The sequence below is a fragment of the Balaenoptera acutorostrata genome, chromosome 14 (genome assembly GCF_949987535.1).
Source record: "Balaenoptera acutorostrata chromosome 14, mBalAcu1.1, whole genome shotgun sequence".
In the NCBI taxonomy this organism is placed as follows: domain Eukaryota; kingdom Metazoa; phylum Chordata; class Mammalia; order Artiodactyla; family Balaenopteridae; genus Balaenoptera; species Balaenoptera acutorostrata.
The window spans coordinates 86,642,921-86,931,278 of NC_080077.1; the positions used below are offsets into that span (position 1 = coordinate 86,642,921).

General features: G+C 38.6%; 1 protein-coding gene across 1 annotated transcript; it reads left to right on the forward strand.

The window, feature by feature from the left end:
• Nucleotides 1-16,759: 16,759 nt before the first annotated feature.
• Nucleotides 16,760-131,790, forward strand: LMBRD1 (LMBR1 domain containing 1). Its single transcript, XM_057528019.1, has 16 exons — nt 16,760-17,024; nt 24,683-24,859; nt 32,321-32,381; nt 56,857-56,954; nt 59,006-59,073; nt 66,177-66,265; nt 68,701-68,774; nt 78,322-78,447; nt 83,334-83,486; nt 99,494-99,558; nt 99,915-100,017; nt 100,571-100,675; nt 102,333-102,482; nt 103,846-103,924; nt 131,138-131,229; nt 131,368-131,790. The coding sequence occupies exons 1-16, from the start codon at nt 16,953-16,955 to the stop codon at nt 131,482-131,484; spliced, it is 1,629 nt and encodes a 542-aa protein (XP_057384002.1). The 5' UTR covers nt 16,760-16,952; the 3' UTR covers nt 131,485-131,790.
• The last annotated feature ends 156,568 nt before the right edge of the window (nt 131,791-288,358 follow it).

Genomic DNA, 288,358 nt, shown 5'->3' on the forward strand with positions numbered 1-288,358 from the left:
TCAAGCTCCTCAACCCAAGGGTCCTGCACTGGGAGATGACCCCCTAGAATGTCAGGCTTTGAAAAACAGCAGGGCTTGCTTTCAGGAGAGCCAAAGAGCTCTAGGAAACAGAGACGCTACTCTTGAAGGGCACATGCAAAATCTCACGAGCTCCAGGTCCCAGTGCAGAGGCAGTAATTTGAAAGGACCTTGGGTCAGACCCACTTGCTGATCTTAGAGACTCTCCTGGTGAGGCAGAAGGCAACTGGGACTTCCTCTGGGGACAGAGACCTGGCAGCATTCATTTTGGGGAGCTTTACCACAATAACACCAGTGCTGGCAAGCACTATTTTGGAATTCTCACTCTAACCTAATAACACCAGGGCTTACCCACCCACTACTGGGACAGAACCAGCCAATTCAGGAAGCTGTGTGGAGACCGGGGTCCATCCACCAGCAGACAGGCACCAACCCCACAGACCCCCAGCCTGTGCAGCCAGCCATGCCAGGATTGAGTCCAACCCTCCAGCAGACCCAAAGTCACAGAAGGAGGCACGGCCTTATAGGCAACCAAGCCAGAGGCCAGCCCCACCTATCACCTACTACCTACAGTAGTCAGCCCTGCCACAACAGAAAGGGCACACAGCGCACATAGGGGGCACCCTGAGAACCTATTGATCTAGTAACCAGAGGGGAGTGTGCTGCTGGGCCCCATGGGACATCTCCTACATAAGGCCACTTCTTCAAGATCAGGAAACGGAACCAACCTACCTAATGCATAGAAATAAACACAGAAAGTTAAGCAAAAATGGGAAGATAGAGGAAAATGTTCCAAATGAAGGAACAAGACAAAACCTCAGAAAAAATAAACGAAGTGGACATAAGCAATCTACCTCATGAAGAGTTCAAGGTAAGGACCACTGTGAGTTCCTTGGTGGTCCAGTGGTTAGGACTTGGCGCTTTCACTGCTGTGGCCCGGGTTCAATCCCTGGTCAGGGAACTAAGATCCCAAAGCCTCGAAGCACAACCAAAAAAAAAAGGTAATGACCATAAAGACGATCAACAAACACGTGAGAAGAATGAATGAACACAGTGAGAATTTCAACAAAGAGTTAGAAAATATAAAGAAGAGTCAAACAGAGCTGAAAAATACAATGACTAAAATAAAAGCTACATGAGGAGGAATTGAGAGTAGATTAGATAATAGCAGAGTAACAGATCAGTGAACCAAAAGACAGAGTAGCAGAAAGTACCCAAGCTGAGCAGAAAAAAAGAAAATAGAAAAAAAAAGAACTGAAAATAATTTAAGAAATCACTGGGACAACATCAACAATACTAACATTCCCATATAGGTGTCCCAGAAGGAGAAGAGAGAGAGAAAGTATCAGAGAATTTATTTGAAGAAATAATAGCTGAAAACTTCCCTAACCTGGGAAAGGAAAAAAAAAAATCACGTCCAGGAAGCACAGAGAGACTCAAAAAAGATGAACTCAAAGAGGTCCACAACAAAACACATTATAACTAATGGCAAAAATTAAAGAGAGACTCTTAAAAGTAGGAAGAGAAAAGCAACTAGTCATATATAAGGGAACTCCCACAAGACTATAATGTGACAGGACTTCCCTGGTGGTGCAGTGGTTAAGAATCCACCTCAAAATGCAGGGGACGTGTGTTCGATCCCTGGTCAGGGAACTAGATTCCACATGCATGCCACAACTAAGGAGCCTGCGAGCCACAACTAAGGAGCACGCATGCCGCAACTAAGATCCAGTGCAAAATAAATAAATAAATAAATAAAGACTATCAGATGACTTCTTTTATTTTATTTTTTTTAATTTTTATTTATTTATATTTATTTTTGGCTGTGTTGGCTCTTCGTTTCTGTGCGAGGGCTTTCTCTAGTTGTGGCAAGCGGGGGCCGCTCTTCATTGCGGTGCGCGGGCCTCTCACTGTCGCGCCTCTCTTGTTGCGGAGCACAAGCTCCAGATGTGCAGGCTCAGCAGTTGTGGCTCACGGGCCTAGTTGCTCCACGACATGTGGGATCTTCCCAGACCAGGGCTCGAACCCGTCTCCCCTGCATTGGCAGGCAGATTCTCAACCACTGCGCCACCAGGGAAGCCCTATCAGATGACTTCTCAGCAGAAATTTTTCAGTACAGAAGGGATGGCATGATATATTCAAAGGGATAAAAGGAAAACAGCTACAACTAAGAATATTATACTCATCAAGGTTATCATTCATACGTGAAGGAAAGAAAGAGTTTTACAGAAAAGCAAAAGCTAGAAGAATTCAGCACCACTAAACCAGTTTTACGCAAAATGTTAAAGGGACTTCTCTAAGCAGAAAAGAAAAGGCCACAATTAGAAACATGAAAATTATGAGAGAAAAAAAACCTCGCTGGTAAAGGCAAACATACAGTTAAGGTAGATCAAATATGTATAAAGCTAATAGAAAGGTTAAAAGACAAAAGTAGTAAAATCATCTACGTCCACAATAAGTAGTTAAGGGATACACAAAACAAAAAGATGTAAGATATGATATCAACAACATTAAACATTGGAGAGGGAGTAAAATGTAGACTTGTTAGAATGCATTCAAACTTAAGAGGTCATCAACTTAAAATTATCACATGCATACAGCTGTCCCTAGGGACCATGGGGGTATTGGTTCCAGGACCCACTGCATTACCAAGATCCACAGATACTAAAGTCCCTTACAGTTGATCCTCTGTATCTGCAGGTTCTGCACCAGCAGATACAGATGGTCAACTGTATGTTTATTGAGAAAAATCCATGTGTAAGTGGACCTGTGTAGTTCAAACCCACATTGTTCAAGGGTCAACTGTTCATAGGTTGTTACATAAGAACATCATGATAATTTCAAACCAAAAACCTATAAAAGATACACACAAAAAAAGAGAAAGGAATACAAACTTACCACTAAATATAGTCACCAAATAAAAAAGGGAAGAAAGCAAAAGAAGAAAGGAATAACAATGAAAAAATTACAGGTCAATATCACTGATGAACATAAATGCAAAAATCCTCTGCAAAATATTAGCAAACCAAATTCAACAGTACATTAAAAGAATCATACCCCATGATCAAGTGGCATTTATCCCAGGGATGTATGGATGGTTCAGTATCTGCAAATCAATGTAATACACCATGTTAACATACTGAAGAATGAAAATCATATGATCATCTCAATAGATGCAGAAAAAGCATTTGACAAAATTCAATACTCATTTATAATAAAAACTCTCAAAAAAGTGGGTGTAGAGAGAACTTACCTCAACACAATAAAGGCTATATATGACAAGCCCATAGTCACAATATATTCAATGGTGAAAAGCTGAAAGCATTTCCTCTAAGATCAGGAAAAAGACAAGGATGCCCATTCCTGCCACTTTTATTCAACATAGTTTTAGAAGTCCCAGCCACAGCAATCAGAGAAGAAAAAGAAATAAAAGGAATCCGCACTGGAAAGGAAGACATAGTACTGTCACTGTTTGCAAATGACATTATAATATACATATAAAATCCTAAAGATGCCACCAAAACTATTAGAACTAATAAATGAATTCAGTTAAGTTGCAGGATACAAAATTAGTATACAGAAATCTGTGACGTTTCTATACACTAAAAAAAAAAAACTATCTGAAAGAGAAATTAAGAAAACAATCTCATTTACCATTTCATCAAAAAGACTAAAAATACCTAGGAATAAATCCAACCAAGGGGGCAAAAGATTTGTACTCTGAAAACTATAAGACATTGATGAAAGAAATTAAAGATGATACCAATAGATGGAGAGATATACCATGTTCTTGGATTGGAAGAATCAATATTGTGAAAATGCCTATACTACCCAAAGCAATCTACAGATTCAATGCAATCCTTATCAAATTATCAATGGCATTTTTTACAGAACTAGAACAAAAAATCTTGAAATTTGTATGGAGACACAAAAGACCCCAAATAGCCAAAGCAGTCTTGAGGGATAAAAACGGAGCTGGAGGAATCAGACTCCCTGACTTCAGACTATACTACAAAGCTACAGTAATCAGGACAATATGGTACTGGCACAAAAACAGAAATATAGATCAATGGAACAGGATAGAAAGTCCAGAGGTAAACCCATGCACCTATGGTCAAGTAATCTATGACAAAGGAGGCAAGGATATTCAGTGGAGAAAAGACAGTCTCCTCAATAAGTGGTGCTGGGAAAACTGGACAGCTACATGTAAAAGAATGAGATCAGAACACTCCCTAACACCATACACAAAAATAAACTCAAAATGGATTCGAGACCTAAATGTAAGACTGGACACTATAAAACTCTTAGAGGAAAACATAGGAAGAACACTCTTTGACATAAATCACAGCAAGATCTTTTTTGATCCATCTCCTAGAGTAATGGAAATAAAAACAAATATAAACAAATGGGACCTAATGAAACGTCAAAGCTTTTGCACAGCAAAGGAAACTATAAACAAGATGGGGGCTTCCCTGGTGGCGCAGTGGTTGAGAATCTGCCTGCTAATGCAGGGGACACGGGTTCGAGCCATGGTCTGGGAAGATCCCACATGCCTCAGAGCAACTGGGCCCGTGAGCCACAATTACTGAGTCTGCGCGTCTGGAGCCTGTGCTCTGCAACAAGAGAGGCTGCGATAGTGAGAGACCCGCGCACCGCGATGAAGAGTGGCCCCCGCTTGCCACAACTAGAGAAAGCCCTTGCACAGAAACGAAGACCCAACACAGCCATAAATAAATAAAATAAAATAATTAATTAATTTAAAAAAAAAAAGATGAAAAGGTAACCCTCAGAATGGGAGAAAATATTTGCCAACAAATCAACGGATAAAGGATTAATCTCCAAAATATATAAACAGCTCATGCAGCTCAATATTAAAAATTTTTTTAAAATATTAATATTTTTTATTAATACTAAAAAAACAAAGAACCCAATCCAAAAATGGGCAGAAGACCTAAACAGACATTTCTCCAAAGAAGACATACAGATAGCCAAGAAGCACATGAAAAGCTGCTCAACATCACTAATTATTAGAGAAATGCAAATCAAAACTACAATGAGGTATCACCTCACACCAGTTAGAATGGCCATCATCAGAAAATCTACAAACAACAAATGCTGGAGAGGGTGTGGAGAAAAGGGAACCCTCTTGCATTGTTGGTGGGAATGTAAATTGATACAGCCACTATGGAGAACAATATGGAGGTTCCTTAAAAAACTAAAAATAGAATTACCATATGATCCAGCAATCCCACTACTGGGCATATACCCAGAGAAAACCATAATTCAAAAAGAGTCATGTACCACAATGTTCATTGCAGCACTATTTACAATAGCCAGGTCATGGAAGCAACCTAAATGCCCATCAACAGACGAATGGATAAAGAAGAAGTGGTACATGTATACAATGGAATATTACTCAGCCATGAAAAGGAACGAAATTGGGTCATTTGTAGAGATGTGGATGGATCTAGAGACTGTCGTACAGAGTGAGGTAAGTCAGAAAGAGAAAAACAAATATCGTATATTAATGCATATATGTGGAACCTAGAAAAATGGTACAGATGAACTGGTTTGCAGGGCAGAAATTGAGACACAGATGTAGAGAACAAACACATGGACACCAAGGGGGAAAGCCATGGTGGGTGGGGGTGGTGGTGTGATAAATTGGGAGGTTGAGATTGACATGTATACACTGATGTGTATAAAATTGATGACTAATAAGAACTTGCTGTATAAAAAATAAATAAAATAAAATTTAAAAATTAAAAAAAAAATTGAAGATGACCCAAATAAATGGAAAGATATACTGTGCTCAGGATTGGAAGAATTAATATTGTTAAATTGCTCATACTACCCAAGGCAATGTACATTCAATGCAATTCCTATCAAAATACCTATGACATTTTTCACAGAACTAGAACAAATTATTCTAAAATTTGTATGGAAACACAAAAACCTGAATAGTCAAAACACTCTTGAGAGACAAGAAGGAAGCTGAAGGTATCATGGCCCCTGATTTCAAACTATACTACAAATCTACAGTAAACAAAACAGTATGGTATTGGCACAAAAACAGACACAAAGATAAATGGAACAAAATAGAGAACCCAGAGGTAAACCCACCCTATCATGGTCAATTAATCTATGACAAAGGAGGCAAGAATGTACAGTGTGGGAAAAGATAGGCTCTTCAATAAATAGTGCTGGGAAAACTGGACAGTTATATGCAAAAGAATCAAATTGGACTACTTTCTCACACCATATACAAAAATAAACTCAAAATGGATTAAAAACTTAAATGCAAGACCTGAAACCATAAAACTCCTAAAAGAAAACAGGCAGTACACTCTTTGACATGGGTCCTAGCAATATTTTTTGGTCACGTCTCCTCAGGCAAGGGTAACAAAAGTAAAAATAAACAAATGGGACTACATCAAACTAAAAAGCTTTTGCACAGTGAACAAAACTATCAACAAACTGAAAAGGCAGCCTAATGAATGGGAGAAGATATTTGCAAATCATATATCCAATAAGGGGTTAATACCCAAAACATACAAAGAGCTCATACAACTCAACATCAAAAAAGCAAACAACCCACTTAAAAAAAAGGTCAGAGAACTGGAATAGACATTTTTCTAAAGAAGACATACAGATGGTCAACAGACACATGAAAAGATGCTCAACATCCCTAATCATCAGGGAAATGCAAATCAAAACCACAATGATATACTACCTCACACCTGTCAGAATGACTATTGTCAAAAAAAGTAAGAAAAATAGGTGTTGGCAATTATGTGGAGAAAAGGGAACACACGTGCCCCATTGGGAAGATTGTAAGTTGGTGCATCCACTATGGAGAACAGTATGGCTGTTCCTCAAAATATGAAAAATAAAACTGCCATATGATCCAGCAATTCCACTTCTGGGTATTTACCTGAAGAAAAGAAAAACACCAATTTGAGAGGATATATGCACCCCAATGTTCATAGCAGCATTGTTTACAATAGCCAAGATATGTAAACATCCTGTGTCCATCATCAGATGAATGGATAAAGAAGATGTGGTGTATATAGACAATGGAACTATAAAAAGGATGAAATCTTGTCATTAGCAACAACATGGATGAATCTAGAAGGTATTATTCTAAGTGAAATAAGTCCGCCAGAGAAAGACAAATATCTCACTTATATGTGGAATCTAAAAAACAAACAAACAAACAAACAAACAAAACAAAATGAAAACAGACTCATAAATACAGAGAACAAATGGGTAGTTGCCAGAGGGGAAGGGTGTGGGCATTGCGTGAAATAGGTTAAGGGGATTAAAATAAATAAGCCATGGGGATGTAATACACAGCCTAAGGAATATGGTCAATTATATTGTAATAACTTTGTATGGGGACAGATGTATACTAGACTTATGGTGGTGATCATTTCATAATGTATGCAAATGCCAAATCATTATGTAGCACACCTGAACTAACATAATATTGTTTTGTCATCAATATTTCAATGAAAATAGTTAGGCGTCAGTGAAGAGACCATGCTGTCATGAAGCAGGAGGTGCTTTTCATTCAGAAAAAAAATGGCTTTATTCACAGGATTGAACTACAGAATATTAATTTTTTTAGATTGGTTTCTGTTTAACAATCTCTAAAATGTACTGTTAAATCCAACGTTAAGGTTACTTAGTAAAATTAAATCTCTCCTTGGCGAAAAGCACACAGCACTTTGATTTCAAATATAATCTGAGAAGCCCAGAAATGAGGCAAATGGAATCCCACGATGAAAAAGAATAGATGCTGGGGTCGGGAGAGGAACCCTATTATTAGAAAAAGGAGAAATGTATGCTACAAATGAAAAAATACATGCTTCCTTTGTTAAAATTATTGACAGTGCTATGGATCATTTTTAAATATCATAAATTTAAAATCAGTTTTTATTGTAATTTCCACTCATAAACTGACTTTGACATGACTTTATGTTTAAGTTGTATAACTAAATTTATTTTTTATACCTTAAAGTACATAAACACCAGGCTTGGGAATTGACACAATGAAAAACACTTGAAGGTATTGATATTACATGATATTTTAACATGTCTAGACTATGAATAAATCATTTCTTGCATCGCCAGAAGAAAAATCTTAAGAAGAAAACTAACTTGGGTCACCTGTTCACGTGAGAATGTTTGTTCCATTAGGAGAAGTACACAAATGGTATCCATTAAGAGTTTATAATTGCAGAAATATGGAAATGTGAATTTCACAATTCACATTATGTCAATGAATTTGGTAAAGTAGCAGGATACAAAATTAATGCACAGAAATCTCTTGTATTTCTATACACTAATGACGAAAAATCTGAAAGTGAAATTAAGAAAACACTCCCATTTACCATTGCAACAAAAAGAATAAAATATCTAGGAATAAACCTACCTAAGGAGACAAAAGACCTGTATGCAGAAAATTATAAGACACTGATGAAAGAAATTAAAGATGATACAAATAGATGGAGAGATATACCATGTTCCTGGATTGGAAGAATCAACATTGTGAAAATGACTCTACTACCCAAAGCAATCTACAGATTCAATGCAATCCCTATCAAACTACCACTGGCATTTTTCACAGAACTAGAACAAAAAATTTCACAATTTGTATGGAAACACAAAAGACCCCGAATAGCCAAAGCAATCTTGAGAACGAAAAATGGAGCTGGGGGAATCAGGCTCCCTGACTTCAGACTATATTACAAAGCTTCAGTAATCAAGACAGTTTGGTACTGGCACAAAAACAGAAATATAGATCAATGGAACAGGATAGAAAGCCCAGAGATAAATCCACACACATATGGTCAACTTATCTTTGATAAAGGAGGCAAGCATATACAGTGGAGAAAAGACAGCCTCTTCAATAAGTGGTGCTGGGAAAATTGGACAGGAACATGTAAAAGAATGAAATTAGAACACTCCCTGACACCATGCACAAAAATAAACTCAAAATGGATTAAAGACCTAAGTGTAAGGCCAGACACTATCAAACTCTTAGAGGAAAACATAGGCAGAACACTCTATGACATACATCACAGCAAGATTCTTTTTGACCCAGCTCCCAGAGAAATGGAAATAAGAACACAAATAAACAAATGGGACCTAATGAAACTTAAAAGCTTTTGCACAGCAAAGGAAACCATAAACAAGACGAAAAGACAACCCTCAGAATGGGAGAAAATATTTGCAAATGAAGCAACTGACAAAGGATTAATCTCCAAGATTTACAAGCAGCTCATGCAGCTCAATAACAAAAAAACGAACAACCCAATCCAAAAATGGGCAGAAGATCTAAATAGACATTTCTCCAAAGAAGATATACAGATGGCCTACAGACACATGAAAGAATGCTCAACATCATTAATCATTAGAGAAATGCAAATCAAAACTACAATGAGATATCATCTCACACCGGTCAGAATGGCCATCATCAAAAAAGCTAGAAACAATAAATGCTGGAGAGGGTGTGGAGGAAAGGGAACACTCTTGCACTGTTGGTGGGAATGTAAATTGATACAGCCACTATGGAGAACAGTATGGAGGTTCCTTAAAAAACTACAAATAGAACTACCATACGACCCAGCAATCCCACTACTGGGCATATACCCTGAGAAAACCATAGGTCAAAAAGAGTCATGTACCAAAATGTTCATTGCAGCTCTATTTACAATAGCCAGGACGTGGAAGCAACCTAAATGTCCATCGACAGATGAATGGATAAAGAAGATGTGGTACATATATACAATGGAATATTACTCAGCCATAAAAAGAAACAAAATGGAGGTATTTGTAGTGAGGTGGATGGAGTTAGAGTCTGTCATACAGAGTGAAGTAAGTCAGAAAGAGAAAAACAAATACAGTATGCTAACACATATATACGGAATCTAAGGGGAAAAAAAAAAAAAAAGGCCATGAAGAACCTAGTGGCAAGACGGGAAGAAAGACACAGACCTACTAGAGAATGGACTTGAGGATATGGGGAGGGGGTGGGGTGAGATGTGACAGGGTAAGAGAGTGTCATGGACATATATACACTACCAAATGTAAAATAGATAATTAGTGGGAAGCAGCCGCATAGCACAGGGAGATCAGCTCGGTGCTTTGTGACCACCTAGAGGGGTGGGATGGGGAGGGTGGGAGGGAGGGAGATGCAAGAGGGAAGAGAAATGGGAACATATTGTATATGTATAACTGATTCACTTTGTTATAAAGCAGAAGCTAACACACCATTGTAAGGCAATTATACTTCAATAAAGATGTTTAAAAAAAAAAGCCAAAAAAAAAAAACAATTCACATTATGATACTGTGTGCAGTCTAATTTTAGAATGAGAAATTGGAAAATTGCCTCTGTGTCCACAAATCAAAAACACTCAGATATTAACATTTCAGTGTCATTTTCGTTTTTGGCAGCTTTCTACACAGTGAAATAGGTGAACCACGTTTTTGAGTATAACATATACTTTGGGAGTCAAAAAAAAAGCTCTTTTGATTTTAAATGAAGAAACGGAGAGCATAGACATTTAATTTTTCGTGGATTGGCTCTTGTGCAAAAACCTTTGGCCCCCCACTGGTTTACATACAAATGAGCAAATGTTCTAGCAGAACCAAATGGGCTCTCAACCATAGGTGCCAATTACCTTATAAACATATTGTAAGCACTTCCACAAAGAGAACTTCTCAGGGTCGTGATGACCAATTCAGCTGGATGACAGTAGAAGGGGATTACTAGCATTGGGAGGAAAAGGCGTGATCAAACTTCCTCAGGTCCACGGAAACGTTCCCTGTGGATCACTGTTAAATCCTTTGGACGGAAGATTACGTGTAGGCACAGCACGGAGCACAGCAGAGAGATAAATTCTAAATCAGCACGCAATGCAGTAGGACAGACATGTGCAAAGTCACTGGGATCTGAGGCCAGAAACGCTTAACTGTAACCTGACTGTAGATATTAAAATAGCTAGAAAAGTACTTGTCAATCAGAAAGAGGATTATGTGTTAGCGAGAGGGACAGAAAATATGACAAGAAGACAAATTTTGAGGGTTTTCAAGCGCCTTATTTGGAAAGACAGTCTGATATTTTAAATTTCCAGCAAGGTAATAAAAATTTTTTCAGTGTTGTGTAAAAAGCAGCTATTTTTGAAGCACAACATGTTAAAATCCAGGGGTGTAATACACACAGTTAATCTGGATACAGAACTAGATTTCGCTATGGTCTAAATGTAATTTCAGGGAAGCCATAGTAACCTGTACAGTTACCATTATGTGGGTAGGTTGACTCTGTTTGCTGGGCCTAAGGTCTGCAGTCATTGCGATGGGGCTCTTTTAGATTGCTGACCCCTCCATGGCCCCTGACCCTCATGTGTTTCTGACACATTCACCCTTCTACTCTCCAGTTCTAGGCCAAGTTAAGCCTCTATATCCTACTTTTTTTCTTTCTGTCCCATTGGCATAAATTTTTCTTCTAGCCTGTTCTTCTTTCCTTTTAATGAAAACTTTCAATTTTCTTTTCTTCTTTCTACCAATTCCTATGTAAGATTATTTTTATAAATTCTACCTCACAGTACATGTTTTTTCGTTTTGTTTTGTTTTTACCATTACATTTTTTTTTAAATTGAGGTATAGTTAATTTACAATGTTGTGTTAGTTTCTGGTGTACAGTAAAGTGATTCAGTAATACATATATATATATATCCATATATATCCATATATATATATCCTTTTTCAGATTCTTTTCTGCAATGGTTTATTACAGGATATTGACTATAGTTCCCTGTGCTATACAGTAGGACCTTGTTGATCACCTTACTTGTCATTTGATCGTAATCCTATCTTTTGTTTTCCAAAAGGACCTTGTAAAGGGAATGAATGAGAAACCATTCTCGTGCTTCCTGTTTCCCACACTCGCCGCCCACCCCCCAGCTCGAGGATGGGAGCCTCTTGAGTGCCTTTGGGATTGGGCTGAGAGGAGTGATGGTTTGTGCTTCATGAGCTCTTTTGTTGAGAGTTTTGGCGTCTATGTTCACTGTAGTTTTCTTCTTTCCTTCTGTCTTTGTCTGGTTTTGGTGTCAAGATAACCTTTCTATAGGCTGTCATGGCCTGGTCTGGTTTCTCACTTGGGCCACTCCACCAACTTCCTGCTGTCCACGGGTTCCTGTCTTGCCAAGAGAATTCTCTGGAAGGCCTCCACCAGGGGAGGTTGTTGCAGCCCTCCTTAGCCTTCCACACAAATAAGCACATGGGAAAGGGTAGTTCTCAGGGGCGTCCACCAAAGCCTTCAGGGTGAGTTGAACGAGCTAGTCTGGTGGGGGGGTGGTGGTGGATGGGAAGGAGCTCACCCACACCCTTTCTGCACCAAGATGCTCCTCATCAAGCTCTTTATGCCAGCTCAGCACCAGGCACCTCTGAGCCAGCCACCCTCCGCACCTGCAGTGATGCCGGGCCTCTCCCAAAATTCAGATCACACCCTTCAACCTGATGGGTGATTCTCTTGTGTAACCTCATCCCACTGGCTTTAGGAAAAGACTATTCAAAATCTGAGAGACAGAGGAACGAGGGGGAGGAGAATTGCTCCCTTGCACACATTGCCTTCCTCCAAAGGCCTCTAGCCCTCTTCATATGGTCAAGGGGCTCTAGGTTTTGATAGGCTTATGTTTTCCTGCAACATCTCCTCTTACTAAACCCCTTGGGAGTGAGGAGCTACACATGGCCATTTCTTTGACTTTAAAATGGAACAGCATCCACAGAAATCCTGGTACCTTCCCATGATTTGTTGGGTGTGGGGTACGGCAAGGGCTTCTACAGTCATTCCAAGTGTCTTAGTCCATTTGGGCTGCTTTAACAAAAATACCATAAACTGGGTGGCTTAGAGACAGCAGACATTTTTTCCTACAGTGCTGGAGGCTGGAAAGATCAAAGTGGTAACAGATTCAGTGTTTGGCTGGGGCTATGTTCTCATTTAACTTCACATAGCAGAAGGGGCTAAAGAGCTCTCTGGCGTTGGGCACTGACCATTCCTGAGGGCTTCGCCCTCCTTACATAAGCACCTCCTACAGGCCCTACCTCCAAATAGCATCACCTTGAGTCTTAGAATTTAATATATGGATGTGGGGCAGGGGAGCACATATTCAAATATTCAACCTATAGCATCAGGGGAGCAGGAAAGGACTGTCTATTGGGTTTTTATATCCTCATGGAGTATATTACAATGTGCACACAAAAAGCCTTGAAACTCTTAAAGGCAAGTATCTTGGGGTGAGGAAGATTGTGTTCATTTATGAGGAGCTTTTCACTTTCTAAATTATTCATGTTTGGAAATTTTGTTAATGAGCATGTATTCCTTTTGTAATCATCAACAACCAATAAAGATGGTTATTATTTTTAAAGAACTCTGGTCTGTAATGGAAGGCTTCCTAGGTTTAAGAACATCATTTAGGAGAGTGAGTTCAGTCCTCGCTGGTCTGGTCATACGCTGAATGAATAGTACATCCCGACCGGGTGGAAGAATGGAGAGATGGGCTGACATGCCTTTTTCTACCTGTTCAGGTGTGTCACTTTCTCTTTTCCCTTTCTCGCAATCTTCCTGATTCAAACCACTACTATCCTTGTAACTAGTCACTCTCTCATCAGCAACACAGGTTTACAAGGCTTTTCCAACTTGAAAGTCAAGCTACTGCCCAATGCTACCCCAATACTTAGGTGTTCAGAGTCAGCAAAAGAGTGAACCCAGTTTATTAAATAAGCTTAATTCAATGGAAGGTATTGGGTTGGCCAAAAAGTGCCTTCAGTTTTTAAGTAAAAATAAAAGACACGTTTTTCATTTTCACCAAGAACTTTATTGAACAATATAGTCACCCTTTTGTTCCACTACCTTCTGCCATTTTTCATGCAACTTCATAATTCCATCTTCCAAAAACTTTTTATCTTTTTGAGCAAAGAACTGTTCCAGGTGCCTTTTATAGTCTTCCAGGGAATTGAAATTTTTTCCATTAAGAGAATTTTGTAAAGACTGAGATAAATGGAAATCTGAAGGTGCAATGTCTGGTGAATATGGTGGATGAATCAGAACTTCCCAGCCAAGCTATAACAGCTTTTGCCTGGTCATCAAAGAAACATGTGGTCTTGTGCTTTCCTGATGGAAGATTATACGTTTTCTGTTGACTAATTCTGGACGCTTTTCGTCGAGTGTTGCTTTCAGTTGGTCTAATTGGGAGCAGTACTTGTTGGAATGAATCGTTTGGTTTTCCAGAAGGAGCTCATAATAGAGGACTCCCTTCCAATCCCACCCTATACACAACATCACCTTCTTTGGATGAAGGCCGGCCTTTGGTGTGGTTTGTGGTGGTTCATTTCACTTGCCCCATGATCTCTTCCGTTCCCCACTATTGTACAATATCCACTTTTCATCTCCCATCACAATTTGTTTTAAAAACGGAAACTTTTCATTACATTTCAGTAGAGAATCGCATGCGGAAATACGGTCAAGAAGGTTTTTTTTGCTTAACTTATATGGAACCCAAACGTCAAAGTGATTAACATAACCACGCTGGTGCAAATGATTTTCAACAATTGATTTGTATATTTTGAGGATGTCGGCTATCTCCCGCGTGGTATAACGTTGATTGTTCTCAATTAATGTCTCGATTTGATCGCTGTCAACTTCAACTGGTCTACCTGATCATGGAGCATCGTCCAGTGAGAAATCTCCAGCACGAAACTTCTCAAACCACTTTTGACATGTTCAGTCAGTCACAACACCTTCTGCATACACTGCACAAATCGTTTTTTGCGTTTCAGTTGCGTTTTTACCTTTCTTGAAATAATAAAGCATAATATGCCGAAAATGTTGCTTTTTTCTTCCATATTCAATATTAAAATGGCTACACAAAAATTCACCAATTTTGATGTCTTTTTTTAAAATGCACGCTGATGTGACAGCTGTCACATACAACCTAACAAAATTGTTTCGAATGAAGTTAAAGACAACTAAGTGCTACTAGAGCCATCTTCTGGAAAAAACTGAACAAATCTTTTGGCCAACCTAGTACATCAGCTATTAAAAATGGTTCATTCTAGTCTTGAAAAAAAATCACCAACTTCACATAAAATTTAAAGTGGTAGGGAGATTATGATCTTTAATTCTTTAACTCCCCTCCTAACCATAAATTCTCCTTCACATACAGAATTAAAAAGGGATGTAAGAGGAGTTTAAATTCTTGGCCCTTCAGCCAAATAAAATAGTAGTAAATGAACTGGAGGGGGAGAAGAGAAATTGAAGAGATTACTTCTCTGAGAATTGGTGCTGGTCTATGAATTCCCACCTCTAACTCCAAGAAGTGGTGTGTGTGGAAGGCAGAGGTGACATGTTGCCATCTAATCCCTAGCCTAGTAAGGGAGGCCTCGAGGGAGCTACTTGGGAAATCTGACATATGGTCCTTGCATCTGAGAGAGGGCTGGTACCCAACTCAGGCATGGGAGAACTTCAGCCGACTCTGGAGTTCGGCTGACTCCCTCTGGGATATCCAAGAAGGGCTGATAGCATTAATATTAGAACTAGGACAAGGTAGCTACATTGGGAATGGCCTGCGCCCTCAAAGATTATTGGCGCAAGCCATACGGATCATGTGGTGTACAGGGGATTTGGGTGGTGTTGGAGAAGGGGGAAAACTGGCCTGCCGTTGTCTTAAATCTCTCCTCCAAGCCAGCGGGCCTTCAGGAGAGGATTAGGAGACCTTAGCAGGAAGGGGCAGAAGTTTAAGTGACCACAGTATGCCCTGCAGCAGGTGAGGGAATTCTAAGTGGCTAGCTGGAGGAGAGATGTCTCTATTCACTTTGAGGAAACTATAGGAGAGAGGCCTCCCCAGAGGTGAATGGCCCACAGGAGAAAAAGTCACATTCAAACACTCGCAAGTTCAGGGAGCAGGAAACCACCTTGGATGGTACAATTCACAGTAACACTCTCTTCTTGATTTTCTTCTTCCCTCCTCATTTTGCCCTTCCCTTCAGCAGGATTCTAGCCCGAAACAGGTCGGGGGTAACATAACCACATAATGCACCGTCAAGAGATGTGCGATTCACCCATAAAGTTGTGTTGTGACTACAAATACGTTTGTTCAGTTCAGTGGTTAACAATGTACCCACGCTCCATGGACCCAGGCAAGCCATCCCGGAACCATTCCGTGGGCTTCACTATGGGCCTATGGCGGTACCTTGCTCACTTATTTATGCACATCACGAGAAGCTGAGATTTCATTCTGATATGCTCACAAAGTCAAGTACCTTTAGGGTATAAAGTCATCATGGAAATTTACAGGCATGTAGAGATCTAAATATAAAGGCCATAACATCACATGATAAGGCAGCGTCCAGCCCAGCAGCTACTCAGGCTGGGCCCCGGTGCCAGCAAATCAGAAGGTCATTTGGGCAGCTGGGAAACGTTCCCTTCATAGTCCGCCATGCCTGCAACCTGGGGAGGACTTCTGCCGTGGACATTAGGGAGCCTCTTCCTTTACAGCGGCAGTGGAAGCCCCCAAGGCGGCCGAGCTCTGCAGAAACAGCAGCTGCGGCGCGCGTGGACTCCTAGCCTTTCCGGTTCAGCAGCCAGGACCTAATTAAGTATTCCACAGGGGTGACGTAGCCGGCAGACCACGCCCCTTCAGAGCCCCGCCCCGCCGCCGGCAGCGCGTGACGTCACGGCGTCCCGGCCGCGCCCCGCCCCTGGCCGCTCGTCGCCAGGGGCCGCTCGCGGGCCCAGTCTCCTAGGCAACCAGGCGCTCCGCCCCTCCGCCCCTTTAACCTTTAGGGTGCGCGGGGCCGCGTCCTGTGCTCGCTCCCTTCTCCCCTCCCCTCCCGACCTTCGCCGGGGCTGTCCCGGCCGGAAGCGAAGATGGCGGCGGCGGCGGGCGCGGCGTCAGCCGAGCTGGTGATCGGCTGGTGCATCTTCGGCCTCCTGCTCCTGGTAGGGGAGACGCTTGGAGTTCCCCAGGGCCTGGACGGGGGAGGGGGCAGCCCCGCCGTTGGCCTCCGGGGCCGGGACCCTCCTCGCCCCGCCCCGCCCGCTCCTGCGGGGGCTGCGGGGGCCCTGGGCGGGGGCGGGGCCGCGGGGAGGGGCGCGCCGGCCCCTCGTTGCCCGCGCGGGGTGGTCCCCCGGCTGCTGGCTGCGTCCTGACCCGGGCTCCGCGCGGGCGCACCTGGGTATGGGGTCCGGGGAGAGGAGGGGCCCCGGGAGCCGGGAGCGCCCGCCTGCGCGAGTCCCGTGGGCGCCACGTCGTCGCCCCGTGGGGGGTGTCTCTGCCCCTCTGAGTGGTCCACCTTGCCCCTTCTCTTAGGACGGGGGGTCTGCAGCCTTCTGTCCCCATTGTGCGACCCTGCCTTGGTGACGTGCGGTGTTCGTTCTGACGCCGGGTGTCGCGTTCCTTCCCGGTCTCTGATGGGCGAAAACCTGTGCAGGGCGGAGCTGGGCCCCGGTCACTGCCAGTGTCAGGGTCTGGGTACCCACCTGTCTGACTTCAGGTGCCTCCTTCCCAGCCTCCTGGTTCCTGCTTTTCCAGTGAGCAGAACGTGGGCCTTAATGGGCCAAATGGCCTAGGTTGTACTTCCCTAACCCATATTAAAACGCTTTTATGTGGGAATTCAGTTTATTTCTCTTCGTACCCTTCCCCAGTCTCACTCTTCCCTCGTGGTCTCCAGCCCATCCTGTTGTTGCTTCAACAGGACAACTATCCGCCCCAAAGTATTTTGCCACTTTGCATTAGGAAAACAACAAAATCAAACCAAAAAACTGTTTACTTCACTTGTTGAGATCAGACTTGTTTCATTTTACTTTACTTTCTTGATTCCACTACTGTTTCTGCAACCTCTGTGTTATAGTCTGTTTTTCCAGTAGGTGTTGCAGCGTGAACTACCCTCCCCTCCAAAGTGCGAAAACTTGAAAAGGCTTCTCTTGTTGCCTTTACCCGCCGCCCGGAAAGTAATAATGCCTTTACCCTGGAACACACTTTATTCTGCTTGGAGAAAAGTGGAAACCGTGAAGGCTGGCTGTGGTTTCCAAAGCCTGTACTTGGAGAGTTCACTGGCTTTTCCATACCCTCGTATTCACTTGACTTTGTAGGGGAGCAAAATTTGGCGCCCCAAAGTGGCTCTCTGGCTTGATGGTTAGTTCAGGCTGATTATATGTAAGAAACAGAAGACTCGGGAAATCTTTCTTTTTTGCCTCTGTCTTAGCTGCTGGGAGAATTTAGGTAAGGGGCTTGTTCCCCAAATACAGTCATCACCTGAGATGTCTGCAGAGGATGTGGGCTAGGCGTGATGGTGGTGGTGGTACTCCGCTGGGCCTAGAGATCCGAGTCCGTCTGTCCTGTTGTCTCTGCCTGGCCCAGCAAAAGTGTATTTGCCAACCTTTTGCTTTCTGTCTGCATGTGAATTGACTTCCTCCCTGTTGAAGTCCCAAACCACCCCACCCCAGGATCCTCTGTCTACAGCTGAAAGTGGTATTTAAGGTGAGGGCTTTGGCGATTTTGGCGAGTGTTCTTGGGTATCTCCCCTGTATACATGTTCTCAAGCGTTTGTTTGATTTTCTCCTGTTGATCTATCTCATGTCAATTTAATTGTTTGACCAGTCAGAAGAACTGAAGAACGAAAGGTACATTTCTTCCTCCCTGACAGTTAGAGGAAAACAAAGGAGCATGTAACCTGTATCAAAGTCCAGGGGGGAATCTCTTGGCAGTTATCAGTGAAAAACATGTAAGGTACAGCAGTTGTGCTGTAACTTGTAGGAGGATGCAAACAAAACATAGTGTGGCCTTTAGGAGGGCCTGAAGATAGGTGGGAAAACAAAAATCCTTGTAACAGGTTATTTTAAGTACTGAAAACCAAAGTATGGTTTTATGAATTAAATAGGACTTCAGAGAGTAGAGAACAATATTGGGAGAAAGTGGAATTGAGGCAAACTTTGGATAGATAATGAAGGGAAGGCATTTAAGTTGGTGATACTACAGTGAGAACAAGATAAAATGAGAAGGGAATTAAAGGTCTGAAATTAGATGTTGGAATAGAAAGAAATTAGTAATGAGGGCCATTGTTTAATTTTGTGCAAGTCTCTTTAGTTCCTGGATTATTAGAAGAGAGCTGAATTCTCATGTCTGCTTCTGCATTCAGCCTTTTCAGAGATTATTTTGGTTGAAGTATATGAAGGTTTAGTGATATGTAGTTGGACGCAGAGTATCTTTTAGGTCATTGTGGACCTTGTTCTGTAATACTACACCCAAACTCAGTTAAGTAGAAGCTTCTTAATATGAAATATGGATTCTGAAACCCTATCAATGAACTTTTGTTCAGTTGTATTAAAGTCCACGTTGTACTTTGAATGGATCTTTCCCCATGCGTGGTTTTATAATGTGATGCATTTGATCATTTAGAAAATACTGGTTCACTGAGTTATGCAGATCTTCCAAATGTGGATACCTTTCATTATATAAATCAAAATATCCCATTGATCAGTATCACAACTGATCTTGTCAGAAGAAATGTCTCAGAAATAAGTATTGAGAATTGTCAAGCTCACAGTCGTGGATACAGGTTTTCCAAAATTCTGGTTTTCATTTGAAAGCTTGAATTTTATCACTGGTAACAAATACTCAGTTGTTTTTCTTGAACTGATCGGCTTCCTTTGTTCATTTAGACAAAATCTGCCAAATATCCAAGTCTGAATAACCATAGTTAGTCACTTGTGCTTTCAAGTGAAAACGATGTTTCTTGGAAATAGTGCCTAGTTTGGCTTTTGACTCTTAAATACTGAGGTGCTTTTCCTGGGGACAGCCAGCCATCGCAGGTTGAGTACATACTTCCAGTATGCGTTTCCCCAAGGAGTATTAAAAAGAGTCAAGTGTTGAAGTTTAATAAAGTTAACATTTACTGCTTTGTCAATTATAGTTTTAAGTTAAATAGTCTTTAAAAAAAATTTTTTCCCCCTTCTGTGAGTGTGGTGTGGTGTGGTGGTAAAGAATAAGATTACTACTGGCATGTTTGGTGCTATTGTCTTGATTCATGCTTAAATCGCCAGCAGTTTTCCCCACCATGGCTTTTGCACCATCAGTGCATATATCAACATAGTGACAAAGGCGGATGACGTCTTAGTATTATTATGGGGTTAGTTTCTATTTGCAAATCCCCAGAAAGGGTTGTGGGGCTGCCAGGGGTCTGGGGACTTAACACTTTGAGAACTGCTGCCGGTCGTCTTCTAAAGAATCAGAACACTGAGATTGACTACTTTTGTAACCTTGGGCAAACAGGATGGACTTCGTTTTCTTCTGCCACATAAGGAAAGGTGAGACTTGGCCCCTCCAAAGCCTATAATCTAACTGTCTACGTTTACTGTATCAATCTGAGCTCCTCTACCTAACCCCTCCCCCTGCAAGATGCTCAGTAATTTGGTTTACACCATCTCTCAAGTTGCAGTTCCCGTTACTGTACAAGATTGAGTCTCCGTTTCTGTAAAGCAGGTTTACTCTTGTTAGTCAAAGTGAGGGGATCATCTGGGAACTTGTTAGAAATACAGAATGTAAGACCCCAGCCCCACCAAATCAGAATCTGCAGTTCGACAAGATCCCAGGCAGTATGTGTGTGTGTTCATTTAACAAAAGTTTATCTGTTCTCATGCCTGCCTCTGCCCAGGTGCTTCTCCACCTTGACTGCTCATTAAAGCCACCTGGGGAGTATTAAAAGCCCTAATGCCCTGACAGGTTAAATCACAACCTCTTGGGAGGGGTTGGGGACTGCTCTAAACCTTTCCTTATAATTGTTAGCAAAATTATGTATTGGTTTCTTTTATGAAATCCTCTAAGATGTTATTTCATATGACATTTAATAATAACTGGTGCTGTTTGTGGCGCTGTGCTAAACTCTTCATTCAATTTTTATAACCTGCTATGAAAGAAGTATTCTTATTTCTATCTTACAGTTGAGGACATTTGGTTTATTTTATAATGTAGTAACTATTGATAGATTTGTTACCGAGTCCAAGCTTGCTCTGCTCGCCGCATGACAGGCCAGTGAACCCGAGACGAGGGCAAGGAATACGACTTTACTCGGAAAGCCGGCAGACCGAGAAGGTGGCAGACTAGTGTCTCTGAAAAACCATCTTATTGGGGTCTGGATGCCAGTTTCTTTTACAGAGTCAGAGAGGGAGCGGCCTTGAGGAAGTAAAGTAAAAGGGCCATCAGTCTTGCAAAACACTTCCTGGAATGACCAGCCTCGGAGAGGGGATGTGTTAGTTTCTTCTTTCTTGCAGCCATTCACAGGTGGGCGGGTTCCCTGAGGCAGGCCATTAGGTATGGTTATAGTAACAAAAGCAACGGAAAAGCAAAGGTTAAAGTCAAAGAAACAGATCCAACTTGGAGTCCGATTTAGCTCTTCCCTGTTACGGATTTAACCTGTAAACGACTGTTTGGGGTTCTGTTTTAAAACTGTAAAGGGATCTTGAGACCAAAAAGTTTGGGAACCTCTGGCTTAACTATTTTGCCTGTGTTGCCCTTTCCCTGCCTGTTATTGGCAAACTCCTTTCTTTGCAGCAATACCTGTCACGCTGAACTTTGTAAAAGTGCAGATCTCCTTGAAGTCCAACAAAAAGTTTATTGAGCACTTTGTGTCAGATACTGCTAAGGATAGAAAGAAAAGGCTCATCTTCCAGTGACTTCCAAAATCATTGGGGAATGTTTTAAATATCTGTCAATTAATTTAGAAACAAACCCATTAAATATTAATATGAGTAACATTTTATGAAAGAATATTTTCCAGAACAAAAAGAAATTAATAAGTTGTTAAGCCGGAATTTGAATGAAGCTCTTCTTTCTCTCTCCCTTTCTTTCTTCCTTTCTTTCTTTCTCTCTCTCTCACCCTCCCTCCCTTCCTTCCTTTCTTTCTTTTTCTTTCTCTCTCTCTCTCTCCCCCCTTCCTTCCTCCCTCCCTCCCTCTCTCTCTCTCCTTCTTTCTTTCTCCTTTCGAAGCTTTCTTTCTTTCTTTCTTTCTCTCTCTCTCTTCCTTCCTTCCTTTCTTTCTCTCTCTCCCTCTCTCCCTTCCTCCCTCCCTCCCTCCCTCCCTCCCTCACTGTCTTTCTTTCTCTCCCTTCCTTCCTTCCTCCCTCCCTCCCTTCCTCCCTTCCTTTCTTTCTTTCTCTCTCTCTCTCCCCCACTTCCTTCCTCCCTCCCTCCCTCCCTCTCTCCTTTCTTTCTTTCTTTCTCCCTTCGAAGCTTGCTTGCGTGCTTTCTTTCTCTCTCTTCCTTCCTTCCTTCCTCCCTTCCTTCCTTCTTTCCTTCCTTCCTCCCTCCCTCCCTCTCTCCCTCCCTCCCTCCCTCCCTCTCTCCCTCTCTCCCTCTCTCTCTTTCTTTCTCCCTTCCTTCCTTCCTCCCTCCCTCCCTTCCTTTCTTCCTTCCTTCCTTTCCTCCTTTGTTTCTTTCTCTCCAACAACCAGGTTCCCAGGAGCACATTTTCCTTTTCACCTTATTTTTTCCTGCTATTCTGATACCACCTGAAATATTAATAATGTAAAGGAGTTACATGCAACAGTTTGGATGGATTTCAGATTCATTATGCTAAGTGAAAGAAGCCAGACTCAAAAGACATACTATATAAGGACATGATGACATTCTAGAAAAAGCAGAAGGTATGGGGACAGATAACAGATAGTGGTTGTCGAGGGCTGGGGAGTAGAGAGATGGGTTAACTCTGGAGGCGCATAGGGGATTTTTCTCCGGTGATGGAACTGTTCTTAGATCTTGACTGTGGTTGGAGAATTTGGAAACTGAAACTAATTAGGTGGTGCTTAGGTTAGTTAGGTGGTGCTTAGTTCAGTTCTGGCTCCTGAACTAGAAGGGAAGTTACATGAAAAACTGGGTTCGCCTGTTGATGGGTGTTGAACCAAAAGACACAACCATGCCACAGAGCAGGAGTAGGGAGAACACCGGGGATCTTTCCCAAAGCAGTGTCTCCTCAGCAGCAAGACTGGGGAAGCTTTAAGCTAAGGGTGTGTGCATGTTCCTGAAGGGGCTTGAGCGGAGGAGTAGAATTGGGGCACAGGTCCACAGAGCAAGCTTTAATTGATTGAAGTCACTAGGGTCAGAAAATGTCAACATCATCACCCCTTAGGTTCCAGTTGGTCTAGTGGTTGAGCGCCCGAGGCGGGGTTAAATTCTGCAGAACAGATCAAGAAAGTGCTTCAGGCTAATCTTTACCACCATTGAAACAGAATTGGGAGTTTACAACTGATTTATTATCTTTACTGTTGGTACTTTTCTCGCCTGATAAGTCTTTTGTTCCTTTAAGGTCTTTAATTACTGAGACCCATTCAAGGATGTGCGCTGTGGCCAGGCTTAGATCACTAAATGGCTTGGGCCAAGAGTGGCTTCTCTTATGTCAGGAAGGCCATGCCTGGTTCTCTTTCTCTAGGGAATCCCTGCCCTGTCTGCTTATAGTGAAAGTTAAATCTGTTGAAAAGCATGAAATGCCAAAACCAAGCTTGTGTCCCAGGGCTTTGATAGAGCTTAGTTAAAACCCTGGTTTTCAGGCTCGCCTCAGATTGGAATCCTCAGGCACTGGAAGTGCCGATGCCCGGAGGCGCCTCGCTGATTGAAGTGGTTTGCGGGGTGGGTGTGCAGGTATGTAAGTTTTTACCCAGGGGATTCTAACTCAGCCGGGGCGGAGGATCCCTGATTCAGGATCTGTCTGCTTCCCCTAGGATTAGGGCGGAGGTTCTCGAAGTGTAGTCCTTGGACCAGCATCAGCCTCACCTGGGAACTTGTGACAAACGCAGGTTTTCTGGACCTTCTCCAGACCCGTTGGATGGGGAACTCTGTGCTTTAGCAGCCCTCCAGGGGATTCTGATGCTGGAATCTGAAGTTAGAGGATTGCGAGAGTACAGTCCTATACCCTCTGTTAGCTTCTAGGAAGATGTTGACGACTATTGAGAGTACCTGGTGGAGATGTCAACCTCAGTACCTCTGAGTGTGCTTTTTCCCTGAAAAGTTCCTTGCAACGCACGGGCATCCATTTTCAGTGTTCACTTTTCTTCTTTTAATGCCCTGTGAAATGTGAATTATAGTATCATGTGTCAATTGCGTGGTGATTATTGGCAGTTAATCTTTAGTTGAATGGTACTCTTGAACTGTAATAATGGGACAGAAGTTAATTTCAATTCAAGTGGTATTCTGTGATGCTTCAGCAGTAAGAATAGGATAGAACAACTTCTAGTTATGTCTTCTTTAGGTTGGGGAGATCTATAGGGAAAAGTATTCAGAGCTAGTTAGAACTGTAATGTGTGAAACCATGAATGGTTATACTGTGTTCAGTGAGGAAATATGTAACTGAACACTGTTATTGATAACTTTTGCTTGTTTTTTTTTGGTGTCTTGGCACCCAAGTGAAGTTGTACTGCTTTCATGAACTCGGCTTTGAAAGTTATAAATCTTGAATAAGTTTATAAGGGGTAGTGGATGTTGCTTGCACATCCGGAAGAATCACTACTTGACATAATGTTTCCCATTGGGAACTTCCAAACACAGACTAAAATCAGTTTTAGAGAATACATAGGGCAGTAACAAAACATTTCTTTCTGTTCTATTTCAGGCTATTTTGGCATTCTGCTGGGTATATGTTCGTAAATATCAAAGTCAGCGGGAAAGTGAAGTTGTCTCCACCATAACAGCGATCTTTTCTCTGGCGATTGCTCTTATCACATCAGCACTTCTACCAGTGGATATATTTTTGGTTTCCTACATGAAAAACCAAAATGGTACATTTAAGGTAATTATCATCATACTATGGGAATTTTTTCCTTTCTTTTCATATTCTTGGCAATTAAGTATTTACTGAAATGTTTAGCAGTGCGGTGTATGTTGTGTTTTATTGTCGTCTCTGGGAATAAGCGAGAATGGAAATGCACATAGAGGCCGAGTATGTGACAACTACGTGGAATAGACGGTTCGCTGACTTACAACCATCCAAGTGTGAAGAATGCATTTTGTTAATCGGAAAATGTGCCAAGTAATCATAATAGGGTTATTTTTGTGCCTCTTGCACCTCCCTTGAAGTCTGTTTGACTTGATCTGCATCAATGCAGTACGTGATAATTTAGAAGGGATTTTGTTAGTGGCAGATTAGGGTCTTCATCTCTATGTCATATTGAGTACTCTGAGTCACTGTGATGTAGGCTGTGGATTATCAGACCTGAGTTCTAATCTTGATTCTCACTGTCTGACTTGTGTCTTTGGCCAAACTGAACTTTTCTGGACTTCAAGTTCCTCATTTTTAAAATGCATGGTGTTGGACTGGAAAATTTCTGAGTTCCTTTTCAATTATGCAAGTTACTTTTACATTTCTTATGAGTGTAACCTTCTATGAGGCAGGAACTGTGTCTTGTTTGTTTCTGTATGCCCAGTGTCTGACAAGCAGTAGGTACTTAAATATTTGAATGAAATATTATTTCAGTTATCTCAATAATGCATGATTCCAAAGTAAGTTCCTGAATTGGGCCAACTGGGCTGAAATAATTTGATAATTTTTTGTAGTTAGGTTTGGATAGATTCTGATTGCTGTGAAAACTACAGTTATTTTCTGTAGGTCAGTCATTCATTTAGCGAGTATCAATTGACCACTTAGTATGTGCCGAACACTGTACAGAGATAGTAACTAACGTTTGTTGAGTATTTACTATGTGTCAGACCCTTTCCTAAATGGTTTACATGTCTTCACGCCATTAATGTCCCAACAACCCTATGAGGTAGATAGTGTTATCCATGTTTTTATGGGCAGGAAGCCAGGGTTCAGAGAGGTGACGTGACCCATCTCAGGTCTTGGGGTTTGTAAGTGCTGTTTGCTGGAATTTGAAGCTCTGCAGTCTAGCTCCAAAGCTCTTTGCTCACTGGGATCTGGATCTGTACCTCTGTCTATATCTATCCATCTGATACAGTGGAAGTAGTGTTATCCCTTGTATAACTGTTGTTTGAGTAGGAGATTTTTTAAGTTTTAAATTTAGAATATTTGATTTGTTTAGATTTTGTGGGATTATGTTTTCATCTTGAAATTTCTAAAGTAAATATTTTCATGAAATTATGAACTTCCCCTTAGATTATGTAGTTGTTCTGGAACCATGCTTAATTTAGTAGTCACTTTCTGGGTACTAGTTTTTTGTTTTACTTTTGTTTTTTTTAATCCGTGAGATTGCATTTATACTTGTTTAAACAAGACTTCAGGAATTCACCCACCTAAAGAAGCAAAAGTATTACCCATAAAAACTTAGGGCATTTATTTTATTAATAATATGCCCCAAAAGAGAAGAAAATATATAACTGTAGTTAATGTGCTTATTTTATGGTTGTTAAATCTGAATGCACACCAATAATTAGAAGGGAAAAATTCCATGTTAGTGTTTTTTTTCCCCCAATTAAAAAAAAATGTTTTCTTTCATTACTGAGGGATTATTTATTCAGCAATTGTATGTTCTTTTTTTTTTTCTACTGTTCATTTACTTAGTTGTCTCTGTTTAGTTCTGTTTGTTTTTAGCTAACTCAGCTTAATGTACCAGTTTTTTTCCCCAATACTTTGATGCCTTTCTTGATATTTTAAACATCCTTTGTTTCCCTTTCTGCCTTTTTCTGGGAGGGCTGGATGGGAGACTAGTGAAATTCATAAGAGTTGTCATTTGAAGCTGGCATGTGCTAACACTCAAAGGAGAACTGAAAAGACTTTCAAAGGACACTTTCCCAGTAAACCATAGAGAGTATTTTCTCCAAACTGTTATTAATGAATTCTCTTGAGGTGCTTAGTGAAAGACAAGAGTGAGTATTTAAGAATTAGTTTTCAGACTTCATGCCGCAGCTGTAAATTTAGCTGTCTTCGGGTAGAAGTGTCCACACTGTCTTTAATCTCTTCCGTCCTTATTAGTCAGGATGAATGTGCAAGTTGACGTTGTTTTCCATGATGCATTATGTTGTATCCTAAGTTTTGCAATGTGCATTTCTTATTCCTAAATGAATATAAGTATCGTCTAACTTTCTCCATTTCCACCTCAAATGTTGAAGCCTCTAAACCGATTAGGGACCTGCTTATGAGGTGTAATTGTTTGGAAACTCGAGATGTCAAGGACTGCTAACATTTGGCTTAGGAACTGAGGGTGCCGGACAGGCAGTCAACACACTTTCTCTGTTTTGTCTTATTTGCCTTCCTAGCTGTTTCTGCCTTCTTTGGCCAAGGGTATATGGTAATAATGTCTGAACTGTTTCCATTCACCTTTTTTTAAACACATGGCACTATGAATAATTTCAGCCAGATCATTTCTTTGTTTCTAGTTTTTGTGAAATAATTAACTTTATAGATTAAAGAAAAAAAAAAAAACCTTAAAGTGTAGCCGAAGTGTTCTATTATAGTGTCTAGTTGACCAATAACTTTAGCTAGTGATATACACAAAGTATACCAATCAAAGAAATCAGAAATGGCCACTAACGTGAGCAAATATTCTTTTTTTTATACAGTGTGTAAAATTAAAATAAAATCAGTAGTTAAGGTATGGCATCGCAACATTTGTTTTGGTAGCTAAAATGTTCATCTCCTCCTTCCCTCCATCAATGATTAGTCTCTCTATGGCCCATAATTATGAGATGTCTGGGTTGAACTCTGCTACTGCCTCATTCCTACTCTCAGATGCTGGTAATTTTATCCTAGAGCTCTGTACTCGTCACTACACCTTAAGTATATTCATGCACTTCATATTTACTGAGTGTGTACCTGACAGAGACGTGGATGCTAGAGGTTAACGATTACAGCCATGAGGCCGCTGCTCTCAGGGAGCTCACATTCTGTGAGAGCAGACCAGCAGCCAGCAGACAAAACAGGCTAGCTTCCTAGTGCTCCCTGCTGTGAGGACGCGGAACAGAGGGGCGGGAGGGTCCGCCCGGTGGTGGGCGTCGAGGCGGGAGAACAGCTGAGGAGGACTGGGCTGCCGGCGGTCCTGCAGGTGAGAACCGAGCGAGGGCCGCCTAGGGAGAAGCAGCGGCAGGTACGGGGGCCCTCAGGCAGACGTGCTTTTGGCCCGTTTGGCTGAGGTGTGGCACTGGGGGCCGTGCTTTGGTACGAGCTGAGATGAAGAGGAAGGTGGGGACAGATTGTTTGTGACTTTTAGGCCATGTTAATGGGTTTAGATTTTCTTCCAAGGGCAGTGGGAAGTTAGAGAAGGTAAAAAATAAAGGTGATGTGGATTAGAAGGGTACTAGTGGAGAAAAGTGATTAAAAGCGGTATGGATTTTGGAGCTAGAACTGCTTGGATCGGCTGATGGATTAGATATGGGGGTGGAAGGAAAATGAAAACCAGAGATTAACGAAGCACTGAAGCCTAGTACACCTTCGAGAAATAGGGCAGCCTAGGGGAATAATTAGACCTGTGTGTGCACACGGGCAAGTGAGGGATGTAGAAAAAGAGCTGTATTTTGGACAAGTTACCTTCAAGGTGCCTATCATACATATTCAAGTGCGACGTCGAGCAGGGAGTTGAAGCTCCAGGGAAACCTTAGGGTTGGAGAGGGGTATCTGGAAGTCATCAGCACGTGGATGGTATTTGGAGCTGTGCACTGTCCAGCAGCTGGGGAGACCGAGTGGTCAGAGAGGGCTTGGCATGGGCCATGGATTCGAGAGCTGCGTTAGTTACGTGGAGGCCGGCCCAGGGGGAGGGGCTGCAGCCTGGGAGGTGGGAAGGAAGAGGACAGAGGGGGCTTCTCAGGAGAAGAACGTGTTTCAGGAAGCGTGATGCTGAGAGACGGGGGGGGGGGGGGGGGGGGGGGGGGGGGCGAGAGGGTGTTTCAGGAAGCGTGATGCCGAGAGATGGAGGGGCGAGAGGGAGGGGAGTGACCGAGGCTTTGGTGAGGAGCCGTTTCCCTGGAGCCCCGGGGCAGCCAGGTGGGCGTGGCTGAGTGTGCGCCGAAAGGTGAGGGAGCAGGGGCAGGGGATGCCCACAGCGTTGCAGGACGCTCTGTCCTCCAGGGGAGTAGGAGGTCGGGCGGGGTGTGCTTATCTGTGCTGGTGGCGTGTCCTTTCATGGAAGCTACTAGGGCGTGTGCGCTTTAGGGTTCAGTAGAGCGGGAGAGGTGTCGGGGAGGAGAGAAAGGGTATCGCCGCAGGTGCAGTGTCCTTGCGAAGGCAGAGGGGTGGGGACCCAAAGGGAAGGGGTTGGCTGTAAATAGCGCGGGCGCTCGGCAGAAGGAAGGGCTGGCATTCGAGTACAGATGGCGGTCGGTTCTAGATTTGGGAGTGAATTGAGTAGCTCTTTTTTGTCCTCAGGTTATTTGAGAGACCTGTAAGTCAGTGTTTGTCAACCATTGGCTTCTGTGCTGGGTGACCCTTGTGAGGGCTGCCCTGTGCATTGCAGGTGTTTAGCAGGTCCTGGCCTCCACCACTCGATGCCGCTAGCGTACAGAGCCCGCCGCCACCCTCCAGCGTCTCCAGGACATTGCCAGGTGTCCATGGGGGACGGAGTCACCCCTGCGTGAGAACCATTGGTCTAAGGTGAGGTTATCTGGTAAAATTAAGGGGAGTCAGGTGTGGTTTGGGGTTGGACCGAGCATTTCGGAAGGTCATCTTGAAGAATGGGAGAGGGAGTTTTACATACACGAACCGCTCCCTCTTTGTTCTGTGGACTTTATATCCTTTTCCTTTCTTCTAAAATGTTCTTCTTTCATATTCTTTACGTAGTATTAGTTCTTGTTTGTCTCACATTCCTTTGGGTCTTCTGAAGTTCCTTTTGGTCTCTACTTGGGGAGGCAGTAGCTTGTGAAATGTATCAAGGGCACAGCATTTCTCAAAATGTAGAAGAAGGAAGTTTCATAAACTAGGCTCTTTTGACAGTACATCAGATACCTTGGAAGCAAGACTGTATATAAAAGCCAAATACACAAATAGTACTTGAGTGATGTTGTATATTTTACACATATTTTTGCTTTAAAATAGTAACAGTAATGCTCTCTAACTGCCACAAGATTTGGTTAAAGTAAAGAACGTTGGAGGGTAAAAGATACTAAATTTCAATGAACCTTTGGCTTTAATTACCTTCAGACTTTCTACATTTAATCTTTTTCTGAGGTTGGGGTCTTCTTCAATTTTGAAGTTTAACTTTTATGTGATTCTCAATGGGTACATTAATACCTCGTGGGGTTGTCTTGGAAATTGGTAGGAAGCTTGCGTAAGGATAGATGTAATTATCCTCTGTTTCAAAAAATCTTCAAGTTTGAAAAATCTTTTAAAAAGTCTGTTTTGATGTATAAACAATCACTAAAGAAACGCAGCTTTTGGGAGTAGAAGCTTTGGTTGTGTGTATATTCATTTGGATACTTGAGTCGTTGATGAAGAAATTTCCAGTCATTGCCTAGAATTCTCCCCAGTGCTTTTCCAGTCCTGTGTGGGAAGCACTGCTTAACGTTCTTTCCATTTTTCTGTAGTATATGTACAGTGTTTCTTTCATTACATTTTTTAGACAAAGATTGTATATGTTGTTAAAACTATTGGTTGCAACTTGTTCTGTTTACCCGCACTCAAAAGTACTTTATGGATATCCATATACGCCTGTATGTTTTGCAGATGACTTTTAGAATCAGCATGGCAAAACACTCTACCTACTATTGGGATTTTGATAGGCAGTATATAGTTTTTATAGATTAATTTGGAGGGATTTGGTATTTACAGTCTTTTCATGTGGGAACGTGTGACTTTTCATTTATTTGGATCTTTTTTATATTCTGTATAGTTAACAATTTTAAAATTGAGGCCGTTAAGTTTTTCTTTTTTAAAAAAATGTATTTGTTTTTTATTTATTTTTGGCTGCGTTGGGTCTTCGTTCCTGCGCACAGTCTTTCTCTAGTTGTGGCGAGTGGGGGCCACTCTTCGTTGTGGTGCATGGGCCTCTCATTGCGGTGGCTTCTCTTGTTGCGGAGCACGGGCTCTAGGCGCGCGGGCTTCAGTATTTGTTGAGCGTGGGCTCAGTAGTTGTGGCTCACTGGCTCTAGAGTGCAGGCTCAGTAATTCTGGTGCTCCGCGGCATGTGGGATCTTCCTGGACCAGAGATCAAACCTGTGTGCCCTGCATTGGCAGGCGGACTCTTAACCACTGCACCACCAGGGAAGTCCTCTTAAGTTTTTCATAGTCTTAATTGCTATTGGAAAAATGCTATTTTTATTGTGCGCCGTGTGTCAAGGTTTGCATTTGTAGTGCTAAATTTGGGGTTTCCACATTTTTGTTCTTTTAGGCATTTGTCAATTAGAAATTCATAGATATTCATTGCTAGAGGTGTTTGTAGGTGAAAAAGGAAAAAAAAGAAAAACCTAAATTATTTTAGGAGAGTTGAATGTTTCTACTCTTCGTTAAGAGACCTTGTAAGTGGGATGTTGATACTAACTTGAGCTCTTAAAGTATTGATAGAACAAAATTGACCTGGCTACTAATTTGAGCCTTGCTGCTTAATCGCAATGACCAGTCACATTGGCGCTCCAGGCTTAATTTTCATATGCATACAATTAGGATAGTCACAAAGACTGGCTATTATACCCCAGTCCTATTTCATTAATGTATAGATTTTTTTATTTGAAAAGATTAATTAGAATTAATTTTCTAAGTTAAAGTACTAAATTTAAATGACTAATTTTAAGAAAATGTGGGTTGAATGCAAAGAAGTTTATGTTGACTGTTCTTTTAGGTATTTTAAAATATCTTGTTTCTAAAATACAAATCATACCTGTCGCTCTGCACAAAGTTGCATCACTGTTTTCCGTTGCCTTTAGGACAGAGGCCAGAATACCTAGCGTGACTCACGGTCCCTCAAACCTAATGCCTTTCCCTCCCTCACTCCACCTGCTTTCTCTCCCCTTTCCAAAAGCTCTAGTGAATCTATAGTTTGCTTCCTGCAGGTTTTTCAAAGTCTCCATGTATGTTCCTTCATTCTCTTCCCTCCTTCCCACTGTGTTATTCCGGCCCCAGTTTAGTGGCCCTGGCCCGTAGCTGCCTCTGCTTCACGTGCTTCCCCAGGACCATGTCGTCACGTCAGCTCAGCATTCACCTGCTGAAATTGCCTGTTTACTTGTCTGTCTGTCACTTCTTGAGGGCACAGACCATACCTGTCAGAGTCGATGATACATTTATAAGTGATATCCAATCATATTAAAATTTAAGTATAATTGTTAAGCAAATGGCTGTTTCATTAATATTTCTATTGTTTCCTTTTGATCCTAGGAGTGGGCCAATGCTAATGTCAGCAGACGGATCGAGGACACCGTATTGTACGGTTACTACAGTAAGTATATTTCCGTTTCATTGCCTGTCTGGGCTGCTCGCCAAAATGTAGAATAAAGCTACATATAGACTTTTTTTTTTTAAATTGGAGTATAGTTGCTTTACAATGTTGTGTTAGTTTCTGCTGTACGGCAAAGTGAATCAGCTATATGTATACATATGTCCCCTCTTTTTTGGATTTCCTTCCCATTTAGGTCACCACAGAGCACTGAGTAGAGTTCCCTGTGCTATACAGTAGGTTCTCATTAGTTATCTATTTTACACGTAGTAGGGTATATATGTCAATCCCAATCTCCCAATTTATCCCACCCCCCTTTCCCGCCTTGGAATCCATACGTTTGTTCTCTACTTCTGTGTCTCTATTTCTGCTTTGCAAATAGGTTCAACTGTACCATTTTTCTAGATTCCACATATATGTGTTAATATACGATATTTGTTTTTCTCTTTCTGACTTACTTCACTCTGTATGACAGTCTCTAGGTCCATCCACATCTCTACAAATGACCCTATTTTGTTCCTTTTTATGGCTGAGTAATATTCCATTATATATACGTACCACATCTTCTTTATCCATTCATCTGTCGATGGGCGTTTAGGTTGCTACCATGGCTATTGTAAGTAGTGCTGCAGTGAACATTGGGGTGCATGTATCCTTTGGAATTATGGTTTTCTCTGGGTATATGCCCAATAGTGGGATTGCTGGGTCATAATGTAGTTCTATTTTTAGTTTTTTAAGGAACCTCCATACTGTTCTCTGTAGTGGCTGTACCAGTTTATGTTCCCACAGTGTAGGAGGGTTCCCTTTTCTCCACACCCTCTCCAACATTTTTTTAAAAAATTTTTATTTATTTATTTATTTATTTATGGCTGTGTTGGGTCTTCGTTTCTGTGCGAGGGCTTTCTCTAGTTGCGGCGAGTGGGGGCCACTCTTCATCACGGTGCACGGGCCTCTCACTGTCATGGCCTCTCTTGTTGCAGAACACAGGCTCCAGACGCGCAGGCTCAGTAGTTGTGGCTCACGGGCCCAGTTGCTCCGCGGCATGTGGGATCTTCCCAGACCAGGGCTCGAACCCGTGTCCCCTGCATTGGCAGGCAGATTCTCAACCACTGCGCCACCAGGGAAGCCCTCCAGCATTTATTGTTTGTAGATTTTTTGACAATGGTCATTCTGACTGGTGTGCAGTGGTATGTCGTTGTAGTTTTGATTTGCATTTCTCTAATAATTAGTGAAGTGGAGCATCTCTTCATGTGCCTCTTGGTCATTTGTATGTCTTCTTTGGAGAAATGTCTGTTTAGGTCTTCCACCCATTTATGGATTGGGTTGTTTGTTTTTTTGATATTGAGCTGCATGAGCTGTTTGTATATTTGGGAGGTTAATCCCTTGTCAGTTGCTTCGTTTGCAAATATTTTCTCCCATTCTGAGGGTTGTCTTTTTGTCTTGTTTATGGCTTCCTTTTAATTCTGATATCACATTTGAGATGACTGTTTCAGCACCATGAATAAGTAGTGTAGAACTCATCTGGTCACCCGAAACTTCCGTTACATACTTTGTTTCACTTAGGTTCACTTTCAGCCCTTCTTTGTAGAGGTTCAGTCAAGTTCCCTTAAATCTCCACTCTCTTCCTCTGATACCATTGTTTGGTAACTTTTGTTACCACTTGCACTGTTGATTTTGAAAATCTCAGTTTTCTAGAAATTTCTTCTAAGTATTGGCACTAGTAGAGTGTACTGTCTGGGAGTTTGCAGCATCAGCCAGTTTAACCTGGGGGTCGTGGTGGATTGGTGTGTTTTGTACTTTACAGAACCGATTAATCCGGGGGTGGTGGTGGATTGGCCCTGCCTTCCCTCCTTTCCTCTCTCTTCCTTCCCTAGTGTTGGATTAGAGAAGCTATTTATAATAACCACCTAAATGTTTTCGAAATTGTCTCTTTGAATACATATGACTTGTGCTTTTATAAAAATGTGTAAGTGCTGAGTTAGGAAAGGGATGTCTTTTTTTTTTTTTCCAGCAGTGAATCAGGAGGTTGAATAAAATTTCAGTAGGACACTGAAAAAAAAATCTATAGAAGTTTCTGTTGATGGGGTAAGTTTTTCAGGGGTTTCATTGGATTTTAACTTAGCTGCTTTGGCTCTAACTTTTGTCTCTTCTCCTGATCTGAAATCTATGGGACCTATGAAATTCCATTTCTTTGATATAGATTTCAGAAATATTTTTATGGTATTTTAATATAGAATTTATTATTTCTAATGAATAAATTTAATATATATCATAAAATCTAGATTTGACCTGTTAAGTTAAAACTTTTGAAATGGTGGTATATTAAGCAGAATACAAACTTATTGGCAGGATATAAATCACTTCTTCAAAAACAGTTTTGTGAGGTGGGGCCTGTCTCCTATGTAACACTACAGTGTATTTATGCTGTAGAACATGTGACAAGATAAGCCAGCTTTTATCTTAGTGCAATCCAGGTTTATGAACGGTATCTTATCAATGAACCTAGAGGCTAGTGGATTGATCCATTGTAACCAAGGTTACAGAGACTTCTACACTGGAATGTTAATTCAGCAGTCTTTCCAGTTGGTTTCATAGAGAGAATTAAGCTTACAGGAAGTGATTTGTGATTATTTTTCTTAATCCTCCCAAGGATAGTGTGTTTCTAGTATCATTTTAAATGCATGGGAGAAAATTAATCATTATAAACAAGATGACTTAGGGATTTAGGGTTTGGTCCTCTGTATAACTTGGGTTGTAGTGAGAAATAATAACTGCCTTGGGATAGGATAGTTGAGTCACTGATCTAGGGAAGAAATCTGCATGAGAAGCCGAATTATGAATAGAAGATTTCTTGATGACCACGGAATTGAAGCAAGAAGATTTAATTCAATAATATTAGTGGTTGTTGTCATAAAGTTAGTTACATCCATTTTAGCTACGGCAGGTGGGCCTTTGGGTTTAACTCAGATCATGCCCTACAGCTAGGAGCCGTAGCCTCTGAGATGGTCATTGTCCTCCAGCCCAGCCGTTTCCCAGAAATGCTGGATATTATCTAATTACATATTACATCTCCGATTCTGCATGCTGAGGACTAAGCAGACTCCAGAGAATCCGGAGCATGATTTTTATCCGTTCCCTTCTGTGAGGTTCTGTAGTTCATCTAGTGTCTCCTAACATATCAACACATTTTCGTTGTCTGACCTTCCCAGGCACTGTGCAGGGCTTTCATATTCAACGCTTTCTTTGGTCTTCATGAACGTCGTTTTGTGGAGGTATTTTCTACATTTTACAGGTGACGAAATTGGACCTAGAGATGTTAAAGATCACCTTGTTAGTGAGTGATGTAGCCCAGAGTGGATATTATTTCCTAAGCTGGAGCTGCTTACTGTGAAGTGAGCTGCCTTTTAATAAATTGTTCTGGGAATGTTTGTTACCTCTGGGAATGCTTAGCCAGCCCTGAACCCCTGGGGCCGCTTCAGACATCATCTCGAGACCTTTTAAATAGTACGGAATGTAGATTACATCCGCAGAGATTCTGATTTACTTTGGCATTCAGTTAATATCACCACTATTCTTTTTTTTATTTATTTATTTATTTATTTTTTTTATTTTTTGGCTGTGCTGGGTCTTCGGTTCGTGCGAGGGCTTTCTCTAGCTGCGGCAAGTGGGGACCGCTCTTCATCGCGGTGCGCGGGCCTTTCACTATCGCGGCCCCTCCCGCTGCGGGGCACAGGCTCCAGACGCGCAGGCTCAGTACTCGTGGCTCACGGGCTTAGTTGCTCCGCGGCATGTGGGATCTTCCCAGACCAGGGCTCGAACCCGCGTCCCCTGCATTGGCAGGCAGACTCCCAACCACTGCGCCACCAGGGAAGCCCCTCACCACTATTCTTATCAGAGAAGTGTTTATGCATTGGAAGGATGTAAGACTCAGGGTGCTGGATTCAAGTTTTCCAAAAATTCCGGTTATCTCTTGAGACATCAGTTTTTATCATTAGTAATGAATACTGTTATTTATTTTCTTTAAAGTGACTGACAGACTCACTTTATTCATTTTTGAGAGAATCTGCCTAATACTCCAGTCTGGATAGCTATAGTTTTTCTGTCCGTTGTTCTTTCAAGTAAAAATGATATTCTTTGAAAAAAAGTGCCTAGTATAGCTCACAACTGAAATAGCACAGGTGCTTCTCACAAGTACACTGTATGTGTACGTCCCCAAACACAGAACACTAAAAAGACATGCACTCAAGGGTGGACATCTCAGAATTATTTCTTCTTAGAGGGACTTTGCTGAATAAAAGTGCCCCCCGCTGGTGAGCACTTGGAGGGTGAAGAGTATGGTAACTGCTAGTGGAACGGGAAACAGCATCTAAACATTGTCATGAAAATAATTTCACGTTGCGGATACCCTGCAAGGACCAAGGACCTTGCTGATCCTAAGGTCTCAAAACGACATTTTTAAGAAACTTCTGTTACGTTAATGGAACTTTGGGTGTTTCTTCTGGAAAGTTTGTGGAAGTGAGGCCTGCTGCTTCTACCCACTGGATACCCCCAGCTGTTGATCGGTTATTACCAGTCTTCATTAACTGAAGCTGCCTACAAAGGTACAGTTTCCTGGAGCTCGTGGAAGGCTGAGAGGGTAGAGTTTGTTTCTGCCCCTTTGCCCGGTACTTATGGGGACCCTGCACGCAGGAGGAGACTTCCTCATCTGAGGATGTTGTGCCCACCCCAGAAACACTAAGGACTTGTTCTTTTTTCTCGTTCTGAAAGTTTTTGTTTATTTCTTCATCTGTGTCTTCAAATTTCTTTGATATTTTCTTTTAAAAAGCGTCTCTTGTGTGACATTTTGGGTCTCAGTTCTGTTTTAATCTCATATTTGGACCTCTTATGAAGTCTTTTATCTCTTCTGTATATGTTTAGCCTTTTATCTGAGCTCTATATTTTTGATTTCAAATTTATTTTTATCTTTAAATTCTTTCCTTTTATTTATTGTAATCTATTGTAAATGTTTATTCTGTTTTCTCTGACTATTCTTGAAATTTTTAGTTTTAATTCTTTCACCATCTACTTTAATTTCTTTTAAGTGAATTTTCCTTTTATTTAATCATTTTTCCTAACCCTTGTTTTGATTTTGTAGTGAGTGCAGGGGTTGTAGAGATGGGGAGCGCCCAAACCAAGAGCAGGGATTGTACAAGGCTATCGTGCTGGCTTGTCTGTAGTTGTCCTGTCACTTTCTTCCAGAGACCCTTTCTCCTCTTGATGCTGATTTTTTGGGCTGTCATTTTTCGTCTACATATAAATTGAGTCATATACTATGTATTGTTTTCTGTTTGGCCTCTTTAGTGCTCAGCATTACATTTGAGACTTATTGGTGTTGTTGTGGGTAACAGTACTTTGTCGATTCTCATTACTGTGTAATATTCCATTGTAACAGCATACCATCGTTTATCCGTCCTTGTATTGATGATCAGTTGGGTTGTTCAGCTTTTGGCTATTTCAAATACTGCTGCTGTGAGGCTCTTGTATATATGTGTGTGGTGTGTGTATGTGTCTACGTATGCATATAGATAGACACATACACATATATATATAATATATACACTGCATTGTTTTCCATTGTATGGATACTCTTTTTCAAATAATCCCAGATAATTAGATATTTAGTACGTTGTTAACTTTTTGCTGTTAAGCAATTCTATAGTGAAAATAGAAGACTTTGCCAAAGTGTGTGCATATTTAGATGAGTTACGTTATGGAACTGAGGAAGAATAAGATGGACCAAGAAGGTTTCAAGCTCCTCTTTCTATGCCAGGCATTTTAGAGCACCTAAGAGAGTTTTTAGGAAGTTTCTCCTCACTCCCTGTTGGTTAATTGCTGAAAAATTGTACAGTCATTTTGAAGTTAGTATCTAATTTGTGAAGAGTGCCGTGGGACCTTGAGGTCAGCTTAACTTCCCTCTGACTTCTCCACCTGTGAGATGATACTGGAGTAGTGCCTCTTCGTCGCAGCAGGAGTGCGAGAAGTGTTAGTGCTGAGTAGGTGTTACTGCCGGGCAGACCTCTCTCGAACTTCATGTCCCTGTGTCCAGTGGTCCATTTGTCAATTTCTACCAAGAAGTTAACATCTCAAACTTAACATTTCTAGAACAGCTGATGCTCAATCTGTTATACTCTGTAAATTTCCTGGTTTCAGTGAACGGCAACTGGAAGAATAGAGTTGCTCAGGCTAGAAACCTTGGAGTCATCCTTGACTCTGTTTTTTCACACTGTGTATCACATATGGCAGTACCTTCTCTTGTGTTTGACTTTCAGAATTTATCCATAATCTGGGAGTTCCCTGGTGGCCTAGTGGTTAGGATTTTGGGCTTTCACTGCTGTGGCCCCGGGTTCGATCCCTGGTTGGGGAATGGAGATCCTGCAAGCCATGCAGCACGGCAAAACAAAAACAAAAACAAAATTCATCCAGAATCTGACCACTCCTCACTGCTGTCTTAGTCAGTTGGGGCTGCTGTAACGAAAGCATCGTAGACTAGCTGGTTTCATCAGCAAACATTTATTTCTCTGAGTTCTGGAGGCTGAGAAGTCCAGGATCAAGGTGCTGACGATCTGGTGTCTGGTGAGGACCTGCTTCCTGGTTTGCAGATGGCCATCTTCTTGTTGTGTCCTGACGTGGCAGAGAGAGAGAGAGAGCAAGCTCTCGTGTCCCTTCTTACAAGCACTACTCCCGTTCATGAGGGCTCCACTCTCGTGACCTAATTACCTCCCACCTTGAAACCCCAGCGCAATGGAGATTAGACTTCAGTGTATGAATTTTGGGGAGACACAGTTAGTCCATAACGCTGTGTAAATGCGAAGGGATAATGGGTACTTCCATGTTGTTAAGGTTGCATGATCTGGGGTGTGACTTCACACATGGCCAAGTAAGAAGGTTGGCAGAGCCTCTCCCCAAAAAGCAATACAGAACTGATGGAAGAACAACTTCAGTGCTTTGGAAATCAACCAAATACAAGACTGTTTGTACTTGCAAACTGGTAAGGACAGTGGTAGTGTGTAATGTTTTAGACTGGGTCTGTTGCCTCCCCTCTAACCAGCTCTCCCCTCTTCAGCCTGGTTATGTTCTGAACTGAATGAAGATAAAAATACAACATATCAAAATTTATGAAGTGCGGCTAAAGAAGTGCTCAGGGGATGACTTGCAGCTTTAAATTTCTCTTGAGAAAAGAAGTCTCAGTTGGGACTTCCCTGGTGGCGCAGTGGATAAAACTTCACGCTCCCAATGCAGGGGGCCCGGGTTTGATCCCTGGTCAGGGAACTAGATCCTACATGCCACGGAGCAGCTAAGAGTTCGCGTGCTGCAACTAAGGATCCTGCCTGCCGCAGCTAAGACCTGGTGCAACCAAATAAAAAACAACAAAAAAAAGTCATCTCAGTTGCCTAAACTGCTGCCTTATGAACTAGAGAAAGAAAAGCCAACTGAACTCTAAGCGAGCACAAGAAAGAAAATAAAGGTTAGAGGGAAATCAATGAAATAGAAATCACATATTATACACTATGACAAAGTGGGATTCATCCCAAGAATGCAAGCAAGGTTGGTTTAATATCCCAAAATCAAGTCATGTAACATACCATATTAATGGAATAAAGGACAAAACCCACAATAGATACAAAATCTCAATACATATGAAAAAAAGCATGAATTTTACAAAATCCAGTATCCATTGCTGATAGCAGCTCTCAGCTGTCTGGTTACAGAAGGGAGCTTCCTCAACCTGGTAAAGGGCATCTATGGATAACCACTCCTGACAGGTGAAAGACTGAATGCTTTTCCTCTAAGATTAGGGACAAGGCAAGAATGTGTGCTCTCACCAGTGCTGCTCCTGGGGATTCTAGCCAGTGTAATAAGTCCATATATAAATAGATAAATAAAGGCATCCACACTGGAGAGGAAGAATTAAGACTCTTATTTTCTCAGCTGACGTGAGATCCGATAGGTGTAAAATCTCAAGGAATTATATAAAGTCAAATAGAACCAATAAACAAGTTTAGCAGGGCTACAAGATGCAAGATTAATATGAAAACTAGAAATCTACAATTCAAATGAAATGAAGGAAACAATTCCATTCACAAAACATCAGAAGGAAAAAAAAAACCTGAGAACACATTTAACAAAAGAAGTGTAAGACTTACACACTGAAAACTACAAAAAATTGTTGATAGAAATTAAAGATCTAAATAAATAGACATTTGTTATTAATGGATTTGAAAACGTAATATTGTAAGGATGGCAGTTATAGCAATTTTCCCTCAAATTGACAGTGTTTTTCTTTTTTCTTTTTTCTTTTTCTTTTTTTAGAAATTGACAAATGGTTCCTGAAATTTACGTGGAAATGCAAAGGATCTAGAGCAGCCAGAAACAATTTTGAAAAAGAATAATGTTAGAGAATTATACTATTAGATTTCAAAACTTACCATACAATGCAATAAACAAGACAGTGTGATATTGAAGAGGGATAGGTACATAGAGCCATAGAATTCAGAGACCAGAGAAAAACCCTTACATGCATGATCAATTGATTCTAAACAGCTGTGGCAATTCAGTTTACTTCTTTTCAGTTTCAATAACTGTCGGGTGAATTGGATAACCACACGCCACAATAACAACAACAACACTGAGCCTGACCTGACATATACAAAAATTAACTCGGAAGTCGGAGACCTAAACTATACAAGTTTTTCTTTTTTCTTTTTTTAAACTGTAAACGTTGAAAACGTCTAGAAGAAATTCAAGGACATACGTTCATGATGGGTTAGACAGAGAGTTCTTAGATATGACACAAAAGCTTTATTCATAAGAGAAACCTTGATAAATTCTACTTTATCAAAATTAAAAGCTTTGTCCTTCAAAAGGCATAATTTAAAAAATGAAGGTAAGCCACAGACAAGGAGAAAATATTTGCAAATCATGTATCTCATAAAGGGCTTGTATTCAGAATGTATAAACAATTCTTACCAGTCACTAAGTATACAAACAGTTAAAAAATGAGCAAAATAGTTGAGCATAACTTCACCAATAACGATCTCTAGGGACTTCCCTGGTGGCACGGTGGTTAAGAATCTGCCTGCCAATGCAGGGGACATGGGTTCGAGCCGTGGTCCGGGAAGATCCCACATGCCACGGAGCAACTAAGCCCGTGCTCTGCAACTACTGAGCCTGCGCTCTAGAGCCCGCCAGCCACAACTACTGAGCCCATGTGCCACAACTACTGAAGCCTGCGAGCCTAGAGCCTGTGCTCTGCAGCAAGAGAAGCCACCGCAATGAGAAGCACGGGCACCGCAACTAGAGAAAGTCCACGCGCAGCAACAAAGACCCAACGCAGCCAAAAATAAATAAATTTATTTTAAAAGAATAACGATCTCTAAATTGCTTGTAAGCACGTAAAAAGATGTACAACATTGTTAATTAGGGAAATGCAGATTAAATCCCCAGTGAGATGCTACTACACAGCCGCCAGAATGGCTGTGTCAGCTTAGGCGGCTCTAACAGAATGCCGCAGACTGGGTGACTTCAACAGCAGACACACGTATTTCTCGTGGTCGTGGAGACTGGGAAGTGTAAGATCAAGGTGCCAGCAGATTCAGTTCCTCTCTGGGCTTGCAGAGGGCTGCCTTCTTGCTGTGTCCTCACGTGGCAGAGGGAGGGGGAGACAGAGAGATCTGGCCTCTCTTCCCTTCATCCTGAGGACCCGAATCACGTCATGGGGGTCCCACTCATGACTTCATCTAAACCTAATGACCTACCAAAGGTCCCACCTCCAAATACCATCACACTGGAGGTTAGGGCTCTAACCTGTACATTTTGGGGTGAACAAACATTCAGTCCATAATGGCTATAATAAAAACCAGACACTATCCAAGTATTGAGAGATCCGGAGAAACTGGAAAATTCAAACGCTGCCATTGGGAATGTAAGATGGTGCATCGCGTTGGAAAGCAGTTTTCAACTTTGCTAAAAAGTTAAACTTACTGTATGATCCAGCTGAACATAATGTCCACGTGAAGATGTATGCAAATTCCACAGCAGCTTTTTGCGTAATAGCACAGAACTGGAAAGAATCCACATGTTCGACAACTGATGAATATTTAAGTGAAATGTGTTCTGTCCATACAATGGGATGCGTGTTCAGCAGTCTGAGTCAGAGATCAGCAAATTGTGGCTTGGCCCATGGGCCCCTAAATCTAGATACCTATTTGTTTACCTGTTGTCTGTGGCTACTTTCATGCTCTAACATCAGAGTTGAGTGGTTGTGACAGAGATGTATAGGCTGCAAAGCTGAAAATATGATCTGACCCTTTACAGAAAAAAATCTCCCAACCCCTGTGCTTAGTGAAAGAAGCCGGAGACGAAAGACTGCATCTTGTATAATTACATCTATATGAAATGTCCAGAAAAGGCAAATCTCTAGAGACAGAAAGCAGATCAGTGGTTTCCTCAAACTGGGGGTTGGAGTGGGATTAATTGCAAATTGGCACAGAGCAGCTTGTCTGGGGTAATGGAAATGTTCTAAAAATGAATCATGGTGACAGTTACCCAACTGTATACGTTTATTACAAATCATTGAATTGTAGACCTACAATTCGTGCATCTTGTGATATGTAAATTGTATTACAAAGTTGTTGGGAAAAATATTTAATGGGCAAACATAAGTCAAGAGTGTAGCACAGAGCTGGATATATGACAGGATAGCTGCTAGTATTATGACTTAAAACTTGAGGGGACTTGCATTATTATGATTTCTTTTTTTTTTTTTTTTTTTAAAGATTTTATTTTTTTATTGATTAATTGATTGATTGATTGATTGCTATGTTGGGTCTTCGTTTCTGTGCTAGGGCTTTCTCTAGTTGTGGCAAGCGGGAGCCACTCTTCATCACGGTGCGCGGGCCTCTCACTGTCACGGCCTCTCTTGTTGCGGAGCACAGGCTCCAGACGCGCAGGCTCAGTAATTGTGGCTCACGGGCCCAGCCGCTCTGCGGCATGTGGGATCTTCCCAGACCAGGGCTCGAACCCGTGTCCCCTGCATTAGCAGGCAGATTCTCAACCACTGCGCCACCAGGGAAGCCCTATGATTTCTTTTTATTTTCTAGAGTTGGAATCTTATCCTAATTTACAGATGGAAAAAAAATGAGGCTGAAAAGTTATGAAGTACTAAGGTTTATAAATTGGAATGTGATTCTTTGTATATCACACAACATGGCTTCCAAGAATAGTCAGGTAGCAATGCTAATTTGCATTATGTCTTTTTTATGTACTGTTATTTCAGCTAATATTTCTATGTATAGCTTTGGAGTCAACAGTTAATGATAACAGTCTCGTTATCATTAATTGCCACACAACTGTGAGTTACACTATAAATTGCTCAGCCTTTTCTCTGACCATGTAGTTTAACAATTTCTTGTTATAAAAATGGCATTGCAGCGTAAACCTTGAAATAAATACCATAGAGAGAGGAAACAACCAACGAAAATAGTCCTTAAGGTAAACGACTGTTCTTCAGATGACATATTCTAAATTAAAACCTGTAAACGATTTTATTCTCCAAATTCTATACTGTCAGATCATGCACCAGAATGTTTTAATCACTTTGCTCTACCGTCAGCAATGGTACTAGTTTTCTATTGTCGCGTAACAAATTACCCCCAAATTTAGCAGTTTAAAACAACAAACATTGTGTCACCGTTTCTGTGGGTCAGGAGTCCAGAAGCAGTGTCTCAAGGCTCCGCTAGGGGGGACCTGGCTCCCGAGCTCCCCCTCGTGGGCATGGGCGGCCTCAGGTCTCGTCTGTGTGTCCTCAGCAGTGTCAGTTCCTGGCCACATGCACCTTCCATAGAGAGCAGTTCACAACAGGCCTGCGAGCAAGCTGGAAACCAGTCTTGCAGTAACTTGTTCCCCCACTTTTGTCGTACTGTCCTGTCAGCAGTGATGTACTGGTCCAGCCCACACTGAAAGGCAGGGCGTGAACATTGGAAGTGCTGGGCTCATCAGGAGCGTTTTAGAGGCTGCCCACCACAGCTGTCTTGCAAGTGTTGACAATTTTGATATTTACTCAACACCAAGTACTTTTATACTTGCAAAGTATTTATTAAGCATGCAAAGTTTGAGATTTGAAGTCAGCATTTTGAAGTTCCCTGTGCGCCTTTCCCTGACGCCATCTCCTCCCCAATCCCATTAGAAATAACCACTACTTAAATTGTCTGTGTTAATTCCTTGCTTGCCTTATAGTGTTACCATCCTGTGTCCTTAGTTTTACATTTTCTGAACTTTATATGAAATGACTTGCTTGTTTTCATTCAACCACATGTTCGGGGGATTCAAACATGTTATTGCGTAAAGGGTAGTTTATTTTCATTGTGTATGACTATATACTGCATGTTGGTCAGTCTGGACATTTGGATTTTTTGCTATTAAAAATTGTGCAATGAACATGTTTGTACACGTTTCTTGTTGCATGTGTGCAAGATATATACATATAATGGCGTCGATGGGTCGTAAGTTATGTTCATCCTCAACATTCTAAATAATGACAGATCATTTTTCTAAATGTACCAGTTTAAGTCTTGTTAGGAGGTTATAGCCTTCTAGTTGCTTTATACCCTAAACTTGGACATCGCCATGTAGTTTTAGTTCTTGCCAGTCTGGCGAGTGTGAAATGATCATTCACTAATCTGCATTTCACTTATTTGGAAATGAAGTTGCATGCCTTTTAAGATTTATTGGCTTTTTCAGTTTTCTGCTTCAAGTGCCTTTTTGCAGTTGGGTTGTGTTTTTCTTACTGATATAAGAAATTTTTTAATGTACTCTGAGTAGTTCCTACAGTGAGTCTAAATATTCTCTCTTTTTCCCACTAGAATTAAGCGATGTCAGAGTAGGGAACTTCTGAGTTTTGATTTAACTGTGTCTGTGACCCCTAGAATGATGCCTGGAAAGTACTCAGTAGATGTTTGTTGAGTTGAATACATTTGTCAGGGGAGATAATCATATGAAGTTTTTTGGTTTTAGTTCCTCCAAGTGATGTGTTACATGGATAAATTGCTCTTAAACCAACTTTGCATTCCTAGGATAAACCCAGATTGGTCATAACGGTGGCTTTTTGGGTTTGTTTTTAAATCTTCTGCTGGACTTGATTGCTGCTGTCTTGTTTAGGATTGTTTTAAAAATTGATTCAGAGGTGAAACTGGTCTGTAATTTTCCTTGATCTTATTCTCATCAGGTTTGAGTATCAAGACTCTGCCAGCTTCCCAAAATGAATTGAGAAGTGCTCTTTCTGTGTGTTAGAGAATGCTGTGAACCACTGAGCGCTACCATATGGTTCTTTTCTTCCATAATCTGTTTGTGACCGGTGTGACCGGTGACTAAGGGGTAGAAGTGAGCATGGCACTTTGTACTAATATTCCTAATGAACCATTCACAAAATTGTTGCTTTTCACCTTGCAGCTGAGTTCCTCTGTTTTAGAATTCTTACCAGCCATATGGGAGTACATCCAGCAGGGATGAAACAATGATTTCATTGAATTAGGAGGTGTGATTTCTACCTGACCATTTTGGTCTCCTTATTCCGCTGAGTGAACAGGCCGTAATAGTTGCTGTATCAGCTGGAGGGACTGGTGCTGATTATTAGGGGAAGGAGGGAAGGAGAAGTATGTCTTGAACCCAGGGGACTCTGTGGCACCTATGATGCTGTCCTGTGCAGTGGCAAAAACAAATTGAGATCTGTTCCACTCACCCCTCACAGCACCACCGGGGACTCTGGATGGCTCAGGAGTGAATGTTTGGGGTCCCCCATTTCTCCTACAGAATTCTATCTCAGGAATTACACCTGGCTGCTGTGAACAGATTGGAAACGCATGGCTTAAATAGTACAGTGGTTTTTCAGTCTTACTTAAAGTAAGTCTGGAGAGAGGCTCTCCAAGGCTGGTAAGGCAGCATCAGGAGGGGCCTAAGCTCCTTTGCTCTCTGCTCTCCATCCTTAGTACCTGATTTCTACTTGAAGGTCACCACAAAGTCCAAGAGAGTAGCTGGAGTTTAAGCTATCATGTGTCCATTTCAGGCAGAAAGTCGAAGGAAGGGAGAAAGACAAAAAAGGGGCTGGGAGCTGAAAGGAAAATGAATATTGTGTATGCAGCTAGCAGCCTTGACTCCAGATTGTTTCAGCTGGGACAATGGGATAATTTTAGACGGCTTTTAGGTTCCCAGAATATCTTTATACTTTGACCCTCTAAAGCAAAATGCTTTGTAATGATTAACTATACTATTACAATATTGACTAAGTTATTCTTTGTTTTAGTGTTTTCACTGGTAGTTGGGAGGGATAAAGAATGTCTAAAAATTCAGAAGTCTAATTTATCCAAGTTAATTCTTATGTGAGGACTAATTAATGATGCAGTTTTGAAAAAGGTAGATTGTTTGCTTTGCATATATTTAAAAAATCATAAGAATTACCATGTATTCTTTGCTATAGTTTTTGTCTGTGGCCTTTTGAGAGTTGATGGCTTTCTGTTCACTTGTTTTTGTTAGTTTTGTTTTAAACAAAGAACTCGTTTTATGAGTTTAATTTTTGCCAATTTCTCTGGGCATGAGGTTTTTTAAACTTATTTATTTTTCTTTGGGTTTTTTTATGTTTCTTTGTTTCTTTTTTCTTTTTTTTTTCCTTTCTTTTGGACATCAGGTTTAAAATTTTTTTCTTAGTCTGTTTTCTTTGATGTTAGTGGGACTATTAAACCAAGTAGTCTGTTTAACTTTTACTTGCTGGTAGCAGTCTTTTAACAAAAACATTTGCAAGTAAATATAAAGACGTCAGGATATAAGAGTGTCATCCCTGTTGGAGTTAAGAATAATTTTACTTTGAAAATAGCTATCAGTTTGAAGTAGAATTTTATTATTTTTATTTATTTTTTTTGCATGGAACAGTGTTTTTCTTTTTTTAACATCTTTATTGGACTATAATTGCTTTACATTGTTGTGTTAGTTTCTGCTGTATAACAAAGTGAATCAGCTACAAGTATACATATATCTCCATATCCCCTCCCTCTTGCGTCTCCCTCCCACCCTCCCTATCCCACCCCTCTAGGTGGTCACAAAGCACCGAGCTGATCTTCCTGTGCTATGCGGCTGCTTCCCACTAGCTATCTATTTTACCTTTAATAGTGTATATATGTCCATGCCACTCTCTCACTTCGTCCCAGCTTACCCTTCCCCCTCCCTGTGTCCTCAAGTCCATTCTCTACATCTGTGTCTTTATTCCTGTCCTGCCCCTAGGTTCTTCAGAGCCATTTTCCTTTTTTTAGATTCCATATGTATGTGTTAGCATACAGTATTTGTTTTTCTCTTTCTGACTTACTTCACTCTGTATGACGGACTCTAGGTCCATCCACCTCACTACAAATAACTCAATTTCGTTTCTTTTTTTTTTTTTTTAAATTTTATCTATTTATTTATCTATTTATGGCTGTGCTGGATCTTCGTTTCCGCGCGAGGGCCCTCTCCAGCCGCGGCAAGCGGGGGCCACTCCTCATCGCGCTGCGCGGGCCTCTCACCATCGCGACCTCTCCCGCTGCAGAGCACAGGCTCCAGACGCGCAGGCTCAGTAGTTGTGGCTCACGGGCCCATTTGCTCCGCGGCATGTGGGATCTTCCCAGACCAGGGCTCGAACCCGTGTCCCCTGCATTGGCAGGCAGACTCTCAACCACTGCGCCACCAGGGAAGCCCCTCGTTTCTTTTTATGGCTGAGTAATATTCCATTGTATATATGTGCCACATCTTCTTTATCCATTCATCTGTTGATGGACACTTAGGTTGCTTCCATGTCCTGGCTATTGTAAATAGAGCTGCAATGAACATTGTGGTACATGTCTCTTTGTGAATTATGGTTTTCTCAGGGTATATGCCCAGTAATGGGATTGCTGGGTCATATGGTAGTTCTATTTTCAGTTTTTTAAGGAACCTCCATACTGTTCTCCATAGTGGCTGTATCAATTTACATTCCCACCAACAGTGCAAGAGGGTTCCCTTTTCTCCACACCCTCTCCAGTATTTATTGTTTGTAGTTTTTTTGATAATGGCCATTCTGACCGGTGTGAGGTGATACCTCGTAGTTTTGATTTGCATTTCTCTAATAGTTAGTGATGTTGAGCATCTTTTCATGTGCGTCTTGGCCATCTGTATGTCTTTGATGAAATGTCTATTTAGGTATTCCACCCATTGTTTAATTGGGTTGTTTGTGTTTTTGATATTGAGCTCTGTGAGCTCTTTGTATATTTTGGAGATTAATCCTTTCTCCGTTGCTTCATTTGCAAATATTCTCTCCCATTCTGAGGGTTGTCTTTTCGTCTAGTTTATGGTTTCCTTTGCTGTGCAAAAGCTTTTAAGTTTCATTAGGTCCCACTTGTTTATTTTTGTTTTTATTTTCATTTCTCTAGGAGGTGGGTCAAAAAGGATCTTGCTGTGATTTATATCATAGAATGTTCTGCCTGTGTTTTCCTCTAAGAGTTTGATGGTGTCTGGCCTTACATTTAGGTCTTTAATCCATTTTGTGTTTATTTTTCTGTATGGTGTTAGGGAGTGTTCTAATTTCATTCTTTTACATGTACCTGTCCAATTTTCCCAGCACCACTTATTGAAGAGGCTGTCTTTTCTCCATTGTATATTCTTGCCTCCTTTATCAAAGATAAGGTGACCATATGTGCGTGGGTTTATCTCTGGGCTTTCTATCCTGTTCCACTGATCTATATTTCTGTTTTTGTGCCAGTACCATACTCTCTTGCTTACTGTAGCTTTGTAGTATAGTCTGAAGTCAGGGAGCCTGATTCCTCCAGCTCTGTTTTTCTTTCTCAAGATTGCTTTGGCTATTCAGGGTCTTTTGTGTTTCCATACAAATTGTGAAATTTTTTGTTGTAGTTCTGTGAAAAATGCCATTGGTAGTTTGATAGGGACTGCATTGAGTCTGTAGACTGCTTTGGGTAGTATAGTCATTTTCACAATGTTGAGTCTTCCAATTCAAGAACATGGTATATCTCTCCATCTGTTGGTATCATGTTTAATTTCTTTCATCAGTGTCTTATAGTTTTTTGCATACAGGTCTTTTGTCTCCTTAGGTAGGTTTATTCCTAGGTATTTTATTCTTTTTGTTGCAGTGGTAACTGGGACTGTTTCCTTAATTTCTCTTTCAAATTTTTCATCATTAGTGTATAGGAATGCAAGAGATTTCTGTGCATTAATTTTGTATCCTGCTACTTTACCTAATTCATTGATTAGTCCTAGTAGTTCTCTGGTAGCATCTTTAGGATTTTCTCAGAATACTATCATGTCATCTGCAAACAGTGACAGCTTTACTTCTTCTTTTCTGATTTGGATTCCTTTTATTTCTTTTTCTTCTCTGATTGCTGTGGCTAAAACTTCCAAAACTATGTTCAGTAATAATGGTGAGAGTGGGCAACCTTGTCTTGTTCCTGATCTTAGTGGAAATGGTTTCAGTGTTTCACCATTGAGAACGATGTTGGCTGTGGGTTTGTCATATGTGGCCTTCATTATGTTGAGGTAAGTTCCCTCTATGCCTACTTTCTGGAGAGTTTTTATCATCAATGGGTGTTGAATTTTGTCAAAAGCTTTTTCTGCATCTATTGAGATTATCATATGGTTTTTATACTTCATTTTGTTAATATGGTGTATCACATTGATTGATTTGCGTATATTGAAGAATCCTTGCATTCCTGGAATAAAGCCCACTTGATCATGATGAATGATCCTTTTAATGTGCTGTTGGATTCTGTTTGCTAGTATTTTGTTCAGGATTTTTGGCATCTGTGTTCATCAGTGATATTGGCCTGGAGTTTTCTTTTTTTGTGACATCTTTGTATGGTTTTAGTATCAGGGTGATGGTGGCCTCGTAGAATGAGTTTGGGAGTGTTCCTCCCTCTGCTATATTTTGGAAGAGTTTGAGAAGGATAGGTGTTAGCTCTTCTCTAAATGTTTGATAGAATTCGCCTGTGAAGCCATCTGGTTCTGGGCTTTTGTTTGTTGGAAGATTTTTAATCACAGCTTCAATTTCAGTGCTTGTGATTGGTCTGTTCATATTTTCTATTTCTTCCTGGTTTAGTCTTGGCAGTTTGTGCATTTCTAAGAAGCTGTCCATTTCTTCCAGGTTGTCCATTTTATTGGCATAGAGTTGCTTGTAGTAATCTCTTATGATCGTTTGTATTTCTGCAGTGTCAGTGGTTACTTCTCCTTTTTCATTTCTAATTCTATTGATTTGAGTCTTCTCCCTTTTTTTCTTGATGAGTCTGGCTAATGGTTTATCAATTTTGTTTATCTTCTCAGACAACTGGCTTTTAGTTTTATTGATCTTTGCTATAGTTTCCTTCATTTATTTTTCATTTATTTCTGATCTGACCTTTATGATTTCTTTCCTTCGCTAACTTTGGAGTTTTTTTGTTCTTCTTTCTCTAATTGCTTTAGGTCTAAGTTTAGGTTGTTTATTTGAGATGTTTCTTGTTTCTTGAGGTAGGATTTTGTTGTTATAAACCTCCCTCTTAGAACTGCTTTTTTGCTACATCCCATAGGTTTTAGGTTGTCGTGTTTTCATTGTCATTTGTTTCTAGGTATTTTTTTATTTCTTCTTTGATTTCTTCAGTGATCTCTTGGTTATTTAGTATTGTTTAGCCTCCATATGTTTGTAGTTTTTACAGATATTTTTCCTGTAATTGATATCTAGTCTCAAAGCGTTGTGGTTGGAAAAGATACTTGGTATGATTTCAATTTTGTTAAATTTTCCAAGGCTTGATTTGTGACCCAAGATATGATCTGTCCTGGAGAAATGTTCCATGAGCACTTGAGCAGAAAGTGTATTGTTGTTTTTGGATGGAATGTCCTATAAATATCAACTAGGTCCATCTTGTTTAATGTGTCATTTAAAGCTTGTGTTTCCTTATTTATTTTCATTTTGGTTGATCTGTCCATTGGTGAAAGTGGGGTGTTAAAGTCCCCTACTATGATTGTGTTACTGTCGGTTTCCCCTTTTATGGCTGTTAGCATTTGCCTTATGTATTGAGGTGCTCCTATGTTGGGTTCATAAGTATTTACAGTTGTTATATCTTCTTGGATTGATCCCTTGATCATTATGTAGTGTCCTTTGTCTCTTGTAATGGTCTTGGTTTTAAAGTCTATTTTGTCTGATACGAGAATTGCTACTCCAGCTTTCTTTTGATTTCCATTTGCATGGAATATCTTTTTCTATCCCCTCACTTTCAGTCTCTGTGTGTCCCTAGTTCTGAAGTGGGTCTCTTGTAGACAGCATATATATGGGTCTTGTTTTTGTATCCATTCAGCCAGTCTGTGTCTTTTGGTTGGATCATTTTATCCACTTACATTTAAGGTAATTATCGATATGTATGTTTCCATTACCATTTTCTTAATTGTTTTGGGGTTTTTTTGTAGGTCTTTCCCTTCTCTTGTGTTTCTTGCCTAGAGAAGTTCCTTTAGCATTTGTTGTAAAGATGGTTTGGTGGTGCTGAATTCTCTTAGCTTTTGCTTGTCTGTAAAGGTTTTAATTTCTCTGTCAAATCTGAATGAGATCCTTGCTGGGTCTAGTAATCTTGGTTGTAGGTTTTTCCCTTTCATCACTTTAAATATGTCCTGCCAGTCCATTCTGGCTTGCAGAGTTTCTGCTGAAAGATCAGCTGTTAACCTTATGGGTTATGTTATTTATTTTTTTTCCCTTGCTGCTTTTAATATTTTTTCTTTGTACTTTATGCTTGATAGTTTGATTAATATATGTCTTGGCATGTTTCTCCTTGGATTTATCCTGTGTGGGACTCTCTGTGCTTCCTGGACTTGATTGACTGTTTCCTTTCCCATATTAGGGAAGTCTTCCAATATAATCTCTTAAAATATTTTCTCAGTCCCTTTCTTTTTCTCTTCTTCTTCTGGGACCCTTCTAATTCAAAAGTTGGTGAGTTTAATGTTGTCCCAGAGGTCTCTGAGACTCTACTTAATTCTTTTAATTCTTTATTCTCCTCTGCGGTAGTTATTTCCACTATTTTTTCTTCCAGGTTACTTATCCATTGTTTTGCCTCAGGTATTCTGCTATTGATTCCTTCTAGAGAATTTTTAATTTCATTTATTGTGCTGTTCATCACTGTTTGTTTGCTCTTTAGGTTTTCTAGGTACTTGTTCAACGTTTCTTGTATTTTCTCCATTCTCTTTCCAAGATTTTGGATCATCTTTATTATCATTACTCTGAGTTCTTTTTCAGGTAGGCTACCTATTTCCTCTTCATTTGTTAGGTCTGGTGTGTTTTTACCTTGCTCCTTCATCTGCTGTGTGTTTTTCTGTCTTCTCATTTTGCTTATCTTACTGTGTTTGGTGTCTCCTTTTCACAGGCTGCAGGTTCGTAGTTTCCGCTGTTTTTGGTGTCTGTCCCCAGTGGGTAAGGTTGGTTCAGTGGGTCGTGTAGGCTTCTTGGTGGAGGGGAGTGGTGCCTGTGTTCTCATGGATGAGGCTGGATCTTGTCTTTCTGGTGGGCAGAACCACGTCCAGTGGTTTGTTTTGGGGTGTCTGTGAACTTAGTATGATTTTAGGCAGCCTCTCTGCTAATGGGTGGGGTTGTGTTCCTGTCTTGCTAGCTGTTTGGCAAGGGGTGTGCAGTACTGGAGCTTGCTGGTCGTTGAGTGGAGCTGGGTCTTAGCATTGAGATGGAGATCTCTGGGAGAGCTCTCGCCGATTGATATCATGTGGGGCCAGGAGGTCTCTAGTGGTCCAATGTTGTGGACTCGGCTCTCCCACCTTGGAGGCTCAGACCTGACACCTAGCCGGAGCACCGAGACCCTGTCAGCCACACGGTAGTTCTGTGATCTTGGACCAGGCAGTGTACCTCTCTGTGGCTCAGATTTCCTTTCGTGTAGCACCTCCTCACCCCAGAGGCCCAGTCAGGTGTGAGGGGAGGGCTTTCGCTCCCAGGCTCTGCAGGGAGGAATCCCGTGAGGCTGAAGTAGAGCTTTAAACGAAGCAATTTCTCTGTTTGATGATAGTGGTAGCAGCATTTTTTTTTTTTCCATTTACAGATATATTGATGTAAGTCCAACTTGGCATTAGAACTGATCCGAAACACATAAAAATGTTAATTTAATTCCTTCTTTACAGTTTAACATTTACAGGCTAAAGGAAGAAATCTTTTTGAAGGACACTGAGAGAGAACAGTCAGATAACCAGAAGGTAGCTTAGAATGTGGTGTCAGGGAAACAAAGACTTAGAGCAGTGCCAGACTGAGGGGATGTTAAGAGTCTCTTCAGAATTGTGTCTTCCCCATTTCCTTCCTCCAGGTGTTGGTTCCTAGAAATTGTCTTTTCTGGATATTCCTACCAGCAACATATGAGGTTTTTGGTTGCTGTACATCCTCATGTCTCTTTATAGTCAGTAGCTGCCCCAACTACTTTTTTGTTTTGGGTCATAATACACTGGTTTTGCTAGTTCTTGAACTTCCTTCAGTTCAACTGTAGAAGATGTATTCTTGTGTCTGTGCTGCTTTTATTCAGTTTAAGGTCTGTGAGGTTCATCCTCATCGCATGTGTTCATGGTTTATTCTTTCTTATTGCTGTACAGTAGTCATTTGTATGACTACCACTCAGCGTATCCGTTCACCTGTTGATGGACATTTGGATCGATTCCTGTTTTTGATCACTGTTAGTAATGTTGCTGTCAGCTTTCTTGTTGTGAGTCAGACCCGATATTGTTTAATTCTCACACATCTTTAGGGGGACCTGCTGGTGTGGCTGACACTGGACCAGTACTGGGAATCTGGCCCTTGGATGTTCCCGAATGTTAGTCATTGCTGAACGGTTCTGTGCAGCTGCGTTCGGCCTGGAACCACACGGTCCAACCTGTGTAGCCTGTTTGTGTGCGTGGTTTATGGTGACTACTTGCTTTCCCTCTCGGGGTCTGTATTTGGTCTTCATAGCTGGTCACTCAGGCAAATGTGCCTATATCCTAGGTCCCCAGTAAGAGCCCTGGACTCGGCAACTCAGGCAGGCTTCTCTGGTCAGAAAGACTTTGCACATGTCGCTGCACTTCATTGCTGGGGGAGTAGAATTGTTCAGGCATATGGTAGGTATATGTTTAACTTGGTAAGAAACTACTGAACAGTCTTCTACAGTGTTGTGCTGTTTTACACTCCCTCTAGCGAAGTATGGGAATGTCTGTTGTTCTGCATTCTTGGCCACACTTGGTATTGTCAGCTTAATTTTAGCCATCCTAGTGGGTCTGTAGTATCTCATTACAGGTTTAGTTTGCATCTTCCTGATGACCAATGATGATGAGCACCTGTTAAAAGTGCTTATTGGCCATTTTGTATATCTTCTGTGATGAAGTATCTGTTTGTCTTTTGTCTATTTTTAAAAGTGGGTTATTGTATTTTATTTATAGGAGTTAATTTTATACCTTGTTATGCTAAATGAGTATAATGGTAACTTAGACATTTACAAGGTCATTGATCACACAAGTTCAGGAATACCAGGAATGCTTATGAAATAGTCATTAGGCTCTTTGGCTGTGTGAAGGCCTAGGCCACCAAGTAGTAGACACAAATGGTGTACTGCGGCTGAAGCCAAACCTTACTGCGTCTGTCAGTTTATCAGTTTTTGGCATGTGGCTGTCAGCCCACTATACTCTGTTGTCCTAATTTAGGGTTTTTCCTGTTCTGTACAGATTATTTGATTATTTCAGTCATAATATTGGTATGGTGTTTAGGGTGATTTATAGTACTTTCCCTTTATGTTTAATTTTTTGAAGCTTTTAGAATACTTATTTTGGTTACTTTCTTTTTTATTAATTAATTTATTTATTTATGGCTGTGTTGGGTCTTCGTTTCTGTGCGAGGACTTTCTCTAGTTGCAGCAAGCGGGGGCCACTCTTCATTGCGGTGCACGGGCCTCTCACTGTCGCGGCCTCTCTTGTTGCGGAGCACAGGCTCCAGACGTGCAGGCTCAGTAGTTGTGGCTCACGGGCCCAGTTGCTCCGCGGCATGTGGGATCTTCCCAGACCAGGGCTCGAACCCGTGTCCCCTGCACTGGCAGGCAGATTCTCAACCACTGCGCCACCAGGGAAGCCCTTGGTTACTTTTTTGAGTACTTGTTTATTTCCACTGGCTCTTAGATTTGTAATAGAAATGTTAATACTGACTACTCTCTGGTTTGTAGTAGAAATACCAATATTCATTACCCTTAAAGATTTACTGTCATTATTAGTTTCTCATAATATTAAAAGATTGCATAAATTTCACTGAATATCTGTAGTGCCAAAATTCAGTATGCTGACAGTCATTTTGTGATTGGTCAGTATAAATTAACTCTGATTTTTCTGTCAGTTATTTAGGGCCCTGTTCTGAGTTTTTTTTTTTTTAACTGTGTTGCAGTTAGTGGGGGCTGTTTCGTAAGTGGCCTCCAAATAAATGAGATGGTGCTAGCAGGTATTTAGATCATGTTTAAAAACTCTGTAACTCATACAGTCGTTCCTTCTAAGAGAATAAGTAATTTAGGGTTTATTATACATTACTAACGAATACTGTTTTTTAAATAAAGGCATATAATGATTATCATCCTGTGGTTGCTTTGTATAATTATGTCATCACTATTTTCCATGAACTTATGTATATGCAAATAAATGTAAATACCCAGAAGGTTTTAAGGCCAGGTTTCTTAGGTAGATTTGTTAAGTCTCAAAAAGCTGTTTATGTTGTTTTTATTTTAAATACTGTATCTTTTGCTGTTCAAATTTTAAGTTCTGTATTGAATTAAAAGAAATATTTTGATTGACTGACTACTGGTTGAAAGTATTTCAAATCTAACGTTATTTTAAAGCAGATAAATAGAAATTCATGTTAGTTAACTTTGAATCTGGTTTTACTGTTCTTACTTTTTCTCTATCTTGATTTGTTATAAGATCAGTTTCATAACACTGCATATTTTAAACTTAGATTAGGGAAATAATTTGTATCAGAAATGCAGTGTCAATTATAGTTGTTTCTTTAACTTGAGTGACTGGCAAATGTGTCAGCTGTACTCAGTATTAAGGTGGAAGGAAGACAAAAGTTAAAGTTTATTTAAATGAGATGGTTCACAGAAAGTTCTTAGCACTGGTGAGTACATAGTGAGACCTGAGATGTTAGTTGCCACAATTTATTGGCACAGTTACTATCATGATTATTGCTAAAAATTGCCCCATAGTTAACTTGAATTATGATTTGTTATGTAATAGTGGTGTTGATTTCTTGGAATGGGGGTCAGAAAAGGCTGATTTTGGATATTACATATACGTATAGAGTTACGGTTCTAGGGATCGGATGGGGAGTGTGTGTGTGTGTGTGTGTGTGTACATATATGTATGAAACAGCTATTCAGTCCATGTGTTTTATTTTAACTCAGCTTATTATTTCTTTCCGCAGCCTTATATTCTGTCATATTATTCTGTGTGTTCTTATGGATCCCTTTTGTCTACTTCTACTATGAAGAAAAGGATGACGATGACACTGGGAAATGCACTGTGAGTAGCTTTAATTCACAGGTCTCAGTTTAGGGGGAAAAAGATGATTTCCTTCTTTTTCAGAGAGTGATGTGACTTCGAATTTATTCTAGAGCGGTGTTGTCTAATAGAACTGTAATGTAATCCACATGTGCAATTTTAAATTTTCTAGTAGCCACATTAAAATAAGTAGAAAGAGCAGTTGAAATTATTTTTCATGACACATTGTATTTAATGTAATATGTTGCAAGCAGCATTATTATTTAAAATAGTCAAAAACATGTTAGTAATGAGACATTACATTTTGTCACACTCTGAAATTTAGAGTGCATTTTACACCTACAGCACACGCCAGTTCCAACCAGCCATATCCCAGGTGCTCAGGAACCACATGGGACTTGAGACTGTTGTTTCAGAGCAGTTCTAGAGCAGGGGTCAGCAGGCTTGTTTCTGTAAAAGGTCAGGTTGTAAATATCTTAGGCTTCGTAGGCCTTACAGACTCTGTCTCGGCCACTCAGCTCTGTGGTCGTAGTGTGAAAGTAGCCAGAGACAGGACTCAGCGAGTGTGATGTGGAGTAGGAGGGGGCTGTGTGTGGCCCACAGGATGTGGTTTGCTGACCCCTGTTCTAGGGCACAAAGGAGGAACATTTGCAGACCGGTCTTACTAGTCCGTGGTAACACTGATACAGAAACCTGATTAGTAGAGCACACGTGCACGCCCAGAACTGCAGATCAAGGTCACTTCAGTCTTGGTATAAAAATCTTCACTAAAACATTAGCAGATAGAATTCAGGAGCATCTTAAAAGTACATTAATGCAGTATAACTGAGTTGGGCCTATCTCTAGATTGCATTGGTGGTTTAGAATCAGCACATCTGTTAATAAATAGTAATTTAATAGGTCCTCGAAGAAATTGTATGTTGAAGGGTATTTGCGAAAATCGAACACTTTGTTTCTGATTTCAGGGGAAAAAAGCAGCAGAAAAGGAATAAATTTTTTTTGTCTTTTTATTGAGTTATAGGAATTTGTTTTATACCTTGTTTTTGTTTTGTATTTAAATACAGAAATATATTCACTCAAAAGCCAGCATTATGCATAGCCGTGTTTATTAAAACCTTAAAGCATTTGCATTAAGATCATGAGCAAAGTACTTCAACAGTATTTTAAATGATTCCCAGAGTGGTAATCAGTGCAATTTGTTAGAGAAAAAAAATACTGTGCTGAAATATTTATAAAGAAAGTCGAATTATTGTTTGCAGATACTATGTAACTCTACATTTGAAAACCCAAGGTATGTAAGGTAAAGTGGCTGGTCACCAGTTTACTGTTGAAAACTGAATGAGATAAATGCTTTCTTTTCTCTTCTCTTCACTTCTTCTAAAGCACATCTTCCCCATCCCTTTTGGTTGACCCTCCTTACCTTTACTTTAGGTATTTGTGAATAAGAATTCATCATATAAAGCATAAAGTTAATTTCTTTTTTTTTTTTTTAAATGATACCATCATCCGTCTCGTGACATTTATTTGTTTATTTATTTATTTATTATTTTTTGGCCATGCCTCGTGGCAAGTGGGATCTTATATAATAAGTATACATAAGTATATGTTTTATATATGATATATACATACAAACATATGTAAATTAAATATTTATTGTAATTATTAATTATTACTTAACCCATTTTGGTGAATTGGGGTAGGGGCATTGTGGATTCTGAATGCTCCCTGTTTTGAGAAATATTTTATTAAATATTGTGGTAATTTTACTAAAGTAAATTAATTACTATTAATTCTCCCACTGGAGAATTAATTATGCTTTAGGTGTTCTGCTTTTCACAAGGTCTAACCATTGAAAAGATTTTAAAAATCTAGTGTAGTTTGATAGATACTTAAGATGTGGTATATACATTGTTTTTCTTTAAATTTTAAGATTTGTTTTTCAACAAGGGGAGCTTTACACAGTTGAATATAAATGTGCATAGGATATGAAAGTGCTGTTACACTATAGCTGAGAATATTTTATATTTTAAAAGTCTTACTAAATGCAATATTTTTTCTCCCTTGACATCTAGCAAATTAAAACGGCATTCAAGTATACTTTCGGATTTGTTGTGATTTGTGCACTACTTCTTTTAGTTGGGTAAGTCTTGATTTTTGTTTTCCTGAAAATGGAAATAGCATTATTTTAACAATAATAGTAATAATAATAAGGACTCATTCATAAAAGTCTAGGAAAGAAAATAAAGAAAATCTAAAAAAAAAAGAACAAACTACCTTTTATATCACCAACAAGCAATAACCATAATTAACCTTTTTTTCTACAATATTCTGTCTAGACATTTTTTATGTGCTCAAATACATGCGGAAAGCCCTTTCTCCCACATAACCTTCCATGTTGTAATTTTACACAAATGTGATTATGTTTTATGGGATTCTTGGTAATCCACTGGTTGACATCTCTTCAGTATAGTGAATGTATATCCATCAATTTTGTCTGTATTACATTTCTTTCTTAGGATACAACAATTTATTTGATCTTCTAGTGATTACTTTGATTCTTATGATGTTAGCAGTTTTTCCATTTTTATAAACAACACTTTGATGGAAAAATCCTTGTCTGGATATCTTTTCAGATTTGTTGCATCAGTCCTTAAATCTTTGAAATAAACTTTGTCAATGAGTTCATTCTTAATTCTTCTTCCTTAAGTTTTTATAAACTAATGGCAATAAAATTTTGCACATTTTTTATACATTTAAAGTTTTCTTTTTGGAAAACATTTGTCCCTGTTAATGGAAGACATTTATCTTTGTTAAAATAGATCTTGATAATTTTGTTTTTTATGTTAGGAAATATATGAGGTGCTAATAAGTTTTTTAAAGTTTCTGCTTGTAATTTGGTCTCAGAATTTTCAATAAATAAAAAAAAATCAAATACAATTTGTGGTGGGAATAAAATTGGGCAGTAACTTTTTGTAGTTCTAGGAGTTCTTAGAATGCACGTGTTCTATAGTCAAAGTATATTTTTAGGTTCCTTTCTTGCCTTGATATGTCATGAAAAAGAGTACTTGCTGAAAGGACACATTTTAGTGGTTTTGCTATTTATTTTAGCTCTTAAATATATGTTTTAAAGTCTTTTTTGGCTTTTTAAATTAAGCCAGATATAGTTAGGTGAATTTGCTTGGTCAGTGTTCAGGTCCCTTATCTGTAAATCTAAATAGAGATCAGCAGACTTTTCTTAAAGGGTAGATAGTAAATATTTCAGGTTAGGGGTCCATGTGGCACTGCTCAACTCTCTTCCTGTAGCTCTAATCACAGACAATACATAAACCAAAGGACGTGACTGAGTGCCAGTAAAACTTTACAAACACGGGCAGTCAGTAGTTGGCCAGCTCCTGATTTAGAACATGACTGAAAACTGTCAGTAAAACCACAGATCTTTACAACAGCCAGGATATCTTTCCCAGACAAAAGGGTTCCTGAAGTTTCTTCTGAAATTTGTTGGTTCTTTGCATGGAAAATCATCTTCAGTCCTAGAGAGTTTACATTTTGTATGATTTTAATAAGCTTTAACTGATCGTCTACATAATATTTATTTATTTAGGAGCAGTATATTAAAAGTGAAGCAAACAGCTCCTTGCAAATCCACTAATAACGAGAAGTGACGGTTTGACCAGATATTTTGAACAATAAAATATTCACTTATTTTCCAAATACTTACTGTGTTCCTGATGTGTTCCAGATACTGTACAAGGCGCTGGGGAAACAGCGATTAATAGAAGAGACAGTTCCTTCTTCTCACGGAGCGTATGTTCAGTAGGGGTTAGGGGAGCGGACGAAGAAAATAGCTTGTGTTGGGGGCGCTGGAGGGTTGGTGCCGCTAAGCCCCGGATTGTTCAAGGGTCACCTGTATTAGTCTGCTCACGCTGCTGTGAACAGCAGGCGTTTATCTTCTCACAGTTGTAGAGGCTTGACGTCCTGGTTAGGGTGTGGGCAAGTTTGGTTTCTGGTGAGGACTCTCCTCCTGGCTCAGGGACGGTGTCGTTCTCACTGTGTCCTCACCTGGTCTTTCCTCTGTGCTTCACAGGGGAGAGATTATCTCCAGGGTCTCCTCTTCTTCTTGTAGGGACGCCAATCCCGTTGGGCTGGGATCCCACCGTTATGACCTCATTCAACTTTAATTACCTCCCTGAAGGCCCTGTATCCAAATACCATCCTGTTGGGGGGTAGGGCTTCAGCATGAATTTTGTGAGGACAAGTTCAGTCTATACTCTGTTCTCTGGGCCCCCCAAAATTCATGTTCTTCTCACACACAAAATGCATTTACTTCATCCCAACAAGCCCCCAAAGTCTTAACCCAGCATCCAGTCTGAGTCCTAAGTCTCATCTAAACATCATCTAAATCAGGTGTGGGTGAGACTGATTCCTCCTGAGTCAGAATTCTTCCCCAGCAGTGAACCTGTGCAACTGGACAAGTTATGTACTTCCAAGATACAAGGTGGGACAGGCATAGGATAGGGATTTCCATTCTAAAAGGGAGAAATCAGAAAGAAAAAGTGATGGGAGCCAAGCAGGTTCAAAACCTAGCAAGGCAAATTCCCTCAGACCTTAAGGCTCAAGAGTAAGCATCTTGGATGGATGCTCTGCCCTGCAGGCCCCCGAGGGGCAGGTCACTGCCATGGCCCTAGGCAGTGGCCCCACCCCCTTGATTCTGGGTGTGGGTCCTGCCCCCTTGACTCTACAGCAGCTCCCTGGCAGCTAAAGCTGAGCGGAGGGCGGGGGGTACCCTATCTTCTGAAATTGAGGCGGAAACAGCCTTGCCCTCTTGGGGCAGTAGAAGTGGCAGCCCTGGTTATAACTGAATTGCCTTTGGGGTCATTCTTGGGTTTTCTTGAAGGATAAAGCATGTTCTCAGCTAAATAAGTATCACTCTGTCCTGTAGAATCCCCAGAGTCTCATAGCCTCCCTTTATTCTGTCTCATCTCTGTTCCCTTAGTTCCAGCTGGCCGTGTCTCTGCTAGTGTCACTCTGTCTCTCCACCTGTCTTCTGCTGAGATAGCTGATGAAATCCATGGTTTCCACCCACACTGATCTCCTTGCCAAATGGTGGTTCAGCCACACTCTTAGAACATCCTTTCTCATTTTTTGCAGTATGGATAGGCTGCTTCCTTTCTGCTTAACCTATCTCTCTGCTCTCTCCCTTTACTATAAATGGTAAGGAGAAACCAACCAGCTTCTTCCAGCACTTTGCTTAGAATTCTCCTCAGCTAAATAAATATCCCATTTTATCTCTTACAGGTTCTGCCTTCCATAAAACACTACAAAACAATTCAACCAAGCTCTCTGTCGCTTTCTAGTAAGGATCTCCTTTCTTTCAGTTGCCGTGAACATGTTCCGCAGTTCCAGCTTTGCGCTCCCCAGAATGACCTTTCGAGTCCCTATTTCTACCAGCATTCCATTCATGGTGCTGTATGTCTTTTCCACGATGATAGACGCCTTCTCTATGACGCTCCTCTTTTCTTGCTCAGTCCTCAACAAAATTGCCTTTAACATTCACATTTTTATCAATAGCCCCTTCAAGGCAGCTTAGGCTTTTTCTGGCATGCAACCTCAAAACTCGTTAGGCCTCTCCCCATCACTGGGTACCAAAGTCACATGCACATATTTTAGGTATTTGTTACAAAGTAGCAACCCGCTTCATGGCACCAGAATCTGTATTAGTCTACTTGTGCTACCTTAACAAAATACCGCAGGCTGGCTGGCTTAAACGGTGGACACGTGTTTTCTCACAGTTCTGGAGGCTAGAAGTCTACAGTCCAGGTGTCAGTGAGTTTGGTTTCTGGTGGGAGCTCTCTCCTTGGCTTGTGGACGGCCACCTTCTCACGGTGTCCTCACACGGCCTGTCCTCTCTGCTGGCAGCGGGGGGAGAGAGCGCTGGTGTCTCTTCCTCTTCTTACAAGGACACCAATCCCATCGGATCAGAGCCTCACCCTTAGGGCCTTATTTAACCTTAATTACCTTACGAAAGGCCCTGTATCCAAGTACCGTTCCCATTGGGGGTTAGCACTTCAACATAGTAGTTTTGGGGGGAGGGGACACGGTTGAGTCTATAACGTATGGTAACTGAGAGACTGAAGTTAGCATGGAATAGTTAAAGAATGATATTAAAAACTACAATGTAAATTTAATCCTCCCTCCCTCGGTACAAAAAAGAAAAATGTAAGATGTGACATTTCAAGTGTTTGCGGTGGCAAGTGACAAACCATGACCTTAGCCACATAGGTGGACTCTGGGTCTTACTTAGAGTGTTTAAGGCGTTGCATTTTATCCTGCTGAGCAGCTGAAAGGCAGGGCAGATGTGTATGTGTTGGTGTGTGAACGCGGGAAAGCAAATACGTGTGAATTGGTCGTAACACTGAAGGACGCGTCAGAAGGGGCATTTGGGAGTTGGTCAGGGAGTGAGATATAAATGGTAGCTGGGAAGGCCACTCAGTGACCACTGTTGTAGTTCAGGTGAGAGGTGAGGGCCTGAACTAGAGTAGTTACGGAGAGCAGAGGGGAAGACACAAGCTATTTGGAAGATAAATAGGACTTGGCATTTGAGTGTAGGAGGTGAAAATCTTATTTTCAGTTCTGCTGAATTCATCATTTCAATTCCATATCCACTGAAATTCATTAGCCTTTCCTTTGTGTCTTCCTGAAGAGATAATCTGTATTAAGCTAATTCACTCAGTCAGATGGGATGTAAAATATTTTTTCTAAGCAGTTTTACTATTGTTAAGAGCCTAAGGGAAATTTATAATCTCACGAGATTCCGGTTCTTATCTTGATCTAGCATTGTGTGTCTTTGAAAGCTGAGGTTCTCTGTATCCAGTTTTTTGAGAGGGACTGAGATGAAGAAAGTATCTGTACCTTTCTACCACACAAATCCCATTACACTCTCGGTTACTTGAGGACCGTCACCATTTGGTAAAGGCCTGAGAATCGTATGACTGCTGGCTCCCCTTCAAAATGACTCTGGCTGTGGTCCAGGCTCGTCTGGCTGAAGCGGCCTCTGCATCTGTTAGCAGGTGCTCCCGGCAGGTCTTTGTCTTCAGGGCTGGTGTTTGGCCCTGAACATTGCTTGGGCCCTTCTGGTTGTTAAAAGGTTGAAATGCTCCACCTTCCTGAGTCTCTTACCTCACCCTCAGCCCAGTCAAAGGGTAAAGCCCGGTTTAGCAGGGTCTTCAGGACCAAGGCCAGCATCCGTTGATTGGTTAGTGCCTTTGCCATATTGGTTGTTAAATGTTTTGAGTATTATTGCCCAGGACATATAGACATATTTAGTTGTAACTCGTTTGAATTCTGCTTATGGATGTTACTCTTAGCTTCTGAGAAGACATTTTATGTCTGTTTCTTGGATTCTACAGTGCTGGTGGCCAGGGGGCTGAGGAAGCTGCTTTGGGTTTGTGCTTTTGCCGCTCCCTCTAGCTGTACCTAAAATAACAGTGCTGAGATGTCAGCACTCTGCCGATTGCTTCAGAATAAGTATTTTCCCGAAGTCGTTCTGGCCGTAGTTTGGGCCATTTAACCTTTTATTATTATTTTTTTTTTTTTTTTTTTAATTTTTTGGTCATGTCAAGTTTCCTCTGGTGTTATTCTTCATTAAATATTTGAACTGCTCAAGAGCCCTGCTCAGCTGCTAGAACATGAAAGTGTCAAGATCGAGAGAGCTAATTGCTTTTCTTCTACCACTGGACAGAACGTCTGATTACCTAAAACTGACATAGATACTGAATGTTCTAAGTAGGAATGCTATTTTTAGGTATTTGTGACACGTATTTCTATTTTAATAGACTTTAGATGATATTTTATACAACATAGAAGTTTTTCCCCATATTCACAGAAGTGGTTATTCCAACTAACAAGTTCAAAATATACTTTTCAAAAAAAAAAAATATATATATATATATCTGGAAAAAACTGTTCAAATAAAATAGAGGGATATTACATAGGTAGTTTTTTCTTGCTTGATTTATATTTTTGTTTAAATGCTAATATATAAGTTAATATCATTATAGAAGTACAATATGCAAGAGTTTGTTTTTTGATTCCACCCTCTGCTTTTATTTAATTGTTTTTGATTTTATAACCAGGGCAGCAGATAATGAGCTCTTTACATTTATTGCTCTATCCCTGTGAGTAATCACTTTTCTTTCTAAAAGTAGTGAGAAGTAAATCTCCAAGATTGAGAAGAGTGTAGTAAACTGATGTCAGTGCAAATAGTTAGAAATTTAAATAACCTCATGACATGTCTGATAATTCATCTTTTTATAAGAATAAAAAGTATCGGTAGTACCAAGGAGTAAAGGTTTTTGAAATTTTAAAAAATTAGAATAATTACTTTGTTTTACTTGCTTACATTATCAGGGCAGGTACTTTAATATATTGTTGAACTCATGCAGTATTTCTTCATCACAAAAAAAGGATAGATGTTACTGCTTTGCTTACAATTAAAATTAGGTTGGAAAGGAGGTAGTATTAGAGTTACTTCTTACATTCCTGTTTGATTCTCCATATACACAATCTAAGGGATACTGAGCCCTCTACTTTAATCTCTTGTCTTCTTGCTTCTGAGCTAGATAATAAAGTGCCTTTCTGTCTGTCTGTCTGTCTCTCTCTTTCCCTCAGCTGTCGATTGAAAAATAAATAGAAACTACTTACTTTCATTATGTATATTAGGCAGAATCTTGAAGGATACAGAAAAATACTAAGAAGAAAGTAAAAAGCACCCCTGATTCTACAATGAGATATTTACTGCTAATTCTGGTGTATTTCCTTTCTGTTCTTTTTTATGCATATAAAATCATTTTGAAATCATTACTTAATATTTATATTCTGTTCTCCTGATTTAACAAAGGAATTCTTAACCTCTTTTGTGATGTGGACCTTTTTGACCATCTTCAGCCTATGGCTCCTTCTCAAAATAGTTTTAAATGCAAAAAATAAAATACACAGCATTACAGAGGAAACTAATTATACTGAATACAGTAATTAAACCATTAAAACAAATTTGTGATATGGTAAACACATAGATAAGCAACTTCTCACACCTCTCTGTACTTGGTGCAGATTTGATTTGCTAATTCTTTTGGGGGGAAAGTTGATCTTGGTTTAAAAAATTACTAAAAATTGAGTTTCAGGTCATTTCCTTTTATTTGACCTTTTGTCCTTAAAACCATTAAAGAGTTATTTTCTCCTTTGTAGTGCTTTTGTTCCATTGAATCTTCCTGATAACAAAAATTCTACAGAGTGGGAAAAGGTGAAGTTCCTGTTTGAAGAACTTGGAAGTAGTCGTAAGTATTCTTTTAAAAAATAAAGTCCGTAATAATTCATATTTCATGACTCTTGCAACTTTTTTCATAAGTAGTCTATTTTTACACTGTTAAAAATTTAACTTCATAGATCTTTTAACCTGTGGTTAAAAGGATGTTAGACAAATTAGGAACTTTGTGTTACTGAGACTTCTAGCAGTCTAGCTGTTCTATAGCCCAGTCTCTTGACTTCTTCATAAAATTACCATGTTGAAAAGACAGTGTAATCTTCAAAGTATTTTAGCTTTAAAGGTCTTATAATTTCTATGTGGTCTTTAATTCACTTAGGATAATACAGAATAATATGTTAAAGAAATGTGCTAGATATATTGGTGTTTATTTTTAATTTTTAAATGAGAGAACCCTATTTTGCTATTTGATCATGATTAAGTAATCTTTTTGTGGAATATAAATTACAGAGGTTTTATGTGGATGAAATGATAGTTTATTATAAATTTACCTCACCAGAAGATCTAAGTTTTCCTCCTCTTAATCAACATGACCTTGGTTTTTAGAGAGGAACTAAAAAGCAGGTTTAGGAAGTTAGCTTAAGAAAGTTGCCTAATCATTGAAAAATATAGTTGGTGTTAGAAACTGATATCAAATAAGAATGTGTATTTTATTACTTAGAATTTCATGTGCCTTTGAACTATTTTCAAAGAAAGCTAGAGAACTTATTTTATAAACATTATGCTGAAAATTCGTATTGCTTTTGTATTTATTCTTTTTATTAGGTACTGTACATTCTTTGAACAGCACTTTCTCTTTACCCAGATACAATATTAAATGATGGTTAAATTAGGTCTTGGAGTCTTTGCTGTACAACTTCTTAATTTTCTTGCTTTCCACTTAAGATTTCATCTTGTAAATTGTGGTCCATTAATCTTGCTGATACCAGCAAGAATACGGATAGCGGGTCTGGCATATACTGATACTGCATGTCAGGATTTATGTACCTGAGCCTGTTGCTGAGAAATAAATTGCTTCTTTTCCTGCAGTTAACTCCTTCAGGTCTCTTTAGTAACTACTCTTCTGCCCTAAACATTATTCTATCAGTTTTGCTAGTCTTTGAGGGTTAGCATAACTTGAATCAGTGATTATAATAGGTAGCATTACTGTACTTGCTGTAATCTCCTTAGTCTTAACATTTAAAAAACCTCACATCTTAAACACCATATTTTAGAGTACATTTTGCTTATCACTATTAGTAATATCAACTTTTTGATCAGCCAGATATCTTAGCAGAACACTCCACTTTATCAATTCTAAGATGCATATTTTTATACATTTTCATATCTCTGATTTTGTGATGTATTTTATAAGTGGAGGTACCTTAAAATTGCTATCAGCCAAATGCCAGACCTCTCCTAGTTGTATGAATACTTTCTGTTGATACTTCTAGTAAGATCAAGAAAGTAACAGCACCAATGGTCTTTGATTTAATAAAATGTAGTATTACAGTTAAAAAAATTAAGGCTTAAAAATTTGTCTTGAATAGTTTCTGAACTTGTTAATAATATGCTCTCTCTAAGTGTTATATTTTAAAACTGAGATGTGAGTTTTAATAAGATGGGTCATTCTATTATTATTTAATATTGATACATTAAATTACTTTAAAAATTATATTTGGTTCCACAGTACCTGCATTTAAACTAGATCAATACAGGTCCAATAGAACCTGTATTAAAACTAGAACAATTAGTATTACTCCAATTTAAGAATATTCAAATTTGCGTATTTCGTTGTATTATCTGGTATGTTTATTTGAAAGTGTCACTCTCACTACTCACTCATTGGCCTTTCTTTAAAAAGTTTCCTAAATCTAACTTGTTAGCATAGTATTCCTGTTTTGGTATTATGTTTGAATCTATTTTCTGTTTGTTTGCTTCTCACTAAGGGAGCATGCTAGCTCCTTTCACGTTAAAGAGGGAAGTAAACTCTTTACTATTTTAGTTCTAGGCTATGTTTTAAAAACTTACTTGAAATTTAAGAACAGAGGAACTAGGAGTTTGAGTGGAGGGGGAAGACAGGGTCAAGGTCAGTGGCATTCCTATCATGTTATTTCTCGAGGGCTGCCTTTGAGCAAGGCCAGGGCATTTTTTTGGCCAACTTTTGAGCATCTAGTATTTTGCTGATTTCTTTTTGGGCTCAATAATTAGGTAGTAATTTCCCTCTTTAATTTTAAGAGGTGAAAGAAAGAAAGTCTTAGTCTGAAAGATCTTTAACAAATCCATTTATGAAGAGCTATTTAAAAACTCCTTTCCACTTGGAGTTAGCACTTCAAGAATGGGGTAATGCATACTGGGTTTATTCCTTTGGAATGTGTAAGAAACCCAGTTTTTATATTCCTGTTGATTTGTTGAATACAAACATTTGAATAGCTGTACATTTTTAACAGTGTTTTTCTTCTTTTGCAGATGGTTTAGCTGCCTTGTCATTTTCCATTAGTTCTCTGACCTTGATTGGAATGTTGGCAGCTATAATCTACACAGTAAGTATAATGGTAATAATTAAGTTAAGATTAAAGAATCACTTTATGATGCAATTTTGTTACCTTATTGGTATATTCAATTTAGCTCTGTTTTCCTCTTTAATATCTAGTACTTTCTTCATTTTTCTTGAGAGGAGGGTAGATTTTTAACTACTTGGTCAAATCATTTTATCTGTATTTGTGAAATTTAATATTCAGAAACAAACTTTATAACTTGTGAACCTTGAAGTGGTTATATACTATGCAATAATAGATTTAGTGATTTGTAAGCATATTAGAACTCTGAACCATAGATCAGTACCTGTTACGGATTCAGTAGATTTATCCTATATGGGGATATAGGACTTTTAAAATCAGGCATTTTACATCACTTGATATTTCTCTAGTATAAGGAATCCAATCTTATACTCTCAGAGACTTTGATTTTTTTTTTCCAGTCTCTCTGGGAATGGTACGATACGACTTAATAATAGCCTGACAAACTTGCGTGCAGAGTGCTTTTTGTGTTTTTTGCTCAAATTATAGAGGAAAAGCCAGTAAAAGTGCTTCTTACTTGCCTCCCAAAAGAGAGTTGTGCAGGAAGCTTTAAATTATATGGAACCTTTTTCAGATTAATGGAGTTTATGTTTAGAGCATTCTTGATTGATGCAAAGATGAAAAATGCTGGTTATAAAGAAAACATTTTGGATATTGTTCCAGTGTCTCCCTTTAAACATAAAAGAAATGAGCTATTAGTGTGATAGCAGAATCTGGTTTTGTTGCATAATCATTCAGGTGTCATAATGTATAATAAAAGAAGTCTAAAATCATGCATTTTAGTATCTTTCAGGTGCTTGAGTATTCAGTTTTATTATTCATTGCCATTTTTGCTTTTTTCATGTATTACTACACAAGGCATATATCGGTGGGTAACTATCTTCCCATTTCAGAGAATGTATATACTACATGTGAATTGTCTTTTAGGAAACATTCACAAGTTAATAACACATTAGGAGTTAGACCTGGACTCTAATTGCTATTCTGTGACTGATTTGTTATGCTGATCTTGGGTTTGTCTTTTACCCTTCCTGGGTCAGTGTTTTCCCCATTAGATGGGAATAAAAAAATGCCTCTTAGGGATTTTTGAAGGTCAAATGATACTTTTTGTGTAAGTGCTTCGAGAAGTATAGGGAGATGAGGATATAACAGTCAATGAAAGATGAGTCAGGAGAAAGGAACAGAAAAAGGGGAAACCAACCCGTAAGGTCATCCTCAGGAACCAGGAAGGGTCTGCGATTTTACCCTGCTTGTAGCTTGTAGTCTGCGACAGTTCCCTGGATGCTGGTCAAAGGTGCAAGACTTCCGGTCAGGGAAGAACTTCCTGTTGCGCGGCAATGGCAGCAGCCACGGGAGCGCGTTGCCTTGCGCCCGTTTCCTGAGTCCCGACTCCCGTGGGGCGACGTGAAGAGCACCCATCGAGACTGTCACAGAGCTGAGGACCCTTGAGTGTAGGGAAGCTGAGTCTTTATTAACGGACAGGAAACGTGCCTGCTCTCGCTCCAGAGGAATACTGTCTTTGTCTTCCCAGGCTATTTGCTGCACAAACATTCTTGAAAAGATAGTACAGGAAAAAAAGGGCAGTTAGTGCCTGGCTTGCAAGATGTGCAGAAATGAGAGACCCTCGGAGAGTTGTCTTCTGACGGCCGAGTGGCGCTCGCACAGCGCTGTGTAGGGGACAGACAGTCGTGGCAGGTCGGGAGTAGCTTCTCTGACCTCGGAGCAGAGACCCGAGTGAGGGGGAAGGACAGCCGGCCGCGAGGGCAGGCGAGGGCAGAAGGCCTGGGGTGGGCACCCGGCGCTGTGCTCGGCAGTCAGCAGGAGGCGAGCTGGCGTGTGGGAGCGCAGGCAACTGGGGGGCCTGGCGAGCCTGGGTGGGAGGCAGCCACGGGGCGTGTTCTGAAGCGCCTCATGGGCCCTGGTTAGGGTTTGGATTTCATTCGGACTGAGATTAGAAGCTACTGGAGGGTTCTAAATGGAAAGTAATAGGATCTGACTGACATTTTAACAGTATTACTCTGGTGGGTCTGAATCCAATAAGCTCTGGGGCTGATGAGTGGGAGTGGGAAAAATGTGTGAAATTATTAAAACTCTTTGAAAGAGAGCTTCCCTGTAGGAGCGATATTGTAAAGATAAGTACTTCAAACTAATATAGTGTATATTCAAATGGAAACTGTGAAAATTATCATTTATGCAATGAAACCAAATATAATAATCATACTGACTTAGTTAAGATAGCCTTAGAAGAGCTTTACTTTTTCTAGAATGCAGAGGGCTGGGCTGAAGGCCATTGATAAAACAATCAGAGGACCTGATGGCGGGAACCAGAAAGACACGATGCTGAGTAGGTAGGAGGGGCCACCGAAGGCCTGAGCCCAAGGGGGAGGGTCCAGTGTCATAGGCACCAGGTGAGACTGCCTAGGGGTTACCTACCTAGGAGTTACCGTGTGCGTTTTCTTTAAGTAGCATAAGCAGTACCATTATGATCCTTGGGGGAGAGGCTTAAATGTGGGTCCCTTTTAAGTCCATGGGTCTCTTGAACTACTTTCCCATCTAAAGTGGGAGTAATATTTAATAAGGTTGTGAGGATTTAATTAAACAATTCATCAAGTCTTGGAATCTGTTGGCCACTCAATCAGTAGTCACTAGGAGCTCAAACTGTTGAACATTCAGTTTCATGTGGTTCAAGCTATAGATTCCACCGCTTTCCTCTCACAGTGAAAGTAAACCAGGTGTTAACAGCAGTTGTGTCATGGTCAGTGAGAATGTGGATTATGGAAAGGTAAGTAAGTCCAAGAGACATTCCCAGTCGGATGGTGGGTACTCTTGGGGGTGTGGATAGACAGGTAAACATCATCTAAATAGCACTACAAAATGTGCTCAGAACTGGGCGGAAGAATGTTTTGCTACCAAACCGCAGTCTCGCCAGTTTTACTACCTAGGTGGGGTAGAGAAGACCCCAGTTAAGGGGGAGCGTGGTATGCACAGCTGAAGACTAGCCATGAGTGTGAGTCTTTATGTAAAATGTAATTTCTGAATCCTAGCTTCCCCATCTGAAAAATGGGCCAATAATACTTATTCAGACTTTATTAAAAAATAGTTGAGGGGGCTTCCCTGGTGGCGCAGTGGTTGAGAATCTGCCTGCCAATGCAGGGGACACGGGTTCGAGCCCTGGTCTGGGAAGATCCCACATGCCGCGTAGCGGCTGGGCCCGTGAGCCACAATTGCTGAGCCTGCGCGTCTGGAGCCTGTGCTCCGCAGCAAGAGAGGCCGTGATAGTGAGAGGCTCGCGCACTGCAATGAAGAGTGGTCCCCACTTGCCACAACTAGAGAAAGCCCTCGCACAGAAACGAAGACCCAACACAGCCATAAATAAATAAATAAATAAATAAATAAATAAATACATTAAAAAAAAATAGTTGAAAATCAACTGTTTACTGATAAGTGGTTTTATTATTGGTAGGTGGCTAATGGTACTAATTATCATATTTGCTTGTGAAAGCAAAGTTTTCTCCTAAGTAGTTAGGGAAAACTCAAGAATTGGAGCAGAACATGAATGAGGGTATAATAGATATGCATGGGGAATAGAAGAGGTTTAATTTTACTATGTACCAAAAGTGGGAAGTTAATGCTTAGAGTACTTTGACCCTGAGTACAAGGAATTAATTATTAAAGGTAAGATTATGTCTGTTATTGAATCTGTAGCTATTAGTATTGAGACTACAGAAGTTTTTGTAATGTATGTGTCATTTGAATGTGAATTTCTTAGGTATGCGTTGTTGTTTAGTTTAGAAACTACTTGATTATTTAAATTTTACCAAGATTATATCCACTGTACCACATCTCAAGGAATAGCCAAATAATTGGGCACTCGATTTTAGGAGAAGAATGTCAAATGACATGTTATCTTGCCTGTTGTTTTCAGTTTAACTTGAAAGGGGATCTGCTACTTTTTAAATTAAAAACAAACAAACAAACCTCTAGACACAGATATTTATGCAGACATTTTAATTTTTTGGTGCCACCAAGTGGGGAAATGTTGAATAGTGCTATTTTCATACAAAATGTATCTTACGGAGCACTGAAGTGCCTATAAAGACAGTGACTACTGAACTTTTTATTATGTACACTTATCAGTAAAAAAATTGAACACGTCTTCCAGGAGTTTATGAATTATATATATATTTATGCTAATCAATATAAATTTACTATAAATGTAGACCAATGTATTAAAGAAAACCAGAGTGCTAAATTAAGGATTTGAAAATAGAAATAAATAGAGCAGTGGTTCTCAATAATCTTTGAAGACAGAACTCCACTTAAAAATTAAATTTCTCGGCCTTCTATGTGATAGTATGCTTCATTGAGTCTGTGCCCTGATTTGCAAGATGCTCCTTATGTACCACTGTAAGGAAAAGGCCCTGCCCATGCTCTCTAATCATTCATAGTTTTTGTTTTATATTAATGAAAGAAGTGTTTTAACCTTACCTACATAAAAAAAAAAAGTCATATCACTCTTCTGCATACAAGATAAGGAAAATATAAGTGCAATAAGTTGTAAAGGTATTCCTAAAACTTCACATTTGGAATGTGAGTCTTCTGAATCACTTTTTTGAATAGGCTGTTCATGTCTGTGTTTCACTCTACAGGGTTGTTCTATGCTATCGAGAACTGAGGCTAACGGCTCTTCTTGGGTGCTCCATTCTTGTCTCTGGGATTTTCTTTGAAGCTGCTAGCACACCTGTTGTGTAAATTTAAGCTGTTTTTGTTGTTGTTTTGTTGTTGTTTCTTCTTTTGCTACCTAAGTAGCAAAGTACAGAATGTCTTCTACTTTGGGCATCTTCCTTTCTTAAGCTTACAAAGCCTTTGACTGTTGCTTTGCAAGAAAATACAGAGTCATGCTCATTGTTCTGGTTAACTTTTGCTTCACTGCTTGCTCCTTTCTTCTGTCTTTCCTTACACATTAACTTTTTGCTTCGATGTCAAATCGTAGTACTATCTTATAAGACGTGGTAAGTGGCAGTTAAACTCAAGAGTTGTACCAAGAATGCAGGTCACTCCACTGGAGAAGTAACTATAATGTAACCAGCTGTGACCAAGTTTGTGAATGTGCAGGTAATGACAACTACGTCATGACTTCTGCCTAGCCAGTGTTTGTAAGATGCATCCGAATTTCACTGATGTTAAATGTGAAAAAATATATGTATATTTTAGAATCAATGAATATTTAAAAGGGAAATCTTCATTGAATACATGTTACGTGAGTTGTTTCATTAGTCATGACAGCATCCGTGTCCTTGAATAATAGGTGTTATAAGTATATGCAGGACATTTATTCAGTTTACAGGCAGTGCTTGGCGTTGACCTTTCTAATCCAAGGCTAATAGGTTGGAAACTCATCCTTCACAGAAGAGAGAGGTGCAGGGAAAAGTGCTGTTCTTACAGGGGCAAGAAGGTATTAGAAATGTTTGTAGTTTGCAAATATTCTTTCAAAACATTTGGCTTTTAAAATACAGGTGGTGATTTATTCTTGGAAGTTGAAACAAATAAAATTGGAAGCAATTATGGCTGACCTGGAAGCATTTTAAAAGATATGATCTCTTTAGCCTTGTTGATTTTCTGGTAATTCACTAGAGGGCAGTAGTAAGCAATAAAAGTTTTGTGTTTCTGAAAAATGATAGCCTTCATACATGTTTTTCAAAGAAATCTGAGGTTAAATCAAAAGATTGTTGTTTAAAGATCTTAAAGTTGTAGTGATTAAATATTTTGTATAATGTGTAATGTCAAGTTTATCATAATCTAAATATTATACTTAAATTTCCTGATAATCATTGAAATTTAAACATGCAATCGAAAAATAAGCTAAAAGCTAGGTAACCAAAACAATGATTTTACTTGTTCTCTTCAGACAATTAATAATTCACAAAAAGATGTTGTATTCTGGTCCGATGTTACCACAAGGTGTTACCAAGGACGTATTTTTATTTTCTAAAATTTTTACTTTAAGCTATTTTTTATTTTTAAATTTTTTTTAACATCTTTATTGGAGTATAATTGCTTTACAATGGTGTGTTAGTTTCTGCTTTATAACAAAGTGAACCAGTTATGCATATACATATGTTCCCATATCTCTTCCCTCTTGCGTCTCCCTCCTTCCCACCCTATCCCACCCCTCTAGGTGGTCACAAACCACTGAGCTGATATCCCTGTGCTATGCAGCTGCTTCCCACTATAAGCTATTTATTTAAGCTATAGGAATTCAGTTTAACTCTTCGAATAAATGTGTAAATTCCATGTAAGGAAATAAGTTCATATGAATAAAGGGCACTGAAAAAATTTTTTTTGTTTGAATATTATTTTCTTAGAGAAGTTGTTTTATTAATTGAACACATGTTTGTTCTTGAAATAAAGGTAGGTAAAAGAAGAATTGAGACCTAGTCCTCACATACCAAATAGTCTACTGCAGTTATTACTAGTCTGGCTGAGAAATCTATATTGTTACAAACTTTCCACATGATTCTGATTAGCTAAGTTTGGCAGATCTAGTGATAAAACAGACATGCAGACAAATAATGTTAATGTCCAGTGTTCTGTACTATAGTTGAGTTATAAGCAAGGCACATTTACAAATCAAGGAAGGTTTCTCAGATGCGGTGTAGTTAAGCTGAGCCCTGAAGGGCACTGGGCTGGGCTACTGAGGTCGGGTGAGAGGTGGGCGTTCCAGGTGAGGCACTGCATATACGCAGGTGTGGATGCGGAAACTGCAGTGACTGAGGAGCAGTGAACCGCTCGGAGGCATGAGGTTGGGTGGCAGGGATCAGGTCACGAAGGGCTTCGTAGGCCAGGATTAGATAGTGGCGTCTATTCACAAGACCAGTAATTGTACCTCTCATTGGAAAAAAAAAATTGTAAAGCGACATTTTCAAACAGTCGTTCGTGAAATTCTGATACATGCAGAAAGAGGTGGACAGAGTAGTGTGGCTCTGGCCAAAGCAGCAGCAGACCGACCCTCCCTGGCCCCCTGCCTTCTTGCCTCCTGTGTGGTCCTGACGGCCCCGAGGCAGAGTCCTGGGGACTCCCGCCAGAGCACTTGGTCCTGGGGAATCTCAGCGGATGCGAATCAGAGGAATGACATAACCTGACATGAGGGTTAGAGCAAGATCACTTTGGAAACAGTGTAAAGGATGGACTTGTAGAAAGTGAGACCAACAGACCAGTGAGGAGAATTTAGATGGCCTTGTCTTTGACAGTAAACTCTAAGTAGCGGCCACGTTTTTAGTACTGACTGGAGTACAGATTCCTTGGGAAATAATTGGGTTGGCCAAAGAGTTCGTTCAGGTTTTTCCATAACATCATATGGAAAAACCCGAATGAACTTTTTGGCCAACCCAGTAGTATTGAGTTCTGAGGTTAGTATATTTAGAGATCCATCAAGCAGAATAGCAAGATTTGGGATAAAATAAGCCTAGTTCGGAGGTGGTTGGAAAGACAGGAAAATATACTTGGGCATAAACTCGGTGTAGCAAAATAATTTTGCCTCGGCACTTGGTTGTAAAAAGCAACGTGGACTTGTGGTAAAATGACATGTGAGTGTGGAGAATCGGTGAATAATCATCATGTAATACTGTATACTCATCAGAGTCTTAAAGTGCTGTGTTACTTTTTTTCATTACCGTTTAAAAGGTGTGGAACTACTAGAACAACAGATAGGTCAGAGTGATAATAGGGATAGGACACTCCTACAAGGGAAGGGTAACCATCTCTGGGACACCTTGGCTTCCATATGCTTTTTTCTTTACATTTTCAGTATTTTGAGGATATAAAATTTACTGTTAAAAAAATAAACCTGATTTTGTTTTTCCTTTTTATATTTTACCAAGGTCATTAGGAGTATAAATTGGATAAGAATTTAGTTAGAAGAAAATTATTCTGCTCTGTCCAAATTATATTTTCTTCTAATACAAATAGAACCTTTCCCCAACCTCTCCTTGTTGTTTTTGTTTTCTGATGATGGGATAATCGTGAGAACATTAACTTATGTTTTAAAAATATTTAAAATGCAACATTTTAAGTATCTCGCCTTTAGAAAATGCAAGGATTTGCGTATTGGGTAATAATTTCAGCTAGTTAATTATCTAAATACAACATGCTATATAGAGTTGATACTACCTGATAGAACTGGTGGAGTTCTGGGATTTCCTTTTAATTATGTTCTTTGTTTCTATTCTCCCTTAATTAAAAAACAACCCTGATGTGTCAGAATTTATGCTTCCGTATATGAATTGTGGTTTAATCAATATTTAATCAATGTCTAAAGGAGGCTCAGTGAGAATACTGAAGTGATTAAAATCGACACTAAACATGTTTGAGGTCATCCTGGGAGTTGACAGCCTGGTAGCCGAGAGCATGAGAGAAAATTTGCAGGATTACTCAGGATATTTTAGAGTTCGGGGTTAAGCCTAAGAGGTAGCGTTTGTCACTTCTGCCCACATTCATTGCTTGAACTCAATCTCATGGCCCTACCTAACTTCAGGGAGGCTGGCTGAAGTAGTTTGGCCGTGTTCTCAGGAAGAAAATGGAAAGATTTAAATACGTGATGTTGTATCTACTTTAGAGCCCATTGCTGCAGCCAAGAGGTGATAGTTGTCAATTTTGCTTCTAAGGATTTAAGGTCAGTAACGATTTTGAATAATGGTCACATGGCAGTTGCCATTAAGTGTTTTTAATAGTTACAATAAAATTTCACATTTGGGACTGGCTAATATAGAATTGGGTAATATAAAATAATATGTTTATTCTTAATGCTGATTAATATTTTAAAATTTCTTATAAGAATTATATTTAAAATACTTAGCGAAAAGACTAAATATTTAGAACTTACAAATAAACTACATACAGATCATTGGTATGCTAATCAAATAACATGTATATTAAAATACATTTTATTAAGGGTTTACTATATACACTTGGATAAAATCGGTTTTTTCCATAGAAAATAATTTTATAAATTGTTTCTACTGATTCATACTGTCTTAACCCCTGATTAGCCTGATTTTTATGACTTATTACTTTGATAAAGTATTATATTTACATTAATTTTGTAACTTGTCTTTTGAAAAATAGGTATTATCTATTCTAGGAATAGTATTACAGACGTAACTCTATGTAACTAAACATGAAATAAACAGAATTATGAAGCAATATAATCATGATTCACTCCCATATACCCTGTTCTTCAGTGACTGTCCCCTTCACAACTGCTTATTCATTTTGTTATTACTTAAAAGGACATTTTTTTACCTGAAAATTCCGTATAATATGTTTAAAATAGTATTACTAGGGAATTCCGTGGTGGTTCAGTGGATAGGACTTGGCGCTCTCACTGCCAGGGGACCAGGTTTGATCCCTGGTTGGGGAACGAAGGTCCCGCACGCCGCATGGCGCAGCCAAAAAATAAAGAAATAAAATAAAATAGTATTACTACAACCTGTTTTACTTTTGTTTCTTTCAGGCCTATGGCATGTCAGCATTACCTTTAAATCTGATAAAAGGCACTAGAAGCGCTGCTTACGAACGTCTAGAAAACACTGAAGACATTGAAGAAGTGGAGCAGCACATCCAAGCGATTAAATCAAAGGTGAGTTGATACTTTATTGTGATCGGGGAGCGTAAAAGTGCTTTGTCTTTGAGCTGCTCCGTGTTGTGACTTAGACATTGGTAAGCCCATATTTTGACATTGTTTGAATTTTTGTTCAACGTATCCTTAAAGAACCATATTTTTAAAAAATTGTCTTCTGTGAAATGTAGGACACTGACAGTATGAGAATTTTTATCAGTGTTCTAACAACTAAAACACAAAAGTTCTACTTACGTATGATGAAGACCTTGCAATTTCCCAGGTATGCTGATTCCATGTGTAGTATCAGATTTCACTGTATCACTTATGTTAAAGTTTTATGTACTAGTTGAATAAGATTACGTGTAACCACTTGCCAATTAAATGTACTTCTAAAAACACAATAAAGTTTTTCTTCCTTTGTCACCTTCAAGTAACAGATAAATCTTATTTATAGAACATAGGAAAAAATGGAAAGTTTTCTGAATTATTCTATTAAACTGTCATAATCCTGAGACAGAAACCAGATGGTAATAGCACACCAAAAAGAAAACTGTTTACTGGGCTCTCTTATGAAAGTACAGGCAAATAATTTAATATAAATAAAAATGTTAGCAATTCAAAAACTATGCTGTAATAAGAGAATATTTCATAATTATAAGATTAGGTTTATCCCAGGAATGCGAGGATGATATGTTAGAAAATAAAGTAGTTTAATATATTGAGAATAAATGAGAAACATAAACTTAATAGATGCCAAAGAGTATTTGGTAAGAGTCAATTTGTAGTTAACGACGTTTAGAGAAAAGTCTTACCGAATTGGAAGAAAAGAAGTTGTTTAGCAAAGGAAGCCTACCGTGAGCATCGTACCTAATGAAAGAAACATTCTCACTAAAGGCACGTAGACGACAGGGATGTTTGTATCCTATTCCTAGTCAGATAGAAAAGAACGTAGGGGTAACTGTGGAAGGGAGAGGAGAGAAAAGGGGAAGTAACTTCTGTTATTTGCAGATAGCCTCTACCAAGAAAATCTAAAAGAACCAACTGGCAAATTAATAGACCTAAGAAGAGTTCATCAAGGTGTCCAGATACAAATGTACAGGATCGTTCACCAGGTGGAGGATGTAATAGAAAATGACCTCATTTCCAATAACTGTGAACTATAAAATAATAAGAAATGTCAGCATCTTCCTGGTGGAAATTACAAACTTTATTGAAATACATAATAGAAGACTGAAGTAAATGGAGAACTTCATCCGTTCCTACTTGGGAAGATTCAATATTGTAGAGACGACAGTTTTCATACGTTTAGGTGGAAATTCAATACAGTCTATAAAAGATAAAAAATGAAATCTTCATAAACCTCCTACCATATACTAAACAAATTCAGAATTTAAATCCAATATAACATTTACAAAACATTAGGAGAAAGTGAAAATAAAATTTTATATTGGTATGTGGAAGACCTTTCTAAATAAGACTCAGAACTCGAGTGCAAATTGAGAAATTGGTGAGCTTTACATTTTTATGTTTTTAAATTTATGTACCAAAAAAAGTGGCAGCAAAAAGGAATTTAAAGAACCAACAATAATATGAGAGGAAATAATCTGCAATATAGCTGATATATACTGAGCATCTTTAAGTCAAGAAGAAAAAAAGATAAGAAATATGTAGAAATAGTGAACAAAAGACCTAAATAGACAGTTTACTGAAGGAGAAATTAAACTCTTCAGTGAAAATATGAAATGATGCTTCAGCTCATTAGTAATGAGTAGGTTGACTAAGATCCCAGTGTGTGTGGGACCTGAGGAGTTTTCCAGAACATGCTGGGACTTTTACTGCTAAAACCAGGATGGCTGGTAATTAGAGCAACTCAGTATTTTTTTATCCTTTAGAAGTCTTTAAAATTTTTACGTTCATCAGGGGTTGATAAGAATTTGGGGATAGGAATACTGTCTGAGGGAATATAAAATATATAGCTTTTTAAAGAAAACTAAATGTTGTCACATGCGTCGGCACACAGAAACGCACAAACAACGTACCTTTTAATTAAATTTTAATCCAACAGATGCCTAGGAACTTATCTTACTGGATTGTATGTATGTGCTTGTGCCCAGGTGAATAAGGATATTCATGTCCCTGCCCCCTCAAAAAAGAAAATAATCTAAATGTTCAAAAATAAGGTATTTGTTAAATTAAAATATCATGGTATAATGTGCTGTGCAGTGATGAAAAAGAATGAGGTAGATTTATATAGCTTAGAGAACGTATCTTATGAAATTAAGTTAGACTTTCTCAGTTTAAATTCTGGCTCTCCTGATTATGCAGGTAATATCTGTGGGCCTTATTTTCCTCGTCTAATAAATGAATAAAATGCTGTTATCAACCTCAAAGTTTTATTCTGAAGATTTAAGGAGAATAAGGTACAGGAAATGTTAGCTATTATGTAAAACAAAAACCGTAAGTATGTTTACACAGAGGGACACATGCAGACACACAGATATACATGGTCTCTGTGACAGCGATAACCACAGAAGAGGGGGTGGTCACTGGGGACCATGGGAAGGGCAGCTTTCACGTGTTACTGTTTTTCCAACACAGGATATTGTTTATGTGCTATGTGACTTCATTTTTTTTTTTTTCCCAAATGAAATAATTGGGTGACTGCTGGGTGTCTCTCTGGCCACAGTTCTTCTTACGTTGGTTTAGACAGTTGCTACAGCAGAGTGGGCCTCCATTCATCCCACTGATGCTTCAGCAAATGGGCAGATAATTTGAGCGTGTTTTCAGTGGACCCTTAAATCAGCTTACTAAAAAATTTCTTTCCTGAAATAGGGAACGCCAGCAGTGAAATAAATCTACCTTGTTGGTATCCTTTTGATATTAGAATGGCAGTTTTGAGAAAAATTGTGTAGTTAAGATACAAAGTACCACACGCTTGAAGTACTGTGGCCTGGATCTGTCTTCTGGAGGGAGGTGTCTTATTCCTCTGGTCTTCAGAAAATACCCTTCTGTAAGGTTCCTTTTTGGGGGATACAGTTTAATAACCAGTGTACTTAAAGCAGTGACGATAGTTAAATAATAGTAATAGTCCCACGTATGCAAAGTGTGGTCTCTGGTTGGGGGATACAATTTGATAATAACCAGTGTACTTAAAGCAGTGACGATAGTTAAATAATAGTAATAGTCCCACGTATGCAAAGTGTGGTCTCTGGTTGGGGGATACAATTTGATAATAACCAGTGTACTTAAAGCAGTGAAGACAGTTAAATAATAGTAATAGTCCCACGTATGTGAAGTGTGGTCTCTGGTTGGGGGATACAATTTGATAATAACCAGTGTACTTAAAGCAGTGAAGACAGTTAAATAATAGTAATAGTCCCACGTATGCAAAGTGTGGTCTCTGGTTGGGGGATACAGTTTGATAATAACCAGTGCACTTAAAGCAGTGAAGACAGTTAAATAGTAGTAATAGTCCCACGTATGCGAAGTGTGGTCTCTGCACCAGCGGCAGCGGCATCTCCTGGGAATTTGGCAGAAATGCAAATTCCGGGCCCCAGCCGAGGCCTAACTAAGTCATGTTGTCTTGGGGTGGGGTCTAGAAACCTGTGTTGGACGGACTGTCCTGTTGACTGTTACGCATGTGAAGCTTGGGGAGCGACACGATCAGGAGGAGGATGGCGGGTGCCAGAAGAGCATGGCAGCGCCACTGTGTGACGAGGTGGTTGTGACCCTGTACCTCCCCTCATGAGAGGCCACGCGGGCTGTTCGCGCGTGCCCGTCGTTTCACGTCGATGCTGCTCTGGGCCGAGCTGCAGAGCGCTGGCCGCTCTGCCCCCAGCGTCCTATTTAACCCTGATGGGGGTTTTAACACTCGAATCACCTAACGCTTTTGCAGTTTAAAAATGTCCCAGGAATTCCCTGGCAGTCCAGCAGTTAGGACTCTGTGCTTTCACTGCTGAGGGCGTGGGGGTTCAATCCCTGGTCGGGGAACTAAGATCCCACAAGCCGTGTGGCGTGGCCAAAAACTTAAAAAAAAAAAAAAAAGAAAAGTGTTGTCCCATGTAAATATTTTCTTGGTCCTTCCAGTAAAAGCAAACAAATTTATATTTCACCTTTTTAGTATTTAGCAGTTGTCTTGTCATTGTGGTTTATTATCGTACCGAGTTGAAGACACTTAGGGGCAGAGGGGAGTTCAAGTGGGAAAGTGTCACTCAGACACCACAGAAAGGTACTACTCATGGTTACGGTAAATATCGTATGAAAATAGATGAGAATTATCTGTCAGGTAGGTCAGCCAAAGAAAACATGACTCATTTGCAGATGTAAATGGAGAATAAGAAAGTGCTGGTTCTTAGCAATTGTTATAAAAGCCTGTGCACACCACGTACTAGTACTGCATCACGCTGCTGGTGTTTGAATCAGGGACTGAAAAGCATCAGCTCGGATACACTGTAACACAATCACTTGACCAGAAGGAGAGAGAGCAGAGGACCGAATATGTTAAGATAAGGGATAGGATGAGGAATTTGAAGGTGAAGGAGAATAATTGAGCAAAGAACATAAAGTGCCTCATAAAAAGGGTGTTTTAAAAAATATTTATCTGTCTCCACATAACTTTACCGTGTACGGTATTTGGAAAATAGGGATCAAGAGGAAGTTCAGCATTAAATGTACACACATTCACATCACATTTTGACACTGATCTTGGTTCAGAGATGTGTATTGTCACATAGAAGTTGTTGGGTTCTTTCTTTTTTTTTTTTTTTTTCCGATTTGTAAATTTGCCAAAGGAGTCAAATCGAACCTAAAAAAGTTTTTGTTGCCTGATCTGCTAAATCTGATGGGTACTTTATAAAGACCTTAATGGTAAAAAAAACTGTTTTATTTTGTTCTCTTATTTGCAGAGCAAAGATGGTCGACCTTTGCCAGCAAGGGATAAACGCGCCTTAAAACAATTTGAAGAAAGGTTACGAACACTTAGGAAAAGAGAGAGGCACTTAGAATTCATTGAAAATAGCTGGTGGACTAAATTCTGTGGTGCTCTGCGTCCCCTGAAGGTAAATGGAGTTTTACAAAATCATGCTGTCACTCTTCCAAGTTTCTGTAGTACCTCTCAGAGAGGTTGAGTTCTCCTTGTGAGGCATTGCAGCATGGAACTTTAAGAGCATGGGTTTTGCAGTTAAAATAATCTGGTTTTAAATCACAGCCCTGATATTTGGTAGTTGGGGCAAGGTACGTAACCTCTCTGAGCTTCATTTACTCATGTGTAATGTAAGTATTATAACAGAGGTTTTGGGGAATTTAAATTAAAATGTAGGTAAGTAATGTGGTATTCTCCTGGTTTTACAAGGTTGTACTTTTCTGTAGGAGATCTGGGACCCATATTAGACCTTTCTCAGATAGACAGATTTCAATATTCAGATTGAAAATTTCAATAGAATTTGCTTCATTGTGAGGTGGCATGTTTCTGAAAGTATGTAAAAAGGTATTATTTAAGATGGAAAACCATTAATTTCTTTTTTTTTTTTTTTGAAGCTATCATTGGCTAGCCTTGCATTCTTCAGACTGTGGTCTTCCTCTTATAATTCAAAAGGAAATGAGGAAATGCACTGACTGCTTACCCTAAAAAGCTTCTCTTTTGAAAGACTTCTCCAAAAACATACCATAATCAGTTAGATCTACTGTGTATCACTTTTAAACCTTTCTTAAGACTTACCTCAGTCCCTTTTCCCAAGGTGATTGTCTTCATAGCACCAAAGGTATGAAGAAACCCTGCTCACCCTTAACTTAATTCTAAATTGTTTCTATAGCTTCCTTATAAATATTTATAACTTGGTCGCTAACATTAGCTGCCTTGTTTTAAAAGTGCTTTGTGCCGTTTCACTGTACCTGTGTTTAGAGGGACTTTCAAATCAACTTTATTAAGTGTGCAGATTGATTTCGCCAAACGTAGGTATGTAGGTATAGAAGATCTACATCACTACAGAAAGCTACTTTATGTCTTCCCCTGCGCCACTGGGCTCAGACCCCGACCACCCACTGATGTCCTTCTGTCATTGAGGTTTACTTCTGTGTGTTCTGTGGAGTCATACGGCATATATAGGCTTTGGTCTGGCTTTTTTGGCTCAGCACGGTGCTTTTGAGATTTCGTCCATGTTACTGCATTTCTTTTCAGTGGTTCATTTTGTTTTCTTGCTGATAGCATTCCAGTGTGTCTGTATCACAATTTGTTTATCCACTCACCTGTTAGTGGGGATTCGAGTTGTTTCCAGTTTGAGGCTATTATGATTAATGCTGATGTGAACATGGTGTACAAATCTTTGTGTAGACATCTACACATTCATTCATTTTTCTTGAGTAAATGCCTAGGAGTAGAATTGCTGGGTCTAATGTGTAATATACATTTCACTTTATAATACGTGAAGTATTTTTCACAGTGGTTGCACCATTCTGCATTCCCACAGCAGCATGAGATTTCCGGTTGCTTCACATCCTTGACAACTCATATTGTAACTGTTCGTGATAGGTGTTCTAATGGGTGTATAATCTTACCTCATGGTTTTGATTTGCATTTCCCTGGTGACTAATGATATTAAGCATCTTTTTGTATTCTTATTGGCCATTTGTTTATCTTTTCTCAAAGGCCTGTTTAAATCTTTGGCCACTTTTAAAGTTAGGTTTTTGTTTTATGAGTGAGTTATGAGGCTTCTTTGTGTATTCTGAATCAAGTACTTTGTCAAATTTGTGTATTCTTAATGTTGCCCCCTAGTTTATGCCTTGCTTTTATGTTGTCTCAACAGTGTCCTTCAAAGAGACGTTTCTTAAGTTTTTATAGAGAGCATTTTCTCCTGAGTGTCTTCTAGATGATAGTGTTAGTTCTTATATTTTAGGTTTGTGGTCCATTTTAAGTTAATTTTGTGGAATGATGGGACTTAGGGGTCAAAGTTTATTTTATTTTCCATATGGATAGCTGGTTGTTTCAGCACCTTTTTTTTTTTTTTTTTTTGACAAGACTATCCTTTGCTCATTGAATTTCCTTGGTACTTTTGTCAAATCGATTGTATATATGTGTGGGGTCTGTTTCTGGACTCTCTTCTGTTCCGTTGATCTGTATGTTCTTATGCTGAAACTTGATTACTAGAGCTTTATAATCAGTCATGAAATCAAGCAGTGTCAGTTCTTCAATTTTGTTTTCCTTTTTCAATATTGTTTCGGCTCTGCTAGATCCTTTGCATTTCCATATAAATTTAGAATTGACTCGTAACTCCACAAAACACCCAGTGGAATTTCTATGGGGATTACTTTGAATCAGTAGGTAAATTTGGGGAGAATTGTTATCTTAATATTGAATCTTCTAATCCATGAACGTGATATCTTTCCATTTATTTATGTTATCTTAAATTTCTCTCAGCAGTGTTTTGTAGTTCTCAGTATAGAGGTCTTGCAGGTATTTTGATAAATTTATCTATAAGTTATCTTCGTTATCTTTATCTTCGTTCATAATATTACGCATTATTTTGTTTAATTTCAATTCTCAATTATTTGTTGCTAGTATGTAGAAATTCATTTCTGTACATTGGCCTTGTATCATGCAACCTGGCTAAATTATTAGTTCTAGTAGCTTTATTATAGATTCCCAAGGAATTTTTATATACATGATTATGTCAGTGCTAGAAGACAGTTCTACTTCTTCCTTTCAAATATGAGATTTCCGATTTTTTTTCTCCTTATTGCACGGGCTAAAACTTCCAGTACCGTCAGTTTACCATTTATTCCTTTTGTTATATAAATAAATCAGTATTCTCGAATACTGATTGGAATTCTTACCTATCTTTCTATTATCTGGTTTTAAGTTAGGAATAATAGGAAACACTTAGGATTAGTTAGTAGTAGTCATGCCTGACGGAAAAATCTGAGGATGCAAACTTATTGTTATGTAATTGAGGCTTTAAGATGAATTTTCCTCACGTGAAGTATGAAAATGATTTGTTACACAGATACAGCTCAGAAAATGGGAAACTGCGCTGTTCGTGCTTCTCATACATCAGCATGCCGGTGGTCCTAGTGGGAGCAGGCAGGCAGGGCCGCGCCTCGCTCTGCACTGCTCAGCCGTGCTGGACGTCGTTTAACACCTCTGAGAAGCTCCTGGTGCAGAATTTCGTTAAAGTTATGCGTGTCTCAAAATTTGGTGGTGGTGTTCGGTGCTGTATATAATCCATGTTTGCTTTATTATAAAGTGTATTAAATTACACCGCAATTTGCCATTTTTTATAAGAAAATTTTATAATTATTTTTCATAAGAGTAGCTCCCCCCCTTGCCCCCCCGAGATGCGATTGGTCTTGTGATTTCACACTTCCATGATTGCCTAGCATATGTGTATCTCATGTCAGAGGCACGGGGGTTCCGAGCATGGCTTTTCTGTCACATACATCTAGTGTTGAGTCCTTGCTCTCCTCCTCACCAGCCGTATAAATTCTTGTTGCTTCACCTTGCTACACCTCATTTTTCTCATTCATGTAATGGGGTTATGTACTTTTTTTTGTTACGGGAATTAAATGAAATAATCTGTGCTGTGCCTTTTGATGTAAGCAGCTCAGAAAATTGCCGCTGCTATTGTTACAGTTCTATATATAGGATTTTTCAACTTCTTGAATACTGCCATGGAACTCAAGGAAGAAAATGAGTTTTGAGTTGAAGGCACTTATAAAAATAAGCATCTAATTAGAATAAGTTAATGGGTTCTTAAAACAGCATTTATATATAATACCGAGCACATTTCTAAGCATACAGTCTAATCTTCGTTAGACACTTGATTAAACTTGCCTCTGACAGATGGGCATTCTTTGAGTGTGTACAACTAATTGGCCTGGGTAACCTACAGATCCATTAGGTTTTAAATAAAACTTGAGATTTTACTATATATACACCTGTTATTGTATATATAATTATACCTCTTATATTTATAAAGAGAGATATAAATCCATGTCCATAATTATATCACGTATTTTTTCAGACTTTTTTTTATTGTGGTAAAACATACATAACATACAGTTTACCATTTAAACTATTTGTTGGTGTGGCATTACTTACATTCACAGTGTTGTGCAACTGTCACCACTCTCCATTTCCAGAACCTTTCATCGTCCCAAACAGAACATTCAACAGTAACTCTCCATTCTGCACCTACACCCCCCATACCCCTGCAACCACACGACTCAGACTGGGACTTGAACTCACTGTCTTTTAGTTGAGATCACACACCTGGTCTCAGGACTTAATGAAGCTCAGGTTCGTGATGTCTCGTCGCAGAAAGAATTCAGTGAGAGACAAAGTGATAGGTAAGAAGTGCATTTATTTAGAGAGATACACAGTCTATAGACAGAATGCGGTCCATCTTAAAAGGCGAGCATGGCCCTGGGAGAAGCACCCTCCACAGAGTGTGGGCCATCTCAGAAGGCAAGAGGCCCTGAAATACGGCATGGTTAGTTTTTATGGACTGGGTGATTTCATCAGGAAAGGAGTGGGAGGATTATTCCAACTGTCTTGGAGAAGGGGCGGAGATTTCCAGGAATTGGGCCCGCGCCCACTTGTTGACCATGTTTTGGTCAGCCCCAGAACTGTCATGGCACCTGTGGATATGTCACTTAGCTAATGTATTACGTTGAGCATATAATGAGGCTTAATGTCCACTGGAACTTGAATCTTCCTCCACCTTGAACCTAGTTGGTTCTAACCAGGTTACGTCATATCCAACAGCTCTGTCATTCTTTTAAAGGTTGTGCCCTGCCCCGTTCCCTCCTGTTTCACCCCTGCCCAGCTCACATCCCCTAATGACCTCTATTCTCTTTTCCGTCTCTGAATTTTCCTATTCTAGTTACCTCATATAAGTGAATTATATGTACTTTTGTGTCTGGCTTATTTGACTTCACATAATGCCTTCAAAGTTCATATTTTTGATGTATCAAAATTTCATTCCTTTTTAAGGCTGAATAATATCAATTTTTTTTTTAAATCTTATTTTTTTTTTTTAATATTTATTTATTTATTTATGGCTGTGTTGGGTCTTCGTTTCTGTGTGAGGGCTTTCTCCAGTTGCGGCAAGTGGGGGCCATTCTTCATCGCGGTGCGCGGGCCTCTCACTATCGTGGCCTCTCTTGTTGCGGAGCACAGGCTCCAGACGCGCAGGCTCAGTAATTGCGGCTCACGGGCCCAGTCGCTCCGCGGCATGTGGGATCTTCCCAGACCAGGGCTCGAACCCGCGTCCCCTGCATTGGCAGGCAGATTCTCAACCACTGCGCCACCAGGGAAGCCCTGAATAATATCAATTTTGTTTTTCCATTCATCTTTTTGTTTATCCATCCATCTGTTGGTGGACATTTGGGTTATTTCCAACTTTCGGCTATTGTGAATAATGCTTCCAAGGTAATTGGTATACAAGTATCTGTTTGAGTCCCTGCTTTCAGTTCTTTTGAGTATATACCTAGAAATGGAATTGCAAGATCTTGTGTCAGTTCTGGTATCACTTTTTGAAGAACCTACAAATTGTTTTCCACAGTGGGTGCACCATTTTACATGCCCACCAATAAGGCACAGGGTTCCAGTTTATCCATATCATTGTCAATGCTTATTTTCCTTTGTTTTGATAACAGCCAACCTTATTGTTGTGAAGTGATATCTCATTTTGGTTTTCATTTTCATTTCCTTAATGATTAGTGACATTGAGCATCTTTTCACTTGATTGTTGGCTTTGTATCTTTACTTTGGAGAAATGTTTATTCGGGGTTTTTTTGTTTGTTTGTTTGTTTTTAATATTCTTGTTGCCAAAATATTGGCCCTCTGTGCTCTGGTGCTGACTAGAAATTCAGAGACAGTTTTGGAGGAAAGAGAAAGAGTAGCTTTATCTCTTTGACAGGCAAAGAGGGAACACAGCAGGCTAGCGCTAGTGCCCCCCTCCCTGGGGAATAGGGAGAGGTCTTACAGTCAGGGCTCCTGCTTGGCAGTAGGTGATAAGGACCAAGGCAGTGATGGGCTTGCATTCTTCTGATGGGTTGGTGGTGAGGGAAGCAGGAGTCAGCAGCATCAGCCTTCAGGTTCCAGCTGGTCTGGGGTCTGCATGCTTGGGGGCAGCGTACCATCATTAAGCATTAACTTCTCCCACTTGGAGGGGGTTTCAGTATCTGCAGAACAGCTCAAAGATACCTTTGTGTGTATCCATTGATTGGGGCACCAGGACTATTGTTTCTCTTGACTGTTTGTTTCTCCGTTGTCTCCCATCCCCTCCCTTCCCTAATTACCAACTGCTTGAATCTGCCCATTTGAAGTCGGGGAAGGTCATGGAGGCTGAATGAAGCCTATTTCCTGTAATCAGAGAAATGGGGGACACAGAAAGGCTTTGTTCCCTGGAGACCCACAGGGCCTTGCTCAGTATCATTCTGAATGTTAACTCCTTATCAGATACATGATTTGTAAATATTCTCCTATTCTTGGCTTGTCTTTTCATTCTGTTGATAATGTCCTTTGTTACACGAAGTTTTTTTAATTTTGATGATGTCCAGTTCATTTTTTCTTTTGTTACCTGTGTTTTTTGTGTCATATACAAAAAATAATTGCCAAATCCAATGCCATGAAGATTTTTTGCCTAAGAGTTTAATAGTTTTAGCTCTTACATTTAGATCTTTGATCTGTTTTGAGTTAATTTTTATATATAGTGAAGGACAAGGGTCTGATTTCATTCTTTATGTCTGTCTTTAGGCCAGTACCATACTGATTTTTTTTAATATATATATATAAATTTATTTATTTTATTTATTAATTTTTGGCTGCGTTGAATCTTCGTTGCTACGCATGGGCTTTCTCTAGTTGCAGCGAGCGGGGACTACTCTTCATTGTGGTGTGAGGGCTTCTCGTTGCGGTGGCTTCTCTTGTTGCAGAGCATGGGCTCTAGGTGCGTGGGCTTCAGTAGTTGTGGCTAACAGGCTTAGTTGCTCTGTGGCATGTGGGATCTTCCCGGACCAGGGCTCGAACCCGTGTCCCCTGCATTGGCAGGTGGATTCTTAACCACTGCACCACCAGGGAAGCCCACCATACTGTTTTGATCGCTGTGGCTTTGTAGTAAATTTTGAAATAAGGAAGTGTGAGTCCTGTAACTTTGTTCTTCTTTTTCAAGATTGTTTTGGCTATTCAGGGTTCCTTGAAATTCCACATGAATTTCATGATAGATTTTCTTGTTTCTGCAAAGAACACCATTGTGATTTTCGTTGAGATTGCATTGAATCTGTAGATCATTTTCAGTAGTATTGTCATTTTTAACGTATTAAGTCTTTCAAACCATAAATGTGGGATGTCTTTCCATTTATTTATGTCTCCTTTAATTTCTGTCAGCAGTGTTTTGTAGTTTTCAGTTGCAGGGGAGGAAAAAATTTTCTTCTACCCTTCTGGGTTCTTCTTTCTGGTCTAAGAATTAAATTGACATGAGACAGATTAACAGGAGAAATTCAAACAAAAGTTTGATAACATGTACATATGGGAGAGACCCAGGAGAACTGGATAACTCGCCCAAACAGCCGAAACCGGCTCCTTAAATACCACCTTCAGCTAAAGACAAAGGAGGATGTTGGGGGTAGTGGTTTGAGACTTCAAAGGGGAGGAAGGCAACTCACATAGAGATGGAAAAGCAAATGTTCGGTAGACAAGTGTTTGCTAGACCAGCAGAGACAAAGGAACACAGAGTGGACCCTGAGCTCTAGGCCCTACCAAGTTTCCCCCCACACCTGGCCCTTATTCCTTGCAGACATCTCTGATGACAACTCTATTCTGGGAACAGGCCCTTTATCTAAATTCTTTAGGCAGCTGGGGGGTGGGGTGGGCGTGGTGGTAATAAGAAAGGCTTTGAGTCTTCTGTTTCCTAAAAATAATCAGCCGAGATTAATTCTCATGCCAGAGGGACACATTTTCTGGTGGCAAGATTTCCCCCCCAGTACTGTATATAAGTAGAGTATATCAGTCATTTGCCTCCTTGTTTAAATTTCTCCCTAAGTGTTTTATTCTTCTAGATACTTGTTTACAGGATGAGATTTAAGTAGTTGCCTTCTGCATTGATAAGAGTTTCTAAAGATTTGGTCATCACCCTCTTCCATCTTTACAAATGGAGCTATCCCTTATAAATGTAAATATCTCTTAAAAAAGGGTAACTGTCAGTTTTCAGAGCTTCTGTTTCTGCTGTTTCTTAAAAATAGCTTAAAATAATTCTTATGCCAAAGAGGCATATTTTAGGGTGGAGAATTCTGCTTCTCTTTACCAGTAACATTATGGTATGGATATTGAAGTTCATGTAAGGGTAAACCCACTTGTAAATGACCTAACCCATCTTTACACTGGCATAGCAGTAAACCTCAAGTGCGTAGAAAAGCTTGGACTGGGTCTTGGATATCAGTGACTGATCAATACATAACCTTGTTTGTTATGTGTTTGTGTTTAAGAACCACTGACATAGTGTCGATTCATCAACATTGAACCAACAGCAGTGTAACTCATGCCTGAACAAAACTAACACTTGTGTTTTCTCAGTAATCATAGCCTTCTTAGTCTTAGGAACCAAACAGCACTTCCGCACTGTGCTTGGGGGCCATTTTAAACAACAAAGTTACCAACAAAAAGCACAAAAAATGCAAAGAATGTAGCACTAAGTAGACCACTTACAGGGTACTTGTTTGCAGTGTGAGAGCTGAAACAAGAAAGCAGAACGGGGCCTGGTTCAGCCTCAGCTGGGAACTTGCGCATCGAGTGACTTGGAATTTTTACCTCTCTGCATGTATCTGCAAAAGACTGCCAAGGGCCACATGTATTGATTTTAAGGTCATAAATAAATTTTAGTGAGCAGAGAGCTTGCAAATGCCAGATCTGCAAACGAGAATCAACCGTCCTTATAAGTAAAAACAACAACAAAAATCCCCAAGTCCAGGAAGTTTTCTCTCCAGCTCTTACTGCAAAACTTTGTGTTAAGCAAAGACAATCTGGGAAAAATTGCATGGTAGAGAGAAGAGAAGATTTGGAGGTGGGCCTAAGATTGATCTTAAACTGCCCAAAATTAGGTGAAATGAGCCAGTCACAAAAAGACAAATACTGTGTATGAGGTACCTAGAGCAGTCAGATTCGTAGAGATAGAAAGTAGAATGGTGGTCTCCAGGGGTTGGGGGCAGGAGGTGTGGGGAGTTGCTTAATGGGTATAGAGTTTCAGTTTTGCAAGATGAAGATAATTCTGGAGATTGGTTGCACAACAGCGTGAATGTATTTAACACAACTAAACTGTACACGTAAAAATGGTTAAGATGGTAATTTTATGTTATTTGTATTTTACCACTATTTAAAAAACCAAAAACAGAAATGGCCAAAAAGCAGGTAGAAATGAAGAGAGTTGGAACTCAGAGGGGAAAATGGGAGGAAAATACGCTTAATTTCAGAAATGAAAACAAAATTACAAGGTGTCCAAAGGAGAATAGAATCAAATAAAATTTAGTAAGGGGAGGCTTTGAAGAAAGCCAGAAAGATAACCAAGGGAAGGAAAACAAGTTGAAGTAAAAAGGATCAGAAAAAGAGTGTTGAAAGAGAAAGAAAAACTACCTGTGTGTAGTGGTTTCCATGCAGTAGCAAAACAAAACAAATTAGCAGAATATTGAAATGCATAATCTCCCGCAAAACACCTAAAAATAAATAGACCTGAATCCACGTGTCATGAATATTCTGTCGTGGTCCGAACGCGGGTTGGAAAAGAATTTCCAGACACAAGGCAGAATGTAAAGAAGACAGGATTTATTAGAGGGAAGGGTCACTGCCAGAACAGCAGGCCGAATTCCTAGTAGTCCCGGAGAGTAGAGCCCAAACATGTGCTGTTGATCAGTTTTTATAGCCAGAAAACAAAGGAATGGTCCGAGGTAAAAATTTCGTTTACTGATTGGTTGAGGCACATACACCTTCCTTCTATAGGGTGGGAGTGGGGCAGGGCAGATGCCTTTCCTTATTTGGGACAGGTCCTGTTGCCCAGGTGGGCCTCGCCCAGGTGGGCTCAGGAATTTCATAACCATGGCAACATCCGGCAGAGGGCGAGTAAGAGTCCAGTAGAGGGTGGAACGCTGACACTTTTTCAGGCAGGGTCATCCTTTGTCCTTGGAGCACCACATACTCTATTTCATGAATAGACATGAAATAGACACTTTGTACCTGGGAAAGTTTGTGTGCAATTTCCTAGTAAAACTGACTTCAAAATTAAAGAAAAATCCTCAAGATTTCTAAGAAAAAAAAATCAACTCACAAGGGCAACATTGTTAGACTTTTTTAAAAAACATGCAAAGCAAGGCAGGAATGGAGGAACATTAAAAACAAACAAAAAACCTCAATGAAAATGTATGAACTGTCGACTGAAAAAAAAAAACACACACACAACGTGAGAGTTGTGAGTTAAGTTTATTTGGGGCAAAATGCGGACTATAGCCCCGGAGACAGCATCTCAGGTGGCTCTTAGAAACTGCTCGCAAGAGGTGGGGGGAAGGGCGGTATTCTATACGGTTTTAGTGAAGAGGGTACGTTTTAGTGAAGGGGGTACGTGCAGTCAAGCACACATTTAGGCAGAGGCTCGCTGCTAGTCGTTAGGAGCAGACGTCACCATTGATGACTTTAGTGCTTTTCTAGATACGAGGAGATGCAAGAATCGGGCTCATAACATTGTCTCCCGAAAATATCTAACCATCTGAAGACCTGTTCTGCCCGTTTTTCCCAGAGCACAGAGGGCCTCCCTCCTGCTCTCCATCCTGAACTCCTTTCAGGGAGTGTTGAAGGTCAGCGGCTGCAGCGGTTTGTGACTTAGTCCTTGTAGAGGCAGGTGGTAAGGGCCAGTTTTTAGTTGGCAGAACCAAGGAATTGATATTTAGCCAAAATAGCCTTTAGAAAAACAGTTATGGAATTCTGTACCCATGAGCTCTTTTGAGAAATCCACTCGTTGCCAAGCTTTGACCAATTAAGAGGTGAGAACGTAAACATCAGCGAAGGGAAAAATGGTGAACATGTAATATTGTAGGTCTGTGGAGAGAAGGTGTGGGCTAGGGCAGAGAATAAGGCACAAACATACGTGCTGATGAATAGAAATAATGTAATTAATGAGGAGAAAGAAAAGTAGAATTTCTCATAATTATTGTGTAGGCAATAGGTAGGAGTTGGACACGTAAAAACTAATGAATTGTTTAGTAAAGGAATTAATAAGGAAATGGGGGCTAAGGGCGCTTGAAAGGTTAAGTACACTAGAACAAAAATATAAACCCTCTTAACAAAAGAACTAAAAATCAAAGAGCAAGGAATTCACATTAACTGGAGAAAGAAACATGGGAAATATACACACAGTTATCAAGCAACAAGATATTTTTGAGACGAAATGTGTTAGTCATATCAATAAATGTGAATGGACCTAACTCACTATTAAAAGAAAAATTTTTAATTTTCCTCAGAAAGCAGGATATAACTATATCCTAAAACAGTGATTCGCAAAGGCTAAAAATGTGTATTGAAAGATATACTGAGCAAATGGAAACAATAAGAAAGCAGGTAATGATCGTGCTATTAGACAAAGTAGGATTCATGCCAAAAAACGTTAAATCCAACAAAGAATCACTATCACTTTTTGTGATAGACAGAATGCCTCTCTCTTCCCCCAGTGATGTCCACGCCCTAATCCCTGAAACCTGTGAGTATAATATACACGAAATGTCAAAAGGGACTTTGCAGATGCAGTTAATGTTATAGACTTTAAAATATGGAGCTGATCCTGGATTATCCTGATGGGCCCAATCTAGTAGCACAAGTCCTTAAAAGCAGAGAACTTCCATGGTTAGAGTCATAGAGATGTGCTAAAGTAAAGTGTAAGAAAGAGACATTCAGAATGTAAGACTTGAGCTGCCATTACTGATTTGAGGATGGAGGGGATGTGAAAAGGAATGCAGAAACTGAATGCCCTCAAAGAACTGAGAGGCTCCCAGCTGATAGCCAGCAAAGAGATGAAGACCTCAGTCCTATGACCTCAAGGAGCTGTATTCTGTTACTCAGACTTGATCATCTGAGTCGATTTATCTTCAAGTTTAATGATTCTTTTCTCCTGGCTGATCAAATCTGCTGAACTTTTCACTTTGATTCTAGTGAGCTTTTTGTTTCAGTTTTTATATTTTTCATCTTGAGAATTTCAATTCACTTCTTTTTTTATAATTTCTGTTTCTTTGTTGATATTCTGTATTTGGTGAGAAATTGTTCTCATAATTTGTTTTAGTTCTTAAGACATGCTTTTCTTTAGTTCCTTGAACATATTTAAAATAGTGGCTTTAAAGTGTTTGTCAAGTAAGTTCAGCATCCTCAAGGACTTCCTCAAGGACAGTGCCTATTGATTTTTTTCTTCTATTAGTCACACTTTCTTGCTGCTTTGCATGTCTCTTTAATTTTTTTTTTTTTTTTTTGGTTAAAACCTGGGAAATTTTAAATAATATAATGTAACTCTGGAGATCAGAGTCTCCCCTGGGTTTGCTGTTATTACTCTTTGTTGTTGTTTGTTTAGTGACTTTTGTGAATTAATTCTGTAAAGTCTGTATTCTTTTTATTTATTTATTTATTTATTTATTTATATTTATTTTTGGCTGTGTTAGGTCTTCGTTTCTATGCGAGGGCTTTCTCTAGTTGCGGCGAGCGGGGGCCACTCTTCATTGCGGTGTGTGGGCCTCTCACTATCGCGGCCTCTCTTGTTGTGGAGCACAGGCTCCAGACGCGCAGGCTCAGTAGTTGTGGCTCACGGGCCCAGTTGCTCCGCGGCATGTGGGATCTTCCCAGACCAGGGCTCGAACCCGTGTCCCCTGCATTAGCAGGCAGATTCTCAACCACTGCACCACCAGGGAAGCCCCTGTATTCTTTGTTGTGTGTAGTCACCAAAGTTTCTGCTTGGTTACTTTAGTTAATAACTGGACGAAGATTTAAACACCTAGAACCAGTAAGTCTCCCAGTCTTCGCTGAGGGGCTGAGTGTGAGTGGAGACATGACTTCAGCACCCAGGCTGACTTACAGTGCTGCCTTCGCCTGCACTTCCTGCTCCTGCAGACAGAGCTTCAGGGTCAACCACAAGTGGACATTTAGGCCTCTCCTGTCTCTCCTGAGCATGCACAGGGCCTTCTTCATTCCCAGGAATATGTGGAAACTTTTCAGAGCACCTGTGGACATCTCATTCCCTGGGTTTCCATTTTAATCTCTTTAGTTAGTTTATTTTTTGCCTGACATTGACTAGCTCTTGTGGCCATGAAGTTCATTGGTTGCCTGTAATTTTTTGACAGGCACTCCTGCGGAAAAGGAATTTTTGCACTGTGAACTCCAGTTCAGGCCAAACATAGACAGTCTTGCAAATGGGATCTTCCACGGAATTACCAGGCGGGTCGAGTAATGGCAGTTCTCTGGGAAGGAGACTCTGAAAGAGCTGCAGCCCCTTTCTGCTTGCGCAGGTGGCTACCAGGCCTATGGCTTTTACAGGCCATCTACCGTGCACGAGAGAGGAGGGATTGGTACTAGAGCAAGTCGGAATGCCACAGTGCTCTGTGCTCTTACTGAGATTCAGCCGTTTTTCTTGAATAAATGCTCCTAGATTGTTGCATGCCTCTGGTTAATTTCCGGAGCCTTGAAAAAGTTGATTCTGACCATTTATGCCAGTTTTCTCATTGCTTTTAGGGGGGAAAGGATTTTCGGAGGTTCTTATTCTGTTACCTTTGCTGATGTCATCTCTTTGGCTTAATTTTTATTTTAAAACTGACACTATAGCTAGTGTGGAATATGTAGCATTTAGGTCAGCCCAGGGTGGTCACCCCTGACATTCTGGAAGTAGTAACTTAAGTCCTTATATATAAATATATACAGTTTCCTTGGTCTTTATAAAACATTTATCTTTTTAATATTTTTTCTTTGTTTTGTAAGTAGCTGTGATTAAACAGTCTAACTCTGATCTGGGTCATTCATCTCAACAGACTGGGAAGACACTTAAGGATTTTCTTTTCTTTTCCTCCCCCAAAACGGAGATCAGGGGAGGGGAATGTTAATTTCTCCTGCTATCTCTGGGTGATGTTCCTCCTCTGCTCATTGGCAGTTGGCAGCTGTACTACCTCATGCTACAAGCTATTTCTTATCAACAGGCTACTGGGAAGTAATATGTTTCCTCAGTGTAAGGATATTGTCTCCAGTTCACTTAGGCATCAAGTGCCATGCTCAAACCTAGTAGAAAAAGATTGTGTATGCTACTAATAAACTTCTGTTACTATGAAGGAGTCACTTCAAACTTATTTAGCAATGAAACTTTTTCAAAATAAATGAATGCTCACGTGAAACCCAGTATGTAAAATGGATACATGCAGGGGTTTTTATTTCAAATGATGCCTATAGTCGTTTTTTGTTTTTTTTTTAATAAATTTATTTATTTATTTGTTTATTTTTGGCTGCATTGGGTCTTCGTTGCTGCGCGCGGGCTTTCTCTGGTTGCAGCGAGCAGGGGCTACTCTTTGTTGTGGTGTGCGGGCTCTAGGCACATGGGCTTCAGTAGTTGTGGCACGTGGGCTCAGTAGTTGTGGCTCGCGGGCTCTAGAAAACAGGCTCAGTAATTGTGGCTCACGGGCCCAGTTGCTCCGCAGCATGTGGGGTCTTCCCGGACCAGGGCTGGAACCCGTGTCCCCTGCATTGGCAGGCGGATTCTTAACCACTGCGCCACCAGGAAGCCTAGTGTTTTTGGTCCTCTCTTGCCAAGCTGCCTCTTCCAGTGAGCTCTAAAGGCACTCTTTCAGAACTGAAGAGTTCCCTAGAACAAGTCCTAAAATTTATTTCCAGATTCATCTTTATATGCTGGGTAGGGTAATGGGTTGTTATTCTACTTTTTTTATCCTGTCAGCATTCTAAAATATACTCAACGATCATGTGAAATAAGATGAAAAATCTCCTTAACATTCATGATGTTTTCCATCTATTCCTATCAATTCCAGGCAAAGGAGAAACCAAAACACTTAACTGTACTTAATAGGAATCTTCCTTTTGGCTCTCGCCAAACATAGACTTCATCCCATTTTTATTCTGAAATTTTATTCCTTAGAGACCCAGTTCCAATCATTGTTTTCCTTGTTTTCTGTGGTCCTACTATAAAGTTCATATGCTATCCTTTCATACTTCATACATATCCTTTCATACTAGAAAGTTCATACTTGAGTACAAGGGAGCGTACAGTGCTTATTACCACATTCTTCCACAGAGAGAGGTCTACATGACAGTTCCTTCAGTGCCGTTAGTACTGTATTTCAAGAATATTATCAGTTATATAGACTTTTCTAGGCTGTGGTATAATTTATTTATAAGGTATACACAGCTGACCCGTGAACAGCGTGGTTTGAACTGCTCAGGTCCACTTACACGTGGATAATTTTCAGTAGTACATATTACAGCACCATGCCATCCACAGTCGGTTGAATCTGTGGATATCGCAGTGGGCCGACTGTAAGTTCTATGCAGATTTTTGACTGCGCAGAGCGTCGGTGCCTCTAACCCCTGCGTTGTCCAAGGGTCAGCTATATAGTATCTCATTACTTCTGTGAGAAAATGTTCCAAGTTCTCTGTTTTAACAACAGGTTAACATAACCTGATGAGTTTCTTGGTTTTGGTTTTTTGTGTGTGTGTATTAGTCTTAATGTAGTTTTCAGCTAACTTTTTATATTTGAGTATAACTGAATATAAACCTTTTATTGAACCTAGCAAAGAGCCTCATTTGTTTATTTACCAATGAAAACTTTGAAATGCATTGTCTCTTTTGTGTTTTTGTTCTCAAATAGTCTCATAATGAAAATTTAGATGATGTGTGCCTAGGATTATATACTAAATGATTACATATTAAATTAAAATGTATCTTAGGTCATTTTTTTTAGATCATTGTCATATACTAGTAACTCATATTGAGCATAATGGTTTTGTGCTTTTAATATCAACTTCAGAAGTATATTTTAATGATTTTTTTTTTGCTTTTAGATCATTTGGGGAATATTTTTCATCTTAGTTGCATTGCTGTTTATAATTTCTCTCTTCCTGTCCAAGTAAGTACAATAGACACATTTTCTAAAGCACTTACACACATCCTATGATATTATACATTTTCCACGCTGAATTCCATTAGTGTAGCCTATTCATCTTAAGTAGCTATTTTACTTGAAGTGTTCTATAGCATTAACTCAAAGAATGACTAAAAGGCCCCAATAATAGACAGTATTTCTTTATTCTGTATCAATTGAACAATATCTGTAAGATACTTAAGTGAGGTTTAATTTGTTATCTATGGTTTTCTTTGACTCCATGAGTCTGCATGCTTAAGTTATGATGATATTCTTTCTAAAGTAACTGAAAATGTGGTGCAATATATAAATTCACTCTTTATACATTTTTTTTGTTATAGTTTGGATAAAGCTCTCCATTCAGCTGGAATAGATTCTGGTTTCATAATTTTTGGAGCTAACCTGAGTAATCCACTGAATATGCTTTTGCCTGTACTACAAACAGTAAGTAAAAAAAATCATCCATTTTATACTCTAGCAAACATTGTCACACTCTGTCAAATTATTATGTTGACAAACCTATTAGTACTTGGAAGTATATGCCTGTGCCCTCTGCTGATTTGGCTTTTTATTTACATATAACTTCTATGTTGATATGTTGCTTTAAAAATTATTGCATTGATGTATTACTGAACTCTTATGTTATACATAACTTGATTTGGGGATACATTATAAGACTTGGGGTGAACTTTTCCAAGCACTTCCCGTTTTTACTTTTTAACGAAGTCCTTTATTCCATATATAAATGTAATTTTTAGTTTAATTTGTTATAGGATTTTTCTTAGGATAATGATACTGAACAATTTGGTAATAGTTTGGTAGTTTGGTAATTGTTTCTTGGAGGGTTTTTTTTTTTTTTTTTTTTGCATTATCAAAGTAACCTGATCAGGGTTATTTTAAACATTGCCAAATATGAACAATGAATTTTCAGTTAATTTTACATGACTTCTAAAGCCCTTATTGTTTGTGTATTAAGTTTAATTTTATCTTTTTTCAGGTGTTTCCTCTTGATTATGTTCTTATAACAATTATTATTATGTACTTTATTTTTACTTCAATGGCGGGGATTCGAAATATTGGCATATGGTTCTTTTGGATTAGAGTGAGTATATGTTACAGTATCATTCTGATTTTTTCATCATTTTGTGCATAATCTCCATTATTGCAAATTATATTAGATTTATAATACAGAAGTTGTAAATATCTTGATACCAAAAATGGAAATACTGGCTTTTTCACTTCATGTTAACATAAAAGTGCTCTTCGTCTACAGGGACGATTTTGCCCTCCCGGATACATTTGGCAAAGTCTGGAGATGTTTTCAGTTGTTACAGCTAGGAGGCGCTACTGGCATCTGTCGGTTAGAGTACAGGGATTCAGTTAAACATCTTGCATTGCACAGGGCAGCCTCCCACAGCAAAGACTTATCCAGCCGAAAACATCAGTAGTGCCGAGGTTGAGAAGCCCTGGGCTAGAAGTTCTATTGTTTTCCTTAGTGTTAGGCTGCATGGAAACACACTGAAGCACAACTGGATGCATGGTAGCTCAAAAGATGGCCCTTACTCCTGGGAGTGAAAGATTACTGTATGTTTGGAGAAAGGGTTATTTTCTTCTTAGAGTCACCTTGATATAAATTAAGAATTTTAGAACGAGATACATCATCTTCATACTTCCAGCTGTGGGTAAAATCCAGTTAAATAGTGGCTTGAACTAATGAAAGACTTCTTGCTGTGGAAAATTTTTAAAATCTGGCATTGCTTCAGTAGCTCAAAAATCAAGTCTAACATCTCTGGATCCCTCTTGGCTTCTGCCTCACGATTGCGACGTGGCTGCTTCAGCCCCGTTTATTCTGCCCGCGTCCCGTCAGGAGCAGGTCGCTGGGGGGAGTGGCGACACCTGTATCAGAAAGCAGGGCTCTCCCAGAAGTCCCCAGCAGACTGCTTTCCTTTCGACGTTTAATGTTTTCTCACTACCCGCCACTACTAGGCGTAGGGCAGCTGGGAAATGTACATTTTTAGGTGATCATATCCCATCCAGTATTGGAGTCCTATTACTCTATACTGTACTACAATCCAGCAGTAAAACAGGGAGGTGCTATTTTAGTTGCTAGAATAAAAGTGTGCTCTGCCGTTGAAATGAAGCCCGTCACCAGGCTCCTTCTATCTGTTACCACATGTTTTAGTTTCCCTCCTGTATGGACACATGTGAAGGTAGCTGTAGTCAGATGAACATAAATTACCATAAACTATATTATAGTTTTATAGTAGAGTATAATATGAGGATATCGTATTTCATAGAAATGAGTATTTAAAACATGTGACATGTCTGTCCTTGGGAAGTAATATTATGTAAAGCTCAAATATATTACTAATACTTACAGTTGAAACTCCTCTAATCTTTAGATAGAATTAGAAGTAGTTCTCAGTTCTTCTTAGCTCTAGGAACTTCTAACAGATGCTCTTACATAATAAGTTTAGAAGATTTTTCTGAAACAGACCGTGTGAATACAAATATATTCTCTAGGATTTGAGTTTTTAAAATAAACATGGATCTGAACCTAAAAGCTTTACAGGGAAAGCTTTGTTATTCTTTGTTATTCTTATAATTATCTGGAAAGATTAAGAATGCTTAGCATTTATTTTGGGAAAAAGACATGGTGGATTGAACTGTGTTCATTACGCCCTAACGAAGGAGTGGGACTCAGGCCCTTCACATGAAACGTGTTGCTGAAGTATCGTCGCTGTGCTCTTTCGTTGCAGCTGTATAAGATCAGAAGGGGTAGAACCAGGCCCCAGGCGCTCCTGTTTCTCTGCATGATACTACTGCTTATCGTCCTTCACACTAGCTACATGATTTACAGCCTCGCTCCCCAGTACGTTATGTACGGAAGCCAAAACTACCTAATAGAGGTAAGTGCACACTTTAAAAAAAGTCATTATTTTGATATTTTAAGCATAGTGAAATCTAAAATCAAATTCTAATTTGTGAAAGCTAACATAAAATATTAGCTCATCAGGTTAAACTGAATACTGCTAAAACTAGTTTTTCATTCCATTTGTCAGCATGTGTATATTTGTTTCATACAAGTTCTTTTTAAAAATAACACTGAATTTCATTACCGTAGTCCCTTAAATGGATCCCATGGTGCCAAGCTACTGAGCTGTATCTCAGCACTTTGCTAAAACTCATAATATTTACTCTAAAATAATATTTTAAGTAAGTTTATTAATATGGCTCCCCAAAAAGTTTTGGTGTGCAGAAAAATATGTCTGCTCATTGGTACGATGAATCCCATAGGAGAGGCTTTGTAACTATTTTATTTGTACGTAACTATGCTTTCTCTTAACATGACAGGGATCCTCGTACCTGTTACAATGATTCCTTGGTGTTGATCTTTCAAAAGCCAGCTGTGATTCCTAGTTGTACCTGGAGAGCTAGTTTGAATATCTTGACAGCTTAAAATATTTTGACCATATCTAATTCAGCCTTTGTTTAGTTTCCTTTTCCTAAAATATCTCTTGCTCTACCTTCTAACAAGTCAAATCAAATCCATGTTTCAGGGCCCAGTTCAAGCCTTACTTTAATGGAGTTTTTCATTATTAATCCAGTCTGCCCAGGTCACTCCTTTATCCTGTACTTCCTCCATTCTTTCTTTAATATGTAACTGGGAACAAACAAACAAAATCTAGTAAGCACATCAGACCTTTAATACCATCCATAATATTGCTAAGGATTGAGAAGTTAGTCCATTGAAAAATATTAAGTAACAATGCCAGTGGATCAAAGATAAGGCACGATCATAATGGAGGTAACGAATGACACAAGTTTGGGAAACAGTGCTAGAAGGTCACCTTAGTCATTTTTTTCATTTCTTATACCTTTTATTCTCTTCTTGCCTTATCTCCTGCACCTGGTTCACTAGGTCATGCTTATAAAACATTCTTCTATGAATGAATGAAATAACGTCATGCTTTTGCATGGATGAATGATATTCTTTTCTTGTTCCACAGTGGAAAAATTAGTAGGCTCTTTCTCTGGGCAGAAGCTCTGTTGTTCAACACAGGGCCTAAAGATTGTTGTAGGAAAGCCCTAATGTTAAATTTACCCTAAATCTTTTTCTTCTAGTTGCAATTTTATGTAATTTACCTTTTAGAATATTAGCTAGATGTAGTTTAATAGAAAACAGTATAAAGTTCATAAAGTGATTACTTTTTAATCAAAATATATTTATTAATATACTATTTATATTTTAACTATATTTTCATCTTTCAGAGCAATATAACTTATGATGCCCATAAAGGCAATTCAACCCTTTCTGTGCCAAAGAGATGTGATGCAGATGCCCCTGAAGGTAAAGTAGCTTTTATCACCCATCTTAGAATTTATAGCTCTGTGAGAAAAGATGTGTCTTGCATTTTGGTGTCTTAATCATTTGATGCATTTGTTTTAATATGTGGTGACAAAGGAACTTCCAGCAAGAAGACCTTGGTCTCTTCAGTAGAATATCTTGGTAATTTAATGATTTCCATTAGGGAAAGTATCATTACAAAGTAGTTACTTTTGAAGAACAAAACGTAGTTATTATTTATCACGTGTACTAGTATAATGAGAAACATTCTAAATGTCTTTTTTCATTGTTCTTACAAATTTCAGGAGAGTTTTGGTGGTATCTGCAATTTTTAGGACTGAGACCAAAAGTACCTGTGAACCTAGAACGACTTTTGATCCATCCAACTCTCGTTACTTTAGTTAATAATAATAATGTTAATTATGACAGCGATTAACTATTAACAACATGTAATTGTGTTTCAGACACTGTGCTAAGTATTTCGTGTGTAGTCTGACAAAAGCTCTGAGATCCTGTGCTCTTAACCTCTGTGAATTTTGAGACAGTCTTTTTTTTCTGTTTTCTGTGTGCTAAGATGAGGGGTTTTTTCCCTTTGAATATTATAGTATGCTGTCCTGATTAAGGATTCTAAGTTGATTCTTTCAGGATTCGCAAAAATTTTTTCTACTTTTGTCTTCAAAATGCTTTTATTTCAGGGTAAAGTCACATGTCAAATATAGTATATTTCTTGATAAATCATTCAGGGGTACCGTTATGGAAAAGATAAATTTGGAGTTTTTTACCAGGGTCAACTCTGGAATGTGGTAGAGTAACAGGAATAGGTACAGAGTCCAGGGTAGCCCAGTGGAAGAAGTAAGGAGCTCTCCGTGGAGATCACTGGGGGGTGGTGGTCTTCAGAAAGCAGGGCTTCAGAAAAGGGAGAGCAGAGCTGCCTCTCAAGGTGTGAATGAAGAATTTACCTGGTCTGTGCATCAAGGGGAGGCTGTTCTAGGCAGAGGAACAAAATGCTCAAACGAAGTTCGCTTAAACTGTAAAGTTTTGTGTTCCAGCGAATGTAAAGCACTGTTATTGTTTTGTTGTTCTAATTCTGGAGGGGTGTGGGTTAGAGGGAGGGAGAAAATGGGATTGCAGAGTTAGAACTCAAGCCCCGGAAGGCCTTGGAAGAGTTCTAAGCAAGGAAGTTGAAACTGTGGTCTGGTTTGTTTTCAGTAACTTTATTATAACAGAGAGAACGGGTTGGAGAAGTTGAGAGCAGAGCGTAGAAATCGGCTGGGAGAGGCTGCCGGCAGGGGCTGTGTGCAGTCATGCGGGCGAGATGGTGAGAGCCTGGAGTAAACAGTGGTCTGGAGGGTGTGAGATGAAGAGAGAAGCAAGAGGATTTCTGCTTGCTTGGGTCTGAAGCAGTGGCAAGGCAACAGAATATTCTAGAATGGCCCTCCAGTTACTGAGTAATGGGGTAAATTTTGGTATCACCAAGCTGCGTTAAAAATGGCTACTAAGATTAGAGAAGAAATGTAAGAAATGATTAGTTGACTTGAGATGTCTCACAGACCTTGAGGTGGAGATTTCGTGGGCACTTGGATATTTATGTAATGAACTCAGAAGGTAGAGAGTGAGGAGCGTGGAGGCCGGGGCTCGGAGGAGGATGGCTATCCAGGGGCAGGCGGGTGAAGGAGGTGTGGGGAAGGGGACTGCACAGAGGCGGTGGCGGCGAAAGCTAAGTGCTGTGAATAAAAAGAGATATAAAGCCGTGACTGAGTTTATATTCTTCACAGAAATTATTTGTGGAGATTGAGAGGGATTGGATGGAAACTAGAGAAGGCGTGCAGGGTCAGGGGAGAATCTTTTTGTTTTTCTTTTTAAATGAGGAGAGACTTAAGTGATGATGGAATGGAATTAATGGAGCAGGAAAAGTTGAAGAAAAATATCAGAAAGGATAAATGATGGGCCAGTACCGTCCAGTTCTGGAGGAGATGGTATTTAGAACATCAAAGACTGAATGCTTTAGATAGAAGGAGGGATACCTCTTTCTCTAGAGCAAGGAAGGAAGCAACAGTATGGACTCAGATAGTAATTTCTTAGGGTGAACAGGAAGTTCTATATGATCGCCTCATTTTGCTGTGAAGTTTGAGTTCAGTCATCTGCTGAGAATTGTGTGGGCCGTTGGGCACCGAACTGAAGAAAGTGGCAAAAGTTTTGATCGGTGAACAGAAGAAGGATCTGACTGAAGATAAGTTTGTGATAGATGAATATGTCAGGGGCCAGAGATGAAATTATCTGTCTGTATTTTTGTTGAACAAATCGGTACAGCTGGTACCATTCTCCATCATTGCCTAGGCTGTCTGGGAAGGTGGGTGGAAGGACTGAAGTAGAATGGAAAGCCAAGGACAAGCTGAGAGCGAGAGAATGAGGAGACCTACTGCAGAGTCCAGGGTGTAAGGGAAAGAAGGGAAGAGACTAAACCTGGGAGAAAAGAATAAATCAAGAGATGAGATGGGAAAACAGACATGAAGAAGAAATAGTAATAAAAGGTTTCTATTTTTTTTAACATCTTTATTGGAGTATAATTGCTTTACATTGTTGTGTTAGTTGCTGCTGTATAACAAAGTGAATCAGCTATATGTATACATACATCCCCATATCTCCTCCCTCTGGTGTCTCCCTCCCACCCTCCCTATCCCACCCCTCTAGGTGGTCACAAAGCACCGAGCTGATCTCCCTGTGCTATGAGGCTGCTTCCCACTAGCTATCTGTTTTACATTTGGTAGTGTATATATGTCCATGACACTCTGTCACTTTGTCCCAGCTTACCCTTCCCCCTCCCTGTGTCCTCAAGTCCATTCTCCACGTCTGCGTCTTTATTCCTGTCCTGCCCCTAGGTTCTTCAGATCCATTTTTTCTTTAGATTTTATTATAGGTTTCTATTATAAATAAATATGACTTGATTTTCCAGCTCTACTTTTGTAATGAGTTTAGTCCCAGATTTTTTACTTTGAAATGTACATACACACGTCACAGTAGGGTTGATAGTTGAAATGCTTTGGGTTGTCGTTTTTAGCTCAGTGAAAGTAGAACGAAAAATTACTGTTGAGTTGATTTGTAATTTTTTTTTAAGAGGGCACTGATCTTGAAGATCTAAAATAGGTTCTGTTTCTTAAATTGTTACAGTAGTATTGAAACCTTAGCAGAAAAGCATTAAAATTTCAAAATTAAGTTGCACTGGTAAAGGGCTTTAAAATGCCCTTATATTGCTGAACTGAGTGAATTTTTATGTTATAGATCAGTAAATTTAGTTAAATCATACCCTTGACCATAACTTTTTTATGAATCACATTCAGTATTTTTCTTTTTCAGTCAAATCTAATTTATAGTGGCCTAAATCAGGGGTCCCTAGCCCCCAGGCCACGGACTGGTATCGTTCCGTGACCTGTTAGTAACCAGGCCGCACAGCAGGAGGTGAGCAGCAGCCGGCAAGTGAAGCTGCATCTGTATTTACAGCCTCTCCCCATGGCTCGCATTACCGCCTGAGCTCCGCCTCCTGTCAGATCAGCGGCGGCATTAGATTCTCATAGGAGCTCGAGGGATCTAGGTTGCGCGCTCCTTATCAGAATCTAACGCCTGATGATCTGAGGTGGAGCTGATGTGGTGATGAGCGCTGGGGAGTGGCTGCAGATACAGATTATCATCAGCAGAGGGTTTGACTGCACAGAGATCACAATAAATCAATTGCTTGCAGACTCATATCAAAACCCTACCAGTGAGTGGCAAGTGACAATTAAGCTGCATCTGGTGGCAGGCTTTAAGTCAGAATCCGACACTTATTTTAGTCTGTGCCTGGCCTGCCCATTATTTTATTTACCACTTCCATCCATGCCTCTTTCCTGGCCCTTGTCTCAGTCACAGTTTTTGGTAAGCCCACAAGCTAACCCTAGGCAAAATGAATAAAAAACAAACGTCGCTGGAGAGCTTCTTTGAAAAGGGGGAAAGACCCAGTGATGAGACAGAAGACTCTTAAGACTGCCAACAAAAAGAAAGCTGCATTTAAAAGAAAATACCAAGAGTCCTACTTAAGTTACGGGTTCATTGCAACAGGTGATTCACATTCTCCAAGCCCGCTTTGTATAACATGTGGTGACCGGCTATCCAACAAAGCCATGAAACCTTCGAAACTGCTTTGCCACATGGAGACCGAGCACCCTGCATTAAAAGACAAGCCTTTGGGGTTTTTCTAAAGAAAAAAGGTGAACATGAAGAACAGAAGCAGTTATTGAAGGCCACCACTTCATCACATGTGTCTGCACTGAGAGCGTCATTCTTAGTGGCTAACCGCATTGCTAAAGCTAAGAAGCCCTTTACTGTTGGTGCAGAGTCGATCCTGCCTGCTGCTGAGGACGTTTGTCGTGAACTTCTGGAGAGGCTGCAGTTTAAAAGGTGGCACGTGTTTCTCTTTCGGCCAGCACCATAACTAGACGAATTGATGAAATAGCAGAGGATAGTGAGGCACAGTTGTTAGAGAGGATTAATGAGTCACCGTGGTACACAGTCCAGGTTGACGAGTCCACCGATGTTGACAACAAGGCAACAATGCTTGTTCTTGTGCGATATATTTTTCAGAAGGATGTGCATGAGGGTGTGTTATGTGCACTTCTGTTGCCAGCCAGCACCACAGCTGCAGAACTAGTCAAGTCTCTGAATGATTACACATCAGGAAAACTGAATTGGTCATTTTGTGTCCGTATATGCACGGACGGAACGGCTGCCGTGACTGGACGGCTTTCTGGTTTCACTACTCGGGTCAAAGAGGTCGCTTCTGAATGTGGGTCCACGCACTGTGTCATCCAGAGAGAAATGCTGGCTAGCCGAAAAATGTCACCTGAACTTAACGTTTTGCAGGATGTGATTAGAACTATCAACCACATTAAAGTACATGCCCTTAACTCACGTCTGTTCGCGCAGCTCTGTGAGAAGGACGCAGAGCACACACATCTTCTCTTATACACAGGAGTGAGATGGCTTTCTAAACGTAGATCACTGGCCAGAGTTTTTGAGCTACGAGAGCCGCTCCAGAGATTTCTTTTAGAAAAACAGCCTCCACTGGCAGCACATTTCAGTGACACAGAATGGGTTGCAAAACTTGCTTACTTGTGTGGCATATATTCAACCTGCTCAACGAACTCAATCTGTCACTTCAGGGTAGAACAACCACTGTGTTCAAGTTGGCAGATAAAGTGGCTTCATTCAAAGCCAAACTGGAATTGTGGGGGGCGACAAGTGAACATTGGGATTTTTGACATGTTTCCAACAGTAGCAGAGATTTTGAAAGAGACGGAGCCAGGGCCTTCTTTCTCCCAGCTGGTGCATGATCACCATCTCAGCTTTCAAAAGAGTTTGAGCATCACTTCCCAACCACAAAAGACCCCCGAACTGGGAAGGAATGGATCCATTACCCATTTGTGAATAAGCCAGGTGAATCGACTTTGTCTGTATTAGAAGAGGATCCACTGCTTCAGATGGCAAATGACGGTGGCCTTAAAAGTATGTGTGAGACAACTTCAAATCTCCATGCGTTCTGGATTAAAGTCAAGGCGGAATATCCTGAGATGGCCACAAAAGCACTGAAAAGCCTGCTTCCATTTCCAACATCCCATCTTTGTGAAGCAGAGTTTTCTGCAATGACAGCAACCAAAACGAGATTATGGAGTAGACTGGACAAAAGCAACACACGTCGGGGGTCACTGTCTCCCATCCCCCCCAGATGGGACCATCTAGTTGCAGGAAAACAAGCTCAGGGCTCCCACTGATTTTGCGTTATGGTGCGTTGTATAAGTATTTCATTATATATTATAATGTAGTAATAGAAATAAAGTGCACAATAAATGTAATGCGCTTGAATCACCCCCAAACCATCCCTCCCACCCCCTGTCCATGGAATAATTGTCTTCCACGAAACCTGTCCTTGGTGCCAAAAAGGTTGGGAACCACTGGTTAAAATGACCTCCTTTGAACTGTCGAATATTTTTGTAAAACATTTTAGTTGACTTATTCTTTGAAATGTTACTTTGCAGTACAAAAACATACCCTTTAGGTTTATGGCTTTATTTTTCCCAGTATTTTTTTGGTTCTCCAGCTAATCTCTAAAGTCAAATTTGCCTGTGCATACTTGGAAGAGGATGGTAGAAATATGACCATTGAATTTGGGGTGGCAGGGTAGATTTTTTAAGAGAATACTTTAAATAAAAATGATGAGGGGCTCTAAGAGAACTCTCCTCCCCCAGATTCAAAATTAAGATGGCTTTGGGGACTGCTGCTCATAAAGAAAATATTAATCCTACTAATTCATATATAAGGAGATGAAAATTATTGAGTTTTAAATGTTAAAAGTTTTCTGAAATGATGGAGAAAGATGAAGGAGCAGGTTAGAACGTGAGATTTGACGCATAGGGATGGGGATGGGGTGGTAAGTGTGGTGACAGAGCGATGGTGCAGAATCCATTTACTGCACGCTAGGAAATGTCAGCATGCAGAGAAGAAACGCAACACTATTACTTGTGACATTTTAGTGGGCACATTGACTAGAGTAGATAATACTGTAATATAAATACCCCATAAGGTACTTGATGTCACCTTCGTTATGTACCTTTTGCAAGTAACAGAATTTTGGAGAATGATTTTTAGATTATGAAACAAAAATTATAATTTAGAGTGTTATACTTAAAATTATTTTTGAGGAAAGGTAATCTCCTTAAAAGATGTTAAAGCAGTGATTTCTAAAAATACATATATTGATCTCTTACCATTATTAAGTACATTTTATAGACTTGTTTTTCTTAAGTAATCTTGCATTCATATATGTGGTGGTCTGGCATTTATTAAATGTTATAATGTTTGAGAGTCATCTAATACTTAACTATTTGTTAAGGTTAAGTCATCTAATACTTAACTATTTGTTAAGGTTTTTTGTGTTTAAAATGATCCCTTAAACAATAGGATGATTTAGCAGATTTATAAAGAATGCCTATCATACTGTGTTCACAAAGTTACCTTAAAACAACAATATTACTTAATTTATCCTTACAGGTAATGCATTGTTTATAAGTCCAAAGTGAGTCAGCTGAGCAAATTAGAAATCAAGTTTTAAATTTTATATGCTGACAAAAGGACTTTTATTTACATTCTTAGTTTCACGTTCTTTAATTGCTGCTTAATCTAATAAGCATTAGTACACAGACAACTTATATGTTAGTGTGAATAAAATAGTTAAAACAGACACAGAATTATGAAGAGCAACATAAATATACAGAAATATTTGAGCCCAAATAGGAAGATGAATGATCCGTGTCCCTTTGTGGACAAACAGAAGAGAGTACTGGGGTAGATTCTGGGAAGGAGAGAAGGCATCAGAGGAGACACATATACCACAGCCCCTGCCTTTGGAAAGCAAACAGCCTAATGGATTTGGATATGAAAATAAATAATTGTAATAGAAAAGTAAATGGCAAGCTATAATGAAATTACAGACAAAATGCTATGGGAAGGCAAAAGGGGCTAATGGTTTTCTCTGCAGTGTAACTTTTTAACTGGGCCCCAAAGCATAAGTTAAATCCAAATGAACAAACAAAAAAAACTGGAGGCTATTCCAAGCAGAGAAGGAACCTGCATTAACAAGGCATAAAAACAAATCTACTTGGCATCTTACAGAAAAAATAAATTGTGGCAGGAGCATTGAGTATTTGGGGAGTACAGTGAGGGATGGAGCAAGATAATATATTTCCAAATGATCATTTTTAAAAATCTATGAACCCAAAGTCTTATTTCTGCCATCCTATTTATTACTTTATCATTCCTTGGAGTAAACTTGTGTTGTCTTATTTGGACATTAAAGCAACTGGAAATGGGATGATCTGTATAAATCAAACTGGATTTTTGTGGATTATTCTGGTTAAGTATATTTGTTAATATACATAGCCAGCCTTAAAAAATCATTGAACGATCTATGGCTTTAGATTTTAGCTTTAGGATATAATTTTACTAGGACAAATGGTTAAGATGACTCAAGTTCGCTGATGATGCTAAAATAGAAACTGATGTGTTAAACTTTAAACTACGTAAATTACAAAAAACTGATTTAAAATTAAAGGGCTAAAGCAGGGTTAAAATTATACTAAGTACAAAGGGAAAAGTAAGAATTATTTTGAATAACTAAAGATAATGTTAGAGTAAAATTAATAAAGTAAAATGTGCATTGATATCTTACTTTAGAAAGTAGTTGAACACTAAGTTCTGGAGTAAACAAGCCCATTATCAAGGAGTGACTCAAAATACATTCTCTGTAAATAAAACGTGTTTACCAAGCAGTTTTGCTTTTGCCAGTGATAAAAGTGGGTTGACTTGTTTTCTCAGAACCTCAAGTACCTGTCCTTCTGCAAACTTTTATCTAAGATATTATGTCAGTTAGAGATAGAGAATCTTTTCCCCCTCATTTTCTGTATTAGAAGTATAGAAATGGAAATACAGGCTACAAAGAGACACTTAAGTTGTAAACAATTTTAAAAATATAAACTAGAATGTTAAAGCAAAAAAAGGGAACTTTAGTGAAGCCATCTAACTGGTTTAATACCCCTTTTCTGCAGATACAGATACTAAGGCCCTAAGAGATAAGTTAAAAGTTGATAGTATGAGACTTGGGACTATAATGCAAGTGTCTGGATTCCAAGTCTCTTTTTTCTACATTTCTCATTTTTGTGTTTTGTTTGCATCATCTGTCCTTTAATTTTAAAAACAAAAGGGTGTTACTGCTTTTTTAGTATAATGGAGACAGTCATTTGAAGTCACGAGGAAATCAAAGTCACAGACAATATAAAAGAAAATCAGAGGTCAAAGAGCTTAAACCTAGGTTATTTGAGAAGGAAACATGAGTCTGGACAATGAGAGATGAACAGAATACTAAAGCATTACAGGATCCAAGGTACTGCTGTGTGCAGAGATCATTCGTGTGGATGCTTCAGAGAGATATTCACCAACTAGCCAATCTTAAACCTGTGAGAATGCAGTTTCAGTTAGGGTAGTATGGGCTGAAGTATTAGAGAATTAAGTGAAAAGATTTAACTGTGAAGAAAATTCCTTTCTGAATTTGTTTTTTGTTTGGGATTTTTACCATGCTTTCTAAATAGCCTTAACAGTCCCACATATAAGTGGCACACGGACTGAAAGCATGAGGGTATTGCTGAAAGTTGTATATGAATCTAAGTTTTAATATGATACCATATGGAAGTACATTCAGGAGCTTGCTGTTGGGCTGATGCCTCTTGACTCTTTTTGCAAAGTGAGTATATTCTTAATTCCACAGATCTGTTTCCCTCATTCATGCAGTGAGGGAGAACATGGGGTTCTGGTTTGAGTATTTTGGGTTGAGTCCTTTGTTGAACATCCAAGTACAGATCTTGAGTTGGCAGTTGAGTCGGGTCTGGAGATCTGGAGAAGTTTATGCCGGGTTGGCTGGGGCAGGTGGGAAGGAAAGCTGTGAGGTTGGATGTGAGATCACCTAGAGGGTGAACTCACACAGAGAAGAGGTGCGAGGGTGGAGCTCTGTGGCCGTCCCGTTGAAAGAAGAGCAACCAGCAACGGAGAACTAAGAAGAAGGAAGATTAGGTGACGGTAGTTTCCTGTAAGCCAAGGGAAGAGTGATCAACCATGTCAAGCAATCAAAAGGCGAGCCGTATTTAAACAGATTATTGCAGTAGGAAGAGGGGATGCTGCAGAAAGAGGAGCTGACCGCGAGGTACTTGCAGGCGTTTCAGACGCCAGGCGGGAGAGGGCTTTTCTCTTCTCGGGAGGAGTAAGCAAGGCTAGAAGGAGCCAGCTGGAAGAGCGGGATGACCATGGGATGTTTTTCCTGAGGTCAGCCAGGAGGGCTTGCTTAGGAGGGGCTGTCTGCTGGCTCAGGCTGAGGGTAGGGCAGAAGGAGGCCCTCTGGGGGCCTGGCGAAGGAGGGAAATCTAACTAAAGGTTACTCAGGTCAAATCAACAAGCCTCTTGTTCTGATTGATCAGTGGGAACAAACAGCTTAGCAGATCTTTTGTGAAGGAGAGACAGAGCATAGAGGGCTGCTGTCTGGCTTCGTCCCAGGTAAACACGGGAGGTGTCCAAGAGCCTTCTCTGTGTCATACATTATATCCTTTTTCATACTAAGTCCTCAAAACCTGGTGTGTGTTTTATACTTACGGAACATCTTAATTCAAACACTAAATTTTCATTATCTAAATGAGAACGTTTATTGGTTAAAGTGAAGTATAGTTCTACCAAAGCACTAAAGTTGTTTAATGAAAAAACATTTTACACTGCTTCAGTTTTTAGTTTAAATTAATTAAAATTAAATACAATTAGAAATTCAGTTCCCTAGTTTCAGTCTCAGCCATGTTACCAGTGGCTATTATATTCGACAACGCAGGTCTAGGGCCCACGTGAGTGGCTGGCATCTCATAGGAAATGCAGCCTCTTACAAAGCTAAGCCCCTCCCTCTCCCAAGGATGGCATCATCGTGTGAGGGTGAACCACAAAGAAAGTTAAACACGTTACTTGCAGAAAACCGAAAGCAAAGTTGGCCTTAGTGCCAAGAACAGGAAGGAAGGAATCACATTCCTAAGAAATTGTAGCCGCAGACTAGCTCTTTGCAGATTCGCAGGCCAGATACACATCACCAGAGTGAATTTGTTTCATTGCAATTTCTGGCAGTGCGGTAGGCACATGGTGCAAGTAAATTTAATCCTCCCTAGAGGAAAGTACCATAATTCTTGGCTTCACGGAATTCCCACAGAGGAGTGCAAGTGAAGACATCAGAGTCAAATATACAAGCACGCAAGGAATCAAAACACCATGTAAGAGAGCTAGAAGAAATAGCAGACAGCAGAAAGAGACTTGTAAAGCCTTGATATTGGAATTACCAACACAGATTATGGAACAGCTAACTGTGATGAAAGGAATAAGACCAGATCAAAATATCAGCAGGGAACAACAAAGTATTAGAAAAGAATGAATGAAACCCTAGCAGATTTGTAAATGAACCAAATACAGTGTTTAAAAATGAAGCTACAGTAATTGAAATTAAACTCAGTTTAGAAAACTGCAGATTAAAACCAGAATGAGGCGTCTCCACTTACCGTTTGTTAGCTGTAAGAGGAAAAGTAGTAGCTGCCATAGCACATCTCAGAGGAAGATGGGCACACGCCGTCCCGGGTGAACAAAATTAACATCATCCAGGGGCAGCGCAGCCTGTGCCTCAGGATATGACAGCCTGGGAAGAACGGGGAACAAGAATCCGATCCCGAGGAAACAGGAGACAAACCCAGACTGACGACTGACAAACATGGTATAAAGGAGCTGGCTGTGTGCTTCAGAACTGTCAGTGTCGTCAGAGACCAGAGGCTGAGGAATTCACAGATTCAGGGTAGTAAAGGGACACCAGAATGCAATGTGATACGTGGTCCTGGATTGGATCTTGCACTAGAGGGTAAATGCACTGTGAAAAATACACTGGGATAAATGACATGTCGAAGAATGGACTGTAGAGCACATTTTAAAAAATAGAATCATAATTAAAATTCCTAAATTTAATAGCTGTTCTCTGGTTATGTAAGAGAACATCCGGCTATTAAAAAGTGCTGTGTTGTTAAGAGGTTAAATCACATGATATATGGTTCAGAAAACATAAGTGTATATATTTTGAGAAAATGATAAAAGGGAGGGGAAAAAAACACATGAGAACCACTGTACACCACCAGATGGCTACTATTTTAAAAACTGACAGTTCCAAGTGCAGGCCACGATATGGAATTACTAAAGATAACCACTTCTAATTACCATTTTGGTGGTATTATAATTACATTATTTATGTAATTATATATTACTTATTTCCTTTTAAAAATTTACACTTCTATATATTATTTTTCTTAAATTCTAAAAAATTTAAATTGATATGCCCAGTGGTTCAACATGATGAAGTTTGCCCCACAAAATGACAGAACATATTTTGAACATAAGAATTAGTGAATACAGTGTATGCTATCTGGTAATTCCCTAAGCAATTTAGATTAAAAAGTATACCTTCTTGTGCAAGTGAGTTGATCTTTTGTGTTTACTTTCAGTTTTGAATCTGCTACAAAATAATTTATCTCTCACATTTTCCTGTCATTTCTGGTATAAATTTCTAGCATCAAATAAACCTTGGTTTAACTATAGGAATATTCAGCTGTGGAAAATGAGTCATTCTTTGACTAGGTTTACAGAATCTACTTTTGAGGCTCTGCAAAAGGACAGTTTAAATCCACAAAGAACATAATAAAAACTCTTCAGAAATTAAACCTCTAAAGGCACATAATACTTGAAAACTTGTTGAAGAATTTTTTCATATATTTAAATAACCCACCAATTTAAATGCAAAGATGGTATTCTATGTTTGGTTATATAATCCAACTTACTTAAACAATTTAAGATATTTCTATAAATTTCTCACCTATTTTTAAAGATAGAGCAGTTTTTACACTTTCTTATGTTAAGCATTTGCTCAGAAAGCTGTGAGCGAAACAGGAGGATTTTCTAGTCAAAGTCACTTCTTATGATAGTGTCAGAAACCTAGTGCCTTCTTCCTGGATATTTTCCATATGTACTCCAACTCTAGCATCTTATCCATTCCAGGGCACTCTCTTGTTAACAATTCGTAGTAGACTAAAGTCTAAACCATTCCCAAATGCTGCTCTGTAAGTTTTAAAGGCTTTTTAATCCCATAAGATATGGGGAACTGACACCAACATTGTGTTGCTAATGCTCAACAATTCTGGGCGCAGACGCATTTCCCTGCCCCTGCATTAAGTACCACCGAGGACAAACACAAGTGGTTGACAACTCCTACCGTGAAACAACTCCAATAGCTTACTTACCAAGATTAATTGCCCAAGAAGACTTGCATCGGGATTTCTCATTTCACTGCGTCCACCAACCCAAAACCTATGTCATGAACGTAGCCCAATTCTAGCCTGTTCCCCACCGTGTCTAAGACCTTGATTAAAGTGGTCCAACCCAGCCCCTTAAACCTTATAAATACCCTTTGCCCTCCTTGATCTTCCTCACTGCAGTTAGTCTAATAAATGCAGCTTTACTAGATCAATGAGGTTTTCTAAGTCATGTTTTGGAGACTTGACAGTTGACAATAATAAATAAGCCTAGTTATGCTGGATAATTTAAAGGGTATTAATAATTTAATCAATAAATTCAGAATCTTAGATTTCCATTCCTATCTTCTAACCACTATCTGGTTTATCTATACCAAAATGCATGTCCTGTCAACCCCTCAAACCTCAATTCCAAGGTTGAACTCCTTTCCTTCCCTCTTCCACTTAGTTTCCACCTGTCACCCTCATCTCATAGGGTAGCAGGAGTTGTCCTCTGCCTTTTGTGTGCCCTAAACTGTTTACTCAGAGGGAAATCTTGAAATCATAGTTGCATTTTCTTGCTCCTCCAATACTAACCAGTTTCCACATCCCACCAAGGTTAGATAAGAAATAGCAAACAAAAAGAAACAACTTGGGTATTTCCCCATCAATGAGGATACTTGAAATAACGTTACATACAATGTAATGATACAGCTTTATATGTTTTAACAGAAAAATATTCACTATATTTTTGATGATAGATGGAAGAATGTATATATTATCTCATGTTTTATGCTTTTGTGCATAAACAGTGTAAAAGTCAGGCTGCAAGTTCACAAGGATGGTTCAGCATACTTAGATCAATCAATGTGATACACCGCATAAACAAAAGATGAAACTACATGAACACCTCAGTAGATGCAGGAAAAGGAATTCAACATCCATTCATGATAAAAACTCTTACCAAAGTGGGTATAGAGGGAACATATCTCAACCTAATAAAAACTATGACAAACTCACAGCCAAAATAATGCTCAACAGTGAAAAGCTGAAAGCCTTCCCACTAAAATCTGGCACAAGACCGGTATGCCCACTCTCACCTCTTCTGTTCAACGTAGTATTGGAAGTCCTAGCCACAGCAATCAGACAAGAAAAAGAAAAGTATTCCACATTGGTAGGTAAGAGGTAAAGTTGTCATTATATGCAGATGACACGATACTATATTTAGAAAACCCTAGAGACTCCACACAAAAACAACTAGAACTGACAAATGAATTTAGCAAGGTAGCAGGATACAATATTAACATACAGAAATAGGTTGCATTTCTTTACACTAACAATGAAATATCAGAAAGGGAATGTAAAAAAACAATACCTTAAAAATCACATCCAAAAAAATAAAATACTTAGGAAGACCTGACCAAGGAGGTGAAAGACTTATGTGCTGAAAACCATAAAACATTAATAAAGGAAACTGAAGATGATTCAAAGAAATGGAAAGATATCCCATGCTCTTGGATTGGCAGAATTAATAATGTTAAAATGGACATACTACCCAAAGAAATCTACAGATTTAATGCAATCCCTATCAAATTACCCATGACATTTTTCACATAACTAAAACAAATAATCCTAAAATTTATATGGAACCATAAAAGACCCAGAATTGCCAAAGCAATCCTGAAGAGAAAGAACAAAGCAGGAGGTGTAACCCTCCCAGACTTCAGAAAATACTACAAAGCTACAATAATCAAAATGACGTGGTATTGGCACAAAAACAATATGGATCATTGGAGCAGAATAGAGAGCCCAGAAATAAACCCACCACACCTACAATCAGTTAGTTTTTAGCAGGAACATACAATGGAGAAAAGACAGTCTGTTCAGCAAGTGGTGTCGGGAAAGCTGGACAGCTGCATGTAAATCAGTGAAGTTAGAACATTCCCTCACGTCACACACAAACTCAAAATGGCTTAAATACTTGAACATAAGACATGACACCATGTAACTCCTAGAAGAGATCATAGGCAAAACATTCTCTGGCATAAATTGTACCAGTGTTTTCTTAGGTCAGTCTCCTAAGGCAGTAGAAATAAAAACAAAAATAAACAAATGGGACCTAATCAAACTTACAAGCTTTTGCTCAACAAAGGAAACCACAGACAAAACGAAAAGACAACCTACAGAATGGGAGAAAATATTTGCAAATGATGCGACCAACAAGAGATTAATTTCCAACATATACAAACAGCTCATAGAATTCAACAACAACAACAAAAAACAGCCCAATTGAAAAATGGGCAGAAGACCTAAACAGACATTTCTCCAAAGAAGACATACCGGCCATGAAAAGATGCTCAGTGTTGCTAATTACTAGAGAAATGCAAATCAAAACTACAAGGAGGTTCCACCTCACATGGGTCAGAATGACCATCATTAAAAAGTCTACAAATAACAAATGCTGGAGGGCATGTGGAGAAAAGGGAACCCTCCTACACTGTTGGTGAGAATGTAAACTGGTGCAGCCACTATGGAGAGCAGTATGGAGGTTCCTCAGAAAACTAAAAATAGAATTACCATATGATCCAGCAATCCCACTCCTGGGCATATATTCAGATAAAACTATAATTTAGAAAGATACCTGCACTCCTATGTTCATAGCAGCACTATGTACAATAGCCAAGACATGGAAACAATCTAAATGTCCATCGACAGATGAATGGATAAGGAAGATGTGGTACATATATACAATGGGATATTACTCAGCCATAAAAAAAGAATGAAATAATGCGATTTGCAGCAACATAGATGGACCTAGAGATTATCATACCATGTGAGGATAAGTCAGAAATAGCAAGACAAATACCATATGATATCACTTACATGTGGAATCTAAACTATGACACAAATGAACTTATCTATGAAACAGAAACAGACTAGAGAACAGACCTGTGGTTGCCAAGGGGAGGGGGTGTGAGAGGGATGGAGTGGGAGTTTGGGGTGAGCAGATGCAAACTATTACACAGAGGATGGCTAAACAACAAGGTCCTACTGTACAGCACAGGGAACTACATTCAAAAACCTGTGATAAACCATAATAGAAAAGAATGTAAGAAAAGAATGTATATATATGCATAACTGAATCACTTTGCTGTACAGCAGTAATTAACACAACTTTGTGAATCAACTCTACTTCAATAAGAAAAAAATGTGTATATATATATGTATATATAAAGTTGGGCTGTACCTCCGGGAAACAAGATGTGGAATAAAGAAATAAATATTCACTGTTTTTTGTTGTTGTTGATAAATAGCTTTTATTCTGTAACTAAAGAAAAAACACCGTTAAGCCTTTTTAAAGGGTGAAAACAGTGAGAGACCAGATAGTGGCATGCGTCTGCCCAGTAGCTATGGATTATAGAGAAGACTTATTTCCTTCCAGTTTGTTGAAAGGTAGCAGTGGGAAGGGTAGTTACTGAGACTTTGAAAAAATGTATTTCTTTTTTTTTTCTTTTGGCCATGCCTCACGGCTTTGTGGGATCTTAGTTCCCCAACCAGGGAGTGAACCCGCACCCTCAGCAGCGAAAGCGCGGAGTCCTAACCACTAGACCGCCAGGGAATTCCCTGAAAAAATGTAATTCTCGAATTCTTGGTAACATCTTTTTCCCAGAATATGAAATGTTTCTTTCTACTTGAACTTCTGAGTTTCCAGGAGATTTTATAAGTCAAGGTAACTAAACAGTAGTGCTCAAGTACTTACATAATCACTAACAATGGATTCAGGTGACTGTTTTTTTTTACCTACCAATACTTTTGCCTGTAAGCAAAATTAAAAAATAAAAGATAAAATAAAAAAAATTTTTTTAATTGAAAAATGTATTTTGCAGGAGAGACTTCTGTTTAAAACTAGTTTTATTAAAGGAGTTACTCCACTAGTTTACACTTGATGTTTGGTATACAGTTATAAATAAAAAGCTCATTTTAAGGAAAGCCAATTTTTTTTTTTTAATTTTTAATTTTTAATTTTTTGGCTGCACCCTGCAGCATGTGGGATCTTCCCTGACCAGGGAACGAACCTGCACCCCCTGCAGTGGAAGCACAGAGTCTTAACCACTGGACCACCAGGGAAGTCCAGGAAAGCCAATTTTAAGAGGCTGAAAATGAAGCTGGTCAAGGGATTTCATTAGAAACTTAGTTGTATGGCCTGAGGTTAAAAAGGGACACTGATGCTTTGTGATGACAGTATTTGTTAATGTCTCCTGTGGTGCTGTGTGCCCAAGTGGGTGGTCCATAAATGTAATTTGAAATGAAAATGGTACCAGACTCTTTCTGTGTGGATTTAAAAGACAGGTTTGAATATGGACTTTAAATTTAATACCTCCTACCCATGTTAAGTGAAGCTAATTAATTTTAGCTTTCTGGAATTTTGTAACAAGAAGATCCACTTCAGGAGAATATATGTAATCCTTTCCCTCAGACTCAAGCACATGGGGCCTTTAAAAAAAACACTATATGGTCTTTTTGTCTTATACACTGCAAATTTGGAGGTGGGGATGGGAAAGTTAAGGACAGTTAGGTTTAGTCTAAAGATGAGAAAGGTCACCTAGAATTGTGATAATTTTGATAGCCTTATTTGGAAAGTTATCCTATTTATTTGAGGAATGCAACAATAATAACAGCCTTTGCAATTTGAACACCTTTGGAAGATATTGACATCATTTTTTCTAGTAGTGAGAATCAAAGCCTGTGTGTCTTGAAATTCTAAAATAAATTTATAAATGTCTTAATTTCCAGGATTCCATATGATCATTTAGTTTTTCTTATCTATTCTTCCTTGCTTTTTCATGTAACAAATGTTTATATTGATATCTAGTATGTGCCAGGCACTATTCCAGGTACTAGTGACACAACAGTGAACAAAGCTCAAATGTTCCTGTCCCCATGGAGCTTACTTAGTAGAAGGAGACAAATAAGTATGTCAGGCGGTAAGCATTATGGAGAAAAATAAAGTGACAAAGGAGGGTAAGCGGTGCACAGAAGGAGGGACGGTTTGAGATGCTGAGTAGAGTAGAGTAGAAAGGAAATCCTTACTGAGAAGCTGACATCTGGGCAAAACTACCTTCAGGAAGTGAGATTCCTGGGGAGAAGCCCTGCAGACCAAGGTGACAGCAGGTGCAGAGTGGGGAGGGGGAGGGGAGCCTGGAAGAGGAAGAGGAAGGGCAAGTCATCAAGGTAAAGGACTTCAGGTTTTACGCTCAGATGGAAAGTCTAGATGGTTGTGAGCAGATGACTTGATGTGATATGTAGACCAGGGCCTGGCAACCTTTTTTCTCTAAAGGACTGGATCGTCAATATTTTAGGCTCCGTGGGACCTGCAGTAGGGTCCACACTGCTCAGCTCTGCCACTGCAGCACAGAAACTGCAGTACACGGTACGTCACAGATGCCGTGGCCGTGTTCCAGCAAAACTTACAAAAACAAGGAACGGTCTAAATGTATCCTTTTGGGGTAAAGTTTACCAGCCCCTGAGATAGACCATAATAAACCAAGGGGCAAAGGGAAGTTGAGAGACCTTTTGCAGGAATCCAAGGCAGAGCTGATGGTGGTAGTGGAAGTGGCAGGAAGTGGTCAGATTCTGGATAGATTTTGAAGGTAGAGCCAGTGGGATTTGCTGAGGAGTCGAGTATAGCATATGAGAGAGAGAGGGGTTATGTCTGTGATTTTAGAGTTTTAATCAGAAAACATTGCTTAATATTTTATATTCTATATTTGATAATATCTGGAATAATTGTCTTTTAAAATCTATTTGCAACTTTCAAGGCTGTCCTTTTTTTTCCTTTGAACCTGCTTGACTTTGTTTTGTTCTTGGTATTCCATCATAAACTGAGAACTAATAAGAAACCTAATAACTTCTCAGTCTACCGTTGGTTACCGCACATTTTTTCATTAGGTTTCCCTTATGGCTGAAAGCACGTGTGTAGTTGCAATGTGGTGTGCAGGGTCAAGGAAGAAAGCGAAATTAAGATGTTAGCCTGTTAGCTTAATCTATGGGTAGTCCTAAATGAGACTTATCAACCATATGAAAATAATATACAGAGCCTTCTTATTTTGGTAATGTGCTTTTATAAAAATGTTTAAAATGAATAGTTATTGGGGAAGTACAAACTATTAGGTAAGGTCTTGGACCGTATGTCCTGACTTTTACCACCATCATTCTTCAATGCACAGTTATTTTCATTCACTTTCTCTTCAGCTAATCAGTTGCTAAGGGGTGCAGTCTGTTGCCATAGTGACCCTCACATCTCACCTGAATGACATGTCGGATGAGTTGCTGAGCCTTTTAACAGTGCTCCACTCTGATCCACACTACACAGTGCTGGTAGCCTAATTGTTCTGAAACAGTGGTTATCGAAGTTTCGTGTGCATCAGAATCACTTGGAAGGCTTGCGAAATACATCGCAAAATTTTTGATTCAGTGGATCTGAGGAGGGACCCTAGAATTTTCTGACGGTTTTGGTCTGGAAACCACACTGTGGAAACCGCTGTTCTAAAGTCCTCTGACAATGTCATTCCTCCACCAGGAACCTTAAGTGCTGCCCTGTACCATCTGATAAATTCAGCCGAGGACTGAAGGATTCCACTCTCTAACCCATCCTGCATGTTTCCAGCCTTTTTTCATACACTTCCTGAAAGTGGCCATCTTTTCCGTCTTTGCTTTTCAACTGTTTGTTCTTGGAATGTCACAGCCAATTTCTACCCATCTCCTCCCATCTTTGTCAGTCAGAATCCTGGCCATCTTACAAGGTTTCTTTCAAACCTGACCTTCTTTTTTGAATCTGCAAACACGTGTGCCGTTTCTCTTTTTTTCATTTGAATCCCCATAGCATTTATACTTCTGATGACATGACCTCACTCTGTCTTAATCTATCGTCATTTATGTGTCTTATCTCTGTCCTACCCTTTTATAGGAACGTGTAAGCTCCTTGAGGATAAGAAAACATATAGATATATATGAGTATATTTTTCTGCCTTGTTCAACCAGCATTTGTAGAATTGAACCACTTTTAAAATTTGTTCCTTTTTTTCTTTCTCTTGTTAAAAAATGTTCTTAAAGTAACATAAGATTGATATCTACCTAGTGTCTTGTTGCTTCTTGCTCACTTTATCTGTTGGAGGAAACCCATAGTATTTACTTCCTTCTAAGTACCTACTGACCCCTTTTCTTTGGATTAATTGCTTTCTAATTGTGGTGTTCAGCTCTAATGTTGTAATTTCTGTTCATTGGACTTCTGATGCATCAGAAACCATATCTTCTTTCTTGATTTCCTTCCCAAAGCTCTTAGTTTACCTAGAGTTAAAGAAAAGAAATGCTTTGTGCAAAATGTGTATCTGAAAAGTATTATATCCTCACAGTTGATAGAATTGATGGGCTTGTGCTTAGAGTTCTACGGAAGGCTTCATTTCTTCTAGAACGTTAAAGGCATTGCACCATCTGTGTTTCATTTTTGACTGGTGAGAAATCCAGCGCCAGTCTATTTCTTCTTTTGAAGTTAACTTGATAGTTTCTGTGTTCTCCATTTTCCCCTTGGGGAGCTCTTGTTCATTAGTTGCTGGATATCTTCAATTCATCATCCGTCTCCTCTCGTATTTCGTATTTTCAGCCTACCATTTTGCTCTAGATTCTTGGATATGTATTCAGCTTTATCTTCAAACTATACCCTGAATTTTTTATTTCATGTAACAAATTTGTACTTTCCTTGAGGTACTTTACGTGTCCCATTTTTCTTTTTCAAGCATCTTTGTTTTATGGATGTAATATCTTCGCCAATATGTGAAGATACTAAACATTTTTCTCATTCGTTTCCTTTAAGTCAATTACAGTTCAGTTCATCTTGGAGCATTTCTCTTTATCTTGTTCTTTCCCCTCGTGCTGATCGTTTTCTGTATATATCTGATGATTCATTCATATTTATGCTAGTTTGTATTCAAGTATCAGGAACCTGGGAAGCCTCATCACTGGGGACTCTATGACTGGGGTTTCTTGATCCTTAAGTTATATTTTAAAGTGAATGAGAAGGAAACCAGCTGTTTTACTGGAGACCTTTCAAATGTGGCTTCATCTTCCAGAATACTGCTGAGGTCTCCCATCACCGGGTGGCCTGCCCCCCATTCTCTTCGCTGTTAAAGTTTGCTCCTGGCTTTATTCCTGCTCCATAACTTTCATGAGGTCCTGGGAAACAGCACAGGGAACAAATGACTGTGCTCAGTCTGCCCTCTTGAACCAGAAGGCTTTGTGTTCAACAAGTTAAAATAGTCCTTCATGGTTAAGTACTGTAAACTTATAATCTTTCGCTTGACAAATAAGAACTCTGTGTTGATAGCCTCATTCGATTTAATTCTACCCATCAAATGGGCAGAGCAATATTGAAATTAGAGTGATGAGACAGAATTATTATTTAAGAATCCTGCTTGATCTCCAGCATCTGTATTTGACTCCAGATAAGTGGAGAGGAAACTAAAGTTTTAGCCAGATGGCAGTTTATTAATTTACCATAGGAAGTATAACCATTAAAGAAACTAGAGGCTCAGGGCTAGTGAATTCTCAATGGAGGAAGGAATCTGGAAAACCAAGTTTATAGTCACATAGTTTCTAGGTGGGCTTGGAGTCAGAAGAGGGCCTCGCTGACATGGGCTGGTATCATCCAGCTGAGAAAGCCTTATGTATTGTGTCCGTTGTCCAGTGAGGTTGCCGTGCAGACCAGAAAATTAAGTATTGATCAGAGCATATTTTTCTTGGGTTTTGCTTGAGATCCAGAAAGTCTCTTACTGTCGAAGTTCTTTTTCGAGGCGACATTTTGATTGTGTTGATAAAAGTTCAGCTAGGACAGTACACTGAAGTTAACTAGGTGTCAGGTTTCTCAATTCTTTGGAATCCACTCTGAAGCCAGCCCAGGTGATTTTGTAAAACTTCTCAGCCACTTTTTACAGATCCTTGCTTAAGGATGCTGTCTCCTAAAACATCAACCGTTTTTTTTTTTTTTTTTAGCACATGTAGAATTCTCTCTAATTTAATTCTCAGAAGTTCAGTTTATCTTATCACTATCCATCAGAAGTAGATATTATCTCAGTGACACTTAGAAAGAAACTGATACTTAGAAGTTAAGTGATTCCAGAATCTCACAGTAAATATAAGTGGCAGACTCAAGAACCAAATCTCAATTTTCTATCTCTAATATTTTCTGCTGTACCCCTTAAATTACTATCATTTTATGAAAAAGATAAAGTAATAGAAAGCAGTTGTTTTATATTTTACTATCTTGGACAATTAAGAGTAATAGTAAATCTAATTAATTTAGAGTTTACTAATACAGTTTAAGATTGTGTCTATATGTTATGCTAATGCTTACCTTTGTAACTCTCTTTTATAAGTTGTGTATGGCCAATTATTTTTATATGGTCAAGACAAATGAAATTAGGTGCATTCTTTCTTAAAGGAGCAATACATATTTTAGCATATTTGAAATACATTAAACTTAAATAAATGTAATCAGAGCTCAACACAGATGATACTGGTTCTTAAAATAGTCACTATAAAAAGTTACTGTTTAGTACAAAACATGTGGCAAGTGCTGTCTCTATTAGCCTGGTACAATTTATATATCCATAAAATATAATAAATCAATTTCCTTTAGAATTTCTATGATTTTTGATGTTCACCAATTCTTTCTTTCCCTTTACCCAGCTCCTGCAGTGAGATTTAACAAAACATTATTAAACTGTATGCCATTTGTTAAGTTTCAGATGAGCATACAATTTTGGTTTTTATTACATATTTAAATTTTTTCTGCCCTCCCTTATTTGGATATATGTTGCTAGTTGCTCACATCTTTTTGTGTGTATATATTTCACATGCTGTAAATCCATTTGACAGTAGTTACTCACTGGCATTTTACTCCCCAGAACCTCAGCTCTAGCCTTCCTTTCATCCCGACAGCTCGTGTTTTCACTTGGGTTGTTTCCTGGTTTGATGAACCTCTTCCTACTCTCAGTTCCCTCTGCCAGCCTGCAGTGCACTCATGTTATCCCCTTTGTTAAAACCATTTGATAAATAATTCCTAATCATATCACAATAAAGCCTGAGATCCTCAGCCTGTTTACAGTTAAGATTTGTATGTCTGTTGTATTCAGTAGTAGCAAGACCCTAATCAGAAACCAAAGTTAGCGTGATCACGGGCAACCATGAGAAAGGAAGTGGTGTTCTCAATAGTCCAATCTTCTCCCAGTTTTTTTGTCACTAGTCCAACAAAGAAATTGCTTTAAAGTTCTTTGTGGTACATGAATTTTCCCAAATGCCCTCTCTCTGAATGCACATGTTAACATAAGGATTTGTTTTATAAGTAAAGTACAAATATAGAGTTAATTAACTCTAAGCTGATTTGAAGTGAAAGTGTAACATGGTGTTGACATCATGGTGGCTTAAATCGGCGCCAAGTATTGTTTTTCAAAATCTATTTAAAGTAGAAGGTGCTGTTTATTATAGTTAATGAGCAAAGTTATGTTAGTGGCAGTCAGCATACATTAACAGTGACATAACCAGTGGTCTAAAAGGACACAAGAAATAAGTAGTATAAAATCTATCGGGTATGTTTATAAAGGCGGCTGTTCCACGAGAGGCAGGGGTTTAATTGCGCTTTCTGTTGGTTACTCATCTAGTTTGATGGTAAGTGAGAACAGATGGGGGGAGGGTGGTAGAAGCAGGACTTTCATTCTGTTCATATGCTCCAGGTGCTCTCTCTTGGCTCTTTTAATCTTGATCTTTACTGTATGGCCACTTTGTCTGAAGAAAAATTTTGTCTGAACCCCTGTTTTTAGTCTTTCATTGTAAACATGCACTCTTTGGTGTAATTGGAAGTTTATGTGTCCCTGTGAGGAATAACAGCCAGAAGTCTCCTGAACAGTTCCAGTTTTAGAATGCACTCCCTAAATTGAGGAATTCACATTTACTTTGAAGGCCAAACCAAGTTCGAAATACTTACTGTAGTTTTTTAGATAGCAGTAGAAACACCTCTCTAGATCTCCTAGATATCTGTGATTCAGGTGGGCAGCTGGGAGGTGGCAGATGGTGTATTCAGTGTGGAGTTATCGCTCGAACATAAAATATATGCATGGGGATTATTAACTAAAATTCCTCTGTGGACATATGCCACTTCATACACATATAAATATAATGACATATACATATAAACATAACTATAAAAGCTGTTACATACTTTTTCAACAACAAAGCAGAACACTAACAATGTACATTTTTTTCTTATTTTAGAAGGCTTGCATCAAATCTCCAGCCTTTGAAAGTGGTAAACATGTAAAATAATGTGATAGGAAAAATATTTAAGATATGTTTTTTTGTGGTGGGGAAAATAATCAGCAGGTATAGCCAATTTAAAATGTCACTGAGTGGATTATTAGACCCCCTGGGAAAAGTGATTTGATTCTACCTGCTTTTGCCAGCTCAGCCTCTGTCTTGTAATCCCTGTTCTGGCCTTGAAATTTCTAGTTCACTCAAGTTCTGACCCCCCAAATACCTTTAGGTATGGAAATGAGTAATAGAACTTTTTATTTTTTAAGTTTAGAGCATTAGCAGTGTTGAGAAGGTTGAATAACTTTTTAAAAACAGGTTTGTGGGCTTCCCTGGTGGCGCAGTGCTTAAGAATCTGCCTGCCAATGCAGGGGACGCGGGTTCGAGCCCTGGTCTGGGAAGATCCCACACGCCGCAGAGCAGCTAAGCCCGTGCGCCACAACTACTGAGCCTGCGCTCTAGAGCCCGGGAGCCACAACTACTGAGCCCACACACACCACAACTACTGAAGCCCACACGCCTAGAGCCCATGCTCCGCATCAAGAGAAGCCACTGCAATGAGAAGCCCACGCATGGCAACGAAGAGTAGCCCCTGCTCACCGCAACTAGAGAAAGCCCACGCGCAGCAACGAAGACCCAACACAGCCAAAAATAAATAAATAAATAAATAAATAAATTTATTTTAAAAAAAAAAACAGGTTTGTACTTGTACAGTAGAGCTCATGTATTGCTTACGCCATGAAAGATACTGTTGATGTTTTTAAAATAACTGTGAACAGGCATTTTTTACAGCGCATTCCGTTCTTCATTTCAAATTGGTTATTTTTATTTAAAGGTATATTACTGTGCAGCAGGTATCCTTCTACTGAATTATACACATTTAAATTTCACCAAATTCATTTGTATCTGTTCTGACTGTAGAGACAGAAGAGTAATGAACACGGACAGAGTAGTCGTGATACCAATACCTAAGCGAGTATTTTCCTCACTACTAGCGTGCACATAATCTTCTGAAATCTTAAGATGAGTCTCTATTGGCACCATTTGAGCGGCTCTTGAAAATTGTATTCTTTATCATGGTCTTGGTACATCTTGAAGAAGAAAATGGACGTTAACTGCCCCTTTGCAACCCTCGCTTGGTCTTCAGGATGACCCTATCAGGAAGTGTGGTGACAAGCAGAGTCTCGTGCTTCAGACTTGCCCGTTCACATGGCAGAGAAGTGACCAAATGATACCTGACGCCAAGTCCGTCAAGACCAGGGCCTGGACTTGATTTGCCGTGCTGGACATTTAAGTTATACTTTCATTTTCGAAGCATATGCAGAGCATCTTGTTTTGACATCCTTGGAATCTTCTCAGATTTTAGTCAAAAGAAATTAGAAAATGTATTATTTAGCAATATGATTTTAAAGTAAAATACCCCCTTTATAAAAAGTTTAGTTTTTCAGCAGTCATACTGAATATGAATGCCAGGTATCTTGATGGGTACTGTGGAATATTCAGGCCAATCCAGTGGAAAAAGTGGCAAATTGAGTATGTGATATAACTGTGAAGCACGTTCTGTGATCGAGGGGAGAATTCGCTGTGGGGCAGAGTGGCTGACCAGTGGCTTTCCTGCAGGGAGCCGTCTCTGCTGCCTGAGCTCTGGCACCTGGTGTGAGGCCGTGATCTGGGGGGGCCATGACCTGGGGGGCCGTGATCGGGTGTGAGGCCGTGATCTTGAGGGGAGCGTGATCTGGGGGGGTATGATCTGGGGGGCCGTGATCTGGTGTGAGGCCGTGACCTGGGGGGCCGTGATCTGGTGTGAGGCCATGACCTGGAGGGCCGTGATCTGGCTGGGGGGCATGATCTGGGGGGCCAGGGACTCTAGGACAGGAGAGAAACATTTGTTCCTCCCCTGCTGCTCGATACCTTTCTGGTTTTCCTTAGGAAGCTTGGAATATTCCTCTTAGCCTTTTGTGCTGAGAAAGAGAATGAGGAGTACGAAGGGGGCCCGTGGGGATCAGAGGGGGGATCAGATTAAATTGCTGTCCTGCTTGTGAGAGGAAGGTGCTTCTCTGTGAAATGGCATGTTTTCCTGCCAGAAGCAGAGGCTGTCTGTCCAGCTGGGCATTGAGCCATCCGGAAGGACATGCTGAACTGTAGGGGAAGGGAGGGGAGGGTTGGGATAAAATAGAACCTAATGCTACTTTTCAGAAATCCACGGGGCAAGTGGTTTTCATAAACAAGTATTTCCTTAGACTTCCTTTACTAGATATATGTATAAAGGACTTTGTAAACTAATGGAAACAATGTACTTGGATAAAACAGTATGGAGTCTCACAAATATCAAGTAACCGGTCTGCCAATTACTCTTTAAAAGTTACTTTTTTTTTTTTGAAGGCGAAAAGTAAGTGATTTCTTTTTAAATTCACGCTATAATGCTGTCTAAAATTCAGACAGTAAGCAATTCAGTAAATAATGATTTTTCTGTATTTCTTTATAAGCAGTGGCCATTTTTTCAATAACATTCTTAAAAAGAAAAAAAAGCTCAAAAAAATCTCTCAGTTGGATTCTTAGAAAAGAATGCTAACCACATCTGATTACTTCATTTCTTCATCAGGAAAACTTTGTCTGTTTTGTTTTAGGATGTGTCTGGCATTCCAGGTTAAAATGCTTTTTCTATTTCAATTACACTGAACTAGCCAATATAATTTTTTATACCTAAGAGCTGGGGTTACATTGGTGGCATTCACTTTTAAAAATATGTCATATTAGTTGATAATTTAAACTATATTAAGGTGATTGAAAGAGTGGGCTTTGGAGATAGGCCTAGATTTCAATCCTGTCTCTAACACTGATAATTAGTCTTGGTTAATAACCTTTTAGGTCAAGTATTAATAGTCTATTTCAAGAGAGAAACTACCTCACCCTAGTCCTTTATTTGCTTTTATAGATCAGTGTACTGTCACCCGGACCTACCTGTTCCTTCACAAGTTCTGGTTCTTTAGTGCCGCCTACTACTTTGGTAACTGGGCCTTTCTTGGGGTAAGTACAGGTGTCCCAGGGATGCTGTGACCATTAGTGGCCTGTTTGTGTCACAGCAGTGCTATTGGGTTTTAAATTCGGTGCTTTCTGGACGACTTCAGGTTTGAGAAATAACGTACAGCTTGTTTACATTTGCAGGTGTTTGTGATTGGGTTGATTGTCTCCTGCTGTAAAGGGAAGAAGTCGGTCATTGAAGGGGTAGATGAGGATGACTCAGACCTGAGTGATGAGGAGCCCTCTGTCTACTCTGTCTGACGGCCTCTGTTGCACAGGTTTACTAAGCTGACTCTGCATCTCTGGTGCATTTGTAAAGTGTCAAGCTAACATTAGCATGAACTGACTAGCTTTCATCAAAAATGGGAGCATGGCTATTCAAAAAAAAAACTATATTTTTTATGTTTTCTGAAGTAACATTATTGTATCATAGATTAACATTTTAAATTGCTATAATAATACTATGTAAATATAAAAGTACCAGCCTTGTGAGGGAATGTTTGTGGAAATTTTTTTTTCCTCTAGTGTATAATAGTGTTGAATTGATTAAAAATCCTCCAGAATTAATATTCCGTTTGGTCACTTTTTAAAAACATAATAAATCACTTGTATCTGTGCCTTTGGGTCTCTAGAGTACTGTGGAATTTTCAGGTGTCTATATCTGATTGTTGAAAAATAATATTCACAGTATAGCTGATAAATAAATGTTATTCCGCTATGCAGCTTGTTTTCTATTTTCTACATTAAATCTCTAGCACCATTGAAATAGATTTCATGAACAGATTTCAGGCTGCTTGGTGTGCCAAGATGTATTATATTGTTCAGACATTAGTCCATTAGATATCTTATCACCTCTACAGTATTTAAGGCATATACATTGTTGTAAATAACCTCGAAAGTTGTATTCCAACATAAATGGGAATATTGTCAAGAATAAGTAATCCTGAAAAAAATCAGTATACTGATCAGTTTAAGATATATGACATCATATTTTAGCTTTAAAGATATTTTCTCATTCTAAAGATTTAGAATTTGCAAAAGATATAGGGAAAGCTATATACTATCGATAGGGTATTTTGAAGGCATTCTGGATACTGAGATCCTAGTTTACTAACACAAGGAAATTAGAACTCAAGAAAAGCACATATTATGATCCTTGAAGTAGAATACCATTAAGTTTCTGAAAAAGACTTAGGAATTAACAGCCATCTCCCATTCAGTTCGTCTCTCTCTTAATTTTTGTGTCACTTTGCTCTCATTCTTTGTCTCTCTGGATAGACCTCCACACCCTTCATGTTTGGCACCTTTGATGTTATTCACCAAGATTCCATTCCCTTCTGTTCTTATTTCACATTTTCTTTTTGGACAATATACCCTCAGTTTCCAAACCTTTACTTACCTGTTACCTAGAAATTACTACTTCAATTGCAGCATGTTGATAATTGAACTCCTCCTTTTTCTGGTCATACCAAGCCTCCTTCTTATTCATTTTTTTGACAGATGCCACCAGCACATACCTGGTTGCCAAAACCAAAACTCAAGCAGACCTCCTTATCTCCTGTGTGTACCTGGCCCATCACTAATCAGGCCATGTTGATCTCTGCTTAGCTGTCCTTCCATTTTCCCTCTTCTCCATTCTTACTATGTTACGGACTGAGTTGTGTTCCCCCCTGCCACCACAGAAAAATTTCCGTATTGAAGTCCTAACCCGTAGTAACTGAGACTCTGACTGTATCTGGAGATTGGGCCTTTAAAGAGGTAATTAGGTGGCGCCCTAATCCGGTATGACGGGTGCCCTTATAAGAAGAGGAGGAGACATCGGGGATGTGTGTGCATAGAGAAAAGGCGAACCCGACCCTGCCAGCACCTTGATCGTGGACTTCCAGCCTCCAGAACTGTGAGAAAACAGGCTTCAGTTGTTTATGCCCCCCCAGCCTGTGGTATTTTGTTATAGCAGCCCAAACCTTCTAACACACACTGCTTCTTAATTTCCTCACTGGGCTTTCTGCCGAGTCTCAGCTCCTTTCAATCTTTCTTCGACAGTGAAAACACAAATCAGATGATGACATTTCTTTGCTGTGAAAAGCTTTCCGTTATTTCAGAATGAAATTCATAGCTTTCATGTGACATCTAAGACCGTTCTGGTGTGTGTCCTGCCTACCTATCCAGTTTTCACTGCCATCCCCACAGATGTCTCACCATTATCCAAATGGCTCTGATTTCTCACCTCCCCACTCTGCTGAACTGCCCCTTCTGCCTATGACACACTTCCCCTCCTCTTGTCTCCTGAGAGAATCCTTACTCCTCAGATCTCAGCCGTGACGTTATCTGGTCAGTTACCACCCCCGAGTCTCCTAGGCACAGTTAGGTGCTGTCTTTTCCCTGCTCACAGGGCTCCCTGTACAGTGTGTTGTGACTGTTACCTTCAGGGTAACTGCTTCCTCTGGGCTGCAAGTCCTTGAACACATATCTGGTCGTTCAACTTCGACCCTGGTGCCAGAGCAGCTCCCTGCACTTGGAAAGCACTCAGTTGGCAGGCAAATTTGCTAATTCAAAGCTTTATGGGAGAAGAATCAAGATGCCGGAATAGAAGGACGTGGAGTTCACCTCCTCCCACAAATACATCAAAAATACTCATACATGTGGACAAATACCTACTGAATGGTGGCAGAATATCTCAGACACCCAAAATTGCAAGAAAGATCTCCACATAACTGGATAGGACGAAAGAAAAAAATTGGGATGGGACCTGCGCCCTAGGTGGGAGCTGTGAAAGAGCAGAAGTTCCCACATCCTGGGAAGCCCCTTCACTGGCAGAGAGTTCAGCCAGGACAGAAAGGGAGCTTAAGAGGCTTGGAGGAGAGCGCAACAGCAAGTTGGCAGCAGGCAGAACAGAAAGAGAGCTGCATAGATGGTCCACACCATTGCCCTGCACACGCCAGCCTGAGACGTGTTCGCTGTTGCGTGTGGGTCCGGGTGCTAAACTCGGACTTTAGAGGACAGACCCAGGGAGAGGGCTGGTGTTGGCTGTGCAGAGACAGCTTGAAGGGGCTGGAGTATGGTATGGCTGCAACCAGGGGTGTACACGGAAGAAGCCTGGGTCTGCCACAGAAGTGAAGCACCTTCATTAAGTGGTGCATGAAGGGAGAGGCTGGGCCTCCACAGTAGCCTCACTCTGTGTGTGCTCACAGTGGTCCTGGTGCTGCCATTGAAACCCCACTGTTAACATGCATGAGGGAAGGGAGGGGCGGGACCTCCCTAGCAGCCTCTTTCTTGGTGCACTCTCAACTGGCTTGGTGCCACCTCTACAAGCTCTGGGAGCTCGTAAGTGCCAGCAGATTGCCCACACGCAGAGGCGGGGTTGAAATGAGAGCTGATCTCCAGGGGCCACATGACTTAGGAAGCAGGGATGAAATCTGAGCCCTCTCCTCACATCCGTGTGGTCTGCAGATTTACGCCACCACCAGCAGCTTTGTAAGCTCAGCGCCTACAGGACTTCCAGGTGGACGATGGGTACTCCCGCAGCTGGGTCAGGTCTGGCCTTAGCAGCTGTGGGCTCTGTCAACACATGCATGCAGAGGCAGGGCCGGGGTCTGGGCTGCCTCCATAGTTCCCATGGCGGTCCAAGTGCATGACTGCTGCGGTCCTGGTACCTGACTTCAGTGGCTCTGCACTGGTGGCTTTGTGAACAGAGCACCTGAGGGACACCAGGGACGATTGCCAGCATTCCCACAGTTGAGCCAGGGCCGAGGGCAGTGCCAACAATAGCATACTTGGGAGCCCTCACAACGGGTTTCAGGTGACGCCACAGAGCGCACTCCCTGGTGGACAACTCCAGCAGAGGAATACTCGGTGGCTCATCTCCCAGTGGACATGCTCCAGTCCCACCTATTCACTCCACAGCTCAGAAACGGATCTGGTGGCTTCTACTCCAACAACTAGGGAGCAGACCCTGCCCCACAATAGGGCAGTGACAGCCACAGAGCAAAGAGGAGGCCCCGCTCAACATCCCGTGCAGGCTCTGGTCACCACAACACCAGTCACACCCCCTATCAAGGGGATAACGGCCAGCACACACTGAAGAAAGACATGGCAGGCATCCATACAAAAAACAGCCCTCACATCAAAAATATTAAAACCACACAGGCTACAAAGGGATGTTCCCTCATAAAAACAACCCTCCAAGAACACAGTAGATAACTGTTTCTCCTAAACTCATAGAATCAGAGAAATATAAGTAAAATGAAGAAGCAGAGGAACCACTCCCAATTAAAAGATCAAGAGAATTCCCCTGTAAGAACAAACAATGAAACAGACCTCTTCAGACACCACCATAAGGAAAATACAGAAGGAATTAAAGTTTATTGAGGGAATTCCCTGGCGGTCCAGTGGTTAGGACTCTGCATGCTTTCACTGCTGAGGGCCCAGGTTCAATTCAGGGATCTAAGATCCCACAAGTCACGTGGTGCGGCCAAAAAAAAAAAAAAAGATTATCGATAGAAATGCAAATTACTGTAAAAAGGAACTAGAAACTATAAAGAGGAGCCTAGAAAAATTAGAAAACTCATTTCCGACACAAAAGCTGAGCTAAAGGCAATGAATAGCAGATTGAATAATGCAGAAGAACGAATAAGTGATCTGGAAGATAGAATAATGGAAATCATCCAATCAAAATAACAGAAAGAAAGACAAATGGAAAAAAAAAATGAAAGCAATATAAGAGACATATGGGATAATATAAAGTGAGCCAATCTACACATAATAGGGATCCCAGAAGGAGAAGAAAGAGAAAAGGTGTTCAAAAATGTATTTGAAGACATTATGGCTGAAAACTTCCCAAACCTAAAGAAGGAAACATGTCCAAGTACAAGGCGTACAGAGGGTCCCAAACACCAAGACATACTGTAAACAAAATGGCAAAAGTTTAAAGATGAAGAGAGGATTCTAAAGGCAGAAAGAGAAAAACAGAGTTAATAGCAAGGGAACCCCTATAAGGCTACCAGCTGATTTCTCTACAGAAACTTTGCAGGCCAGAAGAGGGTGGCATGATATATTCAGAGTCCTGAAAGGGAAAAATCTGCAACCTAGGATACTCTACCCAGCAAGATTATCATTTACAATAGAAGAAGAGACAATTTCTCAGACAAGCAAAAACTAAAAGAATACAACAATACTAAACCTATCCTAAAAAAAATCTTGAAAGGTCTTTTCTAAATAAAAAAGAAGCAAGAATCTATAGCAAAGAGAAAAATCACAATTGGAAAGTAAATCAAATAAGCCAGTACACAGATTAAAAAATAAAAAATAAAAACATTTTTGCGAAAGTGATGATATCCGCAATGAAGAGCAGAAGGATAAACATGAAGATGTAAAAGAGGACGTCTAAATCATAAAATGTGGGGGAGGAGAGTAAGAACATGTAGATTTTTTTTTAAATGTGTTTGAGCCTATATGACTACCAGTCTAAAGCAAGTAGATATAAGAAGGGCTTAACATACTTGAAAAACAGTAATCAGAAATCAAAGGCATACAATAGAATCACAAAAATCAAAAAGAAGAAAACAAGCATAATACAAAAAATCATCAAACCACAATAGGAATAACAAAAAGAGAAAGAAAGGAAGAAGAAATACAAAGTCAACTGGAAAATAAGGTTTAAAATGGCAATAAATACATATACAATAAATACAATAATTACTTTAAATGTCAGTGGACTAATTGTTCCAATCAAAAGTCATAGAGTGACAGATAACAAAGCAAGAGCCTATAATATGCTGCCTACATGAGACCCACTTTAGGGCAAAGGACACACATAGGTTGAAAGTATCAGAATAGAAAAAGATCTTTCATGCAAATAGAAATGACGAGAAAGTGGGGGTCGCAATACTCATATCAGACAAAATAGACTTTAAAACAAAGGCCATAAAGATAAAGAAGGACAATATATAATGATAACAGGGTCAATAGAAGAAGAGGATATTACACTTATTAATATGCACCCAAATACATAAAACAAACGCTAACAGACATAAAGAAATTGACGGGAATACAATAATAGTAGGAGACTTTAACACCCCACTCACATCAATTGACAGATCTTCTAGACAAAATCAATAAAGCAACAGAGATCCTAAATTATCTAATAGAACAGCTAGACTTAATTGATATTTTCAGCACATTACATCCCCCCAAAACAGAATACACATTCTCTTCAAGTGTACATAGAACATTATCTAAGATTGACCACATAACAGAGCACAAAACAAGCCTCAACAAATTTAAGAGGATAGAAATTATTTCAAGCATCTTTTCTGACCACAATTGCATGAAACTAGAAATTAATGACAGAGAAAGAAATGAGAAAAAAACAATTACAAGGAGTCTAAACAATATGCTACTAAAAAACCAATGGGTAAACGATGAAATCAAAGAGGAAATTTAAAAATACCTTGAGACTAATGGCAATGAAAACAACCATACAAAATCTATGGGATGCAGCAAAAGTAGTTCTTAGAGGGAAGTTCATAGCCATACAGGCCCTTTTCAAGAAACAAGATAAACCTCAAATAAACTAACTAACCTACCACCTAAAAGAATTAGAAAAAGAAGAACAAACAAAACCTAAAATCAGAAGGAAGGAAATAATAACAATCAGAGAAGAAATAAACAGATTTTTTTTTAAATAGAAAAAATCAGTAAAATCCAGATCTGGTTCTCTGAAAGGGTAAACAAAATCAACAACCTCTGGCCAGGCTCACCAGGAGAAATAACAACTGATACCACAAAAATACCAAAAACCAAAAGAGAATACTATGAACAATTATATGGCAACAAATTAGACAACCTACAAGAAATGGACACGTTTCTAGAAACAAATGCTCCACCAAAACTGAATAAAGAAAAAAAAAAGTAATTTGAACAGACCAATAACTAGAAGTGAAATAGAATCTGTAAAAAAAACCCAAAAAACAAAAGCAAACAGACAAAAAATCAAATGCCTACAAACAAAAGTCCAGGACCAGATGGCTTCACAGACCAATCCTACCAAAAATACAAAGAAGAACTTATACCAACCCTTCTCAAACTCTTCCAAAAGATTGAGGAGGAAGGAACACTCCCAAAGACATTCTATGAAGCCACCATCACCCTGACCCTAAAGCCAGACAAAAACACTACCAAAAAAGAAAATTTCAGGCCAATATCTTTGATGAATGTAGATGCAAAAATTCTCAACAAAATATTAGTAAACTGAATCCAACAACACATAAAAGAGATCATATACCACGAGCAAGTTGGATTCATCCCAGGGTCACAAGGATGATTCAACATATGCAATTCAATCAATGTGATACACCACATCAACAAAAGAAAAGACAAAATACACATGATCATCTCAATAGATGCAGAAAAAGTATTTGATAAAATTCAACATCCATTCATGATAGAAACTCTTACCCAAGTAGGCATAGAGGGAACATATCTCAACATAATAAAAGCTATTTATGACAAACCCACAGCCAACATAATACTCAGTGGTGAAAAGCTGAAAGCCTTCTTGCTAAAATCCGGAACAAGACAGGATGCCCACACTCACCACTTTTTTTTTTTTTTTTAAAGATTGATTGATTGATTGATTGCTATGTTGGGTCTTTGTTTCTGTCTAGGGCTTTCTCTAGTTGCGGCAAGCGGGGGCCACTCTTCATCACAGTGCGTGGGCCTCTCACTGTCGTAGCCTCTCTTGTTGCGGAGCACAGGCTCCAGACGCGCAGGCTCAGTAGTTGTGGCTCACGGGCCTAGTTGCTCCGCGGCATGTGGGATCTTCCCAGACCAGGGCTCGAACCCGTGTCCCCTGCATTAGCAGGCAGATTCTCAACCACTGCACCACCAGGGAAGCCCACACTCACCACTTTTATTCAACATAGTTTTGGAAGTCCTAGCCACAGCAATCAGACAAGAAAAAGAAATAAAAGGAATCCAAATTGGAAAAGAAGAAGTAAAACTGTCACTGTTTGCAGATGACGTGATGCAATACATAGAAAATCCTAAAGACACCACCAGCTAAATACTAGAGCTCATCAATGAACTTGTTAAAGTTACTGGATACAAAATTAATATACAGAAGTCTGTGGCATTTGTATAAACTGCCAATTTCTGTTATCAGAAAGAGAAATTAAGGAAAAAATCCCATTTACCATTTCATGAAAAAGAATAAAATAGCTAGTAATAAACCTACCTAACAAGGCAAAAGACCTGTACTCCAAAAACTATAAGACACTGATGAAAGAATTTGAAGATGACACAAACAGATGGTTTGATATAACATGTTCTTGGATTAGAAGAATCAATATTATTAAGATGACTATAATACCCAAGGCAGTCTACAGATTCAATGCAATCCCCATCAAATTACCAATGGCATTTTTCACAGAACTAGAACAAAAAATTTTTTCATTTGTATGGAAACAGAAAAGACCCCAAATCGCCAAAACAATCTTGAGAAAGAAGAACAGAGCTGGAGGAATCATGCTTGCTGACTTCAGACTACAGTATAAAGCTACAGTCATCAAAACTGTATGGTACTGGCACAAAGAGACACATAGATAATGGAACAGGATAGGAAGCCCAGAAATAAACCCACACACTTATGGTCAATTAATCTATGACAAAGGATGCAAGAATATACAATGGAGAAAAGACAGTCTCTTCAGTAATGGTGCTGGGAAAACTGGACAGCTTCATGTAAAAACATGAAATTACAACATTCTCTAACACCATACAGAAAAATAAACGCAACATGGATTAAAGACTTAGGTTTGTAAGACTGGATACTGTAAAACTGCTAGAGGCAGAACACCCTTTGACATAAATTGCAACAATATTTTTCTGGATCCATCTCCTAGAGTAATGAAAATAAAAGCAAAAATAAGGAAATGGGACCTAATTAAACCTAAAAACTTTTGCACAGCAAAGGAAACCATAAACAAAACAAAAAGACAACCCACAGAATGGGAGAAAATATTTGCAAATCATGCTACAAACAAGGGATTAATTTCCAATATATATAAATATCTCATACAGCTTAATATCAAAAAAAAACAACCCAATCAGAAAATGGACAGAAGGCCTAAATATACATTTGCCCAAAGAATACACACTGATGGCCAACAGGCACATGAAAAGATGCTCAATATCACTTACTATTAGAGAAATGCAAATCAAAACTAACATGAGGCATCACCTCACACCAGTCAGAATGGCCATCATTAAAAAATATAGAAATAATAAATGCTGCAGAGGATGTGGAGAAAAAGGAACTCTACCACACTGTTGGTGGGAATGTAAATTGGTGCAGCCACTATGGAGAACGGTATGTACGTTACTTAAAAAAACTAAAAATAGAGTTAGCCTATGATCCAGCACTCCCACTCCTGGACATATTCTGGAGAAAACTCTAATTTGAAAAGATACAGGCACCCCAGTGTTCATAGCAGCATTATTTACAATAGCCAAGACAAGGAAGCAACCCAAGTGTCCATAGACAGATGAATGGATTAAGAAGATGTGGTACGTATATACAATGGAATATTATTCAGCCCTAAAAAAGAATAAAATAATGCAATTTGCAGCAACATGGATGGACTTAGAGATTATCATATTAAGTGAAGTAAATCAGGCAAAGACAAATATCATATGATATAACATATGTGGAATCTAAAAAAATGATATAAGTGAACAAATTTATAAAACAGAAATTTTATCACAGACATAGAAAGCAAACTTATGGTTACCAAAGAGGATAACAAGAGGGGGAGGAGATAAATTAGGAGTTTGGGATTAACAGATTCACACTACTATATATAATATAGGTAAACAACAAGGTCCTACTATATAGCACAGGGAGCTATATTCAGGATCTTGTAATAACCTATAATGGAAAAGAATCCGAAAAAATATATGCATATGTTTAACTGAATTACTTTGCTGTACACCTGAAACTAACACAACATTGTAAGTCAACTATATACTTCAATTAAAAAAAAAACTCATTTTGCTAAAGGTAGTTTTACTAAACAAAGAAAGGTTGGCTAATGACATAAAATTTATAAAACTACAGAAAGGGGACTGGTAAACTATATGAAAAAGAACTTTCTTCAAATGCTTTTAGCATGTTGTTTCATAGTTTTTTCATGATTAAACGTAACTTTTATTTTCAGTTTAAGGGTGGTATGAACTTGTAAAAGAATTCAAGCAATTCAGGGGTTGTAACTGACCTAGAGAAATAATAAATACAATATGCAGTGATCTCTGAATTTATTTGATCAAGGATTTGTTTGTCCTGTATCTTCTCATATGGAGCCCAGTGGGAGAAATTATGGACAAAATTATGTCTACACTACCTTCCACTTCCAATATTTGTGTCCTATTTCTCTCTTTTGGTCAAACGGAATTATAAATGTGACTCCAGAGTTGAAAATTGTGAATACAGTTGTCCCTTGGTATCTGCAAGGGATTGGATCCAGGACACCCCCAGTGGATATCAAAATTTGTGGATGTTCAAGTCCCATGTGTAAAATGGTGGAGTGTTTGCATATAACCTACCCACACCCTTCCATTTCCTTTAAGTCATCTCTGGATTACTTATAATACCTAATACAATGTAAATGCTATGTAAACAGTTGCTAGTGCATTGGAAATTCAAGTTTTGCTTTTTTGGAACTTTCTGGAATATTTTCTTTCTGAACATTTTTAACCCCTGGTTGGTTGAATCTGTGGATGTGAGACCCTTGGATACGGAGGGCCAACTCTACTAGTGATTATTCCTCTCTGTGTCACAAGTTTCCTCATTTGTAAAACTGGAATAATAATATTATCCCCTCCATGGGATTACCGGAGACACAAAATCAGTATAAAATGCTTCGTTTAGTGTCTGTTAGGTGATAAATTCTCAATATTTATTAGCTATTTTTGTTGTTATTTCCAAGGTGCTTTCCTTTATTTAATAATGCTCTTTAATAATCAGGGCTCCAAAAACTTTATATTTAAGAAATATTCTTGTAATCCCACCTCTAGTTTAAGTGCCTAGTAAATTCAAAAACAAACATTTAACCGTATTATGAGAGCTCAGAGTGTAAGAAACCCTAGAGGAAATATCCTTGAGATGTAAACTTTTGTAATGTAAATCATGGCTATTAATGTCTTTGTTTTTTCTGTTTAGAGACTTCATTTTCTCAAATTGTATTTCAAAACTCCAAATAATGAAATGCAAGAGTGAAACATCCCAATTACTTCAAGCAAAGGAGCAGTGAGTTATAGTCAGAGCACTAATTATGAAGCACAGCCATTGTGTTTCTCCTTCCTCACAGGCTCCCTTGCTGGGTGGCTAGGAAAAGACTACAGTACACTCTTTGTCTTCTAGGGTTTTGTGTTTGTTTACTTAAATGTACAGAGTGGAGAATTTCTCTTCAGTTCCTCCTGGGAACATTGTGAATTCAAAAAATAACATTTGTAAAGAAAGCTTTTTTCTCTTTCAGAGTGAATAAAAATTGTACACGTACCATCATTGTGGAGCTCAAAAACAAAGTAAAATTAAGTGAAACATTTGTCACTTTAGAGGCTAGAATTTGCAATTTATTACCTAAGCTTCTGTTTCCTCATACACCTCCACCAAGCTTGCTTCCATCAGCACTGTGATAAAAGTAAAAAGAGAAGAAAGACCTAGATCAAAATCTGACCTGAGGTGCTTAGTAGCTGGGTGAATTTAGGCAAGTTAATTTTACTTCTGTAAGCCTATTTCTTCATCTGTAAAATGGGCTCGCATTGCCTACCCTGTTATCAAAGCACTCAGAACATAGTAGGCACTCAGCCAATTATCACCAAGGACCAGTCTACATACATACAAGCCTTAGGAAGGCACATGGTTTCAAACCAAAATGGATTTGTGTGCTTTGGGTGGGTTGCATATTCTCCAGGTGGCCACACTTCCAATCCAATAGCGTCACGCATTTGCAAATTCGTGCTCCAAGAAGGCTTCTGAGCTTGGGCCTTGGCAGTAGATTCTGTCCCTAGAGTTCAAATGGATAAGCTTCCCAGAGGAGTAAACTGAAAACACAGGTTTCTCTCCCTCATTCATTTCACAACTATTCCTGTGGGCTGACTGAGCGGAAGTGGAGACCTACGAAGATGTATACAGCATAGCCCCTGTTGGGGCCCAGGGCAGGCTGCTCTAAAATGTGCCTCAATGGTATACTGATTATTTTGAATTAAATTTACTTAAGAAATGGCCAATGCAAAAAGGACACTGACTCTCCGTTTGTCTCCCTGAAAACAGGAAATAAATCCCTCATGTGAAAAGTACGTTTCCTGCATCTGTAAGTAGAGGGACACTCGTCACCAGGGACCGGGAATTTGGGCTGAGAAGCCTGTATAAAGAAACCTTGCTGCTTCAATTGAGTACCCCAAGCCCACACTCTGTTTAGATTCTTCACTAATTAAGCACCCAAAGCCTAAGTTTCTTTATCCTGTCAATTCCTCCCAAGTTTATTGTTTCTTTGTCTAAAAAGTATAAAAGCTGCCTGCTTTGGGTCAGTCTCTGAGCGTCATTTCATGATCTCCCGTGCACACAAAATTAAATTGTTTTTTCTCCTGTTAATCTGTCTTGTGTCAATTTTATTCTTAGTCCAGCCATAAGAATTTAAGAGAGGTAGAGGGGGAAATTTCCCCCTCCTGACACTCCTATCCAAAGAACTTTTCCATCCGATGATTTTTTTTAAATAGTTGGAATTAAAATTGCATAGTATATTATGATCAGGGCAAGTTTGTATGGCAAAATTTAAAGGCATATAACTACCAGAATTTAATGAATTAATTTTCTGTTTTACCTTTAACTCTTCTCAGCCTTACGTCTTTCTCCTAAAGCTTTAAAAATGGAACCTCTAATTTTTCATCTACGCTACTTCAGGTGCCAATTTTCAGTGTAAAATACAGTTTCACACTGTCAAAGACAAATGACCCCCAGGAGCCCTTCTGGACGCGGTAGCTGTCTGTTACCTCAGCCTCTCCCTATTTAGTTGTTGAAGTAATTTCCTCAGAGATTTGTGCGTTTCTCTCTTTCAAAGCTATCTTTCTCTTCCCTTTGGTTTGACAGAAAAAGAAGAAATCTTGACCATGGAGGCTCCACATTTCCCAGCACGACTCCACTTTTCTACTCAGTAAAAGCAATTTCTCACTTTTTTCTAAGACCCAGTCAATCCTCTCCTTCTCCTGAATTTCTTTGTAGCTGTTGCACATTCTTCCCTGATCCAAGTTGTTCACATGCAAAAGAGCCAGACTTTCCTCCAACATATATTAAAACAATATTGAAAAACGCATCTCAACAATTCAGCACGTTTTAAACCTAGAAGTGAACCTGTCTCCCTACCATACATTTTTTTAAAGGAAGTAATCAAAAACCAAACAAAAGCCAAGCTTTGCTCTCACTCCATAAAAATCACAGCAACTTCAAACTTACATTTTTGTCCTGACTGCCCTTTGGAAATAGAGATATAAATATCATATATTTATAAGAGTAAGCACTTTTAGAATCATTAGAGAAAAGAAAAATAAATTAAACTCTATAGAAATTTCCAGAAGACCCCATAAAAGAAAGAGTGGCGTCAAGGGGGCAGGCCCTGGCTGTAGCCTCAGTACCTCCCCCTCCAGGATTTCCCAGGTGTGTGTGGCCATTTACACAACAACCCAAAGAGCTCAACTAAGTGCCTAGGGTGACACCTGGCTTGTAGTAGACATTCAGTGAAAGGTAGTTGCTTCTACTTTGTACACTGGTGTTCCTGCCAACAGAACTGTCTTCCAACCATCTCTCTGTCTTCATAGTTGGGATAATGGCTTGCTACTTGATTTCATCCAGCCACGTTCCCTCACCTCCCTGGATAAAATCATCACTGTTGGGAATGTCTAGGCATTAAGGCACAGCAGATGTTTTCTGTGAAAAGAAACTTTTGCAATTGTTTTAAGTGTTATATAATTTCTGAGAGTGTAGGGACCTTTTACTTAGGCAGTCTCTCACTCAACCTGCAATTAAGAGATACTGAGGAGGTAATCTAGCTGTGGCTAAGTTAACATTTCAAGATAAATCTCTCTTTACATTTATAGCGGCATTCCTTGGACATTATTTGCCTGAGAGCAGCAATTATTATGAGTCATGGTGACTTAACAAACCCAGCGCGCTTTCAATCAGAAACATGTTGTGAACGTTTACCGCGTGCCAGACTCCAGGAGATGCTGAGATTACAAAGACAAATACAGCCTGCAAGACAGAATCCTCTCACACCTTCGAGGAAGTCTCATTTCATAAATGGGCTTACTCAGGAGCTTTCAGAAAAGCAGGTTGTACGACTCTGACAGAGTGTGTGAGGCCAAAAATATCAACAGCCCTCATCACCAAGGCTCCCGTCCACCTTGGGTTGGTGGCTGTAAACATTGTTTCCACAATCCTTGGGCAACTTCTCCATACATAATTTATGACCTTTGCTCCAAAAAATTTCTTTTTCTGCTTGTGAGTCACTGGATGGCATTTTCTAGCAATCAACAGGCATTCTAGAACCCACCTTGGGAAGCACGTGTGTGGATCTCTCTTTTTACTCCCAGCTGTACCCAACAAGCTGGTAATTGGTACTCCTGATCTTTTTTTTTTTCTTTTCTGGACAGAATATCAACTGTAGCTATTCCACTTCACTGATAATGAAGCATGGAAGAAGTCAGGATTTTTACAAATAAATTGAAGGTGTGAGGATCCTCTTAAGTACAAAAGCTTTAGGTAAACACCCTGTCAAAAGTAAAGGATTAGGAAATATTAACGCTGGGCTTTGATTTATGATGTTAGGATTTTGAAAATAAATATTTACAGACAACAAATGGATTGTTTCATACCAGAGGGGAGCAAGCTGCTCTGTCCTTTACCTGTAGAACTTACAAACAGTGCTGGGACCTCCGTGTTTCTCTCTCTCTTGTTCCTCAAGCCCCAAGTCTTTGTGATTTGGGTTCAGCGTCGTTTGTGCTTTATTACAAATAAAGCCCAAAGTATTACTCAAATTCACTTTTCAAAAACATACTTTTTACTTAAGTGTTCAATCTTATATTTTCATTCTTATTAAGACTTGGAAACAGCAGTTTTGAAAGGAAAGCATCTCCAGTTAAAAGTGAAAAGGGTCATTGGGGAAAATATATCTTAGTTTTCAGAAATTCACTATAGACACGAGTCTTTGAAAGTTTGTTTTAAGCTGTTCAGGGAGATATGCCTGGTGGACATATCGGCGTCAGGTTGTGTGTTTGACTTAAAAAGTAATAGAATCTTGCCCGCTTGGATAATAGTCTTTCATGTCGGATTTCTTGTACTGTGTTCTCCCTTTTGGAAAAAGTGTAAGGTCTGGTTGGTATGGTGAAATTAGTTATGATTTTACTCGATTTAAAAATCTTTAAACGTTTAGTTTTTACATATGGATTTTTTGTGAAGTTTCTGTTATGAAGAACTGAGTTAGGTTGACAGCGCAGAAGAGCAGCTTTGTGGCAGCTTTTGGGGACTCTGGCTCCTCCAGATTCATGCTCCTTAACGTTTGGCCCCCAGACCAGAGAAGCAGCGTCACAGGAGAAGTGACGGAGAAGGGAACTCAGGTGGAGATGGTTTACCCCCATGACTCCTGAGCCATCTTCCCCTTTGTCCCTGTGTCCCCTCTGGCTCTCTGGGTTTTTCCTCTGTATTCTGGACCATTTTTTATTTTCCTGATTGGTAACCCTGTTCTCAGCTGTGACCATCTTCTTTTTTTAGTTTGTCCATTGAAATTTTAACTACTTATTATACATATGTGTTACATAATAATTATATGATTTTAATTAAATGATCATAGGGCAAATATATTAAAATCATTTAATTAAATTATGTACACGCATTTTTTCCAGAAAGTCTATTTTTGTGCTCTAATGTCATCTCTTTAAGATTTATTTTTAATTCTTTTGTGTCTTCACTTTTTCCTCAAAGGGAATGTTCTGCACCACAGGATCCATTCGACCTTCCTTTTTCGGGTGACATGCCCCCTTAAGTGTGTTCTGATTTTGCTTTGCTTGCTTGCTCATGTTACGTCCCCTCGACGTTCAGGTGGTTTTGGACTCTCCATCCTTGTCAGCAGTGTCTGTCCTCGTGGGTCAGTGGTGCATGAGCTGACCAATCACTGCCAGTTCTGGGAGAGAGGGACTCTCTACCAGCAGGGGAGGAAAGGGGGCCGTTAAGCCCACCATGCAGTTTCTGCCCTTAGCTCCCCCTCAGCCGAGGCTGTTATGATCCAACAAGCCCTCATAAGACCAGAGGTAGCAAGCAAGCAAATTCAGCCCCGCATTGCATCCTGTGCCCGCTCTGAGAACCACAGGAACTCTGACCTGCCTGAGTCCCGGAGGAAGGTATGGAGCAGGACCCTTCAGGCCTCGCGGGACAGACCCTCCCCCCATATCCGCTGCTTTAGCTCCTCCCTGAAGTACCCAGATAACAGTGTCTGATACACATTCCTGAGCTGTTTTCCAGACGCCCACTAAGCAGAAGAAATTAACTACTCGATGACCATGAGCACGTAGCCCCCAGACCTACTGGAGCCTGAGGATTGGTAACGTTAACCCCTGTGACACCACCCTGTTGCCACCATCAACCAACCAGAGGACTGTGCACAAACTGATCGCACACCCTGGGAAGCCCCGCCCTCACCTGGCCTTTAAAAAGGGCTTCCCTGAAACCCATCGGGGAGTTCAGGCTTTTTGAGCATTAGCTTCGCTGGACTCCTTGTCTGGTGCTGTACAAGAAACGCTGCACTTTCCTTCACCGCAACCCGGCATCAGCAGATTGGCTTTACTGCACGTGGGTCAGTGGGCCCGAGTTTTGGTTTCATAACAGGAAGACAAGGCCTCAAACCACCTCTTGTACCTCAGCTGTCTTAAGCATCAAGATCACAATTCCTTATTAGAGCAAATGTGAATCAAAGCTACAATGAGGGGGCTTCCCTGGTGACGCAGTGGTTGAGAATCTGCCTGCCAATGCAGGGGACACGGGTTCGAGCCCTGGTCCGGGAAGATCCCACATGCCGCGGAGCAACTGGGCCCGTGAGCCACAACTACTGAGCCTGCGCGTCTGGAGCCTGTGCCCCGCAACAAGAGAGGCCGCGACAGTGAGAGGCCCGCGCACCGCGATGAAGAGTGGCCCCCGCTCTCCGCAACTGGAGAAAGCCCTCGCACAGAAACGAAGACCCAACACAGCCATAAATAAATAAATAAATAAAAATTTAAAAAAAAAAAAAACTGCAATGAGGTGTCACCTCATTCCAGTCAGAGTGGCCATCATCAAAAAGTCTAGAAATAACAAATGCTGGAGAGGGTGTGGAGAAAAGGGAACCCTCTTGCACTGTTGGTGGGAACTGTAAATTGGTGCAGCCACTATGGAGAACAGTATGGAGGTTCCTTAAAAAACTAAAAATAAAGTTGTCATATGATCCAGCAATCCCACTCCTGAGCATATAACTGGAAAAGAGAAAAACTCTAATTGGAAAAGACACCTGCACCCCAATGGGTGCAGCACCATTGCAGCACTATTTACAATAGTCAAGACATGGAAGCAACCTAAATGTCCATCAACAGAGGAATGGATAAAGAAGATGTGGTGCATATACACAATGGAATATTACTCAGCCATAAAAAAGATGAAATTTGCAAAAACATGAATAGGCCTAGAGATTATACTAAGTGAAGTAAGTCAGACAGAGAAAGACAAATACCATGTGATATCACTTATATGTGGAATCTAAAACAGGACACAAATGAACTTACCAGAAATAGACTCACAGATGTAGAAAACAAACTTATGGTTACCAAAGGGGTAGTCGGGGAGAGGGATAAATTAGGAGTTTGGGGTTAGCTGATACACACTACTATATATAAAACAGATAAACAACAAAGCCCTGCTGTATAGCACAGGGAACTATACTCAATATCCTGCAATAAACGATAATGGAAAAGAACACGAAAAAGGATATGTATATATGTGTGTAACTGAATCACTCTGCTGTACGGCAGAAACTAACACAACCTTGTACATCAGCTCGACTTCAGTCTAAAGAAAGATAGCAATCCCTGTGCCTGCTCCATTGGGGATCATGCCACATTGGATGCACCTGCCACCTCGACCCGTTTGACTGCCCTGCCTGATCGAGGCCGCCAGAGAAGAAATGGGAGGGAGAGGTGCTCAGATCACTAGGAGAGCCTTATACGTTAGATGAATTCTCTAATTCTAATAGTTCTTCTAGCAGATTATTTTATATTTCCTACGTATGCAGAAGTATACTCTACATGTAATATGTTTATTCCTTTTTTATGAACAAAGGCTGAGTCTTTCATTTTATTACTTTTCCAAAACAACCATGGCTTTATATGCAGAATTTAAAATATGACACAAGTGAACCTATCTATAAAACAGAAACAGAATCACGGACATAGAGAACAGACTTGTGGTTGCCAAGGGGGAGGGGGTTGGGGGAGGGATGGAGTGGGAGTTTGGGGTTAGCAGATGTAAGCTTTTTATATATAGAATAGGTAAACAAGTTCCTACTGTATAGCACAGAGAACTATATTCAATATCCTATGATAAACCATAATGGAAAAGAATATTTTTTAAAAAGAATGTATATATATGTATAACTGAATCACTTTGCTGCAATAAATCAACTATTACTTCAATTAAAAAAATAAACAAAACAACTGTGGCTATTGATTCTATACAAACTACCTTAAACTCAAGCTTTGAATCCAACTTAACCTCATCATTACACTATGAAGAAAATGGAGACATTTTATTGTATTTCTGGGTAGGCATCATATTTAGGCCTAAGAATCAGAAAAGCTTAAGATATATTTTAGGAGATTTAGATCCAATTCAGAAGGCATAAATAAAATTTTAAATACGTCATTGTTAGGTAAGAAACAAATACTTTCCACTAGGAGTCTCTTCCTACTAAAAATTTATTGGATTGGATCATTATAGAAGTAATGGCTCCTTATTTTATTTCATTTCTTTTTTTTCTAGGTCTTTAAATTTTTTTTTAACATGTATACAACTATATGAAGTTCTGCTGCCTTATATAACCACTCATGTGAAATGTTCCTCCTTGGGGTGGGCTCTGTAGCAGCCCCGTCCATGTATAGTAAATGCAAACATGTGATCATACGAATGTACTGATCTCAAGTTAGTGAATTCTCAGAGTTTCTCTCCCTCTCGCTCTCTCTCTTTCTGGATTCTCTCTCCTCTTTCATCTCTTTCTTATACCTTTCCCTACCTCTGCAATCTGTGAACCATATAATTACTCACCACATTAAAAACCTGATAACCTGGTACACTCCTGTATTTTTCCAAGCTTATATAATCATATGTTTATACCACATTTAAATAATTATATGAATCTACAGGATTTTTTAAAACCTTTGCTTCACAAGAGATAGTATACATCTGTTTCTATGTCTTGCTTTCCTTATGTCCTTATTTGTTGTACAGATCTCAGCAAATCATCTGACATATCTCTGATTTATTTCCTTTTTTTTTTTTTTTTTTTTTAAGCTTGCATTTTTTTTTTTTAATTATTTTTTATTTATGGCTGTGTTGGGTCTTCGTTTCTGTGCGAGGGCTCTCTCCAGTTGCGGCAAGCGGGGGCCACTCTTCATCGCGGTGCGCGGGCCTCTCACTATCACGGCCTCTCTTGTTGTGGAGCACAGGCTCCAGACGCGCAGGCTCAGTTATTGTGGCTCACGGGCCTAGTTGCTCCACGGCATGTGGGATCTTCCCAGACCAGGGCTCGAACCCGTGTCCCCTGCATTGGCAGGCAGATTCTCAACCACTGCGCCACCAGGGAAGCCCCGATTTATTTCCTTTTTAAAAAACTTTTTCTTTGTTTATTCTTAAGTTTATAATTATTTTAAAAATAAAACGTTCGTTCTGTGAAATGCACCAAACTGAAGCATATAATTTAATGCCTTGATAAATATACACACTCCTGTAACCAACACCCCAATTAAGACATGAAACATTTCCATCTCCTTGGAAAGTTCCTAGTGGAGGCTTCATGTCTGATTTTTGCCTATCATTGATAAGACCGCTAGGAACATTTGCGTACAAGTCTTTGTGTGGGTAAGCGGATTCATTTGACTTGGACGTATGTGGCCATTTCATTCAGTTCCAGCTGGTGGTGGAATGGCAGGGTCATTCGGTAGTGTCTTAAGAGCAGTCAACCTGTTTTCCAAAGTGGCTGCACCACTTTCATTCTCACGGGCGGCACAAGACAGCTCCAGTGGCTTCTGCTTTCTCACCAGCACTTGGTGTGGTCAGTCTTTTGCGGTTTTAGCTATTTTTAATACTTAGATGGTTATTTTCATTTTTTTTTCCCTAATGACTAATGATGCAACTTTTTATGTCTTTATTTGCCATCTGAGAGTTCTTTACATATTCTAGATATGTGTCCTTTATGTAATTGACAAATATTTTCCCCCAGGCTGTGGCTTGACTTTTCATTTTCTTATCAGTGTCTTGTAATCAGCAGTACTTCTTAATTTTGGTGAAATCTCATTTATAGGACTCTTCTTTTATGTTTTGTGTCATATCTAAGAAATCTTTGTCTAAACAAATTTCACAAGATTTCTCCTACGTTTTCTTGTAAGGGTTTTATGACTTGAGATGTTACATTCAAGTTTATGATCCATTTCCAGTTAATTTTTACATATGGTACAAGGTATGGATTGAGGTCCCTTATTTTGCATATGGATATTCAATTGTTCCAGCACCATTTGTTAAAAAGGTTATCCTATTGCCACAAACTTGCCTTTGCATCTTTGCAAAAGATCAGTTGTCCTTTGAATGCTTGGATGTATTTCTGTATTCTCTATTTTTTTCTATTGAACTATTTCTCCATTTTTTGCCAAAACTACCCTGTCTTAATTACTCTATAATAATCTTGAAGTAAGGTACTGTAAGTTCTTCACTTTGATCCTCTTTTAAAAACATTTTTGGTCCTTTGTTTTTCCATAAATATTTTATAATTGACATCAATTTCTACAAAAATATCTGCTGGGATTTTGATGAGCTTGTACTGAATCTACAGATTAATTTGAGGTCAATTGCTATCTTAAAAATACTAGGTCTTTTAAACCATGAACCCAGTAATCTCTCTCCATTTACTTAGGTCTTTAATTTTTCTCAACGATGTTTTGTAGTTTTCAGAGTACAAGTCTTATACAACTCCTGACACGTTTATCCCTAAATATTTCATATGTTCATGCTATTGTAAATGGTATTTTTTTTGTTTAATTGCGGTTTCTAATGGTTCATTGCTATACAACTGATGTTTTATATTGGCCTTCAATTCTTCAACCTTATTTAACCCATTTAATTGTTCCAAGATATTTTTTTGTAGCTTCCATCTGCAAAGAGAGTTTTATTTCTTCTCTTCCAATATGAATGTCTTTACTTTCTTTTTATTGCCTTTGGGGTCTCCTGTATGCAAATGCAACTTAGAGGTCAGCCAGTGATTTAAAAGAAGCTTCTTTTTTTTTCCCCCCCCCAACAGATTTTGGGGCTTCTCCCAGTGAATGACTCCCTCTTTTCAGGGCTTTTCCTCTCAATTTCCAGCCACTATGACAGCCCCAAATTCTGTCCTTTGACACCTCAAGCCAATAAGATGTTTTCTGCCTGAGGTTTAGTGGCTCTGCTTCTTGTGGGCTGAAGAGGGCCTCAGGGCAAAAGCTATCTGAAAGTGGGTCCCCCATGGACATCCGTTCTTCCAAGGCTTGATTTCCTTCCAATTTTTGCCTGTTTTTGGTCATTCTCCACTGCCTTTAAATAGTTTTTTTTTAAATATTTACAATTTTGTACAGAATTTATAATTTTTATATGCACGGTGTTGAAGGGCATGTTTCTACACATTGTATGGCAGCTTTTGTCCCAATCTTTATACTGATGTTTGAATAGAAAACCACCTTGGAATATAGAGATAGGGGCTCTGTAGTGCCATGAGGAATAAAGACCTTTGTTTTTGACCTGGGGGTCTGGTTTCTTGTGTCAGCATCTGTGAAACTGTGATGGACTAACTTGTTAGCTTCAAGCACAGTAAAATCTCAGATTCTCCCCAGCTCTTGACAGAGGGCTACTCCAGTTACCTGTTAGTCCACTATTATAAGAACCTGGACCAGTTTTATAAGCAAATCTATTCCATGATGTGTAAAAACATTTATTCTATTATTCTCAGATTGATGGGAATTATTTTTTTCTCTCTCTTTCCCTCTGCCAGTACAAACACATACACCCTTGTAAAAAAACCCATTCTGTTCAGGGGCTTTTTTTTTTTTGCAGTTGGATAGATAGCCACGAATATGATGGCTTTGTCCTTATTCCAGTTCTATTGTTTGCCTATTGACTATGTTTATGATCTCTTTGCCATCCAAAGCATTTAAGGTTTATGTAGTCAATGAAATCTATCTGTGCCAGTTATTAAACATTTTGTTTTTAAGCTCCAAAGTCATTCCAAATGCTAGAGCTGAGACTCTGTAAATTTCTTTTCTCTTTGCAGCTAGCTTCATGTAGGATCTGTGACCCAGGCTCGTAGGCCCCCTGAGCTCCTAGGCTTTATAACCCCAACCTTTTCTCTCTGTTCTCCCAGCCTTGGAGTAGGGGTGTGTGTGTGTGTGTGTGTGTGTGTGTGTGTGTGTGTGTGTGTGTGTTCATGCTGCTTCTGCAGTTACTATCTCTGGGTAATCTCAGCGTCTTCTTCTTGCCCACTAATCTCTCCAACAACGTGTACAAAATTTTTATACTAAATTCCCTCTGCTGAAACAATTAATGCATTTCTTGCTTTCCTAACTGGATCCTGACTTATACAGAATTTCATAAAAACTTCTAGACCTTGATTTTAAAATATATTCCTTAAACACTAGTTTGTACATATCTTATATTTTCTGTTGATACTTAATTTTCTGTACATTGAAATCTTTAATATATTTGAAATTTAGTTTTGGATTCTTGTATAAGAGAAAGATTAAATTTTTATTTTATTCCAAATGAATACTCAGAATAGCAGCAGCTTATTAACTAATTCATTGTTTTCCCACTAAGTTATAATCTAAAATTATCATGTTAATTATCATATACACTAAGATATATTTCTGGAACCCAATCAATTTTAGATTACCTCTACTCATTCCATATTGCAATATTATAGTAGATTTATAGCTTGATATATTTAAAAATTTCCTGTTTCTATTTCTAGACACTTGTGTCTAGAAATTTTAAAAACTTATTGATCTTTTTAATGTTTACCTAGTATTCAGCTTTTAAAATTAAATTCTTATTAATTCTAGAATATTTTTTCTAGAATCTCTTTAGTTGATGGGCTTATGATATATAAAGTTTAATTTGTATGAAAATAACACATGTTAACATTGTTAAAACAAAGTTTTTTTTGAAATTTATTTCATCTAATATTAATTAATTTGGATTTATAAACCTTTTTTGATTGGTAATTTTCTAGTATGTCTTTTTTATTCATTTACTTCAAACTTTCTCTATCCTTTATAATCTGCGTGTGGCTGGATTTTTAGCTTATTTCTTAATATTGTCTGACAATATGTCTCTTTTAATTAAAATTTCAGTTCATTTAAATATACCCAATTATTCATAATATGGATTTTTCCTGCATATTTTATAGAGGTTTTTATTTAACCCGATTTTTTGTTGTTATTTCTTTTTTCTTCATCCCTCCCTTCACTCTTTCTCTCCTTTCTTTCCTTCTTTTGGCTTAGTCAGGCTCTATTGCATTGGGAATTATAATCTCTATTTCAATTATTTTAGTTCATATTCTGGGAATCTGAAGTCTAAATATAGTCAATATCCTTATGCTTCCCTTCAACCAGGGATTGGTAAACTTTTTTTATAAAGAATCAGACAGTAAATGTTCTAACCTTCGGGGATTTTGCAAATACAACTCTGTCATTGTAGCATAAAACAGCCATAGACAATACATAAAGAAATAGATGTAGCAGTGTTCCAAGAAAACTTTGTAAAAATTGATGCTGAGTTGTCACCAAGGGTCCAGAGCGGGGGGATGGGGCTCCTCCAATGCCAAGGGCTCAGAGGGTGGAATATTAAGCCATAGACTGTTGTGAGTTGAACTTTTTGTCCCACAAAAAGGTATGATGAGGTCCTAACTCCTGGTATCTGTGAGTATGACTTTATTTGGAAATAGTCTTTGCAGATGTAATCAAGTTAAGATGAAGTCATACTGGACTAGATCCTGGGGTTAGTGCCAGACTGCAGTCAGGCAGAGCTGGTTCCTGAATGTATACATATAACCAAATCACTTTGTTGTACACCTGAAACTAACACAAAAATCTAATGACTGTTGTACCTGTAAGCAGACCAAGAAGACACAAGCAGGTCCACAGAGGGAAGATGACCACATGAAGACAGAGACAGAAATTGGACTGATGCAGCTACAAACCAAGGAACACCAAGAATTGCTGGCAATCGTCAGAATCTAAGAAGAGACAAGAAAGAATACTTCCCTAGAAACTTCAGAGGAAATGGGGCCCTGCCAACTCCTTGATTTTGGATTTCTAGCCTCCAAAATGGAGAGAATAAATTTCTATTTTCCAAAATAAAAGAAAATAGGAGGCAAATGAGTTTTCAGCCAAAGGACGTCATTTGTCAACCTCTGTCATAAACATCAAGTACCTCAGAATGCTTCAGCTCTAGTTGCCCCATCTGTTTGTAGCTTACATTCAAATGTTGACAGGCAATATAGCTATATCCTTTTAAAAAAATTCTACAAAGTGGATATTATTTTATTGTTTTTTATTATTGTTATTTACTATTTACTGTTTTATATTAATATGTATTTAGATTTATCCATACGTTTATCATTTTTCTTTACCCATTTTTTTTTCTGTCTCTGATCTCTTTTTAAAAAAATTTTTTTTAAATTGAAGTATAGATGATTTACAATGTTGTGTTAGTTTCAGATGTACAGCAAAGCAATTTGGTTATATGTATGCATTCAGGAACCAGCTCTGCCTGACTGCAGTCTGGCATTAACCCCAGGATCTAGCTGCACATGCCAGTGGTGGGCAACAGCCCCAGCGTCTTCAGGACCATGACGCTGCCCACTAGTGAACCAGCAGTAGCCACAGGGATCCCCTAGGATTCTGCAACCAGCTACCTTGTGACCAGGCCCCACTAAACAGCAGCATCTGCACCAGGAAAGGCCTGGCAACCAACTGGGCTAGGGACAAACCAAGCTGACAAGACTGCCCATGTAGCCCGCCACAATAGAAGGACACATGTAGCCCTCTTAGGGGGAACCCCTAGAGCCCTAGAGCCTCGGGTGATGAGAGGAGAGTGCACTGCCAGGGCAACAGGATGCCTCCTACAGACAGCCACTTCTCCAAAGGTCAGGAACACAACTAACCTACCACATACATAAAAGTACCAAAAAAAAAAAAAAAACCAACCCCAAAAAGCTTAGACTAAATGAGGCATCAGAGGAATATGTTACAGAAAAAGGAACCAGATAAAACCTGAGGGGCTTCCCTGGTGGCGCAGTGTTTGACAGTCTGCTTGCCAATGCAGGGGACACGGGTTTGAGCTCTGGTCTGGGAAGATCCCACATGCCGCAGAGCAACTGGGCCCGTGAGCCACAACTACTGAGCCTGCGCGTCTGGAGCCTGTGCTCCGCAACAAGAGAGGCCGCGATAGTGAGAGGCCCACGAACCGCCATGAAGAGTGGCCCCCACTTGCCACAACTAGAGAAAGCCCTCGCACAGAAACGAAGACCCAACACAGCCAAAAATAAATAAATAAATAAATTAATTAATTAATTTTAAAAAACCTGAAAAAACCTGAGTGGGGGGGGAACCTGAGAAACAAACTAAGTGATGTGGAGATACGTCATCTAACTGAGAAAGAGTTCGGAGCAATTTTTGTAAAGATGTTCAAAGGTGGAGGATGGATGCACAGAGCAAGAAGTTAGATGTTGTAAACAAAGAGTTAGAAAATATAAAGAACAAACAAATAGAAATGAAGAATGTAATAACCAAAAAGAAAAATACACTAGAAGGAATCAATAGTAGACAAATTGAGGCAGAAGAACAGATCAGTGAGCTGGAAGACAGAGTAGTGGAAATCACTCCTGCTAAACAGAAAAAATAAATAAATAAAAAGAAATGAGGACAGTTTAAGAGACCTCTGGGACAACATCTATTGCACTAATATTTGCATTATAAGGGTCCCGAAAGGAGAAAAGAAAGAGAAAGGGCTTGAGAAAATATTTGCAGAGTTAATAGCTGAAAACTCCCAAAACCTGGGAAAGAAAACCATCACTCAAGTCCAGGAAAGGCAGAGTCCCATGCAGGATTAGCCCAAAGAACACACCAAGATACATTGTAATCAAAATGACAAAATTTAAATAAGAGAGAATACTAAAAGCAGCAAGTGAAGAGCAAAAAATAATGTACAAAGGAACTCCCATAAGGCTGTCAGCTATTTTCTGGACCTGCCATAAGGCTATCAATTATTTTTTCAGCAGAAACTCTGTAGGCCAGAAGGGAGTGGCATGATATATTTAAAGTGATGAAAGAGAAAAAACTACAACCAAGAATACTCTACCCAGCAAGGCTCTTGTTCAGATTTAATGGAGAAATCAAAAGTTTTAGAGACAAGCAAAAGCTAAAAGAATTCAGCACCACCAACCAGCTTTACAACAAGTGCTAAAGGAATATCTCTGGACAAAAAAGAAAAGACCACAACTAGGAATTTAAAAATTACGAAATGGAAAAGCTCACCAGTAAAGGCAAATACACAATAAAGGTAGGAAATCATCCATACACAAAACTAGTAGAGAGGATAAAAGATGAAAGTAGTAAAATCATCTGTATCTACAATAAGCAGTTAAGGGATACACAAAACAATAAGATGTAAAAAATGATATCATGAGAGGAAGAGAGTATAAATGCAGGATATCTAAAATGCATTTAAAATTAAGAGATCAGGGTAATTCCCTGGCAGTCCAGTGCTTAGGACTCTGTGCTTTCACTGCTGGGGGCCCAGGTTCAATCCCTGGTCAGGAAAATAAGATCCCACAAGCCACATGGCACAGCCATAAATAAATAAATAAATAAATAAATAAATAAATAAATAAATAAATAAAATTAAGAATGAATAGATCAGCCTCTTAAAATAATTACATATATGTATAGACTGCTATACAAAAAACTCAGTCAACTGAAACCAAAAATCGATATTAGATATATACACAGAAAGAAAAAGGAATCCAAACATAACACTACAGATAGTCATCAAGTCACAAGAGAAGAGAACAAAAGAAGAAAAGGAAAAAAAGACCTACAAAAACGAATCCAAAACAATTAACAAAATAGCAATAAGAACATACATGTGGATAATTACCTTAAATGTAAATGGACTAAATTCTCCAAGCAGAAGACACAGACCAGTTGAATGGATTAAAAAACAAGACCTGTATATATGCTGCCTACAAGAGACCCACTTCAGATCTAGAGACACATACAGACTGATGTGAGAGGATGGAAAAAGATATTCCATGCAAGTGTAAATCAAAAGAAGACTGGAGTAGCAATACTCATATCAGAAAAAATAGACTTTAAATTAAAGACTGTTACAAGAGACAAAGAAGGAAGCTACATAATGATCATGGGATCAGTCCAAGAAGATACAACAATTGTAAATATATATGCACCCAACATAGGAGCACCTCAATACATAAGGCAAATGCTAACAGCCATAGAAGGAGAAATCAACAGTAACACAATTATAGTGGGGGACTTTAACACCCCACTTACATCAATGGACAGATCATCCATTCAGAAAATAAATAAGGAAACACAGGTCTTAAGTGACACATTAGACCAAATGGACTTAATTAACATATAGAGAGAGCATTCCATCTGAAAACAGCAGAATACACATTCTTTTCAAGTGCACATGGAACATTCTCCAGGATAGATCATATGCTGGGCCACAAAGTGAGCCTCAGTAAATTCAAGAAAACTGAAATCATATCAAGCATCTTTTCTGACCATAACACTATGAGACTAAAAATCAACTATAAGAAAAAAACTGCAAAAAACACAAACATGTGGAGGCTAAACAATATGCTACTAAGCAACCAATGGATCTCTGAAATAATCAAAGAGGAAATCAAAAAATACCTAGCAATCAATGAAAATGGAAACAGGACAATCCAAAACCTACGGGATGCAGCAAAAGCAGTTCTAAGAAGGAATTTTATAGCCATACAATCTTACCTCAGGAAGTAAGAAAAATCTCAAACAACCTAACCTTACACCTAAAGCAACTGGAGAAAGAAGAATAAATGAAACCCAAAGTTAATAGAAGGAAAGAAATCATAAAGATCAGATCAGAAATAAATGAAACAGAGACAAAGAAAAGATCAATGAAACTAAAAGAAACTTGGTTTTTTGAAAAGATAAAAGAAGAAAATAAAAAGAATGAAATAATGCAATTTGCAGCAACATGGATGGACCTAGAGATTATCAGACTAAGTGAAGTAAGTCAGGAAGAGAAAGACAAATACCATATGACATTGCTTATATGTGGAATCTAAAATATGACACAAATGAACTTATTTACAAAACAGAAAGAGACTCACAGACATAGAAAATAACTTTATGGTTACCAAAGGGGAAAGAATGGGGGTGTAAATTAGAAGTTTGGGATTAGCAGATACAAACTACTATATATAAAGTAAACAGCAAGAACCTACAGTATAGCACAGAGAACTATCTTCAATATCTTGTAATAACCTATAATGGAAAAGAATCTGAAAAAACATATATATATATGTGTGTATATATATATATATAATATATATATGTGTATATATATATAATATATATATGTGTATATATATATATAATATATATATATCTGAATCACTTTGCTGTACATCTGCAACATTGTAAATCAAATATACTTGAATAAAAATTTTTTAAAAAGATGTTCTATTTTCCCACCCATTTGTTCTATCTCTCCCTGCTCCCAACTCTTATTAGATGAGACCTTTACAACATCTTAACTTTCTTCCTCTCTTGTCTGTCTACCTCACTCCCAACTACATGAGACATCTAGAAAATTTTTACTTTCCTGTGTCCTTTCCACTGTATGAATTCTTAGGTTTTGCTGAATTAATTTAGTATTTTAGTTCTAGATCATAATTAAAATTTCCATTGAATTTCCTTTTCAGAAATGACTTTGTTTTAGGGTACTTATTTAACATTTAAATAACCTTAACATTAATAATAATATTATATGATTTAATGTCATATGTACAACATATAATATACTAACACGACATATTTAAAAGCATTTCTGGGCTTCCCTGGTGGCGCAGTGGTTAAGAATCTGCCTGTCAACACAGGGGACACGGATTTGAGCCCTGGTCTGGGAACATCCCACATGCCGCGGAGCAACTAAGCCCATGCGCCACAACTACTGTGCCTGCGCTCTAGAGCCTGCAAGCCACAACTACTGAGCCCCTGTGCTACAACTACTGAAGCCCACGTGCCTAGAGCCCATGCTCCACAACAAGGGAAGCCACCGCAATGAGAAGCCCGCACACCACAACGAAGAGTAGCCCCTGCTCCCCGCAACTAGAGAAAGCCCATGCACAACGAAGACCCAACACAGCCAAAAATAATAAATTAAAAAAAAAAGTGCTGTTCAAATTTTAATAAATAAATTAAAAAATAAAAATAAAAGCATTTTTTCAGAAGGTCTAAGAGATAAAGCCATTCAGACTTATCCATGTTCTCCGTTATTTCTTTCTTCCTCAGGGACACCCATTTTGAGGGCTCTGTTTTGCTCCATTTTTTACTTTGCATAAAGTCCTTTCTAGAGTATTTCTCTCAGTTGGGGTATGTGATATGCTCTCTAAAGTTTTGCATATATATAAGTATCTTTCTGGCTTGCTGGTGAATCATTTTTGGCTGGGTATAGGATTCTTGGATTTCAATACTTTTCTCCCATTAGTCTCCCATAGTTTATCTGGGAAAAATAAGTCTCAGTTTATCGTTAGATTTTCATCAGCAACACTGGTGACAGAAAAGGTGTGGGCTCTCAGAGTCTAGATTTATTCCACTGCGTTCTTCTACGACCAGTGTTATATATGAGAAGTCCAATATTAACATGAGTCTTCTATTTTTTTTTTAAATTAATTAATTAATTTATTTTGGCTGTGTTGGGTCTTCATTTCTGTGCAAGGGCTTTCTGTAGTTGCGGCGAGCAGGGGCCATTCTTCATTGCGGCATGCATGCCTCCCACTGTTGTGGCCTCTCTTGTTGCAGAGCACAGGCTCCAGACGCGCAAGCTCAGTAGTTGTGGCTCACGGGCTTAGTTGCTCCGCGGCATGTGGGATCTTCCCAGACCAGGGCCCGAGCCCGTGTCCCCTGCATTGGCAGGCGGATTCTCAACCACTGCGCCACCAGGGAAGCCCCTGAGTCTTCTTTTATCTAAATAACTTGCTATTTTGTTTAAAGGTTTGATTTTTTCCCTTTGTCCTAAGAGCTTGAAAATTATACCAGAGAATGCCTAGATGTCTCTTTTCCCACTAATCCTCCCTGAACTCATGAAGTCATTTAAAGCTCCAGGTTCAAGATTTCTTCACTTTAGGTAATTCTTTTCCTAGTACATGTTTAAGCAAATGTTTATGCTCCATGTGTTCTTTTTTCTCTTACTGGAAATGACTGTGATTTTCATGTGACGTATCCTGGCTCTATCATCCAACTCTTATTTTTTCCATCATTCTACTTGGGGTACCCTGGACAATGCCCCCCCTCAAAGATGTCCACCTCCTAATCCCTGGAACCTGTGGATATGTTACCTTGCAGATATAATTAAGGATCTCAACATCGGGAGATTATCCTGGATGATCCTGGTGGGCCGAGGTAACCACAAGGGTCCTTTTATAGGGCTTTTCCTTTTTACATGGAAGCAGGATGTCAGAGCGGAGAGAGGAAGCTCGGCTGCTGACTTCGAAGGCAGAGCAAGGGGCCATGAGCCAAGGAGTGCACGTGACTCTAGAATCTGGAAAAGGAAGGAAACCCACCCCCCAGAGCCTTCTGAAGAAAAGCAGCGCCAAAGACCTAGTTTAGGCTTGTGATGTCTGGAACCACAGGATAATGAATCTGTGTTGTTTTAAGCCACTGGGTATGTGGTAATTTGTTCGAGCAGCAATAGGAAATCAATACACCATCTTCTTTTATTTTAAACTGTGGTTTGAGATATTTCTTGCATTGATTGTCCATGCCTGTAATTCAAGTATCACAACTATTAGCCTCTCTTTCAGTTCTCCTACTAAAATATTTAGTTGAAAAAAATGTGGTTTCTCAGTAACTCCAGAAACTATTCCTTGCACTCTTGAGTATCCTTACGTGTGTCTATTATTGTTTTATTCATTTTGTCATGTGCCTCCTTTGCTGTTGAGCATTCTGTCCTGACTGATCTATTTCTCCTTCTGGCTGCTGGGCCCTATGTGATGTTATTTTTCTTTGCTAGCTCTCTGGGAATTCCTCTGGTGGTGGGGCATACATCTGTCTCCACCTGGTCCAACTGTGCAGAAGCAGACAGGCTGTCAGTCTCTTAACCGAGACACCTGGAGGAAGCCTCCCTGCTTTCTGGTCTCTTTCTTCTCTCCCAGGCTGCAGGCCAAGGAGCACCCGACCATTATTCCAGCTCCTTCTTGGTCTCCTCAGGGGCAAGATGTCTACACATGCTCACTCCTTTCCCCCTGAGATTCATAACAGCCTGGCTGTGATCCTCAGCCTGGGCTTCCCGGTGCTGGTCTCCAGGTGCTTACCCAGTCCCAGGGGGTTAACCTCACCTTATGTCTTTCATGGAGCCCACGGCTTTACTTGGATTTGGTTTCCTGTCAGCACCAACAGCGATTTGGGTCAAATGGGGCTGAATGATTGAAATTGACGCTGGAAAAGAAGGTCGTTATCTTCCTGGAATCCCAGGGTCCTGGGTATTTTTTAATCCTTTGGAATATACTTCATATGTTCCATTTTTCCATTAAATTTAACATATATCAGCACTAATTTTAAGTTTTTTAATGGTGTCATCTCTATTCAAAAATTTATTTTCATATCTAGTGTTCTGGAGTATGTCTTCATCTGACTCCTCTAAAAAGGTTAATATATTTGCATATCTGGGAATGTCATTTTGGTGACTTTCCACACAAGCAACACCTTGATTCATTCTTTTTGACTTTTTATAAGCGAGATTTCTTCAGATGTAACTCTTTTGTCCTGGCTTGGGTTCATCCAGAGGGGGAAAATATTTCTCTGAATTTTTATTTTCTATCCCTTTAGTATAACACTTTTCAAACTGCATGCTTGCAAAATTACTATTATTTTTTTACAGTTTTTTTTCTTTTTTTTTTAGCCGCACTGTGTGGCATGTGGGATCTTAGTTCCCCGACCAGGGATCGAACTTGTGCCCCATGCAGTGGAAGCACAGATTCTTAACTGCTGGACTGCCAGGGAAGACCCTGCAATATTATTTTTACATGTAGCCAATTATTTTTTAAAACCTGAGGCATGGTGATGCCTATTCCTAAGCTTAATTACTATTTTACTTTATGTTTGGAACTTCTTCTTAATTTACATTTTTAAAATACCAATGTCCACATGCATTCATCCTGTGTTATTCTTTGGAAAATGCTGTCATCGGTAGGTTAGATCTATTATCCCTGATTGTCATCTTTTTGCAGATGTTTTAATATTAACATTTATACCTTTGGTGACCAGGATATGGTTGTCACTTTCATTGTCTAGCTTGCTGATTCAGCATTTTGTCATGAGGTCTGCTCTGCTATGATTTTAGGTAAAATTAACATGTATGAACTGCCTACCATGTGCTAGGAATAGATGCAGTGACATTATTTTATTGCAGACATTTAGCATGCTGTAATATGTAAGTCCAGGGGCACCGTTTACATTATATTCCCCAGGGTTGTAAATGGGATGTTTCTGACTAGCCTAGAATGTACCGTTAACCTCATTTTACATATGAAGAAACTTTTGCTCAGAGAGGGTGAGTGATTTTCTCATGATCACATAGCGAGTAAATCACCAAAGAAGTTTTAATCCCAGATCCTCAGACTCCAAATCTCACACTCTCTCCAACTCCATCACACAGCAGCTTCCCATAATAACGAGCTCTTGTCTGCTTCCAGCAGTGATTTTATTTGGTCTATTGCAGATTTCATTTTGTTTTTTTATTTTATTCTGAACTGTCCTTCTTTAATAGATGTCCTGTCCTTTTTTATCTCTTTGAGAACAGATTTTATCTCTTTTCTAAAATCTTCTTGCAGCACATCTAATTTGGGGTTATGTTTATCTCTGAGCTCTCACAGTTTTGTTCCATTTTAGTGCTACAAAATTTTTCAGTGATCCAGATTATTTTTCTTCTGTATACTCACCCTATCTTGAATTTAACCTGTGGGGCTTTGTGTTTCTGCTGGAAATGATCTATGTGTGAACTATTTCATAAACAAACAAACAAACAAACAGAAACCTCATGAAATAGAGTCTGGAGACCAGCAGGGGTTGCTCTCACACCCTGTGAAGATGGCAGAGCCCAAAAGGAAGGAGAAAGACTCCTCTTCTTTACTGGCAAGGACTCAGCCAGTGAAACGCCGTGGACTCTTTGTTTATTCCAGCCCTCCCACCTTCCTTTCTCTCTATAAAGGTATTCTTTTTCCCTTGCCATGAGGGGATTTGCAAGTGGCTCACCATGGTTGCAGACCCTGAATTGCAATTCTTGCTGATCCCAAATAAACCCATCTTTGCTGGAGAAATATCTGGCAGTTTATTTGTTTTATATATATATACATATACGTATGAATTGAGATGTAGCTATCTATAGTTTTTGCTTGTTTGCTTGCTTACTTGCCTTTGAGAAATACACACCGGCATAACATGACAAATCTGTGAGCTTATATTAACAGTCCAATGTATTTGAAAAGGATATTTGCTCCTTGAAGAAACAATACTGTATTCTTTTTGTTGCCTATCCCTCAAATTGCCCAACTTCTCATAAGGTAGGGCCACTTTCCCACATCACAATTAGCATCCTGTGATTTCCAACAAGTTCTATTTTTATTATTATTACTTTAATTCTACATTCTAAAACTCCTCTTCAAAATATGGGGATTAACTTATTTTGGAAACTAGATTTTCTCAGTAGATGTTCTCAAGTTACCATGAATAAAAACTGCTCAGAACCTGCAAAATATCCACTTACCTGACATCTCTTCAAAGCAGATATGGGTTTATTTTATTAGATTTCCTGCTTGTCTGATAACACTTGAGGAATATTCCATTTGTTCATTAAAACTACGCTGTTTTGAAGTGTTTAGCTTGGAGCTAGAAAGAAACTAAATTAATCAGGGTTGCATGTTCCTGTCCAGTGACTTATGTGAAATGAGATTAATGATCTGGTCTTCATTCTTGCTATGAAAATAAACTCCACATGTGAAAATTCACTTTGGCTAAATATATAAAGAAAAGAAAATATTTATCTACTGTTCCCAATCATGGTTGGTTTATAACGTGCTTAGGTCCTACCTTCTGCTGTCAAACCATTCTGATAAAAATAGTTCAGCATAGTTCAAAATGACATCTTTGCTGTTTGCATTTATAATCTCTTAGGTATATTTCAATGATGAATAAAGGGATCAAACTTTCAGAGTGAGCAATTTTCAACAAAGTAATTCAAAGGTTATCAAGCCCTTTTTAGTTATGTTTGTACTTATAAACAATATTCCAATAATTCATTTAAATAAGTTTTTAACCAAGATCCAATTTTGGTATTTAGATTCCTCTCTCCTTCCTTCCAGAAAGATTATGTAAGCAGTGAAATACAGGTTCACCAAATCTACTAAGCTCCACTACCTGCTAAGAACAAAAAGCAGATCACCTAGTTGGGCAAGCATGACAGGCATGTGATGTGATGAAAAGCAAGGGAAAAATAGCAAGAAAGGTCTGAAGAGCTGAGTAATGAAGAGTGACAAACCTCTGAATGGGAAGGAAGTGATTGATAGCCTGTTCATTAATAACAATGTCTAGAGAGGCTCTCCTGTCTCAACCCCAGGGGAGCTTGTCTTGCGAGTCACTGCATTAGGCCCAAGCAAATGGGCCCCATCGAAGTTGATGTGCACAATATCACAGACATCAAGTGTCAACAAGTTATTAGGAAACCTCTGGCACTTAAGTACACTGAAGAGGGCAGCTTAGATGGGACGGCAAGACTACACAAAACTGAGGAATCCTTAAACACGGAATTAATGGGGAAGAAGGTCTGTTAGAGGAAGTTTGACCTTATAATTTATAAGGAGCTAAAAATTACCTTCCTCACAGGAGTGGGTTTTCCTATACAAAATTCCAGTATGTGCAGCTTCCTTAAATTATGCCCTTTCTTTAACAGTATTGGCTGTTGTTCATCACACTTTGGGAATGAATTGAAAAAGAGGAATGAAAATTTGTGAATAGAAAATGGAAGTGAAGCAAAGGGCAGAGGGGAAAAAAGACTTCTTGAACAAAGTCTTGGCAAAAGAAAGGAAACTGGAGGTCCTATTAGGACTGAGTTGAGATTTAACAGCACTGGTAGGTCATCATCATGGAGACAGCTAAGATACATACCTATGTGGTTTGGAGAGGACCCCTGAGAAATAACTCTCAAAATATCCCAAACATCTAAAAAGTTACCCCAATCATCTGCGGCTTGTCCATTGCCCAGAGGTACCATACATGTGACCACTAGAACAAGCCCTCTCCACCCCCTAAAGATGTCAGTAAATGAATTAAAATCAGTGCCTGTAACAGAACTCTCACAGGCCCTTTTAGCCCTTGACCACTTGCTTTTGCTTTCAAATCACCGTTTCCAGTTTCTGAGCTCATTAAGATTTGGCCAACCATTTTCAGTTTTTGCAACATCTTTATTTCTCTTGACCAGAGTTATAGCCTGAAATCTCCCCTCTTCCTGGTCAGTTGGATGTCACTGCATTTCCGCATCTCTGCATCTTGGATACTGAGTTTGGGGACAGGAGAAGTGAATTCACAGCTGAGACATCTAATCAGAAAGGCACTGCAGATTTGGATATAGGACTAGACACAGAAAAAAATCTCTCTCAGGATGCATCTTCTCTCAAATTTGGATTCTGACCTATCTTAGATCCAAAATTCTTTTAAAAAGATGAAAAACATATGAGTTGTAGGGTTTTCTCTGCCTTCAAAATGCCCAAAGCCCTATATTAAACTCTCAGGACCATGGAGTGATACTCTTGGGGGAAACCATTGCTCTTGTCCTCCAAATCCGCATCATCAGTCTGGTCTATAAGAAGTTAGAAACAATATCTTTGCTGCCTTTGAGAAAAGCACTGATTCTTCCTACCCAGAGTCCTCAGGATCTCCCTTGGATCACTCCCCTTAGCTGGGTTCTTCCGAGGGGGATTTCTTCCACTAACCTCCTGTGTAAAATTGATGGCAGGACTTCCCTGGTGGCGCAATGGTTGAGAATCTGCCTGCCAATGCAGGGGACACGGGTTCGAGCCCTGGTCTGGGAAGATCCCACATGCCTCAGAGCAACTAAGCCCGTGCACCACAACTACTGAGCCTGCGCTCTAGAGGTCGTGAGCTACAATTACTGAGCCCACGTGCCACAACTACTGAGACCACGTGCCACAACTACTGAAGCCCGTGCACCTAGACCCTGTGCTCTGCAACAGGAGAAGCCACCGCAATGAGAAGCCTGCACACCACAACTAGAGAAAGCCCGCGCGCAGCAACAGAGACCCAACACAGCCAGAAAGAAACAAAACAAAACAAAAAAACTGGTGGCAGGAGAACCTCAGACTTTTCTTATAGACTTGATAATTACTATAGAATTAGAAAACCCTGGGTGATTTTGCTCTTCCCCACTTCTCCCACTTCATTCCTTACCATCGCTTTCTTTCCTTTCCTTGAAAACGTCATTCCTTCCTGGTCTTTGTACTTGCAATCCCTTTTGCTTGAAATGCTCTCTCTCCAGTTCTTCTCACAACTAGGTCCCTCCCATCAGGTAGGATTCAAAGAGGCTTCTCTGACCAGCCTATTGAAAGTAGCATCCCTTCACCCAGCAGGTGCTCTCTCTACCACTATACTGATTTATTGTCTTCAGAGCAGTTATCACAGTTATTATGTTGGCTTCATTATTTTTTGTTTCTGCCCACTAAATTGTAAGCTTCATGAGAGTAGGGCCCCAATCTATCCTGTTTACGGCTGCATCTCCAGCACCTGTCACAATGCCTAGCACATAGTAAGTGCTCAGTAAATATTTTTGAATGAATAAATGAATAAGTGAACAAATGGAAACACCTTATACAGGGCAAGGCATTATGCCTCCAGGGACCCAAATGACTCTGACAGTCCAGCGACCCTTTGGTGAGCACAAGTTTGAATCTTTGGTACCATGCCTCCATATCATGCCCCATAAATGATAAGTAGAAAGGGAAAATAGCAGCTGGCATGCTGATTGAAAGGCACCTGCAGCTGTCCAGGTTTCTGCAGGAACCTGATGAGAATGGTTTAATAAAGGGACTCTTTACAAAGTGGGGGCAGAAGAGAAGGGAAGAAACAAGGGGTGGAGAAGTGTTTTGGGGACTGATAAACACGTGAAGCATTTACCACTCTTAGATATGAAGACACAGAGGAAGACGCAGCCAGTGGGCAGTGACCTGGCAAGGAGGTTGGATGTGGGACAGTTCCTTACCTTCTTCTACTGCCCTCGGACCACCTGCTGGTACCTCTCCTGGTGAACCCAGGCTGGACCAGGGCAGCAGGGGAGTCTGCAGAGGCATAAAGCAAGGTGAGGTGGATCTGGAGGAGCTAAGAAAGGTCTAGTACAGCACCACTTACTCAAGTTACCAGTGAAAGCCAGGAACTCTCAGATGACCGGTATCTGGCAAAAGCTAGAGAAGCAAAGTATCCTGATTAAAAGCCTGGGCCCTGGAGCTGGACAACTGGGGCTGAATGCTGGTTCCTTCACTTACTATTTGTGTAATTGAATGTATCAATTGCCTTACAGGTAAAATGGGATCAGAGACATTTGTCATGAGGATTAAATAACTTAAATAAGCTAATGTGTAAAATGCTCAGAAGAATGCCTGACATTCAGTAAGTGTTGGGTTTTATGATAAGCTTCCTCTTTATTTCAGTGTCCTGATATGACATAGACTCTAAGCTCTCAGAACTAGCCTAAAATGATATAAAATATTGGTTGGCTGGGTCAGTGACTACAGTTATAGGACTTTAAGCTGAACATATCCTAAGTCTTTGATTCTGAGGTCCTGATTTGAGGTGTCTTTTTTTTTTTATTAATGTCCTCCTGCATAACACTGGCTGCAAGACCACCTTTAATTATCTATCATTAATGGATTGGGCTCCATCTTTTCAGAATCGAAGCTCATTTCTTGTTGTTAACTTTCTAATGCCCTGCAAATTTTGCTTGAGGCCCAACAGAATGGACATCTGTAATGGGACAAATCCAAGGAAGTCCAGTGCCTTGAGGAGAGAATTTTCAGGCTCTTCCAAGATCCTGATGAGGATGAGGATGTCATCTAAGTTAAGTAGAACTCCCAGGGAACTCATGTCCATAGTCTCTTTTTCCATCCACAGCTGGAAGGAGCAGGGCCCTCTGGAGCATTCTTCTATATTCCCTGCAGGGAGATGGAAGCTGTCTTTTCTTTGCCTTCTTTACTTAGGCGTTTGCAAATGCTACTCATCAAGCATAGCACTAAATCCACTAGCTTTCTAGCAGTCTAGGAGCCATTGTAGAATGTTATTCCCAGAGATCAGTGATGCACACTGACCTGGGTTTTATCCAGTTTTTTCTCAATCATAAAAGCATGTCAACTAAAAAAACATGCCAACAGGTTCTGATATGTGTGGGTGTGTATATACGTCCACACTGCAGCAGCTGCCTAAAATACCTTTTCACTTAACATCTCATCGAAAGAAGATCAGGATCCAACAGTAGATGGTAAATTAAATGTCAATGGTATAGAACTATTGTTAATTTGTGTAAAGTGTCTGTTTTGCCTTTTTAGTTGACATAAGCGTTTAGAGGATTTTCCTGAATTCACTTCCAACATCAGTCTCCTGAACTCTAATGTCTTAAACTTCCCTATCCTCTAAGTTTGAGTTTTTCAGGAATCTATTCAGGGACTAGAGTATTGTGCTTTCACTGGATAAACCCAAGAAACCACTCGGCATAAATTTATGGCAATAGGTAAAATGGTCAACGAGGGCTATAACCACCAAGGCCAAGAAACATGTGTGCTCACGTGGGAGAGGAAAGAGGAGTAAACAAGCCTTGAAGTCAGAGAATGAAAGGAAAAACCAAAATAAATGAATGACCTACAAATGGAATTAATTCTATCAATATTGAAAACACCTGAACTTCCAAACTAGGACCAAATGTTGATTTAATCAAGGTATCAAATATAATCTAAAGTGGGTAAATTGAGAAATTTTAGGAAACCAAAAAATGTGAAATACAAATGAAACTTTGGTGTAAACATGCTCAGTATTTATTATATCTACAGAACTGACAATGTGTGTGGCACTTTTTTTTTTGACACACAGATACATTTCCTGCCCCCAGTACAAAAGACCATAGCTCAATAAATACAAAAGTACCTGTACTCCACTTGCAATTTGTATATAATACATATTTTAAAATGTCAGCCTACAGTTTGACTCAATTTTCTTTGTAAAATTTGCAATTATGCAGACAGTAAGTACTTTTAATTCTGTATAATTACAGTGAAAAAACTACCTCCAGAAAAATACAAAATTCATTTTTATTATATAGGACACATTTTTTTTTACTTTAGATTTAAAATGTAAGACCATGGTTCCTTAATAAAAATAACAGGTTCCAATATGAAAAGTTATTCTGTTGTCTAGAGGTAAGAGTTTCCCATTTAATGAGCTGTGTGACAGTCAAGTTTTAATACTTTTCCAAAAGCTTCAAAAAGCTACTCTCCTATAATCTAAGACAAAGTCTTATTTTGATATATTCTGAACAAAAAAGAGGATAGAGATTAAAAGCTTAGTATCACATTGTTTCCTCTATACCCAAGTTTTACCATTTGCCGAGCAGCTGCTGTCTGATTTTCACAACAGTTTAGAGAAAACTACATTTTTCCTTATGTCTCTTTCATCATAAGGCTCTTATCTGCTTTTCTGAGTCATTAGCATTTTTCATTTTCCATCGGGGTTTTATTTTCTATTGTGTATTAGTACATGCACACACATCCACCCTTTCCTCTAGAATAGACTCATTTGCCGGCTGGTAGCTTCAGCTGGGCTTTAGAGTGGTGACTTAGGACAGAGTTTATTGTTATCTAATTACTCAGCTGCAGATGAAAGTGTATATTTGGGTAGTCTTGCTTGGCCTTACTATACTTTGCCTATAAAGAGAGAATTCATTAATTTTCCTCTTTGAACATAGGGTCTGGTCATTTCCAGAAGCGGCAATTCTTTTTATGTGTGTAGTTTGCTAAATAAATGCAAGTGTGGACCCATTTAATGTACCTTTTATTCTAATTGCTAAACATGGGTGCATCCAAAGTGGTGAGCCTCTATAAAATTAGTCAGAAAGAGTCTGAGCCTAGAGGTGTTACTAGAGAGAGGGAAAAGCAAGTTGACATTTATATCACCTTTTGAGGGGTTAGGGGTTTAAGATTTGAGTTGGTAGTTAGTGCATGCCTGCATCATGCTGCCACCAAAACAAAGAAGCCAAAACAGGAGCACTGCCACCTATTTGGAGTTAGGAGTCAGCACAGAGAAGGAGAAGTGAGTGGCTTTGGGCGTAGAAATCCAATCTGTTCTGGGCAACATTTTCCAAAGCGTGCTTGCTTTTGAGTTAATTGGGGTTCAGAGGAAAAGATGATTTCACATCAATATAATGACCTTGGGACCTGGGCAACTTGCTTGACTTCTCTAAGCCTCAATTTCCTGATCTCTCACCTGTGGCACTGGATTGTTCTGAGGATCATGTAAGATCATTTAAGGAGCTCAGCGTGGGCCTCACGCAGTGTTAGCTTGATCAATGGGAGGAATTTCAGGACCCTTTGTATTCCCATGTGTACTGTGATCTTTCAGCAGAGAGATGAAAAATTTTCAACCTTTCTTGACTGCAGTTGACAACGGCATCACTTCGTTCTCTTTTTTTTTAACTTTTTATTTTATATTGGAGTATGGTTGATTAACAATGTTGTGTTTGTTTCAGGTGTACAGCAAAGTGATTCAGGTATACATATACATGTATCTATTCTTTTTCAAACTCTTTTCCCATTTAAGTTGTTACAGAATACTGAGCAGAGTTCCCTGTGCCCTACAGTAGGTCCTTGTTGGTTATCCATTTTAAATACAGCCTGGGTACATGTCAACCCCAAACTCCCAATCTATCCCTTCTCCCCTCCCTTCCCCCCTGGTAACCATAAGTTTATTTTCTAATTCTGTAGCATCACTTATTTCTCATTATGCAGCTATGGGATTATCATTTTGAGGAAACATCTTTAGAAGACACATCTCAAGGGACAGTGTTTTATGTAATTTTGAGAAAGCAGCTAAGATGGTGGAGTAGAAAGACCCTGATCTCACCTCCTCTCAGGAACACACCAAAATCACAACTATTTGCAGAACAACCATCCATGAAAAAAACTGGAACCTACCAGAAAAGATCTTCTACAGCTAAAGACGTAAAAAAGGAACCAAAATGAGACAGGTAAGAGGAGCAGACTCACAATATAATCAGATCCCATATCCCCCAGTGGGAAACCCACACACTGGAGAATAATTATATTGCAAAGGTTCTCTGATAGGAGTGAGAATTCTGAGCCCCATATCAGCCTCCCCAGCCTGGGGTTCTGGCACTAGGAAGACAAGACCCCAGAACAGCTGGCTTTGAAGGCCAGCAGAGCTTAATGGCAGGAGCCCTACAGGACTGGGGGAAATAGAGACTTCACTCTTAAAGGGCACATACAAAAATCTCATGCACACCAAGACCCAGGGCAAAAGCAGTAATTTGATAGGAGCCTGGACCAGACCTACCTGCTCGTCTTGGAGAGTCTCCTGGAGAAGTGGGGGCAGCTGTGGCTCACCCTTGGGACACAGACACTGGTGACAGCAATATTTGGGAACATTCAAACACATGAACGCTGCTGCTGGCGGCTGCCATCTTGGCTCATTAACGCCAAGACCTGGTTCCACCCAAAAGTCTGAAACTCCACTGCTGGGATGCCTCAGGCCAAACAACTAACCGGATGGGACACATTCTAACCCATCAGCAGATAAGCTGCCTAAAGACTTCATGAACCCACAGCCAACTCTAGACACGTCCCTACACATGGCCCTGCCCCCAGAGGGACAAGACTCAGCTTCATCCACCAGGGGGCAGGAACCAAAAGCCAGAAAACTATGATCCCACATCCTGTGGACAGAGTCCAGCAACAGCCAACCAGACCTTACCCTGGGACTAGCTAGGTCCAGGCCCTACCACTAGCAGGCAAATGTAAGGTTTGGGACACTGCAGACCTCATACCCAACTGTGTCAGGAATCAACTCCTCCCACCAATGATCTGAAATGAGCTCTGGGATCCCTGGTCCCTGCAGCCAGACCCCAGGAATGAGTTCTGCCTGCGAGGATCTGGCTTCTGCCCACCAGTGGGCAGGCAAGAACTCTGGAGTCTTTGAGACCCTGACTCCACCCACTAGTGAGCCAGCACGAGCCCCAGGACCACATAGGATTCTGCAACCAGCTGCCTTGTGATCAGGCCATACTAAAAAGCAGCCAACAGCATCTGCACAAGTTAGGGCCTGGCAACCAACCAGATTAGGGGCCAACCAAGCCTACCAAACCCTCTACGTAGTCAGCCCACCAAAATAGAAGGACCCACATGGCCCCCTTAGGGGGAACCCCTAGAGCATATAGCTTGGGTGATGACGGTGTGTGTGGGGGGGTACACTGCTGGGATGCATAGGATGCCTCCTACAGAGAGCCACTTCTCCAAGCTCGAGAAATGTAACTAACCTACCACATATGTAAAAATACAGGGCTTCCCTGGTGGCAAGTGGTTAAGAATCCACCTGCCAATGCAGGGGACACGGGTTCGAGCCCTGGTCCGGGAAGATCCCACATGCCGCGGAGCAACTAAGCCCGTGCACCACAACTACTGAGCCTGCGCTCTAGAGCCCACGAGCCACAACTACTGAGCCCGTGTGCCACAACTACTGAAGCCCACATGCCTAGAGCCCACACTCCGCAACAAGAGAAACCACCGCACTGGGAAGCCCGTGCACTGCAACGAAAAGTAGCCCCCACTCACCACAACTAGAGAAAGCCCACGTGCAGCAATGAAGACCCAATGCAGCCAAAATAAACAAATAAAAATAAATTGAAAAAAAATACAAATAGCAACTTAGACAAAATGAGGCAACAGAGCAATATGTTTCAGACAAAGAAACAAGATAAAACCCCAGAAGAAGAACTAAGTGATGTGGAGAGAGGCAATCTACCCAAGAAAGAGTTCAGAATAATGTTTGTAAAGATGATAAAAGAACTTGGGAGGAGAATGGATGCACAGAGTGAGAAGTTAGAAGTTTTTAGCAAAGAGTTAGAAAACATAAAGAACAAACAAACAGAAATGAAGAATACAATAGCTGAAACAAAAAATACACTATAAGGAATCAAAGTAGTCTAAACAATACAGAAAAAAGGATCAGTGAGCTGGAAGACAGAGTAGTTCATACTGCCACTGGACACAAAAAAGAAAAAAGAGTAAAAAGAAATGAAGACAATTTAAGAAACCTCTGGGACAACATCAAACACATGGATAATTGCATTATAAGGGTCCCAGAAGGGGAAGAGAGAGAGAAAGGGCCTGAGAAAATACTTAAACAGATAATAGCTGAAAATTTCTCAAATCTGGGAAAGGAAAGAGTCACCCAAGTTCATGAAGCACAGGGTCCCAAACAGGATTACCCCAAAGAGGAACACAACAAGACACATTATAATCAAAATGACAAATTAAAGATAAAGAGAGAACACTAAAAGCAGCAGGGGAAAAGCAACAAATAACATACAAGGGAACTCCCATAAGGCTATCAGCTGGTTTTTCAGCAGAAACTCTGAAGGCCAGAAGGGAATGGCATGATATATTTAAAGTGAAGCAAAGGGAAAACCTGCAACCAAGAATACTCTACCCAGCAAGGCTTTCTTTCAGATTTGATAGAGAAATCAAAAGCTTTACAGAGAAGCAAAAGCTTAAAGAATTGAGCACCACCAAACCAGCTTTACAACACAGGTTAAAGGAACTGTTCTAGGCAAAAAAGAAAAAGCCACATTTAGGTGAAATAGAAAAGACCACAACTAGAAACAAGAAAATTATGAAATGAAAAATCACCAGCAAAGGTAAACATACAGAAATGTAGGAAATCATCCACACACAAAGATAGGAGGGAGGTTAAAAGACAAAAGTAGTAAAATCATCTGTATCCACAATAAGCAATAAAGGGATATACAAAACAATTAGATGCAAAATATGATATCATAAACAGTAATCATGAGGGGAGGAAGGTAGAGATGCAGGGTATTTAAAATGCACATGAAATTAAGAGATCAGCAACTTAAAATAGGCATGTGTATATACAGACTGTTATACAAAAACCTCATGATAACCACAAACCAAAAAATCTATAATAGTTAAACACACAAAAAAGAATCCAAACATAACACTACAGATAGTCATCAAATCACAGAGAAGAGAACAAAAGAATAAGGGGGGAAAAAAGACAAAAAACAAATTCAAAACAAGTAACAAAATGGCAATAAGAGCACACACCTATAATTACCTTAAATGTAAATGGATTAAATGTACCAGCCAAAAGACACAGAGTGGCTGAATGGATAAAAAAACAAGACCTGTATACATGCTGCCTACAAGAAACCCACTTCAGATCTAGAGACACATGCAGACTGAAAGTGAGGGGATGAAAAAATGTATTCCATGCAAATGGAAATCAAAAGAAAGCTGGAGTAACAATACTTATATCAGATGAAATAGACTTTAAAATAAAGACTGTTACAAGGGACAAAGAAGGACACTATATAATGATCAAGGGATCAATCCAAGAAGAAGATATAACAATTGTAAATATATATGCACCCAGCATAGGAGTGTCTCGATATATAAGGCAAATATTAACCTATATAAAAGGAGAAATCAACAGTAACACAGTAATAGTGGGGGGCTTTAACACCACGCTTACATCAAAGGACAGACAATTCAGACAGAAAATCAATAAGGAAACACAGGTCTTAAGTGACCCATTAGACCAAATGGACTTAACTTATATATTTATATAGCATTCCATCCAAAAGCAGCAGAATACACATTATTTTCAAGTGCACATGGAACATTCTCCAGGACTGACCACATGCTGGGCCACAAAGCGAGCCTTGGTAAATTTAGGACAACTGAAATCATACTAAGAATCTTTTATGAAAATTATGCCATGAGAGTAGAAATCAACTACAAGAAAAAACTGTGAAAAACACAAATATGGGAGGAGCTTCAAGATGACGGAAGAGTAAGACATGGAGATCACCTTCCTCCCCACAAATACATCAGAAATACATCTACTTGTGGAACAACTCCTACAGAACACCCACTGAACGCTGGCAGAAGACCTCAGACCTCCCAAAAGGCAAGAAACTCCCCACGTACCTGCGTAGGGTAAAAGAAAAAAGAAAAAACAGAGACAAAAGAATAGGGACAGGACCTGCACCTCTGGGAGGGAGCCATGAAGGAGGAAAGGTTTCCACACACTAGAAGCCCCTTCACTGGTGGAGACGGGGGGTGGAGGGGGGAAGCTTCAGAGCCACGGAGGAGAGCACAGCCACAGGGGTGCGGAGGGCAAAGCGGAGAGATTCCCGCACAGAGGATCGGCGCCGACCAGCACTCACCAGCCCGAGAGGCTTGTCTGCTCCCCCGCCGGGGCGGGCAGGGCTGGGAGCTGAGGCTCTGGCTTCAGTCGGATCACAGGGAGAGGACTGGGGTTGGCTGCGTGAACACAGCTTGAAGGGATTAGCGCACCACAGCTGGCCGGGAGGGAGTCCGGGAAAAACTCTGGACCTGCCGAAGAGGCAAGAGACCATTGTTTCGCAGCGCGCAAGGAGAGGGGATTCAGAACGCCGCCTAAACGAGCTCCAGAGACGAGTGCGAGCCGTGGCTATCAGCGCGGACCCCAGAGACGGGCATGGGACGCTAAGGCTGCTGCTGCCGCCACCAAGAAGCCTGTGTGTGAGCACAGGTCACTCTCCACACCGCCCCTCCCGGGAGCCTGTGCAGCCCGCCACTGCCAGGCTCCCGTGATCCGGGGACAACTTCCCTGGGAGAACGCACGGGGCGCCTCGGGTTGCTGCAACGTCACGCCGGCCTCTGCCGCTGCAGGCTCACCCCGCATCCGTATCCCTCCCTCCCCCCGGCCTGAGTGAGCCAGAGCCCCCAAAGCAGCTGCTCCTTTAACCCCATCCTGTCTGAGCGAAGAACAGATGCCCTCAGGCAACCTACACACAGAGGCAGTGCCAAAGCCAAAGCTGAACCCCGGGAGCTGTGCGAACAAAGAAGAGAAAGGGAAATCTCTCCCAGTAGCCTCAGGAGCAGCGGATTAAATCTCCGCAATCAACTTGATGTACCCTGCGTTTGTGGAATATCTGAATAGACAACAAGTTATCCCAAATTGAGGAGGTGGACTTTGGGAACAATGATATATATATATTTTTCCCTTTTTCTCTTTCTGTGAGTGTGTATGTGTATGCTTCTGTGTGTGATTTTTGTCTGTATAGCTTTGCTTTTACCATTTGCCCTAGGGTTCGGTCTGTCCGTCTTTTTTTTTTTTTTTTTTTTTAGTATCGTTTTTAGCGCTTGTTATCATTGGTGGATTTGTTTTTTGGTTTGGTTGCTCTCTTCTTTCTTTTTTTTTAACTATTAAAAAAATTTTTTTTAATAATTATTTTTTATTTTTTATTTTAATAACTTTTATTTTATTTTATCCTCTTTCTTTCTCCCTTTCTTTCTTTCTTTCTTTCTTTCTTTCTTTCTTTCTTTCTTTTCTCTCTTTTATTCTGAGCTGTGTGGATGACAAGTTCTTGGTGCTTGAGCCAGGCGTCAGGGCTTTGCCTCTGACGTGGGAGAGCCAAGTTTAGGACACTGGTCCACAAGAGACCTCCCAGCTCCATGTAACATCAAACGGCAAAAATGCACCAGAGATCTCCATCTCAATGCCAAGACCCACCTTCACTCAACGACCAGCAAGCTACAGTGCTGGACACACTAAGCCAAACAACTAGGAAGACAGGAACACACCCCACCCATTAGAAGAGAGGCTGCCTAAAATCATAATAAGGCCACAGACACCCCAAAACACCCACAAGACGTGGACCTGCCTACCAGAAAGACAAGATCCAGCCTCATCCACCAGAACACAGGCACTAGTCCCCTCCACCAGGAAGCCCACACAACCCACTGAACCAACCTTAGCCACTGGGGACAGATACCAAAAACAACGGGAACTACGAACCTGCAGCCTGCAAAGAGGAGACCCCAAAGACAGTAAGTTAAGCAAAATGAGAAGACAAAGAAACACACAGCAGATGAAGGAGCAAGGTAAAAACCCACCAGACCTAACAAATGAAGAGGAAATAGGCAGTCTACCTGAAAAAGAATTCAGAATAATGACAGTAAAGATGATCCAAAATCTTGGAAATAGAATGGAGAAAATACAAGAAACGTTTAACAAGGACCTAGAAGAACTAAAGAGCAAACAAACAGTGAGGAACAATATAATAAATAAAATTAAAAATTCTCTAGAAGGGATCAATAGCAGAATAACTGAGACAGAAGAACGGATAAGTGACCTGGAAGATAAAATGGTGGAAATAACTACTGCAGAGCAGAATAAAGAAAAAAGAATGAAAAGAATTGAGGAAAGTCTCAGAGACCTCTGGGAAAACATTAAATGCACCAACATTCAAATTATAGGGGTCCCAGAAGAAGAAGAGAAAAAGAAAGGGCTTGAGAAAATATTTGAAGAGATTATAGTTGAAAACTTCCCTAATATGGGAAAGGAAATAGTTAATCAAGTCCAGGAAGCACAGGGAGTCCCATACAGGATAAATCCAAGGAGAAACATGCCAAGACACATATTAATCTAACTATCAAAAATTAAATACAAAGAAACAATTTTAAAAGCTGCAAGGGAAAAACAACAAATAACATACAAGGGAATCGCATAAGGTTAACAGCTGATCTTTCTGCAGAAACTCTGCAAGCCAGAAAGGAGTGGCAGGACATACTTAAAGTGATGAAGGGGAAAAACCTACAACCAAGATTACTCTACCCAGCAAGGATCTCATTCAGATTTGACAGAGAAATTAAAACTTTTACAGAGAAGCAAAAGCTAAGAGAATTCAGCACAAACAAACCAGCTTTACAACAAATGCTAAAGGAACTTCTGTAGGCAGGAAACACAAGAGAAGGAAAAGACCTACAATAACAAACCAAAAACAATTAAGAAAATGTTAATAAGAACATACATATCGATAATTACCTTAAATGTAAATGGATTAAATGCTCCAACCAAAAGACATAGACTGGCTGAATGGATACAAAAACAAGACCCATATATATGCTGTCTACGGGAGACCCACTTCAGACGTAGGGACACATACAGACTGAAAGTAAGGGGATGGAAAAAGATATTCCATGCAAATGGAAATCAAAAGAAAGCTGGAGTAGCAATTCTCATATCAGACAAAATAGACTTTAAAATAAAGACTATTACAAGAGACAAAGAAGGACACTACATAATGACCAGGGGATCAATCCAAGAAGAAGATATAACAATTGTAAATATTTATGCACCCAACATAGGAGCACCTCAATACATAAGGCAAATGCTAACAGCCATAAAAGGGGAAATCGACAGTAACACAATCATTGTAGGGGACTTTAACACCCCACTTTCACCAATGGACAGATCATCCAAAATGAAAATAAATAAGGAAACACAAGCTTTAAATGATACATTAAACAAGATGGACTTAATTGATATTTATAGGACATTCCATCCAAAAACAACAGAATACACTTTGTTCTCAAGTGCTCATGGAACATTCTCCAGGATAGATCATATCTTGGGTCACAGATCAAGCCTTGGTAAATTTAAGAAAATTGAAATTGTATCAAGTATCTTTTCCAACCACAACACTATGAGACTAGATAAAAATTACAGGAAAAAATCTGTAACAAATACAAACACATGGAGGCTAAACAATACACTCCTTAATAACCAAGAGATCACTGAAGAAATCAAAAAGGAAATCAAAAATTACCTAGAAACAAATGACAATGAAAACACGATGACCCAAAACCTATGAGATGCAGCAAAAGCAGTTCTAAGAGGGAAATTTATAGCAATACAATCCTAGCTTAAGAAATAAGAAACATCTCAAATAAACAACCTAACCTTACATCTAAAGCAATTAGAGAAAAAGAACAAAAAAATCCCAAAGTTAGCAGAAGAAAAGAAGTCATAAAAATCAGATCAGAAGCAGCTCATGCAGCTCAATATCAAAAAAACAAACAACCCCATCCAAAAATGGGCAGAAGACCTGAATAGACATTTCTCCAAAGAAGGTATACAGATTGCCAACAAACACATGAAAGAATGCTCAATGTCATTAATCATTAGAGAAATGCCAATCAAAACTACAGTGAGATATCATCTCACACCAGTCAGAATGGCCATCATCAAAAAATCTACAAAGAATAAATGCTGGAGAGGGTGTGGGGAAAAGGGAACCCTCTTGCACTGTTGGTGGGAATGTAAATTGATACAGCCACTATGGAGAACAGTATAGAGGTTCCTTAAAAAACTAAAACTAGAACTACCATACGACCCAGCAATCCCACTACTGGGCACATACCCTGAGAAAACCATAATTCAATAAGAGTCATGTAGTACAATGTTCATTGCAGCTCTATTTACAATAGCCAGGACATGGAAGCAACCTAAGTGTCCATTGACAGATGAATGGATAAAGAAGATGTGGCACATATATACAATGGAGTATTACTCTGTCATAAAAAGAAATGAAATTGAGTTGTTTTTTTTTTTAATTTTATTTATTTATTTATTTATGGCTGTGTTGGGTCTTCGTTTCTGTGCGAGGGCTTTTCTCTCTAGTTGCGGCAAGTGGGGGCCACTCTTCGTCGCGGTGCGCGGGCCTCTCACTATCGCGGCCTCTCTTGTTGCGGAGCACAGGCTCCAGACGTGCAAGCTCAGTAGGTGTGGCTCACGGGCTTAGTTGCTCCGTGGCATGTGGGATCTTCCCAGACCAGGGCTCGAACCCGTGTCCCCTGCATTGGCAGGCAGATTCTCAACCACTGCGCCACCAGGGAAGCCCGAAATTGAGTTTTTTGTAGTGAGGTGGATGGACCTAGAGTCTGTCATACAGAGTGAAGTAAGTCAGAAAGAGAAAAACAAATACCATATGCTAACACATATATTTGGAATCTAAACAACAAACAAAAAATGGTCATGAAGGACCTAGGGGCAAGATGGGAATAAAGATACAGACCTACTAGAGAATGGAGTTGAGGATATGGGTAGGGGGAAGGGTAAGATGGGACAAAGAGAGAGAGTGACATGGACATATATACACTACCAAATGTAAAATAGATAGCTAGTGGGAAGCAGCCGCATAGCACAGGGAGATCAGCTCAGTGCTTTGTGACCAACTAGAGGGGTAGGATAGGGAGGGTGGAAGGGAGTCAGATGCAAGAGGGAAGAGATATGGGGATATATGTATATGTATAACTGATTCACTTTGTTATAAAGCAGAAACTAACACACCATTGTAAAGCAGTTATACTCCAGTAAAGATGTTAAAACACACACACACACACACAAATATGTGGAGGCAAAACAATGTGTTATTAAACAGCCAGTGGATCACTGAAGAAATCAAAGAGGAAATAGAAAATACTAGAGACAAATGAAAGCAAAAACACAATGAACCAAAACCTATGGGATGTGGCAAAAGCAGTTCTAAGAGGGATGTTTATAGTGATACAAGTTTACTTCAGGAAACAAGAAAAATCTCAAACAGACAATCTAAGCTTATTCCTAAAGGAACTAAAGAAAGAAGAACAAAGAAAATCCAAAGTTAGCAGAAGGAAAGAAATCATAAAGATCAGAGCAGAAATAAATGAAATAGCGACTTATAAAAACAATAGAAAAGATCAACAAAGCTAAAAGCTGGTTCTTTGAAATGATAAACAAAATTGATAAACCTTTAGCCAGACTCATCAAGAAAAAAAAGGGAGAGGGCCCAAATCAATAAATTAGAAATGAAAAAGAAGAAACAACCAACACCACAGAAATACAAAGGATCATAAGAGACTACTATGAGCAAGTATATGCCAAAAAAATGGACAAACTAGAAGAAATGGACAAATTCTTAGAAAGGTATAACCTTCCAAGACTGAACCAGAAAGAAAGAAAATATGAACAGACCAATTACCAATATTGAAATTGAATCAGTAATAAAAAACACTCCCACCAAACAAAGGTCCAGGATCAGTTGCTTCACAGGTGAATTCTACTAAACATTTAGAGAAGAGTTAACACTTAACCTTCTGAAACTATTCTAAAAATTTGTGGAGGACAAAACACTTCTGAACTCATTTTCATGAAGCCAGCATCACCCTGATACCAAAACCAGGAAGAGATATCACAAGAAAAGAAAATTACAGGCCAAATATCACTGATGAACATAGATACAAAAATCCTCAACCAAATACTAGCAAACTGAATCCAACAATATATTAAAAGGATCATAGACCATGATCAAGTGGGATTTATCCCAGGGATGCAAGAATTTTTTGATATCTGAAATCAATCAATATGATACACCAAGTTAGCAAACTGAAGAATTAAAACCATATGATCACCTCAATAGATGCAGAAAAAGCTTTTGACAATATCCAACATCCATTTATGATAAGAACTCTCTAGAAAGTGGGCATAGAGGAAACATACCTCAACAAAATTAAGGCCATATATGACAAACCCATAGCTAACATCATACTCAGCAGTGAAAAGCTGAAAGCATTTCCTCTAAGATCAGGAATAAGACAAGGATGTCCACTCTCGCCACTTTTATTTAACATAGTTTTGGAAGTCCTAGCTACAGCAATCAGAGAAGAAAAAGAAATAAAAGGAATCCATATATGAAAGGAAGAAGTAAAACTGTCACTCTTTGCAGATGACATGATACTATACACAGAAAATCCTAAAGTCACCACCAAAAAACTGTTAGAGCTCAATGAATTTGGTAAAATTGCAGGATACAAAATTAATATACAGAAATCTGTTGCATTTGTATAAACTAACAATGAACTATCAGAAAGAGAAATTAAGGAAACAATCCCATTTACTATTGCATCGAAAAGAATAAAATCCCTAGGAATAAACCTACCTAAGGACGCAAAAGACCTGTAATCCAAAAACTATAAGATGCTGATGAACGAAATTGAAGACAACATGAAGAGATGGAAAGATATACCATTTTCTTGGATTGGAAGAATCAATATTATTAAAATGAACATACTACCCAAGGCAATCTACAGATTCAATGCAATCCCTGTCAAATTACCAATGGCATTCTTCACTAGAACAAATAATTTTTAAATTTGTATGGAAACACAAAAGACTCCAAATCACCAAAACAATCTTGAGAAAGAAGAATGGAGCTGGAGGAATCAGGTTCCCTGACTTCAGACTATACTATTACAAAGCTAGAGTAATAAAGAGAGTATGGTAGTGGCACAAAAACAGACACGTAGATCAATGGAACAGGATAGAAAGCCCAGAAATATACCCATGCACTTATGGTCAAATAATCTATGACAAAGGAGTCAAGATTATACAATGGAGAAAAGAAAATCTCTTCAATAAGTAGTGCTGGGAAAACTGGACACCTACATATAAAAGAATAAACTAAGGCATTCTCTAACACCATATACAAAAGTAAACTCAAATGGATTAAAGACCTAAATGTAAGACCAGATACTGTAAAATTCCTAGAGGAAAACCTAGGCAGAACACTCTTTGATGTAAATCACAGCAATATCTTTTTGGATCCACCTCCTACAGTAATGGAAACAAAAACAAAAATAAACAAATGGGACCTAATTAAACTTAAAAGCTTTGTACAGCAAAGGAAACCATCAAAAAATGAAAAAGCAACCTACAGAATGGGAGAAAATATTTGCAAACAATGCTACCGACAAGGAATTAATTTCCAAAATATACAAAGAGCTCATACAGTTCAATATAAAAAAAAATCAACCTATCAAAAAATGGGCAGAAGATCAAAGTAGAGATTTCTCTAAAGAAGACATATAGTAATAACAGGCACATGAAAAGATGCTCAACATCACTAATTATTAGAGAAATGCAAATCAAACCTATAATGAGGTAACACCTCATACCTCTCAGAAAGGCCATCATCAAAAAGTCTACAAATAATAAATGCTGGAGAGGGTGTGGAGAAAAGGGAACCCTCCTATGCTGTTGATGGGAATATAAATTGGTACATGCACTATGGAGAACAGTATGGATGTTCCTTAAAAAACTAAAAATAGAATTACCATATGATCCAGCAACCCCACTCCTGAGCATATATCCAGAAAAGATGAAAACTAATTCAAAAAGATACATGCACCCCAATGTTCATGGCAGCACTGTTTACAATAGCCAAGACATGGAAGAAATCTAAATGCCCATTGACAGATGAATGGAATATATATATACATATATGGAATACACACACACACACACACACACACACACACACACACACACACACTGGAATATTACTCAGCCATAAAAAAGAATGAAATAATGCCATTTGAATCAACACGGGTGGACCTAGAGACTAACATAGTAAGTGAGGTAAGTCAGACAGAGAAAGACAATTTCATATGATAGCCCTTATATGTGGAATCTAAAAAATTGATCCAAATGAACTTATTTACAAAACAGACTCACAGGCAATAGAAAACAAACTTTGGTTACCAAAGGGAAAAGGAGGGGGGGATATAAATTTGGAGTTTCTGATTAACAGATACACAGTACTATACATAAAATAGGTAACCAGCAATGTCCTACTGTATAGCACAGAGATCTATATTCAATATCTTGTAATAAACTATAATGGAAAAAGTCTGAAAAAGAATATATATAACTGAATCACTTTGCTGTACACGTAAAACTAAGATAACATTGTAAATCAACTATACTTCAGTCAAAAAAAGTAATTTCACATAAATAAAACAAAAGCAAGTTAATTAAAAAATACAAGTAATAAATTTGGCAATAATGTCAACTTTCTTAAGACAATTTCCAATTGTTTTAAATACTTAGAGAACAGCCACTTAAATCATTAACATTGCTTTACCAAGTCACTAGCCAATTCCTCCTTGCTTCCGAGAGCCCCAGCCACCGTCATGCACTGGCTTTCCTTCTTGGCCACATTTAGAATTGACTAAGGGCTTCCTCTTCCACTGCAAATGTAGGCTTTTTGACATTATCTCCATGGTCATACAAAAAGTAGTTCTGATTTATATGTGTTTTTAAAAGCATTAATTTTTCATACAGAAAACTTTTACATATACTCTGTTTTCGTATTTTTCCATTTTGTAATATTCCAGAACATGGGGGGGGGGGGGAATGAAGTGCTCAGGTCTCTCCATCCCAAGCGACTTTGTCTGTGCTTCTGTTGATTGTGTGTGTTCCTCGAGTGTACTCCGCCCTGACCTCACCTCATCACACATCCTTCTAAACAAAACGCTGGTGGGGACTCCATCATCCTCCCGAGCCCTGGGGCTCAATAGCGGTCCTTTCCCCGCAATTACTCACCTTTGTCCCAGGTTGTCAAACACTGTAGAGTCAGTCCTCATACCTGCTGACCCATCCGCACTGCTACAGTCATCAGGCTAAGTTAAGATCATTTTCATCCCTTACCTGGAAATAACTTCCTACCTTTTCTCTCTCTCTCTCTTTTATAAATTTGCTTATATAAGATGCTTATAGTTGAGAAGATTTATACACACACACACATCAGGTAACTATATCAAATATATATATATATATAAAATGCCAAGTAAAAATATATTTACATATATAAATGGACAATGTATACTCACACACATATAAACCTTCTCAGCTATAAGCATCTGAAAGGTGAGCCTTTGTCTAAATCATTTTTGGTCTTGTCCACAGTGCATAATAGGGAGAATAATGATTTATATTAAGGAGGAAGGCAGGATGGACAGGCAAGGGAGAAAGCTAACTAGAGTGCTATATGACATAACATACGTTACACATGCACATGCACATGAACATTATGTTCACAGAAACGTATTTAACATGACCTTTCCAATGCTGTCAATTTAGACAGTCACAAAGCAGAGAAAACGCACGTTTCGTTTCTTTCATTATATGGTTTTTCACAAATCTCTTTTTAATGACTCATTCTCTGGACACCCCAAATCTAGTTGTGAGTATCTTGTGCAAATAAATGAAATGCTTCCTATGTCAAAGCTGGAAGCAATATTTCTGTTTTAGGCAAAGATTCCGAAGGTACAAACTGGGTTGAGTCAACTCCTTCACTGGAGGGGACTTGGAACCTTTCAAAACTTCTCATTTTACAGGTGAGGAAATGACGTGCTGAGAGCTAACTAACCCAGGGCCATGCAGCTCTTTATTTATCATTGGATTTAGGATTAGTATTCAAGGCCAATACGTCATACTTCCATGGTTCTTCTCGATGGGTTACGATAGAAGCCATCTGCTTTGGTTTTGCCTAGGCTTGTCCTTGGTCTGCAATACTTATTCTGGTACTAGTGTATCTGCTGTGGTGTAATATTGACCATGCACTGGAATGTTGTGTTATTTACTTAAAGTAAGTCTCCTCTGCCTCTTGACTGGGTAAAGTTGTATTTCTTCTTCTTCTTTTAGATTGAAATGGGTTTATATTTTGATATAAGAGGTTGAGACGAGGTAAGAAACTATAACAAAGCAGAACAGAAGAAATAATAGTAGGTTCCAATCAAAGCACCAAAGAAAAATGACAGAAACTAAACCAAAAGGGTTTTATTTTAGCTCCATGAGGAAAGGAAGATTATTCAGTCTACGTGATAACTGGCCAAATCTGCTTAAATTATGAATTTTGAATCACCTTCTATGCCAATCCAGCCTCTGATTTATGAACAAAATGGTACTAAAATGAATTTGCCCATATCAAACATTGTTAATGAGATTTCTTGATATAAAAAGATATTATTGGTATCACCCTCCGAGGAGTTTGAAGAATATCTTGAAGTCATATGAGAAGTAGCAATTTTCCATTTTTGGTTTGTTAAAAACAAAAGTGCTTTGGTTTCTTTTTGATATTCTTTTATTTACAATGTATTAAGCACCTACTATATATTGGCTGCTCTTTAAAAAAGAACCCATCACCTTTATTCTCAAAACTATTACTGAAAAACTGCATTTCACCTGACATTTGTCATCTACACATGCACAACTAAAAACAGTCATGTCATTTCAAAGCTGATTTCTCTCCTGTGTGTCCAGCAGTGACAAAAGTAAGACTGCATCTTTCCTCTTTTTTCATCCTGGCTTCTTTTCATGGTCCGCTGTGTTTTCTCTGTCTCCCTTGTCTCTTTTTGTTCCAGGCCCTTCTTTCTTAAGACAGAGTTCCTGAATCACTCCTAATGGCAGGGAGCCAGGCTCACGCAGAATAGTCAGAGGCAGAGTATCAGCAACTCGGGGCTTTCTAATTTAAAGGTTGACTAGCTTCCCCTGTAGCAGAGAGGTGTGGTTTTTGGTTTTGTTTGTTTTGTGGTTTTCTTTTCATAGGTTCACAACAGGAGGTCGACAAGGTGGTTCTGGAAAGAAAAAGAAGAGGAAATCTCAGCAGTCTTACGCCCACGGCCCAGATAATAACAACCCTGCCTGAAGAAGTGCACCCCACCAGAGCCCAGGGGTTAGGCTTCTCTTTCTTGGATGTCTGGCAAGCCTCTGCCTGCAGGCATGAACTGCGGCCACAAAGGTGTGCAGAATTGCCTCCAGCCCTCAGGGTCTGTGTGGGACCCAGGGCTCCACCTTTCTCATTTCCGGCCTTCTTTCTGCTCCCAGGAGCTCAGGCTGGGCATGAATTCTTCCTCAGCAAGGACTCAATCAACCCTCTTCCTTCCAAAGATGCCTCATGTGCAACATTGGAAAAGGAGAGCTCTCTGGGGCCTGAAGGGGCATTGCCCTCAAGCCTGCCCAGGCCCAGGAGCTGGAGACTGGGTGGTGGACCTGTGTGGGAATAAAGGAAAGAAGGAGGGTGTTGAAGAGGGGAAGCATGAACAAAGCGGGGGATGGGTAGGGGGGCAGGTATGGAAGGTAAAACCTTCTGCATTATTTAGCATAGTGGTAACTGCTATAACAGATAAACCCACAAATTTCAGTCGCTAAATCCAAGAGAGGTTTATTTCTTGTTCATAGGAAGTCTAAAACAAGTGTTTCTGATTGGCAAGCAGCTGTTTTCCTAAGCTACGATTCCAGGATCCAGATTCCTTCCATTCTGTGACTCTACCATCTTTCATGTGTGGCTTCTAAGTGACTGTACATGAAGCTAGAGGAGACAAGAACCTAAGGGATCAAGTGGTAAACTGGTCCAGGCCTAGGGGTGTCACACAGCTCTTTCTTCCAATTCCACTGGCTAGAACTCAGTCACATGACATGCCTAAGGGCAAGGGGGTCTGGAAATTGTAGTCCAGCTGAGTGCCCAGGAAGAAGAATGGCTGAACAGCTAGCCAGTTTAACCCATTTAATTTTGCAAAAGGGAAACCCTGACAAAAAGCCAAAAGGATAGGTCTGTAGATTGGAGTTATCATATTCCTGCAGTTAGAGGACTTCTCAGAGGTTGAATAAAACCTGGAGAACATTTAGATTGTGAATGCTGTCATCTGTGTCTTTTGATCATCTTGATGAAGTATGCCAAAATATTTTGGCTTCAACTTCTGGTCATTAAAACACTGAAGAATCAAAGGCCTGAACCTATTATATTAACTGAAAATTGACTCTTCTTTGCTAAGAGGGCCAAACAGTATGTTTAATTATGAGCGACAATGCTTTTTAAATATTTCCCCTTTATAACAAACAATCACATATCTCTACAAGATTTTTACCTATACCATATCATTCCACCTCCAGAGAGTCATATATATATGTTACCAATAGATTAAAAAATGTAAAAATCTTAGTGAAATCATTTTAAAGAGGATAAAAAGTTTTAATTAGGAAAACTAATTTAGCATCAGATTTAAAGCTGTGCCCCATTATGTGTCAGAAACTGGAACCTACCAGAAAAGATCTTACCCTTGTTTTATATATGACATACAGGGGTTTTTAGTTATGCTTAGAGGGGGAATAGGGAAAAGCTTATTTACTCCTTCTTCCCAGAAGTAGAAGTCCAATTTTCATGCAGTTATTTATTTATTTATTTATTTATTTATTTATTTATTTATTTATTTATAGTTTTTTTTTTTTAACATCTTTACTGGAGTATAATTGCTTTACAATGGTGTGTTAGTTTCTGCTGTATGAAAAAGTGAATCAGCTATACATATACATATATCCCCATATCTCCTCCCTCTTGCGTCTCCCTCCCACCCTCCCTATCCCACCTCTCTAGGTGGTCACAGAGCACCGAGCTGATCCCCTTGTGCTATGCAGCTGCTTCCCACTAGCTATCTATTTTACATTTGGTTGTGTATATATGTCCATGCCACTCTCTCACTTCGTCCCAGCTTACCCTTCCCCCTCCCTGTGTCCTCAAGTCCATTCTCTACATCTTTATTCCTGTCCTGCCCCTAGGTTCTTCAGAACCACTCTTTTTTTTTTTTTTTAGATTCCATATATATGTGTTAGCATACGGTATTTGTTTTTCTCTTTCTGACTTACTTCACTCTGTATGACAGACTCTATGTCCATCCACCTCACTACAAATAACTCAATTTCATTTCTCTTTATGGCTGAGTAATATTCCATTGTATATATGTGTCACATCTTCTTTATCCATTCATCTGTCGATGGACACTTAGGTTGCTTCCATGTCCTGGCTAGTGAAAATAGAGCTGGAATGAGCATTTTGGTACATGACTCTTTTTGAATTACGGTTTTCTCAGGGTATATGCCCAGTAGTGGGATTGCTGGGTCGTATGGTAGTTCTATTTTTAGTTTTTTAAGAAACCTCCATACTGTTCTCCACAGTGGCTGTATCAATTTACATTCCTACCAACAGTGTAGGAGGGTTCCCTTTTCTCCACACCCTCTCCAGCAGTTGTTTGTAGATTTTCCGATGATGGCCATTCTGACTGGTGTGAGGTGATACCTCATTGTTGTTTTGATTTGCATTTCTCTAGTGATTAGTGATGTTGAGCATCCTTTCATGTGTTTGTTGGCAATCTGTATATCTTCTTTGCAGAAATGTCTATTTAGGTCTTCTGCCCATTTTTGGATTGGGCTGTTTGTTTTTTTGATATTGAGCTGCAAGAGCTGCTTGTATATTTTGGAGATTAATCCTTTGTCAGCTGCTTCATTTGCAAATATTTTCTCCCATTCTGAGGGTTGCCTTTTTGTCTTGTTTATGGTTTCCTTTGCTGTGCAAAAGCTTTTAAGTTTCATTAGGTCCCATTTGTTTATTTTTGTTTTTCTTTCCATTTCTCTAGGAGGTGGGTCAAAAAGGATCTTGCTGTGATTTATGTCATAGAGTGTTCTGCCTATGTTTTCCTCTAAGAGTTTTATAGTGTCTGGCCTTACATTTAGGTCTTTAATCCATTTTGAGTTTATTTTTGTGTATGGTGTTAGGGAGTGTTCTAATTTCATTCTTTTACATGTAGCTGTCCAGTTTTCCCAGTGCCACTTATTGAAGAGGCTGTCTTTTCTCCATTGTATATCCTTGCCTCCTTTATGAAAGATAAGGTGACCATATGTGTGTGGGTTTATCTCTGGGCTTTCTATCCTGTTCCATTGATCTATATTTCTGTTTTTGTGCCAGTACCATACTGTTTGTTGCCTATTCAGGTATTCCACAGATGCAGGGTACATCAAGTTGATTGTGGCGATTTAATCCGCTGCTCCTGAGGTTGCTGGGAGAAATTTCCCTTTCTCTTCTTTGTTCGCACAGCTCCCGGGGTTCAGTTTGGGATTTGGCCCTGCCTCTGCGTGTAGGTCGCCTGAGGGCGTCTGTCCTCCGCTCAGACAGGACGGGGTTAAAGGAGCAGCTGATTGGGGGGCTCTGGCTCACTCAGGCTGGGGGGAGGGAGGGTTACGGATGTGGGGCAAGGCTGCGGCGGCCTAGGCCGGCGTGACGTTGCAGCAGTGTGAGGCGCGCAGTGCGTTCTCCCGGGGAAGTTGCCCCTGGATCGCGGGGCCCTGGCAGTGGCGGGCTGCACAGGCTCCCGGGAGGGGCGGTGTGGAGAGTGACCTGAGCTCGCACACAGGCTTCTTGGTGGCGGCAGCAGCAGCCTTAGCGTCCCATGCCCGTCTCTGGGGTCTGCGCTGATGGCCGCGGCTCGCGCCCGTCTCTGGAGCTCGTTTAGGCGGCGTTCTGAATCCCCTCTCCTTGCGCGCTGCGAAACAATGGTCTCTTGCCTCTTCGGCAGGTCCAGAGTTTTTCCTGGACTCCCTCCCGGCTAGCTGTGGCGCACTAGCCCCCTTCAGGCTGTGTTCACGCCGCCAGCCCCAGTCCTCTCCCTGTGATCCGACCGCAGCCCGAGCCTCAGCTCCCAGCCCCGCCCGCCCCGGCGGGGGAGCAGACAAGCCTCTCGGGCTGGTGAGTGCTGCTCGGCGCCGAGCCTCCGTGCGGGAATCTCTCCGCTTTGCCCTCCGCACCCCTGTGGCCGCGATCTCCTCCGTGGCTCTGAAGCTTCCCCCCTCTGCCACCCGCAGTCTCCGCCCGCGAAGGGGCTTCCTAGTGTGTGGAAACCTTTCCTCCTTCACGGCTCCCTCCCACTGGTGCAGGTCCCGTCCCTATTCTTTTGTCTCTGTGTTTTCTTTTTTCTTTTGCCCTACCCAAGTACGGGGGGAGTTTCTTGCCTTTTGGGAGGTCTGATGTCTTCTGCCAGCGTTCAGTAGGTGTTCTGTAGGAGTTGTTCCACATGTAGATGTATTTCTGATGTATTTGTGGGGAGGAAGGTGATCTCCGCATCTTACTCCTCCACCATCTTGAAGGCGTCGTCTCTTCATGCAGTTTTTAAACATGATAATATTTATGTTAAAAAGGAACAGTGTGGGTCTGGAACTCAGTGAAACCTGGTAGATACCTATCAAGACTCAGAGCTACACGCTATTATATAAAAAATAGATAACTAATAAGGACCTACTGTGTAGCACAGGGAACTCTTCTCAATACTCTGTAATGGCCTGTATGGAAAAGAATCTAAAAAAAGAGTCGATATATGTATATGTATAACTTTGCTGTACACCTGAAACTAACAGCATTGTAAATCAACTCTACTCCAATAAAAATTAATTTTAAAAAAGTCTCAGAGCTAGGTTGTGAGGGTAGGAAAGAGAAAAGGGACAGAAAAGATGGGAGTAAGAGAAAAATCAAATGGAAGACCAGGATCACACCTATTTGAGGCGTGCTCTGGATAGATGCCTAGAACTCGAGTGTCTCTTCTCTTTGACCCCCCAACCCTGTACAACAGTGGGGAGCTAGGGTGAAGACAACTGAAAAAGTCCTTATAATGATGTTGTAAAAACAAAAAGAGTACTAGTTAATAAAAATGCAACAGTTAAAAAAAAGCAACCTTGCAGACTAGACCTTCCCCGAGTTGACTTTCAGTGAATTAATTTACAACTGCTTCATGTGAGCCAGACAGTGAGGTGTAGTAGCTATGGACTTTAGGAAAACCCAGCAAAGGATTCATGAGAGTCTTTCTTATGTCATTCCTAAGTGAAAGCTGACAATTTAACTCTAAAATCTGACTCAGTGAAAGCGATTTAGAAATTATACTGAGATGGTAGTTCTATTTTTAGTTTTTTAAGGAAACTCCATATTGTTCTCCATAGCGGCTGTATCAATTTACATTCCCACCAACAGTGTAGGAGGGTTCCCATTTCTCTACACCCTCTCCAGCATTTATTGTTTGTAGATTTTTTAAATGATGGTCATTCTGACTGGTGTGAGGTGATACCTCATTGCAGTTTTGATTTGCATTTCTCTAATGATTAGTGCTGTTGAGCATCTTTTCATGTGTTTGTTGGCACTCTGTATATCTTCTTTGGAGAAATATCTATTTAGGTCTTCTGCCCATTTTTGGATTGGGCTGTTTGTTTTTTTGATATTGAGCTGCATGAGCTGTTTGTATAGTTTGGAGATTAATCCCTTGTCAGTTGCTTCATTGGCAAATATTTTCTCCCATTCTGAGGGTTGTCTTTTTGTCTTGTTTATTGTTTCCTTTGCTGTGCAAAAGCTTTTAAATTTCCTTAGGTCCCATTTGTTTATTTTTGTTTTTATTTCCATTGCTCTAGGAGGTGGGTCAAAAAGGATCTTGCTGTGATTTATGTCAAAGAGTGTTCTTCCTACATTTTCCTCTAAAAGTTTTATAGTGTCTGGTCTTACATTTAGGTCTTTAATCCATTTTGAGTTTATTTTTGTGTATGGTGTTAGGGAGTGTTCTAATTTCATTCTTTTACATGTAGCTGTCCAGTTTTCCCAGCCCCACTTACTGAAGAGACTTTTCTCCATTTAGTGCATATATGTGGAATCTAGAAAAATGATACCGGTGAACCTATTTGCAAAGCAGAAATAGAGACACAGACCTAGAGAACAAACGTATGGACACCAAAGAGAGGAAAATGGGGGTGGGATGATTTGGGAGATTAGGATTGACATATACACACTACTATATATAAAATAGATAACTAATGAGGACCTACTGTATAGCACAGGGAACTCTACTCAGTGCTCTGTGGTGACCTAAATTGGAAGGAAATCCAAAACAGAGGGGATATATGTATACATATAGCTGATTCACTTTGCTGTACAGCAGAAACTATCACAACATTGTAAAGCAACTATACCTCAATAAAAAAATAATAAAAATTATACTGATAAATAACCATATACTAACATTCATCAATCACTTAATATGTTCAGCTACTGATGTGTGTTCCTTTCCATTATTGGATACAATTCATTGACAGCAGTGGTTTAGGACATTTTCTGGATCACTGACTCCTTTGAGAATCTGAGGAAAGTTACAGAAACAATCAATATATAAACAGAAAAACTTATAAACAGAGAAAACATATAAACAGAGTGGCTATTCAGATGGGCTACACTGTGACCACATACTGGCTGGTAACTATTTGGTCAAGGATATACTCCTATCAGTGGTGCCTGAACCACACTGGTTCTTAAATATTTTAAATGTCAGCCCTGCATTATTAGCACCCAATTTTGTATAACATGTCAGGAGGTTCCTGAGCTCTCCCCAGATGTATTCCTGAGCCACTCAGACACAGTGGAGCTCAAGGTAAGAACCCCTGATCCAGATAAGTGTGGACTGCTTATCTTTCAAAATATTTTCCATTAGTATCAGTTCTCTGACCCAGGTTTCTATTACTTATTTCTGTCACTTATCTCAAGCAAGGGTTATATATAATTAGAGATGACTTCAGTACATTCTCCATCACTATTTAATTAAATTTTGGCTATATTCCCGGCTTTAGGCATGATTCACTTACCCTGATTTTCAAGATCCTTCTGAGAGCTGGGTCACTGACATTTAGCAGTTTCTCTTGGTATCAAGCCTTGCACAACATCTCTTACGTGGATTGCTTTACTCTAGTCCCTTGCTTCTTAAATAGTGGTATATAGACCAGCAACATTGGATCTGTTAGAACTGCAGAATTCATCCCTATTGAATCAGAATCTGCGTTTTAACAAGATTCCCAGGTGATCTGTGTACTCAACATTTGAGAAGCAACTCTTTCTCTGAAGAAAGATTTATTTCTTTAGCAAGATTGTTTGTTCATTTGTTTTTGTCCTTTTTGTTTGTTTGTTTGTTTTGGCTGCTTGGCTTGTGGGATCTTAGTTCCCTGACCAGGGATTGAACCCGGGCCCTCGGCAGTGAGAGCATGGAGTCCTAACCACTGGACTGCCAGGGAATTCCCTAGGAAGATTGTGGTTGCCCCAAGATACAGAGGAACGTTAGTAACACACTTTGTATAGGACGGCAAGTTACCCAACAATGGATTTAACTCTTTCCAAGTGAATCTACTATGAAACCAACAAAGCTGCTCTGAGGATTTTGCTTCTCAGGTGAAAATTAATTCTTGAGATTGAGTTCGAAAGAATGTATGCAGTTGGCTATCTCTTAACAACGATGCCCTTGAGGCATTGCACCAGACTCTTGCAATTTTCCATTCAGCAAGAATAGGACCAACCAAAATAATGTAGAAATTCTTATCTCCTTTGAAAGTTTCAGAAACTTTATTGCTGATGATGGGGAGGGCCAGGGTTGCCAGATAAAATACAGGACACCCAGTTAAATTTGAAAATCAGATGAACAAGAAATGCCTTTTCAACATAAGTGTGTCCCAAATATTGCATGAGACATACTTATATTAAATATTCATGGGACATGATTATACTAAAAAAAAAGTTGTTTATCCAAAGTTCAAATTTAACTGAGTGTCTTATATTTTTATTTGCTAAGTCTGGCAGCCATAGGGAGGGCAAAACTTGAAAGAGGCAAATTAATGGGGAATCAGAAGACAGTATTTGAATATCAATGTTTATATTTTGACATAAAACATAAAGGCACCCTTTGAGCCTCCAGAGATCACTCTCTTGGTATCGGGACAGCCAAATTTATTCCTACCAAATTGGTGAATAAAGCAAATGGAAAAGACTTTGATTTTGCATTAATCTGGGTCTTGCTTTTAAGAATGAGTATACCCTTGATGTAACACATCAAGCACCAGTCCAAATCTCAAATCAATTGCTATGATGTGAGAAAACCAGGTATGCTACCAGGCAATTAGCTCTTGACAGCTGCTAAGTTCAGTAGAGATTTCTGCAGCTATATCCTTTGAGATGTTAAATTCTGGTCGCCTTGACTGCACAGCTGCAGAGAGTAGGATTCCTCCAACATATTACAATCAACTGTCCTGTAGAAGACACACCTGTGGCTCTTTAGGCACAAGAAGTAGGAAAATGCTTGTTAATTCTGCCTTACAACTCAATCTAAATTAAATTTGACAAGTATTCCAAAATTACATAATTTTCCAGGTAACCAGTTTCTTCAGCAGCTTAGACGATATGAAGAAGTCATAAATTGGTTGGTAATTAATTCCTTGGGTAACTTATTCCTATGAAGTTAACTTAGGCTATGAAGTGCTCCTGGGTAATTGTAAAGTGAATTATGCCAGAGCAGTGTTTCACATCAGCAGTTTTTAAAAAAAAAAAATATATATATATAAAATTAAATGCTGCAAGCAAACTGTTAAAGAGTCTAATTCATTTCAGAGTACCATATTTTGCATCATCTAAAGATGGGAAAGTTTTGTCTGTGGTAAATGACAGGGTTGAACACTAGATTTAGAAATCCATACTTTAGGATGGATTTCCCCTTATGAATTCTTTTGTTTGTTATTTCACCATCATTATTTTTACTGAAAAAAATTTACTCCTGTTTATAACAACTCCTTAGTATGAAAAATATCAAACAATCACAAAAGCAGAGAATATTATAATGAACTCTCAGGTACCCAGAGCCCATCAGCACAATGTTCACTCTTTCTCTTAATTTCTTTTCTCCACGTGGGATTACTTGGAAGTAAATCCCAGACATCGTCTCTCACCTGTGTGTATTTCATAATGTATCTGAAAGGCAAGGACTTCCCTTTTAAAATATAGCCACTCTATTATCATTACATGTTCCCCCCAAATAAACAGTAATTCTTTAATGTCACCTATCTAGTGGTCATTCTCCACCTATTGTTCTGTAAATGTTAATTTTGTTTTTGTTTCTTTGTTTGACTTGGTATCAAAACAAAGTCTTGTTTCATCTATAGGCGTCTCATCCTTTTTTTCTTCTCTTGCTGATTTTTTGTTGTTAATAAGCTAGGTATTTGTCCTGTAAAAATTGCTGATTGCATTCCTTTACCGTGTTCTTCTGTCCCTTATTTACTATAAATTGGTATTTAGAGCTAGAGGTTTCATCGGCATTCTATTTCATTTTTTTGGCAAAATTACTTCATAGGTGGTGGTGTGTACTTCCATCAGGAGGTACATAAAATCTGGTTGTTTATGTTTCTGCCATGATATCTGTAAAACAGTGCTGTGAAAATTCATTTAATAGCTGGAATAGTTATATAAGGAGATACTTCCCCTCATTAACTATTTGCTTATGCTGAAGCATAGTACATATAGAGGAAGCAGAAAAATGCTAGATTCTTTCACTTTATTTACCAGTTTTCAAAATTATGTTTTGGTTTCTTGTATACTACAAAGGTGATCAATGGGAATTTTAAAAAAATTTATCATTATGTACTCATAGATTTAAACATATTTTATATGTTTTACTCTACTGCTGTTAGTATCTTTTTTGATGCTCAAATTGTTCTGTAGGAGCCTATTCAAATTGACTCCTGAGTACTTTTGACATGACCCTAGTAGTCTTTGGTAACCTCATTTTGTTTTGTTTTGTTTTCTGGAATACCAACATGCTCCAAGATCATTCTAACACACTTCTTGCCCAGACCTGGAAGAAGCCACTTCTCCAAGGAGTTCTGGTTCCTTTTAGTGGGAAATGGTATTTAGACACAACAATCCAGGTGTTAGAGTTATTCTTTGCTACCAGGCAGGATCCTGTTTCTAGGTGTTTTAAGAACTATGAAGGTTTTGAGATTTGACCTATTTGTAATTTATGAAATTTGCCTTCCAAAGTTTCATGAATATTGGTGGAAGACAAGAGATTCCTGGGTCAAAGATGAAGAAAAGTTTATTACTCAATTCAGTAGAAGTAGCTAGAGTATCAGCATTTTTACTTCAGTATCTCCCATTTCCCCATTTCCCACACAGTGGGTCAGGTGATACTGCACAGGAGCTGAGTGTATTGTGCTGAGTTTAGGAAACCTGGATATTTTCTCAAGGGTAATAAGAATTTTTGCCCTGTGCTCTGGAGGAAAACTCTGTTTCCATCTTCCAAGGCTGTTCTCTATAGAAACATCCTTGAAATGATAGTTGGAAACAAAGGGCAGTCAGTAGCTCTGCTCATAAGATGTGCAGAACTGTGAGACATCCATGGATTATTGTATCCTAACAGGTGTTTTCAGTGGACATTTGAAATGAAACAATGAATCCATTTAGACATTTCCAATTCAAATTTGGGACAATAAGGATCTGTTGATGTTACATTTGTATTTTCTTTACCATATGCCCCATATCCCAGTTCTCATGAACACCAACATAATTATCCATTTTCCTTGTCTAACTCAAGGAAATAATACTCAGAATAAAAATACCAACACTAGCACTGAAAATATAAATAATATGATTCCTATAACAGTTAAATTTTTTTTTGCATTTTGTTCTTACGGGTATATATACAAGAATATACAGTCAATTTACAGAACAGAAACAGAATCATAGACATGGAAAACAATCTTATGGTTACCAAAGGGGAAAGGAGGGGAGGGATAAATTAGGAGTTTGGGATTAACAGATACGTACTACTATATATAAAATAGATAAACACAAGGACCTACTGGGAACTATATTCAGAGGGAGCTATATTCAATATCTTGTAATAACCTATAATGGAAGAGAATCTGAAAAAGAATATATATATTTAACTGAATCATTTTGCTGTATACCTGACAACAAAACGTTTTAAAATTAACTATACTTCAATTTAAAAAAAAATTAAAAAAAGAAAATACAGTCAAATTTCTATGCCTTAAAGTCATTTGAATTAGTTGCCTTTGTATGGTTATTACATCAACTGGATACACAATATATTTTTTATGTTACTTTCAGTTTTTAGGAATTGTTATTTTAAATTTAATTTGAACTTCTAAATATATAAAGTATTTGCAAGGCTTCAAAATAAAATATATGAAACAAGATAAATTCAGAGATGTCTAGCTTCTATTCCTGGTTCCTCCATGACAAATAGTACTAAAATATAAACCCCTGTGGATTTATCTTTACATATTTTGGCCAGTCTAACTTTGGGACAGACAGAAGTGGGAACCCTGGATCAAAGGGTAGATGCATACACAAAGTGTTCCACAAGCTCAGTGTATTTTAAGGTTTAACAATGTCAGAAATATAAATGTTAAAAACTTACAAAAACTTATCATTTGATGGCTCAATTATTTAAATTTCATTTACATACTTAATCTTGTCAGTTGGAAAAATAATTTTCTAATTTTAATTTTTCAATCAATGTTTGCGTCATCTATGAGAGAGCCTGAAAAGTAAATAAAAATTATTACTTAAAATTCACAACAGTAAGTGAGTATATAAGAATATAAATAAACATTCAAATTACTTTTTGTAGGCTATAGCATTTATTGTTCCTAAGTTAATAAAGCTTAAAAATGCTCTAAGGCTTTTGGGATACCCTTACAATGCTGTTAGATAGTGTGTTAGTTTGCTAGGTTTGCCATAGCAAATTTTCACAGATTGGTTGGTTTAAACAGTAGAAATTTATTTTCTCACAGTTTGGAAGCTGAAACTCCAAGGTCAAGGTGTCTGCAGGTTCGGTTTCTCCTGAGGCCTCTCTCCTTGGCTTGCAGGTGGCCGCCTTCCAGCTGTGTTCTCACACGGTCTCTCTTCTGTGCAGCTACTTTTCTGTGTCCAAATTTCCTCTTCTTTTAAGGGCATCAGTCAGATTAGATTAGGGTGCACCCTAATGGCCTCATTTTAACTTAGTCATCCTTTTGAAGGCTCTATTTCTAAACACAGTCATGTTCTGAGGTACTGGGGCTTGGAGCTCCAGCGTGTGAATTTTGAGAGGCTACAGTTCAGCCCATAACAGCATCAAAGTCTCCTCCGTGGGGTGGTGACATGTAGCATTCCCACGAGCCCTGCCTGGAGGCTCCCTTCCTTCACAGCCTCACCATCAGAGTACATTGTGCATCTTTTGAATTTCTAACAAACTGGTGGGTGAGATATGATGTCTCAGTGTAGTTGTTTCTGTAACTTATCTTGTTGAAGTATGATATGCATGCAGTAAAGCACACAAATGTAAAGTAAGGGCTCCATTAATTTCTTCAGAGTGAACAAGCACATATATTCACTGCCCAAACCAAGACAGAAAACTGCCATTAACCCAGAAACCTGTCTCAAGCCCCCTTCAGTCATTCTCCCCCTAAGGTGACACTCATCTGACTTCTATCACCCCAGATTCTGTGGGCCTATTTTTTGAACTTTATATAAATGATATCTTAGTCTTCTGTGTCTGGCTCATTTTGTTCATTTCTGTGAGATTCATCCATATGCTTATACAGCAATAAAATACCCTCTTTCGTTGTATAACATCCCATTATGTGAACATACCAACATTTATTTATTCATTCTATTTATTGATGGCATTTGGGTTGTTTCTAGTTTGGTGCTACAGAATAACTATATTCAGCTTTAATCGACAGCAATTAATTTTCCAAAGTAGCTGTGCCAGTAACCTCCCCAGCAGCTGTGATTACAATTTCTTTGGTACACGTCCCACCAACACTTAGTGCTGTTAGTTTTTAAAATTATAACCGTGCAGATGTGTGTGAGGTGGTTTCTTATTATAGTCTTAATTTACCTTCTCTTGATGACTAATGATGTTGAGCACATTTTTATATACTTACTGGCAATTTGCATATTCTATTTTGTGAAATACCTACTCAATTCACTTGACCATTTTTATTTTTCCTCATCAATTTGCCTTTTTCTTTATATATTCTATATACAAGTTTGTTCTTTATGTTTTCTATATGTAAGTCCTTTCCTGAATATAAGTATTACAAATATTTGTCCCATTCTATGGTGCAAATTACTTTAAAGGTGAATTTTATTTTAGAACAGTTTTAGAGTGACAGAAAAATTGCAAAGATAGTACACAGAATTCCTGTATATCCCATACCCAGTTGCCTCTATTATTAAATCCTACATTAGTATGGTTCATTTGTTAAAATAAATGAACCAATATTGATACATAAATATTAACTAAATTTCATATTTTATTCAGATTTATTTAGTTTTTTACTAACGTCCTTTTTCTGTTCCAGGATCCCATCTGGGTTATCATATTACATTTAGTTGTCATGTCTCCTTAGGTTCCTCTTGGTTGTGACAGTTTATTAGACTTTTCCTTGTTTTTGATTTCCTTGAGAGTCCTGAAGAGTACTGGTCAGATATGTTGTATAATACCCCTCTATTGGAATGTGTCCAATGTTTTTCTTTTTTTGCATTTTGTACTTAAGGATATACATAGAAGCAGATACAGTCAATTTACAAAACAGAAACAGATTCACAGACATGGAAAACAATCTTATGTTTACCAAAGGGGAAGGGTGGGATAGGGATAAATTAGGAGTTTGGGATTAACAGATTAAACTGGCATCATGGGCTTTGTGGAGAAAGATCACAGAGATAAAGTGACCTTTTCATCACATCATATCAAGAATGCATACTACAAGCATGACTTATTGTTGGCGGTGATAACCTAATCAGCTGGCTGAGTTGGTGTTCACTAGGTTCCTCCTCAGCTAAGTGTTTTCTCCTTTTGGGGGGAAGTCACTGTGTGCAGCCCACCCTTCAGGATTGGGAAGTTAAGTTGCTACGTTCCCCGTCCTTGAGGGCGGAGTATCTACAGAAATTATTTAGAAATCTTCTGCATGGGAGATTTGTCTCTTCTCCTCCATTTATTAACTTACTTCATTTATATCAATATGAACTCAAAGATATTTGTTTTATATTTTGGGTTATAATCTGACACCATTTTATTTTGTTGCTCAGGTTGTTCCAGCTCTGGCCATTGGGAGCTCTTTCAATTGGCTCCTGTGTCCCTTTGATGTACCCCCAATATTGTGGGCTATTTTTTTGGGAGCACTTCCTTATTTTCTGGCTCTACAGAGATGCTCAGGTGTCATCTTATGTATTTTCTGTTCAAGTTCTAGAATCACCCATTTCTTCAAGGATCCCTGATTCCTTTTATTAGAGGGAGGGCACTAGGTGGGATCATTGCTACTGGAGAGTCACTGCTTCTACGCCCTTTCAGCTGATAGAGCAAGGCTGTATATGTGCATATACTAACGTGTGTATATGCACACATTTATAAATGTTTCTGTGTGTAAACATTGCTATCTGCATTAGCTAAATGAGTTCATTACTGATGAGTTCATGCTCAGCTAAATGAGTTTATACACAGTGTCTAATCCATCGCCACATGGATCATTCCAGCCTCTTCCACTTGCTTCTCAATAACCTCTGACTCCAACAGTAAGAAACCTGGATCCCACCTCCCACCATCCATCCATTTAATTGTTCAATTCTGGTACACAAGGATAGTGGTATCAGAATTGTTCATCCATGACTCAACTTTATATAGAGTACAGTTTCTTTTGCCTTTAGTCTTATACAGATGAAACTCATTTGCAAAGTTATTTAGTTTAACACCCACCTCCTTCAGTGAGGTTGTTTCATAAATGTGTAGTACAGTTAGATTGCTTTGTCACACTCTACATTCCATCAATTTGCTAAAATCACCATTTAAGTGTTGCTACAAGTTTATAGCTCCAGTGACTTCTGCTCAGGGTAAGCTGATCTCAGTTGCTATATTGTTCAGCATGTGCCTGTTTCTTCACATTATGGTTTTTTTTTTAATTTTTTAATTTTATTTTATTTAATTTTTATACAGCAGGTTCTTATTAGTTATCCATTTTATACATATTAGTGTATATATGTCAACCCTAATGTCCCAATTCATCACACACATTCTTCACATTTTGAAGCCACTGTTTGCCCTGCAATCCCATTCCTCTGATGGATTAAGCAAATTTGTTTATATTCAGTTTGTTTATGTTTTTCTTGTTTAAGGGTGGAGATGATGACTTCCAAGCCCTTTATATGTTGGAGTTTTGGTTTGATTTTTTACACTCTTAATTTTGTCTTTTGATGAATTGAGAAGCTTTTTAATGAAGTCTGAATTTTTACCCTTTTTGGGTATTACTTTTTCCTTCTCGCTTAAGAAATCTTTGTTTTTCCAAGTTTGTGAAGCCATTTTTCTATGTTCTTATTTAACAACTTTATTGTTTTATCATTGACATTTTGATCTATGATCCATCTGAGATTGATTTTTATGTATGGTAGAGGTGGAATTAAGATTCATTTTTTTTTCCCCATGTGGATTTCCAACCGATTTATCACCACTTGCTGAAAAGTCCTTCCTTTCCCTACTGCATTGCATTGTCACCTTTATTGAAAATTAGGTGATGATTTATTTAGACTCTTTCTAGACTCTTAATTTTGTTCCAATGGTCTATTTGTTTATCCTTGTATCAACATCACAGTGTTTAATTACTAAATCTTTACAATAAGTCTTGATATTTGGTAGTGTAATGTCTTAATATTTAGTAGTAGAAGTCTTTTAATTTTATTTTTCATCAAGATGGTCTTCTCTATCCTTGCTCCTTTCAATTTCTGTAAAAAATTTAGAATCAGTTCAACAATTTTCACAAAAATGTCTGCTGAAATTTTGAATGGGATTGCATTGAATCTTAGAGAAAATTGAGAAAAATTAATATCTTAAAAATATTGACTCTTCCTATCCATGAATATGGTATATCCCTCCATTTATTTTGGCCTTCTTAAATTTGTTTTTAGTTTTTTTCTGTAGTGGTTTTACATCTCTCTCAGTAAATTAATTCTCGGGTAGCTGATATTTTTGACTTATAAATTATTTTTAAAGTTCATTTTCTATTTGTTTTTGTCTAGTACATAGAATAACAATTAATTTTTATATTGTCCTTATAGCTAGTTACCTTGTTAATTTAACTTAAGTCTTATAGTTTTTCATAGATCCTTAAAATTTTTCCATGTACATAATTTTATTATCTATGAATAATGATGGTCATATTTCTTCCTTTCCAGTCCTTGTAACTTTTCTTTGTTTTTCTTTTTGCAGTAATGAGGACTTCTCTTACGTTGTTGAATAAAGTCATGATAGCAGGCTTTCTTATTTTATTCTCTATGTCAGAGGGTAAAACTTACACTCTTTCAACTTTAAGTAAGACATTTGCTGTGTAGTCTTTTTTTAGGTAATATCATTGATTACATTATACTAATCAATGATAAGTAATAAGTAACAAGAAGTTTCCTTTTCATTCCTAATTTAATAAAATTATATATATATAATTTGTGTGTCTATACTTATAATGAGTTTTACATTTTTATCAAATGTTTTTCTGTTGGTTTTTCTCCTTATTTTGTTAATATGGTTAATTACATTAATTGATTTTATATTTAAAAAAATTACGTTCATGGATTAAATCCAACTCGATCACAATATTTATATTTTACAGAGTTGATTTACTAACTTTTGTAGGTGTTTCACATCTGTGCTGTAGGAGAAATCTCACTGCAATGTTTCTTTCTTGTAATATTCTTGCCAAGTATTGATATCAAGGCTATGCCAACCTCACAAAATACTTAGAAAGTGTACTGTCTTCTATAAATCTCTGGAAGAGTTTGCAAAAGCTTGGTGTTAAATATTTGTAAGAATTCACTAATGAAGTCATCTGGTTCTGGTGATTTCTTTGTGAAAAGCTTTTAAATTATAGACTGTAGTAGACTATAGCTGTAGGAGCATTTAGATTTTGTTTTTTATTGTGCCAGTTTTGGCAAATTGGATTTTTAAAGGATTTTGCTCATTCAATATTATTATCTTTTTAATATCTGTAGGCTCTCTAGTGAAGTCCTTTGTTTACTTCTTAAAATTGGCAATTTATCTCTTCTCTCTTTTTCATCTTGATCAATTTTTCCAGAGATTTATTGATTTGATTAGCTTTTCCAAAAATCAATTTTTGGCTTTTAAAAATTCCTAATTCTTTGTTTTATATTTTATTTATTTCTGCTTTTTTTTCTTTCTCAAGTCCTCCCTTCTACCTTTTTGAATTTTAACTTTCTCTTTTTCTCTTCCCTTCCTTCTTCCCTCCCTCCCTCCCTCTCCTTTCTTTCTTTCTCCCCTTCCTTCCTTCTGTACTTCTTTCTTTCTTCCTCTTTTTTCTTCTGTTTAACTTCCTGATTTAAGTTGACAAACAACCTTTTGTACATTATCAGGGATCTAGTTGGTAATGGCCCAATGAATCACTTCTGAAATCAAGCATTAAGCCCAATTGTCTTAGGATCATAGTGGTGGTTACCTATAAAATATTGTCATTAAAACAACCTCAAAAATATTAGGATTCATAATCATAATCAAATGAATTATTTATCAGAATTCACAAGTGTTCATTTTTTTTGCTTAATAATATGCTGTGAATATTTTTTCACAACACACTAATTTTTATAACACAATTTTTAATGGCTACATAATGTTCTAGTGTAAGAACAAAGCATACTTTATTGTTACATTTAATAAACAATTTTATATTGTTGGATATGTAAGGTGTTTCTAATTTTTACTACTGATTTACTTATTGTGCTCTAATTTAGTTAGTAGATATGCTCCTGAAAATTATGTAGAATCTAATTTTTTGTGAATTAATGGTTATTGTGGAGAGAACAAGCATGGTAATTCATTGTATTAAAAGGAATAATTTGTTTTCTAAAATATTTGTTCCAAACATCTAAATGTTTACATAAAGTTTGACTTAAAATTGTCTGACAGCTGTGATATCACTGAATGTAATAATTTTTTTCCTCTCTCTCTCTAACACAACCATACACACTAATTTATATTTTCGGATTTGGCCCATTGACTTTGTACAACAATAGATTGTTAGACCAAAGAGAACTTGAATTACTTTCTAGAATTTATAAAAATGAGCACTTAGACATAGGAAGATGATGTCATCTATAGTAAGAAGGAAGAAAGGGAAACAGAAGAGGAAGCTTTGCCTTTCATTGTGCTTATTGCCACCACCTTTGGCACCTGTGTGGTGACTGACAGCTATTTCATGTAGAACCTGCTGGCTTCTTGCTTCCCTGTGCTCTGGAAATCACCTAACTTCACCCTTTGTGGGACGTCTTCCCAGCATTATCCCAAGGGGTATGAAATCATCACCCTATTACATGATACACCAAGGCTGGGACCACTGAAGGGTTAAGTAGAGATTTTTTATAAAGCACTTCGGAAATGAAAAATGTTCTACAAATGCCAAGATTATTAAGGCACTTGGCAGCATTTCAGAAAGTGGAAATTTTTCTGCTGACTTAGGTTTTGCTTAATCTTTAGAATGAAGGTGTCAAACCCTCAAATTTCAATTTAATTCAACAAACATTTATTGAGTATATATGATTTTCAAAGTTTGTAGACTAAAATGAATAAAACTTGTCTGTCCCCTTAAGAGGTTTACTGTTTAGTGCCTGGATGGACAGACACACAGCTCCTTATAATACAGGGAAAATCCCAAAAGTTCCTCGAAGAGGTATACAGTGATCACTGTAGTTGTCAGAGCCAGAGGGCACTTCCAACCGGAGTTAACCAGAGATTGAGTTGTGGAGGAGGAGACGTCTGACCTGGGCCTTGAAGGGTGTTAAAATTTTAACAGAGCAGATCCTGGGAAAAGGGCATTTTAAGCAGAGGAAACTAGGCATTTAGAGGTGGAGAAGGCATTTCATGGAAAATGGAAGTGTCTCAACTTTGTGCATCTTGAGCAAAGATTGGGCTGAGAAAGTAAGATGGGGTCAGATTATAGAAGACCTTTATTACTGGGCTAAGGAGGCAGTAGAGCACTGCTGAAGGCCTTTGAGAAGGGCAAGCGAGGATACAGGGCATGATTGGACACAAAAAGTAGACACTCAATTGTTTATGGAGTCATCCAATGCATTACATTTTCTTAGGAACATTCTAATGCCAACAGCAGTTTTCTTAGATAAATTCCTCTTTCCGTTCAAGGCAATGGGTCAAGTTTCTACTAAATCCAGGTTGTGTTTTAAGTATATCTGTCCTCTTCCTTTGGCAGAAGTGCTTCTCTTTACCTTGTCTTCACCGTCCCATCTTGGTCTCCTCCCAGCCTTGCTCATCAGTCCCCCCATCCCTTTGAAGGCAAAGTCACTTCCCTGTTCACTCCTGTGCTGGCATCTCTGGTCGGGTTACTTTCCTTTTCTTACTGATTCTAGGTTCTATTTTTTCCCTTCAGATAATGGAGAGCTAGGTGTACCCATGAACTTCTGTGATTCTTTTTTTTTTTCTTTTTTAAGTTTTCAGTGCTTAGCATGAATCACTGTAGAGAAAAGTGAAAAGTGCTAGTGAACAAAAACAAAGCCCTGACGGAAGAGAGAGCAGAAGAGAGATCTTTAAAGCATTTTTTAAAACTAGCTATTAAGCAAGATAATATCTCTGCCTCAGCTTCTTCATGTGTCACAAGGAGGATGATAGTGTCTACTGCATGTGTTGTTAAAAGAATTAAATGAGTTCCTATTTTGAGCAAAATGGTTAGCCAACCGACTTGTACATGGTTACCACGCAGTAAAAGTTCCCTTAAACAGAAGGATGAACATTCAATAGATATCCTAAAATAATTTTATCATGGAAAAACAAGTTTGCTTTTTCTACTATCCTTATTCTACTTTTCCTCCATCTTGTTCCAGATTTCTTAAGTATTTGTAACCTTGAGAAAACATAACATAACCTCTGTGTAGAGATCCTCCTCTCTTCCAGAAACCAGCTAGTAGAAGGAAGACCAAGTAGCAGCTGAAGAGACAACCACCTAAAGTAAATTTGTATTGAAATCTTTCTTGCTTAACTCCAAATTTCATTGGTTACTTCTTATAAGTGAAGAATGGGATATCACTTGTAAAAAACTAACTAAAGTCAGGACGCCAGCAGGGGGCGCTCTCACACCCTGTGATGATGGCAGAGCCCAGTGGGGAGAAGAAAGAGTCCTCTTCTTTCCTGTCAAGGAATCAGCCAATGAAAGCTGTGGACGCTTTGTTTACTCCAGCGCTCCCAGCTTCCTTTCCCCTCTATGAAAGACTTCTCTATTTTTGCTGGGGACTTGGACGGTCACTCGCCATGGTTGCAGACCCCAAAGTGCAATTCTCTGCTGATCCCGAATAAAACCAGTTTTGCTAGAGGAATATCTGGCAGTATATTTGTTTTAGGTCAACACTCTGCACATATTTTATCTGATAAAGCTCCCATATTTTACTCAGTCAATTTCAGTCATAATAGCTAGGATCAGTGATTCTCAACCAAGGGCACTTTCTTCTCCCAGGGAATAGTTGGCAATGTCTGGAGACATTTTTATCACATCTGGGGGTTGCTGCTCACGGGTAGAGGCCAGAGATGCAGCTAAACATCCTACAGGACACACGATGGCCCTCCACACACACACACACAAGCATTACTCAGGATCAAATGTTAATAGTGCCAAGGCTGAGAAACTCTGGATCATATTGAGAGGGTCTGCGCTTCAGTGCCAGCTGAGAGTGAGGCTTTGAGGAGATGGTGCTAGAGGATGAGCGGGTGGAAAGTCAAGTTGACTACCTGGCATACCTGAGCGAAGGAGTCTGGACCAGGGCAGGTAGGAGGAGGATCCTGTGATCCAGGGAGAATTTCTGGCAATTGGGGTCTGAAACAAGTTTTGCTTATTTGTCAACTTGGTCAAGGCAATAGGAACAGGATATTCAGGGAATCACATGGCTGTAGAGAAGGGCTTGCTGTCATGTTTCTTCTGATGGAGACCCTCCCAAAAGGTATGAATGGTGACCTGGGCCAGGTTGAGGGGAGCATCCAGTGCTGATGAGCTCAGCATTTGTGGGCACATTGCAATAAAGTCAAGATAGCAGGAAGAAAACATGACCCAGAGCCAGAATCATTTAGAATATTTGCAATGAGATAGATATAAGTGGTGGGTTTAAAATACGTGCAAAATTCCTCGATATTCCCTTCAAAGGGGGAGCCTAATTCTCTTCCCTTTGAGTTTGGGTTGGGCTTAGTGATTTAGGTCTAATGATGGGCTAAAAAAGAAGTAATGGAACATGACCTCCGTGGCTAGGTTACAAGATTCATGGCCTCTGCCTTCCTCTCTCTTTTTGGATCACTTTCTCTGGGGGAAGCCAGCTGTAGTGTCATGAGGACACTCAGGTAGACTCATGGAGACATATGAGGTAAGAAACTGAGGCCAACAGCCATGTGAGTGAACCATCGTGAAGCAGGTCCTCGGCCCTGGTGGAATGCTCAGATGACTGCTTGAGGACACATGGAGACCCTGAGCCAGAACTCTCAGCTGAGCCGCTCTCGTATTCCTGACCCTCAGAAACCGTGTGATAATACGTTCTTGGTGTTTTAAGGTGGCAAATTTTGAGGTAGTTTGTTAAACAGCAATACATAACTAACACATAAATATTCAGGAGTGAGTTTTTTCATTAAGGACTGTTCTAGATCGTATGCAGGAGGTTTAGGTGTAACTTTTAAGGAGTAGAGGTGTCATTGCTTCTTCATTGTAAGAGATCGAATTTTGATTCAGAATTGTGTCGTTAGGAATATGGACTTGTGAACAGACTGCCAGGATTCCAATGCTGATTCCCACTTACTAGCTTTGTGACCCTGGGCAACTTAACCTCTCAGGATTCAATTTGCTCATTTTTAAAACAAAGATAAGGATTAATAGTTGTAAAGTGTTTATAAGAGTGTCTGGAACATAGTAAGCATGAAATAAACATTAGCTGTTATTATTATTTCTGTAGTTGTATCACCTTACACTAGAAGGTGATTCACATTTGTAAAATACTCTGCGTATGTTATTGGAAAGCTTGGAGCCTGGGTCAGAATGGGCCCAATGAATGAATTCTCAAATTTAGCATAAAGGGCTATCTTTTTTTTAAAGGTTGACTACTTTTTTTAAATTTTTATTTATTTATTTATTTATTCATTCATTCATTTATGGCTGTGTTGGGTCTTCGTTTCTGTGCGAGGGCTTTCTCTAGTTGAGGCAAGTGGGGGCCACTCTTCATCGCGGTGCGCGGGCCTCTCACTATCGTGGCCTCTCGTTGCAGAGCACAGGCTCCAGACGCGCAGGCTCAGCAACTGTGGCTCACGGGCCTAGTTGCTCCGCGGCATGTGGGATCTTCCCAGACCAGGGCTCGAACCCGTGTCCCCTGCATTGGCAGGCAGATTCTCAACCACTGCGCCACAAGGGAAGCCCATAAAGGGCTATCTTTATGTGGGACCCTGTCACACACAGTTTTCAGGCTGGCACCGAGGCTGCAGCACTTAATGCCAACTGTATGGTGGTTGCTTGTTAACTATTGTCATAAGAACAACCTCAAATACATTTGTGTGAGAGGCAAATAAAATGGTCATAAAATGTTCATATTTTTTGACAGCTTGGCTCTTAATGAATACACTTTCCCCTGAACTCTTAAAGAAAATTTATCTAATTTTATTGCCAGGTACATTAACTTTTCAAAGAAGGAGATTTGATCTCAAATGTCATGTGCCCTTACATGCAATACATTTTTACCCACTGGTTAAGGTTGATAATGATGTTATATGGATTTCAAGTAATTGGCACAAATCTGGAACTTGAAATATAAAATTTCAAAATAAAATTTAAATTTACCAAAACTCTTCTCAAAACTACCTTTCTGTTTAAATGAGGAGTATCAGCCCTGCTCCTGGCCATTTGCTATCTCTGTTACTTGCACCTGTGAGCTTTCAGAATAAACCCATTGTCATACACTGAATGCCTGTGTCCCCTCCAAAATTCACAGTTGAAAACCTACCCCCCAATTAATGGTATAAAGAGGTGGAGTCTTTGGGAGGTAATTAGTATTAGGTGGGCTTGCTTCTGAGGACACAATGAGAAGTCAGCTATCTGCAGCTCACAAGAGGGTCCTCACCAGAACACGACCTTGGGGCACCCTGATCTGGGATTCCCAGCAGCCAGAACAGTGAGAAATGAATTTCTGTTGTTGATAAGCCATTAAGCTTATGGTATTTGTTATGCAGCCTCAGCTGACACCAGGCATATTTACTAGACAGCATCACACTCAAGCCAATTGTGTGTCTAAGGGGAGAGTTAGGCAGAGCAATGGATCACTTTGGATTTTTTTCTTTTTTCTTTTTTTCCCTAACCTTGAAATAGCACAATAAGTGGAGAGAAATTTTAGAAAATTTTGCTGGAAAAATTAAATATGAGAAAATATACTAAGAGTGTGTCTTTCCTGCTTAGAAGTGGAAATGGCAGATTTCCATCATGTTTATCAGAAAGAAGGAAGAATAAAATCAAAGCATTTGAACTGCATGTGCTTTTAAAATGTAGAAAGAGCCGTACTGTTCAAGAGACATAGTAAATCAAAAAAAGACAACTTGGCACATTTTATTGTGTGGGGAGGAAACTTACCTTCGCTAAAACTGACACTATTTAGAAAATCACAATACCACCTCTAATCACGGTGTATCTTGTATGGGTCTAACCTGTTCGCTTCACAGATTTTACTGAAATCAGTCTGACTTTGTTTTGTCATTTTTACTAGGATAAATCCTTAAGCAACTGCATTTCAAATTCTTTCTTGATATAAACTGTAGAAGTGATAGAAAGAAGAGAGAAAACTACTTGGGGAAAAAAGCTCTCCTTTTTGTATGAAGAAAAAAATTTTGAAATAAATAACTATATTTTGTTTTTCTATAAATAGGGATAATAATATTTTCAACGTTATAGGGTTGTTATCAAAATGACTTATCATTATGAGTTAATATTAATAAAGAATTTAGAACAGTGCTTTGTTCATAATGCATGTTATATCAGAGTTAGTTAAGTGCATAAATAAGAGAATTTTTAGGATGCAATTGTTTAGGGTAGAAATAAGTGTTAGTGATAGTGTGGCACGAGGTAGGTCACCAGAGGTGTAATAGGAGTGTAACAGGCACCTAAACATTCATTTGTGTGATGACTTCTGTTTGTTTCTTAGCAAACGAAGTTGACCCAAACCATTCAGACAGGTCTGCAGAGGTCTTCTGAGCAGACAAGGACAAGAGATGGGTTGCTTGAGTGCTGAAAATTCTTTGCTCTTTTCTCCTTTGTTTGGGCTTCACCCCTCCTTGCTTGGTTCTAGGAGAGGCTTTCGGATTTTCTTTAAGGCCTTTTTGTTAAATTATTTTCATCAGAATGTTCCCTAGCCTTATTATCTTGCTTACTGAATTAGAAGAGTACAATTTTAACATGGTGTATCGCCCCGAAACATGTGCTCACCCACTCATGCACTCACAGGAATATCCCCTGGCATGAATGCTGGACAAGTTTCAACTAAAGTTTGGATTTCTTTTTTGTCAGAATTCACTTATCCTCCAGGGCGATTATGCAGTTAAGGGAATGAGGGGCTGGGTACTCTGATTCTCTCTGAAGCAGACTTAAACTTTCTGTGATAATATCAACAACTCACATTTGCTTCTGGCTTTATAATTAAAAAATACTTTCTGGAAATTATCTCATTTGTTTCTCATAACAATCCTATAAAGTATTAATATTATTCACTTTTATCTGAAGGGAAAACTGAGTCTCAGAGATTAAATTACCTACCCCAATACCATTACTATATGTAGAGCTAAGATTTTCCAGACCTAAACTTTCTTCCCAACTTGCTTTCAGTCTATCACTCAGGGTTTTATTTTTAAAACCAGAATCAAGGCAAAAAATTCAATATGGTTAGCAGTTATGTTTGTTTGTTATTTTACTTTCCTCTCTCTCTCTCTTTTTATGTTTCACCCTCTCTCCATAGTTGCTTAAAAGAACAAGTTTGAATATCAATTAGCCACACATTAATGCCATTAGCTTGAGTTTTTTAGACCTTGTGGAAGGAAAAATTCCAAAGCTGTCTCCTATGATTCCCATTCCCTATTTATCCCATCAAATAGTTGTCTACGTACTGCTGGACAGAGACTCTGCAGTTGGAATTAAGGTTACTAATCAGTTGACTTTAAAATAGGGAGATTATCTTGGATTTTCTGAGTGCACCCATTGTGACACACGAGCCCTTTGAAAGCTGGAGAGGAAATAGAAGAGAAAAAGCCAGAGGAATTCAAAGCATGTTGACTCCATATTTTGTTGCTGGCTTGAAGGAGGAGGAGGCCAGAGAGGAATTCTGCCAACCACTAGTGAGCTTGGGTTAGGATGCTGAGCCCCAGGTGAGAACTGCAGCCCTACCTGGTACCTTGGTTCCAGTCTGGTGAGACCCTGGACAGAGAATCCAGCCACACTGTGCTGGACTTTTGGCCTACAGAACTGTGAGATAATAAATGAGTACTGTTTTAATATACTAACTATGTGATAATTTGTTATGCAACATTAGAAAACCAACACAGATCTGTACATTTAAGTCTAATAATTTGAAAGAGAATATGTGAAATTTTTATTTACCACATTCTTGGCCTCACTGGACACTGAGATGAGAGAGTGATAACAATCTCCATTCATCATTGTCAAAAAACACATGGCTCCAGGGGATTCTAAATAGCTTCTAAATTGAAGGGAATTCTACTACTCTCTAAGCAGCAGTAACATTGCTCTACCTGGTAAATAAAAGGAGTTTGAGTCACTTCAAGAGGTTGTGCATTTGGGTGATTCCAATAGTGATGATGTTGTTTGCCAAGACGCCTACATGCTATTTCACCTACCTACACTGGCCAGGGCCACACACTTCTCACCATAGGGACTCTGTGGTCTTTTTTTTTCTTTTGTGTGACTCTAATTGACCCCATGGCAATGAACCAAAGATCCCAGCCTCCTTTGTAAGAGTAGGAAAAAACACAGCCAGCGCCTAAGTCCCATCCATTGGGCATTTTGTTTGGACCATGAGTTCTATTCCCAGAGATTATAGGCTGAATTGTGTCCCTCAAAAATTCATATGCTGAAGCCCTAAACCCCTATTACATTTTCTGGAGTAGGGTCATGGCAGTGGTAATAAATTAAAATGAGATCATGCTGGAGTAGGGTAGAACCCCACAGTCCAATTTTACTGGTATCCTTATATCAATAAATAGGGAAAATTTAGACACAGATATACACACACAGGGAGAATGCCATGTGGAAATAAAGGCAGATATTGGGGTGATGCAGCAAAAGCCAAAGAACACCAAACATGTCAGAAAACCACCAAAAGCTAGGAGAGAGGCCTGGAACAGATCTTTCCTCACTGCCCTTAGAAGGAACCAACACTTCCAACACCTTGATCTTGGACTTCTAGCCTCCAAAACTGTGAGACTATACATTTCTGTTCTGTAAGCTACTCAGTTTGCGGTACTTTGTTATGGCAGCCCTAGCAAACCAATACACTAGGTGATATAGAAACTATTCCAGACCAGCTCTCATTATAGTTAAAGAATGACGAGGTAACCTGTCCCACAGGCTTGTGTCAATCTAGTTGTAATTTCGACTTTGATGGCAAAATTTTTCTGACACAACCAAGGTGTTCAGCAATCTGATGTCATCTCTAAACCTTTTCCAGATCAAGTCTGCCGATACGATCCTATATTCCTCAGTTACCCTGAAGCCCCACATGGAGGTGACAGCACCTAAGATAAGCACATGACTCATTGATTTGAGATGGGCCAAATTCTGAGAAATATTTGATTGCTTGTCATAAAAATGTGTTAAGTAAGACCACAAAAATTATTTTCAAAGAACTACCATAGTTTCATGAACAATCAAGGTAATGGGTTTTCTGAAGTTAACAAAATCGACTTATTGGTGCTTTACATCAATATAAAAGTTTAGAATAGGGAAAATACTCAGCACTAAGCTTTTACTAATTCTAATAGCTTCTTGTATCAAACGCAAAAAATGCCAAGTATGTTTGACAACACTTGTCTGTAAAATAGAACATACATTTAGGAACAAAATGTTGTTTTTCTTATCTATGTATATAGCAACCTTGAAAGTTAAGGTTAGATGACAGAGAGAAAAAGGAAAAATCTAAGATTTGGGAAACAAGTGTTCCATGTCCAGTTTCTGATATTAGGCACAGTTTTGGGCCATCGTTGTAACCTTCCTCTATCTGGTTCTTCATCTGTGAAATGGAAGTGGGTGCGCTGCCATGATATTCTTCCCCAGAATGTTATGATGAGATAACTGTAGAAGTTCTTTAAGTTCTTTGAAAAATATATCCAGTATGTATTTTCCCAAGGAAATATGAAAACTATTTCTGTACATGTGTGTGTGAAAACTCATCTGTTACTGTGGCTTCTAAGTCACCAGCTTATTGGAATCATTTTCTGTAAAGATTTGGTTGAAAAGAGAGGAAAGTGAGCAGGGCATAGAGGCTACAAGGTAGCAGTGGATGCGGCCTGTGGCAGGGCACCATGGCGGGAAGGAGACCAGGAGGGGCAGCTTGACTGTTACGAGGGTCTACATTTAGTACTAATACCGATATTATCAATGCCTATGACGTTTTGCAAAAATGCTGAGGTTGGGATGATTGGTAAGCTGGGATGAAGTGAGAGAGTGGCATGGACATATATACACTACCAAATGTAAAATAGATAGCTAGTGGGAAGCAGCCGCATAGCACAGGGAGATCAGCTCGGTGCTCTGTGACCACCTAGAGGGGTGGGATAGGGAGGGTGGGAGGGAGACGTAAGAGGGAGGAGATATGGGAACATATGTATATGTATAGCTGATTCACTTTGTTATAAAGCAGAAACTAACACAGCATTGTAAAGCAATTATACTCCAAGAAAGATGTTAAATAAATAAAAAAAATACAAAATAAAAATAAAAACCATTTCCAGGGTTACCTCCCCCAACTATGTGACCCTTGCAAAAAAGGTTCAGTTTGCTGTAAACTGGTAATCCCTTAATACATGGATACCCTGGTGGGGAAAATAAAATCGGATTGTATACCTTAAAAAAAAATGCTGAGGTTGGCGTGATTTTATATATGTACGTATATGCACAAACACACACACACACACACACTCTCTGAAACTTCATGTAATGAGGCCATATATAACAAGCACTTTATGTAAAGACTAAAGCAATATGGAAAGACACACATAAGGCTTTCTAGTTTTGAAAGGTTTATCTCGCAGCCTTCACCCTGACATCGATTCACCTGCATTCACAGATTCAGAGCGGTAAGAAACCCCTGGATTACAGGGCTGTGTGTACAAGAAATTCAAGCGGGGTAACTGGGGCAGATTGATCCAAAACAGCTCCTTATAAAACTTTACTCATTCTTCCAGGCTCAGTCACTTTTTTCCATGGAGTGTTTCTGACCTCCCACTTCCCATTCTGATACCCCCTGCACAGAACTGATTCATTTCACACCTGTAAACTTATCACGTGGTATTAACTCAGAAATCGCTTTCCCTTCCTCTCGCACAAGCTTTTGCTGCTGAGGTCACAGCAGCGAGTGGTAGGGCAGACCCTGGCAGGGACTGGATCTCCGCCCCCCTCGACGCCACGCAGAATGTCTGGAGCTCAGGGGCAGGCGATGGACCTATTTGATTCCATGAATGCCGTGTGTTTATTCGGGACATAGACCTGTGCCTGTCTTCAGTCAAGTTCTCGCTTCTGCCTCTAATCACTTGTCCCGCCTTTTTTTCTCTCCCTTCCTATTTTTCTGAGTTAAACTATTATCAAGATCCCTACCTAAGGCCTGGCAGTCGTGTCTATAACTGTTCGCTGAATGAGTGAACGGACTTCTACACAATTCGATGCTGTGCAGTGTCACAGAGCTCGGGCTCTGCGATCAGATTTGTACTGAAACCCTATCTTGGCCACTAATTAGCTTTGCGATTGCAGGCAAGTCCCTCAACTTCTGTAAGGCTCATCTGTAATATGCAGGTAACAGTATATACCTTACAGGGTTATTTGAAGACAGAATCTCATATATAATTAATTATCCTTATGATTTTTTTACGTCTTTTTTTGGTCATGTGTGCTATTTACAGGGACCATCTTTATTCGCACTTATATCTTCAGAACCTAGTGCAAGGCACCCTGACCTGGCAGTGGGTAACTTAGTGTTGGATAAATGGTAGGATCCTGGCAGGTCACTGGAATTTTTGCAGCGACTTTTGTAGAGCAGTTTTAGGTTCACAGCAAAATGGAGAGGAAGGCGCAGAGATTTGTGATATGCCCGCACCCCAAAATGCATAGCTTCCCCCATTATCAACATCCTCCCCATTGATGAACCCATACTGATGAACATCACAATATGATTTTACATAAAAATATAGTTGGGGATAGAGGAAGAGTCTGCCATGCAGGGAGGCCACTTTTGAACTCATATCCTAGAGAAAACATGTTTGGTTCTACTGATTTATTCAAATAAGAAGCAAGGGTCACAGCAGATCACAGATCTGCTCTCAGGGGTGTTTCCTGCCAGGACGTGAGCTCTTGACACTGGGTGAAGAATATTTCACATCCCCACCTTAGGTCAGGCCACGCTGACTGTCAGCTACCAGTGAGACATGTGCTACCAGCCTAAGGTCCACATCTGCCTCACTTGTGATAAAAGCGTCTTTAACTTTCTTCCTCTCAGGGAAAAGGGCATCAGCAGTCTGTGAAATTGCTTCTTGAAAATCAGATATAGGTTTTGCTCTTTGGGCAAACTCAGTGCTCCTCAAAATTTACTGAATTCTTGAAAAGAATATTTCTTAATGGACAATTTCACTTTGCTATGATATTGAAAGTAGCTTATGAAATTCTCACATGCAAAAATTTAACATTATCATATAATTACAAAATAATATATACATATTGTATAAAAGTCAGAAAATACATCAAAGAGCTGAGAGGATAACAAGAATCAAGATAAATATGCTGGATTTCTGGATATACATATACACACGTATCTATGTGCATATATGCATATATTGAGTTATATTAAGTATTCAAATGTATTGTGCCATTTAATTTTCATGATACCTCAGTGAGTTAAGTACAATTACTCTTTCCATTTCACAGATGAGGAAAATGAGGCTTAAAGAGACTAAATGACTTGACTGAATTCATACAGATAATTGTGGAACCTGAATTTTAACTCAGATGCTGTGATTTGCACTTCTGTTCTTCAATCTCTATGGTGTGTGTGTGTGCGCACACACACATATGTACAAAACATTTACGGTCATATTGTATATACTCTGTGGAAACCTGTTTTTCAATTGGTTATAAATATTTCCGATGTCATTAATATTTTTCTATGACATAATTTTGGGTTATGGCATAGTTATCCATTGTAAAGCAGGATTTGTTTATTTAAAAACACATCGTTAGACATTAAAGACATCCTCTGACGAATATCAATACTCATAAGTATAATGGTGTCTACAGAATGCATTCCTAGAAGGAAATTGCTGAGTCAAATGATATGCAAATTTTAAGGCTTTCAATATATATTGAACAAAGTGTTCTAAGAATTGTTGCAACTTCTTCCTCTAAAACAGAGGTCTTTCTTACCAGATCTGTCCCAATGCCTGTATTTGCAAATAAAGTTTTATCAGAACACATCCATGTCCATTTGTCTATGGTTGCACTTGTGATAGCAGAGCAAACAGAGACCACGTGATCCACAAAGCTGGAAATATTTACTATCGGGCCTGCTACAGAAAAGATTTACAATCCCCTCTCTACATAGTAGATTATAAAAAGTATAAGTTTCCTTGCATTCCTGCCCATCTTGGATATAAACAGGTAGATGGACAGGCATATATATATATATATATATATATATATATATATACAGTCACAAATTTGGTAGGCTAGATTAGTATTTCAATGTAGAAAAGAAAATTTCTTACATTTACTGTTCATTTGCCTTTCTTCTTTTGTGTCCATTATCCTTTTTTTTAGTGTTTTTACTCTCTTTATTTGCCATTTTGTTTGTTGAGTTCTTTATAAATTAAAGATGTCTACAAATTTCCCAATAGATGTATTTCCCTTTGAGTCATCTGTCTTTCATGTTATTTACAATGGCTTTTGTTATATAGGAGGTTTGGATTGTTCTGTAGTGAAATCTGCCACTATGGTGAAATTTTTATTTAGGATTCCTTCCTTCAATTAAATTTTACTTAGGAAACCTTGTTTTCCCTTGTGCTTTGTAATATTCACATGTATTTTCACTTGGCTCTTTTATAATATACTTATTTATTTTTGTATTCATTTATTACTGTTATTTCTTTAATTCATCTGGACTATATTTTGAATGAGGCTGTAAAGTGAGGAACTAGTTTAAAATATCTAGACAGGCAATTATCCAGCCTTACTGATTCACAATTCCACTGTTATCACCTGCTAAATTCTGGTTCACATGAGTGTCTGCTTCTGACTTCTGTGATAGTTCACTCATTATGTCTGTTCTCAGGTTATCCACTAAATTCGTACTCAGTTTTAATTGATGAACAAAATCTCCTCATTACATTTTTATAATTTTTTTTTACATCTTCTATCCTGTTTATTCTTTCAACTGAATGAACTTTTGAATCACTTTTTCATTTTTAAAAAAATTAATGAGGATTTAATTTGAAATTCATTAGAACAATTATTTGAAAGGGATTGAAATCTACCATGTTAAGTCTTTCCATTGAGTCAGATTCTGTTATGTTTCTGAGAAATATTCAGTAGTTTATGCAGTATAGATCCTGCACACATTTTCAAATGTTTATTCCTACATAAATCAAATTCTCTTGTGCTAATAAACTTTCATCCATTACATTTTCTAAATGGATGTTCTTGGTATTTAAAGAAAGCTATTATTTTTCTAACAGGTTACTTTTGTGTCTTCTCTTAATACTTTAGTTATTCCTCAGTTGATTCGTTTGGGTTTTCTAGGTAGAGAATCTTTTAAAATATTATACTTCTGATTTAAGGTTTTTATTGTGTCAGTCAGAAATTTTAGTGTCAAGCCCTAGGAGCAGCTGTGTGCATCTTATCTGTGCATCGTTACTCATTTTAAAGTAATTCCTTGAATGTTTCTCAGTTATACCTGAGGTTGGCTACTGGGTTAATATACACTTTCTATGTCACTTTAAGGAAGTAGTCTGCTATTCCTATCTTATTAGGGAGTTAGTTGTTTAAAAATAAGTGTTTGCTGAAATTTAGCAAATGGCTTTAGATATCTGTCAACACAATTTGTTAGTCTGCGCTTTTCTTTTTGATCTATGAATAGGAAATATTATATGAACAAGTCCCTAATGTTAAACCATCTTCGCTTTCATGGAATAAGTCCTACTTGCCATGGGGTATCATTTTTTTATACAGTGTTGAGCTTGATATAATAGCATTTTGTTTATTATTTTTAAAACTATATTCATGATGATGATGAACTGTAGTTTTAGTTTTATCTTTTTTTAGGTGTTGTTATTACGTTTTTACCAGTTTGGTAACATAAACTCAGGTGACTGCATGCTTTCTGTTGTGGTGGTAAGAACATTTAACACTAGATCTAACTTCTTAATAAAATTTGAAGTGAACAATACAGTATTGTTAACTATAGGGATGACGTCATACAGCGGATCTCTAGAACTTCTTCGTTTTGCGTAACTGAAACTTTATACCCATTGGATAGCAACCGCACTTCTTCCTGCCCCCAACCCCTGGCAAATACCGTTCTCTGCTTCTCTGAGTTTGCCTATTTTAGAGAGTTCATATAAGTGGAATCATGCAGTGTTCGTCCACTTGTCCTTCTGTGACTGGCTCATTTCATTTAGCATAGTGTCCAGTTTCATCCGTCTTGTCATATATGACAGGAGTTTCTTTTTTTTAAAGGCTAAATAGTATTCCATTGTGTGTATATACCACATTGGATTTATTCATTCATCCATCAGTGGACACTTTGGTTGTTTCCATGTCTTGGCTATTGTGAATAGAGCTGCAGTGAACATGGGGGTGCAAATCTCTCTTCAAGATCTTGATTTCAATTCTTTGGGATAAATACCCAGAAAAGGGATTGCTGGATCATGTGGTGGCTCTATTTTTAGTTTTCTGGGAAACCTCCATATCAGCTGTGCCATTTTACGTTCCCACAAACAGTGTACGAGGGTTCTCCATGTCCTCCCCAACACTTACCTTTTTTATTTTTTTAGGACAGTCATTCTGATAGGTGTGAGGTGGTACCTCACTGTGGTTTTGATGTGCATTTCCATGATGATTAGTAAAGTTGAGCATCTTTTTATCTACCTCTTGGCCATTTGTATGTCTTCTTTGGAGAAATTTTTATTCAAGGTCTTTGCTCATTTTTTAATAAACATTCTGGAACAGTTTATGTAGCATGACAGGTATTAAAATTTCACAAAACTTACTAGTAAATTCTGTGGACCTATTGACTTTTATAAGGTTGCCAGTAACGTTTTAAATTGGCTTCTCTCTGGCTAGTGATTTCTTCCAATATTTTTAAAGTTTTGGATGAATTTAAGAAGTATGCCCAATCGGAATATGATGAACGGTCCTGGGTACACAGCTTGAAGAAGACAGGACCTGTATGCAAGTAAACTTTTCTAAATCACTTGTTTTCAGTAACATCTTCCTGCTCTCACAGTCCCTGGAGTCTGCCAGCCCAGACACACTCTGCATTACCATCTCTAGGGGGATAAACCTCTGGTCTTCAGTGAGGTGGGAGAGAAGCAGGTGGTGGGCTGCAATTGGGGAAGGGATTCTTTTGTTTTTAATCTCATCCTCAGAGGCAGCTGGTACTGCCAATGGCTGAGTCTTTGGTGGGATTCTGTAGAGTAAACTGGCTGGCTGTACCCACCACTGGCTTCAGATTCAGCTCTTTGGATCTGTTAAGTCAATTACTACTCATTCATCTGCTTCCCAGTTTCCCAAGGTCTGTTACTCCTGCTCGTCTCTTTGTCCTTGTGGATTTATACTGTTTAAAAGTCAATTTTAGTGGAATTTTGTGGCAGCTAATGAAGCTACCTCCATTATTTACTTCCATATGTTTGGTTGTCTTCTTTTTTTTTTTTTAACTTTTTACATTAAAAAAATTTCAAGTCTATGGAAAGTTTCAAGAACATTTCCCTTAGATGTATCAATTGTTAACATTTTTACCACACTTGCTTTATCTCTCTACATATCTTTGATGTATTATTATTATTTTTATAAACAACTGGAGAATAGATTGCAGATGTCATCATCCTTTATTCCTAAAAGCTTCAGCATCTATTTCCTAAAAGCAGGATGTTTTCTTACCTAGTCATAACACAATGAAAATATTCAGGAAATTTGGCACTGTTGCAACACTGATGCAATATTGTATCTAAAAGACAGCCTGCATTCAGACTTTGCCAGTGTTCCCAGCAGTGTCTCTACAGCAACTTGGGTTCTTACACTGCATCTAGTCGTCCTGTTGCTTTGGTCTCCTTGATGTGGAACAGTTCCTTTCATTTGAAAAGCTTCCTCAGCCTTTCTTCAATTTTCATGACATTGATACTTTTGAAGAGTACCAGTCAGTTGTTTGTACAATGTTCCTCATTTTTATCTATCTGACTGACCCCTCATGATCAACTCCGGTTAACATTTCTGGCGAGAATGCTGCTAAGCGATGCTGTGTCCTTCTAGTTGTCACATCAGGAGTCACATGTTGTCAATTTCTCCCATCATTGGTGATGTTAAATTTCACCACATTTACAGACTGAATCATGTCCCTCCCCAACTCATATGTTGAGCCTTTAACCCCCAATAAGACTGTATTGGAAGATTGGGCCTTTATATGGAGGTAATTAAGGTTAAATGAAGTCAGAAGAGTGGGGCCCTGACTTTATAGGACTGATGTCCTTATAAGAGGAGGAAGGGACACCAGGAGCATGTGTGCACAGAGGGAAGGCCACGTGAGGACACAGCAAGAAGGTGGTTGTCTGCAAGCCAAGAAGAGAGACCTCACTATAAACCAACCCTGCTGGCACTTTGATCTGGGACCTCCAGCCTCCAGAAATGTGAGAAAATAAATACCTGTTTCTCAAGCCACACAGTCTATGGTATTCCATCATAGCAACACGAGCAAGTTAATAAAACTACTTAGTTAAGGTTTTGTCTGCAAGAGTTCTCCATTTTATTTTAAAGGAAGTTTTATCTCCCTTTGTAATCAACAGAATATTTCAGGAGATACTTTGAGGTTGTGTAGATATCTTATTATTCAACAAACTTTCCCTAAAGATTTGTTTCATTAACATTCATTGTACTGTATGACCCAGCGATCCCACTACTGGGCATATACCCATAGAAAACCATAATTCAAAAAGACACATGCACCCCAGTGTTCATTGCAGCACTATTTACAATAGCCAGGTCACAGAAGCAACCTAAGTGCCGATCGACAGACAAATGGATAAAGAAGGTGTGGTACGTATATACAATGGAATATTACTCAGCCATAGAAAGGAATGAAACTGGGTCATTTGCAGAGATGTGGATGGACCTAGAGACTGTCATACAGAGTGAAGTAGGTCAGAAAGAGAAAAACAAATATCGTATATTAATGCATATATGTGGACTCTAGAAAAATGGTACAGATGAACCAATTTGCAGGGCAGGAATAGAGACACAGATGTAGAGAACAAATGTACGGACACCAAGGGGGGAAAGCAGGGGTGAAGGGTGGTGGTGGGATGAATTGGGAGATTGGGATTGACATATATACACTAATATGTATAAAATAGATAACTTAATAAGAACTTGCTTTATAAAAAAAAATAAATAAAATAAAATTTAAAAAATACATTCATTGATGTTTCTTCCTTGAAACAGTTACTGACAAGGTGGTTTGCAAATGGTGATTTATAACTCTATCATTCCTTCTACTTTTAGTAACTGGCAATCTTCTATTTATTTATTTATCTTATCTATTTATTTATCTATTTATTCAGCATGATCTCCTGGATAATTTATCTTAATCCAATGTGTAGTACTTTTTACTGCCATTATTCTTTTGGATGATCAAAATGTCCCAGTTCCAGCCAGTGTCACCTCCTTCAGGCTGACTTCTTATTTTCTGGCACAAGGTATTCTTTCCTACTCCACCTCCTATTTCCTTCCTACTTCACACCTGGAACTGGCCGTTTCTCCAAGGAACCCATGTTCGTCTTACTGGGGCACATGGATGCACATTGCTCCTGAGGTGTGTCATTGTTTCTATACCCTTTCAGAAAACAGAGCCAGGAAAAAAATTTTTTAAGGAATCACTTCATACCAATACCTGAAATTCCATAAAGTTTTTTCTCTTCTTCCTTTATTCTAATTCATATTTGATTTCCCTTTTTATGGCTTTTATTTGCTAATAAACTAACAAATGATGTCAAGTTCAGCTGAGCTCATGGAAATGAAAGAAATAGTTGGAGTTTTGAGGAAAAAGGAGATGTATTATCAGAGAGTAAACTGATTACAAGAATATAGTAGGATTATGAGGTATCCTTGAGGGCCTGCTTAAGGTTTGGAGGAATAAAGTGGATCTAATCTGTACACATGTGTGTTTTTTGTAAGTCAATGTCTACAGCTCAAGAACAAGCCTGAAGTAAAGAGAGAACTGAATTTAATCAAGTTCAGATTTTGCCGACCTACATGATGAAGTCCAGGAATTTGTGAGTAAATGCAAGAGGAGGATTGAAATGATCATGGAATCTAACTTGATAAGCAGGTGAGGGGGGAGATGAACAGTGGGAAAGTGGTAGGATAAATAGACAGGACAGAGGGAGAGAGTCCAAGGAAGTTGGCTGGAGAGATGAATGGTGGTGATCGGAAAGGCAGATCCCTGTGATGGGCAGTCAGGAACTGCTGCTGGTGTTGTCAGTGTTGACGTTTGACCACGGGATGTGTGGTGGAGTGGACCATGCAACAAGACCACTGGAGGAGACAAAATAAGGAAATTGAGAGGCCAGTGTTTGGATGGGACCATTCATGTTGATATTGAAATAATGAAGAGTCACCATAGGAGTAGTGGTAACAGTGAAATGGAGCAGGACCCTATGGTCCTTCCCCCCCAGGTCCTCCCCCTGCCTTTTGTCTGTAGAAAAACTTTAGCCAAAGAATAAGTTTAATCAGAGAAATGAGAAAATGCAGAAGCAAAGGAAAGCAGTCAGATAAGACCAAATAATAATATAGTCATTAATCAAAGTCAAGAACATTTAATTCCTCCTCAAGGGTTATAGACAATATTCTGAGCCATGTCTTTTGAGCTCTTTTGTAGATACTGAAACCTTCACCAGGTGGAAGAAGTTAAGTGCATGATGACCAGACTATAACCATGACATAAGCTGCCACAGTTCGGAGAACTGGCCTCAAGGAAATGGGAACAAATCGACCCTGGAACTGAAAACTAACTGTATTTAAAACAATCAAGATGACACTGACCTGACCAGGGCATGACCAATTTCAATATGACTGTCATAGCTGCCTCTGCCTGTGCACCCCTGAAACTCCCCTTTAAAAGCTCTTGTCCATTTGCAGCGACATGGATGGATCCAGAGATTGAAGTACTGAGTGGAATAAGTCAGACAGAGAAACACAAATATCATATTATGTCACTTACATGTGGAATCTAAAAATTTGGTACGAATGAACTTATTTACAAAACAAAAAATGGAGTCACAGATGTAGAAAACAGACTTACACTTACCAAAGGGGGGAAAGGGGAGGGGGGAGGGATAAACTGGGAGATTGGGACTGACATATACACACTACTATATATAAGATAACTAATAAGGACCTACTGTATAGTACAGAAAACTCTACTCAGTACTCTGTAGTGACCTATATGGGAAAAGAATCTAAAAAAAGTCGATATATGTATAACAGATTTGCTTTGCTTCACAGTAGAAAATAACACAACATTGTAAATCAACTATACTCCAATAAAAATTAATTTAAATAAAAATTTAAAAAATAAAATGAAATAAAATCTCTTGCCCTCTGACTGGCAGGGGGAAGTCGGCCTTTGGATATAAGTCTGCCCTCTCCCCCGGTTGCCGGCCTCTGAAATAAAACAAGCTTTCTTTTCCACTAACCTTGCCTCTTGAGTATTGGCTTTCAAGCAGCAAGCAGCTGACCCAACTTTCAGTAACAACTAGGAAAGTCACAAACAAGGTGCTAACACCTGGAAGAGGGTTGACTAGAGTCTCAGTAGACAGCTCCCACAGGTGACATGTGCTTCAACGGGGTAGAGATTTATGAGAAAAGAGGCAAGAAAATTGTCTGAAGGTGTCCACAGGGAACAAGGAGGACCCACCCTACCTCCAGATCCTGAAGTATATGCAACATTGGAGGAAAAAGGTCCTACTGGAGCAGCTACTGGCATAGTCCTCAGGGTGGGGTCAGATTTCAGTTCCAGCAGAGAGTAAAGCAAAGGCTCTGTTGTGAGTTTGAGGGTGAAGGACATTTTGCTGATATTAAGCTGTAAGTTACAAAATTCCCAGCTTAGAAGGTCTCAGAGGGGTTAGAGCGTGGATAGGATTAGGGGATCTACAGAGCTGTGTATGATGATTCCAGGTTATAAAAGATAACCCGAAAGTCTGGGACTGAGGCCAACAAGGACATAAAGTAGAGGATTAATTCCACTTTTTTTTTTTGGAGGTGGGGAAACTGAATGAAGCTTACCTTTGCATCTGAATGTCTTTAAAATGAGAATATCATGTATTTAACTTACTGGGCGTAAAGAAAGATAGTGATAAATGAGATCGAGAACTTGAAAATGAAACTGACTTTTGATAACACGGGACAAATGTCGACCTCACACATTTGTGAACAAAATCATACAAGTATCATACATACTCTCAAACATTGAGCACTAAGCAGGTACAACAGAAGTAATTTGAAATCATCTTTACAAAATAGATATTCTCTGACATGAAATGGAAGTCTTTTTGTTATCAGCTATTAATTATTATTTGAAAACGCTGCCCATTGAATCATTTCATTCAAAATAATTTGCTGAAGTAAAATAGGAGAACTGATATTTTGTAAAATCAGATTATCAAGACAAAATGAAAGAATAATAGAAAAAACAAAATCAAATCAGGAAACCATAGGTTTAACATTTTATTTATGGATTTGAAGAAGAATCAGAATTAACATTTAGAAGCAATTTGCATTTATTCACTTTGCTTTTTTTTTTTTTCTGTTAGGAAAACACACTTTTTCTACGTCTCATGCTTTCTTTCTGATCCCAAAGTCTGATATTTTTTGTGTTTGGTAACATACTGTCCCTCCAGCCTGCATTGTGGGCTGAGGTTATGTCATTGGGGCTGAGGACAAGTGAGAGGAAAGTGACACGGTGAAGATGCAGCCTCACCACCTGTTACATTTAGGAACCCAGCCCTTCGCTGATAATCCTTTATGCTATAATTAGACTTACAGGAATCTGGTTGTCACCTGTGAATGCCAAGTATGCTTCCACATCGTGTTTCAGGTTTTATCTGCAGAGACAGTACACCCAGGAAATAACCAGCTTAAAGAATGTGCAAATTCACACCCCTGAACTGCTGAGAAATTCTTTAGTTTAACTTCGTAGCTGTCAGAGGGAGCTATATTTGCTCTCCCTGACTGACGTGTAACAGGAGTTCAAAAAGTCACTTATTTTTCCTTCCATTATTACAAATGTGACTGAACATAGAAGTAGAGTGCAAGGGTTTTGCTCCAAAGTTGAAAAAGAATCACCGTGAGTAGCACCTGCTACACAGAGCATGGTGACCAGCGTGGAGACCCCAGCCAGCCCTTCCTGGACCACTGAGGGCACCCGACAGACTGGAGGCTGTGATTTCCTTTGAGCAGGAAGGCCTGTGACGCAGTGCTTTCCTTGAGCGAGGAGGACTCACGGCCTATGTGGGTGTCCCGGATAATTTCATTAGGAAAGGCCACTCTTCTGCACAATCTTAATGCAGTCAGTCTCCAAAATATTTCTCCTGGTATTGACATTTCCTGGGAGTAATTTGAAAAAGTGGAGGCATAGTCAAGACAATGAAATATTTCTATTTCTCCACTAACTTTAGAACTGTGGAGGGGATAAATGCCAAGGCTGAAACCTTGCAGGAAGGCTGACTGTTCCCAGAAGACAGGTGGCTGCCGCTTGATGAGAACAAGAGGGAGAGACTGAGGAAAATGTCATCTACCAGAGACAGAGCACGAACATGAGCCCGAGGTTAGGTATGTCGTGGGCCTCAGCACATGACGTCTACCTTGAGTTTAGATTTATTTCTTGGCATGCGGTGTGGCAAGAAGTTAGTCTAGGATCTAGGTGGATGTGTTTGGAAACAGCTGGATCCTACAAGAATACTCTTTAATTTTATGACTGAGTATGTTGACAGCTCATGTCAGACAAGCAGACTGCAGCCTAAGCAATGGTGGGTGAAAGAGCTTGCAAAGCGGAGGTGAAAAGGGCATGAGGAAAGCCAGTGTTACCTCTGAAATAAATGAGGACTTTTCAGGGCAGTTATATGGAATTTCAGCTGCTGGATTACTCCAACAAAGAACACTTAAAACATTGCCTTCTCTCCCTCCCTTCCTTCCTTCCTTCTTTCCTTCCTTCCTCCCTCCCTCCCTCCCTTCCTTCCTTCCTTCCTTCCTTCCTTCTCTCTTCTGTCGTCCTTCTCTTTTCTCTTTCTCTGCTTTTGTTTCTTTCTCTCTTCCTTCCTTCCTTCCCTCCTTTCTTCCTTCCTTCCTTGTCAGACAAGCCATGATTTTTACTGCTTCAGTGCTATGCAGTGATGGGTGTGGGTTTATCTTTGGTATGGTATTAAATTAGAGTCGGGTTAGTTTCACTTTGCTGATGAAGGATGTGAGTGTAAGATCATTTTCCATTCTTTCTACCCTGTCCTCTTCTGGATGCAAAATGGTCTTTGACTTTCTTTACTTCTCACCTCATCCACAAGCTTGTTCATTTTATTATCCATAGTGATACTGTTATCTAAATCAATCTCTCTAGAGCAGTGCTTTTCAAACTGACCTATACAGGGTCTTGAAATTAATTTAGTGGGTTGTAACCAGAGTTTAAAAAATGAAGTAGAGGGGAATATATGATATTGGAATGCCTTGCACATTGGAAGAGTCTTGTTTTAATGAAACAGGTTTCATTTATATGTATGGCCATAATAGAACACTATAAGAAATATATCCCTTCATGTGGACGCAGAAAAGAAAGATTGAAAACCACTGCTGAGGGACGGTGGGGATTCACTGGTGGCTGCTGAGGGGCCCCAGAGGGCAGTGGCCACAGTGGCCCACAGACATGCCATCTGGATTACCTGAGGTGGTGTCTTGTGCAGATATTGTTCTTCTGTTTTCTGAGCTCTTGGAGTTGCATTAGTTTCCGTTTTCCAAGCCTTGTCTTTTAGACAGTTCTATAAGCTCTCACTATCCTTCCGGCAAATTATTTTGCAGCTTAAGTGAACCAGAGTTGAACCAGAGTAGCTTGAAAAGGTCTCTGAATTATGCCCTATGTGGAAGAGTTAAATGTTAACCCACCTGATACTGATGCTGCAAGAGTTCGCACATGGGGAAGGTCAGCTGTAACTCGGGTCACAAATCCACAATTAATGTGGTTTACTCCCTTTCCCTTTTTTTCTGCCAGGAAATACAAAGAAAGTCAAGTTGATTTTCACTAATTAGGGTCAAACAGATCCTCCAATGAAGCAGTATTCTGAGTATTGGTGATGTCATTTAGAATTTTAATGAAGTTTAATATGCCACCTCACTTTTTTTTTTTTCCTTGAACACCTCTTTTTTTATTGAATGAAAGATTCTTTAAATTTTATAGTTCTTTACAATTTTCAAAAGTTTCACACACATGATTTCATATAATCCCGTAATAACCCCTTTTTTAAAATCTCCCACTCCTGTCTTCCCCACCCCCTTCTCTCTCTCCACTAGTAACCACTAGTTCTCTATGTCTGTTAGTGTGCTTCTTTTTTGTTTTATTCACTAGTTTGTAGTATTTTTTAGATTCCACATATAAGTGACATTATACAGTATTTGTCTTTCTCTGTCTGACTTATTTCACTTAGCATAATACCTTCCAGATCCATCCGTGTTGCTGCAGATGGCAAAATTTCATTCTTTCTATGGCTGAGTAGTATTCCATTATATATATATATCTTCTTTATCCATTCATCTGTTGATGGACACTTAGGTTGTTTCCATACCTTGGCAATTGTAAATAACACTGCTATGAACATTGGGGTGCATGTATCTTTTTGAATTAGAGTTTTCATCTTTTCTGGATATATGCCCAGGAGTGGGATTCCTGGACCATATGGTAATTCTATTTTTAGTTTTTTGAAAAATCTCCATACTGTTTTCCTCAGTGACTGCACCAACTTACATTCCCACCAACAGTGTAGGAGGGTTCCCTTTTCTCCACATCCTCACCAACATTTGTTATTTGTGTTCTTTTTGATGATAGCCATTTTGAAGGTGTGAGGTTGATATCTCATTGTGGTTTTGATTTGCATTTCCTTGATGATTAGCAACATGGAGCATCTTTTCATGTGCTTGTTGGCCATCTGCATTTCCTCTTTGGAAAGATATCTATTCAGTTCTTCTGCCCATTTTTAAATCAGGTTGTTTGTTTTTTTGATGTTGAGTTGTATGAGCTGTTTATATATGCTGGATATTAACCCCTTATCAGTCATATCATTTACAAATATCTTCTCCCATTCATTGTTGTCTTTTCATTTTGCTTAGCCACTTTTAAAAAATATCTTTATTGGAGTATAATTGCTTTACAATGTTGTGTCAGTGTCTGCTGTACAACAAAGTCAATCAGCTATATGTATACATATATTCCCATATCCCCTCCCTCTTGAGCCTCCCTCCCACCCTCCCTATCCCACCCCTCTAGGTGGTCACAAAGCATCAAGCTGATCTCCCTGTGCTATGCGGCTGCTTCCCACTAGCTATCTATTTTACATTTGGTAGTGTGTATATGTCAGTGCTACTCTCTCACTTTGTCCCAGCTTCCCCTTCCCCCCTGTGTTCTCAAGTCCGTTCTCTACAACTGCATCTTTATTCCTGCCCTGCCACTAGGTTCAACCTCACACCTATTTGTTTTTCTCTTTCTGACTTACTTCATTCTGTATGACAGACTCTAGATCCATCCACCTCATTACAAATAACTCAATTTCGTTTCTTTTTATGGCTGAGTAATATTCCACTGTACATATGTGCCACATCTTCTTTATCCATTCGTCTGTCAATGGACATTTAGGTCGCTTCCATGTCCTGGCTATTGTATATAGGGCTGCAATGAACATTGGGGTACACGTATCTTTTTGAATTATGGTTTTCTCATGGTATATGCTCAGTACTGGGATTGCTGGGTCATATGGTAGTTCATTTTTAGTTTTTAAAGGAATCTCCATACTGTTCTCCATAGTGGCTGTATCAATTTACATTCCCACCAACAGTGCAAGAGTGTTCCCTTTTCTCCACACCCTCTCCAGCATTTATTGTTTGTAGATTTTTTGATGATGGCCATTCTGACCAATGTGAGGTGATACCTCATTGTGGTTTTGATTTGCATTTCTCTAATGATTAGTGATGTTGAGCGTCCTTTCATGTGCTTCTTGGCCATCTGGATGTCTTCTCTGGAGAAATGTCTATTTAGGTCTTCTGCCCATTTTTGGATTGGCCACATCACTCTTAAGTAATGTTCACTGAGAGCCTATTGTTATACTTGGCAGTTAGAGTTGGAAAGGATTGTAAAAGGTAAAATCACCAGATGAAATTGTTTGAAGTAGGAAAATTTGTGTCTGTGCTAAGAATGCAACCAAATATTAAACACTTATAAGGTTTAGGATCTAGGTGGATTCCTAAGCTGTAAGTAATATATATATAGAGAGAGCACTTCCTTTGTTCATAGTTGTCCAAGATGAGACATAATCTAAACATTCATCAATAGGGAATTTTAACAATTAATTGGATATTTATACAATTGACTATCATGTAATGAAAAAAGAAAGATTTCTTTATGTACTGACATGAAACAATCTCTGAAAAAAATTAATTTAAAAAAGCAAGGTGGAGGGTAATGCATATAGTAAACCCCATTTGGTTAAAAAAAAGGGAATATTACATGTTTGTTTGCTTAGGCATAGAAACACCTGTGGAAAGAGCCACAAGAAACTGATGCCTTTGGCAAAAGAACCTGGAGGACAGGGAAGGCTACTTTCCTATTATCTTCTGGACATTTTGAATCTTGCATTTAAAAAAAAAAAATCAGTAAATTAAAAATGAAAAACATCTTCTACATGCTGATCTTTGATCCATTTTCTGAGTTTATTTAAGCTTCGTTTCCTCTTTTTACCCTAGCCTTGGCGTGATGAAAATAATAGACTCTCAGAATTCCCCATTTGGGAGAATGTGGAATTGAGATGAATAATTAGCCTTGATGAATCCTGAAATACTGGGGACCCAGCAGCACATGACTTTCCAAGGGTGAAATTTGGCCCTTGTCACTTGGACCAAGTGTGTTTTGGCATGTTCGAGAGAGAGCAGCATCTGTTTTATTATTTTGTATTGAATATGATCACTTGTAAGTGTTTCTACAAATGGCAGGTATTTAAAGCATAACACCAAATGTGCACAAATAAAAACATCCCCAGTGATGAGGACTTCATTGCTGTCATAACTCATCAGTGCTTCTGAAATTGACTATTTTGTGACACCCAAGATTATCATTTGCTACGACTAAACCCTTGGTACTGTCCACTTCTTATCAAGGCATTTCTATGAATGTATTTGATGAACATAATTGTATTTTATATTTATGAAACAGATGAAAAAGTCTGATGCAATATACTGGTATTTAAAAAGGCACTGTGGCCTACAGCATCAAGAACAACACTTGGACCATAATCTTCTAAAGAACCCAAGAGAAAGGAAAATAATTAGATAACTTTTAATAGAATGCTTATCTGTGTATTTGTTTAATAATTTAAACATCTATGCTTCCTATAATCTATATTTTTCCATGTTCTTTGAATTTTTCTAGTACCCAGAATGAAATAAACCCAACATGCCTCTCTATTTTTCCCTTTGAGCCCTCATTTAGATATTAGCATATTTGATCAATAAAAAATATATGTTGTCATATCCATAGTATATTTCAAGAACTTGACCTAAATTTCTTGACACATATTGGCTAAGTGGGTGCACTAATAATATTCAATATTCTATGAAGTTTTATTAGTAGAGGTATAATAATAAGATAAAAACAGTTTAAACTTTCAGGTTGAACTCCATAATATCTAATTCATTGTATGCATTTTAAAAGGTGTCATATTTTCCACAGGTACAGCTTGCATACCATCTGTTCAGTGAGGGGATATTTGGAGTCATGCCAGTTGGCAGCAAAAGCTATTGTTGAAGCTTAAATTTGGCACTTAATACCTTCCTTCTTATCCCTACCACTTATCCATTCATCCACCAATAAATTTACCTGAGCTAAGTGGATAGGTTTAAACAATTCAACCATCCACAGAGTTTTTCTTTCTCTCAGACACAAAGTGATCCTGGTAGAATCTGCAGTAAAGATGATTATCTCTTCCAATGCTGCCTGTGAATTTTGGAATAGAAAATGTTTTATCTATCTATCTGGCTGGCTATCTCTATGTGTATATCTATATATAGATTAAGATTTCCCCCTATGGAGTGAGGCTCCACAACATAAAGCAGCAGTATCAGGAATGATGAGAATTCTTGGTTGAAAGAAACTGATGATTCTGGAAAAGATGAGGGGGAGGGAGGAGAGAGTCCATTTGCAGAGTAGCAGATGTCTTAAAATGGAAATAGATCTTGGGTTTGGCAAGAATTCGTAAAAGCTTCAGAGATAACCTCTGCTACCAGAGTTGACATTACCTTTCTTTGTCCAGCAATCAGTTAACTTCAATAACACCAGCACTTTGGACCAACAATCTGGCAGAGAAGCTGATTTAACTCAGAATAAAGATATTAACGTTTAAACAGAAACACCCTTAGGTTTTATGTGGTTATAAAATTGTTTTAAATAATGCAAACAAATGAAAAATTCAAATTAGATATTGCAAATGTTATTATAATTTCAGTTTCTTCTTGGTAATAATACATGCCTAGTGGTGCCTTTGCTACTTGGCCTCTGGCTTCCTAAAAAACTGTGCTACATAGGACAGAGCAATATTCAACCAGAAATGCATTTAGTCCTTTCCCATGGATATATCTACATTTGTTTTTCCATTTTTGCTTCCAAAACATAAACTCTCACATGGATTTTGTTGAATTATTTCACTAGGAAACTGGTAAGTATATGTCCTTGTACTGATTAGGTATAATGACCTTATTTTGACACTAGACATAGAGAAACATTGTATCAATTTATTAAGTACATGCATGAAACCATCTTTTTCAGCTTTGCTTTTGATAGTGACACACTCTTACTGCTATACTGTGTATCTATATAGTGAAACACATCGACGTCCAGAGAGTGGGGCTTTAGGATTAAAAGCATGGGCTTTGGAGTAAAGTAAGTTTTGACGTCAGATCTCAGCTCGCCAGTTATTGGCTATAGGACTTTGGCAGAACTTCTTAATCTGAGTGTCAGTTTTCATTTGTAAAATGGGGAAAGTAATTATACCTACATCAAAGATAGAATTAAATGAATTGTGTGTGATGAGTATTTTTCTTCTGTGGTCAGTTAGTTTCCTTTCTTGGCTTTTTGTCTAACATCTTATTGTTTTACTTATTGATAATCATGTTTTGTATATAATGCTAATAACTTATTATTATATTTGTGGTGAACAATCATTCCCAATTCATAGCCTTGCATTTTGTTTACGATATTTTAAATGTGCAGGTTTAGAATTTTGCTGTTGGCAAAATTGCCTTGTCCTCTCTAGATTATTTCTTCCATTGTGCTTTACAGTAAGAAAGTCTTTCCTTACCTAGAGATCAGGTCCTCCTAGATATACAAACAGTTGATCTTTGAACAACGCCAGGGTAAGGGACGTCGACCAACCTCAGATCATGTAGTACTATCGTACGTATTTATCAAAGAAATCTGTGTATAAGTGGACCCGTGGAGTTCATACACACACACACACACACACACACACACACGGTCATCCCTCAGTATTCACAGGGGATGTCAGGACCCACCCATGGGTACCAAAATCCATGGATGCTCAAGTCCCATAGTTACCTTATCTGCTGATTCTGCATCCACAGATAAGGAGAGCCGACTGTATATGTATTTCTTGTTTTTATGCTTCACTTTAACATTTATTTCTTCAATTTATTTATAATATATTTAGCATATGATGCCAGATGACAACTTGAATGAATGTTCTTCCAAACAATTAGTCAATTTACCCAAAGGCAAAAATCTTCCCACATCTTCATGTATTTAAAATAATACATTAAGTTCTTATTTTGCTAGGATTGACTTCTAAGCTTTATTATTATTATTATTTTTTCCCCTGTTACACTGGTCTCTCTGTTAATTCTTCACTGCTTAAATTTTTCTGTTTATAGCAGGCATTACCATCTGGTATGGTCAGTCTTCCTTCATTAGACATTGTCAGAACTTTGGGCTTTTTTCCTCCTGTTTTTCCAGATGTGTTGTAGACTTTGTGTAATGTTTTTATAATTTTAATTTTTATATTTTGAAAATGTAGTAGCTGCACAAGCAATAGAGCAGAGAGTAGATATTCTTACCAACCCTGACTCCTACATTTTCTTCCCCTTGCAGTTGCTGTGTGTAAGAACTTAGACATGTTACTTAATCTCTCTGCCTCAGTTTCCTCACCTGGAAAATGGGGATAATAATTGCACCTAACACATTGAACTTCTTTGATGATTAAATTATATAACTAAATTGTTTAGAACAATGCCTGGCAAATTGTAAGTGCTCTGTAAAACTTAGCTGTTTTTATCAGTAGCAACGTTTCTTGTAAATCCTTCTAGAGATAGTCTATGCTGATGAAACGTGCTTTATCACTTTACGCAAACAAATGGAAGCAAAATGTGTACATTCTTCTGCACTTCTTTTTTAAAAAAATTTAATAGATCATGGAGCTCATTCTCTATCAGTATATATGTATTATATATATATATATATATATATAATACATATATACCTATCTTTTCTTTTTAATTACTTCATAATATATTATTGTATAAATATATTTTTTATTTTAAAAATGTATTTCTAATGAATATTTCGATTGCTTCCAGTCTTTTGCTACTGTAAACAGTGTGGCAATGAATGATTTCATCTTAAGCACATGTGTAAGTATATTTGTTGATCAATTCATAGAGGTAAAATTGTGGATCAAAGTGTATGTTCATATTAAATAGTAATAAATCTTTTTGATTTGACCTCCATAGATATTATATTAACTTGTGCAGACATCGGTGATGTGTGATAGATTCTGTGTCAATACTGTATTACTAACACAAAAGATTATCAAGCTTGGTCTTTGTTAGTGTGAGACGTGAAAAATGTTGTCTCATGGTTTTAATTTGCATTTGTTTAACTATGATTAAGGTTGATTTCCTCTGATATGCTTTAAAAATTATATTTATTTTTATTTGAGCAGTGAATACATGTCTTTTGCCCATTTTTAAAATTAGAGTTTTGCTCTTTTTTATATTGATCTATAAGAACTTTTGGAATATTAAGAATATTTGGTCTTTGACATGTATGTGGCAAATATATCTCTTCCATCTCTTCACTTGTCTCCCATAGTTTATGAATTTTTTTGAGGTGTAGAAATCTAAAGTTGCTCTGTGTGTCAAGTTAACCAATATTTCTTTCTGTGACTTCTGGGTTTTGACTTCTCTTTTGTGTCATGGTCTTGGTAGTAGGTCACATCTGTTGTTCCCTACATTTTCTGGGTGCTATTCAGGAATGAACTCAGGAGAATTAAGGGTTAGGAATAAGATGTTCACGTTCTGATGGTGATCCAGCCCAATTTAATGGGTTTTAAGGCATGCCACCAGAAGATTAAAATAATGGAGTCAGAGAAAGGCAATCATCGTCATGTCCATCTGTCATGAGAATGAGCTTAGTGTTTTCCTCCCTAGATAAGGACTGCTTGCTGGTGAACTGCCAACCCACAGGTCATAAGATATAAGCTCTCATTTTCTCCCATTTGGTGACTTCTTTTCTTTGGGCAAGTTACTAAAAGTGGAATTTTAGACCCAAGAATAGGGATATTCTTAAGGCCTTTGACACCTATTCATATACTATCTTCCATAATTTGTAGAAATTGGTACCAACAATGGATGAGAGTTCCCTTTACTAGAGCCCTTGTTAAATTTTAAAAATCTCTCCCAATTTGTAGGCAAAATATAAAATTCTATTAATTGTGTAATTTGTTTTTGTTTAAATTGCTAGTGAGGCCAAAATGTTTTTGCTTATTGTTTTTATGCTTTTAGAAATGATTATGTACTTAAATAATTTCAAAATTTTATGGTGTTTGACTTCTTATTATTGATTTATAAGTGCTCATTATATATTAAGGTTATTAATCCTTTAACTGTCATCTAGTGTACTGATTATTCAACAATCCAAATGTTCTCCTGGGTTCTGTTAAAATATATGTATATCATATATTTAATATGTGTATATCATATACTTAATTTTTACATATCATTTTACCATTTTTTACTTAATATATATATCATATACTTAATTTTTACATATCATTTTACCATTTTTCTCTCTTACATATAAATGCCTATAAAAGATAAATGTTTATATAAATATAAATAAATGCCTATAAATATGCATTATTTCTTTTTAGATTTTAGATAACAATTTGACTATAAAAGACATTCATTTACTGTGGCATATTGTTTTGAAATTTGTTTTAAAAATAGTGTAATTATAAGTCTCTTTGTTAAAATTTTAGTGTAAGTTTTAGAAGTTCTACCCTTCTAACCTTGTGTTGAGTGTTAAGGACATTTTGCCTCTGTAATGTTGCTCCAGATGCTTTCTTTTATTAAGAACTCACTTACAGGAGGAGTGACATCAGCATCATGGTGGTGTGAGATGCTGTCTTATTCCCTTCAATTTACAAACAGTAAAACATCCATAACTCAACAAAGGTTCCTCTGTCCAACACACTAGGCCACCAGAGAATTCCACACATCCATAATTCTGAAGGTGGGTGGATTGGAATATATGGAGGAGGAACAGCTGAGGAGAGCCCACAACCCAGGTAACCCTAGACACAGCAGAGGCACCCACTGTCCTGGTGCCCCAGGTGGTGACACCAGTGACAGCAGTGATACTGGCAGCAACAAGGCACCAGCAACCGTGGAAGCTCAGGTACAACAAGGGCACCAGGTGACATTTCTGGCAGAGGCGATGGAGGGTAGAAAGTGCAGATGAGGAAGCCTAAGTAAGAGAAACCAAAAACTTGTGCTATAGCGCCACCTACTGAAAAATAAAGACATCTAGTTATCAAGCTGTTGAATTGTTAGAATCAAGTGAAAAAAACCAAAAACAAAACAAAACAAAACAAACCCCTCTGAATAAGGAAGAAAGGTGTTCACTACTTCAAATGCACCAAAAGAGGAACAACTTATCAAGCACATGATAAAACATGGTATCACAGTATCACAAAAAGAAAATGATAATTCTCCAGAAGCCAAACTTAAATTTACAGAATATTGTGATCTAACTGATAGAGAATTCAAAATAGCTGTCATGAAGAGATTCAATGAGCTATAAGAAAAGTCAGAAAGAAAGTTTAGTGAGCTCAGGAATAAAGTTAATGAACAGAAGGAGTACTTACCAAAGAGATGGAAACACTAAAAAGAACCAAACAAAAATTCTGGAGCTGAAGAGCTCAATAAATGAGATAAAGAATGCATTAGAAAGCACTGGAAACAGAGCAGATCATATGAAAGAGAGAATTAGTGAACTCAATGATAGAAATGATACAGGAGAAAAGGAGATAGAACTAAGATCTTAAAAAATGAAGAAATTCTATGAGAACTATCCAACTTCATTGGGAAGTTCAGCATAAAGATAATGGGTATCCCAGAGGGAGAAGGGAGCAGAGACTTTATTTAAAGAAATAATAGCTGAGAACTTCCCAAACCTGGGAAGGAACTGGGTATGCAAGTCCAGGAAGCTAAGAGAACACCTAATTACCACAATGCACAAAGAGCATTTCTAAGACACATTATATTAAAACTGTCAAAAGTCAATGACAAAGAAAGAATTTTAAAGCAGCCAGGGAACAAATGATGGCTTTCTCAGCAGAAACTCTATAGACCAGGAGAGAGTGGAATGACATACTCAAAATATTGAAAGTAAAAATGGTCAACCAAGAATACTCTATCCAGGAAAGTTATCCTTTAGATATGAAGGAGAAATAAAGGCTTTCCCAGGCAAACAAAAGCTAAGGGAGTTCATCATCACCAGACCTGCCTTACAGGGTATTTGAAAGGAGCTCTTCTCCTTTAAATGAAAGGGCAAAAGTACAGAAAACTTTAAGTAAGGTGATAAATAGAGAGACAGAATCAGAAAATTGCAACTCTATATCAGAAGAGGTTGTTAAACAGTTAATTATAGCATATAGATTAAAGGGAGAAAAAGCAGTAAAAATAACAATAGCTACTTCAATTTGATAACAAACTCCCAACATAAAAAGAGATTATTTGAGACAATCAAAACATAAAAGAGGAAGAGAAAATGGATGGAACTTGTATAGGCAAATAAAGATAAATTTTTATCAGCAGAAAAAGGACTCTTTTTATCTATGATGATTTTTTTTGCATAAAAGGACTATTTTTTATATAAAAGGACTATTTTATACAAACCTCATGGTAACCACAAAACACAAATCTAGAGCAGAGACAGGAAACATAGAAAAGAGGGGAACCTGAAAAAAATTATAGAAAACCACCAAACTAAAATGGCAAACAGGAACACAAGGACAAAGAAAAAATGGAGATACAGAGCAACCAGAACACAAAAGACAAAATGGCACAACTAAGTCTTCATCTATCAATAATCATCTGAATTGTAAATGGATTTCATTCACCAGTCAGAAGACACAGAGTAGCTGGGTGGATTAAAAAACAAGATCCAGTATATACCTCCTCCAGGAAACACACCTCAGCTCTAAAGACAAACAGAGGCTCAAAAAAGAAGGGATGGAAGATGATACTAGAAGCAGATGGCAGCCAAAAGAAACCAGGTATAGCCATTCTCATATCAGACAAATTAGACTTCAAGCCAAAAGAAGTAACAAGAGACAAAGATGGACACTTTATGATAAAGGGGATAATGCATCAAGAAAGTATAACAGTTATTAATATATATGCACCTAACATAAGAACATCAAAATATATAAAGCAATTATTGCCAGACCTAAAGGAAGAAATGGACACCACACAATAATACTGGGGGACTTTAACACCCCACTTATATCAATGGATAGATCATCTGCACAGAAAGTCAACAAGGAAACAGCAGTCTTAAATGAAAGATTAGACCAGATAGACTTAATAGATTTATATACAACACTCCATCCAAATGCAGAAGAATACACATTCTTCTCAAATGTGCATGGAACATTCTCAAGGATAGAACATATGTTGGACACAAAACAAGTCTCAGTAAATTTAAGAAGATTGAAAGCATATCCAACATCCTTTCTGTCTTCAGTGGTATAAAACTAGAAATCAACTGCAAGAAGAAAGCTGGGAAAATCACAAATATGTGGAGACTGAACAACATGCTACAGAAAAACTATTGGGTTAATGAGAAATGAAAAGAGAAGTAAAAAAATGACTAAAGAAAAATGAAAATGAAAATACAACATATCAATATTCTATAGAATGCAGCAAAAGTGATACTGAGAGGGAATTTTATAGCAGTTCAGGCCTATGAAACTCAAGTAAACAATCTAACATTACACCTAAAGGAAGTAGGTAAAGAATTAAAAAACAGAGCCCAAAGTCAGTATAAGGAAGGAATTAATAAAGATCAGAGCAGAAATAAATAAAATGGAGACCAAAAAAAAAACAAAAACAAAAAAACCACACATGAAAGATCAATGAAACTATGAGTTGGTTCTTTGGAAAGATAAACAAAATGGACAAAGCTTTAACTAGACTCACAAAGATAAAAAGAGAGAAAACTCAGATAAATAAAATCAGAAATGAAAGAGGAGAAATTACAACAGATACCACAGAAATACAAAGGATTATAAGAGAATACTATGAATAGCTATCCACCAACAAATTGGTCACCGTGGAAGAAATCAATAAATCCTTAGACTCATACAACCTTTCAAGACTGAATCATAAAGAAATAGAAAATCTAAGTAGAAACAATCACTAGTAAGGAGATTGAGATGGTAATTTAAAAAGCCTCTCAAAAAACAAATATCCAGGACCGGGTACCTTCCAGGTGAATTCTACCAAACATTCAAAGAAGATTTAATACCTATTCTTTTCAAATTCTTCCAAAAAAATTGAAGAGGAGGGAATGTTTCCTAACTCACTTTGCATGGTTAACAACACCCTGATATCAATACCAGACAAGGACACCACACACACAAAAAAATTACAGGTCAATATCTCTGATGAGCATAGATGCAGATATCTCCACATAATATTAGCAAACCAAATACAATACATTATAGGATCATACACCATGATCAAAAGGGATTTATTCCAGGGATGTAGGATGGTTCAGATCTGCAAATTAATTAACATGACACACCACATTAACAAAATGAAGTATAAAAATCAAATGATCATCTCAGTAGATGCAGAAAAAGCATTTGACGAGATTCAATACCCATTTATGGTAAAAACTCTCAACAAGGTGAGTATATAAGGAAAGTACCCCAACATAAAAAAGGCCATATACAAGAAATCCACATTTAACGTCATACTCAATGGTGAATAACTGAAAGGTATCGCTCTAAGATCTGGAACAAGACAAGGACGCTCACTCTTGCCACTCTTGTTCAACATAGTCCTAGCCACAGCAATTAGGCAAGGGAAAAGAAAGGCATCCAAACTGGGGAGGAAGAAAAAATGTCATCATTTGCAGATAACATGATTTTATATGTATAAAACCCTAAAGATGCCAACAAAAGAACCATTAGAAATGTTAAATGAATACTGTAAAGTTCCAGGGTAGAAAATCAATATGAAAATCTGTTGAATTTCTATGCACTAATAACAAACTAGCAGAATGAAAAATTAAGAAAAGAATCTCTATGTCTTCTTTGGAGAAATGTCTATTTTGGTCTTCTGCCCAGTTTTTGATTGAGTTGTTTGTTTTTTGATATTGAGCTGTATGAGCTGTTGTATATTTTGGAAATTATGCCCTTGTTGGTTGCAACATTTGCAAATATTTTCTCCCATTCTGTAGGTTGTCTTTTCATTTTCTTTATGGTGTCCTTTTCTGTGCAAAAGCTTGTAAGTTTGACTAGGTTCCACTTGTTTATTTTTGCTTTTATTTCCTTTGCCTCGGGAGACTGATCTAAGAAAGTATTGCTAGGATTTATGTCAGAGAATGCTTTGTCTATGTTATCTTTTAGGAGTTTTATGTGTCATGTTTATATTTAAGTCTTGAAGCCATTTTGAGTTTATTTTTGTGTATGGTGTGAGGGTGTGTTCTAACTTCACTGATTTACATTCAACTGTCCAGCTTTCCCAACACCTCTTGCTGAAGAGATTATCTTTTCCCCATTGTATATTCTTTTTTTTAAAAAACTATTTTATATTGGAGTATAGCTGATTAACAATGTTGTGATAGTTTCAGGTGAACAGCAAGGTGACTCAGCCATACATATACATGTATCCATTCTCCACAAACTCCTCTCCCTTCTAGGCTGCCACATAGCATTGAGCAGAGTTCCCTCTGCTATGCAGTAGGTCCTTGTTGGTTGCCTCCTTTGTTGAAGATTAATTGACTGTAGGTGTGTGGGTTTACTTCTGGGCTCTTTATTCCGTTCCATTGATCCATATGTCTGTTTTGTGCCAATACCATACTGTTTTGATTACTGTAACTTTGTAGTAGTGTCTAAAGTCTGGGAAGGTTGTGCCTTCAGCTTTGTTCTTTTTCCTCAGGATTTCTTTGGCATACAGATGGCCAACAGACACATGAAAAGATGCTCGACATCATTAATTATTAAAGAAATGCAAATCAAAACTACAATGAGGTACCACCTCACACCAGTCAGAATGGCCATCATCAAGAAGCCTACAAATAATAAATGCTGGAGAGGGTGTGGAGAAAAGGAACCCTCCTACACTGTTGGTGGGAATGTAAGTTGGTGCAGCCACTATGGAGAACAGTATGGAGGTTCCTTAAAAGACTAAAAATAGAACTACCATATGATCCAGCAATCCCACTCCTGGGCATATACTCAGACAAAACTATAATTCTAAAAGATACATGCACCCCAATGTTCATTGCAGCACTATTTACAATAGCCAAGACATGGAAACAACCTAAGTGTTCATCAACAGAGGAATGGTTAAAGAGATGCAGTCTATATATATAATAGAATATTACTCAGCCATAAAAAAAGAATGAAATAATGCTATTTGAAGCAACCTAGAGATAATGACACTAAGTAAGTCAGACAGAGAAAGACAAATATCACATGATATCACTTATATGTGGAATCTAAAAAAAATGATACAAATGAACTTATTTACAAAACAGAAACAGATTCACAGACACAGAAACAAACACATGGTTACCAAAGAAGAAAGGGGTGGGGAGAATAAATTAGGAGTTTGGGATTAACAGATACACATTACTATATATAAAATAAATAAACAACAAGGACCTACTGTCTAGCACAGGGAACTATATTCAATATCTTGTAATAACCTATAGTGAAAAAGAATCTGAAGAAGAATATATATATTCTTTATACATATATATATAAATCTGAATACAGATAATATACAAACATGTATATATATGTATATCTAAATCACTGTGTCATACACCTGAAACTAGCACAACATTGTAAATCAACTATACTTCAATAAAAAAAAATTCTCATTTACAAACTCAAAAAAATAATAAAATACCAGGAATAAATTTAAACACTGAAAATTGTACACTAAGAACAATAAGATATTGTTGAAAGAAATTGAAGAAGACAGAAAGAAATGGAAAAATATTCTGTGCTCATGGATTGGAAGGATTAAATTGTTAAAATGTCCACATTACTTACAGCAATCTACAGATCAATGCAATCCCTATTAAAATCCCAGTGATATTTTTCACAGAAATAGAACAGAAAACTTAAAATCTGTGTAGAATCACAAAAGACAGCAAATAGCCAAAGCAATCCTGAGGAAAAAGAACAAAGCTAGAGGTATCACACGCTCTGATTTTAAATTATACTGCAAAGCTGTATTAACCAAAACAGCATGATATTGGCAGAAAACAGACACACAGATCAATGGAACAGAATAGAGAGCTCAGAAATAAACCCATATAGATACCAACAACTAATTTACAACAAAGGAGCAAAGAATATACAATGGAGAAAGATAGTCTCTTCAGTAAACAATGTTGGGAAAACAGGACTGCCACACATCAAAAGAAAGAAACTAAATTATTACCTTACACCACACACAAAAATTAACTCAGAATACATTAAAGACTTGAATGTAAGACCTGAAACCATAAAACTCTTAGAAGAAAACATAGGCAATACATTCTTTGTAATTTGTCTTAGCAGTATCTTTCTGGATTTGTCTTTTCAGGCAAGGGAAACAAACAAAAATAAATAAATGGGACTGCATAAAAAAAAAAAAGCTTCTGCACAGAAAAAGACACCATCAACAAAATGAAAAGACAGCCTATCAAATGGGAGAAGATTATTTGCAAATCATATATTCAATGAGGGATTAATATCCAAAATATGCAAAGAACTTACACAACTCAAGAACAACAACAGAAAAACCCAAGCTGATTAAGAAATGGGCAGAGGATCTGAACCGGCATTTTTCCAAGAAGAAAAATGGCTCATAGGCACATGACAAGATGCTCAACGTTATTAATTATTAGGGAAATGCAAGTCAAAACCACTATGAGATATCACCTCACATCCATCAGAATGGCTATTATCAAAAAGGTCAGAAATAACAAGTGCTGGAGAGAGTGTGGAGGAAAGAGAACCCTCATAAACTGTTGGTGGGAATGTAACTTGATACAGCCATTGTGGAGAACAGTATGGAGGTTCCTCAAAAAATTATGAGTAGAACTACCATATTATCCAGCTATTTCACTTCTGAGTATTTATTTGAAGGATATGAAAATGCTAATTAGAAAAAATATATGCACCCCTATGTTTATTGCAACATTGTTTACAGTAACTTAGATATGGAAAAAACCTAAGCACCCATCTGTGGGTGAAAGGATAAAGAAGATGTGGTGTATATATATATATATCACCTGAATAATATTCAGCCATAAAAAGATGAAATCTTGCCATTTATGACAACACAGATGGACCTTGAGGGCTTTATGTTAAGTGAAATAAGTCAGACAGGGAAAGACAAAGACCGTGTGATCTCACTCCTATATGGAATTTAAAAAATAAATAAAATGAACAAACCAAACAAAAACAAACACAGAGAGGAGAATAGTGGTTGCCAAAGGGGACAGGGATGGGAAGCGGGTGTAACGGGTAAAGGGGGTTAACTGTATGGTAATGTTTGGAGACCAAACTTTAGGTGGTGAGCACCCTGTCATGTATATAGAAGCAGAAACGTAATGTTGTACATGTGAAACTTATACACTGTTATAAGCCAGTGTTACCTCAATTCCCCACCCCCAAAAGTTCACTTGAATAAGACTGACATATTTTGAAGTATGCTTCTTTAGTTACTTGCAAGATGAAATTTCTGCTTCCTTATGCTGTTATTTCAATGTGTATAGAATTTTGAAACGGAAGATGCTTCAAAAGGGATTCTTCATTTCCTTGAGCACATGCAATTCATTCTTAAAGCAAATCATTGGGTTGAAAGTCTGTATAACTCAGTTGTCTATCTAGTTCACAAAATATGCCTTGCTGATCAATTTGTCATTTTCCTGTGTCCTTTTTAATGCTCACCTCAAGATTCCAAGCCTCACTTTGTCAAATATAAAGCAAGTACTATCACTACACTGTGCTAAGTACTGTTCCAAGTACTTTCTGTTCATTGTCATTTAATCTTCACAAAAATTCTATAAAGTGAAGTATATTATTACCCTCAATTTGTAGATGAAGAAATTCAGGCACGGAGAGGGTGACTTTGCACAGATCATTCAGTCAGGGCAGCCAGGATTAGATCTACAGAGTCCCAGGTGAATCAGAAAATTGTATTTTTATGTAAAATCTCTAGATCTGTTAATGGTGGTAACTAACTCAATTAAATTTTAAATAGTGTGTGAGTCAACAAAACGCAGGCAAAAGACAAAATATCTGCACACTGAACACAGCACTGCACATTCAGTTTTTGACTTCAGGCTTTTAGGATTCCTTGCTCATTGACATCTTCCAGGTACTCCTGGCTTTGCTCACCACGGCTGCCTCTTCTGGATCTTTCTATGGGCCATTTATCACACTCTGATATCTACATTATTAAGTTGGGCTTGTTCACTCTCTTCTTCTCACTTTCTTGCAAGTGATTTAAGAGGTCAAATAGGCACAATTGAAGGAGGGAGACTGTGGGCAATGGAAGGACATATATTTATTGAAAAAAAAATCCACATATAAATACACCCATGCAGTTCAAACGAATATTGTTCAGGGGTCACCTCTACACTGAAATAGGCTTTTGAAGATGACTTCAGGAAAATGAAAACGTTATATTCTGAGATGAACCAGGCAATCTTATAAAGAAGCTGTTCCTTGCCTCTTACCCTCTTTAAGAGGTTCTTTGGGCTGAAATACTGCAGGGCTCTGTCTTGTTAGGGGAGTGCGTTAAGTCTATTGTATGACTATGTTATCTCTCATCTCCATTCTGTTGTCTATGACCTCCTTTTAGAGTTTGAAAACTCCTCATTTGAAGTTTCTCCCCCATGCTCTTTCTTGCGTTACATTGGTCACACTTATGCTCTTTTCTTCCTTTCTTTTGTTTGCATATATATTGCTAGGGGTACTAGTCTTCACATTTCAGCTGCACTTTAATTGGGATATTTCATTTGAATCCTTAAGCTTGTCAGTTTAACACTGTCTTGCTCACAACATCCAGCAGAGGAAATCAGTCCCATCAGTTTTCTCTTCTCTGGGTTGACATCGTTGAAGTGCTCTACAGGAAAAGGAGGCCTTTATTCCAGACATAGAGAGAAACTTCATGAACTGAAGGGCTGATGTGTGACTTGCAAAACCAAAAACAGGATTGACTAAACTGGGACATCTCTGCCTCTTCCTGCTGCACTAAAATAGAATATATTCGGGTGACCCCATTTGTAGTCTGCTATTTGAGGGCTCTGTGATAAGGGCTAAATGATGACAGGGAATAAAATCTAAACGAATGCCAGGATTTAAAAATATATATATATTTACAAATTCCTTTAAAGATGTAACTGATGCTGCATTATAATTTTCTAAAAGAGATCATGATTGATAATTTTTTATTTTGTAGTTGAAACATTTCCCCTCAATTTTTGTGGAAGGTCCCTTTTGACTCATCCAATAATGCTAAGCAACCAGATATATAATACTAAATGATATTTTATCTGTATTTTCTCAACATTCTATGTACAATAGAAATTTGGATGTACTAGTCTTCCTTCCTTAGTGAAAACATGCAAACATCTCACAGAAAAGAAACGGGTTCAGTAATCTTTGACATGCCCTGTTTCAGAACAGTGGCCATATACTTATTAATATTATTTATTGTAATAAGAGGAAAATAATTATATAGCAGGGTGATAGGAGGTTTGGGATTTTCTTTAAAATATCCCATAGAAATCTGACAAGTTCTACTTATACTTTAAGTTCAGCATTTATTATACCTCCTAACTCTGCCAGGCAGAATTAATTATTTATCTTTTCTGCTTCATAGCATTTTGTTCAGTCATAGTACTTGGTGTGTTGTGTTGTAATTTATATTTCTGTCTCCTCAGAAGGACTGTGAAGGACTATATTCTTCTGGAAGAATATATGGTATATATCTGCAAAGAAAAGGATATCACTCAAGTGTTAATAATTATTAGATTTGGATAGAGAGATTATTTGTGATCTTTGCAAATAAATTATTATTGTTTCTGTTTACTTAAATTTTCTATTTTTTCTAGTATGTTGTCATTTTTTCCCCAGCAAGTACGTACTGGCTTTTTGTCAGGTATTGTTCTAGGAATTAGGTAGTATGTTAAGAACAAAACAGAGCAAAACCCCTGTCCTCATGGAGCTTATATTCTCATGGGAGGAATCAGACAAAAAATGTAAAGAAGGAAAAGAAGGAAGAAGAGGAAAAAAGAATGAGAAGAAGAGGAAAAAAGGAGGAGGAAGAGAGAATATGGAGAAGAAAGGAAAATAACACTAGTAGTAGAGATCAATGATGGCTGGAGATCATTTGGAGGTGAAAGCAAGTGAAAGGGTCGTTTCTAAGCCCATGCACCACAGCTACTGAGCCTGCGCTCTGGAGCCCACGAGCCACAACTACTGAAACCTGTGTGCCTAGAGCCCGTGCTCTGCAACAAGAGAAGCCACCGAAATGAGAAGCCTGTGCACCACAATGAAGAGAAGCCCCCGCTCGCTGCAACTAGAGAAAGCCTGCGTGCAGCAACGAAGACCCAACACAGCCAAAAAAAAAAAAAAAAAAAAAAAAAAAATTGAAGACATTTTTCAGAAAGTAGGAACAGAGGATAAGTAGGAACACAAGTGATGGAAAATAGGAGAATATATATTTAAAAAGCAGAGGATCCATTCAGGAGGTCTAATATTTGACAGGTAAGGGCTCTAGTCAGGGAAACCAAAGTAATGGGACAGAAGAGATCATCGATGGACCTGCTATACAGCTTTCCAAGTGAAGGGTCCGCCTAGTTCACACTCAAACCCACCAGTCAAATGTGAGGGCAGAACAAAGGCTCTTTATACATGTGGGGTCTCACAAAGTTATCTTCTGTATATTTTCTGGAAGGTGGCAGAGGAAGCGCTCCACCAAAACCAGAGGGTAAGCAATATGGGAGAGACATGGGGTCGAAGGACAGAGGGTTCTAACAAAGGGAGTGGGCGAAGGGAATTCCAAGCATGCGGGTGGAGGGAAGTGCCAGGGCTTCAGCTGGACAAGCATGGGCTAGAGTAGGAGGACAAGGGGCCACTACACGGAAGTCTCCCCCAAAGACCACCATGAACTGGTGACATACCTGATGGGTTTGTACTGAGATGAATCTGAGAGTTTGTTAGGAGATTTTTAAAATATATAAATTTGTGATGAATGCACAGAAGACTAAGCAAGCAAACAAGACCAAGCAAATGAATAAGCAACAGTAACAAACAAACAAAAACACCCCAGTCATATAGAAACACTAGAAAAAAGTAAATGAAGAGCAAATGTTAGAAAGAAAGAAAATATAATCATATATGTACTATGTGAATGAGCTGTAACAATGTATACGTAATCACAATTTTGTTAAAAATGAATATTGACTTAATAAAAATTATGATATAACCGCATTGTGAGAATGGGGTAAGATGTATATGTATTTGGTCATATAAGAGATTTAAAAAATGTACTTCTGTGTAGGGTGCCAATTGACAATATCTAAAAAATAATGATATACTATTTATAAGCCTGCTGTTTAGAAATGGGAAATAAAACAATAGAATAAAAAGATAATATAGTTTAAAATGATTATCTTTTGGTGGTGGAAGTAAATTGTGAGGAAGGATAGGGCAGGACACTGGTGTTTTTTGCTGTAAGCCTTACAATAATAGTATTTGACTTCTAAAATATATACGCACGTTATTTTGAGGAAGGAAGGGAAAAAGGGAACAAAGCAAGAAAGGAAGGAGGGATGGAGGAAAAGAGGGAGGGATGAAAAGGTGAGGGCAGGAGGGAGAAAAGGAGAGAGAGTAAGAAAGGAAGAAAGAAGAGTTAAGAGGAGGCAGAGAGACTACAGGCAAATAATAGAATAATATGTACTTTAGCCCTGCACAATACATCAGCTATTTTTGTGTGTTATGAGGGTATTGGGGGTGGAGAGGAAGTGATGATCTATCCTTTACCTTTTTCCTCTTTGGAGCTAAAATCCCCAAATTCTTGTCATTATAGTGAGAATTCAACACCCAGCCTCACTTTCATTGACATGGAAGCATACAACCCCAGGCTGATCAGTGTTCCCTCATAATTCTGGACAAAGTGATTGGCTCAAGGATGGACACATCATTGATACAGATTGACAGGGATACTGGGGGATAGAGTGTGTCTTTCTTTTTCCTGGATTTCTTAGCTCTAACCCTGGAGCTGCTGGGGATCATCTTTGCTACCACGTGATTGAATATTTCTGGAATAAAGCAAACACAGAGGAAATCAGAGGGTAAAAAGACACAGCCTCATGTATGGGATGATATCATGCTTGAAATAGGTCAAGGATTTCTTAGTTATCCATGCCAATATATCTCTCATGCTTTGGCTAGTTTGATCTGGCTTCTGCCATCTGCCACCAAGAGTCTGAGTCACTGAGCCTTATCTCCATTCTCCATCCACTTTCTTCTTTGTCCCTGACTTGTTTATACCACCAACTTCAGGAATCCATAGCTCTCTTTTACAAAAATTCACATTCAAAAAATCTGTATAAACAGTTTTGGAAACAAACTAATATGTTATCTTATTTGGGAGTATTTGAGTGTTGATATGGCATGAAATAGAGGTGAATATTAGGATGTTCTTTTGAATTTTGTTTTTTTAGGATATTTACTTAATTTATTATTTATGTTATTTATGTTGACTGATTGAAGTACAGTTGATTTACAATGTTGTGTTAGTTTCTGGTGTAGAGCAAAGTGATTCAGCTTTCTCTCTCTCTCTCTCTCTCTATATATGTATATGTATATATATATATATATATATATATATATATATATATGTTCTTTTTCATGTTCTTTTCCCTTATAGGTTATTACAAAGTATGAAGTATAGTTCCCTGTGCTATACAGTAGGTCCTTGTTGGTTATCTATTTTATATATGGTAGTGTGTAAATATTAATCCCAAACTCCTAATTCATCCCTCTCCTGCTCTGTTATTTATTTATATATTTTTTAAAAAAATTGTATATGTTTAAGGTGATGATTTGATATACATACACATAGTGAAATGATTGCCACAGTCAAGTTAATTAACATATCTTCCCCCATAGTTACCATTTTCATGTGTGTAGTGAGAGCACCTGAAATCTATCCTCTTGGCACATTTCCATATTCAGTACAGTCTTCCTAACTACAGTCATCATGCTGTACACTAGATCTCTAGACTCATTCGTCCTACATCAATGCAACTGTGCCCTTTGACCAACCTTTCCCCATTTTTCCCACCTCCCTGCCTCTGGTAATCACTCTTCTATTCTCTGCTTCTATGTATTTGACATTTTTAGATTCCATGTATAATGGGATCATGCAGTTTTCTTCTTTCTGTCTGGCTTATTTCTCTTAGCATAGATCCAAGGATGGAGAGAACGAAACGTGCCCACCAAACTGAAAAGGTATCTTGAAACTGAAAAATGAAGGAGCCAGCTCCCTATAATCAATGGATCAGTTTATTATTGAGTAACTTACATACAGTGTGGAATCAGGCAGACAGTGATCCCTCTGCTACTCAGCAATTCTCTGCACCACCAAGGGGCCACTGGGACAACTTTATAGTCAAACTTAGGCATGAGGGTATGTGCTCAGAGACAGGGCATGCATTCCTAAGTCAAGACTGCATCTGATCTATGATGGGTAACTAGACTCATGAGTGCTGGGAACATGTAAGCGAAAAATCTTATTGTTCAAAGACTAACAGAGCATATGGGCTACCTAATGAACATTAAACAGTATCTATTAACTACAAAGCCCTTGACAACAGAGAAGAGATTTACTACACAGTAAAGTCCCAGGTAGTCAGAGGAAGAACCAGGAAGAGCTGAAGGGCCCAAGATGGTGTTAGTTATGCTAACAGCTGTACAACATAACAGTCTCCAGGTTCATCCATATTGTTGCAAATGGCAGAATCTCCTTCTTTAAGGCTGTGGCTATACACACACACACACACATATATATGTGCTACAAAGAACCTGGGAGTGCAGATATATTTTCAAGATACTGATTTCATTTTCTTTGGCTATATCATCAGAAGACACATTGCTGGATCACAGTATAGCTTTATTTTTAGTTTTTTAAGGAACCTCCATAATGTTCTCCATAGTGGCTGCACCAATTTACATTCCCACCAACTGTATACAAGGGTTCCCTTTTCTCCACCCCCTCACAAACACTTATCTTTTTTCTATCCTTAGGATATTTTAACTCTCTGGAAATCTAGGTGATAATTAGTCAAGCTTCATAAAAGAGAAAAGAAATATGTTTTAATTCTTGCAAACAACTTGAAATGTTAGCAAGAGCTGAGGTTACCTTTAAGTCATTGACCTCGTGGATGCATTTAAAGAACAACTTAATTCAGTCAATTATTTGTATCTTTTTAGAAATAAAATCATATTTCTAGAATGTGTAAATAGTCAAATAATTGATCTTTTTCTTTTTCAAAATTTAGATATATGTCACATAATGTGTGTGACTGTATTTTTCCAACATTTCCCTTCTCAATTATTCTTTCATTTCTCCTATCATTGCTAGAAATTTTAAGCCAACTAGAGAAATCCTTTTGTTGCTTCACATTTTTTGCTCCCCCTTCTCTTTCTCCATGGTGAGTACCTTGATTCTGAGAGCTGGCCATGGTGATGAGGCCTGTGTGGGATGTTTTCCTTGGATTGTCACAATGTTTGTACAGATCAGTTTCCTGAATGAACTTTCTGGCTAAGAGCAAGCAGAAACTGTACTTAAAGGAGCTAACATAGAAGGCATTTTGTGGTCTCTGGATTCACCATATTAATCAAAAGGAAGTCACTGAATTGAGCCTTTTTAAATTTTTTAATTGGAAAGTTCTCAGAAATCAGCTGTAATATAAATTCCCAAATGGAAAAACTGAAGATCAGCAAAATTGAAAAACTTAACTAGATAAATGCATGTGTGTTTATTTTACCCACTCTGATTATAATTGTAAAATATCTGCCATAAATAGGGTGAAATTTTTGGTAACTTGGTGTTAAGTGTACATATTTACTGCTGACAGTCTTCATTTAGATTTTAAGAGCTCTTTATAATTCTTAATGACTTAGCCTGAAACATTGTCTTTGTGAATGAGTAGTTCATCTCTTCACAAGTGTAACATCTGTACAGAGTACTATTGTAACACAACGTCCTTCCTGTGCCAGGTAAAGATCAAGCTCAGGAACTTCCTGTTGCTGTTGCAGATATGACTGGGGGGTTTTCATTACAGGGAAAGCTAAAGGTCAGACTGGAACTGAGCCAGCACACACTTTATGTGGAAGGAAATGTCAGAACCAGATGGAGGACAGTAGAATTTCTATCCATGATACAGGGGTGACCCCATCACTCTTGAATGGTCCTACAGATTGGGAATGAGTACGCCCCTGTGTCTAGTTAATGCCAGTTCTTCAAAGTACAATATTTGTGACAAGTTCGATTATGAAATTTTCCATCTGTAAACTTTTCCAGAGATTAAATTTAGTGATAACTGTTCCTACCTCCTCACTCTCAGGATTCATACTGCATCAGAATTGACATTCAGAATTACAGGGGAAAGAAGAATGAGAAAAAGATGTGCTTTCTTTACAATTAACCTGTAATCATAGAAAAGTTACTGCCCCTTCTTCATTGCCTCATTTTCACATCTTGTTCTTTCTTCACATCACAGAGATTTCTAATAATAAGTATTAGTGTTTTAAAATAGTCAGTAGTCCATATACTATTTAAATAAAAAGTTGTTATTTTAAAGGAAAAAGTTTCCCAGAGTCACTGAAAGTAGAATCAAAGAATACCAATTCTTAAGTGCAAACTGCTAGGACAGTTGTCTCTGATATCAAAGCAACCTGAGATAGATTACCATGTATCCTGCTCCAAGGCTTTCTGAGGATGGAGATTGTACTAATGTCTGCAGAAGGCTCTTTTTGAACGTTATAATCTCTATCAACATAACTCTCTTATCTCTAGTGTAAATCTCTTCTCAATCACAATTTAAATCCACTTCCCACCTTATATAGCCCTCATAGTATGGAAATACTAGGAAGTACCCTTTATATAAAAATTTTCTACTTTTTAAAGTAGCCATCATCCCATTACCTTCTTTTTTGAAGATTAAACAACCCAAAGGCTTTATTCTTTCTTAATAGGCTTTAATCATCCCACCCATAATTTTGGTCTGCCTTTTCCAGCATCTTTTTCAAATTCTCTAAACTGCTCTTAAAATATGGAGATCAACCTTAAGCCTGTACAAGTAAACGGGAATCAGTGCCTACTCTCATCTGGCCAACTCCTCCAAGTATGAATTTTTAAAGAACTCAGTGCTGACTCATAATAAACTCATGGTCTGTTATCAGTTCCCACATTTAAAAAATGTGGTCCTGATGTCTAGCCAGTGATTTCCACAATTAGGATAGTGTTTGGTTTGAGACTTAAAGGACTGGGAGATAAATGGTGAAATCTTCCCCTTTTTCTAGTCTGACATTAATGATGTATTGTACCCCCATTGTGGAACTGTCAAAATTCTTTATCCTACTTTGGTGAATATAGTCTCATTAAGAACATGAAATGTTTTAAGTACTTCAGGAGGAGAGCTACTTGTCAGCCAACTTGACATTGTTGTGTAGAGATACCTTCTCAATCAGTAGAAGTAAGCCAGTGGTTATGTTTGAGAAAAATTGCCAATCTGAAACTCTTCTCAAACTTCATATGCATTTATCTGCAATTTGTACATTAGCATATTTATAACACACACGTATGTCTATTGTGTATCCTCAGTGTGCTAGGCAGTGTGCAGAAGGAAAACATAGTTCTAGTCTTTGCAGAATTTTGGAAAAAAATAACGTTGCAAAACTGCAGCATGTCGCAAACAGAATATGTGTCTGTATAAATATGGTCACATGTATTTAAAATATATACATGCTATAATTCTGCTTTTCTATTTTGGAATTTATTTTTTATTTTTTTCCTGTTAAGTAGACCCAGGTAGATAATACAGAACAGTGTCAGACATATGAATCTAAATGTGAGACTCACTCCTTCTTAGACTCATACTTTTTCTGAAATGAGCTTGAATTTAAGAAAGATTTTTAATGAAAGAGGAATGATGGTTTAACAGATGGCAGATGGGAGCTTGTTCTAGGTTTTTGAAATAGCATAAACTGTCCTATAAAGCATCTATAGAAAGAGACAGACAGAAGGGGAAGTGAGTGGTATTTCTTGATTAGTGTGTTGGAAACAGGTGGGGGAAATGATGGAGGTGTTACAGGTAGGCGGGCTGGGGAGAGTGACACGGACACCCCGACTGATTGGCAATGCAGGATAAAGCACCATGGAGAGCCTCTGAGGAGAAGATAATTTTTGCAGCAGCAAAGGAAGAAGAACCAGCTATTTGCTAAGTGAGAAGAGATAGGATACGGAAAGTAAAAAGAGGAGACTTAGCATATGGTGAACATTCAACCCCTAGAAAGAGTTCCAGCTGCCCTCTCTAACTTCCCACCATCAACTTCCCCTTCTAAGAGTCAGCCTCTGAACTGAGTGCAGTGAGAAGCAGGTTTAACTGAAGAGTCTCTATCTTCCATAAACACACATCCTTCAGCACTCCCACACAAGCATGTCTCAAGCCCACAGCACTGTAATCACAAAGGTGGGCAAAAGAGTGCTAATCCCAATCCTCATGGAACTTGTTTTTTTGGGGAGGGATAAGAAAATAAGTAAGCAAACAAGTAAATACCTTACAAATTGTACTAGATGCTGTGAAGAGGAAATAAAAGTGTGCAATAAGAGAGACTACTGGGAAATGTTATGGGGGGTGAGAAAACTATTTTAGACAGCATAGGGTTAATAGAAGCTTCCCTGAGGAGGTGATGTTGTAGATTAGTCATAAGATCAGAGAAGTCGGAGGTCAGAGGACAGAGTGTTTCAGGTAGAAGGAACAGCCTTTGTGATGACCTTGAGGAAGGAAAGAGCTTAATGTGTTTGAGAATCTAAAGAAGACCAGTGTGGCTGGAACAGGAGTTCAAGAATAGGAGCAGGAGAGATGGGGCTGGGCCCGATCGCAGTCTTGTAGGTCATGTTAAATTATTTTATTTTGTTCAAAGTGAAATGGGAATAATTGGAATGCTTTTAACAGGAGTGTGACATGGTCAGATTTATTTTTTTGAAAGATTGCTCTGGCTATTGTATTGAAAATAGCTGTAGCAAAGTTGGCAGAATTATACACAGATATTGTAATAACTTGAACAAGAGTCATTGAAGCAGTGGCAGCTGAGAGGAAGAGACTCAAGATATTTTTGTCGTTGAGTTGATAGGGCTTGGAGGTAGATTAGACACTAGGGATGAGAAGGAAAGAGGGATTAAAAACAGCCTTCGGGTTTGAGCACCCGGTGAATGGTGGTACCATCTATGGGAATATGGGGGACACACAGGAGAAAAACTGGGGGGTTGAGTATTGTAGGCACTGTATTTGAGATACATGAAATTTGAGATGCCTGTAAGACATTCAGTTGGAGATATCAACAGCTGTCTGTTTGATATCACAATAAACACGTGAGTCTGGAGCTCAGAGGAGATGTCTGAGTTACAGATACACATTTGGAAGTTATCACCTTGTAGGTGGTAGAGGAAACATTCATATGGACATACACCTATTCTGTGGATGCGAAATATCCAGGGTACATAAACAGGTATATGCTACCACAAAGTTACATTTGCCATCTTTGATATCTCAGGTCCTATAAACTTTGGATTTTACTCTAGGATGGGCTTTAGAGCCTAATAGAATTTTGTGGAAAATTCAGGATACATTTGAAGATGGAAGGCTTATTTGTTTTGAAGACTATGCTCTGCCAGGCAAATGGTGAAGAATCCAATTAGGATTCTCTAATGCAAAACTCTAGTCCTCCTCACTTTTACAATTGTTACCTTGCTTTTGCAATTGGGCCCAATAGATATTTTTCTTTATCCCTTTCACAGATGGTTGAGGACATCTGTATTAAACCAACAATGAGAACCACTGCATTATATTCTTCTTCTTGCCTTTTAGCTGTTACGATAATAATCAAAATTAGCATTTTGGAGTAATCTTTCATACCTTCAAATTGTTTTTAAAAACACTAATTATTCCTCAGTACACTCTTGTGTAAAAGGAAATGCTTTTATGGTTGTAAGGATGGGAGAGCAGGTAAATCGATACCATTTTGACAGCTGTTGTTTATTCAAACCATCACTGAAATTGCTAGGTGAAATCTCTTAGCTAGTGAGTACAATGTATTTACTTTTAAAAGAACAGAGTGACAAAGAATGAGCTCATGGCTATAAGAAAGGTAAATTCAGTTATTCTAAAAACTGAGACTGAATCCTAAATAGCTGAACTCTAGTCTACATAATTATGTAAGTAAATAACTATATATATAAACATCTACATATATAAAATTATATATAACTATATATTAACTTAAACCTTTATAACATTATTTATATTGTACATAACTATATATACCTTTATATATGATATATAAAGATATAATTTTATATATAAATATATATATATGAAAAGTTTGCCTCTTTTTCAGACTTGGAATGTCAACCATTTCACATAAAATATTTGGAAGAGAACGTTACATCTTCGTAATCAGAACAAACTATACATAATTTAATATTTTCTAGATGACTTAGGATTATCACTATAAACATTCACTATTGCACAGTACTACAGTAATATGAGGCCCACTTCCCAGGAGCTGTGGAAGGTTTTCTTCTGGTTTCTCCATGAGAGAGCAAAGGATGGTGGTACTCTTGCCATTATCTGCTTTCCATACTTTGCTTCCTACTCATGCCTGTAACTCTTTTCCTAAATTCTCCTTCATTTACTTATCTCTCATCAGTCTCATATCCAAGTCAATGCCCAAGGAACCCTACTGGGTAAAAATCAACAAATTTTTTAAAAATGTAAATTTTTTTCTACTTTTTAAAGTTTGTTTTTTATTAAGCTCCTTTAAGCTCTGTTTAGAGAAGTGAGTTATAATCAGAATAATAGAAATCCATCATATTTATCATGCATACATACACAAGTATGTATCATATTATACATACTCATGTATCCACATACAAAATGATTATAGATTACTAAGTATAGATTGTCATTTGGATTATCCTCATGGTACCACAAGCCCAAACTCAGACAGTAATATAAAAAATTGCCTGGAGATAGTGAACTCCATAGAGCCATGAACATGGCTAATTAAAAAATTTGCAATATGGATTTGTTCCAGAAATGTGAGTATGATTTAATAATTAAAAAAATTAATAAATAGAATTCACCACATCAATAGATTAAAGGATAAAAATAATTTTATTATCTCAATAAATGCAGATAAATATTTGTTAAAATTCAACATATGTCCAGAAAACTAGGAATTTCTAAATCTTACAAAGGCTATCTATTAAAAAATCTACAGAAAACAACATACTTAGTAGTGAAATATTGGAAGCTTCCTCCTGAGATTGGGAACAAGAAAAAGATGTCCATTCTCACCACTTCTATTTAACATTTGTATTAGAAGTGCAGTAAAGCAAGAAAAGAAAAAGGTATAATGGCTAGAAAGGAAGAAGGAAAACTGCTATTATTCACAATGACACGATTACATTCACAGAAATTTTAAAAAACCCGTAAACAAAATATCAATATTAGAAATAAGGAAGTTAGGTTGCAAGGTATAGGTCAATCTATTGTGTTAACAACAAACAAACAATTAAAATTAAATTAAAAGCAATATCATTTACAATAGCACCAAAAATCATATAGATAGAAATAAATCTAGTAAAAGGGCACGAAAAACTATATGATATTGCTGAAAGAAATTAAGGAAGGCCAAAGAAACAATGATTTACCATGTTCATGGATTAGAAAATTTAATATTGATTATATGTCAATTCTCCATAAACTGATCTGTATATTCAATTCAATCACAGTCACAATACTAACAAGGTTTTTTGATGGAAATTGACAAGCTGATTCTAAATAGGTAGAAATTCAAAGGACCTAGAATAAGGAAAGAAGCTATAAAAAGAAGAATAAAACTGGACACCTCCTAACATACTTCTTTCCTAAGAAGAAATACTTATACTAGCATATTAGTTACCTATATCATGTATAGCTAACTACCATATCAAGACTTATAGTAGTTACCTTTCAGTGAATATTGATGGATAGGGACCACAAGGATGCAGGAAACATTCTATGTCTTTACTTGTGTAATAGTTTAGGTATATATTACATATGCAAAAACTAACTAAGCTGAACACTCAAGATTTGTGTATTTTAATATATATAAATTGTACCTCAGCTTAAAAATAAAATTGGTCTTCGGGAAGCCTTATAATCTGGAAAGTGCTTTCTGTCAAAGAGGAGCTCACAGAAAAACGTCACAAAGTACACAACAAAGTCCACCACCAGGAGAGAAAGAATTTACTCCCAAGAATAGGGAACAATAGAGCAATATGAAAAAAATGTTAAAATAACTGTGTTTAAAACCAAAAGGATAAATAGAGGTTTTATCAAAGAGCTAAATGAAATAGAATCCATAAAACCAAGACAAAATATTTTATGTATGTATGATATATGTATGTATGTACTATGTATGTATGTATGTATCTTTCTCCCTCGCTTCCTCAAGGTCTGTTTAAATCTAAAATCCATGTCTTGTTCCTTTGTTCCAATAAATTGCCTCCATAAGCCATTAAAAAATTAAAGAAACTATTTCAATTCCCATACTGTTGGCACTGAAGTATTTAGAGTTAGGTTTTAGTGAAAGAATTAGTAAATATACATTAGGAAGTTGAATATTTATTATTAAATCTAAGAAAAGTAAATTTACTTTATATTCATACTTAAAGTTCTTTTTGTATATTAATGAGACAATAGCTATTAAATATTTTAAAATAGAAATAGTTGAATCCAAAAATTACAAAATTAGCTTTTTTTTAGCTTAACTCATCATCTTTTGGTGCAGGCTGAGAACTGCAAGTTGACTTTTTGTGTTTGTCTAAACATAAATATTAATTTTTCCCCTTTAAAAAACTAATAATATAATGAACAAATTATGTAAACATGGTCAATATAGTATTTTACCATTTCTGATACCTATACTTCAAAATGTTTCATCTACTTTGACTTCTAATTCCGTATGTGTGACCCCAACTATACAAAGAAAGTTTGTAGAATTAGCACCTTTTAGTTGTTGTGAAGGAACAGAAATAAAATGTTTACAAGAGTCCAAGAGTTTACTGCGCGTATACCAGAATGCTAAATTCTGGGTCATAACAATTGAGTAACGTAGCTATAAAAATGAGTCAAGATGCAAGTATTCGCCTTATATCCAGAAGATAAATCACTTGAAAGCTCAGTAGTACAATAAACTGACAATTCAGAGAACTCGTCAGGATACATTTTTGTCTTATGACGCAGACAAGCCATAAATTCAGACTAAAGAGTATATTTTACCTTTTGTTTTTGTTTTGGAAATTGTTACTGAGGGTAATTTATGGACAAATTTAAACTATTTTTTTTTACATTAGTGATGAATTTTACGACTTGAAAATACAGAGTATAGTTTAGTGGCCTTATTTTGTATCCTGAAGATTGTTATGTTGGATAAAGCTGCTCTCAGATCCAGAAGAATAGAGTTAATCCCATGTGACCTGACATCTATGCTCTTGTGTATCCTCCTTGACACTTCATCTATGATTACTCTTAAGTCCTCAGCCATGCAGACTTGGTACATTACAGATGAGACAGCCAGGGAGACCCAGGGGTCCAGAGTTAGCTGGGCTGGGGACATATTCCTAGGTTTGGGAAAATTAGTCCATTATTAGATAGACTGAAGGAAGCAAAGGCCTTCTTGCATTATCAGCTGGCATTGTAGTATCCGCCTGTCTCACAGTAAAGAAAGAAAATTAATTTTAATTTTTACACATTTTGGGGTGGTATTCTGGGTTGGATTACTTCTAGATGTCTAGTTGTATCTGCTGGGAAGGAACGGGCATTTATTTTGGATCTGAGACTTGGGGTGATATCCAATCAGGAAACCCCCCACTTCCCATATTATTCAACCCCTGAAAGCACACTACTTTAATAATAATAATAATAATAATAATAATATTGTTATTATTAATAATAATAATGGAAGCTATTTATTGGGCACTGACTAGGAAAATTTTGTCTTAACCTAGTTGATTAAATGAAGTTAGTCAATGTGGACTTGTTTCAGTTTAAGGTTTTTTGTGCTTTTGTTTGGTTGTTGCATATATTGTATTTATAAAATATATTTATGTTGCAAATACACATAAACATCATGTTTTAGAACAAATGTACAGTGGTTGTGCTACACTGATACACAATTTAGATACTTTGGTCCTTTATGCTCTATGTGGGTCCAGGGCAGTGTTATTTGAGTTGTATTTGAAACTGGTATCACTTATTATCAGTTTTGTAATCTTGGGCCCGTCACTTTACCTAATGAAGATGATAATTGTGCCGACTTTGTTGGGTTTTTGTGACGCATTTAGGACAATGTGTGACAAGGAACGATATACAACAGACAGCTGTTAAAATTCTTTTTAACGTTTTCACAAGGCTTTATTTTCACAAGGAAAGTTTTCAGAGATCAGGGATCATATTTATAGAGAAGTCTGTTGGTAAAATTCCCAGTATTGCACAATGTGCCAGAAGGCTTCTGATAAATGCTGTTTGATTGCTTGATTCTGAATGATCAGGTAAGAAGGATTCAGAATTTAGGAGCTTTCTGGTGCTATAGATGAATGAGTCAGTAGAATGTAAAGCGATAATAAATTCAAAGATTCCATGGCATAATTTAGTAGCTTTTCAATGATCTGCTAGCTGTTCTTTGATAATGGTGTTGTGCTGCCTTAAGCAAATTTACTACTGACATTAAGTGGGGAAATTAAATTCCTGTGATCATCAACATCCTATTGCTTAGCTTCAAAAGGGCAGCTCCCTGTTTGGTAGGAGTGGGTTTCTGATCACAGACCTTAAACCTTAGAACAGGGAGGGCTGTCACTTTTAGGGGAGCATCATGGAAATGCTCTGTTGATCGTGGAAATGTCAGCAGGTGTTCATAGATTTTTTTAAAAAATATTTATTTATTTATTTATTTTTGGCTGTGTTGGGTCTTCGTTTCTGTGCGAGGGCTTTGTCTAGTTGCCGCAAGCGGGGACCACTCTTCATCGCGGTGTGCGGGGCTCTCACTATCGCGGCCTCTCTCGTTGCGGAGCACAGGCTCCAGACGCGCAGGCTCAGTAGTTGTGGCTCACGGGCTTAGTTGCTCCGCGGCATGTGGGATCTTCCCAGACCAGGGCTCGAACCCATGTCCCCTGCATTGGCAGGCAGATTCTCAACCACTGCGCCACCAGGGAAGCCCCATAGATATTTTTATTCCTATGTTTCCTCTGCAAACTAGGCTCTCTGCCAATATATACACAATCTTACACTTCTCAAATTAAAAAAAAAAAAAAAGGAAAATAACAACACAGAAGAGTGGGATGGCATGGAAGGGAATGTCACTGTCATATACTCAACTTCATTTCTGAAGAAATAGAAGACCTCCATGTTTTAATTTTGAGCATCTTCTAGTTGTTCTCTCTAGAATAAGCATTGTGGTTCCGTTTTAGACCCAGGCATCAAATTCTCTTTGGATTTTTTGACCATCTTGTTTACTCAGAAATGCTAATGTTTTTCAGTTAGCTAATCTACAATTTATATAGGAAGTTCTTTAATTTTCTTGTCACTTCTTCAGCTATATAACTGGATCAACCGGGGTAATCCTTTGTGTTTATTTAGTTTTAAGGCTTTCTGTTACTCTCTGTGCTCCAAGTTTTCTAGAATCATATGCCTGATTTAAAGTTTAACTTTTAACTTCAAAATGAATTCAAAATACTTTTCTTTGATAATTCATAATATGCCCTTGAGATTATTTTGAAAAATGGCTCACATGGCTAGAAAAATACATATATATATATTTATAAAATATATCTTTATATGTAATTTTCTACATATTTCTATATAAATATATATCCATTTAAAATTGCATATACGTTTAAATATTCTTCATATTTATATAGCAAACTCATATGAAAAGCAAGAAATGTGTTTAATAGCAAGTATTGTATAGAGATATTAATCCCATGGAGTAGGAGACTGGATTGCACTGATATTTTTAAGATACAAATTACACATTATGGGAATTCTAGCCTTCTCTGTTTTACATAGGGAGAAACAGAAGAACCAGACTCTAATTTAGCCATATGCACTGTGTTCCCAAGATTTACTTTAATTCCTGGGAATCCTGGAAAGTGACAAGGAAGACTGAATGCCATTGCCTTTCAGATTTTTCTCTCCTTTTCAATTCATTTCCTTTGAATTTATTTTTGGAAAGTGGTATAGGGTGTATAAGAAATTTAACATGGTTGGGAGTTAAGCCATTGTTGAGCCCTCTCTTTCCCTTCTAATGAGCATCAGAATAATCCTTCATTTCTGCGACTCTTTATTTTTATCTGCATCTCCTCTTTTCTCCTCCATTCTTTTTTTCCTCACATAGATTCTTTCTGTTGTTCTGCCACCATCAGGCTTTACAGAAAAATTTAAAAGGCAGTTTTATTATCATCAGTGTAGTACAGCCCACAGATTGCCTATGCAAATGCCATTCTTTCCTACTTCCTTAGAAGAAAACCCAGAATTTACTCCAAGCAGTGACGTATGTCTACGTCAAGTCTCCAGGTCACAGCTTGCAGATATGGTGGCCATGAGACGTTACTGGGTAGGGATTCCCAAAAGGCTCCTCACAGGGCCTGACTTGGTAGGAAGTGTACCCTTTGCCACCCCCTTTCATCCCTCTTCCTGCCAGGAATGCAGATGGAATGGACGGTAAGGTGACCCTGAGCAAGGAAGCCATGTTCTACTGGTGGAACCGAAAGGTATGAGAAGCCTCAGCCGCTGGTAACCCTGGACCTGCCAGACTCCAGATTCCCCTCCTCCAGACCTCAGTCAAGTGAGAGAAATAAATCTTTGTCTTGCTTAGGCCATGTACTGGGATTTTCTATGGTATGCTGCAAAATTAAATCCTGTATATACACATGTACACATAATACAGGATTTGATTTGGGTGCATATCGGAGAATATCCAAAAGCATTTCAAAATTTTTAAATGTCTATAGTGACTAGAATGCGTGTGTGTGTGTATATATATATATATATATATATATAATATAATATATATAATATAATATATATAATATAATATATATATAATATATATGCATATATGTGTGTATATATACATATGTGTACATACATATGTATTCATTGTAGAAATTTGTTAGAATATGAAAGGGCATAAAAAATTTAAGTAGAAACCACTTGTAACTCTATTACACAGAGACATACATTGTTAAAAATGTGTTTCCTTCTATTCTTATTTTTTGAGATTTTTTTTTCTACAAAATTGAGATCTTCCTTTATTTACTTTATATCCTTTTATATCCTGTCTCTTTTCACTTACAGTTACATCATATCATTAAATATTCTTTCAGAATCTGATTTTAATAATCACATACTTGTCCATCTTTTGGATCCACTGCAGTTGTCCAATTGTTGGATATTCAAATTGTCTCTAACGTTTCGCTAGACTAATTTTTAAATCAATCTTTCCATACTTTTATGAGTATTTCTTTAGAATAAATTTATGAAAATGACATTGTTAATCATGGTTTAAAATGGCACAAACGTTTCTAAAATCCTTGACAAACTTTGTCAAATGGTATCATACAAAGAACATTCTCTTCATCACGAATATAGAGTACTGCCACTTAAAATATCTTGTGTAACTTGGTGGAGAAAAAGTAGCCTCTCTTTTCTGAGAAGATGTGCTTATTTGATTACTCATGAAATCAAATCTTTTTCGTACACTTCTTGGAAATTATCAGTTCTCCTTATCAGTTTATAAAAGTACATTGCGGATTAAGGATATTGACAGTTTGGGTTGAACTTGCGTCGTGTTGTCTGGTACAATGCTGGCATCTAGTAAGTGCTGACACGTGTTTCTTGATTTGGGGCATTTTTCCTTTAATATTTAAAGGTAGGAACACAGCAAAGGGGTACCTTTTGGTTTGTGGCAGAACATAAACAAGAGACATTCTGCCTTGGATAAGTTGTATTGGGGTGTTGATTGGGCATCTAAGTGGGAGTTGACCACACATCAGTCTTCTGGGAAGGTGTATGGGCACCACTTATGCTGTATGGAGAAAATATTGGAACATCTACTTGTGTTTATTTTCAATTTTTTTATAAGGAATTAAGCTTTACGAAGTGTCACCTATAGATGGGTGTCGCTCAGGCTGCCCTGAGTGGTCCCTACATTTTGCACCAGGATGGGTTATACACAGTAAGTAAGGTTTGCTGCACAGAGAGTTTAGTTTTGCCCTGAGAATTGGGCTGACAGAGGTCGCTCACATGTCTAATCAGGGCCCTGCCACACAGTAACATTACTGGATAAATGGATTTACAGAGCTTAGTATTGAGTTTTAATAAATATACCTCAAGAAATGGAAAAGAGGTTTAAATATTAATATGGAGATTATAGCTTGAAAATGATATCAATAATATAAGCATCTGGGCACACAAGAAACTGTCAGAGTGACACTTGCGGTAGGAGCTCTTTGTCAGCCTCACTCCATGGTTAGAAACAGCGACCATCTGCTTAGATCTAACAGGGTCCACCAGATACTTTCACATTATCCACATGTAAGTTTTGTAATAACAGTAAGTGAGAAAATAACTGCCTTTTGTACTATAGAGAAAATATATTGAAAATAAACATCTGGATATCTTTTCACCATTTAGCAATACGTGCCATTGACATAAATATATATACACACTTATACACACACACACCCTCTACACACATTTAAGAAAATTGGAAACAGAATTTTCTAGACAATTTAAAGATATTTCATGTTATTGGGTATTTGAAACCACTTGTGAAAAATATAAACAAGTAACACTGTCTAATGAGTTTTCAAGGACAGTAGGATGAAATCAGAGAAAAAGCATATTTACCAGTTGAATATTTGCTTTTAATGACTGCCATGGCCAAATAAAAAATGTCTCACATAAATATCAAAATAAACTGAATTTCAAAACTGACCTGGAATCTAATTAATGTATAACAAAATATTAAACCAAGGTTTTCAAAAGTAAGGCAACATATTTCATCTCATTGTACTCAATATATTTGGGCAGAGTGGATAAATAAAACTTAAAAATACTGAAAGTGTTATATGGAAAATATTTATTTAATCTCATTGTAAAATGATTTTATCTTGGCACAAGTGTTATAATATATGCAATATATTAATATATTAGTCCTTCAAAAACTTATACAGATAGGGGAACATTAAGCTCACAGACCACTGGAAATAAGAATGTAAGATTGCCCTTTTGAAGATATTGGGTAATTAAAGCCATTAGGGATTGCATGTCAAATGAGAAAAGGACTAATCAGACAGTTCCTCTATCTCATGACCATTTAGAATCAAATTATAGAGTAGAAGCCTAGAGGATGCATAATCCACAGAATCGATACTAGAAAGCAGGGTGAAAATGCAAAGGGCTTTGTGTCCAGAAGCCCTCACCTTCAATTCTGCCTCCACCATCCCTAGTTGTACAATTCTGGGCAATTTATTTCTCAGAAATTTAGACTCGATATGTGTAAAATGTAAATAACACCTAATTCTTAGAATTACTCTGAGCGTTTCTGAGATAACCTGTGTAGGATACTTAGCCCCCCGCCTGGCACACTATAGGTGCTCAACCTATGGCAGTTTTTCTCACAGCATCTTTACAGGTACATTTTCAGTAGCCCGTTTGCTCAGTGTGATGTTATTGCTGGAGAAACTGGATATCCTACTAATTACCAGAAGAGGCTGAATTTCATTTGAGAATAGGAGTCACTACCATTACTTTTGTTTTATTTTCATTACTACACTGATGTGAACTAGTATTTACTCCAATTTTGTGATTTTGGATGGATATATTTCTGGTTGGTGGATGGGGTTATAAAATGTTCATATTACCTATAGTAGGCTCCAAAAAGCATTTGTGGTTTCTCTCTGATCCCAGACCATCTTGCATTTAAATCCTTTTACTGGATATCACATCCTTTTGCTTTTCCTCTGTGCTGTTTATTAAATCATATTACTTTATGATAGTATCCCCATGCACTCTTATCTTGCCCTTGCACCTCTCTACCCATCCCACTGTGATCAAGACACTACTTTTAGACCATCTATTGTTTAGACAGAACATGGTAGTGAACAGTGCTGCTGGCCGCCCTACCAGGAAATCTTGAAAACATCTTTCGTAGGCTCTGTAGTCTATCTACAGATGCTAGGAAATTCATATTTTATCAACCTCCTAGGGTCCAAATGGTACTCAGAAAATGCAGCCTTCAACTGAGCTTTGTGATTAATTGCTGCTGTCAGTCATTTGTCAGCAGAAATGGTGCCTTCACCTTTAGCTTTTCACCATAAATCAAAAGTCTGGGGACTGCCCTGGCGGTCCAGTGGTTGGGACTCTGGGCTTCCACAGCAGGGGGTGCGGGTTCAATCCCTGGTTGGGGAACTAAGATACTGCATGCTGCGAGGCCAAAAAAATAAAATAAAAAAAAATAAAAATAAAATTAAAAAAAAGATCTACATTAAAAAAAAAAAAGTCTGGATGAAGACAATCAAGAGGATGAGGGTAAGGATAATGGTAGCTGATCTGAGCCTCCACCTAGAGATCCCTGGATGTCCCCTTCCCACTCAAGTCTTTCCCGTCTCCTGGAAGTGTTTTTTCCTTGTGACTCTTACAGAACTCTGTGGTTGTTATCTCTGTCAGCCGCCTCTGAAGCCCTGGGGCCTTGCTGATGTCCACCCCTCAAACCCCATGACATAGATGGGAGGGAAGTAGAAACCATCTGCAAGAGCAGCTCTCTCTTTATAATTTTTTATTGAGATATAATTGATATACAACATTGTATAAGTTTATGCTGTACAATGTGTGGAATTGATACATTTATCTATCACAATATAATTACCACTGTAGCATTAGCTAACACCTCCAACATGTCCCACCATTGTCATTTCTTTTTTGTGATAAGAACACTTAAGATTTAGTTTCTTAGCAACTTTGACGTATATAATACAGTATTGTTAGCTACTATCACAGTGCTGTGCACTAAGTCTCCAGAATGTATTCATCTTCTAACTGCAAATTCATGCCCTTTGACCAATATTTTCCCAATTCCTCCATCCCCAGTCCCTGGTAACTACCATTCTGCTCTCTGTTTCTACAAGTACAGTATGATGTCACTTGTATGTGGAATCTAAAAATAAGGTTGTATTTTCTGTGGTGGGAAAAAAAGATTTTTTTAATTCCATTTTTAAAATTTTCAAATGGAATGGCCTTTGCTTATTTATTTATTTTTTAACACACTACTAGTATTATGTATTTTATTTATTTCTCTCTCCATTTCTCCAAGATCTTAGGACAAACTCTGTAGGACTGACCCAAGGGAAAAATGAGAGCAATGCTCACATTATTATACCCCAAGTCAGCTGTTCTTATATCTGGTTGTACAGCAAAATCATTTGGAAAACCTTTTTCTCTTTAATTAATTAATTATATTTATAGACATATAGTTGATTTATAATATTAGTTTCAGGTGTGAGACATAATGATTCACTATTTTAATGATTACACTCCATATAAAGTTATTACAAATTAATGGCTATATTTCCCTGTGCTGTACAATATATAATTGTTACTTATTTATTTTGTCCATAGTAGTTAGTATCTCTTAATCTCCTACACCTGTCTTGCCCTAATCCCCTTCCCTCTCCCAACTGGTAACCACTAGTTTGTTCTCTATATCTGAGTCTGTTCCTCTTTTATTATATTCATTCATTTGTCTTATTTCTTAGCTTCTACATATAAATGATAACATGCAGTGTTTTTTTTTTTCTCTGTCTGACTTATTTCACTAAGCACGATACTCTCTAGGTCCATACATGCTGTTGCAAATGGCAAAATTTTATTTCTTTTTATCCTGAGTAATATTACATTGTGCAAATATATAACACACCTTTTTTATTCATTCCTCTGTTGATGGATGCTTAGGTTGCTTCTGTATCCTGGGTATTGTAAATTATGCTGCTATGAACATTGGGGTGCATGTATCTTTTAATATTAGTATTTTTTGTTTGTTTGTTTGTTTTTCAGATAAATACCCAGCAGTGAGTTTGCTGGGTTATACGGTACTTCTATTTTTAGTTTTTTGAGAAACCTACATACTGTTTTCCACAGTGGTTGCAGCAATTTACATTCCCACCAACAGTGTAGGAGGGTTCCCTTTTCTCCACACCCTCACCAACATTGGTTATTTGTGTTCTTTTTGATTATGGCCATTCTGACAGGTGTGAGGTGATATTTCATTGTGGTTTTGATTTGCATTTCCCTTATGATTAGTGATTTTGAACATCTTTTCATATGCCAGTTAGTCATCTGTATATCTTCTTTGGAAAAATGTCTATTAAAGATCTTCTGCCCATTTTTTAATCAGGTTGTTTATTTTTTTGATGTTGAGTTATACAAACTGTTTTTTATATTTTGGATATTAACCCCTTATTATTTATAAATGTTTTCTCCCATTCAGAGGTTGTCTTTTTGTTTTTTCAAAGGTTTCCTTTGTTGTGCAAAAGCTTTTAAGTTTAATTAGGTCCCATTTTTTTATTTTTGCTTTTGTTTCATCTGCCTTAGGAGATTGAAAAAAATATTGCTATGATTTATATCAAAGAGCATTCTGCCTATGTTCTTTTATAGGAGTTTTATGGTTTCTGGTCTTACATTTAGGTCATTAATCCATTTTGAGTATATAGTGTAAGAAAATTGTCTAATTTCATTATCTTACATGCAGCTGTCCGGGTTTCTTAGCACTATTTATTGGAGAGACAGTTTTTTCTCCATTGTGTATTATGGCCTCCATTATCATAGATTAATTGACCATAAGTGCATGGGTTTATTTCTGGGCTCTCTATTCTGTTCCATCGATCTATGTGGCTGTTTTTATAGCAGTACCATGCTGTTTTGATTACTGTAGCTTTGTAGTGTAGTCTGAAATCAGAGATCATGATACCTCCAGCTTTGTGCTTTTTTTCTCAAGTTACATTGGCAATTCAGGGACTTTTGTGGTTCTATATAAATTTTAGGATTATTTGTCTAGTTCTGTGAAAAATATCATAAGTATTTTGATGGGGATTGCATTAAACTAGTGTATTGCTTTGGTAGTATGGAAAGTTTAATAATATTAATTCTTCAAATTCTTCAAATCCATAAACACAAGCTATCTTTACATTTCTTTGTGTCATCTTCAATTTCCTTCATCAATGTTTTATAGTTTTCAGTGTACAGGTCTTTTACCTACTTGGTTAAGTTTATTCCTATGTATTTTATTCTTTTTGATGTGATTTTATGTAGGATTGTTTTTTTGCTTTCTCTTTCTGATAGTTCACTATTAGTGTATAGAAAAGCAACAGATTTCTGTATATTAATCTTGTACCCTGCAACTTTACTGAATTCATTTATTAGTTCTAATTATTTTTTGGTGGAGACTTTAGAGTTTTCTAGATCTATAACTATATCATGTCATCTGCAAATAGTGACAGTTTTACTTCTTCTCTTCTGACTTGGATGCATTTTATTTCTTTTTCTTGTCTAATTGCTATGGCTGGGACTTCCAATATTATGTTAAATAGAAGTGATGAGAATGGGTATCCTTTTCTTGTTCCTGACTTTAGAGGAAACGATTTCAGCTTTCCATCATTGAGTATAATGTTAGCTGCATGTTCGTCATAAATAGCATTTATTATATTGAAATATAATATATGTTCCCTCTACACCAATTTTGATGAGAGTTTTTATCATGAATGGATAGTAACTTTTTGTCAAATACTTCTTCTGCATCTATTGAGTTGATCATGTGATTTTTATCCTTGCTTTTGTTAATGTGGTGTATCATATTGATTGATTTGCAGATATTGAACCATCCTTGCATCCCTAGGATAAATCCCACTTATCATGGTGTATGATCCCTTTTATATATTGTTGAATTTGGTTAGCTAATATTTTGCTGAGGAGTTTTGCACCTACAGTCAGTAGGGATATTGACCTGTAATTTTCTTTTTTTGTAATGTCTTTGTCTGGTTTTGGTATCAGGGTAATGGCTGCATAGAATGAATTAGGAAGTGTTTTATTCTCTTCATTTTATTGGAATAATTTAAGGAGGCTAGGTATTAGCTTTTCTTTATATATTTTGTAGAATTCCCCTGTGAAGCTGCCCAGTCCTGGACTTTTGTTTTCTGGAAGTTTTTTGGTTATGATTTCAATACTACCACTAGTGATGGGTCTGTTCAGATTACCTATTTCCTCCTGATTCAGTCTTGGAACCTTGTATGTTTCTAGAAGTTTGTCCATTTCTTCTATGTTGTACAGTTTGTTGGCATATAACCATTCATAGTATTCTTTTATGTTTTTTTTTTTTTGTACCTCTGTGATATCAGTTGTTATTTGTCCTCTTTCATTTCTTATTTTATTTATTTGGAGCCTCTCTCTTTTTTTCTTGGTGATCCTGGTTAAGGTTTATCAATTTTGTTTTTCTTTTCAAAAAAACCACCTCTTGGTTTCACTGATCTTTTCTATTTTTTGTCACTATTTTATTTATTTCCTCTCTAATTTTTATTACTCCCTTCCTTCTGCTTACTTTGGGCTTTGTTTGTTCTTCACTTTCTAATTCCTTTAAATGGTAGGTTAGATTGTTTATTTGAGATTTTTCCTATTTCTTGAGGTAGGCATGTATTGCTATAAACTTCTCTGTTAGAAGCTTTTGTTGCATTCCACAGATTTTGGAAAGAGGTGTTTCCATTTTCATTTGGCTCAAGGTATTTTCTGATTTCCTCTTTGATTTCTTCATTGACCATTTGGTTTCTTAGTAGAATGTTGCTTAGTCTCCATGTGTTTATGTCTTTCCCATTTTTCTTCCTGTAATTAATTTCTAGTTTCAAACTGTCGTGGTCAGAAAAAAAATCTAATATAATTCATATCTTCTTAAATTTGTTGAGACTTGTTTTGTGGCCTAACATGTGATCTATCCTAGAGAATGTTTCATGTGTGCATGAAAAGAATGTGTATCCTGCTGCTTTTAGATGGAATGTCCTGTAGATATCTAAGTCAAACTGGTCTGTTGTGTCATTTAAGACCACTGTTTCTTCATTGATTTTCTGTCTGGATGATCTGTCCATTGATGTTAGTGAGTGTTAAAGTCCCAGACTATTATTGTATATATTATTGTACATTTTTCTCTTTGTGTCTGTTACTATTTGCTTTATATATTTAGATGCTCCAGTATTGGGTGCATATATGTTGAATGTAATAGTCTCTTCTTGTATTGATCCCTTTATCATTGTATAATACCCTTCTTTGTCTTTTGTTATAGACTTTCTTTTAAAGTCTACTTGGTCAGATATGAGTATTGCTATCCCTGCTTTATTGTCTTTTCCATTTGCATGAAATATCTTTTTCCTTCCCCTCAAATTCAGTTTGTGTGTGTCTTTAGCTCTGAAGTGAGTCTCTTGTAAGCAGCATATAAATTTCTCTTTTTAAAACAAATCATCCACCCTATGTCTTTGGTTTGGAGCACTTACTCCACTGACATTTAAAATGATATTGATAGGTATGTACTTCTTGCCATTTTGCTACTTGAGTGTTTTCTTCATGAGAGGAATGTAGGTTTCTTACAGCCCCATGTCAGTTCCATTGGTTTTCTAACCAGCTATGTGGACTCCTCTTTTCTGGTGTTGGACCCCAGGGCTGGTGCCCAATGTGTGGCTCAAGCCGCTCACTCCCCAGGGTGGTTCTCCAGCTGTGAATCTCCCTTTTCCTCTGAGTCCCCTCCCAGGGGCCCAGGTCCTGACCTGATGGCTTCTCCTCCCTTCCTACCTGATTCTGTGTGACTCTTTCTTACAACCTTGGTAGTACAGGACTCTTTCTGCCAGTCCCCAGGTTATTTTCAGTGAGAAATGTAGATGTAGATATATTTGTGATGTGTTTGAGGAGGGAGGTGAGTTCCATGTCCTCCTACTCTGCCATTGTGATCTCTCTGGGAAAGCATTTTCTTTCTTTAATTCTATGTTTTGGAGTCTAAACCTAAGTTCCCAAAACTTACTGAATGCAAATGTCTAGGGTGGGACCCAAGAATCCCACCTAACACTTCCCCTATGAGTGACAGCCAGTGAGTGCTTCTGAACCACTTTCAAGTACTATATTTTCCTCCTGCCTCAGAGTAAGGTCTATGCCTCTTTTCTCCCTGGTTCTCTCTACAATCTCCTTTTTGGAGCTTTTCCATCACTGGCCTTCAAATCTCTCCTCCCTCATCACACATGATTGCATTAGTTAGAACAAGGAGATTAAAGTTAAGGTATAATTGTGAGGACAAATACAAATTTAAAATAAGAGACCCAATTCCCTCTGTAGAAAATAAGGGAAGAAACTTTCCCCCCTCTAGTTTTTAGAGCATTTACTTTAGTAAGCTCTTTCTTCTTTCTTTAAAATTTTATAAATACGTTTGAGTACTAGGTAGGACTTTTGTTAGCTTTATGACCCGGGACTGACTTTCTCAAGGACCTGGGAACCATCCTTTGGAATGTAAATATCAAGAGCAATACTGTCCAGTCTCTCCATCTCTGTGGGAGGGCTAGAGCCTAACTTTGGGGGTGCCTGGCTACAAGTTGCAAAACAGCCTCCTGTCACAAAAAGATGAGATTGTTTTTCCCCTGGAAAAAGCCAATTATCTAACACAGATGGTCACCCCAGTAACCAGGTACAGTCAGGATGAACTCTGTGTAACAAATGGTGCTGTCGAGTCCTCTTATGTAAGCACTAGTTATTATCTTGCAAACATATGGAATGGGCTGTATCTGCTCAGCTGTATAAAGGGTGAGATTTCTCTGTCTTTGTATCTATTAGTGGACTGCCTGTGATGCACATCACATTCTGGTTTAATGCTTATTCCGTAATGAAACTGTTTTCTTTCTCCTCTCCCTTTGTGGGAAGGTTTTCTGCGTTGGGAGAAGTTTTTTTTTTTTTTTTGTCTGTGTTGGGTCTTCGTTGTTGTGTGTGGGCTTTCTCTAGTTGAGACAAGCGGGGGCTACTCTTCGTTGCAGTGCATGGGCTTCTTACTGCAGTGGCTTCTCTCGTTGCAGAGCACGGGCTCTAGGTGCATGGTCTTCAGTAGTTGCAGCACATGGACTCAGTTGTTGTGGCATGTGGACTCTAGAGCACGCAGGCTTCAGTAGTTGTGGCATGTGGGCTCTAGAGTGCAGGCTCAGTAGTTGTGGTGCGTGGGCTTAGTTGCTCCACGGCACATGGGATCTTCCCAGACCAGGGATCAAACCCGTGTCCCCTGCATTGGCAGGCAGATTCTTAACCACTGTGCCACCAGGGAATATTTTGTTTTTAATTATATTTTCCTAACATAATCAGTGAAGGGAAGGCCGATGAAGGAAGGAAGAGTGTTTACAGTGAATAAGATAAATTTACCTGTTGGAGAAGTCCCTGATGAAGATGGGGAGGAGAAATATGGGGAGTGGATGGTAATAGGATATCTAGGAGTAGATGGGGCAGAAATGTACAGGTGACCTAAGACATCTAAGAAGAACTGCTACCTTAAAATAAAAGGCAATGAGTGCCTTTTGTTCCTCTTTCCATTGGGGCTGAGGTCTCAGAATGATCTGTGGGCTTTGGATTTTCTAATTTTCTAAAGCAGGCAGGTCTGGGCTGAAGGCGAGAAGCCAGGTGAAGGAATAAGGTTTCTTTCTCAAACCAAGGTTGGTGGAAATGATACAAACAGTCATAACTTAATGACATATTCTCGTTAAGAAAAAGAAATTTTCTGACAAGAACTTCAAAAAAGTAACAATGACTAATGAAGAAATCAAGAAGATTTGAACAAAATGTTCTGTGAAACTGGGAGAATAAGCCTTTGGGGATCTGGACAGGAACAAATTTACTACAACACACAAAAGACTTGCGAGCCCCTCTGTTCCCACGCCACCTGACAAGCTTCTGCTTCTTCCATAGTCTCACTCCTTCTGCAGATAGGCAACTGTCTGCCTCCCCAGGGGAGCCTGGCCGTAAATGGTGAGTGCAGAAAACTGGGAGCAAGCAACCTGCATCCGCTCAGATCAGTGCTTATGTGGTTTTCACTCACTTCTCCCTACAGCGGCTCCTGGCACTTACCTGTAGATAGGCTTCTGACGGGTACTGGAATCCATTCATTTGTAAGAATGTTCTAGGAGCTCTGCTTCCAATTAGTGTGCAGATACAGACTGTACATCACCATGTATGAACTGCAGGCTGGGTTTGCATAAATGGCCCTATACCTTGTAGGTAAACAAGGGTTAATCTACCTTCTGCCGCTCCACAGGGGGCAAACTGCCTGCATGTTGGCTCAGGAAACGTTGGAGTTGTGACGTTTGAGCCCTTGACAAGCCAGTGCATTTCTGTTTGCTTCCTGAAGTGGGACGAGTATAAACAGTATCCAAGTAGCTTTTTGTTCCAGTGTTTAAATGTATTTGTCTAACGTGCTATCGCTTAGGCAGAAGGTATGGCTGTGTAGCTTCCAGGGCCTCAGAGCATCTCATAAATCATAAAGGAAGAATTTGAACGTAGAACTGACCCGCTCACTTCCGTGAGAGCGTGGTACGTCTGTCCAATCTACCATACCTAAAGGTGATGTGCATTGTCTCAAGATGCCTTTACTAGGCAGCACGTAACTCTTTGCCTAAACGTCCATCATACGCATTTTCGAATGACCTATCCTGGGACAGATCTTCCTTTGGCTGGTTTGTACATTATGACTCAGGTTTTGGAAGACATTCTGTGTTTAAAGAATGAGAGCTTATGAGCTCATGAGTACGTATGGCTCACTTTTGCCAAAATTTATTCGAATAAATCCATCAGATAATTTGAGGTTACCTATAGTATGGAGACCCTGGAAATAAAGATAAAACAAAAGAAATTATCCCAGTCCTTTAAAAGTCTACATTCTCATTGAGCATAAAAGATCAAAACACATGACTCAACGAATGTAATGCAGTGTGTAATCTCAGTTGTCCAAATCCATTGCACTTACTTTTAAATAGGAAAAGAGAAGAAAAATACTGCAGGATGTAGATACAGCATCAACTGCTTTGACTAGTTCATAAAATGTGGTCAGATGGAGAGGACAAGGGGCCAGTCCAGCATGAGCAAAAGAATGGAGGTGTGGGAATGAGCATAACTGATTCAACAGGTTCTAAAAATATCAGCTTGTCTGCAAGAGATATTTGTTTAACATAGAATTGCATTTCCCACTCATGTAAAAACCCCGAGCTATGTGATCTGAGGACGATAGAAACACTCTGATGCCAAGAACCCAGGATCTTTCCATCGTGTGGCTCTGCCATATATTAGCTCCCTGTCAAAATCATTTGATTGTGCATGCTGGCTTTTCCAGTCATCTGGGCATCATTCCAGCTGGAAGAAAAGGGCACACTTTCGTCCTTTAAAGACATTTCCTTCCTTTGAGGACAATTCCTGGAAATTGCATGCCCAAGTCCACTGAATTCTCATGAATTTCATTGGTCACAAGACACAAGGAAAGCTGAGAAGTGTAGTCTTCATTTCAGGCTGTCATGTGCTTAGCTTAAAAAAATTAGAGAAGGTGAGAATAAATATAGGGAACAGAAAGACATCAGTGCCACAGAGAGTGATGAGAAATAAGGTGGAGCCCTTAGAGTGAGTCTAGATCAGGACTCTGCAAATGTTTTCTCTGAAGGACTAGGTAGTAAATATTTTAGGCTTTGTGAGCTGTACAGTCTTTGGTATAACTTACTCAACTCCACCACAGCCAGTAGTGAAAAAGCAGCCATAGACAAGAAGTAAGCAAATGATCATGGCTGTGCTCCAATAAAACCTAATTTCCAAAAAGCAGGTGGAGAGCACAATTTGGCCCACAGACTATAATTTTTGATTCCTGGTCTAGATTATAAACTTGACTTGGAAATTTCATGTGCAGGGCAATGTGAGGAGTGAGCATGCCGTGGTAGAAGGATCACTGAACTGTTGTTTGGAGACCTGGGGCCCCGTCCTGGTCTATCACAAGTTACATTTGCAAATTTGAGGAAGTCATTTTGCCTCACAGAGTAAGAGTGTCCTCATTTTGCTAATGAGGGGGTTGAATAGAAAGTCTCTAATGTTATTTTCAATTCAGAAAGACTGTGGAGATAGTGGACTTAAGATGTCTAATTGGAAAACTGTTGCAGGGATCCTGGTGTGAAATGGTGAAGCTAGGGAACTAGCAGGAAAAATGGAAAGAAAATTTCAAAGACAATTTAAAAGGAAAATAAACAGAAAACAAGTGGTGGTTAGATAGATAAGGTAGTTAAGGAAAGTCGTAAAATGCCTGGAAGGTTTTGAGCAGTGGGGCTGAGAGAATGTTGATCCCACATCACAGACAGAAACATAGAAGGTGATCCATCTTCAGTAAAAATTCCAGGGAGAATGATTCTTCTCCACTCAGATTTTTCCTTCTTTGTCAAGGGTCAGCAAACTTTTTCTGTGAAGGGTCAAAGAGCAAATATTTTAGGCTTTATGTGCCACACAGTCTGTCACCAACACTCAACTCTGCCCCTGTACGGTGACAGCAGCCATACACAATCTGTAAACAAAAGGGCACGGTTGTGTTCCGATAAAATTTTATTTATGAACACTGAAATGTAAGCTTCCTGTAGTGTTCCTGGGTCAAAAAATATTATCCCTCTTTTGATTTTCTTCAATCATTAAAAAAATGTACAACCTATTTTCAGCTTGCAGGCTGTACAAAAACATGTGATGGGACAAATTTGGGCTCATGGGCCATAATTTGCTGACTCCTAGCCTATGTGCAAGCAATTCTCTAGATTTCTGATCTTTCTCAACAATCTCTTTTTGGAAGTCTGTGGAGAGAAACTGGGCATGTGTAGCTCTAGCCTTTCTGTTCCCTTTGGTCTTGGAAGCTAGGGTTACACGCCATTCTGCTCCCATCAAATTGGGGATGTAATACAAGACATAATGAGCGAAACTTCTCTGGTCAAGACAAGGTACCTCTGTTTATTTCCGAGAAAATCTTTCGTCCTCAGATATAAACTGCAACCTCCAATCCAGATTTACCTGCGTGACATTCTGACCTGCCACGAATTGATCGTATTGGGTTCAGAATTTGAACAGTAAGAGAGAGCTATTTATCAGGCGACCTCAAAGACCTTGGAAGTTGGCAAGCGTTCCCACAGGCCAAAAAACCATTGCTTCAGAGACTTGGCCACAGACAGTGGTGACTGGGCTAGTGCCTAGGACATAGGAGTTAATGGGTAAACGACTGGATGTGTAAACACAAAAGCGTGGGAAGGTCCACCTTGATACTAGAAATAGGATTCTGAAATGGGGGTAGGGGCCAGAGGTAAGTTGACTGTAACAAAACTGGGGTTATCTTCCTTCAGCTCTGAAACTGCCCATCAGCCGATATACGCAGTTGTCAATGGTTTTGACTCAAGCTATTAGGACTGATAAGAAAGCCTGGGACAACAGAGAACTTAATTTAAACCATTGAGCCCTTCCTGTTACCGAAATATGGGCTTGACTTTAGAGACAGAAACATAACCAATATACGTTTTTTAAATTTTAAGGAGCTGCTTGAGAAAAAAAAGAGTTAACTCCCTTTTGATAAAAAGCATGCTGTTGCACATCTCAGAAGCAGAGAGGGAGAAAATCCATTAAAAAGAGATTTATTTGGATTCCTAATTAATGCATCTAAATACAACAGGCAAATTGACAGCAATTACTGGAACTGTTACCCAGATTTAAAACCAGTGCTAAAGGAGTTTATATTTCAGCTTTGTAAGCAATCTGGTCTCTCCTTTTTTTCATTCACCCCTTCTTAAGGTTTTTCTGCTCTTCTAGACAAGTTGGTCTAGAAAAGACCCTGGGCCTGTATCCCACTCTGTGGCATCTGTGCATGGTATTTCCCCTACTCAGTACACATTCCGTGTGGCCTGTCCAAATGCAACCCTCTCTTCAACACAAAGCCCAAGTTCCACTTCCTTTAGGATGTATTCCCTGACTATTCCAACCCTGATTCATTTTCCCCTTCTCTAAATTCTTACAGATCAAAAAATCTATTCCCGTTTTTCAGGAAGATGGATGTTTTTAACATTTAAGACCTACCCACTCTGGGCATACACTGGTCTTGACAAAACTATAGAAGAGTATTTCCTAGATCTGCACATTAATTTTGTTGCATGGTATTTATAAAATGGTTTAATACATATTGAGTAACTATAAATAGCACACTGGTAACAGTTGCTATTTGTGTGATTGGGCCTAATCAAGACAGATTGTGACTTATGTTCATTCTCCAGGGCTTTAATGTAACTCCATCCCTTTTTCTACTGAAGGAAGCCTAGCTGAATACAAGTGAAAGTGAAGTTTGGTACTATGTGGTATTCCATGTGCCTACTGCTGAGAAAAAAACCAGCCAAAATTTAGTGGCTTAAAACAACAATATTAATTTTGCTCACAAATCTACAATTGGGCATGGATGGTGGGATGGGTCCACTTTGTGTCACTAGAGGTGACTCAGTGAGGGGCCATAGGGTCACGTTCAAGATGGCGCACGGATGGAACATGGATGTGAAATTGGTGCTGGCAGCTGACGGGAAGATCAGCCAGAGCAGGGAGACCAAGGCCTGGCTTCCTTTCCATGTAGGCCTCCCCGTGGGCTGCTTGGGCTTTCTCACAAGTGATAACTGATTTCCAAGAGCAAACATCCCAAGAAAACAAGGGGAGAGCACAGGGCACTGCTATGACCTTGCCTCAGAAGTCACTGATGTCTATCTTCCCTTCTCTGTTGGTTGAGGCAGTCTCAGAAGCCTACTTAGGTCCAAAGGAAGGGAGCATAAATGCAGCCTCTTGACAGAGAGTAGCAAGGGTCTAGAAGAGGATGTGGTGTAGGAGGTATTGCTGCAGTCTTCTTTGGAATATACGACCCGTCACAATGGCGTTTACTGTGAATGAAACTAACAATGGATTGCAATGCTCTAGTATTTTAACCACATTTTTGTAGAGGACCCGCTGGTTTATAATCCAGTGTTCTGGATTTAATTTTAAATTGGTCTTAAATTATTTTCCCCTGGTCGCAGGTGGACATGGCTTATTCCCCAAACTAGTTTAAAGGGCAAGGGCCATATCTATAGTTTTTAACCACTCACAAGGCGTGGTGGAATGCTGGACACCTAGGTGATTCAGGAAGTACACATTGGAAGGTGAGCAGAGAAGGGTTTGTGCCATAAATTCTGTCTAAATAAAGAAATGAGACTTATGCTTTCAGCAAAACCTAAAGAAGTGGTAAAGAGACTGACCCACAAACTCTCTCTCACCTCAGCCTCATCATGCAGTTGTCTCCTGTACTCGGGGGTGTAAAGCGTTGCAGAGTTCGGGAACAATTATGATGGAGGAATGGTGGGGATCAAGCCCAGTGTGATTACACGCCCTGAATCAGGTGATAAATCCACATAGCTGGGCAGAGGGAAGCAGTAATGAAAGTCAGGTGGCTTCTATCTCTGCCCTAAGCATCACGTAAAAAACATTTTTAAGAAACGCCGTGCTTTATTTGCTCCTATCTTGGAACTCTAAATTCCACGTTGATCTCCCTCTGTCTTCAGTGTGTGTGTGTGCGCATGAGCATGTGTGTGTTTAATACCTTGGAATGATTGTATACTTTTGATGAAACTTACCTTTAAAATGGAAATAAAAAGAAATAAGGATTTGGTTTGTACAAACATACCTCTGAGATATTGCAGGTTCATTTCCAGACCACCACTATAAAGTGAATATTGCAATAAAGTTGCTCACACACATGTTTTGGTTTCCCAGGGCATATACAACTTATGTTTACATTATACTGTAGTCTATTAAGTGTGCAATAGCATTATGTCTAAAAAAACAATGAACATCCCTTAATTAAAAAATACTTTATTGCGAAAAAACTCTAACCATCATCTGAGTCTTCAGAGAGTCTGAACCTTTTTGCTGGTGGAGGGTCTTGCCCCGATGTTGGTGGCTGCTGACTGATCAGGGTGGTCACTTCTGAAGGTGAGGGCAGCTGGGGCAATTTCTTAAAACAGGACAGCAGTGACGTTTGACACATCGATTGACTCTTTCTTTCATTAATGATTTCTCTGTAGCACGCAATCCTGTTTGATAATATTTTACCCACAGGAGAACTTCTTTCAAAATTGGAGTCAATCCTTTCAAACCCTGCCACTGCTTTATCAACTAAGTTTATGTCATATTCTAAATCCTGTGTTGTCATTTCAACAATCTTCACCAGGAGTAGATTCCATCTCAGGAAAACGTTTTCTGTGCTCATCCATAGAAAGTAACTCCTCATCCATTCAAGTTTTATCATGAGATTGCAGCAATTCAGTCACACTTTCAGGCTCCACTTCTAATTCTAATTCTCTTGCTGTTTCCACCACATCTGCAGTTACTTCCCCCACTGAAGTCTGAATCCCTTCAAGTCATCCCTGAGGGTTGGAATCAACTTCTTCCAAACTCCTGTTAATGTTGATATTTTGACCTCTTCCCATGAATCATGAATGTTCTTAATGTCATCTAGAATGGTGAATCCTTTCCAGAAGGTTTTCAATTTACTTTTCCCAGATCCATCAGAGGAATCACTATCTGTGGCAGTTATAGCCTTACAAAATACATTTCTTAAATCATGAGACTTGAAAGTCAAAATCGCTCCTTGATCCATGGGCTGACAAATGGATGTTGTGTTAGCAGGCATAAAAACAACATGAATCTCGTTGTATATTTCCATCAGAGCTCTTGGGTGACCAGGTGCATTATTAATGAACAGTAATATTTTGAAAGAAATCTTCTTTTCTGAGCGGTACAGTGGGCTTAAAATATTCAGTAAACCATGTTGTAAACAGATGTGCTGCCATCCAGGCTTTGTTGTTCCATTTATAGAGCACAGGCAGAGTAGAATTAGAATAATTCTTAAGGGCCCTGGGATTTTCACAATGGTGAATGAGCACTGGCCTCAAGTTAAGTCACCAGCTGCAAGAACTTCTAACAAGAGAGTCAGCCTGTCCTTTGAAGCTTTGAAGCCAAGCACTGACTTCTCCTCTCTAGCTATGAAAATCCTAGATGGCATCTTCTTCCAATAGAAGATTGTTTCATCTACATTGAAAATCTGTTGTTTGTGTAGCCACCTTTATTAATTATCTTAGCTAGATCTTTTGGATAACTTGCTGCAGCTTCTATATCAGCACTTGCTGCTTCACCTTGTACTTTCTTTAAACCTCACTAACCAACCTCTGCAACTTCAAATTTTTCTTCTATAGTTTCCTAACCTCTCTCAGCCTTCAGAGAATTGAAGGGAGTTAATTAGGATCTGGCTCTGGATCAGGCTTTGGCTTAAGGAAATGTTGTGGCTTGTTTGATCTTCTATCCAGACACTAGGAGATTGCTACCTCCATATCAGCAATGAGGCTGTTTCACTTTCTTATCATTTGTGTGTTCACTGGGGTAGCATTTTTAATTTCCTTCAAGAACTTTTCATTTGCATCCACAACTCAGTTACTTGTTTGGCACAAGAGGCTTAACTTTCAGTCTATCTTGGCTTTGGATGTGCCTTCCTCACTAAACTTAATCATTTCTAGCTTTTGATTTAAAGTGAGAGATGTGTGACTCTTCTTTTCACTTGAACACTTGGAGGCCATTGTGGGTTTTTTAAATTGGCCTCATTTCAATATTGTTGTGTCTCAGGGAATAGGGAGGCCCAAGGAGGAAAGAGATGGGAGAATGGCTGGTGGGTAGAGCAGCCAGAACACAAAAACATTTATTGATTAAATTTGCCGTCTCATATGGGCACCGTTCATGGTGTCGCAAAACAATTATCCTAGTAACATCAAAGATCATTGATCACAGATCACCGTAGCAAATATAATAATAATTAAAAAGTTTGAAATATTCCAAAATTACAAAAATATGACAGAGACACTAGTGAGCAAACGCTGTTGGGAAAATGGCACCAATGGACTTGCTCCATGCAGAGTTGCCACAGACTTTCAACTTGTGAAAAATGCAATATCTGTAAAGCACCATAAAGTGAAATGCAGTAAAATGAGATGTGTCTGTAACTGTAGGTGAGGAAAACTTTTCCCTTCTACTCTTCTAGGTTCTTTGGTTGGTCTAAAAATTAAATTGACATAAGACAAATTAATGGGAGGAAAAAACAAATTTATTTTTGTAAATATGGGAACTCCAAGGATATGAGGTGCTCAGACAGTTAATTGAGGTTTATACACCATCCTGAGCTCAGGAGAAGGGGATAGGGGTATGCGGCTTCAAAAAGGAGGAAGACAGCTCACAGGAAGAGGAAGAGCAAACAACAGTTAAACAAATGTTTGCCCTCAGATGGCTTTCGTATGTAAAAAGTTATCTCTGGTAATAGCTCTTTTCCTGGTCCAGGCCCCCTGTACAAACTCTTCTAGGCAGTTAAGGAAGAGGTTAAAAAAACAAACAAACAAACAAAAACCCAACTCTTCATGAGTTTGTTAGGCCTTGATTGCCATCAGCTTAAAATAACCCACATGCCAACGTGGCATATTTTGGGCTCATATATTCTTCTCCTGCTTGTAATACTTCTCAATCTGAGCATGTTTTAATTCACAACTTATAATTGTGTCTGGTGAACAGACTTCCAAGATAGTGTTCATGCCTTTGTGTAATCCCCTCTTTTGAGTATGGACTGGACCTAGGGACTTGTTTCTAAAAAGCAGAGCACATTAAAGTGATAGGATGTAACTTACATGATTATGAGACCAAAGACTCTGCCTTCCATCTTGGTGAGATGCTCTTTCCTGCTAGAAGGTTCTCTGTTGCATTCTCAGGTTTCTCGCTTTGAGGAAACAAGCTACTGTGTTGAGGAAGCTCATGTGGCAAGAAGCCAAGGGTGGCCTCTGGCTATCGGAAGGGCCCTCAGTCCAAAACCCACAAGGAATTAATTCCTGCCATCAACTACACGAATGAGCTCACAGGTGGATTCTTCCCTAGTTGGGCAGCCTGGCCACCAGCTTTATTACAGCCTGTGAGAGACCCTGAAGCAGGGGATGTTCATCTAGTTCCCTGATCTACAGAAACTGAGATAATAAATTTTGTTGTTTGAAGCCACAAAATGTTGGAGTAATAATTAATACACTGTGATGACTACAGCAAATCTTAATTCTAACATCTACAAGAAAATGAAATACAACCCTGCTTTGGAAAATACAATAATCACCCCAAATCAGGTGATTGGTATGCAACTAGATATTTATTTTCCTTTTCATGACCTTCATTCCTCTCTTAAAAAGAGTTCATCGGTGAAAAACTAGTATTGGATTGAAGAAACAAAATATACTGAGTTTAAAAGCACTGGTTTTCAGTGTGAGTTATTTCAAACTTTGTCAGGTGCCAAGGTTTGGTAAATGTTTTCAGCGGCACTTTCTTTTCTTTTTGCTCTACAGTGAATGACACAAATTTATTTTGACCTCAATGATAATTCTGTCAGTAAGTCTATAGCATAAACAAATGCCAGTTGAGGGGAAAGCAATAAATGTAAAAACAAGAATGTAGGTGGTATGGGGCTTAGGTCATTTGAGCAAATGATCCATCCTGTGGGCACCAATGCACGCGTATGAGTGTAGAGTCCCCAGAGGAACAAGAATTTTTATTTTGCAAAGATTTCATTGTAACTCTCTTTGGAAATTCTCCCACCAACCCCACGTTGGAGGAAAAGCAGTCAAATGAATTCACTCCCTTCATTAGGGAATAATGGTCCAGTGATATTAAAATGATGATTGAATAAAATGCCAATTAGTCACTATTTCTCACAAATCTTTAGTCTCACAAATCAAGTGTGGGTTTGTCAGTTAGGTTTACTTTGTTTCCTTTGGTGTGATGAAAGATAGCTTGTAACATAACAAGTTCACTCATATGGAGGAGTGAAAAGCCCTGAAAAGGCAAGAATAAATTAGTTTTCCACCAACAGTTGGCAGTAGCTTGCAGTGGTCTTTGCCTTGTGTATATTTTTAATAAGTATGGACCCTTTACGGTTGGAAACATTCATCCTGTGCTATTTGTACCAGATTCATGTTGTTTAACAGTATTACTCTATGAACTAGATGTTTCCTGGGAGATAACTGTTATGAGTGAGTTATTAAGATAACCTCATGGGGAAAATAAAAAAGAATGATTGCTCTTCAATGGTGACACTTTGTTTAATGGGGCAATATTTTTCCTTACAGAACTTATTGCTTTCTGGCTAAGGGTAATGAGTGAACACAGGCAGAGCTGTAGCCTGACTTCAGTTATTTTCAGGGTGTGAGGGGTGGGAAATTCCCCCCCAACATCAACTGTGACTGATGGGGGAATAAAGCTGCTGCATGGGAATGGCTTACAAATTTTTGTTTTTGCTTTCATAGAAACAATATGCACAGGAAAATATAAATCAATACAGAGGCTGCACTAAAAATATATGTGAAGAGAGATATGCTTTTGCATTACCTATGACTAAGGAGGCTTTTTTTCCTTCAGCTCTCACAAGAAACATTAATATTCATCTTTATAGTTATATAATTTTTGGGATTTACTAATAACTGCTCATTTTGGGAAATTTGGAGTATATAAAACATGCACAAATAGGAAAACAAAAACGATGCACACTCCCACTGCTTTGAGAGAACTATGTGTTATGTTCTGGCATGTGTGTGTGTGTGTGTGTGTGTGCGTGTGTGCGTGCGTGCGTGTGTGTGTGTCCAGCTTTGCCTCTTACTGTCTAATCTTAAGCAAATAACTGAATCTCCCTGTATTTTGGCTTCTGCATCGGTAAAATGATGATAATAATAGCATTTTCATAAGACTGTGGTGAAGATTAAATAGATTTATACACGTATATGCCTGGCCCATTATAAGTAAAAGTTATTATTCCTACGTACATAGAGTCTGATTCAAACTGATATTATATTATACATATGATTTTTAAAACGTTAGCAGTATATTAGGAAAATTACTTCTAGTTCATGAAATAGCCTTTTATGATATGATTTAAAATGGCTAGATAGTATTTTGTCCTACAAATGTACCACAATTTATTTAACAAATTCTTTCTTGTTAGATATGTCATTTTTGTCGTTATAAATAACACCACAATCCGCCTCCTTTTATCTCCATCTTTACCACAGATCTGACTCTTTCTTTAAAATAAAGATAAAGAGGGGAAATTCTTGAATCCAATTGCATTTATGATTTTAAACTCTTTTTGTAAATGTTGCCCGGTTGCTCACCAGCATATACCTCCATGGGAAATCCATGAGACTGCCTTTTTCCTGAAACCAAACAATATGAAAAAACCCTCTTACCCTTCTTTACTCCTTAAAAATCCAAACCAACACCAAAACCAAAATTGTAACAATTTTATATGGGTAAAAGCAATATTTTAATTTCCATTTTTATTACTAGCAAAGCTGATTTTTATGTTTATTGATTATTTCTAGTTATTATTATTATTTTATTATTATTATTTTGGTCTGGATGGTCACCCTTGAAAGCTTTATTTAGTTTCCTTTAGACATAAATTTAGAGAGACTGATAACTAAGAAAAGATAAAGGAAGTAATTCTTCTTCTATATATTTGATTAAGGGCACACAGAGAGTGCCACAGCCACCTGCTACTTTGTTAAAGCACAGGTAAATTAAGTTTCAGAAGTTTTCAGCTTAACTAACAACTGACAAGGCTGATTAAATCAGTTAATACCTGAACTGATCTGGTTTAAAAAACAAAATATAAGTGAGATTTACTTGACTTGTGTCCACACGAGGGCTCTCAATGCTGCTAAACTTCATTTCTGGAGGAAACTTTTCTTTTTAGAGAAGATGCTTAATAGTTAGTGAATCCCATTTGATGATTAAATACTTCGGTCTTCAGGAATGTTCCACTATTTCATGTGAAATAAAAAGTAAAGCAAAATGTTACAGATGGTGTGATTAACTGCCTAGAAAATCCAAGAGAATCTACAGACAAACTGTTACAACTGAGAAATGAGACCAACAAGTTTGCTGAATACA

Excerpts from the sequence above, each read along its gene's own strand:
- LMBRD1 (XM_057528019.1), top strand. The coding sequence starts at position 16,953 with ATGGCGGCGGCGGCGGGCGCGGCGTCAGCCGAGCTGGTGATCGGCTGG. Across the intron at positions 83,487-99,493 it reads GTGCTCTGCGTCCCCTGAAG|ATCATTTGGGGAATATTTTT; the intron begins GTAAATGGAGTT and ends TTTTGCTTTTAG. Across the intron at positions 99,559-99,914 it reads ATTTCTCTCTTCCTGTCCAA|TTTGGATAAAGCTCTCCATT; the intron begins GTAAGTACAATA and ends TTTTTGTTATAG.